The 288,358-nt window shown below is 41.1% G+C and overlaps 1 protein-coding gene across 2 annotated transcripts; it reads left to right on the top strand.

The window, feature by feature from the left end:
- The first annotated feature begins 72,710 nt into the window (after positions 1-72,710).
- MSL3 (MSL complex subunit 3) lies at positions 72,711-271,802 on the top strand. 2 transcript variants are annotated; one of them, XM_053707590.1, is made up of 13 exons: positions 72,711-72,907; positions 74,528-74,610; positions 80,466-80,561; positions 83,214-83,314; positions 106,831-106,919; positions 161,625-161,747; positions 191,379-191,539; positions 191,693-191,851; positions 191,934-192,196; positions 204,267-204,376; positions 218,012-218,111; positions 250,747-250,831; positions 270,570-271,802. In XM_053707590.1, the coding sequence occupies exons 1-13, from the start codon at positions 72,809-72,811 to the stop codon at positions 270,667-270,669; spliced, it is 1,569 nt and encodes a 522-aa protein (XP_053563565.1). In that variant the 5' UTR covers positions 72,711-72,808; the 3' UTR covers positions 270,670-271,802. The 2 variants fall into 2 exon arrangements, with proteins under 2 accessions (XP_053563565.1, XP_053563566.1); XM_053707591.1 differs by lacking the exons at positions 72,711-72,907; positions 74,528-74,610 and having other exon boundaries at positions 80,466-80,578.
- Positions 271,803-288,358: the final 16,556 nt, after the last annotated feature.

Raw genomic sequence — 288,358 nt, 5'->3', positions numbered from 1 at the left:
ATTTGAAGTTGATGAGAAAAAATAACCTTTGCATAATAATTTCTAATATTTTTTGTTACACATTCTAAAAGAGCATAAATCATTGGGAGAAAAAAAAAAAGAACAAAAGTGATGTGGCCAGATGAATGAAGGGATCTCATTGTCCTATGTGCATGTAACTCATTTTCCTTTTAGGTAGCCAATAAAGGTAATATCTCCATATAATTGTGGTCCTTTTTTTCACAAAAGGAATTATGCTTTTTTCAAATCCACAAACATGGTACCACCATTTTCTCTATAACACATTCTAAAATAAAAAAACATAAGGGTCATGATGCAACTAATAAAGCCTTTATTCAAAATGACTTAGTAGTTTATTATTCAGACTGGGTTGTATACTAAGTGATTTGCTGAATACCTGCTATGCTAATTCAGGCAGCTGATGGAGCATTTATCATAGTTTGAACAAGGGACTTCTTTTTTATTCTCCAGACTATGATTTTAGATAGGTGGTTGTAAGTCAACTATTTCAATCTATTAGATTTTGCATGTGAACATTTTGTATTCCTTTTTTTTTTTTTTGCTTCCTTTTCAAAATCTTTTCAATTCATTAGAAGCATCAGTGATATAATTGATTAAAGGGTCAGTAAACTTATTGAGATTTTAATATAAGGGCCTCCATTACATATGCAGCGTAGCCCGCAAAAGCCGGCGACGCCGGTTTTTGCGCGGGTTTGGTATCCTATATACAGCGCCGCATATAAATGCGGCACGTATATTTCACCTGTCGCCCGCAATTTTTACTCCCATAAGCTAACATGGGACCGCGTTGTTAATCGGTATCCAATATCCAGCGCAAGGACTACGTGGCGAAAATGGAGAAATCTTACTCCATTTTTACCTCGCCATAAAAGGCCGGCGTAGCAAGCCTTGCGCTGAGTATGGGAGCACCGTAACATCCTAAAATGCCTGCAAAAAATCAATTTACACCTAACGCATGCACAATGTCTATCTACCTGTCAACCGCAATCCCCCACCGCAAAAACGAATAAAGGCTATTAACCCCTATATCCGCCATCAAACCCACACTTCAAGTAATAACTAAATTATTAACCCTTAAATCCGCCAACCCCAACATCGCAAACTTCCTCTTAAAATTATTAACCCTTAAACTGCCATTAACCCACAATGCAATAAACCTGGCTGAAGACGGCTCAAAGTAGGGTGATGGGGTTAGTGTTAGGTTTTTTAAGGGGGTTTGGGTGGGTTTTAGAGTAGGGTTGGGTGCGTGGGTGGTGGGTTTTAATGTTGGGGGCGGTATTGTATTTTTTTTTTTACAGGTAAAAGAGCTGATTACTTTGGGGCAATGCCCCGCAAAAGGCCCTTTTAAGGGCTATTTGTAATTTAGTATAGGGTAGGGAATTTTATTATTTTGGGGGGCTTTTTTATTTTATTAGGGGGCTTAGATTAGGTGTAATTAGTTTAAACTTCTTGTAATTTTTTTTATTTTCTGTAATTTAGTGTTTGTTTTTCTTGTACTTTAGTTTATTTTATTTAATTGTATTTAATTTTAGGTAATTGTAGTTAATTAATTTAATTTATTTAAAGGGACACTGTAACCAAAAAATGTCTTTCGTGATTCAGATTGAACATGACATTTTAAGCAACTTTCTAATTTACTCCTATTATCAAATTTTCTTCATTCTCTTGGTATCTTTATTTGAAATGCAAGAATGTAAGTTTAGATGCCGGCCCATTTTTGGTGAACAACCTGGGTTGTCCTTGCTGATTGGTGGATAAATTCATCCACCAATAAAAAAGTGCTGTCCAGAGTACTGAAACCAAAAAAAAAGCTTAGATACCTTCTTTTTCAAATAATGATAGCAAGAGAACGAAGAAAAATTGAAAATAGGAGTAAATTAGAAAATTGCTTAAAATGTCATGCTCAATCTGAATCACAAAAGAAAAATTTTGGTTACAGTGTCCCTTTAATGATAGTGTAGTGTTAGGTGTAATTGTAACCTAATACCCGGCTGGGTGAATACAAGGTAAGGAGATCTTCAGGGGCTTAGTGTTAGGTTTTTTAAGGGGGGTTTGGGTGGGTTAGATTAGGGGTATGTGGGTGGTGGGTTGTAATGTTGGGGGGGGTATTGTATGGTTTTTTTTACAGGCAAAAGAGCTGATTTCTTTGGGGCATGCCCCGCAAAAAGCCCTTTTAAGGGCTGGTAAGGTAATAGAGCTGTTAACTTTTTATTTTAGAATAGGGTAGGGCATTTTTTTATTTTGGGGGGCTTTGTTATTTTTTTAGGGGGCTTAGAATAGGTGTAATTAGTTTCAAATTCTTGTAATCTTTTTTTATTTTTTGTAATTTAGTGGGGTTTTTTTGTAATTTAGTTTAGTTGATTTAATTGTAGGTAATTGTAGGTAGTTTAGTTAATTAATTTATTGATATTGTAGTGTTAGGTTTAATTGTAACTTAGGTTAGGATTTATTTTACAGGTAATTTTGTAATTATTTTAACTAGGTAGCTATTAAATAGTAAATAACTATTTAATAGCTATTTTACCTAGTTAAAATAAATACAAAGTTGCCTGTAAAATAAATATAAATGCTAAAATAGCTACAATATAATTATTTGTTATATTGTAGCTATATTAGGGTTTATTTTACAGATAAGTATTTAGCTTTAAATAGGATTAATTTATTTAATAAGAAATAATTTATTTCGTTAGATTTAAATTATATTTAACTTAGGGGGGTGTTAGGGTTAGGGTTAGACTTAGCTTTAGGGGTTAATACATTTATTAGAGTAGCGGCGAGGTCCGGTCGGCAGATTAGGGGTTAATACTTGAAGTTAGGTGTCGGCGATGTTAGGGAGGGCAGATTAGGGGTTAATACTATTTATTATAGGGTTTGCGAGGCGGGAGTGAGGCGGTTTAGGGGTTAATACATTTATTATAGTGGCAGCGAGGTCCGGTCGGCAGATTAGGGGTTAATAAGTGTAGGTAAGGTAGCGGCGACGTTGGGGGGGCAGATTAGGGGTTAATAAATATTATGTAGGTGTCGGCAGTGTTAGGGGCAGCAGATTAGGGGTTTATAGGGATAATGTAGGTGGCGGCGGTGTCCGGTCGGCAGATTAGGGGTTACATTTTTTTATTATAGTGGCAGCGATGTGGGGGGACCTCGGCTTAGGGGTACATAGGTAGTTTATGGGTGTTAGTGTACTTTAGAGCACAGTGTGCTTTATAAACCGGCGTTAGCCCATATAGCTCTTAACTCTTGACTTTTTTCTGTGGCTGGAGTCTTGTTGGTAGAGGGTCTACCGCTCACTTCAGTCAAGACTCTAAATACCGGCGTTAGGAAGATCCCATTGACAAGATAGGACATGCAATTGGCATAAGGGGATCTGCGGTATGTAAAAGTCGCGGCTGGAAAGTGAGCGTTAGACCCTTTCCTGACTGACTCTAAATACCAGCGGGCGGTAAAAAGCAGCGTTTGGAGCTCTTAACGCTGGTTTTGACGGCTAACGCAGAACTCTAAATCTAGGCGTTGGTCTTTTAACCGCTGCTTATTAACTAGTGGTTGCAGGTTCACGTAAGCAAGCACAACAAGGGTTCCAATGCTGCCTCCACAACTTGGAAAATGGATCCAAATGTGTTTGAATTAAAATGAACTTTGAGTTTATGGCATGTGTAATTAATAATGTCATATCATTTTGCAAATTTATATATTTAAGGCTAAACACTTCACTGCAATATAAATAAATGATCAAATTAGCAAATTTAAAAGTGTTGTTTTCTGCTATGTTTGAAACTTTTAAGCTATATATAAGAAACAAATCAACTTTGTTAAAGGGATATCAAACACTAAATACATACTAGATATATTGCTGCATTCAAGGCTAAGATTAGCCGAGGGAAATATGCAGATACATTTATGGAATGTTAAATATAGAAAGAATAAGTGAAAAGTTTTAGTTGTCAAAAAGTAATGGATGCTGCCTGTGATCTGCTTAGACCAGTTAGGGACAGCTATGAATAAAGAAAAACATTCTCACAGGGCCAGATTACAAGTGGCACGCTATTAAGGCACTTTCGCTCACGTGCAAACAACGTCAGAGGTAAACTTTTAAAGCTCATGGGTATATTGTGACCGTGTTAAAGGGTCATGAAACCCACATTTTTTTCATTCATGATTTAGAAAGAGCATGTAATTTTAAACAACTTTCTAATTTACTTTTATTGTCCAATGTGCTTTATTCTCTTGATATCCTTTGCTGAAAAGCATATCTAGATAGGCTCAGTAGCTGCTGATTGGTGGCTGCACACAGATGCCTTGTGTGACTGGCTCACCCATGTGCATTGTTATTTGTTTAAAAAAGGATATCTAAAGAATGAAGCAAATTAGATAATAGAAGTAAATGGGAATATTGTTTAAAATTGTATTATCTACCTGAATCATGAAAGAAAAATTTGGGGTTTAGTTTCCCTTTAACTTCCTCTCCCCAATGAAGAGCACAAAATGTTTGAGTTAAACCTACAGCGCTAACCCGAAGTTCAATTATGAATCAAATGCAGAAATAGGTCGCCATATATTAAAGTGAAGGTAAACTTGAACCTATTAAACTTTTTCCCCTGCAAATACTATTAAAATAAATGGGATTTTAAGTCATCAAAAATTTAGAATCGATATATTTTAAGCTTTATTACTGTTTCTTGATCCAATTCTGAACAAATGTAAAACATCCCGTTTTTTTGTTTTTAGACTATCCAATTGAAACACTGGCCTTTAGGCGGCCGTCATATTACGTCACCGCCTTATTGTTTGATATGCGCATGCGTGGCCGTCACTTCCTTTACTTTCTTGACAACACTCATTCCAGTTTAGCGCATGCGCTTTTTTGTATTTATAAGGCGACGTCCTGTGTATCTGTTTGTTTCTGTTACGCAGGCGCAAATCGAATCTTCGGTGAATGCTGCGCATGCGCAAGTGAGCCGCCATTCGTGAACGCGCTTTTTTTTTTTTAAAAAAATTCTTTTTATTGAAGAAGCACAGGTACAACAAATCAAGTACATACAAGTACATACATAGTTGCAATGCCAATGTCAACAGCATTGATAGGTGAGCGTAACATGTTGGGTAGCAATATACTGTTAGGAATGAGCATTACAACAGAGCATACAAATAAGTTGACAGGGGCCACCAGGAACATATATCACAAGCTTGTATACTATATGAGCTAATACAGAAAAGTAGTGAATGCATGAAATATGTATGAAGACATACAGTTTATAATTCAGTGGTAGAATAACAACAAAATAGAAATACTATTTATTCCTGGTCAGAGTAGTGTACTGTCTGTGGTCATAGCACCCCTGAAGATGCGTGAACGCGCTTTTGAAGTACGTACAGAGCGGGTGGGACCGCTCTGTACGTATTATAGTCAAAACTCCGGAAATGAAAGGAGGGAGGAGCGAAGAATGGCAGAGAGTGTAAATATAAAGTTTATAAACTAATATAATATATATACTTTTTGGGAAAAAAAACGTAGCAATCAGTTTATATACTAGATGTATAATAGAATACAGGATAGAAACTCGCAAAACTTAACCTTCACTTTAAGTGTAGGATCTATTCATAAGGTATCCATACATAAATAAAAGTGCCCACTTACTAGAAGCAACCTCAATCGTATGAGGTAAGTATTGCGTCCCTTTAAGGAAGCCTGTCCCGTATGTAGCAATTCAGGTATCCGCTTCAATGCCACCTCAATATGGTAGAAGATCTCTTCCTTCTTTCCGGATCTGTTCAGTGTACTCCTCTCAGCAGCACAACGTGTCGAATATAGAGGGAAACAAGAACAAACCAATAGTACAACACTGTATGCCAACTGTATAAAATATTTTATTACACACTTTGATAAAAGATGCTCACATTTGAAAACCTCAATCCAATATGAGGTATCAGTAAAACATATAGTGCAGATGTCGACAGAAATTCAATTCCCAAAATTACACTTGTATGTCAAATGTGAGTATAAGTTCCATCAAACACACATACAGGAACGGTGTAGAGGCGGATCAAAGTACAAAGTCTCTAAAAGTATTCTCCTGAGGAGTGTAATTTTGGGAATTGTATGTGTTTCCAAGACTCTAATTTGTGTGTTATGTTTATTTTTTTGTTTAAAAAAACTATAGCATTTCATATCATTGAGAAGTACACAACTTTAAGGAAATTATTATCAGGTAAAGATGAAACAAATGCATTTTATTAAAAAGTAATTCACTAGAAAAGATACGCTGGGAGAAGAAGCAAAGTATATGAGGAGGAGACACATGATTTCTATCGGTGTTAAATGTGAGATGTTTAAATGCAGTTATGATAACAGCCAAAAAAAGGGACTGGTTGTTACCTTGATAAAAAAAAATACAAAGCAAAGGGAGGCTCTCAAGATGCCTTTTTGCAATAGACGGTATGTTAAATGACTTCTGTTATATATATAGTAGAGGATTGTTTCCAATACTTTCAAATGTCTGTTGTTTGCCTTTTGAAGTATTTATGCCTTTAGGATAAATAAAAGGTCATTTGACAGATCTGGGAATATATCTTGTATTATTTGGACATTACATTTAATATAGTCAGATAATTAGCAGAGCAACACTGTCTATGAAGTTTTACCCTCCTATGCCTTCCTATATATTAACTGTATTACATGTCATGTTCTTGTGAATGAAAATACAAATGTAAATACAGAAATGTAAATAAAGAGAAACATTTCTTTACATGGGTTAGGACAGATTTTCCCCCCTTGGTAGAGGAGAATACATTGAAAAGCAAAAACAGTCAAGAAATGGGAAGTGTAGCTGACATCATCTGATGGGTAAAGTGCTCTGGAATGCTTAAAGGGACATAAATCACCATTTTTTTGTTTCATGATTCAGACAGAGGGGCCGAATTATCAAGCTCCGAATGCAGGCTTTCCAGAAACAGAAGTTATGAAGCAGCGGTCTAAAGATCGCTGCTCCATAACTTGTCCGCCTGCTCTGAAGCTGCGGATAGAAATCAACCCAATCAAATACGATCGGGTTGATTGACACCCCCTGCTAGCGGCCTGAATCTGCAGGGGGCGGTATTGCACAAGCAGTTCTGGTGAACTGCTTGTGCAATGATAGATGCCGACAGCGTATGCTGTTGGCATTTATCGATGTGCAGTGGACATGATACACTACATCGTGTTTGATACAGTGCCACATGAGAGATTAATGCACAAAATTAAGGGACTGGCAATAGCTGAAAATGTTAGCTCATGGATAAATAACTGGATAAAAGATAGGGAGCAACGTGTAGTAGTAAACGGATCATACTCAGAATGGACAAAGGTAATCAGTGGAGTCCCCCAGGGATCAATACTGGGCCTTGTTCTTTTTAATATTTTTATAAATGACTTGGAGCAAGGATTAAATAGTAGCATCTCTATTTTTGCAGATGATACTAAGTTAAGTAAGGTCATTAGGTCAGAGCAGGATGAACTTTGGTTACAAAGGGATCTGCAAAAAAAATGGTCAGGTAAATGGAAAATGAGACTTAATACGGGAAAATGCAACTACATCTAGTGTTCTTGCTAATCTATAACATTCTTGTAAAACTGCTACCATAAAGTGCTGCAAACACGTGCACGCTCCTGAGGTTAACTTCCTGCTTTTCAACATAGAATACTAAGAGAATGAAGACAATTTGATAATTGAAGTAAATTGAAAAGATGTTTGAAATTGTATGCTCTATCTAAATCATAAAATAAAATTTTTGGGTTTTATGTCCCTTTAAGTGGTTGTCATATATAACCTATAAAGGTTGATACTAAATAATGACAGCCTGTGACATAACAGTAAAGTAGCAAGAATTCTGTTATTTTATACAACAAATATTTCATTGTAATTTGTTGACATATCCCATTGCTTTTACTCCTATAGTATGCACAGTGTATAATTTATATGTGTGAAGTAAGCAAGGCTTTATATGCTCATAGTATCATTGCTTAGACAAAAACCCATCAGTCCTGATAAAGCAATAGATTAGTATTATTTACAGTGTAAGTACATTAATTTCTTTTTCAAGTCAAAGTACAGATTAATATTAATAAAATACTAATTAAGTAATAAATAATAATAAAACACATTGAGCCAAATTACGAGTGGAGCGCTAATTAACTATCCCGCTCGAGCATTAAGTTATTTTGTACTCGTCAGGTTGTGCTCATATTATGAGTTGAAAGTAAACTGTTTTTTGCTATCTGTAACCCGACTATCGTAAAAAGCCAAAGATTAAATATTGTGCGCGGTAACGTATTCCCCCATAGAAGTCAATGGAGAAATAAAAAGTAGGAAAAAAATAACACCCCACTCAAACCCGATTACATATTCTCATGTGTGATAACCGACATGAAAATATGACTATTTCACATTCCAATGTTCTTCACATAACAGAATATGTTATTTTTATTCAGAAATAAATATATATATATATATATATAAACATATACAGTACATACACATACATATACATATTTAGACACCTCAGACCTCCTATCTTTGAGTCCTTATAACTTTTGTGTGCAATATTTTTTTTAAAATAAATTTTATTAGATGGTGTTATTATATAGTTTTTATAGTTTTGCAAAACAGTTAGCCAGAGCTCTGAAGCCGCGGAAATCATTCTAGCGTAAATTGTGACAATCGAGTTTACTTTCAACTCGTAATACCATCGGTAAGTCCAACGAGAGCAAACACCCACGATAAACCACTTATTGCTCGCACGCAAACGTTTACGCTCCACTCGTAATCTAGCCCATTTTAGGCATTCATACCTAATTTATTTATAAGGTTACATTTCTGGCAGCTTTGTAAAGGAGCATTATACATATTATTTTTAGTAAAATATGTGCTCTAAAGCAGGGGTCCCACAAACCTTTCAGACATCAGGGACCACTAAACTTACAATTTTGAATCCCGTGAACCACTAACATGAATTTTTTTTAAAAGGTACAAACCTCTTATAATGTATATATATATATATATATATATATATATATATATATACACACACATATACACACTGTACATAACAAGTATAACCATCCATAAGTTTACATTATGTATATATTTACACATTTTTAAGAATTATTTTTTGGAATTAACTAACTGAATGACAGAACTGAGAGAATACTTCCAAATGACAGATGAAGGGTGAGTGCCAACTTTTGAGCTGGAAACAGAGAGGCAGAAAAAAGGTGAGAAAAAAATAATTATGTTTAAAAAGACCACACGACTTCCAAGTTACCTCCCCAGTTATGAATTATTCAAAACTACTTAGCATCATGGACAGACAGTGGAGTCATAAATTAAGTTTATATCAGAAAGCTCTCAATATGGATGTGAGAGATAACCATGACTGATGTTACTGGCAATTACTATAATACTGGTGGGATATGGCTGATCAACTGGATGACAGTTACTGGAATTCAGGTGCCTTTGTGCATGGGAAAAATTATTCAATGGATTTGTGCGCAGAAACATTATTAGAATAAAAAATAATTAACATTTAATAAAAAAAAGAAGATGGAGGGGAGAAAAAGAAACAGTGATGTAAGTCCATGTGAAGTAATTAGGAAAACAACTACAAGGAGACAGGTAAAGGGAAGAAAATAAATTAAATCTAAGAGAGGATTTTTTTTTAATTCCACTATATCAAGCCAAGACTATACCAACTCTGCTGGCTTTAGAATGGAAGCATCTTCCTCTGAGCAGCGCGCCGGGCGGGAGGAGTTAAAAATACAATCTAGCTACACAGTACTACGCAAAGTGCATAGGGAGATTGTAATTACACTCCTCCTCTGTCGGTTTTCACTGATGTCCAGCCAGGCACTGTAGGGAGCTGCGGCGCGACGGGGGTGACACCATCAGAGGAGATTAATTCCTGCTTGATGTTGTCAAGGACTACTAACATTTCCACGGACCACTGGTTGGCAACCGCTGCTCTAAAATACTATGCATAAGTTTACAATATTTATATTGAAATAAAATAAGTGCTATTCAATGAGATAGAATATAGCAGGTACCAGAGCACTATAAGCATTAGGTTTTAATTATGTAGCATGTATATTCATGGCTGTAATGTTTAAATGTTTTGAGAATTAATTATATTGTTCCTTTCACAATGGCATGCTCTTCCAGAAGTTTTTGTAAAATTATTTTGGGCATTTTTTTCTATCTAAAAGATATTATCACAATTTTTTTGTTCTTTGTGTTTCTCAAAACTGTGAATGTGGATCTGCAGAAATAACATACATCTTCCTCACCCCCAAAACATTTTAAAACATAGATACAAAGTTAAGAAATAGACCTTAAAGGGGCATAAATCTAATTTTTTTATGATTTAGATAGAACATACAAATTTAAACAACTTGGTATCACTTGGTATACTTTGTTGAAGGAGCAGCAATGCACTACTGGGAGCTAACTGAAGACAGTAGGTGAGTCAATGACAACAGGCATAAATATTCAGCCACCAATCAGCAGCTGGCTGTAGTGCTTGACTGCTCTACTAGGTATACTTTTCAACAAAGGATACCAAGAGAATGAAGCAAATTAGATAATAGAACTACACGGGAAAGGTGTTTAAAATTGCATGTTCTATCTAAATAATGAACGTTTAATGTTGGCTTTACTGTCCCTTTAAATCAAATTGATTTAAATTGTGATTTAAATCACAATTTAACCCCTTGTGCCTAAATGGAGTAGATCTGCTTCATGCAGTACATAGCCCATTGTACCACATAACTTAGATCTACGTTGCAGCTTCAGCTTCAAGTGATGGCCAAGAGCTGCTTTACCTGAGCTGCAGGTATCTGTTATATGATCGCATCTGGTGGCGAAATGGTGGTATGAAATATACCAAAATAGGCCTAGATCAATACCTTGGGTTGTCTAATTAAAAAAATATACACATAATTTTGATAGGTAAGTCAAAAAACAAGGCTCTATTTCTGTTTAAATGGAGTGATAGCAAAAATGCTAACAATTCTCCAGTATTTTGGGCATTTTTCTCTGAAATTCCCGGTAGCAAAGGGGTTAGAGGGAGATTAAACACTAAATAAATGCTAGATAGAATGATGCATTCAAAGAAAAGATTTATATTGTAAAGTAATTCCTAAAGGGAAGAACTGAGAGGATGCGCTATTGGACGTCAAGTAGTTGATATAGCCTGTTAATAAGTGTGATAGCAAAACTGTGCTAAATCAAAATAGTGCTAATAATAAGTGAAATGATCAATCTACAAACATTAAGTCATACAGTGTAGTGATACCAAGGCAAATCGATATATAGATAGTACTAAATATAGATGAAAAATCAATCAAAAAGAAAATAATACAATGTGTAATGAAAATAAAACAATGCAATAGTTTGTGTCAGTGTCCATTCAAAACAAATGTCCAAATCTGGAACAAAGGATATAGAAATAATATTGCTTAGGTGCTTGGCGTGCTCCACTTGTATCCACGGTGTGGTGGGTCAGGTGTCTAGGATAAAGCATAAACAAGGGACGCCAACATAGTGTAAAACGTTTATGCACAAAGAATTGTGAATGAAATGTGCGATGTACTACTCACAAAAGAGGTGGCACCTTAAATCAATAAAGTGCAAACAGGCAGACTGACGTTAATAACCAGCAGTCAGTACGCTGGAGGTCTCACCCAGGAGAACCGCAGAGTCTGCACAGATAGAAGGCGGCACTGGTGATTCCCTTGGACCGGCGGCCAGATAGAGAGCCCTGGAGACAGATGTATTCTCCCCCACTCTGCTCACACGATCAGAATCTGTTTCACAAAGCTGACGATATCAGCACACACGTTCAGGACAAGATGTCTTTTCAGCAAGATAAAGAGACCAAGGAATAACCGGGTAGTGGTTTAAAACAAGGTTTAATTTGCAACACGTTTCTCAGTCTAAACAAGACCGTTTCATCAGGCATAGTGGGGGAGAATACATCTGTCTCCAGGGCTCTCTATCTGGCCATCGGTCCAAGGCAATCACCAGTGCCACCTTCTATCCATGCAGACTCTGCGGTTCTCCTGGGTGAGACCTCCAGTGTACTGACTGCTGGTTATTAACGTCAGTCTGACTGTTTGCACTTTATTGATTAAAGAAAAGATTAGCCTGAGAATAACATGTAGATGTATTTTAAAGTGTAAAGTTTTAGTGTCTTTAAAACAATGGGAGCTGCCATGTTGTAACTTAAAATATCAATATCAGGGAGGCGGAGCCATCTGGGGAGCGAGATGGCCGCACATTCATGTCTCTCTGTACAAAGGCTTAGGAATACCAGGGCACAACGCTAGACTGAGGCTTTTATATTGCTCAAAATGTGACTATACATTAAGGGGAACTTCCAAAAGATAAATATCCACGTTGGTGATTTATCAGAAAGTGGTGAAGCAGAGTTCTAAGGAGTGACGCATTAAGATGGCCCACCATGACATCGTGGAGTCTCTTTTAACTGAGGTCCCATCTGACATTACAGAAGAGCCCTAAGTGATTTATACAAGCGGAATACAAACTTCCAGAGGAACTACAGAGCCGATCAGCGCTGGGGTGCTTCTGGAGTGTCTGGTCCTTTTGATTGCCTAATAAGGCTGCCGAAACCACAGAGCACTAAGCCAGGCTCCAGAATTTCAAAATGGCCACAGATGACACAGTAAAAGAAACAGTGCTTGATGCCTCCGACCACTCCTTCGCAGATCTCAAGCACAGCCTATCGCAACTATATAGTCTAGCCTGTAAGGAGCCTCTGATATATGAGGGAGAAGATGGAGGTCGATGAGACCAGCACACTAAGTTGACGGACACCCAGAGGCACATTGTACCAACGCCACTGCTAATTACGGGAGGACTGCTGTCATTGCAGAGATCACGACCCATGCACAAGCCTAAGGTGGATAAGGTTTGGACAAGAGGTCCTCTCGTGCACGATGCCCCACCTCACCAGATGCTGTCCAAGCTGAGGAAGGTGTTTGCCGTGGCCTGGAGAAGGCGCCCTCCGGGTGCAGGGTGGACACTTCTTAAAACTAAAAAACCACCCCGCAAGACAGTGAGCTCTTGGGAACTGTGTGATAAAGCTAGGAGTCCTTTCCTTTTTTTCTATCTGGTCCCCTCACAAGTAGAGGTGCTCAACCTCAGTGACTGTAACTTACCTAATCAGGAAGCCGACATTGACAGTCACAGCATAGATTGGATTTTACCGGAGCCTGTCAGAAGTAAATTTCACAAGACACTACTTGTCATGGAAGGAATCAGAAGGGATACAGGACTTGAGTATATATCTGAGGCCTTGGCTTGTGGCATAGGTTAAACGAGCAATATAACCTCTCACAATTGTGATGACTAGATCTTATATGGGACTATCCCCTCATACAGCACTGTAGTTTCCTTCATGGTTTATTTTTTTTTTTTTTTTTTTTTTATAATTTTTATTGAGGTTGTGCGAAAACAATACAACTTATAAGAAACGACATATCATGAAAGCAAACATACATATTACATTTAAAAAATGCCGACTTCCATATACACAGAAGGATAAAATTCCCAACAAAAATAAATCTAATGGAAGAAACTGGAACCTCTTTTTCTCTATTTTACATAGATTAGAACTAGCAGTTTGAATGGTCACATTTGGGTTTATAAGCTTATGTAAATAGTATGATAAAATATATAAGTAGAATTATGCTAGAAACTCGAGCAATCCTGCGGCACTAAATATGATAACCAAGGTCGACATCATACAGAACCACAGGGATTATTAACAGAAAACAGTAATTAGGTAAATTAGGAGGTATATTGTTATGGGGGGGGGGGGGGAGGTGGTAAGTTGAATTTTTAAATGATAGGTACCGGCTATAGACAGGTATGGTGAACCTGCACAATATAAATATATTAGATTAGGTAAATAACTATTTGTGTAGAGCTAATATATGTGAAGTAAGGGATATCAAGCATATACCATGTGTTGGCAGCCAAAAACAGGCTATAGTAGAGCAAAGCATTACATTTGTGTGGGTAAGACCTAATTAGGTATGGGATTTACAGAAAACTAGGGTCATGCAGCTCCAGTATAAAATATATGGGGGAAAGATTGTGCATCTATATACTAGTGCAGGTCCAGCCTGCGTTAGAAGACAAGCCCTCCTGGAGTAGCTAGGATCTGTACATACGATACAAGTTGGTAATTAGTATGGTTATAGCACTCCTGTATGTATGTCCAAACATAATCCATGTTTTAGGTCACCCGTGATTACCATGCCTGTACAACAAATGTGAATATAAGACTGGAAACATTACAAAAATTTTAACAAAAAGCAAGAAATAAAAACATTACTGATAAACATTGATCTGCATTATAATATAGAACCATGCCTGTTATTATGCTTCTGAGCTATAAGTGTGTAAAGTACAGGCACCACGCCGCCACGGCCGCTGGCAGCAAGGTGTCAAGTCTAGAAACTACATTCAAACTCTAGGTATATGCATAAAGAATAACAACCTACAGACATGAAATTATTATATGATGAAATGTTTAGATTCTACTAACTTCACAATGGGTGCAAAGAAACAATGGGGAGCCTGTAAGCATAGAATTATAAACAACAGGGACAGAGATTTATGTGAAGCTCAACACTTAAGTTAGTCAAGATAATATTCTAACAAGTAGTATCTGATAGTAAGTAGCAGCTTAAAAAAGGGCAGTGCCACCAAATAGAGCCTGTAATGATAAATCACATACCAACAATGATTTACAAGGTCTTATAAACTTTCAATACCCCTTGTGAGAAGTTTGGTAGGTTTCACAGGTTCCTTAGGGTGAATAAGTCCTATGGGAATCATGTACACTCTGGGTGTCGAACTCTGTTAATACGGTAAACCATTGCTGTACTAAACCCAGCTAGTTCCTAATTATGGACATGCTAATTTGAGAAGCACCTAGCTGCGGGATATAAGATATTGGAAACTTACAGTAGTGAGAGCTACGTCCCGCACGCAAGGCAGGGACCCTTACTGGATATTTACCATTGAAACAGGTGGTCATAATGCGGCTATGAGCTAAACTATTTTAACAAGGTGAACTTTAATACACAATACGTAGAAGCACGAACAGAAAAAATATGTTTCGTTAGCAACTTTCCACCCTTTATAAGTGGATCACTCACTACCCCCTAGTGATATTAATAATCTCATCTAACCAATGCCAGAGCGAGATCCATGTAGCATGTCTGTGGTATTAGCAAGTCTCTGGGCCGCTGTGTTGTAATTTTGGGTTGCTGCAATCAAGCAGGTCCGGGCAAAACAGTCCAGTGATGAGAAAGTTTCTAATACGATGAGGAAAGAGCTGTCTCGGGCTACTTGAGCTGCATGCAGCAAATCCAGCATGTAACTATTGGGCTCAGTAAGAGGTGCTCGCCGAGGTGTTAAACTGGGGTACTGCATCATATCTGGTGGTAAGCAAATGGGAGTTACATTGTTTGAAGGGAGTGGGCGTCCTGCCATACATATCTCATCCTCAGGGTCCTTCCAAGTTAGGTGAGGCACCGTGCTCTCGCACTCCGCTCTTAAGTAGTTATGCCCCAGAGATGAGGTACGCCGGGGCCCCGATGCGTCCCCGTCCCCAGGAGCATCCATGTAGATAGGCGCGCGGTTATTATGATCCGCAGACCTGACTTCTGTTTGCTGGGGCGCCAGGGTGAATGTGCGCTCAAACATATTGCAGCACCCTTCCAAGAAAGTGTGTATGTCTTCCATAATCTGCTCCGCAGTCTTCATAGTGAAAGGTTGTGGTAGGCGTCAGGCTGGAGAGCAGCGCAGTAATGGTGGGCCCAAGATGGCCGATGTAAGAGCACTTCGTCAACAAGATACGCACTGAGGTCGTGAGGTTCCAGCAAATTAGTGACCCACAAATTAGGACTAGGTACACAAGTCCCCCAAGTCAATCAGTCCTCAGTATGGGACAAATATTTATGCAGAAACGGTCTTTGAAATTAATTTTTATGAAAGTTTTAGCCGGAGCTGCTGTGGTGTGCGACTGAATTGCTTCGCTTTTGGCTCCGCCCCCTTCATGGTTTATTTTAATATGTTATGCAAAGATCCTTAGGTTTTTTTTTAATGCTTTATCTTAGCAAGTTGGGATCTTTATAATTCAGCAGTGCTTAGAATTTGTTATTGCAGTCTGGACTAACCTTCCAGGATTTAAAGATTAAGACACCTTAATGAGAATGGTTATGTTTGATAATGGTATCCATTCTACTATACCTGCTATTTCTGTGTTACATATTCGTTTAATTTAGTGTAAGTAGTGCTCTCCACTGATGGTAGCTACTCTTAATGCAGCTTACCCATTTTTAGCCTGAGCATTTACCTGTGCGTATGTGTATTCACTATGCTAGCTAGATAATGCCCCAAATTATATATATCACCATCTTCAGACCTATCATTTTTGGTAATTTGTGCATACTATATAGCTATTTTAGAAGACTCTGCCCCCCCCCTTATTATCCTCCCCCTTATACCGAGCGGCTCTGGCCCGCCGAACTTCCCTCCTACACACTTTAGCCCAAGAGTGGCCTGTAATATGGGTACTCCAATGTATCAACTTCAGTCTACTTTTCTACGTGATATGTATTCGGATGCTTGAACACAATCCTACCTAATTATCTCTGTCAGCTCTATATACTGCATATAAGATTGTCTTAAACCCTACTTGAGATTGTAAGATGAAGTATTTTCTCTTTACTCTAGCTTACTTGCATAAACCATAAAAATGATAACCATAAGGTTTGATGGGGGTTTATCCATCATATACAATTAACATATTTAATACTCCCCGTTCCTATAACAGTTTATAAGGTCACGCTATGCCTCTGAAAAGTGAGAGATTTATGTTGGATTATATATTGTGCAATCTATATACAGCAGCATATCTCACTATATTAACCACGTCTCTCTTATTGCTCATCTAGATAATTCCAAACCAACCATACCTTTTTTGATAGGGTTATAACTTGTCGGGTCCATATCCTGTGGCAAGGAACTGAAAATGTATTTTAGAACCATGTTTTCTTTGACAACTATGTGACAAAGCTCACTTAAATTAGCTCATCTTTTAATATTTTAGATTCTATGCAACACTATATTTTAAGTCACATGGGAGTCATATTAAATATGGATAGTCTATATACAATAGCTGGGTGAATCTAGTCTAGTTACAGTAATTCACTCCCTTGTCAAGGAGTACCCCACCCTCTTATTACAATGAGCGCCTTTATAACCTTAACACCCTGACAAAACTTTATGCTCATAATTAGGGTTAACAGAGACTGTTTATTCAATCACCATCTCACTCCCATTTGCCTCAAACGGTTGCCTATTGGAACACTCTTTATACATGTGCCATAGACAGAGACATAAGACTAGAAAATCTCTCCCTCTTCTCTCCCAATTACCACTCCCAAATTGCAGGAGATACACTCTCACATATGCACTAGAAACTGAACCTTTTAATAGCTAGAGCCATGCCTATTTATTAACAGTTTGGTTATAGTCTCTGCTAATATGCCTCAAGTTAACGGGAGTACTAGGTGTGCGAAGTTTGTATTTGTCTTATGATTCTGTGTTAGTACTGTATTGCATAAGCTTAGCTTATTTATAGTTATTACATGCATGTTAATGTCTTGGTCCTATATCTAATGCTGTTTATGTGATGTTTAGTTTAGCAGTTCCCATTTGGGGAATATCCCTTATAAAGCTCACAATATATCCATGCCGCACCGCCCTTTATATTATTTCTCAATTGTCATTTTATTTCCATACATCACTTCTATATGACCCCTCTCTTCCCTTTCCCGCCGGCACTCTTTACCTGCGGGTCATACCCCCTCTCCTTTTTCCCACATCGCCTATAGCTGGCATCTCCCCAGGAGAGGGGTTCATCTAGTAGCCCTTTCCTTCCCATAAATATTTAAATATCCTCCCCTGTTACCATCATTTTTAGGAAACTACCCTTACTCTTGCATCTCCTAGCTTGAATTTACTCATGGCATAAATAGAGGATTAGAGTGACTAGAACCAGCTTAAGTGGCATGGCATCCACATGAACCCCAGCATAATATTTAGCTAAGATGTATGGTATTGCATGTTGGTCAATATACATGACTATTTTGCTGACATTAAATCAGAGCCCCTTCACCTATTAAGGTTAATGGCCCCATAGTCTTTATCTTCCCAGTTTCCTGGCTGGCTCCGCCCTCCATTTCCCCTCTATTTCGAGCGGCTTTTGCCCGCTGCAAACCCCCCCACACACACTCAGACCTCGAAGAGGTCGGACAAAAGCCAATTCCCTACCTGTTATCATTTATGGTTTATAAAGTACCCCTCATCTCGAGGTAGGGATCATTAATTAGTCATATAATATAAAAAATGAGGTCTCATAGACATATGTTCCAGTCACCTGTGTTTCTTATATATAGTTTTACATTTTCTCTTCATGGTGGCAGAAGTGGTGCTATAACACGTCAACTGTTACTAAACTATCCATATGGATATATGTCACCACTTCGGGTTAGACAATGTGAGAACAATTGCTTTATTAGTACGCCAATGTTTTAGCCCACATTTATTTCTTGTCTTGAAATGTACAAGTATTTTTATAATTTATGATCCGTGCCTGGACATACTGTTTGTTCTATTGTTATTACTTATTACCTCAATAAAAAATTATTTATAAAAAAAAAAAATCAATATCATACACACTTATATTAGACACCAATTTGAATCTTACATTTTCCATTACAGAGTGATAGGAAAAACATTTATTATCTTTAGTTTTATTTAAATTTGTTGTTCATCATTAGAGTATTTATTTCTTATCCATTAGTGCCGATATATGATCTTCGTATACACATAGATCCACCTTTCATAGTGTAACATGCACTTATTGTCTTAATCAGTTTAGTCAGAAGGCTGCATCGTTTTGATAGTCACTTTTAGTCACTTGTCTTTTGTGACCTTCGCTATACCAGGAAGTATACTACGCACGATGTCAGCGTTTGTACTACTCTATCTTGGTTATAGGTAAAGTTTATATACATCATTATTTTTTATTCACTATATCCCAATAGATCTTTTAAGATTGGCATTATTATATAAATTATATTTGGGTAATAGATTTTAGAATCTGGTATGGTCGATCAGGTGGAAGTTAATTATACATCATATCTTGGTAACGAACGGTATTAAGTATTGCTTGATTCATACTTATTATGTTATTATGGTGTAGATGTGCTTTATTAGATATGTTTGTTGATGTTTATATCACTATGTGTCTTAATTAGGAGATATTGATTTATATTGATTCCTGCTGGATTTAAAAAGACTGTACTATCTAGGTCTAGTATGCCTGATGAAAAGGCTGTGTATTAGAGCCGAGAAATTGCAACAGGAGCGAGCTATATGCCCCCACATACTGCCTTGTTTTTATTAGATTTTTTATTAAAATATATTTTAAACTAGCAGTGTGGTATAGTTCCATATACACAGCATGCTGCTTTTATGAAACTTTGGACAAATCTTTAACTATTCCTGTGGCCGGTAGTGGGTGAGCTGATACACTATAAGCTATCAGCCTGCGTCTACTAGCACACTAGGGTGCTTTTGCCAAATGTGAGTACCCCTATGTATGTACCCCTTTGTATGCACATATCACTTTGCTGGATGTAAATGATTCATATGCACATAAAGTGCCCAACTATTTGTTTGATATTTTAGAATCGTTCCACCCTAAGTGCGAGGTGGAGTGCAGCCAGACTTTTTCATTCACAGAAGAATCTGAAGATATTCATCTACATCTGTTGTCTTTCATTTGGGCTTTATTTTTGTAACAACAATTAATTGTATGGTTTGTTACATTACTTATTAATGATATATGTGTTTTATATTAGTATAGAGTGCCCCCTACTTGCTGCCTTGCTAGCTTTTTTAGGATGTTGTAACCTATGTTACCTTCTCTGCTGTGGCCAATTAGGGACAGTTATAAATAGGTCACTAGAGTGTGCAGCCAATGGCTGTGTGGAATATAATAGTGTTCTGAACTTTCCATTTTTAACAGGAAATAAAAAGCTCACAATTTCAAAATGGAATTGCAGGAAAAGGGGACAAGATAAATAATGAAAGAATAATTGCAGTGTTTATATATATATATATATATATATATATACACGTAACACACACACACACACACACACACATACATATATATATATATATATATATATATATACCATATGTCAGGATATCTGTGAATGTTATTAAATTATATATATATATATATATATATATATATATATATATATATATATATATATATATTTATATATATATTATTTAATATATATATATGGTTGTGTACACCAAATAATTCATTTTATTTGTAAAAATACAGATGTCACTGTAACAGACCAGCCCCTCTCTCATTCATCAAAGGAATTGTTTGCATAGGTATCTCAAAAAGAACAAACATTGGTCCCAAAACTATAAGAGATAATGTCACATCTAAAGAGCCTTTGATCACAGTCTCAGAAGAGAGGTAACTTCTAATGGATCAGTGTTGGATAGCCTACACAGATTGAAATCTCTCAAATAATTTAGCCTAAGAAATGCATTATCTAGATCACAGGAACCCCTGTGGATAAACAGACATGTCTGAGATTTTCCTTTGAGGCCTAATCAGATTCAGAGAAGCCAGTTTTAGCTGAAGAAGTGATTTATCCCCTCTAGATGTCAAGTGCCCCCTATTGAGGTTTGAATACACATAGCTCAGACATACGTCTCAATTTTAAAAAAATAGCTAAACAGAGACACATGTGACATTGCAGCTGTTAAATTCATTTTTAAAATACAGCCTGTATAATTTTAAATACTGTATAAAAATGTGTATTTGTGGACCTAAGAAGCAGTGACTAATAGCAACATAGTAGATAAATATTTGCTGAGCTTGATAAATACTGCAAATAGATGTATAAATGTTTGACATTTTTAACAACATTTGTTTCTTTATTTTAAAGACAGCAAGATGTCCTATGAATATTAGCCATAAACATGGATATACGTGGATATTTTCTATTTTAACATAGAAATTGATCAAATACTGGTGTTTGGTGTCAAATTGTACATTTTCTGTTATGTTAAATGAAATATAGATGCTGACAAGAGAGGTTTATTAATGCTAGGAATTATAGTATGTTGAATATAAACAATATAAGGAGATATTTGGATTGTGGCAATAATTAATGGTGAGACTATATTTGCGGTTGTCTGCTGCCCCTAGGGGATTAAAACTGGTATGACAGCCAAAGAAATAATCTATTGGAACACATGCAGAGCCAGATGAGCCAATCAGGGATGCATCTCCCAAATAACCAATGAGAGGGACAAGCTCTGCAAGGGTGAATCAGAGACAAGCTCCGTTAAGGGCCTATCAAATTCAGATCACCAATGATTACAATAAGAAAAGGGGGAGTGATATCACATGATATAACTTCAATGCAAGGAGAGAGAAGAAGAAAAAAAAGTTGTTTTGTCTGCTGAAACTTGTGATTGAATAACTGCTGCCAAATTGGGACACAGTCACTTTTTAAGCAAAATATGAGACTAACTTCTAGATCTATGCAATAACCTTTCTTCAAATGAGGTGATCTGAATCTACTTGGAAAATATTAGAATACTGAATTGGTTCATGATATATGACTGTTCTATATTTTTAATATTTAAATCAAAGATATTTGGTAACTATAACTAAATTGCAGTTAGTAATTTTAAAAGGGCAATTTGTATTTTAGCTTGCATTCATAATCCTGTGCAGTTTAAAAATAATCTTTTGTTTGCCAATTAATTTATAGTTGTAGCCATATAAATATATTTTAAAATTTGTCTTAATTGTAGATAATTAAGAATTTATTTCAGCTTAGATAAATTGGCATATAAACTGGCTGTTTACATTAAGAATATATATAACTTCTGGTGTTTTCATTAGAGTTGTATAGAATCATTTGTGGGATAAATAGCTTAAGTATATTTGTCTGGAAGCTAACAAACCATACCTTGGCATCTTATTGTGATATTTAAATGCAACTCTGATTTGGAAGATTATTGTGAATAAGGTAATTTTTAAGATCTTGGTATAGCATATTATAACAGCATAAACGTGGATAGTTTGATTCATAACCTGGTTCCTATAAATATAATTCAATGTTTCTATAAATTTTAACTAATATAAAGAATTTAGGAATTTACATTAATTTTAATTGTTCTGTATATGCATTTTATTGGGGTTTTGTTTTAAAGAATAATTATTAAATATATTGTATTATAACCCAGCCATATACCGACACATTTATCATTTTATATTACCACCTCAAAGTGGTTAATGTCCCTTTAAATCACTAGTCATTAAAAGGATATGAAACCCGAAAGTTTCATTTTGTGATTCAGACAGTGCATGTAATTTAAAAAAACAAAAGTTTCCAATTTACTTCTATTATCAAATTTACTTTGTTCCCAAGATATTCTGTGTTGAAGTGATACCTAGGTAGGCATCTGGAGGACTACATTTCAAGAAATAGTGCTGCCATCTAGTGCTCTTGTAAATGGATAACATTTGTGTAAAACTGTAGTGCTCCAGAAATGGGCTGGCTCCTAAGCATACATCCCTGCTTTTCAACAAATAGAAAACAAGAGAATGAAAAAAAATGTTAATAGGAGTAAATTAGAAAGCTCTATCTGAATCATGAAATTTTTTGGGGGGGGTTTCATATCCCTTTAAATCCACCTTGATGCAAAACTAACATTACACACTATCCTATCAGGTACAAGGTTTTACTAAAAGTAAATTATCTATGCCACAAGCAAAGACAATGGGGTATATTAACCAAGCAGCAGAAGCTGCTTATTCCGCATGAGCCTTCCGGCTCGCCGGAACCAGGAGTTAAGGAGCAGCGGTCTGTTAGGTGACAGACTGCAATCATCCTGATCGGATACAATTGGGATGATTGACACCCCCTGCTAGCAGCCAATTGGCTGCGAATGTGTATGGGACGGCATTGCGTATGCTGTCGGCATTTAGTGATGACGGGCAGACACAATTCGCTACAGCATTTGATAAATCGGCCCCAATATCTCATCTAAACTAAGAGACATATATTAGGGTGGATCACCTTAGGATTTTATTTACAAGTCTTAAAAATAACCTTTTATAACCCAAAAAGTGCACTAGTTTTTCAAATGCTAAAAATGAAACAGCTTGGTCTGATGCACACAATGCAAGGCATTACGCGCTTTATACACTTTCATGCTCCTGTAAAGCCAGCTTGCAGTTAAATAGATGAGGCTGTTAAAGTGAAACAAAATAAGTCATGCCTGTAAGAACATGCTTAGTCATTCATAAAACATAAAAGTGCTATTTAGATGCTGGAAGCATTTTTGCAATATACATTCATTGGAAAATATCCTTATATTAAAAGTTACTGCTGCTAAGAGAACATTTTAAGCAAGATGTTGCCCCATGAGCTGAAAGAGAAAATGCTAAGCAAGCTGATGTCCAATGAGTAACTCTTAATGTATTGAGAGGTGTAGTTGGCACTTGGAGCATGCACAGCTTAGGGATTTAGGAATGGGAAAACTGCAAAAACAGCAACATACAATATACAGCATATGTGTGCTGCAGAGTCTGTTCTACAAATAACTGCTAACAATAACAACATATACATATCAATATAGCATCAGGTAGATAGATTTTTAAATATTCTGAAAGATAACTTCATGTCATAATTAATAGAGGAGCATACTACAAATAAAGCTACTTTGGATTTAGTGCTATCAAACAATACAGATATTATCAAACATAGAAATCAAAGAACTTTTGGGTAACAGTGATCATAACATGGTCATGTTTGAAATCAATTTTCAAAAGCAGTCTTACAAGGGTTAAACAAAGACCATTAATTTTAAGAAAGCAAAATTCAATTAATTAAAGGGCCATAATACCCAAATGTTTAAACACTTGAAAGTGATGCAGTATAGCTGTAAAATGCTGACTAGAAAATATCACCTGAACATCTCTATATAAAAAAGAAAGATATTTTACCTCAAAAGTTCCACAGTAGCCACATCCCATTGTAAAGGATTTCTAAGCAGCATTTTAGTGTGTCTGTCCTGGGACATCTTAGGGGATAAGCCTCGTGAACTCTCATATTATTTCACCAATCAGGTAAAGGAAGTTTACTATGAAATCTCATGAGAGTTAAGTCAAATCTCATGAGATCACAGTAAGAGTTCATGACCTCAGCACTGCTGATGCTGATTGGCTGCTGTTCATTTCTTCATTTTTTTTTTATTTTTACCTGCAGCTGGGAGCAGGTGAAGTATAACTTTTTACACAGAACTTACTCTGCTGAACTGAGGAGATTGTGATGTAAAAGATCTTCCTTTTTTACATAGAGATGCTCAGGTGATATTTTCCTGTCAGCTTTTTACAGTTATACTGCATCAGTTTCAAGTGATTTAGCATTTGAGTATTATGTCCCTTTAAGGAAATTGTTAAATAGCATTTAAAACTTTGTTAAATAAATATTCACATCAACACATACCACATGGATATAAAATAAATAAATGCAAGCCAATGCGGCTAAATAAAAATATGTTAAGAGAAATTACGACAAATGTAGGGCATTTAAATAATTCAAACAAAATACTACAGACTCAACATTTCAAATATGGGCTAGATTACGAGTGGAGGGGGAGTTTGCGCTCCCGCTCACACGTTGACTCCACTAGAAGTAAGCTTTTTGCGTTTGTTGGGTAGCACGTATTACATGTTGAAAGTAAAATGTTTTCGCACAAGCGATAACCTGATGCGCGCAAAAAGCCGAACTTAGAATATTGCAACCGCTTTAAAGGGGCATTCCAGCAAAAAAATTGGAATCCACATGGATGCATTTCAGTTTTGAATAGAAGCATTTTTGTAATATACATGTATTAGCAATAATGCTTCTAATAAAACCTATAGCTGTCAAAAGTGTATTTAAGTATGCACTGTGCACCAGAATTTTAAACACTGCACTTGCTCAGAGAGCCTAAGGTGCTTGTACCATCTGGTAATGACTCAGTTTGTTAATTGCTGATATGATACAAGCTATTATTATATACTAGTCCTAAAGCCCATTCACACGGGCCGTGTTGTGTTATATATCTCTCTCTCTCTCTCTCTTTCTCTCTCTCTTTCTCTCTCTCTTTCTCTCTCTCTTTCTCTCTCTCTTTCTCTCTCTCTTTCTCTCTCTCTCTCTCTCTCCCCTGCGCGCGCGATCAGCTGTGCTGCCCGGTTCTCCCCTGCGCGCGCGATCAGCTGTGCTGCCCGGTTATCCCCTGCGCGCGTGATCAGCTGTGCTGCCCGGTCCTCGCGCTGCTGTCAGGTGGGTGCGCGTGCGATCAGCTGCAAGAGTTTGTCTGAACTGCGCATGACGGCTTCAGACAAACTCTTGTCTTTTATAATATAGGATGATACAAGCTAGTATTTAAAATGCTGGTGCTCTGAGAATATCTAGCTATGCTTCACATGCTCGTGCAGAGAAAAATGTTAACTCTAAAACAGTAATAACTGTTACTAGTAGCGTTTTTGCCTACACATGTATATTGTTTGTATCCAAAGATGTAATTCATCTACGTGCATTTAGATTTTGACTGGAATGTCCCTTTAACTTATTCCCCCATAGACTTCAATGGAGCACGAAAAGTGGGGAAAACACCTAACACCCAACAAGTCGCACAAACCCGATTATGTTTTGTCAAGCACCCTAACCCTAACATGGAATAGGAATATTTCACATTCCAATGTTCTTCACATAGCAGAATATGTTCTGTTTATTCTTTTATATATATATATATATATATATATATATATATATATATATATATAAAATATGATTTTTTTTGGTAAAATATATATCTATACCTATATACATATATTATTATATATAGGTATATATAATATACCTATAATAAGGTATAGATACACACAAATATAAATAGGAGTATATATTTAAAATTACTTAGAACATATTTCCCTATGTGAGGAACATTGTAAACACATATAAATACATAAATACATATGTACACACATATAAACATATATATATATATATATATATATATATTAATATATATACTGTATATATATATATATATATATATATATATATTTAGACATGTATATGTTTGTATCTCTATGTCAAAGCCCTTTGTCTGCCTTTGTTTTTCAAAAACCTGAGACATCATATATTTGAGCCCTTATAATTTTTAATGCAATCTTTTTATTTAATAATATTAGATAGTGTTATTATGAGTGTAACTGCACTATTTACAAAACGGATCTGGAGCTAGCAGACCGTGACGACACAGGAGGGGTATAGTAGTGTCTAACCATTCACTCAGGAGTTCTCTGCTTCAGCCATGTGAGTACTGATATGCCCATCATTCGTATATACACTGAAGCTGTGTTTTTGAACTGCCTATGAGAAAAAACTATATTAAGTGATAAGGCTATATTGAAGAATGTATATGGACTATATAACTGCTGCAGATTCCTGTGGGATTTAAGGAAAAGTTTGTTTCAACGCTATATATACCCCCCTGATTGTATCTATATATAGAAAAGTATTTGAGCCTAGCAAAACCTGTGTTTCAACTTGCACTATTAAATGTATTTTGATGTGTTTTGTGAAGCGTAATAGTTAACCAGAGCTCTGAAGTCGTGATATCCCGATGCGCATTAAAATTAATTTTGCTCAAGTGAACGCATTTACTTTAACCTATAATACGTGCACTACATCCAACGCATGCAAATAGCTGCAATAAAACCCTTTTTGTTCATGCATAACATTTAGTAACCTAGCCCGATAAAAGGAATGTAACAAAGCATACAAAAATTAATCAAATTATCCAAAATTGTAAACAAAATATTAATTGCAAAACACTTTAAGGCAAACCCTAAAAGTTTTTTAAACTATATAAAGGGCAAAACATCTAAGAAGAAAATATAGGTAGATTAAAATGTCAGAAGGGTAGCATGATTAACAGTGAGCAAGGGGAGTCTGTGTCCTTTCTTCAGTATACACAAGAGAGGAACCAATAGGAGATACGACAAAAACTAGATATCGAGATGATATCAGGAAAAAACTGTATAATATTAAGGTAAATAAAACTCGAGGAACAGATGGTATACACCCAAGGATTATATGGGAACTTAGCATGGTTATAGCCAAATCTCTACTCTTAATTTTTCAAGACTTTTTATCCTCAGTCATAGTAACCCAGGACTTGCGTAAAGCAGGGCTGATCCAGGAAACTATAGGCCAGTAAGTCTAACATCGGTAGTGCAGAAGACACTTGAAGGGATTATAAAGGATTATATTCATGAGTATGTTTGTGTAAACAAGATTATGAGTTCAAATCAGCATGGTTTTATGATAAAAAGATCATGTCAAAATAATCTAATTAGATTCTATTAGGAAGTAAGTAAGAACAAAGATAAAGTGGAATCAGTTGATGTGATATACTTGGATTTTGCAAAGGCTTTTGATACAATGCCACATGAGAGATTATTGTACAAAATTAAGGGACTGATAATAGCTGAAAATGTTAGCTCATGGATAAATAACTGTGTAAAAGACATGGAGCTACGAGTAGTAGTAAATGGACTATAGATTTGACAGAGGTAATTAGTAGAGTCCCCCAGTGATTAGTACTGGGCCCTGTCATTTCTAATATTTTTATTAATGAGTTGGAGGAAGGATTAAATAGCAATGTCTCTATGTTTGCAGGTGATTCAAAGTGGTGTAAGGTCAATAGGTCAGTGCAAGATGAAACTGCTTTGCAAGGGAATTTACTAAAATTGAAAGAATGGGCTGGTAAATGAAAACATTTGATTTAATACTGGAAAATGTAAGGTTCTACATTTTGGAAGTAAAAATAGGCATTCAACTTATTTTTTAAATGGGACTAGACTTAGCAAAATAGAGGAGGAAAGGGATTTGGGCTTCTAAGGCTAATAAGGTACTAGCATATTTTAAAAGAAGCATTGATGCAAGGGAGGAAAGCATAATTCTGTCACTAATGTGTCTGTTTTCTCTATAAAAGGTGCTTGAGAGGTGATATGATTACTTTATATAAATATATTCAATGTCCATATGTAGAGTTGGCATAATTTCTGTTAATTCCAAGGTAATTGTTTGTGACAAGAAGCCACAATTTAAGGCTGGAAGAAAGGATATTTAATTTCCAGCAACATAAAGTTTTTTTCATGGTAAGAGCAATCAAATTGAAGAACTCAGTGTCTAAGGACGTACTGAATGCCAATACCTTAGAAACATTTAAAAATGGCTTAGATACATTTCTGGCTAGAAACAGATAGATAGATAGATAGATAGATAGATAGATGGATAGATAGATAGATAGATAGATAGATAGATAGACATATTTAATTGCTTAAATGTTTTGATTCATAGCTTAATATGCTTGCCTTTTATTAACCTCTAACCTCTGTTATGTGTAACATTCGTTTTTCTTGTTTTACTACAAATAACACTCCTATTGATAAGAACACTGACACTCCTCGTGCACCACAAAAACAAGTCATTATTTTTATACAAACAAGAAAGATATGTTATAACATGAGCAGGACAGGAGCAGTGAAAGAAACTATGAGTCATTTCTTTATTCATATAATAAACTGCATATGGGATCTGATTTAAATGTAATTGCAACAGTTATTAAATATATTTTGCCTCATAGTTCATCAGGATGTATTCACAATCATTTCCTGTGCTTCTATGGCAGCATTTATTTTCCATTTTTATTGGTAACTACAGCTTTATGGGTACTCTTGCTTGTAGTGAGGATGTGCGACACGACATATTACACATATTTTTCACATTAGACATCATACTGGATAGAAATATATTTGAATATATTAGAATCAAATAGAAGAAAAATAATGAAATTTCCATTTATTCTGATGATTAACTAAATTTTGACCAGATAAGACATTCTCATATACTTATATATAAAAGAAACATATCACAATCTTAAAGCAACTTAAAAAGTAGTTTTATATTTATCTGATTAATGTTTTCAATGTTTATTATTAAACAAGAACCAACCTCTAAAACCAACAAACTTGATTTCACATCAATAACATGAGTATTATTAGTGAGTTATTCAAGAACAGATATGTGCAATGAGAGCAGATATCCTCCATTACCAATACAGTCCCATAAGGTAAAGTGATAGTGTGCTAATGTTAGCTTTATTGCACTTTAATTGCTAATGATGATTTCTTCAACCTGCATTAGTAAATGTTACAAACAGCAAGAATCCTTAAAAATCTGCACATAAGAGGATTTAAAATGCAAAATTGTGATTATTTTAAGAAAACATTGCCAGAAGTGAAATGCATGACCTCTTTTCTTTACATATATATATATGTATGTACACACTTTTATTATTATATTTTTGGGAGCATTTAATAAACAGTTGAAAAAAGGAATGACAATCTGCATTCTTACCTCAGACTTCCAAACTATGTATGACTGGCTGTTCTGGGGGTGCAGCTTTTTCTGCTGAAGCCACTTTCTAGGGGAAAAGATGCTGTTGGTACTAATGCTGGGGGTGAGAGTCAGAGGGCTGCGTGCCAGGAAGGGCAGGTCCCAGGCTGTGTTTCTTTTGATTCCCTTAACATCATAGTCAAAATGAAAGGTGGTGGAGGGTGATTTTTCCAGGGGAGTGGTAGGTGTAGAAAAAGATCCCAGAGGCACGGGCTTTTGCTTGAGACGCACAGATTTGGAAGCAGACAGATATTCTATTGAAGCTAGAGATGTGTTTCCTGGGATGGAGCAGTGCTCTGTTTCATCTTGTAGCCCCGGCTGCTCTTCCCTGTCATTGTTGTAATTCCGAATGATTGCTGGATCTAAGCTGCGAGTCTGGCGTAGCCGGTGTTTGGAGAGATATTTTGGTGCTGTCGGAGATGAGCAGGTAAATACACTGTTCAGTAAGTTTTGTGCTGACATTGTATCTGCTTTATTAATCCACTTTGCTTTGTACTCTCCTTAATTTTTTGTTTGCTCTCTACTCCAGGGAACTGTATTGTATGCGTGTTTCCCAGATGTTCAATCCTCCAGCCTGATCAGAGCAATGCCAGCAAACTTCAGGAAAGTCTGCACTCTATCTTGTCCTCTTAACACAGCATGCTTACAAGAACAAAATAGCTTCCTTTAAACAACCACAAAAACATGCTAGAAAACAAAAAGGCTTTGATACTGTATCTCCCCTTTTGGCAAATATACTCTAAATTATTTTATTAATCATTTTTACATGATTCAGTACAACAACCCTTTAGGAGAGTTCTTACAAAGGATAAAAAAGGGGAGGGAAAGACAGAGAGGAGCTGTCAGTTACTCCTCCCAGCTTGCCTCTAATATTCAGCTGTGTTCTAACCACTTCTCGTTTACCTGTTTGTAATCTGGTTTGCTCTTGGTCAGTTTTCCATACAGTTACCCTCCCACAGAGCAGTTCAAATACAAGGTCAGGATTTATCTTTTGTTCCCAGATGTACCCAGTGGAAATATTTTGTACATACAATGTTCTGAATGTTTTTTGTTTTTTTATATTTTATAACATTTATTCAAATCACAATAATTGGACACATAATTCCTGCATATAACATTTTATTTATTAATTATATTAGACCTAACCTACTACACTGAGTCTCAAAAAGCAATATGTCTTTCTACATAGCCATTAAAAAAATAATTTTGCTATTTTTGTAACAAAAATATATTTCTCCAGAAAAAAAAAATATAAGAAGTAGATTTACAATCAATACGTACAGAGCACATATCTAAATTATTAACATTTGAATTTATTTTGCATATAGAAACTGATTTGATTTAAGTTGGAAATGAAAATGATATATGAAGTTATGAAGTTAACATAGCTTGCATGCTGTTTACCCCACTTATAGGTAAACTTTGGTTTTGAAACTGTATACAGTAGCAGTTCAACGTGAGCAATGCAGTCATAAGTTTCAATACATTAACATGTTATACTGCCATCTAGTGGTTATACCTAAAATTTAACAAGTCAAAAAAATCAAATGGCAATTAATTTTATTTACAGTATGTCTGTACAATATGTATTGTGCAGCCTAACCAATTTAATGAGTAAAACAGCAATATGGTAATCAGACTAATCTATGGGATGAATTCTGAGGAAGACCATTATTCAAGCAAATGCTATCTGTGATTCTAAGCCTCTTCAAAAGAATTACTTAGAAAATACTCCACTTACCTAAAATAGTAGATTTCTTGACAGGTATGCTCAAATTTAGGGACTTTAGTCAATATTATGTTGAAGCCCAAGAATACTATTGTGCATCAGTTTAAAACACTGAAATTTTTTTTTAAAAAAAGCTACTTTTTCATTTAATTAACACCATTAACGCCAATATTTGTAACACGTGCACATGTCCAGAGCCAATTTCAAAATTTATATCCCTGTAGCCTAGTAATGAACATAATGTGGAGGAAAAAAATCACTGGAAAATTCTTATTCTCTGATTCCAGAGATTATATAAATCCAAACACAAAACAGATCACTTTGTAGCTATGATATATAGGCAGGCAGTATTATATTTATATGGGAGGGATTACTAGTCAGCTGGGATTCCAGAATGTATTCACTTGTAATAATTTAAATATTAACACACCAAAGATTCATACTTAGGTCATTTTTGGACTTCCGTATCTCCTGGTGTATAATGGGAAACATTAAAACTCATTATATAGAAAGAAAACTGCTAAAGTCTATATTTTGCCTAGCTTGAGCCGACACTCCTCTAGCACATCAAAAATACTACCTATTGGAGAAGCATTTGCAAAACTGTTTGAAATGGTTATAAGGAGATTAGATTACTTTGTTGTTAAAAGCAAAAGAAAAATATAAATTAAAAATATAAAATAACTTTTCAGTCAAGAATAACACTGCTGTGAACCACCTAGTGTTTACCAGCAAGTCTGCATCGACTCTCTGGCATTCAAGCATCACACATCCCTCCTAGCTGGCTTGTTCCAGCCTATAGGGACTGGGGTACCCGGACACACAACATCAATGTATGTTTGTGTTTGGCTGCCCTAGTCCTGTGTAAACATTCATTACAGGGTGTAATAAATAGCTATTACCTTTCCAAGTAAAAAAACTAATATTAAACACACAGCCAGAGAATGGTAGCTGTCAACCATAGGAATTTTAACTGGCAAACTGGTAGACATGCATACAGTTTGAGGTGCTATTTCTATCATGATTGAGAAATTTTCAGGATATACCTGCCATGTGCATGAATTAATCTCAGATGCTAACAAACAGGGTTCAAAAATTGGAGAGGCATGACGACATGCCAATCCACGATCGGTTTGATCACAGTGTTCAAGTGAAGATGTGGTGTTGTCATTAGGGAATATATATTTTCCATGATATGTGGGTTTCCACCATGTCCAATTAGAATGCAACAAATTGAAAACTGGGTGTGGTAATGTGAAAAATTTGCAAGCTATTTTAACAACATCAGCTGTGTAGGCAATGATTGATACCAGGCAAGAGTGTTTGGAAATATTACCATTATGTTCCCATTCTACGCACTTAATGCTAGTAGTATCAATATGTATCCATACATTTGCATTGTTGTTTCCTATTGTTAATAAGTTGTGTAATTTATCAGTTTTAGGAATCATCAGTATGTTTTCTAAATGTAAACGTTGTTGACTCATATATACATACCGTAAACCCCAAAGACTCCAACTACCACTATCTGATACTAGGTTCTCTACAGCCATAGTAAGGTTATTCAAATATCTATACATACTTGATTCAAGCTGTAGGCCTTTCCTTTGTGCCTCATATATTGTAGGAGCCCATTGTCCCACCAAGTGAAGTGACGATCCAATATCTTCTCCTACACTTGACAACTTGTTATTGACTACTTCGTTATCTATACCATTAAGGACACCCAATGATACACCAGTGCCCCCCAACAAAGTATCATACCACTCACGGCGTGTGCGTGAGCGGCGGCATAAAGAGACATCTGGTGTAGAAATATTTAGGGATATGTGTACCATTTTTGAAAATGTGGTAGTATTTACACAAGTATGAGTTAAAGGAATAGTGGTAAAGTTATGTGTACTGATGGGAACAAATGGGAGACAATAAGCCATAGTCCAAAAATATGCATATGGATAATCCTCTCTCTGCCTATTACTAGGCCTTATGTATGTAAATATGATATAAGTACCTGTAATCCATTCTATATCAGTATATTCGGGTGCCTGGTTTATCTGAATTGTGTATGGTAGGAATTATTGGAGCGGAGTATATTTTTAATGTTATCATGTGTGTTCTGACTGTCCCTCAAATCCTCTAAATTTTTTAATGCAACAGGGAGTCTAGAAGGGGTGAGTGACAAATGATAAGTAGGTCTGGGGCCTGGGGGATAGGCAGTAACTTGAGTATTACATTTCTTTGAGTCTTTATTAGGTAAAAACAGGTATTGGCCTAAAGGTCTGTCATAGCAGATGGGCTTAATAGTGGAAGTAAGACTTAAAGTCCTACATGATTTCTAATTAGTACAATTAGCCTCCTTTTTATCTGACTCCCTTTCATCTGACATAAAATATGTATAATTGAAATGGGTACCTGTATGCCAATCATGTGAATTGCAGCAGTCAACAGAAATATAGGGTGTCCTATGAGCATATAACGGTTTTGTATATACATTACAGAATTGTATAAAAACATTAAGATCAGTTGTGTACCCACGCATATCCATTGTACTTACGAATACAAAATATGTATTCTGAGGCCACACAATCACTGTAGTTTGATTTCTCCCTCTTGTATAGTTGTTACATTAGATGACAGTTTATTATGTTTAAGGAAAAACCAAAAAGATTGTATCATTTTATGTTCTGTTGTATCGTCTGAGTTTAGATTCTTTATTTTGACTACAAAATCATTTGTCATGCCCATGAACCGAGGAGGAAGATGTGATAAAAGATAACTTGTATAATTAGTAAAAGAAGTAACCTGCATGCTACAGTGTTGTGTGCCTTGGTGCGGGGTCAATGTTAATACATTTGAAGTGACATTGTGACATAGATTTTTTGATGGAGATTCCAAAATAAATACATCACATCTTTGTTTTGTATTACACCCTTTTGAGTCTCTACCTCCTAAGTTTATGCTATAATTATGTGAGGTATAACCATTCCAAGCAAACAAATCATAGCAAGCTACAAGTGTACCTGGGTTCCTATGCAATGGTGCAGATCTTTTGTGTCTCCCTAGGGAGTAGAGGTATTACCATATACATTAGCAGATGAGGAAGGATCAGCATATACAGTACTGAAACTTTGATTACCAAACAAGAAAACACATTCTGGTTCGAGAGAAGAGCCAAGGTATCCATAACAAGAAAATATTAGGACTGGTATGTAAGCAACCAAAAGAGCGCCAAATAATATCAGTAACATTTTACATGGGTGATCCATCATTACAATGGGAGCCATCTTTAAGGTTTAGCAGATACTGGTAACTCAGAGACAGTAAAACTGTCGGAACAGATTGCAACTTCAGATAATGAAAATGTTGAGGCTAAAGGGCAGCGAGTTAATTGATATGCTATATCTTTTTGTAAACATGCATGTAAGTGTTTCAGAGATGCTAATTGGATATGTAACTGATTATGCCGCTCTAAGTGCTGCTGTATTTCCCATGCCCGTGTAAAGGCTGCTATCTTTCTCTCTCTGTGTCTCTTAGCTGCTAGTCTATTACGCTCCTTAGTCTGACGTTGCCTAACTTCCTCCTCTTCCTTAGTAGTAGCAAGGATCTCAGGACGACATCTACGACGTCTGCGAGGAGTGGAAGGAGGTTCCCGGTTTCCCCTTAAATCAAAACTATTTCCTGCCAACCCTGCTTCTGCCCACTGTGGTACTCCTGAAGGGGGAAACACTTGTTCAGAGGGAAGAAAAGGAAAGAAGAGGGTAACAATGTCAATCTCAGTGGGTGTGGATGTTTGTAGAAAAGATGGGCCTGGCAGGGGATTGTCCTTTATTAAAAGGGGGGGGGTTCCTTTTCTATTGGAGGAGGAGTATATAAAGGTGTACTTAGAAGGATGTGACACATTAGGTTTATAAAATGCCCTGAAATTCCTACAGCAAAGTGTATGTGTAGCGTAGGTACTATGGTGATGGGTAAAGCGCCAGAACTGAGCACCAATAGCTTCAAACAAAGGTCGCCTAGCAAGCCGTAATAATGGAATTGAATGATGGAATGTAAGAAGCGCCAAAGGCAGGTGCAGTGTTTAGAACGAACTCTATTTATGTCTTATGTGGTTGTCATGCATTCATGTAGTTTATTACAGAGATAAAAAGTAATATAAAATATACATATAGGAATAAAAATATAAATGGAATATTATAATAAAACAATGCACAGGTGGATCCACCTAGCTAACAGTAAAAATCTGCCTCTATCGGTGAGTGTTAAAAACAAAGGACTGGTAAGAAATACTGTTGCTAAATCTGCTGATATACCAGAGGTAATGTGATGTAAGGTATTCAACCTTATCGCCCTAATTACCTCACAGGGAAGCTAAGGCACACGTGTTACAGTGTGGAAAGAGAAAAAATCCAATTGGAAAATTTGAAAAAAATTAAAAATATAAAAAATATAAAAAATAAGAAAAAATTGAAGAATATATATTGGTGAAGGTGAAAAATGCAAATGCAACAAAAATGCAACAAAAATGTATAAACAATGGTGTCCAAAAATAAGTACAATTATTGTCCAAAAATAAGTGAGTTGCACAATCCTTTTAAGTGTATAATCCAAAAAGCAAAAAGTCACAATGAAAAGTTAAACACAAACTTGTTTCCTAGTGGTGAGAAGTGTCGTGGTGTAGTATATTTGTTTCCTGGTGGTGAGAAGACTTGATAAAGGCCCACATAGCTGGGCCGAAACGCGTTGACAAGCAGCTGATAAGCTCTTTTCCAATCTTCTAACACTACTTTGGACAATTTGTACATGTTATTTTATATCAGTATCAGTAATGGAGGACTAGGACCAATAGGATCACCATCCCAGGATTCTCACCACCTGAATCACCACAACACTTCTCACCACCAGGAAACAAATATACTACACCACGACACTTCCCACCACTAGGAAACAAGTTTGTGTTTAACTTTTCATTGTAACTTTTTGCTTTTTGGATTATACACTTAATAGGATTGTGCAACTCACTTATTTTTGGACACTAATTGTACTTATTTTTGGACACCATTGTTTATACATTTTTGTTGCATTCTTTGTTGCATTTGCATTTTCACCTTCACCAATATATATTCTTCAATTTTTTCTTATTTTTTATATTTTTAATTTTTTACAATTTTTCAATTGGATTTTTTCTCTTTCCACATTGTAACACGTGTGCCTTAGCTTCCCTGTGAGGTAATTAGGGCGATAAGGTTGAATACCCTAATAAATTTTATATTACTTTTTATCTCTGTAATAAACTACATGAATGTATGTGTAGCGTAGCTGCGTTAACCCTTTCCTTCCTGTCTCTGTCCTTTATGTATTTTAGGAGGGTCTAGAGATCACTATAATCTCATGACCTGGAGGTGGGTGGATTGTCAGATATTCCAGGGGCAACCTGAGCTACCGGACATGGATAAAAGGCTGAAAGCTGGGCTAAAGGACAAATCCAATAATGTTCCTCAAGTGTTTTCTGAATGTTTTTAGTAAGTTCTGTGAGTCCCTCCAACTCCTTTACTAGTGAGTCCCTTTGGGTTCTTAAAAATAAACAAGTGTGTTGGAGCTGCTCAGTCTTTTCCTATAGTTTATTACGATATTGTTTATTATATTGTGCCTTTCGTTCCCTGGGTACCTTACGTCTGAGCTCCTCTTCAGCAGGATTTGTGACAATCCACTCCCTCTTACCTTTTCTTTTTAATAATAAGGAAGCAAGAGCAGTTGAAGTACTAGGTTCTACAGGTTTCGGTGAATTGTCGTGAAAGAAAGTAGTAGAGGGTTCAGAGGTCATTGGATAAAGTAGATGATATGGTAGCTAGTGGGACGGTATTGCTGTCAATATGGCCGGGAGAGGTGGGAGCACTGGAAGTAGTAGGTATTGTAGGGGCAACTGGGGCAACCTGCCAGGATGAAGATAGGTCAAGAGCAGTGAGTTCTGGCCTCTGGATTAGGGGACAAACTAAAGAGTGCTCTTGCAAATTTCATATAAGTGCTTTATTAAAGGTCTGGACCTGCTCCAATTCCTGTAGCAGCCACTCCCTTTGTGCCTTTAAAATAAAAATTAAATATTGGCCCAGGTTCAAAAGTTCCCTTAGTCTACTCTCTTCATGCAAATTACGTCTAACTAGGGGATGGAGATCCATCAGGAGAGGTCAGAGTTCATTGAAAGAATTCAAGTAAATAGGCGGTTTTTATAAGGCAGTTTTGTAAAGTTATTTGTCAAGGAATGAGACTTATTAAGTAAACAAAAATTCCAATAGAAGCGTGTCTGTGTGGTGTATTTGGTGTCTTCCCCCTGTGCCTTTACTTAATAACAATCTCTAATCACTTAACATTGGTACCAATATAAAATATCATAAAAATCACAGGTACTATAAATGCTTAGAGGAGTGCTGAGTGAAGGGTGCTGAAATACTGTCCACAGTGTCTGTTGTCTGTATCTTTATGAGGCGTGCCCAGTCCTGGGCATACTCTTCTTGTGTGTCTTTATGAGGGGTGACCGATACCTTGTCACCCGCTTCTCCCCTCTTTGGACAGAGTTTGACTAGCGAAGCGTGTATCCCGATGTCTCTGTCGTCAGTCAGTACTGCAGTCCTTGTCACAGCTATCAAGGTCACGGGTTTGCTGAACGGGAAACCTCCTTTCTTGGATCTAATTCAGCTGTCGAATGCAGACCAGATCTCCAGGCTTGAAAGGATGCGTTGGTTCCTGTGCGGGGAGAGGTAAACGAGAGGATACATCACCATAGATGCCATTCAACCTATCAATTAATTGCTTTACATATTGTTCCTTAATACAATCTAAATCACTATTCTTAATGGTAAGCGAGCCTTTTACCCATGGAGTTGGGAATGGTCTACCCATTAGGATCTCAAATGGGGACAACCTGGTTGTCCGATTTGGGGTCATACGAATTTCTGCTAAAATTGCAGGTAAATACTGTTGCCATCTAACCCATGTACCTGCTGTTGCCTTTAACAGTTTTTCCTTAATAGTACGATTCATTCTTTCTACTATTCCTAAACTTTGAGGATTATATGGAATGTGAAAGTTCCAGTTAATTTTTAACCATTGTACTAATTCTCGGGTAACTTTACTAATGAAAGCGGGACCGTTATCAGAATTAATCTGGAGTGGACAACCAAATCTGGGTATTATTTCAGTGGCTAAAATTTTAGCAACTGTTTTTGCATCCTCCCTCTGGGTAACAAATGCTTCTGGCCATTTAGAAAATTGATCAACTATGACAAGAAAATAAAATTGTTTATTGCCAGTCTTTGGTACATGTGTAAAATCAATTTGCAAGTGTGTAAATGGTGCCGTAGGTGGGGGTAAGTGATCATGCTGAGCCTTATTAGGAATAACTGTATTCGCCTGCAAGCAGTATACACATCTGTTAATATATGCTTTGCAGTGTTCACCTATGTTGCTAATATAAAAGGATTGTTTCAGCAAGGTAATTGTTGGTTTTATCCCTAAATGTCATACACCATGGGCTTGTGCTATAAAAAGTGGTGCGCTGCTTTCTGGTATGCCCACCTTCCCCTCTTTGGAAAACAAACCATTTCCATCTAAAGTTAACCCATTAGTTTTCCAAAAAGACATGTCACCCACGGTGGCATGTCCCTGGAGTTCATGAAGCATGTGGACTGTGGGACATGAAGGTGGGGCTAAAACAGCATACATCAGAACGAGTGGTCCAGATGTATGTGAAGCATAAGCGGTTTCTTTAGCAATTCTATCTGCCAGCGCATTACCCATAGAAATAGGATCAGTCCTATGTGTGTGTGCACGGCAATGAGTAATCGCTATATCTTTTGGGAATTGTATGGCCTCTAAAAGGTCATTAACGAGATTGGTATGAGAGATGGTCTTGCCATCTGCTGAAACAAACCCAAGATGTTTCCATATCATACCAAAGTCATGCACAACCCCAAAAGCATAGCGAGAGTCAGTGTAAACATTAACAGATTTATCCTTAAACATTTTACATGCTTTTGTGAGTGCTATCAGTTCTGCAGCTTGTGCAGAAGGATAAACAATAGGTCCTGCATCTAACACAATGTCTGGTAACTGTACGACAGCATACCCTGTCTTGTAAATCCCGTCGCTAGGTCGGGAACAGGAGCCGTCAACAAATACGTTATCTGCATGGTCAAAGGGTTTGTCCATTAAGTCAGGTCGTGGTGTGGTGATATGGTGTATTACCTCTAAACAGTCATGGTCAGTTGCTAGGTCCGGTGAGCCCAAAAGTAGGGCACTCAGAATCTGGGCTGGACCTGAGTTGCTATTGCTATAATTAATAGTAAGATTAGTGTTATTTAACAATATACACTCATAACAAGAGAGTCTCTGGGCAGTCATGTGTTACGTGGTAACATTTTTTACAAGATATAAAACTTGGTGACTTTTGTGCAGTACTATTGGGTGGCCTAGTGTGATTGTTTCAACCATCTCCACAGCCATGGCGTATGCCGCCAATGCTCTGAGACACGCCAGCATCCCCTGTACCGGTACTGGGACTACTTTGGAAAAGAAAGCTACGGGACACATATTGCCTCCGCCATGTTCTTGGGCACAGACAGCAGCCATGGTTTTACAATTGTCCCTCACATACAAATGAAATGGTTTACAATAATCAGGTAGTCCTAAAGCAGGGGCCCTAATAATACTGGTTTTAAGTGCAATGTAGGATCTAGTCATGTCTGTGGTCCATTGTATACGTTCTGGGCTATCGCCTTTTGTGGCTTGTCTTAGTATGGATTCATGATGGGAGCACTCAGGAATCCATTGTCTGCAATAGTTTATCATGCCTAGAAAAGTGAGCATGTCTTTTCTAGTGTTAGGTTTGGGGACCCTTTGGATTGCTTGTATGCATTTAGAACTAATGGACCAGTGACCCTGGGAGAGTACAAAACCCAAATATTCTACTTCTTTCACTCCTACTTGTAACTTACGTTTAGCTATTTTGTGACCTTCAGCAGCGAGGTGTTTAAGCAGACTGATAGTGTCTGCTGTATTTGCCTCCTGATTAGGACTACACAACAGTAGGTCATCAACGCACTGAAGGAGGACGGAACCTTGGCTGGGTGACCATGACCGCAAGGCATGTTGGAGCACCAGCGAATAAACTGCCGGTGATGAGACGTAGCCTTGAGGAAGGCGAAGTCTCAGGGTCTAATGGGACAGAGAAAAATGCATTAGCTAAATCAATTACTGTAAATATAAGGGCATCATGTGGAATGGCCGTGAGTAAGGTTGTAACATCAGGGACAATAGGGGCAATAGGTACCACTATGTCGTTAATGGCCCTTAAATCTTGGACCAATCTATATTCATTATCTTTCTTTGGGACTGGATTTATCGGGGTATTATAGGGGGAAACCACTGGACGAAGAATTCCTTTGTGAAGGAACTCCTCTATCATAGGTTTAATACCCTCTATCTTTTCCTTCGATAATGGGTATTGTTTTATGTAAACTGGAGTAGCATCGGGTTTTAATCTAGCCTTGTATGGGGTACATTTAATCAACCCGACATCTAACTTAGAGGAGGCCCACATTGAAGGTGGGACTTCACTTAATAAGTTGTTGTAAAAACTCAAATTAGTGGATCCCATGCTTACATCTAACCCACCCTTTTTGGTGACATTTACTTTTACTCCCAGGGGGCCCATAAGATCCCGACCCAAAAGGTTCAGGGGACACCCAGTTATTATGCGAAATGGGTGAAATATGTATTGGCCAGTAATGGGTACCCTAACTTCAAGTAGTGGTGTGATACGAGTCTGAGTCAGCACTCCATTAATCCCTAAAGAAGGTTCCGTTTCTCCAGTAGTGCCCCCATACATATCCGAGCATAAAGCAGAGCATGTTGCTCCGGTGTCTACTAGAAATGGAAGGGGTTTGACCCTCCACCTCTAGGACCACGTATGGTTGCTCACGATAAGTTGTGGACACCACTGGAAAAGTGGAGTGCTACCTTCTAGGCACCCCTATGGCCATTGTATATTATGTTTGGGCACGTTCCTTGGGTGCAGGGGATGGGGGATGTAAGGCTGTCTGTTCCATTGTCGGGGATTGTAAGGGGGGCCTGAATTACTGGGGGGGATTGGGCATTCATTTTTCAAGTGACCCTGCTTCCCACAATTAAAACACTGTGTCCTATTAGAAGGATAATTACCCCGTCCACGTCCCCTTCCTCTACCTCGTCCTCTCCCATACATTCTATAACCACCTGTATTATTTCTTTCTCTGGCTTGGAATGGGTCACAGTGTTGCAACCCTTGCTTTTGATAAAAAGCAACATTTTTCCCCTCTAATTTCTTGATGTCAAAACAGCCGGCCCCCTCTTTTTCATGAATTCTTTTCAAAAATTCACTGGGTTTAAACTCGGGCCATTCAGAGACAAGCTGTTTTACCAACAAAGAAAGTTGAGGCTGCATATTCCCTATGCAAGTCTGGACCTTTAATGAGCCCATTGCATTATCTGACTCCATTCCAGCCTCCTCCTTCCAGCATTTATAAAAGCGTTTAACAAATTCAACCAATGTTTCTTTCTGACCTTGTTTGCAACTTAATGCAATCGACATACTTTGCTTATCTTTCCATACTCTATGCATTTCTACAGACAATTCTTCCCACATAGCTGCCCTTCTTTCAGGATTATTTAATGAATACCTTGTAGAGGTATCAGTGTCAATTTCATTAATGGCTCTAACCCTTTCCCAATCCCATCCCAATTCAGTGTCATGATCTAATAGTGTGTCTATAATAATACGCATGTCTGTCTGTGACATGTTCTGTCCTTCTAACATACGCTTTAAATACTGAATGCATGCAGATGGGTGTTGTCGGGGGTTAGGTGCTCCCTTAGTAATTTCGCGCAATTCACTAAGTGTCAAAGGTTTCATTATGAGCTGATCACCTACAGTAAGAAAAGGCATTTGACAAAATAAATCTTCATCTTCCTCTTCTATCTTAACATCCCTTCCCTGTCTTTCATATTTCCTAAACCCTGTGCTCTTGTTAAAGGCATCCAAGGGAGTGATATGGCAGGGCATGGGGTGGATGCGGGTGGGGCATGGGTGGTGGGGACATAGGTGGTAAGTTAGGTGAAAGGAGAGAACTACTTGAATCAGAGGGTAGGGTTGGGTAAAGAAATGGGGTAGAGGAGTTAGTGGGTGGTGTTAGTGGGGTAGAGGGGTGATAGGGGAGAGTATCAGGGATAGTAGAGGAGGAAGACGAATCAGAAATTAATGAAGCATTTAAATTATTTTGCCTTGGCCGGAGGGATGTTACGGCAATAGTTTGTAGTTCATCATCTGGGGGGGGTCACTAAACTAGGATATAATTTATTATATGATGGTAAAGGAGGCTGTGACTGGTGTGGAGCCGAAGGACGTATACACACTATTTGTCTATGAATCTTTTTGTTCCCCTTTTTATTCCCTTTAGTGTTAGTGTACTGCCAATGTGGGGCAACGGCTAACGAATTCTCCCCACCCTTTCTCATATATTCCATATCCCAGCCGGCATCACCCTTATAACAAGGAAAAGCCTCTTCATCACCTAGACACAACCCTTTTATCATATTCATATGAAATGTATCATTATCCCCATCTCTAGGGAATGGATCGGAGCTTCTCATGGCTTCCGTCCAGCCCACAATGCAGGCCACCAAGGGTACGACGTACAGGTACCCTTCAGGTGATACTCTCCCCACATAATCTTTACAAGTCTCCCCGGGACTAGGTGATGGAAAATCTTTAGACTGGGATCTGCCCATTCTCAACTCTTAACTTATCAACTCTTATCTTATCGTACAGGTAACAACAGTTTCATGCGTAACAAAAAATGACAACAGCAAGGTTAGTAATCTATCCTTTTGCAAAAAAAACTTACTATTTTAGCTCGGCTGTGCTGAATCCGTGAAGGTTTCCAACAAGATCGTAACTAAATATCGTGCTTAATGCTTAATTTGTACAAAAGGGTAAATTTTTATGATAGTTAATCTATCTTCCGTTCAGTAACCACCATGCTCTAGATTTTACTCTGTGCGTCTTTAAACGTCACGGAAGATGTCATAACTTTATTCTATATATTACATATAAACAGTTTAGTACAAAAAACAGTTTTATGAAGAATAATATAGTGAATTTTATGTAGACAGTATTAGAAATATACATAGAAACAATACATCAATCAGGCAGCTTAGTACACATAAAAGAATGATACACCACATAAACACAAAAAGCCTGAAATCAGGTAACCAATCTCTCAGTCAGGTCCCAGTATTTCCTTTATGTTTCTACCCAAGAAACTATTTAATCCTTAAAACCACGGTTCTTTACCAAAAAGAACAAGTCTCCCTTAGACTATAACACCAAATTATTTTACCCCTATATTTAAAATAGGATAGGATATTTGTGGATCCCGTAATAAGTGAAGGGTTTAAAAAATAAATAATAACACCAATCAACTCACCTCACGGGATCTCGTTATCCTATCCCACCGCTGCCACCAAGTTTGAAGGGGTCTTTTAGGGGTCTTTGTCTCCGGCCGGAGAGCCCCTGACTGAGAGTTGCTGATACCTTCTTCCACAGAGCTCTGGAGAATCACAAGGAAACTGACACAGACACAATATGGTTTCTTGGCAATTCTGATTTATTTATAGCAACACAATGGTTTTATAGTTTTACAAATAGCAGAAGTAAGTATAATTTTGCCATATATGGGTGTATCACATTTGGATATATCATGTGAGCTTGTCAGTAATACATAATATCATTGTCAGCAGTAAAGAATATATTCTTCTCATCAATAAACGTATCCTTCTCCTCAGCATCTGAGATATGATTAGTAATATGTGGTTTGTTTCTCATCAGTAAACAACATATTCTTATCAGCACCTGACATATGGTTGGTAATATGTGGTAATATGTGGTTGTCAGCAGAACAGCTCATTTTAGCAATACATATGCAAAGCAACACAAAGTTTATGATACTGGAAAGTTACAAAGTTACAATAATAGTGAAATAAGCCAATGTGGGCCTATAACAGTGTACAATAATATAGCAGAGATCAGGGTCAGTACAAGGCCTAAATAATATAGCCCTACACTTTCTTGTGAGCTTTTAATACTCACGGCTTCCCGGCTTTACCTCCGTGTCCTCAGTATATCCCTCAGGAAAGAAGTTCCGGTAGGTGAATTTTCTTACGTCACCGGTCTCTGTTGGTAATGCTCTGAAAGCAGCAGCTTTTCTTGTGAGCTGTTAGTACTCACGGCTACTCGGCTTCACCTCCGTGTCCTCAGTGGTTCTCTTGGAAAAGAGTTCCGGTAGGTGAATTGCCTTACATCACCGGTCTTCGTTGGTAGTGCTATGGAAACAGCACCAAAAGCTTCAAATGATACCTTTATTTGTGTAACTTGCGCAAGTTATCTTTTCAGTTGGCAGTCTTTTCTTTGCTGATCCCCTGCACTTTAGTACTCCTGTACGCAGGTAATAGAAAACTCCTCTTTTCTTGGTGTTCACACTTATATCAACATGTTTCGCCAGGTGCTCTGATATTCATTTTTGAACATTTTGATGCTTTTGAATATTGGTATTTTCGCTCTAGATCTTTGTGACTTCAAGGGGAGGCATATGCTGGCAGACACGTGTGATGACAACACAATGGCTCACTGAATCTCTGACACTTGAAAACGTACTGCAGACATACGGCTTCAGCTATAAATAGCTGAAGCCGTACCCTTACAGCTCATAGGTAAGGGTAAGGAAAACTGCCCTTAATACTACAATTTGGCACATAAAGAAAAGTTATATTTACAGTTCGGTGAACTCCTCAGGTATGCAAAATATTGCCATTTGAGATTATGTTAAACGGCCATTGTGGGAAAACCATTTCAACAACTATTGCACTGGATATCAAGCTGATTGAATGTTACTATTTGTGTAGGATCTGTACATGCTATATCAAATACGATTATTATTAGCATATATAGATATCAGGAACATCTAAGAGTGTTTTGAAGTTTAATTGGCATAAAAATACTGTTGTTTTTTTCTGGTTTTAATAAGAAATTTTTATTTAATCTTAAAATATTATTTGTAAAGTGTTGCAACACCTAGAAATTGTAATTCATTTTATCAAATGTAGTAATGTTTTTTATTTGAGAATAAATTGTAAAATGATTTTTATTGATTATTTTTGCCATGTATCTAGTCATTTTAATACAATAATAATTTTGCAAGTTAGCTAATTATTTCCAAACTGCACCTTTATCCCTTCTGCCTATTCTCCACACCTTTATTCACTTCACACCCCTTTCTATCTGGGAAGTAGATAGTAGGAGAAAAAGGCCTAGGGATATTAACTCTTAAGCGCTGGTTTATTTAACACTCCTTTTTTACAATTTCCCTATATCTCAGACCATGTCTCCAGATACTCTCCCTCCCATCCCCTTTGCTCTGCTCATGACCTCCTACTCTCCTCCTCTCTGGTTACCTCATCGCACTCCCGTTTACAGGACTTCTCCAGACTGGCTCCCATCTTGTGGAACTCTCTGCCTCACTCCACAAGACTCTCCCCTAGTTTTGAAAGCTTCAAGCGCTCCCTAAAGACTCTACTCTTCAGGGATGCATACAACCTATGCTAACTTTACTTTATACCAGTTCCACTCCTCCATTGCTATCCCCTGAACCCCCTTACCATGTAAGCCTAAGAGTCCAGCTTTTTGTAGATCACCTTCTTAAGACCTGATTACAACAGTGAAACTCTTGGCAGGGCCCTCTACCCATTTGATCCCTATAATTGTTTTGTTGTACTCCCCCTTTGTTTATAGCTCTGCAGAATCTGTTGGCGCTCTACAAATAACCGATAATAATAATAATCAATGTTAGGGGTTAAATGGGTATTGTGAGGGAGTTCAGGATGAGGGCACTCTGCTGTTAAAGTATTTTTAGAAGAAAAGAAGCTTTAGAAGAAAGGGGTCTATGTATATAATAGTCCAAAAAATTGGAAACTCTTCTAGAAGGCCTCCATTGAGAGGATCTAGGATGTTCCAATTCATTAGGGTCGGTATATGGATCCCCAAAATTATCAATAAGTTTCAACTTTTTAGATTTTGAAATGCGTCTGGATTTTTTGGGCTTGGGGGAATCTTCAGATGAAGAAGACATAAAATTAAAATTATCAAAGGAATCATGAGAAAAGGAATCTTTAGAAAGATCCTCAGAATCAAAATGGAATTTATCAATTTGCATGTCTGATGCTTCTAAATTATCAGAAGAATCTGATTGACTAATATATTTTCTTTTCTTACTCATTCTCTTTTTAAAGACAGCATTAGTGTCACTTTCAGCGTCAGAAGACTCAATGTTGCGTTGACAAGCAAGCTTAGAAATGTCAGAGCTATGCTGAGGTGATTTAATTTTTTATATTTTTGATGAGATTTATCATGAGATTTAGATTTCACATGTTTAGATAAATGTCTTAGCTAAGGTTTTTTTTGCATCCCTAATTTCATTAACATTACTAATTGCAGATTGGAACTGGAGCATCTGCTGTTTAAAGGGCTCTAAAGAACTATTAATCAAATCCCTTACAGATTTCTCAGAGTATTGGGATTTGTTATCATCAGACATTTTGAGAAAGAAAAGTAGCTTAAAATACTAATAAAATTATTATGGTAAATTTTATAAATAATATTTTAGTAGAATAATATACTAAAAACTAACTGCAATATAAAAAAGTATTGTCAAATTATATGACAGAAAATAAAATATACATTAACAAACTTCTTATTAATAAAATACAATAAGAAAGTCTCAAGTATAAGCTGGATTAAACTAACAGAACAAATGAAACCGAAATAAATGTAAATTGTATTTAAATGTATGTAAACTAAGTGTAATAACTGTAGCAAATAATGTGGCCAACCGCCCCGGATGAATCTGAGGAGAAGTCCGCGAGCGCTACATTAAACAGTAAGATTGACAGCTCAGAGGGCGGGAAAGAAAGATGAAGCTAGAGGCATGACTAGAGAAGGAGAAGAAAAGAAAATGGCGGCCGCAACAGAAGAGTGTAGCGTAGCAGAGAAAAGGCAAACTGGGAAGGAAAAGGAACAAAAGGACAAGAAAAAATAACGGAAAGCAAAACCGGAACCAAAATAAGAGAGGACAAGGTAAAAAAGACAAATTTAAGACCAATAACCAACGAAAATAAACGGAAAAATTAAAAAAACGCCTAAATAAAGTAATAAAGGAAAAATAAATGGAAAATAAATAAAAAGCAATTGATTAAAACAGAATAAAATCAAAGACAAAAATAATAAAATGAAATAAAATAATAAGATAATAATAATAAAAGAATAACAAAATAATAAATGATAAAATCAAAATAAAACAAAACAGTTTATATTGACTATGACAAAAAACCTAAAATATTGATAAAATAGAAATTTAATAAAATATTTATTAAAATTTTATTAATTTATAAAGAACACAATATACTTATCTCTGTGAGCAGCAAAGAGAAAAGAGGAGGAGTTTATAGTTGTTCTGTCTATTATATGCTTATTATGTTCATGTTGATGACATCTGGTGGTTTCATGTTGCAATTACAGCTTGGTTCCTCTCAAGAATAAAACAGGAAATGTTAATAAAGTTTGTTAATAAAAAGTCTTACTTTTCAGTTTCTCAGCAGCCATCTTAGCTTCAAGAAGCATGGAAATCAGCTCTTAGCATTTGCCTCTAAATATACATATGCCTGTAAGTTATTTGTTGTTTGCTAAGAGTTCATTGTACATTTGAATTGCATTGCTATTTGCTGTAAGGATTAAATGTAAGCTCTCTGTGTTAGAAACATGTATTATTGTATGTATTGCAAGCACCACGTGTAACTACATATTGTAATTTAAACTTTTCTTATTGTATTGCAGTTTTACAAAATAACTATTAAAAAGTAAAATCAGTTTGGAATAAACACAAAGCTATTTCTGTCTGGTTTGTTAACTAGCTGTCTAGCTATCAGTAGTGAAGACAGTACAGTAAAAAGGCATGCTATATCAAGGCAAGATACAGAGCTGCTTTGTATAGTAAAAAGGCAGGCTATATCAGGGGAAGATACAGAGCTGCATTGTAAAGTAAAAAGCATGCTATATCAAGGGAAGATATAGGAGCTGCATTGAAAAGTGAGAAGCAATAACAAGCAAACATACAAGACCTGCAATTTAAAGTGAAAGGCAGTAAAAATAATTTGCACAAGAACTGCATTTAAAATATTGCACTACTTTAACCTAATCACTATGAACCAAGATAAGAGTGTTGAAATGACGCAGCAAACTTTAGAGACCAGGGGAACTTCCGGGCAGCGGCCATGTCTGGTCGCATTGCTGTGTGCTGCTACGGCTTTCTTGTGATAAATGAAATAATTCACCTTATAGCCGACTGATCTACTAAATATTTGTTTGGAACTAGCTTCTATATTGGATGCTGCATCTATTCAACCTTGTTCCTCAAGATTTGCTGATGGCATCGGCGCCCGGAGCCGTTTTAAAATCTTGGCCTGTTTTATACCCCCCGGCAGGGCGCCCTGGGCCCTGTCGTTATGTGGCACTCCTAGTGCTCTAATCTACAGCAGATTACTTGGGATTCTGCACTCCTGCTAACATCCCATATTTCTTGTGAACACTTACTATGGATCCCGCTAAGGCTGCTATCGAGGGAATATATTGCCTGCTAGAGGACTATTTTAAGGCGTATGAAACGCCATGTAGTCAAGATCCCTCGTGGGGTAAGATCGGATCCTGTGAGCAACCTGAACCTACTAACCTACTCTTATCTTATGGAGAGACGGATGGCGCATGGAGAGCTCAGAGTCTATCACTTAACAATAACGGACCCCTTGTTAGCACCACAGCCAATTGGGAAGAGTCGGAGCTACGATGTCGGGAGGATAGTGCTGTAGATGCCGCGCATACCATTGGGAGTCAAATACGCCGGATAGCTGAGAAAGGCAACTACCTTGCTTTGAGCAGCTCCCCGTATCCATCGATAACAGAGGTCTGGATACCCAGATATAACAACATCCCTACCAGAACCCCTGAACACACACCGAGACCTGTAACTACACAGCTTGACGGCTCCCTCATTGCGGCACCATTCAGAGCTCTACTGCAGGCGGCAAGGAGACCATTGAGACGGAGTGCAAGCAGTCCACATTGGGGTAGTTCTGTGTGTTTTACCCTAGCTGTATGCAAAAGCATGGTGAGAGCTGGAATAGGCTGACATATTTTACTTACTAGATATCAAACCCCCTGCTTGCTGATATCGACATTTGAAACTTCCCAAGTGGGGTCAAATTTACATGTATACCATACTTATGTACCATAACCCTATTACTATTTTGAGGTTTTTCTATCTAACATAACTCTGGGGTTCAAGTATATTAATAGCTCTCACATCAACCGGGATTGCTGAAGAAACTCAGAGACAGTTTGTCTCTTACCTTGATGGCCCGTTTGCTGTCTTTATTTTCAGGTTTTACTTTGGTGTTGTTAAACCTTATCTGTTGAACCTTGACAATAATTTTGTGCTCTATTAGTTTGTTAGCATATACTGTAAAATAATATATTTTAGCATAAATATAATGCAGAACCACTGCTTGTGTAATACTGGCTGTATAAAATTTTTGTCCTTCAGTGGGTGCTCAATTGAATACCAGCTTCCTGTGACTAATACTGCAGGGCATAGGGTCCATGCCCTGAGGTAGACTCATTTTCTATTTGTCCACTCAGGTCATCACGGCTTAGATCCACAGAGATTGTCTTATTTACGTGTCTCTCTTATGAACATCCTACATACATGCCATGATGTTTGAATTGATATATAGTCTGATATGCTGATCCCAACCCTCTTAAAGGCTCCTAAGGTTTGGGTGTCCGCGGCCGAGATACCTGAACCTTCTCATTTTCATCCTCTCAGACGAGACTGACCATATTTATATAGGTAGGAGACCACTTAGTTAGAAGGGAAATATTAATTTTCACCATCATTCATATGCAAAAGTCCTTACAAATAGCCCCAGATTTTTGCTTAATATTAAAATCTACACTTCACTATGTGCACCCTCGTATCTCAGTAATTAATATGTCCACTTATCTGCTGATGTGGCCGTTAATTTATATTGCGAAGCCTAACTTTGCCCTAAAGACTCCAATATGCTCCCTAGGCAGGCTGGACCTGCCTATATCCTACAAGTTAGGGCCTCTCATCCATTATATCATAAATGACCCGCATAAAATAAGTTGGTTTTTGTGAATACAGCTCTTGGTATAACTCTAGTTCAACATGTGCTTAACCTATCTCTATTTTTCCTTTATGTATACCTGAAACTGTAATCTACGCCAAAATAGGCCAAACTCAGTCTAGATTTAGAATAACACCTGAACCTAATAATGACTATTCAATGTTTAAGGTTTGGAATATTTCTGCAATTATTAGTTTCCTTACAGGATACGGTCCAGCTATGAGAAGAGAAATCTGTCCACTTTGTATGGTACCCAAACTTTTATCTTTATAAAGGTCCCCAGCCTTTATTCGAGAGCTCATATGTAGCCATAGGGGGTTTGTTTAGAACCAGCCCTCACGCCTTTGAGGATATATTAAGTTTGTCCACTTATTAACATAACCAAATTCCTTACTGTGCTTCAATTATAACTCTCCATGCTAAGCGTTAAGATAACACAGAATTTCGATAGAATCCCCCTAGAGGCCGCTCTTATGCCATTAATAAATGGAAAGATAGTTAAGATCCTTGGCGGGGTAACCTTGTGAAATTATGGGTTTCTCATGGCAAATCCACTTTTCTGATGTGTAGTTTCCCAACATTTATTCTCACAGTTATTTAGAAATATTCAGTAACATAATACAATAAAATTGCGAGGTCCAAATAATGAGATCCACAAGTGGTCTCCCCCTTTACAATTAGTCTTCTGTCATTATCATCACTCTATGTAAGTTGAGGTCCAAGAGTGGCCTCTCGATCAGTATAGAAGGCTTAAATAGGTATTGGCATGTGCTTTTTTCTAAATATATAGTTTCTTTTTTCTTTCATTCTTTGTAGCAACTGTTCCTTGTCAGAGTGTTATATCATATGGATAGACATTACTCGCTGCCTGTTAACTGCCACTTTGAAGGTTTTATTATGCCTATGGATATGGCAGACACTGCCTACATATACCTATTCACCATGCAATCTGGGTGATGTACTTGACTGTATGTCCTTTTTTCTTTGTAATCTATTTCATGATATGGTGGACATTGTTAATGGCATGTTTTCTTTTCTTTCTTGTAATAAGTAATTTGTGTGAAGTGCCTCTTGGAACACTAACTTGTAATGTCATACTCGTATATCTGTATGCCAAAATTTTGACCTCAATAAAAATAAAAATAAAAAAAATAAAAAAAACTTTAGAGAACAGATCCTATGCCTCTGGCTCTAAATATTCAATGCGCTCCTGCAGATCATCAGCCAGTTCTGCAGGACTTAGAGCTAGAGCAAAAGCGCAAGCAGCCCAGGCACAAGTTTCTTATGCTGAAAAAGAAGCAAACATGATAAAGCAGAAAGCAGCACTAGAAGCAGAGGTAGCTAGGCGCAAAACAGATATGGAAGCAGAGACAGCAAGGTGTGAAGCTGAAACAGCGCAACGCAAGGCAGAGTTAGAAGCTAATATGCACGTGCTAAAGATTCGAAGGGCAGCAGTTGCAGCATCTGCAGAAGCAGCAGTCTATGAAGCAGCAGCTCAACTAGAAGAGGAACCACTTCATGATTTTGCAGAAATAACTACCCATGATTCAGTACAAAGGACTCGTATGTACAGAATCATGCTCTAGACCAAGATAAAACAGAGCATGCTCCTATACAACATATGTCCAGCATAATGCCACATTTTCCTGACTCAACATATTTACAGTCTACTCCAAGTATTCCTGACTTGCACCCTCCTTCCCAGACTGACACTGCAAATGTCTCTACACCAAGAGTGCGTTTTCAAGAAAGCAGAGGTTACGCTGATCCATAATATCCATCACATTATATGGACTCTCACATATCCCCTCTCAGAAATAGTACATTAGGAACTTCAGAGACTACTGACCTAGCAAAGCACCTGATTCGTCGAGAGTTAGTGCGTACAGGGCTACTAACATTTGATGATCGACCAGAGAACTACTGGACATGGAAGACATTCCAAGGTGTCACCAGAGATCTTAATCTTACAGCCAGAGAAGAGCTAGATCTTTTGACTAAGTGGCTTGGACCAGAGTCATCTCAACAAGCTAAGAGAATCAGGTCAGTGCATGTTCATAACCCAATTGATGGAGTTAAAATGGTATGGCAGAGACTAGAAGAATGTTATGGCAGCCCTGAAGCTATTAAGAATGCACTGTTAAATAAGCTAGAAAACTTCCCCAAAATCTCAAACAAAGACAACATAAAGTTAAGAGAACTTGGTGACATGTTGTTGGAGGTGAATGCAGCTAAGACAGGAGGCTTTTTGCCAGGACTTGCATACCTAGACACATCTCGTGGCATCAAACCAATTAATGAAAAACTGCCATATAGCCTGCAAGAAAAGTGGATTTTTCAAGGTTCCAAGTACAAAGAAGACCATCATGTCTCCTTTCCACCATTCAGTTTCTTCACCAGATTTATTGTCAACCAAGCAAAGACCAGAAATGATCCAAGCTTCATATTCTCAACATGCAGCAACCAAGTTCCAGTAAATACAGAGAAGTCAGGAACAAGGTACAGCAACAGACCAACAGTGTCAGTAAGAAAGACAGAAGTGTCAGCTACTAATGCAACTCCACAAGTGAAAAGCCCTTCGTGGAAATCCATGGAATCAGACAGTCCATGTCCAATTCATAATAAACCACACCCACTGTCAAAATGTCGTGGGTTCAGAAGCAAGCACATTGATGAACATAAAGCTTATCTGAAAGAGAATTCTATCTGCTTTAGATGTTGTGCACCCACCAGACACATTGCCAAAGACTGCAAAAATAACATAAGATGCAGAGAATGCAACAGTGACCAACATACTTTGCTTTGCATCCAGGTCCAGCTCCCTGGGTAGTAGAGACTCCTTTTCCTAAGAGAGAGCAAGGCGGGGAGCAAGAGGAAGCTACTCCACCCACTATTGTATCCAAGTGTACAGAGGTATGCGGGAAAGGGACAAGGCCCAGATCATGTTCCAAGATTTGTTTAGTGACTGTATATCCCTCTAACAAACCTGACTGTTCTGTAAAAATGTATGCAGTGTTAGATGATCAAAGTAACCGTTCTTTAGCCAAATCAGAGTTTATTGATGTGTTTAACATTAGTGGTGAAACATTTTCCTACACTCTAAGAACATGCTCAGGCATTACAGAGAAAACAGGGCGTAGGGTATCCAACTTCACTGTTCAGTCTATTGATGGGAAAACACACATAAAACTCCCCACACTCATTGAATGTGACATGATACCTGATGACAGGTCAGAAATTCCAACACCTGAGATTACACAGCATTTCCCTCATCTGAAATCCTTAACAGACAAGATCCCAGCACTTGACCCTAACGCACAAATACTTCTCTTGTTAGGAAGAGACATTCTGAAGGTGCACAAAGTATGTGAGCAGATTAATGTCCTCACAACAGTCCTTATGCACAACATTTAGACTTAGGTTGGGTCATAGTTGGGGAAGTATGCTTAGGAGGAGCTCATAGACCAACAGATGTAAACTCTTTCAAGACAAATGTGCTGCCTAGTGGGAGCACTTCTCTGTTCAGCCGATGCACTAGCTATATACAGGTAAAACAGACTTTTAATGCTTGTAAACAAGTCATACACCCCCTCATTGTGTTATTTAGGAACTGCAACTCACAATGTGGGCAGTTTAGATGATAAAGTGTTTGTTACTACTCCAAACGATGACAAGCCTGCTATGTCTATTCAAGATGGTATGTTCCTTGATGTAGTTGAAAAAGAGATGTTTATTGATGAAGCAAATTACTGGGTAGCACCCCTACCATTTCGCTTACCTCGGCTTAGACTACCAAAGAACATAGAGCAAGCCCAGAAAAGACGCCTTGCTCTACATCGTTCCTTTGTGAAAAAACCTGAAATGAAGGAATATTTTGTTAACTTTATGCAAAAGATCTTTGACCATGACCAAGCAGAACCTGCCCCACCATTGGAAGCAGGTGAGGAGTGTTGGTACCTACCAATCTTTGGTGTCTATCACCCTCAGAAGCCAGGACAGATCAGAGTAGTTTTTGACTCAAGTGCTCAGTTTGAAGGCATCTCACTGAATGACACACTCCTCAGTGGGCCTGATTTAAATAATACACTACTAGTTGTCCTTTTACGTTTCCGCAAAGAGCAAGTTGCAATTACCACTGATGTACAACAAATGTTTTACTGTTTCATGGTTAGAGAAGATCACCGTAACTATTTGAGATTTCTTTGGTTTCGTGACAATGACCTTAACAAAGAAATTACAGAGTTCAGGATGAAGGTACATGTCTTTGGAAACAGCCCTTCTCCAGCCATAGCCATTTATGGTCTAAGACAAATAGCAAAGCAAGGAAAAAGTGAGTATGGCGAAAATGTAGAACAGTTTATCTTGAGGAATTTCTATGTAGATGATGGACTTGCATCTGTGCCTACTGAAGCTGTCAGTCTCCTGCAGAGAGCTAAGGACATGCTCGCAGGATCAAATCTCAGGCTACACAAAGTGGCATCCAACAGAAGTCCAGTAATGGAAGCGTTTCCTGCAGATGACAGAGCTAAAGATCTAAAGGACCTTGTTTTAGGTGTCGATCCTCTACCCCTCAAAAGGAGCTTAGGAGTAAGTTGGAACTTACAGACCGACAGTTTCACTTTTCAAGTATCTAAAGAGGTAAAACCTTTCACACGGAGAGGTATCCTGGCTACAGTAAACAGTCTTTAATACCCACTTGGGTTTGCATCTCCAATCACTATGCAAGGTAAATCTTTAGTCAGAGAACTCTCAACAGACCAAAGTGACTGGGATTCCCCACTCTTACCAGATAGAGAAGCTCAATGGAGAGCATGGACAGAAGACCTGATCCATCTTGAAGATCTCAGTATTCCCAGACCCTATGTGCCGGTGTCACTATCGTCCACAGTAAGAAAGGAGGTATGTGTTTTTTCTGATGCTTCTACTGTAGCGATAGCAGCTGTGGCATATCTCAGAGTCACAGACAGTAGTGGTCAATGTCATGTAGGCTTTATTATGGGCAAATCTAAACTAGCTCCAAGACCAGCCCATACAGTGCCACGTCTAGAATTATGTGCAGCTGTTTTGTCAGTTGAGCTAGCTGAACTTATTACTGAAGAAATGGACATTGAACTTTATGCAGTTAAATATTACACTGATAGCAAAATTGTGTTAGGTTATATTCACAATACTTGTAGGAGATTTCATGTATATGTCTCAAACAGAATAATTCGTATTAGAAAATCTACTAATCCAGATCAGTGTCTGTTATGACTGCTTTTATAATTCCATAAAATATTGAATTTGTAGCTGCTCCTTTACTTCAACTCACAATGTTTTTCTTTATGAGTGAAGACAATGTTAGAACAGCACTTTTATTTGTAGCAGTGAAATGTCAGCAAGACAGTCTTAATTAATTTCAGTGAAGTTATTTGTAGCAATAAGCTTTTTTTCAGTGTTTGCTTAAGATAGCTTGTTAAGGATATGCAGCAGACAAGAATTACAGAAAATAACTAAAAAACATTGTTATTAGCATCTGATGCAAATAAGAGTAAAGGTTGCCTTTTAACACAGAAAAATAGCAGTCTCTTTTAAGCACACAGGTGAATGTGCAGACCAGTGTTAACCTCACAGAACAGCAGTGTTAATTTTTGCAGACAATGATTCAGATATAAACAAGGTAATGCTAGATGTATTTACAAAATCTATACAGGCTGTATCCAGAAGTTATTTTAAATAAATACTTGCGGTTCAGGCTGTTAGCAGTGTGAATTTAGTTGGCAGTTGATACAGGCGGCTTTAAATGTAGAAAACAAATGCAGGGCGGCTTGATGCTGTGGTTCAGCTGCAGAAATCAAGTAGCAGGCTTTAAGTAAAATAACTTCACTCTAGATAGAGTTTAAGGCTGTGGTTTTTTTAAATATATCTTGCAAGCTTTTAGAAGTAGATCTTTAGATTGGTTTAACAAAGAATCCAGGAGCTTTGATTGAAGTAGAATCCACTTGCATAGACTGGGAGTTTGCAGGTAGCTGAGAAAGCAAACTAACTTCAATAAACAAGCAAAGTTCAGGTGTAAGCCTCAAACCTTTATGGGAAGGTGATGAGAGGCGGGACAAAGTAGTTAAAGGTACAGGGAGACCTGACAGTGGCATTATATTAACACAAGTCAGAATCCAGCAGCTCATGGTACTAGACCAATTCAGGCAGCTCACCTAAAACATACCAACTGGTTCTCAGGCCCAAATTTCTTACATCAGGCAGATTCAGGCGATCAATCTGAAGCTGAAGTATTTGACCTCATTGAACCAGATTCTGACAGTGAGATCAGACCTGACAGCTTTAACAGCTTTAATAACTGAAGTGTATGAATGCCAGTTAGACTCACATAGATTTCTCAGATTCTCAAAGTGGAAGTCCCTTGTGAGAGGTATAGCAACACTTATTCACATTGCTAAGTCATTTTCCAGCAGCACTCAAAAGAAGTCCTGTACAGGCTGGCATTGCTGCAAAGGGTTATGCCATTCCTTAGATTTCTTGCAAGCTGAAACAGTGATTATCAAATGTATTCAACAAGAGGTGTTTTCGGTAGAGAAAAGGTCTTTATTAAAAGAAAAGAAAATCCCTGATCAAAGCCCAATCAAATGTTTGAATCCTATAATTGACAAAGACAGATTGATTAGAGTAGGAGGGCGTTTGCTTAATGCAGACATGACTGAAAATGAGAAACATCCTCTTATAATTCCTGCCAACCATCACATAGCTACACTCTTAGTTAAACATTATCATGAAAAGGTAGCACATCAAGGTCGTCATTTCACTGAAGGTGCTCTACGTTCAGCAGGCTTGTGGATCATTAGAGCTAAAAAAATCATTTCCAGTGTTGTTCACAAGTGTGTCACCTGTAAGAAGCTGAGAGGAAGGCTGCAGGAACAGAAAATGTCAGATCTCCCAACAGACAGACTTACTGTAGCTCTTCCATTTTCGCATGTAGGGCTTGATGTTTTTGGTCCTTGGAATGTAGTATCTCGCTATACTAGAGGACACTCTGCAGAGAGTAAGAGATGGGCTGTGATGTTCACTTGTTTAAGCACTAGAGCAGTTCATTTGGAGCTGATTGAATCTATGTCATCTTCAAGCTTCATTAATGCTCTGAGAAGATTTCTCTCCCTTTGTGGACCAGTTAAGCAATTCCGATCTGACAAAGGGAGAAACTTTGTAGGAGCCTGTAAGGAACTACAAATTAACTCAGATGATCCTGAGATTCAAAACTATCTACTGGATCAGGGATGCGCCTGGACTTTCAATGCCCCCCACTCATCTCATATGGGAGGAGTGTGGGAGAGAATGATTGGTGTGGCTAGACGTATTATAGACTCAATGTTGATGCAAAGCAAAAACACTCGACTGTCCCATGAAGTGCTTACTACATTGATGGCTGAAGTTACAGCTATAATGAACGCTAGACCATTGGTTTCTATTTCAACAGACCCTGAGAGACCTGAAATTCTTACACCAGCAATGCTCTTGACTCAAAAGGCTTGTGCAACATCAGCTCCACCTGGTGAGTTTACCTTGAAGGAACTTTACAAGTTCCAGTGGAAGCAAGTTCAGAATCTTGCTGAAACCTTTTGGGAACATTGGAGGCAAGAGTACCTGTCATCACTCCAAACAAGAAGAAAATGGAATGAGGAGAAACCAAATGTTCAATTAGGAGATCTTGTATTGTTGAAAGACTCTCAAGTAAAGCGCAATGAATGGCCAATGAGTCTTATTGTAAAAACCATTCCTAGTGGTGATGGTAAAATTCGCAAAGTAGAGGTCAAAATCATTAAACAAGGGACTGCTAAAGTATACCTTAGAACTGTGTCAGATTTGATTGTTCTTTTTCAAAGTAAAAAGTTATCTGGTTGAATTTAATAATAATTTATAGATCATGTAATAGTGGTATATGTTTATACCAGGCGGGGAGTGTTCTGTCTATTATATGCTTATTATGTTCATGTTGATGACCTCTGGTGGTTTCATGTTGCAATTACAGCTTGGTTCCTCTCAAGAATAAAACAGGAAGTGTTAATAAAGTTTGTTAATAAAAAGTCTTACTTTCAGTTTCTCAGCAGCCATCTTAGCTTCAAGAAGCATGGAAATCAGCTCTTAACATTTGCCTCTAAATATACATATGCCTGTACGTTATTTGTTGTTTGCTAAGAGTTCATTGTACATTTGAATTGCATTGCTATTTGCTGTAATGATTAAATGTAAGCTCTCTGTGTTAGAAACATGTATTATTGTATGTATTGCAAGCACCACGTGTAACTACATATTGTAATTTAAACTTTTCTTATTGTATTGCAGTTTTACAAAATAACTATTAAGAAGTAAAATCAGTTTGGAATAAACACAAAGCTATTTCTGTCTGGTTTGTTAACTAGCTGTCTAGCTATCAGTAGTGAGGACAGTACAATAGTTACTGGTCAATTTATGGATTCTTGGACTTCCCTCATTGGTCACTGTTTTCTATAACATCCAAAGCCTTGTGTTCATTGGTTTCTATGTTATATTCATTGTTATCTTTGTTTTTTTATGTAAATTTACTGTTTGTTAAATTGTTGTCTGCAGTAAAGTGAAAAGATATATAGCAAAATAGGAGTCTCTGTCCATGCAATAAAGTCATATTTGGAGAGAGAAACAGCTGATAAGAGACTGACAGTCATGGACTGGCCTTCACAGAGTCCAGACCTGAATATTATAGAGGCAGTATGGGCTCACCTGGACAGAGAAAGAAATAAAAGACAACCTAAATCTAAAGAACTATGGGAAGTGCTGTAGGAAGCCTGGTATAATATACCAGAAGATTACATCAGAACACTTCAGGACAGTCTCCCCTTACGAGTTCAAGAGGGGCTTAGTGCCAAGGGAGGTCACACTAAATTCTGACTCTTGCCTTAAGAAGCCATTTTGTTTTGAAAATTGTGTTTTATACTGTATATATATATATATATATATATATATATATATATATATATATATATATATATATATATATCAATCAATGGATTACTTTATTTATATAGGTCACAAAACAAAGATACACTTTTTTAATTTTTTTTCCAAACAACTTTATTGAAAATAAAGAAGTAACATACAAGAAGTGGGAGACACAGCTCCTCCAATTTACATGTTCAACAGTTGTCATAAATTTTCTTGAGTTTGTAAATAAGTGAACAAAAACTTATATTCATAAGAACTTATAAAATGAGTTTGAATGAAAGAAAGGGGAAAGGGAATTACGAGGGAAAAGAAAAAGAGGGGGTACTGGTGGACGAGTCCCGTCCCGCCCGCAACCAACTGGGTATGTATATATATATATATATATAATTACTTTGTGTGTATGTAAGTTTCCCAGACTTGAGACATTTCTGCAAAGGTTTCCATTTTATCATTTTTGAGGTAATAATATTCTTCAAGTTCTAAAAAGTCTGTAACTTTTTCAACCCACATACCCAGTGAAGGGCCTTTATTACTTTTCCAGTTTTTGGCTATTAGTTGTTTTGCTCCATTTGCCATTATCATAAATAATCGTAAATAGGGTTTATGTTTAATATTTGGGGGCTTATTTAAAAGCCATATCACGGGGTCTAGGGGGAGCACAATCTCCAGAATAGTTTTTATTTCCTTAACTACTAGTCGCCAGAAATTTTGAATGTCTTTACACCACCACTACATATGTGCATCATTACTATTCACGTGTCCGCATCTCCAACACGTGTTTGGATGGAAGCGAAATAACCGGTGTAGTATCTTTGGGGTAAAATACCACCTATGTAGCAGTTTGAAATTGAGTTCTAGAATAGAGGATGAAATAGAGGATTTTCTAGTGGCTTGAATGGAATTACTCGTTTGGGGTGGTATGATAATACCTAGATCTGTTTCCCATTTTTCTAGAAATGGGGGTATATACCCGGGGGGGTTTCTGGGATAATAGTTTATAAATCGTGGATAATGTGTGTCTAAGTGGTGGTGTTTGTACGCATAAGGATTCAAAGTTTGTCAACGGTCTTGTCAAGTTATTACTGTCTTTGTGTTTAAGTATGTAGTTTCTAGCTAGTCGGTATGTGAACCAATTGGAGAAGCATTCGTGGCCCTCTGCAATCAGATCTGATTGTGTGCAAACTGATTCATTTGCAATCATGATCCGTACTGCTATATCTGTAGCCTGGTTTACTGGATCTATCGTGTTAGCAGGCGGGCGCATTATGAATTCTCCATTCTCCAGGAGGGACGTCAATGGAGATGGTTTGGAGGAGATAAATAAAGATGTGTTAATGACTTTGTCCCATGTCCGGAAAGTCTCACTCGTTATCGGGTTACTATCTGTTTTGAGGTGGAGCTTGTTGGAAATATCCCAACACAGTCTACCTAGGTGAGGTTTTTGGTGTATTAGATGTTCTAAGGGGACCCAGCGCTTGTGTTGGTAGTGAATGTTCCAGTCCACAACCCTCTGTAAAACTATTGCCTGTCTATACAATTCAAGGTTTGGAACTCCCATTCCCCCCTGTGATCTGGGTGAGTACATTACGTTTTGATTTATTCTAGGTGACTTTCTGTTCCAAATGTAGTCATTAAATGCTTTTTGTATAGAAGGCAAGTAATTTGTGGGAAATGGGATGGGTAGTGTTTGTAGGTAGTAGAGTATTCTTGGGAAAATATTCATTTTGATAACTTCTATACGGCCCAACCAAGATATCTGTTTAGATCTCCATGAGGAGAGGTCATTTATAATTGTCCGTTTAAGAGGGATGTAGTTCATAGTGAACATGTCTTCATAGGTTGGCGCAAGTTTGACCCCTAGATATTTAAGTGAGGGATAACACCATGAGAATGATGTGATTCGTTTTATGTTTTGCATGTCATGTTTTTTCACGTTTATATTTAGAATTTCAGATTTGGACTTGTTAATGGAGAAATTTGAAAGTGTGTGAAAAATTTAAAGTTCCTGATTTAATTGTGGGATTGACTCTTCGGGAGCTGTGATGGAGAAAAGCATATCGTCTGCGAAAAGAGAGACTTTGTATTGTTGTGTGCCGATGTTAATACCATGAATTTGTGGGTTATTCCTAATACTAGTCGCTAACGTTTCTATCACACAGGTAAACAAGAGAGGTGAAAGGGGGCATCCCTGACGCGTCCCATTTGTTATAGTAAAGGGGTCAGACAAGGATCCATTTATCAGGATGCGTGCACTCGGCTGAGAGTAGAGTGAGAAAATGCGAGATATTACTTGGGGGCCCAGACCCATCTGCGATAGAGTGGCTTCTAAGAAGTCCCAGGCTATGCGGTCAAAAGCCTTTTCGGCATCGGTTGATAAGAACAGGGAAGGGATACTTTTTTTGGTGATATAATGGATAAGGTGTAGTGCTCTTACCGTATTGTCTTTCGCTTCACGCCCCGGGACAAAGCCAACTTGGTCTGAATGTATAATGTGAGGTAGGATTTTATTCAGTCTATGTGATAGAATTTTCGCAAATATTTTAATGTCCGTGTTTAATAACGAGATAGGGCGGTAGTTCGCAGGTAGAGTAGTGGATTTGTTTGGTTTTGGTAATAGTATTATGTGGGCCTCTAAGGCTCTGGCTGAGAACCCGCCAGATGACTCTATAGATTGAAAGTAGCTTAACATATGTGGGGACAATGTCTCTCTGAATGTAGTGTAATACTTGTGGGTAAAGCCATCGGGGGCCAGGTGTTTTCCCTGTGGGTAGACCTTTGATTACCAAGTCTATTTCTTCTACTGTTAAGGGTTCTTCTAAGGTTTCTTTTTGTTTGGAAGTGATAGTGGGAAGTTTCAGGTGTTGAAGGTAGTTGTCTATTAAGCTTGGGCGCAATTGGGGGTTTCCAGATTGTTGGTGCGGGCTATTTCTAATATTGTATAGTTTTTGGAAAAACTTCTGAAATACATGTGCTATACCCTGTGTAGAGTGTTGAGATTGCCCTTGTTCGTCAGTGATGTGTAAAATATATTTTTTATGATTTTTGTGTTTAAGATACCTTGCTAGTAGTTGCCCAAATTTGTTGTGTCCCTCATAATGTTGTTGTGTAATGCTTTTCTCTTAATTTCTTTAGATAGGTGTTAGGTGTCCCCCCCGCCCAGGGGGGTAAGTGTCAGTGCAGGCCAAAGCCTGGGGCCTAGTGTACCACCTGAGGGATATGTAGATTATCTGATAAGGGCCCCTTAGAATGACTCAGACCACGCAGCATTATGATCGAAAGCCAATTCTGTTTATTGCACAGTGCAAGCCTTTCTTATAGTGACATACAGGGTTAAGGGGATGACACGTTAGGACCGCGTCATCTTACACAGTTATACAGAGCAGAATACCAGGAAAAGCTGGAATATGAGTTTCTCATAACAATACTTACAGAGTCATAACAAACTACCATCTGCGGAGACAACAAGGTTTCTGAACCCTCTTGTTTACATTATCTTATTCTATCTTATTTCTGGGCGTCGGGCCAGGGTACATTGGCAAGGCCGAACAGCTAAGGAAATTATCATAACATGCATATAATTCTCACTGCATAATACCCCAGTATAATAAAGTCTATCCATTACAAAATGGCTGCGAGGAACAAGATGGCTGCGAAGAACAAGATGGCTGCCATCAGATTCATATTACCCCTAACAATAGGTGTGATGCAAGTTTTTGTTTTTCGGTAGTTAGTTCCCTCAGGACCTCTCTGTCGGATGGGGAGCTTTTATGTCTGTTTTCAAGTTGCTGAATTCTATCTAGAAATGATTTGACTGCTTCTCGTTTAGTTTTATTATGGTAGGCTTTTATAGCCATCATTTCGCCTCTTATGACGCTTTTGTGTGCTTCCCATAATGTTTGAGGGGATGCTACCGATGAAGTATTAAATTGGAAATATTCCGTTAGCACTTTGTCTATTTTCAGAGCAATAATAGGGTCGGTTAATAAATAATCGTCTAGTCGCCAAACAAAATCTTTAATAAGTTTTGATAGCCATACAAGAGAACCAACCACCGATGAGTGATCTGACCAAGTTATTGAGTTAATCTTAGCTGATTTAAATAGTGCCAGGCCGCCTACGTCTGTAAATATATAATCTATTCTAGTGTAGGTCCGTGAGGGTATGAGTAAAACGAATAGTCCCTACTTAGCGGGTGTAGAATTCTCCATACATCCTGGGCGACAATTTGTTTGAGGTATAATTTTATTTTTTTTAAATGTGAGGTAAGTAGTGAAGAACGTTGCGAAGAGCAGTCTATTTCCGGATTTAAAGCTATATTAAAATCCCCACACATAAGCGGTCCCTTCTGGTTATCTAGTATTATATTAGTGAGCCCCCTAAGGAATTTGTATTGACCTGTGTTTGGTGCGTATGCTGAAACCAGCGTCACTGGTCGGTTATAGAGCATGCCCACTACTACAATATATCTTCCTTCTCTATCTCTGATGGTATTTATTTCTGTAAAGGGAATACCTCTTTTGACTATGATTCCTACACCCTGTTTCTTATGTTTGTGATGTGAAGCCCAAAAACAGGTTCCGAATTGGCTAGCAAATGTAGTGGGTTCTCTTCCCTTTCTAAAGTGTGTTTCTTGGAGGAACATCAAATCTGCTCCCTGACTACGACTGTCTCTCAGTACTACGGATCTCTTTTGTGGTATGTTGAGACCTTTTGTATTAATGGAATATAAATATAATTCGTTTGTTTGTGTGGTTTGCTTTAAGTGTTTAGCCATAATCTAGGTGGAATGTGAGATAAATGTGGATAGAGTATGGTTTACCTACGCATGTACTTTTCTTGGAAAGTGGTTTGTGGTTGCAGGACAGGACAGGACCGCCAACTGGAAACAGAAAAGGGAGATTTAAGAAAAGGGAAAAACAAGTAAAAACAAAAATTAGAATCGTCATACTAACACTCATGAGGTAGCATGCCATTTAGTAGGTCTCCAACCTACAGATAAACATTACATATAGGGAATTACTTAGCTAGATATTAGACCTCTGTCCGACTTTCACAGTTTACTCTTTATAATTAGGTATGACAAAAATTTTCAACTGTTTTTAGCTAATTATCAGTCTATCTTATTATCATCAGGTGAGACCTTCTGATCAGTTTGCTAAATAAACCTACAGTTGTTATTAACTTCATAACAAGTAGTCAAGGACCTTTTAGCTTTTTACAAATTAACTGTTTAACTAATAACACCTTAGCTCCCTGCATGAGACTAGAATACAAAAAACAAAGTATCTCTGTCTATATAACTTTTAGAAAAACATAACTGGTAATACTGACTCTTTAACACATGGTCAGGTATAACCCATTATCCTGAGGGCACTTTTCAATAACGCAGTTAGTTTGTACTTTGAAACATATTTCCATCTGTGATCAAGACTGTTCATCTTTCATAAACCTACAGTTGTTATTAACTTCATAACAAGTAGTCAAGGACCTTTTAGCTTTTTACAAATTAACTGTTTAACTAATAACACCTTAGCTCCCTGCATGAGACTAGAATACAAAAAACAAAGTATCTCTGTCTATATAACTTTTAGAAAAACATAACTGGTAATACTGACTCTTTAACACATTGTCAGGTATAACCCATTATCCTGAGGGCACTTTTCAATAACGCAGTTAGTTTGTACTTTGAAACATATTTCTATCTGTGATCAAGACTGTTCATCTTTCATACATATGTCTTAGCTAGTAACTATTGGGTTTCCACTGCCTAAATCTAAATATAAAGCAATAGTGTACAACAGAAATGTAGAACCCTTTATATACTTATCAGTTCTTGTCGAGACTGAGTGGGGTATCTTCTGTGGACTGTTTTTAGTAGCAGATCTTAATTCAAGTCCTATGAGACACCTTTATATATCCGATGCGTTGTCTTCTGTCTTTTTTTTCTTTCGCTGAACAGTTGACCATTGCGGTCTCTGAGGGAGGGGAGGATCAATTTGGTGTGTAGATGGGACCGGTAGGTCAGAATGCGGAAAGTCAATGTTCAAGCCTTTAGAGAAAGAGTTTATATCCGTTGAGTCTCTATATATGTATGTTCTTCCTTCTTTCTGTACGATTAGACTGAAGGGGAATCCCCACCGGTACGTCACCTTCCTCTCTTGAAGTCGTTGGGTGATGAAGCGAATTTCTTTTCTTCTTTCTATGGTGGCTGGACTGATGTCTTGGAATATTTGAATACTGTATGTCTGGAATCTAATTTCTCTTTGGAGACGTACTTGTTTCCAGATAGCCTCCTTGTCTAGATAGTTAGTAAATTTTATAATGATGTCTCTAGGTGTTTTTGGTGGGATGGGGAGTGGTTTGAGAGCCCTATGCGCTCTTTCCATTGATGTTTGTTTCAGAGAGTTTAACATTTGGGGCAATATATTCAAACAGCTGCAAAAGGTAAGAAGGCAGCGATTCTTTAGTAGCTTCCTCTGGAACTCCTCTTATCCTTAAGTTACTGCATCTATTGCGGTTGTCCAGATCTTCAATTTTCAGTTGGAGTGACTGAACTATAGATTCGTGTCTTGTTAGTTGTTGGTTGACATCAGACACAATATTGTTCAGTGAGTCTTGGCCTTCCTCTAAGTATTCGAGCCTAGATCCCATTTCACTTATGTCTTTCCTCAAAGATGACATTTCGGTCTTAATAAATGTTTTTAAATCTGCACGGTCAGATTTAGAGGGTAGTAGTGAGATAGTAGATTGTATCTGGGATAATTGGTCCGAATTTATAGTGGGAGTAGTGGGACGCAATTCCTGCTGTGCTGTTTCATCGTTAAGGAGAGTCTGTAACTGCTCTGGCGCCTCAGCTTCTTGTCTAGCAAAGAAAGAGTTCACTGAAGTGATGCCTGTCATTTTTTTGTCAGATTTAGCATTTTTCTTGGCTGCCATTGTCGAGTTTTGTGGACTGTAGCAGTTAGGTTTCAGGCTGTTTCAATGTGTTGAAATGGGAAAAGTAACCCAGCAAGACTCCTGTAATTGTATTTCCCAAAATAGGGTGGTTGCGAGAGGGTAGATAAAAGTTAAGGCAAGGTGCTATCTGGCCCCTGTGATTAGTCTGGCTGCTGCAAAGATCAGGAATTCGTTTGTAATCTGTGCCTTTGGTTTGTTCTAGGCGTGGGATCGTGGTGCATTGTACATTTGCTGGTTTTGCCATCAGACACAATATTGTTCAGTGAGTCTTGGCCTTCCTCTAAGTATTCGAGCCTAGATCCCATTTCACTTATGTCTTTCCTCAAAGATGACATTTTGGTCTTAATAAATGTTTTTAAATCTGCACGGTCAGATTTAGAGGGTGGTAGTGAGATAGTAGATTGTATCTGGGATAATTGGTCCAAATTTATAGTGGGAGTAGTGGGACGCAATTCCTGCTGTGCTGTTTCATCGTTAAGGAGAGTCTGTAACTGCTCTGGCGACTCAGCTTCTTGTCTAGCAAAGAAAGAGTTCACTGAAGTGATGCCTGTCATTTTTTTGTCAGATTTAGCATTTTTCTTGGCTGCCATTGTCGAGTTTTGTGGACTGTAGCAGTTAGGTTTCAGGCTGTTTCAATGTGTTGAAATGGGAAAAGTAACCCAGCAAGACTCCTGTAATTGTATTTCCCAAAATAGGGTGGTTGCGAGAGGGTAGATAAAAGTTAAGGCAAGGTGCTATCTGGCCCCTGTGATTAGTCTGGCTGTTGCAAAGATCAGGAATTCGTTTGTAATCTGTGCCTTTGGTTTGTTCTAGGCGTGGGATTGTGGTGCATTGTACATTTGCTGGTTTTGCTGCGCCACGTGGGTAGGGGAGATAAGAGTGTTGTATTTCTCTTTTACCCCAACAGTTCCTCCGTTCTGGCCTGCCTTTTAATTCGCAGTTTATTTGTTTGTATTTAGGGCAGTTGCACTTGTAATATTCGTATAAACTCTCACCTCCCCAGTCCAATGCTCCTTAGGTCTTTTGCGGAGCTGCGTTACTTATGGACTAAACCCATCTCTCCCCACTCCCAATTCCCGGGAGGTCTTACCGCGTGGTCCCAAGATATGGCAGCGTAATATTTGTAAGCGATCTCCTCTAGACGGATCTTGTGCTAAGGTCTCGCCTGGTCACAGTGGTTTTCCGTTTAGGGTATAGCGCTGACATTTAGATACTTTACTGTGAAAGTCGTTTGTAGGTTGTCCCCTTGCAATCCGTCTCACCCGGTATATCGGTTCACCTGCATGATAATACAATGTCGGAGCTTTTTCTTTTCTTCATCCGATTACCAGAATCTGTAGAGAAGGGTCATCTAGTAGGCTGTTGGGTTTTTAAGAGTGAATTCCCAGTTTTAACATCAATTATTAAGCTGGAGATCTATGGCTTGCGTGGAGCTTGTCTAAACTGCGGCCATGTCCCTGCACGGCTACGCCCCGCCTCCACACTTTTTTTAATTTTTAAATGTAAGCAACTAATAATTTTAATATAATTATATTTCCAAAGTATTGATATATGTAATATATATTGCAGCCCTAGGCATAGGCCTAGTTTAAATTTTGTAGATATATGCTTGCATATATTTTTATATGTAAATACATATTGATATTTCCATATGAACATAAATGCAACTATTCCTATACATGGGACAACAATATATATTACATATACCAATTTATTTCTACATTGAAACACTTGCATTGTTTGCAAGATTTAATACTTCAAAGGGAACCAGGCCTCAAAAAACTCATTTTTCCTCTTTTACACTAGTTGAGCTTGGTGTAATTTTTCTAAATGTATCAACAGCCTCCGACAGTGTATTAACGGTTTACGTCGATATTGAGGCATAGGAAGCAGTTGATAAACGATATTGCTTCCAACAGTATATTTAAGTGTTTGGGACCTAGCGCAAACCTAATTACGGCTCCATGGAAGCAAGCCTTATGTAAGTTATATATCTTTATTGGACCTCAAATTAAACAGATTGCCCTTTAGTACCTATCAGTTATATGCATTAAATCAGATCTCAATATCTGCAGGCTGCAGCCATTTTCAGTCATAAATATGCCCATGATTTGAATGAATGAATGATATGTTGTTTAATTGTATCTCTAACAGGAAGCACATATTTGTGAACAGTGTTCCCTAGAGAAGATTACTAGCCCAAACAGCTCTGTTTAGTTATATTAAGTTTTGGGAATATATATTTTTAATGATTATGATCAGGGATAGGCAAGGTGTCTGTACACGGAAACTGCGGTCCGTGACTAGCCCTTGCAGTGTCCGCCACAACCTTAGTATATATTTTCTTTCTGATTAAAGAATAGGAATAAAAAAAAAACATATAGTGTGAATAAAGTTAGTGGCTTGTCAAGAGACTGCTAGCGATATTGGATGATAAGTTATGGAATAAACAAAGCCTGAGTGAAATACTGGATGTGTATCTGCATCTGTATTATAACACCCAACTCTATACAAAGACACAGTAGTGACACTGGCACATGCGTATAGCCAGACAAGGGCTGGTTATAGGGTCAGTGGTATCTGCATAATAACACCCAACGTTATATAATGACACAGTAGTGACACTGGCACATGGGTATAACCAGAGGAGGGCTGGTTATAGGATAAGTGGCATCTGCATCAGTATAATAACACCCAGCTCTATATAATGACACAGTAGTGACACTGGCACATGCATATAGCCAGACAAGGGCTGGTTATAGGGTCAGTGGTATCTGCATAATAACACCCAGCGTTATATAATGACACAGTAGTGACACTGGCACATGGGTATAGCCAGAGGAGGGCTGGTTATAGGATCAGTGGTATCTGCATCAGTATAATAACACCCAGCTCTATATGACACAGTAGTGACACTGGCACATGCATATAGCTAGACAAGGGCTGGTTATAGTGTCAGTGGTATCTGCATAATAACACCCAGCGTTATGTAATGATACAGTAGTGACACTGGCACATGGGTATAGCTAGAGGAGGGCTGGTTATATTATCAGTGGTATCTGCATCAATATTATAACACCCAGTACTATACAAAGACACAGTAATGACACTAACACATGGGTAAAGCCAGAGGAGAGCTGGTTATAGGATCAGTGGTATCTGCATCAGTATAATAACACCCAGCACTATATAATGAAACAGTAGTGACACTGGCACATGGGCATAGCCAGAGGAGGGCTGGTTATAGGATCAGTGGTATCTTCATCAGTATAACAACACCACACTATAAAATAATGTTTTTAATTTCAAGTATAATAACACCCAGCTCTATATAATGACACAGTAGTGACACTGGCACATGCGTATAGCCAGACAAGGGCTGGTTATAGGGTCAGTGGTATCTGCATCTGCATAATAACACCCAGCTCTATAAAAAGACACAGTAGTGACACTGGCACATGGGTATAGCCAGAGGAGGGCTGGTTATAGGATCAGTGGTATCTGCATCAGTATAAAAACACCCAGCTCTATATAATGACACAGTAGTGACACTGGCACATGCGTATAGCCAGAAAAGGGCTGGTTATAGTGTCAGTGGTATCTGCATAATAACACCCAGCGTTATATAATGATACAGTAGTGACACTGGCACATGGGTATAGCTAGAGGAGGGCTGGCTATATGATCAGTGGTATCTGCATCAATATAGTAACACCCAGTACTATACAAAGACACAGTAGTGACACTGACACATGGGTAAAGCCAGGGGAGAGCTGGTTATAGGATCAAAGGTATCTGCATCAGTATAATAACACCCAGTGCTATATAACACAGTAGTGATACTGGCACATGTGTATAGCCAGGCAAGGGCTGGATATAGGATCAGTGGTATCTGCATCATAAGTATAATAACACCCAGCACTATATAATGACACAGTAGTGACACTGGCACATGGGTATAGCCAGAGGAGGGCTGGTTATAGGATCAGTGGTATCTGCATCAGTATAATAACACCCAGTGCTATATGACACAGTAGTGACACTGGCATATGCGTATAGCCAGACAAGGGCTAGTTATAGGATCAGTGGTATCTGCATCATCAGTATAATAACACCCAGCACTATATAATGACACAGTAGTGACACTGGCACATGGATATAGCCAGAGGAGGGCTGGTTATAGAATAAGTGGTATCTGCATCAGTATAACACCCAGCACTATATAATGACACAGTAGTGAAACTGGCACATGGGTATAGCCAGAGGAGGGCTGGTTATAGGATCAGCGGTATCTGCATCAGTATAATAACACTCAGCACTATATAATGACACAGTAGTGACACTGGCACATGGGTATAGCTAGAGGAGGGCTGGTTATATGATCAGTGGTATCTGCATCAATATAATAACACCCAGTACTATACAAAGACACAGTAGTGACACTAACACATGGGTAAAGCCAGAGGAGAGCTGGTTATAGGATCAGTGGTATCTGCATCAGTATAACACCCAGCACTATATAAAGACACAGTAGTGACACTGGCACATGGGTATAGCCAGAGGAGGGTTGGTTATAGGATCTGTGGTATCTGCATCAGTATAATAACACCCAGTGCTATATGACACAGTAGTGACACTGGCACATGCGTATAGCCAGACAAGGGCTGGTTATAGGATCAGTGGTATCTGCATCATCAGTATAACACCCAGCACTATGACACAGTAGTAACACTGGCACATGGGTATAGCCAGAGGAGGGCTGGTTATAGAATCAGTGGTATCTGGATCAGTATAACACCCAGCACTATATAATGACACAGTAGTGACACTGGCACATGGGTATAGCCAGAGAAGGGTTGGTTATAGAATCAGTGTTATCTGCAAGAGTATAATAACACTCAGCACTATATAATGACACAGTAGTGACACTGGCTCATCATGGGTATAGCCAGAGGAGGGCTGGTTATAGAATCAGTGGTATCTGGATCAGTATAACACCCAGCACTATATAATGACACAGTAGTGACACTGGCACATGGGTATAGCCAGAGAAGGGTTGGTTATAGAATCAGTGTTATCTGCAAGAGTATAATAACACTCAGCACTATATAATGACACAGTAGTGACACTGGCTCATCATGGGTATAGCCAGAGGAGGGCTGGTTATAGGATCAGTGGTATCTGCATCAGTATGACACCCAGCACTATATAATGACACAGTAGTGACACTGGCACATGGGCATAGCCAGAGGAGGACTGTTTATAGGATCAGTGGTATCTGCATCAGTATGACACCCAGCACTATATAATGACACAGTAGTGACACTGGCTCGTGGATATAGCCAGGGGAGGGCTGTTTATAGGATCAGTGGTATCTGCATCTGTATAATAACACCACACTATAAAATGTTTTTAATTTCAAATCTACCTTGGTGTCCTTCACGAAGTTCTGTACTTTGGAAAATGTCTGCCACAGCCTTTGTCTGTGCCTATCCCTGATTATGATGCCCTTGAAATTAGCTGATAGATTAAAATGCAAGTAAAAACGAATCATCAGCATCCAAGATTATTAAAAACATCTTCCAAAAAGTACACGTGTTTAAACGCATATTACGAAGGTTTTTTAATGAATATGGCAACTGAGTGACATTAAATAAAAAAAAAAATATTGAATTATCGTATATGCAAATGATGTTTCTTGTTGCTAGTGTAGGTGCGTCATAGCTTCTATACGAATACGATAGCAGGTTACAACTAACACTCATGCTCACTCTACCTAGCCTAGTGTGTAACACTAACTTACTAGATGTTACGCATTCTACCGAACTCCTATCCAAGGCAATTACCCCTTTCGCTCTCTAATCCGTGGTTGTGATTGGGTGTATTTTACATAACTTTTATCTTTCTTTACTTTGGTTGGTTAAATTTGCTTGCGCGCTGCCCATTACCTTTTTCCATTGGCTGTATTGTGTCAAGTTGTCCCACCTTCGGTTTACTGTGTTTTCCGCTTTGCTATTCCACGTTGGTTGCTGCTGTGTATTCGCTGTGGGGTTTTGATTTTACTCTTCGCCAATCGCCATGACGAACAAATGAACTCACAGGGAATGAAATTTAAATTCCACAAAGGAGAGAAAGTACTCTGCTTTGAACCAGACCCAACCAAGGCTAAAGTTCTGTATGATGCCAAGGTGCGGGGTTGTGGGGAGGGTTTTGTAAATCCTGACAGAGAGCTGGATTAGGTGGCAGGGAGATTTCCTGCATACGAAATTAGTTGTTTGTTATGTGTTATAGCAGACATATTGATTTCATTCGGAATTAGTGATGCGATATTCTGGCGCTAAAGGGTCCTTTAATTTTCCCAGGCAGTGGCCGGAGCAAGACGTATGGCGCCACATAGCCAGAGCCTATTCAGTTTGTATTGCATATGTGTATGTACTATGTTGGTGTGTGAGCACCTGATCTTCAGAAGCAGAGTTCGTGGATCAAAATATCAAGGAGCTGGCTGTAGTAAAATAGCTTGACATGGCTGATAAAATAAAATTATATTTTTCCATGTTGTTTGGTCATTTTTACGCCTAAATTGTTTTTAACAATATAAATAAAGAATGAAAAAACAGAAGCCACCGTTGAATACAAGTGATATAAATACCCTGTGTAGTAAACAAAGCAATATGCATTATTAAGACGACTATTGTGTTTTTGTTTTGTTTCTGCATGGTACCACTTTGCATCCCATATTATATAAAGCCTTCTTGTACTCTTCACTACATAATATGGCAACACATTACAATGAATGATATGGAAACAGTTATGCCATGCATATTGTGTTCACTGCATGATGTACAGCAGGACTGACCACCTATTTTCACTACTCAGAAAAAATATACATTGTGAATTTTGGCTTCAGATTGGCTGCAAGTGGGAGTGTGTTTTATGAGTCCAGTTCAAAGCATTAGAGATTTGGGGCTTCCATCTCTTACTAATACTGCACATTAAATGCCTCAAATCATTGTTCTCAAGAACATGCCTATTTAAATAGGCTGAACCTACAGACATTGCAGACATCTGATCTTATCTATTTCTCTATTGTCAAAGGCCTCTATATCTTATCTCTGTCCTTACACAATGGCAAAAATGTAGACAGAGCAACTGAAAGGGAAATTCAAGTACCTATCTCTTCCACACCCCACTGGGAACTTGATTGCTGTGTTCTGTCTCTTGTTTACATAACTTTTCTATATAGAATACTAAAGTATTCATATTTTTAGTATAGGTGGTGGCTTCAACTGGCAGAACCATTTATTAATAAAAAAGAAAATATAGGTAAGGGAGTTTAAAAAAAACAACAACAAATTTATACATTCCAGCAGGTAAAACGGATTATTGGGAACATTAAAACAAAGAAAATTGTACAGTACACCTTTTTAGCCAGCTATGTGTTGTGTGGGACAAGCACGCTATTTTTTTTTTCCTCAGGTAGTTACTGACTGGCATGAGTGAAACAAGAAATCCTGAGCACTATTTAAAAACAATACAGTGCTTTAGGATCACTCAGTGACACAGTATTTGTTTCAAAGTATAAAATGAGTCAATTTAGAGTTTATTTACACACTCACATATGCCTAAGAACTAATTTATCTGCTTCTTATGTTTTTTTTAGGTTGGCTCTTGCATGCTATATCTACAAATTTCTCAAGCTTTGACACAGTTATTTTTTTTTTTTTTTACCTTTTGTCATTTTTATATGAATTTTTTACCAATAATGTGAACTTCCTCTCCTCACCCTTCTTTTTTTTTTTTTTTTAAAGGTTGTTGACATTGTCGTTGGAAAAGATGACAAGGGCAAGAAAAATCCTGAGTATCTGATCCATTTTAATGGTTGGAACAGAAGGTGGGTCACTTGTTGCTGTAAATCTGTGTTTTGCATTAGATCTTTGAAGTATCTATTTTAATGGAATGTGTTACCCCAAGGGCTCTGTCAAGTCATCTATAACCAGGGCTGGAAATGTACAGTGTGTACAAATCCAGAATTCCAAAATCCAAACTTATTCTGAAATCCAAACTTTTTAATTAATATTTTAAAATAAATAAAATTATCAAAAAGTACTAATTTTCCCTGCCTTTAAAGGGACATTATACACCCCCAAAAATATGGGCTATTTAAATAAAGCATTCAAAGAAGATAACATTTGTAATTGACATGTATTAGCACTTTTGTTGCTAAAGCATCTAAAAATTGTGATAAATCTTGCAGTGTTTTTACTGCATATGAATATGTTCATTATACACGCTAGCTAGAGAGCAAAGGTTTTTCCCTCACTCCCTAGCTAGTGTCCTTACAGCCAGCCCCCATGCTGGAGCTGTCTGTGTAATTGCTAATACATGTCAATTACAATCCCCTCACCTTGCACTTTGCAAACAGCACTCAGCCGTTTCTCCCTGACTGTTCCACTGTGCAGGGATCTCACTCCCCTCTTTCCTCACCGTTACTACAGCATTCTGTAGACACAAGCTGAATATTTCACACACAGCTCTGTGAAATATGATCCTGAGATCGTTTAATTACAGACCTGTGTGTGAAATATTCAGAATGCCGTAGTGAGGACAGAGAGGGAGTGAGATCCCTGCACATTTGAACACCACATACTAAATATTTGTTTCTCTTCATAATTAAGAAGTGACAAGAAGCAGATGTACCTGCTTTGTGGAGAAGTAAACAAAAGCAATAGCAGAAGTTTGGGGCTATTGGCTCTTATCGCATTGTCTGACTTTCGCTAAGCACACACTGTGTAGCACCCTGAGACTCAAGTGACATCATACAAATCTGTAGAAATTTCCTCAAGAAAACCCAAAAGCACCGGGAGTGCATATCCCAGAGCAGGCAGCACTACAGCAGCACATCCACACCCTGCATGTAATCACTGGGGATCTAAAAATGTATGAATTAAATGCAAAGCAAACTGCTGGAGCTTTGAAGATGCCACAAAAATATAGCAAACATACCCAAGAAAGTCTTCATTCCCTCAAGTTTCCTTGACGCCATAAAACCTACAATTACCATCACACTATCATTACATGAGAAGCAGACCCAGAAGTTGTATTGCTATTTTATTTTAAGTTATGCTGCTCTCAATGATCATTGTAGCCCGCTTGTGACTGGGTATTAGGGGACTTTGACTAACTTGAGAAAACCCAAAAGCACCGGCAGCTCATGTCAGAGAGCAGACAGCGCTACAGCAGCACATCCACACCCTGCATGTAATCACTGGGGATCTAGCTGGTGTAATAATTGCACAAGACAATGAAACAAGCTGCCTGGGACCCACCGGTAAGTGCTCAGGCTGTCCTGCTGTACAGTAATATGTCCTTACCAGCTAGATCCCCAGTGATTACATGCAGTGTGTGGATGTGCTGCTGTAGCGCTGCCTGCTATGGGATATGCACTCCCGGTGCTTTTGGGTTTTCTTGAGATTACAGGTTTGTATGACCTCACTTGAGTTTCAGAGTGCTACACTGTGTGTGCTTAGCGAGTCAGACAGATAATGCGAGTGAAAGAGAGCTAATATCCCCAGCCCCAAACCTGCTATTGCTTTTGTTTACCTCTCCAGAAAGCAGGTACATTTGCTTGTTGTCACTTACTAAATATTTTGTACCCTTCATAATTAATATGTGTGTGTGTATGGTGTTCAACTGTGCAGGGATCTCACTCACACTCTGTCCTCACTACGGCATTCTGAATATTTCACACACAGGTCTGTTATTAAACGATCTCAGGATCATATTTCACAGAGCTGTGTGTGACATATTCAGCTTGTGTCTACAGAATGCTGTAGTAACGGTGAGGAAAGAGGGGTAGAGTAAGATCCCTGCTCAGTGGAACAGTCAGGGAGAAACGGCTGAGTGCTGTTTGCAAAGTGCAAGGTGAGGGGATTGTAATTGACATGTATTAGCAATTACACAGACAGCTCCAGCATGGGGGCTGGCTGTAAGGACACTAGCTAGGGAGTGAGGGAAAAACCCTTGCTCTCTAGCTAGTCTGTATGACAAACGTATTAATATGCAGTGAAAGCACTGCAAGGTTTATCATTTTTAGAAGCTTTAGCAAGAAAATAGCTAATACATGTCAATTACAAACTTTATCTTTGAATGCTTTATTTAAATAGCCTATATTTTTTGGTGTATAACATCCCTTTAAAGGGACAGTCTACACTAAAATTGCTTTTGTTTTAAAAAAATAAATAATAGATAACGCCTTTACAACCCATCCCCCAGCTTTGCACAACCAACATTGTTATATTAATATACTTTTTATTATTTACACCTTCAAATTTTTGCCTGTTTCTACAGACAGCCTCTTAATACATGCTTGTTTTATTTGCTTTTCACAACAGGAGACTGCTAGTTCATGTGGGTCATATACATAACATTGTGCTCACAACCTGGGAGTTATTTAAGAGTCAGCACAACACAGAACTAATTAGCTAAAATGCAACTCAATAGATAATAGATAAAAAGTCATGTGATCAGGGGGCTTTTAGAAGATGATTAGATGCAAGGTAATCACAGATGTAAACAGTATATTAATACTGTATAACTGTTGGTTATGCAAAACTGGGGAATGGGTAATAAAGGGATAATCTATTTTTTAAAACAATAAAAATTCTGGGGTAGGCTTTCCCTTTAAGTCACAATTTTCTCTTTGTGTCTTTGCTTTTTTTTTCTTTTTCTAAAATGCAAATAATAGTTCTATATTTATTTAAAACAACAAATATCACCTTGCTGATTAAAGTACTGTATTGTCTTTGAGTGTTCTATATATAATGCCAAAATAATTTATAGCTCAGTATTGTTTTTAAAGCTAATTAAAATAAAATGTATTTCAGCTTACCCTTGCAGCACACATGTAACCCCAAATCCTGAACCTCCACATTTTCTTCTCCAATATTCCCTATTCACTTTGGCTATCTGGCATGTACATTTATTGTATGGGTCAACTTATTTGTCTTTTCTTGATGTGTTATTTGTGTTTTATATATACATTATGTTATTTTGGACATTCGTATATCCCTTTTTTTTATTTATATTTTAGATCAGGGCTTGACAAAGCCAGGAAGCAGTCTGCAACTACTAACATTTTACTTCTATTTCCTAACATGTTGGATTCCTTCACATATTTTTAAATACAACCCCTCATTATTCTTTCTGGCCATTACATTTGAATATATATTTTTCAAACCAGGTTTATATATTACAGTTGTATTTAATTTTGATCATTGTGCTACCAGCAGGCTGGATATATTTTACTTGTCTTTTTTTGTTGCTTAGTGTTTCCTCAATGCACATATTAGCTTGTACCGGTCATATTTGGGATACATTAAACGGAGGCCTAATGCAATTATCCCTTTCATTCTTAAAGGGACATTCCGGTCAAAATTTAATTGCACATAGATTAATTACATCTTTGAATAGAAACATATTTGCAATATACATGTATTGGCAAAAATGCTTCTAGTAAAAGTTATGACTGTTTTAGTGTTATAATTTTTCTCTGCACATGCATGTGAAGCATAGTTAGATATTGTCACTGCACCCACATTTTAACTACTGCAGCTGCTCGGATCATCAGTGGGGCTTGTATCCTGTCAACAATTAACAAATTGAGTCATTACCAGATGGTACAAGCACCTTAGGCTCTCTGAGCAAGTGCTGGGTTTAAAATGCTGGTGCACATTGCATACTTAAATACACTTTTAAAACCGCTATAGCTTTTATTAGAATGCATGTATATTACAAAAATGCTTCTGTTCAATACCGAAATGCACCCATGTGGTTTCCAATTTTGGCTGGAATATCCCTTTAAACTCTCACCACAGTTTTGACCTATCTATTATTAAAAAAAAAACAATTACATTTGATTTGTCCATGCTTACATCTATTGTTCATGCTGAAAGATTTTCTCTGTTCATTAACCAGTCACCTATTCTGGAATTAATAGAGATGTACATGCATCTGAGCAACGCTGTGCTACTGGGATGGCTAAGAAAACAGTGAGACCCATTATACAAGATGGATTATGTATTTCTGTTCTTATTTGCACATAGTAATAAGTATTTCCTCAGTGCAAGATTTGGTCACATTCAACAGAGCAGACTTCTGGCGGGGCTCCAGTAGATTTGCTAGATTACCAATTCCAGCACATTGGGATGGAGAGTCATGCACTGGAACTTAGAGCAGTTTAGAAACATATCTTCTGGACATTGCTGTTGTCCATTGACAAGGAACAATCAATTGGGAGCTGGGCTTTCTCAATGGATTTTGTCATAAGTGAGACCAGCAGAGAAGTTTGCCATTTTCCTTCCTCTCTAGGAAGCATATGCTATAGACACCCTCAACATAAAATTAGACTTCTCTGGTGTATGTTTTTCCTCCATTTACCCTCAAACTTTGAGTTTTGCAGAAAATTCAATAAGACTAGGCAAAAGTGGGAGGAGTTTCTATTGTATTAGAAAAGACGTCTCTGCTTCTCTCTTTTAGTTAGACTGGCTGTGGATAAACTCTGGACTCTTCTTCTGCATCCAAACCTACTGACTTAAAGGAACAGTAAAGTCAAAATTAAACTTACATTGAATAGAGCATACAATTTTTTAAACCACTTTCCAATTCACTTCTATTATCAATTTTGGTTAGTTCTCTTGAATCCTTTGTTAAAAAGTAATCCTAGGTGAGCTCAAGAGCATGTATGTGTCTTTTTTTTTAGCCATCTGGCAGCAGTGTTTGCAACAATGTTTATATAAGTGTTATACATGGTTACATACACTGCTGCCACAGAATGCTACACACTATGACATCCAAGTTTGCAACTATGTATTACATTGCTGTAACATTGTTGCAAACACTGCTGCCAGGTGGCTAAAGACACAGGCAAGAGAACTAAGCAAAATTGATAATAAAAGTAAATTGGAAACTGCATGCTCTTTTTGCAATTATGAATGTTTAATTTTAACTTTACTGTCCCGTTAAAAAAATTAGACTTTAATCCTCGTATACAAGCTCTACATCTGATGTCTGAGTAGCTGAACGGAACTGATTGGAAGTTTCTGACTATGATACGGTGGTGTGTGTGCCTATTTTCAAGCTCATGCAGTATCTACGTTTTAATTATCCTACTACAGGCAGTCCCCGGGTTACGTACAAGATAGGGACTTTAGGTTTGTTCTTAAGTTGAATTTGTATGTAAGTTGGAACAGGCACTTTTTTTAGGTGAAACTCTAGCCAAACATTTTTTTTTGTTTTGGATAGCATAGGATAAAGTTTGTTTTGCTATCTGTGCCCCTGTTCAGAAAATTTCACATCACTTTCTGTCCTTGTGACAATTGGATTTTCAGTATTTTGGATTATCCTGGAAAGAAGGATTGTCGATAAAGCTCTATTTTATCTGTTTGTAAGTATGAGTTGTACTTAAGTCGGATGTCTGTAACCCGAGGACTGCCTGTATAGTGTCTAGGGTGTCCTTATAAAAATAAATAGGCGCAGCTACATGAAATTCTGTTGGGTCCTCTGTCCTTTTTCGTTACATGACGCAGTTTACTTTTACACATCTGCAGCTCTTTTCTAAGTTGGTACTCATAAAGCATGCTTTTATTTTAATAAATAGTTTGCAACAAAATAGATCTGAAGGGAATTTTTTCTCTTAATGTCTGTTAAGAGAGGCTGTAGTTTACACATTTTTCCCTCTTTCAACATTAGCTGGGATAGATGGGCAGCAGAAGATCATGTTCTTCGTGATACTGATGAAAACCGGAGATTGCAACGAAAATTGGCAAGAAAAGCTGTGGCTCGCATGTAAGCAACATCTCTAGGTAGTCCTTTTCTACTGCAGAACGTAAATTGATAATGCTTTATGCTTTGCTATTTGAGCTGCTGCCTAAGAACTGCCTGCTTTGTAGCTAATCTTATTTTATAATTCAGAATTTATCTAGCTTTATTATGCTTTTTGTAACACTGTAGTACTTTTCTTTAGCTATTTTCTGGATGAATGTTACATTTAGTATTGTGAAATTTGACATTTGGTATAAAATATATATAAGTTTTTTGTTCATGTATATGAGTTGAAACAAAAGCAGAAGTGATTTCACGGTTATATTGCCCAATACAAACCCCATTGATCAAGCGGGAAAATCATTTCTGAATGAGACAATTTTTGATTTTAAACACTTTATTGTCCAGAATACACACAGCAACCCCTTACTTCTTGGCATGTTTTCTTTAGTGTCAGGACCACATGTCTAGATACCTGGTATTTGTTTAGCCTTGTCCTATAGTGTATCAAAATTAACATTTTATTTCTGTGTAAAGGTTTGAAAATTAACATTCAAAATCTGTTATGTCAAATGTGTTTTTGACTTAAAGGGACAGTAAAGTCCAAATTAAACTTTCATGATTCAGATAGGGCATGTAATGTTAAACAGCTTTCTAATTTACTTTTATCATCATATTTGCTTTGTTCTCTTGGTATTCTTGGTTGAAAGCTAAACCTAGGTATGCTAATTTATAATTTCTATAAGAGACCTCAAATGCCGTCTTATATGAAAGCATTTTACAGTTGTTCACAGCTAGAGGGTATTAGTTCACGTGTGTTTTGTAGATCACATTGCGCTCATACCCGTGGAGTTATTTTAGAGTCGGCACTAATTGCCTGAAGTCAAGTCTGTCAAAATAACTGAGATAAGGGGGCAGTCTGCAGAGGCTTAGATATAAGGTAATCACAGAGGTAAAATGTATATTTCATTAACAGTGTTGGTTATGCAGAACTGGGGAATGGGTAATAAAGGGATTATCTATCTTTTTAAACAATAACATTTTTGGTGTTTACTGTCCCTTTAAATTTGAAGAGAGGTTTTCATTCAATACATTTGAAATGTAGCATTTGATTAAAAAGGTAGTTATTCCATTCAAATATTAAAAATACATATACACAGTGTCATTATTGACAAAAATCTTAATCTAAGCAATAGAAAAGATGTTGAAAAACCTCCCAGTAATACCTTAAAGGGACACTGAACCCATTTTTTTTATTTTGTGATTCAGATAGAGCATGCAATTTTAAGCAACTTTCTAATTTACTCCTATTATCAAATTCTCTTCATTCTCTTGGTATCTTTATTTGAAATGCAAGAATGTAAGTTTAGATGCTGGCCCATTTTTGGTGAACACACTGTGTTCTTGCTGATTGGTGGATAAATTCACCCACTAATAAACAAGTGCTTTCCATGGTTCTGAACTAAAAAAATAGCTTAGATGCCTTCTTTTTCAAATAAAGAAAGCAAGAGAACGAAGAAAATTTGACAATAAGAGTAAATTAGAAAGTTGCTTAAATTTGCATGCTCTATCTGAATCACGAAAAAATTTTTGGGTTCAGTGTCCCTTTAAGAATAATGCAGTGAGTTTGAGAAAAAAAACAAACAGTTTGTTTTTCTAGCTTTAGAAAATATTGCGAAATTTCAGGGTGCTTGAATTTCTATTAGTACATCAACAGGGTTGTCACCGAGCCGGTATATAACCAATATGGCCAGTATTTTTAAGGTTCAAGTCAAAGTTGAAAATAAAGATTAAATATAGAAAAAAAGATGCTATCATTGTCAAGCTTCTTCTGTGTGTGTTGGAATCTAATTATAAACCAATTATTTAAAGTCTTAGCAGCTTTAGTTACTGATTTATGCTGTATAATTATTTATACAAATTAATGCTAATGTGCATGACCGGTATTTTTTACCCCCCAATAAAGGTGGCAACCCTAGTATTGCAAGCTTGAATGCAACACACTGAATGAACCTCAGACAGTAAAGTTAAAAAATAAACTTTCATGACTCGGATAAAGCATTCAATTTGAATACATTTTCTTCTTTGCTTCGGTTATGTAATTTGCTTTGTTTTCTTGGTATCCTTTGGTGAAAACCATAGGCTCAGGAGCAGCAATGCACTACTGGGAGTTAGCTGGTGATTGGTGCCTGCACATATAGGCCTCTTGTCATTTTCTCACCTGTGTTGAGCTAGCTCCCAGTAGTGCATCATTATTATAGAGATCAAGAGAATGAAGAAAATATGATGGAAGAAAATAGAAAAGTTGTTTTAAAATCGTGCACCATCTGAATCAACAATTGGGTTTTATATCCCTTTAGCACCTTTTTATTATGTTTATTTTGCTGTGTGTGTGGTACAGAACAAAATGTTATAAATACAAATAGCTAACAAGTGTAAGGCCAGCACCCTTTTGTTTTGTGTATGTTGTTTAAACATTTGCCTGTAATGATTCCGATTATCTCCACATTTGCAGAATGTCTTTCTAATATATAAAAAATGCATTATTTTGGAAAGCAAACTCTGACACCCTTGCTTCATAATTTTATTTTTTTGCTATGCTTACGCACATGCTTTGCACTAAAACGCATTGTGTCTTTGGAATGCTAATAGGCTCACTGGAGTTTCTGTTCTTAGGAGGAGAAAGGGGAGGAAGAAGAGACGGTGTAGGTTGCCTGGTGTAGACTCTGTTTTAAAAAGCCTTCCTGCTAATGAAAAAGAGGAGAATGATGAAAACTGTGAGTGTATTATTTACATTGAGCAGATTTTCAGCTAGGATGACAGTGAAGTGACACAAGGCAAATCTAAATACACATTGTTTTGATCAAGGTAACATGTTGCACTTTAATATCTATTGTTGTTGTTTGCAAAACTAAGACCAACTCTTCAGTGAAATAGGGAAATTCTGTAAGTATCAAGAGTGCTTCATTTTGTCCCACTAAAATTTGATAGCACAGTAAACCAAGTCTGTTTATTAAAGAGCATTTAAATCATTTATATGTAGATCAGAAATCAATCACTGTATTGCAAAATATCTATTAATTATTTAGAAGCATTTAAACTGACATTTTGTTTACACAATTTTCATATGCAGTCTATATTGTCTTTTTTGCTATTTCCACTTAGGGACATTTATAAATGAGCTAAAGCATAGATCAAGCAATCACTGTTAGAGGGTCAGGGTTATTCCACAAAATGCACTATAGCCTCTCTGGGGCAGTGAAAAACTAACTTTCAAATTTAAATTACAGGAAAGGCAGGCACAAAAATCCGAAAGTTCATAGTATTTTTTTTTACTATACATAACACCCTTTATGGGGAAGTACAATTTAAGTTTAACCCCTTTGCAACCAGCAATTTCAGAGGAAACCTTGCCCAAAGTATTGGATAATTTTTAGCATTTTGCTATTACTCAGTTTAAACAGAAATAGAGCCATTTACCTATTGAAACTATATATATTTTAGTAGACAACCCAAGGTATTGATGTAGGCAAATGTTGATATATTTGATGACAATCCATAAAAAAAAAAAAAAAGTTATAAAAGCATCTCTGGGGTCCCTTTTGTTCAGAAATAGCAGACATGCTAATTGAAATTGCCCATCACACTTCTAAGATTCCCGTCAGTGAAGGGGTTAATCAGTTAGCTTGTAAGATTAATATTTGCTGTAGTTTAGAAATTGCACTCCTACCGGACACCTCCTACCCCTGATCCCTCCCAAACAGCTTTTTCCTCCCCCCACACACAATTGTCAGCACTATCTTGGGTACTGGCAAACAGTCTGCCAGTATGCAGTTTAGGGCTTTTATTTATTTTTAAATCCCCCCCCAACAGCTCCCTAACACTCCCACTGCTTCACACCATGTTTGTTACTGGCCTTGCCTAATACTGCCCCTCCCCCTCCCCCTCCTGTTGGACCACCCATCTACCTACCTCCTTCCCTCACACGGCTCCCACTGGCACCAACGGAGGATCATTACAGAGAGTGACGGACAGTCTGTAATTATCAGCAATCTGGCTTCACATGTAATGGAGCACGATCCGTGCTCCCTTACCATATTAGGGCAGGTGCCTTCAGCTCCCAGCAGTGACCGGAGCTTGTGCCTCTGTGTTGGACATAGGTACTACGTCCACATAGTATTCTGGGTACTGTGTGACGTAGTACCTACATCCAAGTGGTGCAAGGATCAAAAATATTCTGCACAAAAAAAATACTTATGAATACATATGCGTACCTTATAAGGAAAAGACTGTATTAGAAAGGATCAACTCCTGAAACTGTGCAGTTATACAATATCTATGCCTTCAAAAGTACATGTTAGTTTGTTTATGAGGGGATGCTATTTTGACATTTTAAAGGGACAGTCTAGTCCAAAATAAACTTTCATGATTCAGAAAGAGAATGTAGTTTTAAACAATTTTAAAATGTACTTTTATCACCAATTTTTCTTTGTTCTCTTGATATTCTTAGTTAAAAGCTAAATCTAGGAGGTTCATATGCTAATTTCTAAGCCCTTGAAGGCCGCCTCTTCTCCTAGGGCATTTTGACAGTTTTTCACCACTAGAGGGTGTTAGTTCATGTGTGTCATATAGATAACACTGTGCTCACGCACGTGGAGTTCATGTGAGCCAGCTCAGATTGGCTAAAATAGATGTCTGTCAAAAGAACTGAAATAAGGGGCAGTTTGCAGAGAATTAGATACAAGGTAATCACAGAGGTAAAAAGTGTATTTATATATCTCTGTTGGTTGTGCAAAACTAGGGAATGGGTAATAAAGGGATTATCTTTCTTTTTAAACAATAAAAATTCTGGTGTAGACTGTCCCTTTAACTATAAGATGTACACTAATTTCTTGTTCATGAGCATTAGCTTCCTGGATTTATGAATTTTGTCCTTTAAAAAAAATGCAGTGTTGTGACTAACTGAAAGTGTGGCATAGAGTATGGATGGATCTATGTGTAGTTTAAACGTCTACAAGGTTAGTGTTTGTTTAAATGTAACGAACCTCAGTTTTAGTTTTACATTTTCTATGTTCATCAGTATTATATTGACAACTACTCCTAAAACCCGTGTACACGGGCCATTTTTTGCAGTAGCGTTCCCACCCCTTGCTCCCCCCCCTCTCTTTTGCTCTCCCCCCCTCTCTTTTGCTCTCCCCCCCTCTCTTTTGCTCTCCCCCCCCCTCTCTTTTGCTCTCCCCCCCCCCCTCTTTTGCTCTCCCCCCCTCTCTTTTGCTCTCCCCCCCCTCTCTTTTGCTCTCCCCCCCCTCTCTTTTGCTCTCTCCCCCCCCTCTCTTTTGCTCTCTCTCCCCTCTCTTTTGCTCTCTCTCCCCTCTCTTTTGCTCTCTCTCCCCTCTCTTTTGCTCTCTCTCTCCCCTCTCTTTTGCTCTCTCTCTCCCCTCTCTTTTGCTCTCTCTCTCCCCTCTCTTTTGCTCTCTCTCTCCCCTCTCTTTTGCTCTCTCTCTCCCCTCTCTTTTGCTCTCTCTCTCCCCTCTCTTTTGCGCTCTCTCTCCCCTCTCTTTTGCGCTCTCTCTCCCCTCTCTTTTGCGCTCTCTCTCCCCTCTCTTTTGCGCTCTCTCTCCCCTCTCTTTTGCGCTCTCTCTCCCCTCTCTTTTGCGCTCTCTCTCCCCTCTCTTTTGCGCTCTCTCCCCTCTCTTTTGCGCTCTCTCTCCCCTCTCTTTTGCGCTCTCTCTCCCCTCTCTTTTGCGCTCTCTCTCCCCTCTCTTTTGCGCTCTCTCTCCCCTCTCTTTTGCGCTCTCTCTCCCCTCTCTTTTGCGCTCTCTCTCCCCTCTCTTTTGCGCTCTCTCTCCCCTCTCTTTTGCGCTCTCTCTCCCCTCTCTTTTGCGCTCTCTCTCCCCTCTCTTTTGCGCTCTCTCTCCCCTCTCTTTTGCGCTCTCTCTCCCCTCTCTTTTGCGCTCTCTCTCCCCTCTCTTTTGCGCTCTCTCTCCCCTCTCTCTTGCTCGCTCTCTCTCCCCTCTCTCTTGCTCGCTCTCTCTCCCCTCTCTCTTGCTCGCTCTCTCTCCCCTCTCTCTTGCTCGCTCTCTCTCCCCTCTCTCTTGCTCGCTCTCTCTCCCCTCTCTCTTGCTCGCTCTCTCTCCCCTCTCTCTTGCTCGCTCTCTCTCCCCTCTCTCTTGCTCGCTCTCTCTCCCCTCTCTCTTGCTCGCTCTCTCTCCCCTCTCTCTTGCTCGCTCTCTCTCCCCTCTCTCTTGCTCGCTCTCGCTCCCCTCTCTTTTGCTCGCTCTCGCTCCCCTCTCTTTTGCTTGCTCTCGCTCCCCTCTCTTTTGCTCGCTCTCGCTCCCCTCTCTCTTGCTCGCTCTCTCTCCCCTCTCTCTTGCTCGCTCTCTCTCCCCTCTCTCTTGCTCGCTCGCTCCCCTCTCTTTTGCTCGCTCGCTCCCCTCTCTTTTGCTCGCTCGCTCCCCTCTCTTTTGCTCGCTCGCTCCCCTCTCTTTTGCTCGCTCGCTCCCCTCTCTTTTGCTCGCTCGCTCCCCTCTCTTTTGCTCGCTCGCTCCCCTCTCTTTTGCTCGCTCGCTCCCCTCTCTTTTGCTCGCTCTCTCTCCCCTCTCTCTTGCTCGCTCTCTCTCCCCTCTCTCTTGCTCGCTCTCTCTCCCCTCTCTCTTGCTCGCTCTCTCTCCCCTCTCTTTTGCTCGCTCTCGCTCCCCTCTCTTTTGCTCGCTCTCGCTCCCCTCTCTTTTGCTCGCTCTCGCTCCCCTCTCTTTTGCTCGCTCTCGCTCCCCTCTCTTTTGCTCGCTCTCGCTCCCCTCTCTTTTGCTCGCTCTCGCTCCCCTCTCTTTTGCTCGCTCTCGCTCCCCTCTCTTTTGCTCGCTCGCTCCCCTCTCTTTTGCTCGCTCGCTCCCCTCTCTTTTGCTCGCTCGCTCCCCTCTCTTTTGCTCGCTCGCTCCCCTCTCTTTTGCTCGCTCGCTCCCCTCTCTTTTGCTCGCTCGCTCCCCTCTCTTTTGCTCGCTCGCTCCCCTCTCTTTTGCTCGCTCGCTCCCCTCTCTTTTGCCCGCTCGCTCCCCTCTCTTTTGCTCGCTCGCTCGCTCCCCTCTCTCTTGCTCGCTCTCTCCCCTCTCTCTTGCTCGCTCTCTCTCCCCTCTCTCTTGCTCGCTCTCTCTCCCCTCTCTCTTGCTCGCTCTCTCTCCCCTCTCTCTTGCTCGCTCTCTCTCTCCCCTCTCTCTTGCTCGCTCTCTCTCCCCTCTCTCTTGCTCGCTCTCTCTCCCCTCTCTCTTGCTCGCTCTCTCTCCCCTCTCTTTTGCTCGCTCTCTCTCCCCTCTCTTTTGCTCGCTCTCGCTCCCCTCTCTTTTGCTCGCTCTCGCTCCCCTCTCTTTTGCTCGCTCTCGCTCCCCTCTCTTTTGCTCGCTCTCGCTCCCCTCTCTTTTGCTCGCTCTCGCTCCCCTCTCTTTTGCTCGCTCTCGCTCCCCTCTCTTTTGCTCGCTCTCGCTCCCCTCTCTTTTGCTCGCTCCCCTCTCTTTTGCTCGCTCTCGCTCCCCTCTCTTTTGCTCGCTCCCCTCTCTTTTGCTCGCTCTCGCTCCCCTCTCTTTTGCTCGCTCTCGCTCCCCTCTCTTTTGCTCGCTCTCGCTCCCCTCTCTTTTGCTCGCTCTCGCTCCCCTCTCTTTTGCTCGCTCTCGCTCCCCTCTCTTTTGCTCGCTCTCGCTCCCCTCTCTTTTGCTCGCTCTCGCTCCCCTCTCTTTTGCTCGCTCTCGCTCCCCTCTCTTTTGCTCGCTCTCGCTCCCCTCTCTTTTGCTCGCTCTCGCTCCCCTCTCTTTTGCTCGCTCTCGCTCCCCTCTCTTTTGCTCGCTCTCGCTCCCCTCTCTTTTGCTCGCTCTCGCTCCCCTCTCTTTTGCTCGCACTCGCTCCCCTCTCTTTTGCTCGCTCTCGCTCCCCTCTCTTTTGCTCGCTCTCGCTCCCCTCTCTTTTGCTCGCTCTCGCTCCCCTCTCTTTTGCTCGCTCTCGCTCCCCTCTCTTTTGCTCGCTCTCGCTCCCCTCTCTTTTGCTCGCTCTCGCTCCCCTCTCTTTTGCTCGCTCTCGCTCCCCTCTCTTTTGCTCGCTCTCGCTCCCCTCTCTTTTGCTCGCTCTCGCTCCCCTCTCTTTTGCTCGCTCTCGCTCCCCTCTCTTTTGCTCGCTCTCGCTCCCCTCTCTTTTGCTCGCTCTCGCTCCCCTCTCTTTTGCTCGCTCTCGCTCCCCTCTCTTTTGCTCGCTCTCGCTCCCCTCTCTTTTGCTCGCTCTCGCTCCCCTCTCTTTTGCTCGCTCTCGCTCCCCTCTCTTTTGCTCGCTCTCGCTCCCCTCTCTTTTGCTCGCTCTCGCTCCCCTCTCTTTTGCTCGCTCTCGCTCCCCTCTCTTTTGCTCGCTCTCGCTCCCCTCTCTTTTGCTCGCTCTCGCTCCCCTCTCTTTTGCTCGCTCTCGCTCCCCTCTCTTTTGCTCGCTCTCGCTCCCCTCTCTTTTGCTCGCTCTCGCTCCCCTCTCTTTTGCTCGCTCTCGCTCCCCTCTCTTTTGCTCGCCTCGCTCCCCTCTCTTTTGCTCGCTCTCGCTCCCCCTCTCTTTTGCTCGCTCTCGCTCCCCTCTCTTTTGCTCGCTCTCGCTCCCCTCTCTTTTGCTCGCTCTCGCTCCCCTCTCTTTTGCTCGCTCTCGCTCCCCTCTCTTTTGCTCGCTCTCGCTCCCCTCTCTTTTGCTCGCTCTCGCTCCCCTCTCTTTTGCTCGCTCTCGCTCCCCTCTCTTTTGCTCGCTCTCGCTCCCCTCTCTTTTGCTCGCTCTCGCTCCCCTCTCTTTTGCTCGCTCTCGCTCCCCTCTCTTTTGCTCGCTCTCGCTCCCCTCTCTTTTGCTCGCTCTCGCTCCCCTCTCTTTTGCTCGCTCTCGCTCCCCTCTCTTTTGCTCGCTCTCGCTCCCCCTCTCTTTCGCTCGCTCTCGCTCCCCTCTCTTTTGCTCGCTCTCGCTCCCCTCTCTTTTGCTCTCTCTCGCTCCCCTCTCTTTTGCTCGCTCTCGCTCCCCTCTCTTTTGCTCGCTCTCGCTCCCCTCTCTTTTGCTCGCTCTCGCTCCCCTCTCTTTTGCTCGCTCGCTCCCCTCTCTTTTGCTCGCTCGCTCCCCTCTCTTTTGCTCGCTCGCTCCCCTCTCTTTTGCTCGCTCGCTCCCCTCTCTTTTGCTCGCTCTCTCTCCCCTCTCTCTTGCTCGCTCTCTCTCCCCTCTCTCTTGCTCGCTCTCTCTCCCCTCTCTCTTGCTCGCTCTCTCTCCCCTCTCTCTTGCTCGCTCTCTCTCCCCTCTCTCTTGCTCGCTCTCTCTCCCCTCTCTCTTGCTCGCTCTCTCTCCCCTCTCTCTTGCTCGCTCTCTCTCCCCTCTCTCTTGCTCGCTCTCTCTCCCCTCTCTCTTGCTCGCTCTCTCTCCCCTCTTCTCGTTTGCGGATCATGCCTGCTGCACATCGATAAATGCAGACAGCATACGCTCTCAGCATTTGTCATTGCACCAGCAGTTCTTGTGAACTGCTGGTGCAATGCCGCCCCCTGCAGATTTGCGGCCGCTAGCAGGGGGTGTCAATCAACCTGATCGTATTCGATCGGGTTGATTTCTGGCGATGTCTGTCCACCGCCTCAGAGCAGGCGGACAGGTTATGGAGCAGCGTTCTTTAGACCGCTGCATCATAACTTCTGTTTACAGCGAGCTTACGGGGCATCAAGCTCCGTACGGAGCTTGATAAATATGTCCCTATAGCTTGGTTAATTTGTGCTACAGATTAAAAGAAAGATGTTTTAAACCAATTAATTCATACTTTGCTTGGAGAAATGCCACAGTTTATTTACATATATAAGCTACAGATGAAACTCGAAAAATTAGAATATCGTTCAAAAGTTCATTTATTTCACTAATGCAACTTAAAAGGTGAAACTAATATATGAGAGACTCATTACATGCAAAGCAAGTTCAAGCCCTGATTTGTCATAATTGTGATGATTATGGCTTACAGCTCATGAAAACCCCAAATACACAATCTCCAAAAATGTTAATATTGTGAAAAGGTGCAATATTCTAGGATCAAAGTGTCCCACTCTAATCGGCTAATTAAGCCATAACACCTGCAAAGGGTTCCTGAGCCTTTAAATGGTCTCTCAGTCTGGTTCAGTAGGAATCACAATCATGGGAAAGACTGCTGACCTGACAGTTGTGCAGAAAACCATCATTGACACCCTCCATAAGGAGGGAAAGCCTCAAAAGGTAATTGCAAAAGAAGTTGGATGTTCCCAAAGTGCTGTATCAACATTAATAGAAAGTTATGTGGAAATGAAAAGTGTGGAAGAAAAAGGTGCATAAGCAGCAGGGATGACCGCAGCCTGGAGAGGATTGTCAGGAAAAGGCCATTCAAAAGTGTTGGGGACTTTCACAAGGAGTGGACTGAGGCTGGAGTCAGTGCATCAAGAGCCACCACACACAGACGGATCCTGGACATGGGCTTCAAATGTCGTATTCCTCTTGTCAAGCCACTCCTGAACAACAAACAATGTCAGAAGCGTCTTACCTGGGCTAAAGAAAAACAGACCTGGTCTGTTGCTCAGTGGTCCAAAGCCCTCTTTTCTAATGAGAGCAAATTTTGAATCTCATTTGGAAACCAAGGACCCAGAGTATGGAGGAAGAAGGGAGAGGCACACACTGCAAGATGCTTGAAGTCCAGTGTGAAGTTTTTACAGTTTGTGTTGATTTGGGGAGCCATGTCATCTGCTGGTGTTGGTCCACTGTGCTTCATTAAGTCCAGGGTTAACGCAGCCATCTAGCCAGTCATAGTCTTCTGCAATATGTCTATAGTGGCATTAATTAGTTTCCAAGAATAATAATATATAGCTAGGGTTACAAAGTCACACACATACCACTGTGTGCTGTGCATCATGCCTGGACTTGACTCATTATGGCTAATGCTATGGCTGGCTAGGCTTGGCTGCATAGTGCATACGTTAAGGATACTGCATGATCCATCCATGATCTCCCAAAACCAAACTGGTTTCAAATTTCGACTGAGCAAAAAAAATTACATCACACACTGGTGAATGTGATGGTTTTGCTCCCCATATAGTCAGTCATACACTGCCACAGCATCAAATGTAGTATCTAACGAATACCAAAACATAATACACTATTATGGTGGTACAGTAACAGTACTACTACTGTTCACAAACAATCAGACTACTAACTTGAACTTCTCTGCGACTGCCTCTGCGTTGTTTCTGCCAAGTTACCGCCGGCCGTGTGTGTGTCCCGTGACCGCCGTCTTCCAACCTTCCCACACGTGACACCACGTGGCCTGCAGCTTACTTAACTCAACTACTAGACTCGGCTCGCTGACACAGCCGCTCCCAGGCTCCCTCCCCGATCATGTCACAGGGTATGTGAGTAGACAGTCAACTCAGTGTGTGACTTAAGTTGGCCCGGTCCACCCGGCCCGCATCATTCCTCCCTGGCCTCATCCAGTGAGTGTGATAGACTGAGCTGAGCCAGTCTTAGCCTATTAAGAGTAACTAATAACTATTGGTGTATTACCGGCTGCAATTGCTATATATAATATTGGCGTCGCATCATATATATATTTACTGCTAAATTAATTGCTGCTCTCTACTGCAGCAGCTGAGCCAGCCTGAGGCTAAGCCAGCACAGCTGAGCTGCCGGCCGGCGGCCCACCGGGATTTTTCCCAGTAACCCGGCTGCCCAATCCGGCCCTGACTCACAACAATGTGTGCCCTCACGCATGTGCTCGTTGTTGTTATTATTATTATTATTATTCTGTTTACAATTACTTTAATATTAAATTGTAATTATATATTATGACTCAACTGTCAGATGGAAAAAAGAGTATTTTTTTTTTTAGTGATATCTATGCCTAGAGAACTACTGATATTAGGAGCAAGAAATTTAGCATGTGAACTATAATTTGAGAACATCTTCGGTTTTCTTTTGCAAGATGTACCGAGTCCACGGATTAATCCTAACTTGTGGGATATTGTCCTTCCTGACAGGAAGTAGCAAAGAGAGCACCACAGCAGAGCTGTTTATATAGCTCCCCCCTTAACTCCACCCCCCAGTCATTCTCTTTGCTTGCTCTAAGCAGGAAGGGTAAAGAGAAGAGGTGTTAAACTGTTAGTTTTTATTTTATCTTCAGTCAAGAGTTTGTTATTTTTAAATGGTACCGGTGTTGTACTATTTGCTCTCAGACAGGACATAGATCAAGATTTCTGCCTGGAGGATGATGTTCTTACCATTTGTAACTAAGGTCCACTGCTGTTCCCACATAAGCTGAGGAGTACAGGAAAACTTCAGTGTGAGGAACGGTTCTTGCTATACAGTAATGAGGTATGTTCAGTCATTTTTCTGCAGAGACTGTGTTAACTCAGAAAGGCTGACAGTATCCCCTTTAGAAGAAGGGTAAGCAGTAATCCTAGGGTTAAGAGGTTTTACTAGCTTGCATAAAGGGCTTATTTTGTTTATTTATTTTGGGCACTCAGTTTGTATGAGAGATTGGAAGACAAACGTTTGGGTGTTCTGGGCGTAACGTTCTTTATTGGGGACATTTGCATGAGGGTTCATTGGCTTATATTGGGGTTATTATAACCCACATGGCTTTCAGACAAGGTTTTTTTGGATTTGGGTAGGCCCCAGCCACATCAAGTGTGGTGAGCCGGGCCTATTTTCGCGCCTCTGTTGAGCATTTAGTTGTACTGGCAAGCAGCAAGCAACTTCTCCTGGGGTCCTGATATTCATCCCGAGGGCCTAATCGAAGCTTTAACATCATTTTATCGTTCCCTAAGGGCAGGTAGGGCCACAGCAGAGCTGTGGCAAGGTTCTAATAGGGTTTTAAACCGGTTTTAGACATTTTGTGATCCGGTTTTGTTAATTGGGGGTGTATTGCTTTTTTACTTGGGGTACAATCCTCCTAAAGCTTACTAGGTACACTGTTAAAAATTTCAGAAAAAATTTAAGCTATTTTAACCTGTTTTGCAGTTTGTGTATGCTTTTTTTTCTCTTAAAAGCACAGTACCGTTTTTTTAAAATTGTGGTTTTTTTTCATTAAATAAAGTGTTTTCCAAGCTTGCTTGTCTCATTACTAGCCTGTTCAACATGTCTGACATTGAGGAAACTCATTGCTCAATTTGTTTAGAAGCCATTGTGGAACCCCCTCTTAGAATGTGTCCCACTTGTACTGATATGTCTATAACTTGCAGACAGCATATTTTGAGTTTGGCAATGGATGATTTTCAGACAGAAGGAAATCAGGTTTTGCCATCTAGTTCTCCCCAAGTGTCACAACCAGTAACCCCCGCACAAGCGACGCCAAGTACTTCTAGTTCGTCTAATTCTTTCACCTTGCAAGATATGGACTCAGTTATGAATACTACCCTTACAGAGGTTTTATCTAAACTGCCAGGGTTGCAAGGGAAGCGCAGTAGCTCTGGGTTAAGAACACATGCTGAGCCTTCTGACGCTTTAGTTGCCGTATCCGATACTCCCTCACAATGTTCTGAGGTAGGGATGAGAGATTTGCTATCTGAGGGAGAGATTTCTGATTCAGGAAGGTTACTCCCTCAGACAGATTCAGATATGACGGCATTTAAATTTAAGCTAGAACACCTTTGTTTATTGCTCAGCGAGGTTTTAGCGACTCTGGATGATTGTGACCCTATTGTAGTTCCAGAGAAATTGTGTAAAATGGACAAATATTTAGAGGTTCCTGTCTACACTGATGTTTTTCCGGTCCCTAAGAGGATTTCGGGCATTGTTACTAAGGAGTGGGATAGACCAGGTATTCCGTTCGCTCCCCTCCTGTTTTTAAGAAAATGTTTCCCATATCTGAGGGACTCGTGGCAGACGATCCCTAAGGTGGAGGGAGCTATTTCTACTCTGGCTAAGCGCACAACTATACATATTGAAGACAGTTGTGCTTTCGTTGATCCTATGGATAAAAAATTAGAGGGTCTCCTAAAGAAAATTTTTGTTCATCAAGGTTTTCTTCTTCAACCTATTGCATGCATTGTTCCTGTAACAACTGCAGCTGCCTTTTGGTTTGAGGCTCTAGAAGAGGCTCTTCAGGTGGAGACCCCACTAGATGATATTCTGGACAGAATTAAGGCTCTTAAGATAGCTAATTCTTTTATTACAGACGCCACTTTTCATCTCGCTAAGTTAGCGGCAAAGAATTCAGGTTTTGCCATTTTAGCGCGTAGAGCGTTATGGCTTAAGTCCTGGTCGGCTGATGTGTCATCTAAATCCAAGCTTTTGTCCATCCCTTTCAAGGGTCAGACCCTATTCGGGCCTGCACTGAAAGAGATCATTTCAGACATCACTGGAGGGAAGGGTCATGCCCTTCCCCAAGATAAGTCAAATAAGACAAGGACCAAACAAAATAATTTTCGTTCCTTTCGAAACTTCAAGGGTGGTCCCTCTTCCTCTTCCCCTGTGGCAAAGCAAGAGGGGAATTTTGCTCAATCCAAGCCAACCTGGAGACCTAACCAGGCTTGGAACAAGAGTAAACAGGCCAAAAAGCCTGCTGCTGCCACTAAGACAGCATGAAGGGGTAGCCCCCAATCCGGGGCCGGATCTAGTAGGGGGCAGACTCTCTCTCTTTGCTCAGGCCTGGACAAGAGACGTTCAGGACTCCTGGGCCATAGAAATTGTAACCCAGGGGTACCTTTTAGATTTCAAAGATTCTCCTCCAAGGGGGAGATTCCATCTTTCTCAATTGTCTGTAAACCAGACAAAAAGAGAGGCGTTCTTACGCTGTGTAGACCTTTTTACCATGGGAGTGATCTGCCCAGTTCCGAAAGCAGAACAGAGACAGGGTTTCTACTCAAATCTGTTTATGGTTCCCAAAAAAGAGGGAACCTTCAGACCAATTCTAGATCTCAAGATCCTAAACCAATTCCTAAGAGTTCCATCCTTCAAGATGGAGACCATTCGGACTATTTTACCAATGATCCAGAAGGGTCAATATATGACCATCGTGGATTTAAAGGATGCGTATCTACACATTCCTATCCACAAAGATCATCACCAGTTCCTCAGGTTTGCCTTTCTGGACAGTCATTACCAGTTTGTGGCTCTTCCCTTCGGGTTGGCCACGGCGCCAAGAATCTTCACAAAAGTGCTAGGGTCCCTGCTGGCGGTCCTAAGGCCGCGGGGCATTGCAGTGGCGCCTTATCTAGACGACATCCTAATTCAAGCGTCGACTTTCCAACTAGCAAAGTCTCACACGGACTTTGTGTTGGCCTTTCTAAGATCTCATGGGTTGAAGGTGAACGTGAAAGAGTTCTCTTATTCCTCTCACAAGGGTTCCATTCCTGGGAACCCTGATAGATTCGGTGGACATGAAAATTTTTCTGACGGAGGTCAGGAAATCAAAGAATTTAACCACCTGCCAAGCTCTTCATTCCATTCCTCGGCCGTCAGTGGCTCAGTGTATGGAGGTAATCGGACTTATGGTAGCGGCAATGGACATAGTTCCGTTCGCTCGCTTGCATCTCAGACCACTGCAACTATACATGCTCAAACAGTGGAATGGGGATTATGCAGATTTATCTCATCAGATAAATCTGGATCAAGAGACCAGAGACTCTCTTCTTTGGTGGTTGTCACAGGATCACCTGTCCATGTGTTTCCGCAGGCCAGTGTGGGTTATAGTGACGACGGATGCCAGCCTACTGGGCTGGGGTGCAGTCTGGAATTCCCTGAAAGCACAGGGTTTGTGGACTCAGGAGGAGGCCCTCCTACCGATTAAGTATTCTGGAATTAAGAGTGATTTTCAATGCTCTTCAGGCATGGCCCCAGCTGGCTTTGGCCGGATTCATCAGGTTTCAGTCGGACAACATCACGACTGTAGCTTATGTCAATCATCAGGGGGGAACAACAAGTTCCTTGGCGATGATAGAAGTTTCCAGGATAATCCGATGGGCAGAGACTCATTCTTGCCATCTATCAGCGATCTATATCCCAGGGGTAGAGAACTGGGAGGCAGATTTTCTAAGTCGTCAGACTTTTCATCCGGGCGAGTGGGAGCTCCATCCGGAGGTGTTGGCTCAACTTGTTCAGCTATGGGGCACACCAGAATTGGATCTGATGGCGTCACATCAGAACGCCAAACTTCCTTGTTACGGATCCAGGTCCAGGGATCCTCAGGCAGTACTGATAGATGCTCTAGCAGTACCCTGGTCGTTCAACCTGGCTTATGTGTTTCCACCGTTTCCTCTCCTTCCCCGTTTGATTGCAAGAATCAAACAGGAGAGAGCTTCGGTGATTTTGATAGCACCTGCGTGGCCACGCAGGACTTGGTATGCGGACCTGGTGGACATGTCATCTCTACCACCATGCACTGTGCCACTGCGACGGGACCTTCTGATTCAAGGTCCGTTCAAGCATCCAAATCTAATTTCTCTGCAACTGACTGCTTGGAGATTGAACGCTTGATTTTATCAAAGCAGGGTTTTACTGAGTCAGTCATAGATACCTTGATTCAGGCTTGAAAGCCTGTCACCAGGAAAATCTATCATAAGATATGGCGTAAATGATCAGGATTCCTTTGATTTTGTCCTTTCTCCAAGAAGGATTGGAGAAGGGGCTATCAGCTAGTTCCCTAAAGTGGACAGATATCTGCTTTATCAATTCTACTGCACAAGCGTCTGGCAGATGGATTCCTCCCTAAGGTTGTTTTTAACAGGAATATCAATCAGGAAATTGTTGTTCCTTCTCTGTGTCCTAATCCTTCTTCCAAGAAGGAACGTCTGTTGCATAACTTGGACGTGGTTCGTGCCTTGAAGTTTTATTTGCAGGCAACCAAAGATTTTTGCAAATCTTCTTCTTTGTTTGTTGTCTATGCTGGAAAGCGTAGAGGTCAAAAGGCTACGGCTACCTCTTTCCTTTTGGCTGAAAAGCATCATCTGTTTGGCTTATGAGACTGCTGGACAGCAGCCTCCTGAAAGAATTGCAGCTCACTCCACTAGAGCAGTGGCTTCCACATGGGCTTTTAAAATTGATGCCTCTGTTGAACAGATTTGTAAGGCTGCGACTTGGTCTTCGCTTCATACCTTTTCCAAATTTTACAAATTTGATACTTTTGCTTCTTCGTAGGCTATTTTTGGGAGAAAGGTTTTGCAGGCAGTGGTGCCTTCCGTTTAGGTTCCTGTCTTGTCCCTCCCTTCATCCATGTCCTAAAGCTTTGGTATTGGTATCCCACAAGTTAGGATGAATCTGTGGACTCGGTACATCTTGCAAAAGAAAACAAAATTTATGCTTACCTGATAAATTTCTTTCTTTCTCCTGTTAAGTGTAGTCAGTCCACGGGTCATCCATTACTTATGGAATATTTCTCTTCCCAACAGGAAACTGCAAGAGAATTACCCAGCAGAGCTTGCTATATAGCTCCTCCCCTCACCTGTCATACTCAGTCATTCTCTTGCAGCCTAACTAGATAGGAAGCTGTGAGAGATCTGTGGTGTTTTTTTTAACTTAGTTTATTTCTACAATCAAAAGTTTGTTATTTTTAAATGGCACCGGAGTGTGCGGTTTATTCTCAGGCAGCTTTAGAAGAAGAATCTGCCTGGGTTTTTTTCTATGGTCTTAGCAGACGTAACTAAGACCCACTGGCTGTTCTCATCTGAGGAAAAGTGAGGTAACTTCAGAGAAGGGGAATAGCATGCAGGCTCCCCTGCAACAAATGAGGTATGCGCAGTAATTTATTTTCTGAGGAATGGAATTGACTGAGAAAATACTGCTGATACCATTGTAAAGTAAGTTCAGCCTTAAATGCAGCGATAGCGACTGGTATCAGGCTGATGTGTGTGTGTGTGTGTGCACTGAATGTATTTTCTAAGGAATGGAATTGACTCTGAAAATACTGTAAATACTGAAATAATGTATGAGCCTTAACTGCAGTAAAAGCGACTGGTAGCAGGCTTGTAAATAATAATACATAACTTTTAAATGTATGTTTAAAACGTTTACTGGCATGTTAATCGTTTTTTGTGAGGTACTTGGTGATAAAACTTATTGGGGCTTGATTTTTACCACATGGCCATTTTTGTTTTCTGCATAGAAACAGTTTCTGAGCTTCCCCACTGTTGTAATATGAGTGGGAGGGGCCTATTTTAGCGCTTTTTTGCGCAGTAAAAATTCAGTCACATTCTGTCTACTTCATCCTCCATGATCCAGATCGTCTCTAGAGAGCTCAGGGGTCTTCAAAATCCATTTTGAGGGAGGTAATCAGTCACAGTAGTCCTTTGACAGTGTATTTGACTGTGAGAAAAACGTTAATTATATAATTGTTATCCGTTTTTGGGTACTAAGGGGTTAATCATCCATTTGCTGGTGGGTGCAATCCTTTGCTAACTTAATACATTTACTGTGAAAATTTGGTTGCTATAACTATTTTTGTTCATTGTTATTTCAACTGTCAGTTTTTCTGTGCTTCTTAAAGGCACAGTAACGTTTTTTATATTGCTTGTAAATTAATTTTGAAAAGTATTTCCAAGTTTGCTAGTCTCATTGCTAGTTTGTTTAAACATGTCTGACTCAGATGAATCTCTTAGTTCACTATGTTTAAAGGCCAATGTGGAGCCCAATAGAAATTTATGTACTAATTGCATTGATGCTAATTTAAATAAAAGTCAATCTTTACATGTAAAGAAATTATCACCAGACGACGAGGGGGAAGTTATGCCGACTAACTCTCCTCACGTGTCAGTACCTGCGCCTCCCGCTCAGGAGGTGCGTGATTTTGTGGCGCCAAGTACATCAGGGAGGCCCTTACAAATCACTTTGCAAGACATGGCTACTGTTATGACAGAAGTATTATCTAAGTTGCCAGATTTAAGAGGCAAGCGCGATAGCTCTGGGTTAAGGATAGAGTGCGCGGATGAGAGCCATGTCAGATACTGCGTCACAGTTTGCAGAACGTGAGGACGGAGAGCTTCATTCTGTGGGTGATGGATCTGATCCAGGGAGACTGGATTCAGAGATTTCCAATTTTAAATTTAAGCTAGAGAACCTCCGCACATTGCTAGGGGAGGTATTAGCGGCTCTGAATGATTGTAACACGATTGCAATTCCAGAGAAATTATGTAGGTTGGATAAATACTATGCGGTACCGGTGTATACTGACGTATTTCCTATACCAAAAAGGCTTACAGAGATTATTAGCAAGGAGTGGGATAGACCTGGTGTGCCTTTTACCCTTCCTCCCATATTTAGGAAAATGTTTCCTATTGACGCCACCACACGAGACTTATGGCAGACGGTCCCTAAGGTGGAGGGAGCAGTTTCTACTTTAGCTAAGCGTACCACTATCCCGGTGGAGGATAGTTGTGCCTTTTCAGATCCAATGGATAAAAAATTAGAGGGTTACCTTAAGAAAATGTTTGTTCAACAAGGTTTTATTTTACAGCCCCTTGCATGCATTGCGCCTGTCACTGCTGCGGCAGCATTCTGGTTTGAGTCTCTGGAAGAGGCCATTCGCTCAGCTCCATTGGATGAAATAATGAACAAGCTTAAAACACTTAAGCTAGCTAACTCATTTGTTTCTGATGCCGTTGTGCATTTAACCAAACTTACGGCTAAGAACTCCGGATTCGCCATCCAAGCGCGCAGAGCGCTATGGCTTAAATCCTGGTCAGCTGACGTGACTTCTAAATCTAAATTGCTTAATATTCCTTTCAAAGGGCAGACCTTATTCGGGCCCGGCTTGAAAGAAATTATTGCTGACATTACGGGAGGTAAGGGCCATGCTCTACCTCAGGACAGGGCCAAATCAAAGGCCAAACAGTCTAATTTTCGTGCCTTTCGTAACTTCAAGGCAGGAGCAGCATCAACTTCCTCCGCTCCAAAACAGGCAGGGCTGGAAAGTTAACCAGTCCTGGAACAGGGGCAAGCAGGCCAAGAAACCTGCTGCTGCCCCCAAGACAGCATGAAGAGAGGGCCCCCTATCCGGAAACGGATCTAGTGGGGGGCAGACTTTTTCTCTCTTCGCCCAGGCTTGGGCAAGAGATGTCCAGGATCCCTGGGCGTTGGAGATCATATCCCAGGGATACCTCCTGGACTTCAAGACTTCTCCTCCACGGGGGAGATTTCATCTTTCAAGGTTATCAGCAAACCAAACAAAGAAAGAGGCGTTTCTACGCTGTGTACAAGACCTCTTACTAATGGGGGTAATCCACCCAGTTCCGCGGACGGAACACGGGCAGGGATTCTATTCAAATCTATTTGTGGTTCCCAAAAAAGAGGGAACCTTCAGACCAATCTTGGACTTAAAAATCCTAAACAAATTTCTAAGAGTTCCATCATTCAAAATGGAGACTATTCGAACCATCCTTCCCATGATCCAAGAGGGTCAGTACATGACCACGGTGGACTTAAAGGATGCCTACCTTCACATACCGATTCACAAGGACCATTACCGGTATTTGAGATTTGCCTTCCTAGACAGGCATTACCAGTTTGTAGCTCTTCCCTTCGAAATTAGCTACGGCTCCAAGAATCTTTACAAAAATTCTAGGATCACTTCTGGCGGTACTAAGACCGCGAGGCATAGCGGGGACTCCGTACCTAGACGACATTCTGATACAAGCGTCAAGTTTTCAAACTGCCAAGTCTCATACAGAGATATTTCTGAGGTCGCATGGGTGGAAGGTGAACGTGGAAAAGAGTTCTCTATTACCACTTACAAGAGTTCCCTTTCTAGGGACTCTTATAGATTCTGTAGAGATGAAAATTTACCTGACAGAGGCCAGGTTATTAAAACTTCTAAATGCTTGCCGTGTCCTTTACTCCATTCCACACCCGTCAGTAGCTCAGTGCATGGAAGTAATCGGCTTAATGGTAGCGGCAATGGGACATAGTACCATTTGCGCGCCTGCATCTCAGACCGCTGCAATTGTGCATGCTAAGTCAGTGGAATGGGGATTACTCAGATTTGTCCCCCCTACTAACTCTGGATCAAGAGACCAGAGATTTTCTTCTATGGTGGCTCTCTCGGCCACATCTGTCCAAGGGGATGACCTTTCGCAGGCCAGATTAGACGATTGTAACAACAGACGCCAGCCTTCTAGGCTGGGGAGCAGTCTGGAATTCCCTGAAAGCTCAGGGATTATGGACTCAGGAGGAGAAACTCCTCCCAATAAATATTCTGGAGTTAAGAGCAATATTCAATGCTCTCCTAGCTTGGCCTCAGTTAGCAACTCTGAGGTTCATCAGATTTCAGTCGGACAACATCACTACTGTGGCTTATATCAACCATCAAGGGGGAACCAGAAGTTCCCTAGCGATGTTGGAAGTCTCAAAGATAATTCGCTGGGCAGAGTCTCACTCTTGCCACCTGTCAGCGATCTACATCCCAGGCGTGGAGAACTGGGAGGCGGATTTTCTAAGTCGCCAGACTTTTCATCCGGGAGAGTGGGAACTTCATCCGGAGGTCTTTGCTCAACTGGTTCGTCGTTGGGGAAAACCAGATCTGGATCTCATGGCGTCTCGTCAGAACGCCAAGCTTCCTTGTTACGGATCCAGGTCCAGGGACCCGGGAGCGGTGCTGATAGATGCTCTGACAGCCCCTTGGGTCTTCAACATGGCTTATGTGTTTCCACCATTCCCAATGCTTCCTCGTTTGATTGCCAAGATCAAACAGGAGAGAGCTTCGGTGATTCTGATAGCGCCTGCGTGGCCACGCAGGACCTGGTATGCAGACCTAGTGGACATGTCGTCCTGTCCACCGTGGTCTCTGCCTCTGAGACAGGACCTTCTAATTCAGGGTCCTTTCAAACATCCAAATCTAATTTCTCTGAGGCTGACTGCATGGAGATTGAACGCTTGATTCTATCAAAGCGTGGTTTCTCGGAGTCGGTTATTGATACCTTAATACAGGCTAGGAAGCCTGTTACCAGAAAAATTTACCATAAAATATGACGTAAATATTTACATTGGTGCGAATCCAAGTGTTACTCATGGAGTAAGGTTAGGACTCCTAGGATATTGTCCTTTCTACAAGAGGGTTTAGAAAAGGGCTTATCTACTAGTTCGTTAAAGGGACAGATTTCTGCTCTGTCTATTCTTCTACACAAACGTCTGGCTGAAGTTCCAGGCTTTCTGTCAGGCTTTAACTAGTATTAAGCCTGTGTTTAAGTCTGTTGCTCCGCCGTGGAGCTTAAACTTAGTTCTTAATGTTCTTCAAGGCGTTCCATTTGAACCCCTTCATTCCATTGATATCAAGTTGTTATCTTGGAAAGTTCTGTTTTTGATGGCTATTTCCTCGGCTCGGAGAGTCTCTGAGTTATCTGTCTTACATTGTGATTCTCCTTATCTGATTTTCCATTCAGACAAGGTAGTTCTGCGTACTAAACCTGGGTTCTTACCTAAGGTAGTTACTAACAAGAATATCAATCAAGAGATTGTTGTTCCATCTCTGTGTCCTAACCCTTCTTCAAAGAAGGAACGACTTTTGCATAATCTGGACGTAGTCCGTGCCCTGAAATTCTATTTGCAGGCAACTAAGGATTTTCGTCAAACTTCTTCCCTGTTTGTCGTTTACTCTGGACAGAGGAGAGGTCAAAAGGCTTCGGCTGCCTCTCTCTCTTTTTGGCTTCGTAGCATAATACGATTAGCCTATGAGACTGCTGGACAGCAGCCCCCTGAAAGGATTACAGCTCATTCTACTAGAGCTGTGGCTTCCACCTGGGCCTTTAAAAATGAGGCCTCTGTTGAACAGATTTGCAAGGCTGCGACTTGGTCTTCGCTTCACACTTTTTAAAAATTTTACAAATTTGACACTTTTGCTTCCTCGGAGGCTGTGTTTGGGAGAAAGGTACTTCAGGCAGTGGTTCCTTCTGTTTAATGTTCCTGCCTTGTCCCTCCCTTCATCCGTGTACTTTAGCTTTGGTATTGGTATTCCATAAGTAATGGATGACCCGTGGACTGACTACACTTAACAGGAGAAAACATAATTTATGCTTACCTGATAAATTCCTTTCTCCTGTAGTGTAGTCAGTCCACGGCCCACCCTGTTTTTACGGCAGGTCTAAATTTTAATTAAACTCCAGTCACCACTGTACCCTATGGTTCCTCCTTTCTCGTATGCTTGGTCGAATGACTGAGTATGACAGGTGAGGGGAGGAGCTATATAGCAAGCTCTGCTGGGTAATTCTCTTGCAGTTTCCTGTTGGGAAGAGAAATATTCCATAAGTAATGGATGACCCGTGGACTGACTACACTACAGGAGAAAGGAATTTATCAGGTAAGCATAAATTATGTTTTTGCGATGTACTGAGTCCACGGCCCGCCCTGTCTATTTTAGTATTTTTTATGTACACTTCAGTCACCTCTGCACCTTATAGTTTCTCCTTTTCTTCCTTGGCCTTTGGTCGAATGACTGGGGGGTGGAGTAAAGGGGGGAGCTATTTAGACATCTCTGCTGTGATGCTCTCTTTGCTACTTCCTGTCAGGAAGGACAATATCCCACAAGTTACGATGAATCCGTGGACTCGGTACATCGCAAAAGAAAGAAATTTAACAGGTAAGCATAAATTTTGTTTTTTAACCCCTTAATGACCGCAGCACTTTTCCATTTTCTGTCCGTTTGGGACCAAGGCTATTTTTACATTTTTGCGGTGTTTGTGTTTAGCTGAAATTCTCCTCTTACTCATTTACTGTACCCACACATATTATATACCGTTTTTCTCGCCATTAAATGGACTTTCTAAAGATACCATTATTTTCATCATATCTTATAATTTACTATAAAAAAAATTATAAAATATGAGGAAAAATTGAAAAAAAATACACTTTTTCTAACTTTGACCCCCAAAATCTGTTACACATCTACAACCACCAAAAAACACCCATGCTAAATAGTTTCTAAATTTTGTCCTGAGTTTAGAAATACCCAATGTTTACATGTTCTTTGCTTTTTTTGCAAGTTATAGGGCCATAAATACAAGTAGCACTTTGCTATTTCCAAACCATTTTTTTTTCAAAATTAGCTCTAGTTACATTAGAACACTAATATCTTTCAGGAATCTCTGAATATCCATTGACATGTATATATTTTTTTTTTAGTAGACATCCCAAAGTATTGATCTATGCCAATTTTGGTATATTTCATGCCACCATTTCACCGCCAAATGCGATCAAATAAAAAAAATTGTTCACTTTTTCACAAATTTTTTCACAAACTTTAGGATTCTCACTGAAATTATTTACAAACAGCTTATACAATTATGGCACAAATGGTTGTAAATTCTTCTCTGGGATCCCCTTTGTTCAGAAATAGCAGACTTATATGGCTTTGGTGTTGCTTTTTGGTAATTAGAATGCCACTAAATGCCACTGCGCACCACACGTGTATTATGCCCAGCAGTGAAGGGGTTAATTAGGGAGCATGTAGGGAGCTTTTTGGGGTAATTTTAGCTTTAGTGTAGTGTAGTAGACAACCCCAAGTATTGATCTAGGCCCATTTTGGTATATTTCATGCCACCATTTCACCGCCAAATGCGATCAAATTAAAAAAAAACGTAAAATTTTTCACAATTTTAGGTTTCTCACTGAAATCATTTACAAACAGCTTGTGCAATTATGGCACAAACGGTTGTAAATGCTTCTCTGGGATCCCCTTTGTTCAGAAATAGCAGACATATATGGCTTTGGCGTTGCTTTCTGGTATTTAGAAGGCCGCTAAATGCCGCTGCGCATCACACGTGTATTATGGCGAGCAGTGAAGGGGTTAATTAGGTAGCTTGTAGGGAGCTTGCAGGGTTAATATCACATTTAGTGTAGAGCTCAGCCTCCCACCTGAAACATCAGACCCCCTGATCCCTCCCAAACAGCTCTCTTCCCTCCCCCACCCCACAATTGTCCCCGCCATCTTAAGTACTGGCAGAAAGTCTGCCAGTACTAAAATAAAAGCTATATTTGTTGTTTTTTTGTGTTTTTAAAAAGCATATTTACATATGCTGCTGTGTACTATCCCCCCCTTAGCCCCCAACCTCACTGATCCCCCCCAAACAGCTCTATAACCCTCCCAATCTAACTTAATATGCGCCATCTTGGGTACTGGCAGCTGTCTGCCAGTACCCAGTTTAGAAGAAAATATGGTTTTTTTTTATTTTTATTACAATTTTCTGTAGTGTAGCTTCCCCCCCACACAAAACCAACCCCCCACCCCTCCACGATCTATTTTTGTGCTTTTGCACAAACAAGATTGGGCCCTTTTTCCTATCAATATCCTATCAGTATTTTCCGTAGTGTAGCGGTTCCCACCCGCTCCCGCCCCGTGCACGCGCCCACCCGCCAACCTCCGTGCACGTGCGCGCTCCCGCGCGCCTCCGATCCCGCCCCCGCGCGCGCCCCCGCCTCCGATCCCGCCCCCGCGCGCGCCCCCGCCTCCGATCCCGCCCCCCTTGATGGCAGAACATACACCGATAGCCGCCCACCCGCCTCCCAAGTCGACTCCCACCCACCAACGATACCGGCCATCGATGTCCGGTGCAGGGAGGGCCACAGAGTGGCTCTCTCTGCATCGGATGGCCATGTAAAGTTATTGCAGGATGCCTCCATATCGAGGCATCACTGCAATAACCGGAAAGCAGCTGGAAGCGAGCAGGATCGCTTCCAGCTGCTTTCCACACCGAGGACGTGCAGGGTACGTCCTCAGGCATTAACTGCCTTTTTTTTGACGACGTACCCTGCACGTCCTCGGTCATTAAGGGGTTAAATTATAGGTTTCCTCACCTCCCCCATTTACCCCCTTTAAATAGATTTTTTGGGAAATGGTAAAACACGTGTTTCTTTTTAAAGGAGAATCTAAATACCAATTTTCACGTCTGTAACATCTTTGTTTTTTTGAGATATAGGTATCTTCATAATAAAATTCACCCCCATAGTGACGTCCTTTCCAAAAATCCTTTCTTAGTGGGTGCCTATGTCATAAAAACATCGTACCTTCCAAATTTCACGTTCTTAGGTGTGCTGGGCATTGAGTCAGTCATGACTTCTTATAATTGTTTTTTTTTTTTCTCTCTAGGTGTCTAATTTTTAAATGACAGGAAAAAACTTTCTTGACCATATAAAACCATTTACAAATTAGGTGACAAAATATTTTTTACTACAAAGCTCTAAGTATGTAGTGTTTTAAAAGAATGTTTGTTCTAAAAGTAAATTATTTCTAAGGCACTAAGACTGTTTATATTATGTTGTAGAGCACAAAAGATGATGCAAATGTTTAACAAAAACATTTGAATTAACAGTTGCTATATTTACCTTGCAGCATTGAGTAGTTCATCAGAGGACAGTGACGAAGGAACTGATGAAGAAATAAAAAGTGAAGAAAGTGATTTTGAAGAAAAAGTAGAAATGGTATGTAGTTGCAAAGAAAACTCTTATTATTACTATTATTTGAGCTAATTAAATGTTGGGAATGGAGATAGTTGGCAAATCCAATAAACTTATGACTACTCTTTAAATATCACAGTTAACATGTTTATCAGCACTTGTTATTGAGCAAATATAGCTACTTGTCTTATAAAAATGTTATGCAAAAGTTTGAAGCTCCTACCAGTCAACATTTCACAGTCTGCACTTGCAGTGTTACCGAAATTTACCATATTTTGCACTTCTACTCATAACACCATCTAATAAAAAATATTCTATAATAATATTGCACACAAAACATATAAAGATATGAGATCTCAGGTGTTAGAAAAAAAATAAGGCAGGCAAAGTGCTTTAACATTGTTGCATACATTTACATGTCTAAATATAGGTGTGTGTGTGTGTATTTGCCCCAGGATAAAAAAAAAAAAACTAGAGCTAAGTACAAATGACAACCATTTTCACTCCTTTCACCAATCCACAAATCGGAAACCATCTTCATCTCTGGAGTCAGACTCCACAACATCCACGTCCAGTCCAGTCTGGAATAAATCCAAGCAAAACAAGGCTACTTCCAATTCAAAATTGGCATGAAAATGCGACCCCCGATCCAGATTCTATGCTGGTAAGGGGCAGGTTGAGACCAGGTCTTCCTATAAAGACTGTCTGTTCAGGACCCCTCGGTTATTGACATTTATTTCCCAGGGGTAAAGGATAGGTTTGTCTGAACGAGGTACAGAGATCTCTCCCAGGTAGTCTTCCAGCTGTATAGTAGCAGCTTTTGGAGCACTGCTCTCAGACGTACAATAAAACAAATAACAGCAATTTGTATTGGCAGAACAGAAGTTAATTTTTTTAGTTAAGTCTCAACTCCATCTTAATATGAAATGGGAACATGTAGTTTGTAAAAACGCCACAAGATGCTGTATGGGTAAGATCTTGAGGTATCGGTTTAAGTATTGGAGCATTTGCACGAGTACAAGTACTCCTGCAAATACTTGTTATCGGCACTGATACTGGTATCGGTGCAACCCTACTTTGCTTAGCTTCATGATTAAAGAGTTTGATTTACAGGGCTTCCTTGGAGGAGGGCCTGTCACCGCCTTCAAAAATTATAGCTTGTTCTGTTTCTAAGTCTTGGGCTTTTAAAGGGACAGTCTACAATAGAATTTGTATTGTTTTAAAAGACAGATAATCCCTTTTATTACCCATTACCCAGTTTTGCATAACCAACACAGTTATATTAATATACTTTTTACCTCCTGTGATTACCTTGTACCTAAGCATCTTCTGACAGCTCCCTGATCACATTGACTAGCATTTAGTACTGTTGTGCTAAATCTTAAATAACTACATGGGCGTGAACACAATGTTATCTATATAGCCCACACAAACTAGCAGTCTCCTGTTGTGAAAAGCAAATACAAAAGAATGTGATAAGGGGCTGTCTTTAGTGGCTTAGAAACAGGTAGACATTTAGAGATATAAATGTTATAAAGTATATTAATATAACAATGTTGGTTGTGCAAAGCTGGGAAATAGTTAGTAAAGGCATTATCTATCTTTTTAAACAATAATTATTTTATTGTAGACTGTCCCTTTTAAGAATGAGGCTTTATTAGAACACATTTGCAAGGCTGCAACTTGGTTATCTTTGCCTACTTTACCTAAATTTTATGATTTTGATGTGTTTGCCTCGGCGGCTGCAGCAGCTTTTGGGAGGAAGTTTTTTCAGGCTGTGGTTCCTGGTAAATAGGTGCCTGACTTTCCTTTTTCCCACCCATTTCCTTTGTGGACTCAACAGCTTCGGTATTTGTTCCCAACAGTAAGGAATTCATGGACTCTCACCACATTAAGGAAGAAAACATAATTTATTCTTATCTGATAAATTCCTTCCTGGTCAAGCTTCATATTGAGCACCACTATCTTGGAGCTTAGGTATTCTTAACTGTTAAAGAAGTGGTGCAGGTTCACCAGTCAGTGACATTGCTGCTTTAACAGCTTCAGGTTCTGTGTTCTTCAGGTTAGCTTGCACAATACAGAGCTGGAGATTTACATTTGGCAATGGCCTTTTTTTGTGTGTCATGTAACTTTTATATGTGTATAAAAACTGCCAAAATATATCATTTTTGCTCTGTATTGTTTGCACTTACCCAAAGTGCATGATAGAGCTGTGAAAACCTGGCAACATCTGTAAATGTTTTCCACTTTTGTCACAGGGTACAAGAATGTGAGCTCCAAGATAGTGGTGTCCAGGGTGAAAATGTAGACCTTTACAAACCAGCACCTGTAAAGTGTTAAATTTAGATATAAGCTGCAGGCACAGGAGAAAAAAATGATAGAATGTCGAGTAGTAAACATTTTGTTGAAGTACCCTGTATCACCATGCACAGGTTCAGATATTTGTACTGTTACCAGCTAACACTGCTGGTGATACTGTTTGAATTATCTTGTTTTGTTGTTTCACTAATCTTTTATCTCCTGCATTTACACAGCACATGGCATAACTTCACTTTTTGATTTACTCTGGATGTCGTTGATTTTGACATTTTAAGTAGAAATTCAAACTTAAAATTGTGCTTAGTTCTCTTGGTATGCTTTGTTATAGAGTAGGGCTGCACGTTTAATCTTGGATTTTAAACCGTGATTAATTGCTGCGGTTTTAAAACCGCGAGAGTACGCGATTTATAACCCCTCACACTATGATGAGATGCCCCTATAGGTACTGGAGTTGCGGCTCCGTAGTGGCCCTCAGTCGATCCATTTTCTTTGGGAGATACAGCAGTAAGGGAGGTCTGCGATCCTGCAGTGGTAGAACTCTCGATATTACCACCACAGGATCGGTCTAGTTTAGCCTCATGGCTTTTAGAGCTTAGATCACAGCAAACTTGATCAGACTGTTCCCTATATGTTTGCACGCTCTCAGGCTCCACCTTGACACTGCGGATGGAGCGTTTTTGGACTTATGTCTTTGATTATTTTTTTTATTGAAGCCCGTATTTACTGTGGATGCGGCACCGCGGGGCTTGGCGCCAATTCCTTAACGGCGTTAACAGCCATTCCTAGAGAAGTACCATCTAGACCAGAGCTTTCCAAATTTTCATGTTGGTGACACACTTTCTCCTACATTGGTGTATCCGGTCCACGGCTTCATCCTTACTTGTGGGATATTCTCAATCCCTACAGGAAGTGGCAAAGAGAGCACACAGCAGAGCTGTCCATATAGCTCCCCTCAGGCTCCGCCCCCCCCCAGTCATTCTCTTTGACGCTCTAACTAGTAGCATCTCCACGGGGGTGGTAAAGAGTATGTGGTGTTAGTTGTAGTTTTTTATTTCTTCTATCAAGAGTTTATTTTAAAATAGTGCCGGCTTGTACTATTTACTCTGCAGCAGAAAGTGATGAAGATTTCTGCTGAGAGGAATATGATTTTAGCACCAGTAACTAAAATCCATTGCTGTTCCCACGCAGGACTGTTGAAACCAGAGAACTTCAGTTGGGGGGAACAGTTTGCAGGCTTAACTGCTTCAGGTATGATCAGTCATTTTTCTAACAAGACCAGGTAATGCTAGAAGACTGTCAGAAATCCCCTCTGGGATAGGTAAGCCATTTTTCTTCGACTCTGTATAAAATTATGGCTTATATTAAGGGCTCTATGCTTTTTGACACTATTGTGGGCTAAATCGATTGCCTTTTGGCATGTTTGGAGTATAAATAAGGTGTTTTTTTCAGACTTTGAAACACTTATGGGTTTAGTATTACGCCTGACAGTTACTTAGACACCTAATCTAGTCAGAAAGGCCCCTCCACTCTGGAATGTAGAGGGAGAAGGCCTCATTTTCGCGCCTCAATTGCGCAGTTGTTTTTCACTTGGCAGTTCATGCAGCTTCACGTGGGGAGTCCAGAGGCATCAGAAAGGACTTCAAAGAGGCTTATTTCCTACCTAAATAATCCCTAAGGAAGGTAAAGGCCACAGTAGAGACTGTGGCATGGGACTGTAGTGTTTTAACCGGTTAATTTCTGTTATTAACTCCGGTTTGGGCATTAAGGGGTTAATTGGTTTGAAAATGTGTGTGCAATCTTCTCAAAACATTAAGACACTGTGGTGAAAATTTCATTAAAATCGGATGTTTATTTGATGGTTTTCTGATGTTTCAGTAATAAAGTGTGCACTTTTATTATTTAAAGAGACAGTAACGTTTTTGTCAAAAATAATTTTTATTGCATTGAAGTTCTGTCTAAGTCTGTCAAACATGTCTGACCCTTCAGATAGCCTATGTTCTGTATGTTTAAAGGCCAAGGTGGTTCCCCCATTAAATTTATGTGTGAAGTGTGACATAGCGTCCAAACAGCTTAAGGACCGTACAATCACGCTTAAAGATGTAGCCCAAGATGATTCTTTAGCTGAAGGTAGTGAGGATAGCCCGCTATCCCCTCCTGTGTCAACACCAGCCATGCCTGCGCAAGCGATGCCCAGTACATCTAGCGCTCCAATTGCTATTACTATGCAGCAGTTAGCAGCAGTAATGGATAATTCTCTCGCAGCATTTTTATCCAAACTGCCAGCTTTTCCAAGGAAGCTCAGTTTTAAATACAGAAAATGAGCAAGCAGACGCAGAGGATAATTTATCTGTAGTGCCCTCACATCAATCTGACTTGGCGGTGAGGGGGGGCCTGTCTGAGGGAGAAATTTCTGACTCAGGAAAAATTTCTCAACAGGCAGAGCCTGATACCATAGCATTTAAATTTAAGCTAGAACACCTCCGCGCCCTACTTAAGGAGGTCCTAGCTACACTTGATGATTGTGAACCCTTGGTGGTCCCAGAAAAATTGTGTAAAATGGATAAATTCTTAGAGGTCCCAGTACACACTGATGCGTTTCCGATACCTAAGAGGGTGGCGGATATAGTGAATAAGGAGTGGGAGAAGCCAGGTTTACCTTTTGTTCCCCCTCCTATATTTAAGAAAATGTTCCCAATTGTTGACCCCAGAAGAGACGCGTGGCAGACGGTCCCCAAGGTAGAGGGGGCAGTTTCAACGCTAGCTAAGCGCACGACTATACCAATAGAAGACAGTTGCGCTTTCAAAGATCCTATGGATAAAAAATTAGAAGGTTTACTTAAGAAAATTTTTGTTCAACAAGGTTTTCTTCTTCAACCAATTTCTTGCATTATTCCTGTAACCACTGCAGCGGCTTTTTGGTTTGAGGAACTAGAAAATTCGCTCCAGAAGGAGACTTCTTATGATGAAGTCATGGACAGAATTCACGCCCTGAAGTTGGCTAATTCTTTCATTACAGATGCCGCTTTGCAGTTAGCTAAATTAGCGTAGAAAAATTCTGGTTTCGCAATAGTGGCTCGTAGAGCGCTTTGGCTAAAATCGTGGTCGGCGGATGTGTCGTCCAAAACAAAATTGCTTAATATTCCTTTCAAGGGTAAGACCCTATTCGGGCCAGAGTTGAAAGAGATTATTTCAGATATCACCGGGGGAAAGGGCCATGCCCTTCCACAGGATAGACCTTTCAAAGCTAGAAATAAGTCTAATTTTCGTTCCTTTCGCAATTTCAGGAACGGACCGGCTTCTGCCTCTACAGCCACTAGGCAAGAGGGTAACGCATCCCAGCCCAAACCAGCATGGAAACCATTGCAAGGCTGGAACAAGGGTAAACAGGCCAAGAAGCCTGCTGCTGCTACCAAGACAGCATGAAGGGTTAGCCCCCGATCCGGGACCGGAGTAGGGGGCAGACTTTCTCTCTTTGCTCAGGCTTGGGCAAGAGATGTTCCGGACCCCTGGGCTCTAGAAATTGTCTCTCAGGGGTATCTTCTAGAATTCAAGGACCTTCCTCCAAAGGGAAGGTTCCACATGTCTTGCTTGTCTTCAGACCAGATAAAGAGACAGGCATTCTTACGTTGCGTAGAAGACCTTTTAAAGATGCCAGTGATACACCCAGTTCCAACAGCAGATCAAGGACTGGGTTTTTACTCAAACTTGTTTGTAGTTCCCAAAAAGGAAGGAACTTTCAGGCCAATTCTGGATTTAAAAATCCTAAACAAATTCCTCAGAGCTCCATCATTCAAAATGGAAACCATTCGGACAATTTTACCAATGATCCAGGAGGGTCAATATATGACTACCGTGGACTTAAAGGATGCGTACATGCATATTCCTATCCACAAAGATCACCATCAGTTCTTAAGGTCTCACGGATGGAAGGTGAACATAGAAAAGAGTTCCCTGTCTCCGTTCATAAGGCTTCCCTTCCTGGGAACAATAATAGACTCGGTAGAAATGAAGATCTTTCTGACGAAGGTCAGGAAGTTAAAACTTTTAAACACTTGTCGAGTTCTTCAAGCCATTCCTCAACCCTCCATAGCTCAGTGCATGGAGGTAATAGGACTAATGGTGGCGGCAATGGACGTGGTTCCCTTTGCTCGAATTCATTTAAGACCACTGCAACTGTGCATGCTCAAACAGTGGAATGGGGATTATGCAGATTTGTCTCCCCAAATACAAATGGACCAGAAAACCAGAGAGTCTCTCCTCTGGTGGTTTTCTCAGGATCACCTGTCTCAGGGAATGAGTTTCCGCAGACCAGAGTGGATCATTGTCACGACCGACGCCAGCCTTTTAGGCTGGGGTGCAGTCTGGGAGTCCCTGAAAGCTCAGGGTCTTTGGTCTCGGGAAGAATCTCTTCTCCCGATAAACATTTTGGAATTGAGAGCGATATTCAATGCGCTCCAGGCATGGCCTCAACTAGCGGAGGCCAAATTCATCAGATTTCAGTCGGACAACATGACGACTGTAGCGTACATCAATCATCAGGGAGGAACAAAGAGTTCCTTGGCGATGAGGGAGGTATCCAAGATCATCAGATGGGCAGAGGATCACTCCTGCCATCTATCAGCAATTCACATCCCAGGAGTGGACAACTGGGAAGCGGATTTTCTGAGTCGTCATACTTTTCATCCGGGGGAGTGGGAACTTCACCCGGAGGTTTTTGCCCAGTTAACTCAACTATGGGGCCTTCCAGATCTGGATCTGATGGCGTCACGTCAGAACTCCAAAGTTCCATGTAACGGGTCCAGGTCCAGGGATCCCAAGGCGACATTGGTAGATCAATCTAGCTTATGTCTTTCCACCGTTTCCTCTTCTCCTCCGGCTAGTAGCCAGGATCAAACAGGAGAAGGCTTCGGTAATTCTAATCGCTCCTGCGTGGCCACTCAGGACTTGGTATGCAGACCTGGTGAATATGTCATCGGTTCCACCATGGAAGCTACCTTTGAGGCAGGACCTTCTAATCCAAGGTCCATTCCAACATCCAAACCTAGTTTCTCTGCAACTGACTGCTTGGAGATTGAACGCTTGATTCTAACTAAGCGTGGGTTTTCGGAATCAGTGATAGATACTTTGATTCAGGCTAGAAAGCCTGTTACCAGGAAAATTTACCATAAGATATGGCGAAAATCTTTGCTGGTGCGAATCCAAGGGTTACTCATGGAGTAAGATTAAGATTCCAAGTATTCTATCCTTTCTCCAAGAAGGATTGGAGAAAGGTCTGTCAGCTAGTTCCCTAAAAGGACAGATATCTGCTCTGTCTGTCCTGTTGCACAAGCGTCTGGCAGCCGTGCCAGATGTTCAGGCGTTCGTACAGGCTTTAGTCAGAATCAAGCCTGTCTACAGACCTGTGGCTCCTCCATGGAGTCTAAATTTAGTTCTTTCAGTTCTTCAAGGGGTTCCGTTTGAACCTCTACATTCCATGGATATTAAGTTACTATCTTGGAAAGTTTTGTTTTTGGTTGCTATTTCTTCTGCTAGAAGAGTTTCTGAATTGTCTGCTTTGCAGTGTAATTCACCCTATCTGGTGTTTTATACAGATAAGGTAGTTTTACGTACCAAGCCTGGTTTTCTTCCAAAAGTGGTTTCCAATAAGAATATTAACCAGGAAATAGTTGTTCCTTCTCTGTGTCCTAATCCAGTTTCTAACAAGGAACATCTATTACACAATCTTGATGTGGTTCGTGCTTTGAAGTTTTATCTAAAAGCAACTAAAGACTTCAGACAAAGATCGTCCCTGTTTGTCGTCTATTCTGGCAAGAGGAGAGGTCAAAAGGCGACTGCGACCTCTCTATCTTTCTGGCTGAAAAGCATCATCCGGTTGGCCTATGAGACTGCTGGAAGGCAGCCTCCTGAACGAATTACAGCTCACTCTACTAGAGCTGTGGCTTCCACATGGGCTTTCAAGAATGAGGCTTCTGTTGAACAGATCTGTAAGGCAGCGACTTGGTCTTCACTGCATACATTTGCCAAATTTTACAAATTCAATACTTTTGCTTCTTCGGAGGCTATTTTTGGGAGAGAGGTTTTGCAAGCAGTGGTGCTTTCCATTTAGGTTACCTGACTTGTTCCCTCCCTTCATCCGTGTCCTAAAGCTTTGGTATTGGTTCCCACAAGTAAGGATGAAGCCGTGGACCGGATACACCAATGTAGGAGAAAACAGAATTTATGTTTACCTGATAAATTTTCTTTCTCCTACGGTGTATCTGGTCCACGGCCCACCTTGGCATTTGGTCAGGTTTAAATTTTATTTTTTGTAAACTACAGTCACCACTGCACCCTATGGTTCTCCTTTTTCTGCTAACCGTCGGTCGAATGACTGGGAGGGCGGAGCCTGAGGGGAGCTATATGGACAGCTCTGCTGTGTGCTCTCTTTGCCACTTCCTGTAGGGATTGAGAATATCCCACAAGTAAGGATGAAGCCGTGGACCGGATACATCGTAGGAGAAAGAAATTTATCAGGTAGACATAAATTCTGTTTTTTAAACCTATATAATTTTGTGACACAGTAATTCAGTTGTACTAGCGAACAGGAGGTTAAACTAACTTGATTTAAGAAATACGGACACATACATAAATTGTATAATAACAAAATGTATTTACAAGTAACAGTATGTATGTGCAAGAATTAAAAAAAAAAAAAGTTTAATACCACCAATAGCTACTTACTATTTTAAAAGGATGTATGAGGTTGATGGGATGAACACAGTTTCTGAATATTTGGTGGAATATTAAAGACACTCGCATTTCATCAAGCATTTTTAAGCTTCCATTTCCTATACATATATCAAGAGCAGCAATGCACTACTGGGAGCTAGCTACAAAAAAAGTTTGACTTCAGCTCAGCATTTAAGATGCCGCCCTCAGACCGCTGCGAGTTGCACTGACTATTGCCTGTGCTGCAAACACATTGCTGTCCCACTCACTCACTACACGTGCAGTCACGAGCCGATTGAGAAGACTACACGTGCAGTCAGGAGCCAATGTGCGGCCAAAGCCTCCAATGGGAATAGTTTCAGTTCCCACTGAGCTGCACTCAAAAAAAAAAAAAAAAAAAAAATTGTGCTGAAGCAGGGACACACCTACACACTGCTGCCGACACACTGTGTCACAACACACAGTTTGGAAAGCACTGATCTAGACAATAGGGTACTTGAATGGATTCTCCCTTAGTGTGATTGAAGGGGACCTACGATATGGGGCATATGATTAGTGTCCTTGCATGAGGTGGGATATGTATGTCAGACATACTAGATCTTTATACCGGTGCATATTTGGAAGAGGCTGGTACCTTGGTCTTTATTGTAAGAGAGATGACACTATAGTAAACCTTGGTATAGACATATATTATCTGCCTTATTGTCACCTATCAACATTGAGTTGCAGTACTTGCACTTATTTATCTAACAGTTATAGCAGTGAATACTGTATGGTTGATGCTTGTTTGCTAAAATATTTATTAAAAGAATTAAAAAAAAAAAAATGTGTGTGTGTGTATGTATATATATATATATATGTGTATGTATATATATATATATATATATATATATATATATATATATATATATATCCAACATTTAAAGGAGATTTGTAATGTGGAAATGCAATGCTCTATGTTGTTAAAACATTTTTATTTTAAACAAATTAACAACTCTTTCTCCAACATAGGTGTGTCCGGTCCACGGCGTCATCCTTACTTGTGGGATATTCTCTTCCCCAACAGGAAATGGCAAAGAGCCCAGCAAAGCTGGTCACATGATCCCTCCTAGGCTCCGCCTACCCCAGTCATTCTCTTTGCCGTTGTACAGGCAACATCTCCACGGAGATGGCTTAGAGTTTTTTAGTGTTTAACTGTAGTTTTTCATTATTCAATCAAGAGTTTGTTATTTTCAAATAGTGCTGGTACGTACTATTTACTCAGAAACAGAAAAGAGATGAAGAATTCTGTTTGTATGAGGAAAATGATTTTAGCAACCGTAACTAAAATCCATGGCTGTTCCACACAGGACTGTTGAGAGCATTAACTTCAGTTGGGGGAACAGTTTGCAGTCCTTTGCTGCCTGAGGTATGACACATTCTAACAAGACGATGTAATGCTGGAAGCTGTCATTTTCCCTATGGGATCCGGTAAGCCATGTTTATTTCGATTGTAAATAAGGGCTTCACAAGGGCTTATTTAGACTGTAGACATTTTTTGGGCTAAATCGTTTGATATTAACACTTATTTAGCCTTGAGGAATCATTTATTCTGGGTATTTTGATATATTTATATCGGCAGGCACTGTTTTAGACACCTTATTCTTTAGGGGCTTTCCCAAAGCATAGGCAGAGTCTCATTTTCGCGCCGGTGTTGCGCACTTGTTTTTGAGAGGCATGGCATGCAGTCGCATGTGAGAGGAGCTCTGATACTGATAAAAGACTTCTGAAGGCATCTTTTGGTATCGTATTCCCCTTGGGTTTGGTTGGGTCTCAGCAAAGCAGATACCAGGGACTGTAAAGGGGTTAAAGCTTAAAACGGCTCCGGTTCCGTTATTTTAAGGGTTAAAGCTTCCAAACTTGGTGTGCAATATTTTCAAGGCTTTAAGACACTGTGGTGAAAGTTTGGTGAATTTTGAACAATTCCTTCATGTTTTTTCGCAATTGCAGTAATAAAGTGTGTTCAGTTTAAAATTTAAAGTGACAGTAACGGTTTTATTTCAAAACGTTTTTTGTACTTTCTTATCAAGTTTATGCCTGTTTAACATGTCTGAACTACCAGATAGACTGTGTTCTGAATGTGGGGAAGCCAGAATTCCTATTCATTTAAATAAATGTGATTTATGTGATAATGACAATGATGCCCAAGATGATTCCTCAAGTGAGGGGAGTAAGCATGGTACTGCATCATTCCCTCCTTCGTCTACACGAGTCTTGCCCACTCAGGAGGCCCCTAGTACATCTAGCGCGCCAATACTCCTTACTATGCAACAATTAACGGCTGTAATGGATAATTCTGTCAAAAACATTTTAGCCAAAATGAACCCTTGTCAGCGTAAGCGTGGATGCTCTGTTTTAGTTACTGAAGAGCATGACGACGCTGATATTAATATCTCTGAAGGGCCCCTAACCCAATCTGAGGGAGCCAGGGAGGTTTTGTCTGAGGGAGAAATTACTGATTTAGGGAACATTTCTCAGCAGGCTGAATCTGATGTGATTACTTTTAAATTTAAATTGGAACATCTCCGCATTTTGCTTAAGGAGGTATTATCCACTCTGGATGATTGTGAAAATTTGGTCATCCCAGAGAAACTATGTAAAATGGACAAGTTCCTAGAGGTGCCGGGGCTCCCAGAAGCTTTTCCTATACCCAAGCGGGTGGCGGACATTGTTAATAAAGAATGGGAAAGGCCCGGTATTCCTTTCGTCCCTCCCCCCATATTTAAAAAATTGTTTCCTATGGTCGACCCCAGAAAGGACTTATGGCAGTCAGTCCCCAAGGTCGAGGGAGCGGTTTCTACTTTAAACAAACGCACCACTATTCCCATAGAGGATAGTTGCGCTTTCAAAGATCCTATGGATAAAAAATTAGAAGGTTTGCTTAAAAAGATGTTTGTTCAGCAGGGTTACCTTCTACAACCCATTTCATGCATTGTCCCTGTCACTACAGCCGCATATTTCTGGTTTGATGAACTGATTAAGGTGCTCGATAGTGACTCTCCTCCTTATGAGGAGATTATGGACAGAGTCAATGCTCTCAAATTGGCTAATTCTTTCACTCTAGACGCCTCTTTGCAATTGGCTAAGTTAGCGGCTAAGAATTCTGGGTTTGCTATTGTGGCGCGCAGAGCGCTTTGGTTGAAATCTTGGTCGGCTGATGCGTCTTCCAAGAACAAGCTACTAAACATTCCTTTCAAGGGGAAAACGCTGTTTGGTCCTGACTTGAAAGAGATTATCTCTGATATCACTGGGGGTAAGGGCCATGCCCTTCCTCAGGATCGGCCTTTCAAGGCAAAAAATAGACCTAATTTTCGTCCCTTTCGTAAAAACGGACCAGCACAAGGTGCTACGTCCTCTAAGCAAGAGGGTAATACTTCTCAGGCCAAGCCAGCTTGGAGACCAATGCAAGGCTGGAACAAGGGAAAGCAGGCAAAGAAACCTGCCACTGCTACCAAGACAGCATGAAATATCGGCCCCCGATCCGGGACCGGATCTGGTGGGGGGCAGACTCTCTCTCTTCGCTCAGGCTTGGGCAAGAGATGTTCTGGATCCTTGGGCGCTAGAAATAGTCTCCCAGGGTTATCTTCTGGAATTCAAGGGACTTCCCCCAAGGGGAAGGTTCCACAGGTCTCAGTTGTCTTCAGACCACATAAAAAGACAGGCGTTCTTACATTGTGTAGAAGACCTGTTAAAAATGGGAGTGATTCATCCTGTTCCATTGAGAGAACAAGGGATGGGGTTCTACTCCAATCTGTTCATAGTTCCCAAAAAAGAGGGAACGTTCAGACCAATCCTAGATCTCAAGATCTTAAACAAATTTCTCAAGGTCCCATCTTTCAAGATGGAAACCATTCGAACTATCCTTCCTTCCATCCAGGAAGGTCAATTCATGACCACGGTGGATTTAAAGGATGCGTATCTACATATTCCTATCCACAAGGAACATCATCGGTTCCTAAGGTTTGCATTCCTGGACAAACATTACCAGTTCGTGGCGCTTCCTTTCGGATTAGCCACTGCTCCAAGGATTTTCACAAAGGTACTAGGGTCCCTTCTAGCTGTGCTAAGACCAAGGGGCATTGCAGTTGTACCTTACCTGGACGACATTCTGATTCAAGCGTCGTCCCTCCCTCGAGCAAAGGCTCACACGGACATCGTCCTGGCCTTTCTCAGATCGCACGGCTGGAAAGTGAACGTGGAAAAGAGTTCTCTATCCCCGTCAACAAGGGTTCCCTTCTTGGGAACAATTATAGACTCCTCAGAAATGAGGATTTTTCTAACAGAGGCCAGAAAGACAAAGCTTCTGGACTCTTGTCGAATACTTCATTCCGTTCCTCTTCCTTCCGTAGCTCAGTGCATGGAAGTGATCGGGTTGATGGTAGCGACAATGGACATAGTTCCTTTTGCGCGCATTCATCTAAGACCATTGCAACTGTGCATGCTCAGTCAGTGGAATGGGGACTATACAGACTTGTCTCCAAAGATACAAGTAAATCAGAGGACCAGAGACTCACTCCGTTGGTGGCTGTCCCTGGACAACCTGTCACGAGGGATGACATTCCACAGACCAGAGTGGGTCATTGTCACGACCGACGCCAGTCTGATGGGCTGGGGCGCGGTCTGGGGATCCCTGAAAGCTCAGGGTCTTTGGTCTCGGGAAGAATCTCTTCTACCGATAAATATTCTGGAACTGAGAGCGATATTCAATGCTCTCAAGGCTTGGCCTCAGCTAGCGAGGACCAAGTTCATACGGTTTCAATCAGACAACATGACGACTGTTGCGTACATCAACCATCAGGGGGGAACAAGGAGTTCCCTAGCGATGGAAGAAGTGACCAAGATTATTCTATGGGCGGAGTCTCACTCCTGCCACCTGTCTGCTATCCACATCCCGGGAGTGGAAAATTGGGAAGCGGATTTTCTGAGTCGTCAGACATTGCATCCGGGGGAGTGGGAACTCCATCCGGAAATCTTTGCCCAAGTCACTCAACTTTGGGGCATTCCAGACATGGATCTGATGGCCTCTCGTCAGAACTTCAAAGTTCCTTGCTACGGGTCCAGATCCAGGGATCCCAAGGCGGCTCTAGTGGATGCACTAGTAGCACCTTGGACCTTCAAACTAGCTTATGTGTTCCCGCCGTTTCCTCTCATCCCCAGGCTGGTAGCCAGGATCAATCAGGAGAGGGCGTCGGTGATCTTGATAGCTCCTGCGTGGCCACGCAGGACTTGGTATGCAGATCTGGTGAATATGTCATCGGCTCCACCTTGGAAGCTACCTTTGAGACGAGACCTTCTTGTTCAGGGTCCGTTCGAACATCCGAATCTGGTTTCACTCCAGCTGACTGCTTGGAGATTGAACGCTTGATTTTATCGAAGCGAGGTTTCTCAGATTCTGTTATCGATACTCTTGTTCAGGCCAGAAAGCCTGTAACTAGAAAGATTTACCACAAAATTTGGAAAAAATATATCTGTTGGTGTGAATCTAAAGGATTCCCTTGGGACAAGGTTAAGATTCCTAGGATTCTATCCTTCCTTCAAGAAGGATTGGAAAAAGGATTATCGGCAAGTTCCCTGAAGGGACAGATTTCTGCCTTGTCGGTGTTACTTCACAAAAAACTGGCAGCTGTGCCAGATGTTCAAGCCTTTGTTCAGGCTCTGGTTAGAATCAAGCCTGTTTACAAACCTTTGACTCCTCCTTGGAGTCTCAATCTAGTTCTTTCAGTTCTTCAGGGGGTTCCGTTTGAACCCTTGCATTCCGTTGATATTAAGTTATTATCTTGGAAAGTTTTGTTTTTAGTTGCAATTTCTTCTGCTAGAAGAGTTTCAGAATTATCTGCTCTGCAGTGTTCTCCTCCTTATCTGGTGTTCCATGCAGATAAGGTGGTTTTACGTACTAAACCTGGTTTTCTTCCAAAAGTTGTTTCTAACAAAAACATTAACCAGGAGATTATCGTACCTTCTCTGTGTCCGAAACCAGTTTCAAAGAAGGAACGCTTGTTGCACAATTTGGATGTTGTTCGCGCTCTAAAATTCTATTTAGATGCTACAAAGGATTTTAGACAAACATCTTCCCTGTTTGTTGTTTATTCAGGTAAAAGGAGAGGTCAAAAAGCAACTTCTACCTCTCTCTCTTTTTGGATTAAAAGCATCATCAGATTGGCTTACGAGACTGCCGGACGGCAGCCTCCCGAAAGAATCACGGCTCATTCCACTAGGGCTGTGGCTTCCACATGGGCCTTCAAGAACGAGGCTTCTGTTGATCAGATATGTAGGGCAGCGACTTGGTCTTCACTGCACACTTTTACCAAATTTTACAAGTTTGATACTTTTGCTTCTTCTGAGGCTATTTTTGGGAGAAAGGTTTTGCAAGCCGTGGTGCCTTCCATTTAGGTGACCTGATTTGCTCCCTCCCTTCATCCGTGTCCTAAAGCTTTGGTATTGGTTCCCACAAGTAAGGATGACGCCGTGGACCGGACACACCTATGTTGGAGAAAACAGAATTTATGTTTACCTGATAAATTTCTTTCTCCAACGGTGTGTCCGGTCCACGGCCCGCCCTGGTTTTTTAATCAGGTCTGATAATTTATTTTCTTTAACTACAGTCACCACGGTACCATATGGTTTCTCCTATGCTATTATTCCTCCTTAACGTCGGTCGAATGACTGGGGTAGGCGGAGCCTAGGAGGGATCATGTGACCAGCTTTGCTGGGCTCTTTGCCATTTCCTGTTGGGGAAGAGAATATCCCACAAGTAAGGATGACGCCGTGGACCGGACACACCGTTGGAGAAAGAAATTTATCAGGTAAACATAAATTCTGTTTTCAACAGGGTTAAATAAATAGTCAAAGGAATACCCCTTTCTCCAACATAGGTGTGTCCGGTCCACGGCGTCATCCTTACTTGTGGGATATTCTCCTCCCCAACAGGAAATGGCAAAGAGCCCAGCAAAGCTGGCCATATAGTCCCTCCTAGGCTCCGCCTACCCCAGTCATTCTCTTTGCCGTTGCACAGGCAACATCTCCACGGAGATGGCTTAGAGTTTTTTGGTGTTTAAATGTAGTTTTTGTTCTTCAATCAAGAGTTTGTTATTTTAAAATAGTGCTGGTATGTACTATTTACTCTGAAACAGAAAAGAGATGAAGATTTCTGTTTGTAAGAGGAAAATGATTTTAGCAACCGTTACTAAAATCGATAGCTGTTTCCACACAGGACTGTTGAGATGAAGTAACTTCAGTTGGGGGAAACAGTGGGCAGACTTTGCTGCTTGAGGTATGACACATTTCTAACAAGACTCGGTAATGCTGGAAGCTGTCATTTTCCCTATGGGAACCGGTAAGCCATTTTCTTAGTTTAAGTAAAAGAATAAAGGGCTTCATTAGGGCTTAAAAAACTGGTAGACATTTTTCTGGGCTAAAACGATTACTTTACTAAGTATATTTGGCAGATTATTACTTTTAATAGTTGTTAAATCTTGGGGATTGTTTTAATAAAAACGGCAGGCACTGTATTGGACACCTTTTTCACTGGGGGCCTTTTCTAGTCATAGACAGAGCCTCATTTTCGCGCCTCTAATGCGCAGTTGTTTTTGGAAAGCATGGCATGCAGATGCATGTGTGAGGAGCTAAGAACCACTGAAAAAGCTTATAGAAGGCATCATTTGGTATCGTATTCCCCTCTGGGCTTGGTTGGGTCTCAGCAAAGCAGATACCTGGGACTGTATAGGGGTTAAATGTAAAAACGGCTCCGGTTCCGTTATTTTAAGGGTTAAAGCTTTCAAATTTGGTGTGCAATACTTTTAAGGCTTTAAGTTACTGTGGTGAAATTTTGGTGAATTTTGAACAATTCCTTCATACTTTTTCACATATTCAGTAATAAAGTGTGTTCAGTTTAAAACTTAAAGGGACAGTAACGGTTTTATTGTAAAACGTTTTTTGTGCTTTGTTGACAAGTTTAAGCCTGTTTAACATGTCTGAACCATCAGATAACGATGTTCTATATGTATGAAAGCCAATGTGTCTCCCCATTTAAATATATGTGATATATTTGTGTCATAATGTCCAAACAAAGTAGGGATAATAATGCCATAGATATGATATTGCCCAAGATGATTCCTCTAATGAGGGGAGTAAGCATGGTACTGCATCATCCCCTTCTGTGTCTACACCAGTTTTGCCCACACAAGAGGCCCCTAGTACATCTAGTGCGCCAATACTTATTACCATACAACAATTAATGGCTGTAATGGATAATTCTATTGCATGCATTTTTTCCAAAATGCCTACTTATCAGAGAAAGCGTGATTGCTCTGTTTTAAACACTGAAGAGCAAAAGGACGCTGATGATATCTGTTCTGACATACCCTCACACCTATCTGAAGGGGCCAGGAGGGAGGTTTTGTCTGAGGGAGAAATTTCAGATTCAGGGAAAATTTCTCAACAAGCAGAACCTGATATTGTAACTTTTAAATTTAAATTACAACATCTCCACGCACTTCTTAAGGAGGTATTATCTACTCTGGATGATTGTGACAATTTGGTCATTCCAGAGAAATTAGGTAAGATGGACTAGTTCCTAGAGGTTCCGGTGCCCCCCAATGTTTTTCCTATACCCAAGCGGGTGGCGGACATAGTAAATAAGGAGTGGGAAAGGCCCGGCATACCTTTTGTCCTCCCCCTATATTTAAGAAATTATTTCCTATAGTCGACCCCAGAAAGGACTTATAGCATACAGTCCCCAAGGTCGAGGGGGCGGTTTCTACTCTAAACAAACGCACTTCTATTCCTATAGAAGATAGTTGTTCTTTCAAGATCCTATGGATTAAAGGTTAGAGGGTTTGCTTAAAAAGATGTTTGTTCAGCAAGGTTACCTTCTACAACCAATTTCATGCATTGTTCCTGTCACTACAGCTGCGTGTTTCTGGTTCGAAGAACTAGAAAAGTCGCTCAATAAAGAATCTTCGTACGAGGAGGTTTTGGACAGAGTTCAAGCTCTTAAATTGGCTAACTCTTTTATTTTAGATGCCGCTTTGCAATTAGCTAGATTAGCGGCGAATAATTCAGGGTTTGCTATCGTGGCGCGCAGAGCGCTTTTGCTTAACATCCCTTTCAAGGGTAAAACACTGTTTGGCCCTGACTTGAAAGAGATTATTTCAGACATCACTGGGGGAAAGGGCCACGCCCTTCCTCTGGATAGGTCTTTTAAGGCTAAAAATAAGCCAAATTTTCGTCCCTTTCGCAGAAACGGACCAGCCTCAAATTCTACACCCTCTAAGCAAGAGGGTAATACTTCTCAAACCAAGCCAGCCTGGAGGCCGATGCAAGGCTGGAACAAGGGTAAGCAGGCCAAGTCACCTGCCACTGCTACCAAAACAGCATGAAGTGTTGGCCCCCGATCTGGGAAGGATCTGGTGGGGGGCAGACTTTCTCTCTTTGCTCAGGCTGGGGCAAGAGATGTTCAGGATCCTTGGGCGCTAGAAATAGTTTCTCAAGGTTATCTCCTGGAATTCAGGGAACTACCCCCAAGGGGAAGGTTCCACGGGTCTCAATTATCTTCGAACAGGCATTCTTACACTGTGTAGAAGACCTGTTAAGCATGGGAGTGATTCATCCTGTTCCATTAGGAGAACAAGGGATGGGTTTTTACTCCAACCTGTTCATAATTCCCAAAAAAGAGGGAACATTCAGACCTATTTTAGATCTCAAGATTCTAAACAAGTTTCTAAGGGTTTCATCGTTCAAAATGGAAACCATTCGAACGATCCTTCCTACCATCCAGGAAGGTCAATTCATGACCACGGTGGACTTAAAGGATGCGTACCTACGTATTCCTATCCACAAGGAACATTTTCGGTTCCTAAGGTTCGCCTTTCTGGACAAGCATTACCAGTTTGTGGCACTTCCATTCGGATTAGCCACTGCTCCAAGGATTTTCACAAGGGTACTAGGGTCCCTTCTAGCGGTGCTAAGACCAAGGGGCATTGCAGTAGTACCTTACTTGGACGACATCCTGATTCAAGTGTCGTCTCTGTCAAAAGCAAGGGCTCATACGGACATTGTCCTAGCCTTTCTCAGATCTCACAGGTGGAAAGTGAACATAGAAAAAAGTTCTCTGTCCCCGTCAACAAGAGTTCCCTTCTTGGGAACAATAATAGTTTCCTTAGAAATGAAGGTTTTTCTGACAGAGGCCAGAAAATCAAAACTTCTAAGCTCTTGTCAGGTACTTCATTCTGTTCTTCTTCCTTCCATAGCGCAGTGCATGGAAGTAATAGGTTTGATGGTTGCGGCAATGGACATAGTTCCTTTTGCACGAATTCATCTAAGACCATTACACCTGTGCATGCTCAGACAGTGGAATGGGGATTATACAGACTTGTCTCCGACGATACAAGTAGATCAAATAACCAGAGATTCACTCCGTTGGTGGCTGACCCTGGACAACCTGTCACAGGGAATGAGCTTCCGCAGACCAGAGTAGGTCATTGTCACGACCGACGCCAGTCTGGTGGGCTGGGGCGCGGTCTGGGAACCCCTGAAAGCACAGGGTCTATGGTTTCGGGAAGACTCTCTTCTCCCGATAAACATAATGGAACTGAGAGCGATATTCAATGCTCTCAAGGCTTGGCCTCGACTAGCAAAGGCCAAATTCATAAGGTTTCAATCAGACATCATGACGACTGTTACATATATCAACCATCAGGGGGTAACAAGGAGTTCCCTGGCGATGGAGGAGCATCCGGGGGAGTGGGAACTCCATCTGGAAATCTTTGCCCAAATAACTCAATTATGGGGCATTCCAGACATGGTTCTGATGGCCTCTCATCAGAACTTCATGGTCCCTTGTTACGGGTCCAAATCCAGGGATCCCAAGGCGACTCTATTGGATACAATAGTAGCACCTTGGATCTTCAACCTAGCTTATGTATTCCCACCGTTTCCTCTCATTCCCAGGCTGGTAGCCAGGATCAATCTGGAGAGGGCTTCGGTGATCTTGATAGTTCCTGTGTGGCCACGCAGGACTTGGTATGCAGACCTGGTGAATGTGTCATCGGCTCCACCATGGAAGCTACCTTTGAGACAGGACCTTCTTATTCAGGGTCCATTCGAACATCCGAATCTGGTTTTCCTCCAACTGACTGCTTGGAGTTTGAACGCTTGATTTTATCAAAGCGTGGGTTTTCAGATTCTGTAATAGATACTCTTATTCAGGCTAGAAAGCCTGTAACTAGAAAAATTTACCATAATATATGGAAAAAATATATCTGTTGGTGTGAATCTAAAGGATTCCCATGGAACAAGATAAAAATTCCTAAGATTCTTTCCTTTCTACAAGAAGGTTTGGAGAAAGGATTTTCTGCGAGTTCTCTGAAGGGACAGATCTCTGCTTTATCTGTTTTACTTCACAAAAGGCTGGCAGCTGTGCCAGACGTTTAAGCGTTTGTTCTGGCTCTGGTTAGAATCAAGCCTGTTTACAGACCTTTGACTCTTCCCTGGAGTCTTAATCTAGTTCTTTCAGTTCTTCAAGGGGTTCCGTTTGAACCCTTACATTCGGTAGATATTAAGTTATTATCTTGGAAAGTTTTGTTTTAGGTTGCAATTTCTTCCGCTAGAAGAGTTTCTGAGTTATCTGCTCTGCAGTGTTCTCCGCCCTATCTGGTCCATGCAGATAAGGTGGTTTTACGTACTGAGCCTGGTTTTCTTCCGAAGGTTGTTTCCAACAAAAATATTAACCAGGAGATAGTTGTACCTTCTTTGTGTCCGAATCCAGTTTCATAGAAGGAACGTTTGTTACACAATTTGGACGTTGTCCGTGCTCTAAAATTCTATTTAGAGGCTACTGAAGATTTTAGACAAACATCTTCTTTGTTTGTTGTTTATTCTGGTTAAAGGAGAGGTAAAAAAGCAACTTCTACCTCTCTTTCCTTTTGGTTTAAAAGCATCATCAGATTGGCTTTTGAGACTGCCGGACGGCAGCCTCCTGAAAGTATCACAGCTCACTCCACTAGGGCTGTGGCTTCCACATGGGCCTTCAAGAATGAGGTTCCTGTTGACCAAATTTTTTAAATTATATACTTTTGCTTCTTCGGAGGCTATTTTTGGGAGAAAGGTTTTGCAAGCCGTGGTGCCTTCCGTTTGGGTGACCTGATTTGCTCCCTCCCTTCATCCGTGTCCTAAAGCTTTGGTATTGGTTCCCACAAGTAAGGATGACGCCGTGGACCGGACACACCTATGTTGGAGAAAACAGAATTTATGCTTACCTGATAAATTACTTTCTCCAACGGTGTGTCCGGTCCACGGCCCGCCCTGGTTTTTTAATCAGGTCTGATGAATTATTTTCTCTAACTACAGTCACCACGTTACCATATGGTTTCTCCTATATATATTTCCTCCTGTCCGTCGGTCGAATGACTGGGGTAGGCGGAGCCTAGGAGGGACTATATGGCCAGCTTTGCTGGGCTCTTTGCCATTTCCTGTTGGGGAGGAGAATATCCCACAAGTAAGGATGACGCCGTGGACCGGACACACCGTTGGAGAAAGTAATTTATCAGGTAAGCATAAATTCTGTTTTTGTGCTCCAGATAAATATGGTCAAAGATTAAAACAAAAGCGTTTATGCCTGGTTACTATTTGCTCAACAGGTGTATTCCCATCTGGAGTAGTACTGGAGCACAACTTTAGTTATGTATTTACCTTCTTTATATGGGGTTAAATGTTAACCCCATTTAAAGAAGGGAAATACATAGCCAAAGTTGTGCTTCAGTACTACTCCAGATGGGAATACAGCTATTGCTGCAGATTATGGGACTGGCTTCTATAATAAAACATTAGGTGCAGAGCTTACTTACTTTATAACATAATAGTACATCTTGAAAAGAGCTTGATTGTTCTCTTTTATGATTTACTGCACAAAATAGAACATTACTGCATGCTATGGAGCATGATTACTTGCAATATTTCTACAAGCACAGAGATTGCTCACTCTGGAACTAAGAATATTACTGTATTTTATGAAGCTAGCTTATTTTTTAATAGAACATTAGTGCTGCAAGTTAAATGCATACTCAGTGTAATAGAATAATACTGTAGGTTATGAAAATATATATATATATATATATATATATATATATATATATATATATATATATATATATATATATATATATATATATATATATATATATATATATATATATATACACACACACACACACACACGTTATATTCATTTATAAGAAAATCGAGATTAAATCGATATATTTTTTTTTTTTGCCCAGCCCTATTATAGAGTAATCCTAGGTAAGGAGGGAGTATGCTCTGTTTAGCCATCTAGCAGTGTTTGCAACAAATACTCCTGCTAAAGATACATGCATGCTCTTAACCCATTACGCCATATGGATATAGGTACTACGTCAGAGAGTACTTTGCGTAGCGTACTGTGCTGACCTATTACCTATGTTTAACACTAGTGTAGGTTGTGGTTCTGCTGTTCATATGGTAAGGGTCATTGTCTGTAGCGATGCAGTGGTACAGGTGGGGGGTGTGAGATGGAAAGTGATTTCCTTCAGATTCAAGCTTGAACACCTCCGTGTTTTGTTAAAGGAGGTTTTAGCTACTTTGGATGACTCCGATACGCCTATCATTGTCAACCATAAAAACTCTAGTAAATTAAATAGATACTTTGATGTTCCCTCATCTGGGGAGGTGTTTCCTGTACCAGACCGTGCCACGGAGATTATTACCTGGGAATGGGAGAGACCAGGAATTCCTTTTCCATCTTAATACGAGGAGAGTCCACGGCTTTATTCATTACTTGTGGGAATACAGAACCTGGCCACCAGGAGGAGACAAAGATACTCCAGCCAAAGGCTTAAATACCCCCCCCCCCACTTCCCTCATCCCCCAGTCATTCTTTGCCTTTCGTCACAGGAGGATGGCAGAGAAGTGTTAGAAGTGTAGTCTCTTATGGAGGGTAGCACTTTTCGGAATGGGACTGGAGTTTTAAGTAGTCTTGTCAGCCTCTCAGTGAGAGCATTGACGAATGTTAGGTTCTGAAGATGCAGGGAGAGTCTTAATGCGAAACCATCCAGACTCTTAACAGCTCCCTAAGCAATCCGTGTTGACAGGGTGGTGCCCCAGACTTTCCCGGTTCCTGTAAAGATGGTGAATAAAATAAAGAATGAATGGGAGAGACTTGTTTCATCTTTCTCCACTTCTTCTTTGTTTAAGAAATTGTTCCTGATTCTCAGCTAGAATTGTGGGAATCTGTGTCCTTAAGGTGGATAGCGCTAGCTACACGCTCGCTAAACTAGCACCACTATCCCACTTGAGGATAGTTTGTCATTTAAAGAACCCATGGATAAGAAATTAAAGACCCTGTTAAGAAAGATGTTTCAGCACACTGGGTTCGTATTTCAGCCAGCAGAGGCGGTCGCTGCGGTGGCGGGAGCCGCTACCAATTGCTGTGACTCTCTGTCAGAGATGATCGAGGTGGAGACTCCCCTCAATGGGATACAGGAAATAATTCATGCCTGGAGGGTGGCTAATTTGTTCATCTGTGATGCAAATATGCAGATTATTATCTTGAATGCCAAGACATCAGGCTTTGCTGTTCTGGCCCGGAGAGCCCTGTGGTTGAAGTCGTGGTCTGCTGACATGACATCAAAATCTAGATTACTTTCCCTTTCCTTTTAAGGGAAAGGTTCTTGTTAGTCCAGGCTTGGACTCTATCATATCCACGGTCACGGGGGGCAAGGGTGCCTTTCTACCGCAGGATAAGAAGAATAAACCGAAGGGTCCTAATTTTTGTCCCTTTCGTTAGGACAAGTCCCAACGACAGCAGCCTGCCGCAAAGCCCGAGCAGTCCAAGGCATCTTGGAATCCTTCTCAGTCTTGGAAAAAGACCTAGCAGAGCAAGAAGCCAGCTGAGACAAAATCGACATGAAGGGGCGGCCCCCGATCCATCTCTGGATCTCATAAGGGACAGACTATCTCTTTTTGCGGAGGCTTGGATGAGAGACGTGCAGGATCCTTGGGTTTTAGAGGTTGTTGCCCAGGGTTACAGGATAGGTTTCAAAACTCACCCTCCCAGGGGCAGATTCCTCTTGTCAAATCTATTGTCAAGACCAGAGAGACGAGGTGCCTTTCTAGAGTGCGAGAGGGATCTCTCCTCTCTAGAAGTAAATGTACCGGTACCTCTAGCAGAAAGAGGTCTAGGGTACTATTCAAAACTTTTCGTGGTCCTAAAGGAGGAGGACACATTTTGCCAGATTCTGGACCTAAAGTGCTTAAACAAGTTTCTGTCGGTTCCATCGTTCAAGATGGAGACGATAAGGTCTATTCTGCCCTTAGTTCAAAAGGGTCAGTTCATGACTACGATAGACTTGAAGGATGCTTACCTTCCTGTACCTATACAGATTGATCACTTCAAGTTCCTAAGATTCGCTTTTCTGGACCAGCTCTTCCAGTTTCTAGCTCTCCCCTTTTGTCTGGCTACTGCCCCATGAGTCTTTATGAAGGTTATGTGAGCTTTGCTTGCTATGGCGAGATCCAGAGGTATTGCAGTAGCACCCCACCTGGATGACATCCTGCTCTGGGTTCTGTCCTTCCAGCTAGCAGAGGACCATTTGAGAGCTCTTCTACTTCTTCGATCTCATGGATGAAAGATAAACTCAGGAAAGAGTTCCTGGGCACGATAATAGACTCCATATACATGAAGATATTCCTGACAGACCAGAGACGTTACAAAATTGCCTACAGCTGTCTTGCCCTTCAAACCTCCTCAAGGCCCTCTGTGGCCCGGTGTATGGAAGTGATTGGGCTCATGGTATCCAGTATAGATGTCATTCCATTCACCAGGTTCCATCTACGACCTCTTCATTTGTGCATGCTGAGGCAATGGAACAGCGATCACTCGTATCTATCCCAACAGATCTCACTGGACAACAGGTCGAGGGAATCCTCCTCTTGGTGGCTTCGTCCAGATCAGCTGTCCCAGGGGACATCCTTTCTGAGACCATCCTGGGAGATTGTGACTACGGACGCGAGCCTCTCAGGATGGGGAGCTGTTTGGGGTGCCAGGAAGGCACAGGGCAGGTGGAATCGGGAGGAGTCGCTTCTTCCAATCATCATCCTGGAACTTTGAGCGATCTTCAACGCTCTGAGGGCTTGGCCCCTCCTGGCTTCGTTCCAGTTCATAAGATTTCAATCTGACAACATTACCTCGGTGGCTTAGATCAACCACCAGGGAGGGGGAACAAGAAGCTCCCTAGCCATGAGGGAAGTATATCGGAATCTGGATTGGACGGAAACACACAACTGTTTGCTGTCAGCGATTCACATCCCGGGTGTGGACAACTGGGAAGCAGATTTTCTCAGCAGACAATAGTTTAATCCGTGGGAATGGTCTCTTCACCCCGAAGTGTTTGCTGAGATTTGCATCAGATGGGGGACTTCAGAGATAGATCTTATGGCGTCCAGATTTAACTTCAAGCTACCCAGATACAGGTCACGGTCCAGGGATCCCCAGGCAGAACTGAAAGATGTCTTGGCAGTGCCTTGGGGATTCAACATAGTTTACATATTTTCTCCGTTAGTGGCCCGCATCAACTATTCTGATTGCTCCGGCATGGCCACGGAGGATGTGGTTTGCGGATCTGGGGGGGATGTCATTGTCTCCTCCGCGGAGGTTGCCCTGTCGCAGGGTTCTGCTAGTACAGGGCCCCTTTGTGCATCACAATCTAGATTCTCTAAGGCTGACTGCGTGGAGATTGAACGCTTAGTCTTAGCCAAGAGAGGTTTTTCTGAGAGGGTGATTGATACTCACATTCAAGCCAGGAAGCTGGTCACCCGTTGCATCTATCATAAGGTGTGGAGGACGAACTTACTCTGGTGTGAGACTCACAGATATTCTTGGTACAATGTCAGAGTATCCAGGATACTTTGCTTCCTCCAGGATGGTTTGGAGAAGGGACTTGCTGCTAGTTCCTTGAGGGGACATACAGGGAGTGCAGAATTATTAGGCAAGTTGTATTTTTGAGGATTAATTTTACTATTGAACAACAACCATGTTCTCAATGAACCCAAAAAACTCATTAATATCAAAGCTGAATAGTTTTGGAAGTAGTTTTTAGTTTGTTTTTAGTTATAGCTATTTTAGGGGGATATCTGTGTGTGCTGGTGACTATTACTGTGCATAATTATTAGGCAACTTAACAAAAAACAAATATATACCCATTTCAATTATTTATTTTTATCAGTGAAACCAATATAACATCTCAACATTCACAAATATACATTTCTGACATTCAAAAACAAAACTAAAACAAATCAGTGACCAATATAGCCACCTTTCTTTGCAAGGCCACTCAAAAGCCTGCCATCCATGGATTCTGTCAGTGTTTTGATCTGTTCACCATCAACATTGCGTGCAGCAGCAACCACAGCCTCCCAGACACTGTTCAGAGAGGTGTACTGTTTTCCCTCCTTGTAAATCTCACATTTGATGATGGACCACAGGTTCTCAATGGGGTTCAGATCAGGTGAACAAGGAGGCCATGTCATTAGATTTTCTTCTTTTATACCCTTTCTTGCCAGCCACGCTATGGAGTACTTGGACGCGTGTGATGGAGCATTGTCCTGCATGAAAATCATGTTTTTCTTGAAGGATGCAGACTTCTTCCTGTACCACTGCTTGAAGAAGGTGTCTTCCAGAAACTGGCAGTAGGACTGGGAATTGAGCTTGACTCCATCCTCAACCCGAAAAGGCCCCACAAGCTCATCTTTGATGATACCAGCCCAAACCAGTACTCCACCTCCACCTTGCTGGCGTCGGACTGGAGCTCTCTGCCCTTTACCAATCCAGCCACGGGCCCATCCATCTGGCCCATCAAGACTCACTCTCATTTCATCAGTCCATAAAACCTTAGAAAAATCAGTCTAGAGATATTTCTTGGCCCAGTCTTGACGTTTCAGCTTGTGTGTCTTGTTCAGTGGTGGTCGTCTTTCAGCCTTTCTTACCTTGGCCATGTCTCTGAGTATTGCACACCTTGTGCTTTTGGGCACTCCAGTGATGTTGCAGCTCTGAAATATGGCCAAACTGATGGCAAGTGGCATCTTGGCAGCTGCACACTTGACTTTTCTCAGTTCATGGGCAGTTATTTTGCGCCTTGGTTTTTCCACACGCTTCTTGCGACCCTGTTGACTATTTTGAATGAAACGCTTGATTGTTCGATGATCACGCTTCAGAAGCTTTGCAATTTTAAGAGTGCTGCATCCCTCTGCAAGATATCTCACTATTTTTTACTTTTCTGAGCCTGTCAAGTCCTTCTTTTGACCCATTTTGCCAAAGGAAAGGAAGTTGCCTAATAAATATGCACACCTGATATAGGGTTTTGATGTCATTAGACCACACCCCTTTTCATTACAGAGATGCACATCACCTAATATGCTTTATTGGTAGTAGGCTTTCGAGCCTATACAGCTTGGAGTAAGACAACATGCATAAAGAGGATGATGTGGTCAAAATACTCATTTGCCTAATAATTCTGCACTCCCTGTATTTTGGCTTTATCTGTGTTGTTACACAAGATGCTCTATCCAGGATCAGGCCTGTATTCAGACATTCTGCTCCTCCTTGGAGTTTAAATCTGGTTCTTAGGGTTTTGCAGAAGACCCTGTTTGAGCTTATACATTCTCTTGACATTAAGAGACTGTCTTGGAAGGTTCTTTTTCTTCTGGCTATTGCTTTGGCACGCAGAGTCTAAGTTGGCGGCCTTGCAATGTGAACCTCCTTACTTGGTTTTTCATGCAGATAAGGCTGTCCTTCGCACTGGGTTGGGATTTCTCCCTAAGGTTGTGTCTGTTCGCAACATTAATCAGGAGATTGTAGTTCCTTCCCTGTGTCCTAACCCTTCTTCTTCAAAGGAACGGTTACTTCATAACTTGGATGTGGTTCGAGCTTTGAGGTTTTATCTTCAGGCTACGAAGGATTTCAGACAGACTTCAGCATTGTTTGTTGTCTATTCGGGGAAGCGCAAAGGGCAGAAGGCTTCTTTCACTTCCATATATTTTTGGGTGAGGAGCATGATTCGCCTGGCTTATGAGACAGCCGGACATAAGCCTCCTCAGAGGATTATGGCTCACTCCACTAGAGCTGTGGCTTCTTCTTGGGCCTTCAAGAATGAGGCCTCTATGGAGCAGATTTGTAAGGCGGCTACCTGGTCCTCCTTACATACTTTTTAAAGTTTTACAAATTTGATGTTTTTACTTCGGCGGAAGCAGCTTTTGGGAGAGAGGTTTTGCAGGCTGTGGTGCCCTCAGACTAGGGTCCACCTCTTTTTTACCCTCCCATTTTCATTCAGTGTCCTCTAGAGCTTGGGTATTTGTTTCCCACAAGTAATGAATGAAGCCGTGGACTCTCCTTGTATTATGATGGAAAACTTAAATTATGCATACCTGATAATTTAATTTCCATCTGTACGAGGAGAGTCCACAGCCCCCGTGCAGTTCTCCATTTGCGGACCTAAATTTCTTTTGTTTTTCTTTATACCCTGATATTTCTCCTACTGTTCCTTGTTCCCTCGGCAGAATGACTGGGGGATGAGGAGAGTGGGGGAGGTATTTAAGCCTTTGGCTGGGGTGTCTTTGCCTCCTCCTGTTGGCCAGGTTCTGTATTCCCACAAGTAATAAATGAAGCCATGGACTCTCCTCGTACAAATGGAAATTAAATTATCAGGTAAGCATAATTTATGTTTTTCACCCTGATACTTAAAGGGACAGTCAAGTATAAGTTAAACTTTCATTATTCAGATAGGACTTTTATTTTTAATTGACTTTCCAATTTACTTTTATCATCAAATTTGCTTTTTTCTCTTGGTATTCTTAGTTTAAACTAAACATAGGTAGGGCTCATATGCTAATTTCTAAGCCTTTGAGGGCTGCCTCTTATCACATGTTTTTTAAATCTCTTTTCAACACAAAGAGACAGAAAGTACACGTGGGCTATATAGATAACATTGTGTTCAGGCACAGAAAGTTATTTAAGATCTAGCACAATACAATGCTAAATTTAAGACAATAGATAATAAACAGTCACAGTCATGTGATCAGGGGGCTGGAAGAAGGTTCCTAGATACAAGGTAATCACAAAGGTAAAAAGTACATTAATATAACTGTTGGTAATGCAAAACTGGGGAATGGGTAATAAAGGGATTATCTATCTTTTAAAACAATAACAATTCTATGGTTGACTGTCCCTTTAACAGCTTTGCTGTGGTGCTCTTTGCCTCCTCCTGCTGGCCAGGTGTGATATTCCCAACAGTAATTGATGATCCGCGGACTCACCGTGTCAATATAAATAAATTTATCAGGTAAGCATAAATTTTGTTTTTTTATAGCTAAAAAAAAAAAAAAAACAACAACAAAGTCTCTATTTCTGTTTAAATGGAATGAGCAAAAATGCTAAAAAAAAAAAGATCAAGTTTTTCTCTGAAATTCCTGTTTAGAGCTGCAACTACCTATTTTCATAATCGATTAACCGGACGATTATTTTTTTTGATTAATCGGATTTAAAAAAAAATCAATTTTCCTTTTATTTAAAATAAAATCCACATACTGAGTGTTGCAAATATAAAACTTTAGACTAAAACTTTACATTTAAAACAACTATTTGTCCAATTTTTAAGCAACAGAGCACTTTTTTATAATTAAACAAAAACGCAAACTGAAAAGAGGTAGGACTACAAAGAGGTAGGCTATAACTGTTTATAACATTCTGCTAATTACTCTTTCAGAAACTTTGCATTAAAATGCAAAAATGTCAACATGACCATGTGCTCCTGACTGAGGCTCTCTTTTTGCAGCTATTTTGCCTGCAGCAGAGAAGAGGTGCTTAGGTAGTATTGAGGTGCCTGAGATGCATAAGTAGGGTTTTGCCAATTTCACCAAGGTTGGGATATTTATCTTTGTTAACTCTCCACTAATGCAAGGGGCCTCTCAACAAAGTAAGCCTGGACTTCATTCTAACATAAAAATATCTTGAATATCTATATGCAATACTAAATAACCAGCTATAGTGTTAGGAAAAAAATATCTAGTCCGCTCTTAAAAAAAAAACCAGATTTATACTTTGAATTTGGTACATATTACAATTTAAAAATATAATTAAAAAAAGTCAAAAGCAGCGCTAAGGAATATATATCTAACAGGACAAAGCCTTATGGATTTATCTATACAGTACATATAATCAGCAATAGCAAGCGGTCCGCTAATAATTGTGCAAACAGAACTAACGGCACTACATCATGCAAAGCATCGTCCCAAATCACCTGATTTAATATAAACAATCCAAATAACTCATGTTATTTCTGGGTGGCACGTAAGCCAGGAGTTGTTGTAAACTTATACTGTCTTGAAAAAGTGAAAAGTAAACGTCGGTAGACGTCCTTTAGGCTAAGGGCATAAACATAAAACAGAATACCATGTGCAGGAGCTCATTGTAGTGAAGTAGCTGAAGCCATGCACAGACCAGCTAGTTGAAAACCAACTAATCGATTATGAAATTTGTTGGCAACTATTTTCATAATCGATTATTATCGATTAGTTGTTGCAGTTCTATTCCTTTTAGCAGAGGGGGTTAAAGGGACTTTAAACCAATTTTTTCTTCTCATGATTCAGATAGAGAATACAGTTTTAAACAACTTTCTAATTTGTTTCATTCTCTTGATATTCTTTCCTGAAAAGCATATCTAGATAGGCTCAGTAACTGCTGATTGGTGGCTGCACATAGATGCCTCGTGTGATTGGCAGACCCTTGTGCATTGCTATTTCTTCAACAAAGGATATCTAAAGAATGAAGCAAATTAGATAATAGAAGTAAATTGAAATGTTGGTTAAAATTGTATTCTCTGTCTGAATCATGAAGTAAATGTTTGGATTTAAAGGGACAGTCTACAATAGAATTTTTATTGTTTTAAAAGATAGATAACTCCCCAGTTTTGCACAACCAACACAGTTATATTAATATACTTTTTACCTCTGTGATTACCTTGTATCTAAGAACCTTCTGACAGCCCCCTTATCTATTGACTTGCATTTAGAATTGTGTTGTGCTAACTCTTAAAATAATTCCCCGGCGTTAACACAGTGTTATCTACAGTATATGGCCCACATAAACTATCAGTCTCTTGTTGTGAAAAGCAATTTTAAAAGCATGTGATAAGAGGCAGCCCCCCAAGAGAACAAAGCAAATTTGATGATAAAAGCAAATTGGAAAGTTGATTAAAATTACAAGTCCTATCTAAATAATAAAAGTTTAATTTTGACTAGACTGTCCCTTTAAGCTCCAGTCAGTCTACCTAGGTTTACTCTTCAACAAAGCATGCCAAGAGAACAAAGTACATTTCTTTACTAAGATATGGTGAGTCCATGGCTTCAGTAATTACTGTTGGGAATATCACTCCTGGCCAGCAGGAGGAGGCAAAGAGCACCACAGTTAAACTGTTAAGTATAACTCCCTTATCCACAACCCCCAGTTATTCTCTTTGCCCTTGGTGCATGGAGGAGGTGAAGTTTAGTTTTCTAAAGAAAAATTTTGATTTTGTCCACAAGCAAGTTTTGGGGTATAGGCGTATTCCACGTCATTCCTTGCAGTCGGGTAGTGGTGGCTTTAAAGTATTAAGGAACTTGTAAAGAGGTACTTACTGCGTTTTCCTAACAATTGCTGCCCTAGTTTAGAAAGCCAGAGTTAGCTACTCTGTTCTTTCGTTTTCAAAGGTCTCTGTGAAGAACTGTGTCTTCTCATTACTTGTAATTGTTTACATGCCGGACAGCGGAGCAGGTAAGTGCTTTTTCTTCCAGTTGGGGAGACCATGCACTTAACAAATTAAAAGACACTGTTTTTTTTATTGGGACATAGATAATTCTGTTGTATGGGTTACATGAAGCAGGCACTGTAGCATGTGTGAGACTAACATTTCAACTCTTTTAAAAAGAAAGGGTAAAATGTTTTTATTAGGCTTTATTTTCTGACACATATTTACTTTATCAAACAATACAAGTTTAAACTGAAAGTAAGGCTGAATTTTCTGTTTCCGCAATTTATTAATTTTCCCTTTGCTTTAAAATAAAACTATGCAGCATTTTAAACTGTCAGGTTTGAAAAAAACGGATGTTTCTGTTACTCAGTGTACCGGGAAGTGGTGCCTCTGTGTCGCAGCAGTAATTTGAGCTCGGCAGTTGCGGTCACATGACCAGCTTCACTTCATAACGTTTATGAGGAAAAAGTTGTCTTTCTCCATTTATGGGTGATCCGGTCTTAATTGGTAGCAGTAAGGCACCTCAGTAATTGAGGTGTGGGGTTGACTGAGGGGTATTTTAGAAGTTTATTTGATGTTTATTAAATGTTTTTTCTTAACTTTTCTCACATAATTTTAGCTGTGGATCGATCCTAATTTGGGATAAACGTTTTTTTTCTTTGGCTTATTTTAATTGAATATTAAAATCTTTGAAACTTATCTGTACAAGTTTATTTACTCTTTCACAACATGTCTGATATGGAGCAAGAGCCTGCTCTCATGAATTCATGCTTATTATGTTTAGATGCACAAATTGCAGCTCCTATGCTATTTTGTTCTTTAGGTGTCAAAAAAACCTTGCAAAATAAAGGTAACATTTTTGAGCCTAATGTCTCTCAGGATGATGCTGTTAATATAATACCTCGGCTTTTTCCTGCTACGTCCCAAGCCTCAATGGTGTCACATGCAAAGCCCTGCGGTTCCTCTAACTCCAAGTGAAGTTTATTTAAAAGCAGAAATTTCTGCCCAGGTATCTTCAGCGGTATCTGTGGCATTAGCTGCCATTCCCAGATTACAGGGAAAATGCCAGTGGAAATCTAGAAATTTAGAAAGTAGGGTGTCTGTCCTCATTTCTGCTTCCCAAGTTGCCCTTTATTATAAGTCTGATGAGGAAGATACATCAGGACTTTCTGAGGGTGAAAGATTTTCGGACAGTATAATTCCTTCTTCTGAGACTGAGGTGGTATCTTTCAGATTTAAGCTTGAACACCTTTTGTGTATTGCTAAATGAGGATTTAGCTACTTTAGATGACTCTGATACCCCTGTCCTCACTCCTAAGAAATCTAGTAAACTTAATTTTTTTTTTATGAACCTTCCACTTCGGAGGTTTTTTCTGTGCCAGACCGTGCTAGGGAGATTATCTCACAGGAATAGGAGAAACCAGGGGTGTCTCCCCATCTCCCAATTTAAAAAAAAAAAAAAAAAAAAGTTTCCTGTCGAGGTCTCAATTAAAGCCCCTTGGTATACTGTACCCAAAGTTGAAGGGGCCATTTCCACTGTTGCTAAGAGAACCACTATTCCTATTGAGGATAGCTGCTCTTTTAAGGATCCGATGGACAAGAAGCTGGAGACTTTCTTGAAAAAGATTTTTGTTCATCAAGGTTTTCAATGGCAACCTGCGGTGTGTATTGCCACTGTGACTAGTGCAGCATCTTATTGGTTCGATGTCTGATTCTCTTCAAGTAGAGACTTCCTTGGATGAAATTCAAGATAGGATTAAAGCTCTTAAGTTGGCCAATTCCTTTATTGCAGATGCCATTTTACAGGTTGTTAGACTAGGAGCTAAAACTTCTAGTTCTGCTGTCCTAGTCCGCAGGGCGTTATGGTTGAAATCCTGGTCTGCAGACGTTTCCTCTAAAGTCAAACTTGTGGCGATTCCTTACAAGGGCGAAACCTTGTTTGGACCCGGTTTGGCAGAAATTTTCTTTGATATTACGGGTGGAAAAGAGTCTTTTCTACCTCAAGATAAGAGGAATAGGCCTAAAGGAATTCAGAGTAATTTTTGTTCCTTCAGAGGAAAGCCTTCCCCTTCTTCTTCCAAGCAGGAACAATCCAAGTCTTCTTGGAAACCCAATCAGTCTTGGAACAAGGGGAAACAATCAAAGAAACCTGCAGCTGATTCCGAATCGGCATGACGGGTTTGCCCCAGATCCGGGATCGGATCAGGTGGGGGGCAGACTTTCTTAGTTCTCTCATGCCTGGATATGAGATGTCCCAGATACTTGGACTGTGGACATAGTATCCCAGGGTTACAAATTGGAATTCGACTTTTCCTCCCAGAGGCAGATTCCATCTCTTAAGATTATCTGCAGACCAGATAAAGAGAGAGACGTTCTTGAAATGTATACATCTTTCCTCCCTGGGAGTGATAGTTCCAGTGCAGGAACAGGGTCTCGGGTTCTACTCCAACCTATTTGTGATTCCCAAAAAAGAGGGAACTTTCCGTCCCATTCTAGACTTGAAGTGTCTAAACAAGTTTCTCAACGTTCCATCCTTCAAGATTGAGACTATAAGCTCCATTCTTCCTTTAGTACTAGATGGTCAGTTCATGACAACCATAGAACTAAAGCATGCGTATCTTCATATTCCTATTCACAGGGACCATCACAGATTCCTGAGATTTGCCTTTAGGGACAAACATTTCCAGTTTGTGGCCCTTCCATTTGGTTTAACCACGGCTCCCAGAATTTTTTCAAAGGTCCTAGGGGCTCTTTTGGCAGTGATCCATTCTCGTGGAATTGCTGTGGCACCCTACCAGGATGACATATTGGTTGAGACGCCATCTTTTCAACACAGAGATATTGTTGTCTTTTCTTCGTTCCCGCAGATGGAATATGAATCTGGAAAAAGCTCCCTTTCCCCTGCTACAAGAGTAGTGTTGTGGCTCAATGTATGGAGGTAATCGGTCTGATGGTGGCTTCCATAGACATTTTTCCTTTTTGCTCGATTCCATTTGAGAGCTCTCCATTTGTGCATGCTCAGACAATGGAATTGCGACCATGGGGATCTATTTCAGAGCATAGAGTTAGATCAGTCGTCAAGGGATTCTCTTCCGTGGTGGATTTCTCAGGAAAATCTATCTCAGGGCTCATGCTTTCGGAGACTGGGGAGCAATCTGAGACTCGTTAAAAGCTCAGGGCCTTTGGACTCGGGAGGAGTCTGCTCTTCCCATCAACATCTTGGAGTTGAGGGCGATTTACAATGCTCTATTGGCTTGGCCTCAGTTGTCCTCAGCCCAGTTTATCAGGTTCCATTCAGACATGACCTCTGTGGATTAGATCAATCAACAGGGAGGAACTCGGAGTTCCTTAGCCATGAAGGAGGTTACTCGGATTCTTCAGTGGGCATAGACCCACAATTGCTGTCTATCTGCCATCAACATTCCAGGAGTAGACAACTGGGAAGCGGATTTCTTTCATGTAATTGGCAAGAGTCCATGAGCTAGTGACGTATGGGATATACAATACTTCCAGGAGGGGCAAAGTTTCCCAAACCTCAAAATGCCTATAAATACACCCCTCACCACACCCACAATTCAGTTTTACAAACTTTGCCTCCTATGAAGGTGGTAAAGTAAGTTTGTGCTAAGATTTCTACGTTGATATGCGCTTCTCAGCATTTTGAAGCCCGATTCCTCTCAGAGTACAGTTTATTATTTCTCAAGCAAAGGTTTGTTATTTTAAATGGTACCGGTGTGTACTATTTACTCTCTGGCAGAAAAGGGATGAAGATCTCTGCAAGGAGGATGATGATCTTAGCACTTTGTAACTAAGATCCACTGCTGTTCTCACAAGGGCTGAAGAGTACAGGAAAACTTCAGTTGGGGGAACGGTTTGCAGGCTAAACTGCATTGAGGTATGTTCAGTCTATATTTTTCTAGACAGACTGTGTTAACTCTAGAAAAGACTGGCAATATCCCCATGAGAAAAGGGTAAGCTGTATTCAGACACTTGAATAGGAATTTCCGCTTGCATGAAGGGCTCATTAGTTACTGGTGACACTGAAAGGAAAAAACGTTTTTGTTTATTCAGTAATTGATGCACTTATAACAATTTTTGAATGGGGTCATTGTGGCTTGTTTTAGGGTTTTTTAACCCACATGGTTAGTTAAGAAACACTTTGGTGTGTTTCTGATATGCCTCAAAACATCGTGTTAGGTGGGAGGGGCCTATTTTCTTGCCTCAGTTTCCTCAGAGACATCTAACTGGTTCTCCAGAGGTTCCTGCTCTGTTTGAGGGCTTTTTTTCCCCCACAAATCGTTCTGAAGGGCAGGTAGGCGCCACAGCAGAGCTGTGGCAAGGTGCTGAAAGTCTTTTTTACCGGTTTTGACGTTTTTTCAATCCGGTTTTGCCATTAAGGGGTTAATTGTTTATTTGCTTAGCTGTGCAAAGTTACTAAGGCTTTATGATACTACTGTAAAAATTTAGTTGCGTTTACTGCTTTTTTACACTGTTTTGCAGAATTTGTGCAGCTTTTTTTCTCTTAAAGGCACAGTACCGTTTTATTTCTATGTGTTATTTGCTTTGATTACAGTGTTTTCCAAGCTTGCTTGTTACATTACTAGCCTGTTTAACATGTCCGACACCAAGGAAAATCCTTGTTCAATATGTTTAGAAGCCATTGTGGAACCCCCTCTTAGAATGTGTCCCAATTGTACTGATATGTCTATAAACTATAAAGAACATATATTAGCACTTAAAAATAGAGCAATAGATGATTCTCAGTCAGAAGTAAATGAGGGTTCGCCATCTAGCTCTCCCCAAGTGTCACAACCAGTAACGCCCGCACAAGTGACGCCAAGTACCTCTAGTGCGTCAAATTAATTTTCTTTACAAGACATGGCCACAGTTATGAATACAACCCTCACAGAGGTTTTATCCAAACTGCCTAGTTTACAAGGAAAGCAGGACACCTCTGGGTTAAGAAAAAATGCTGAGCCGCCTGACGCTTTAGTAGCCGTATCTGATATGCCCTCACAATGCTCTGAAGTAGGGATGAGGGATTTGTTATCTGAGGGAGAAATTTCTGATTCAGGAAAGATGCTCCCTCAGACAGATTCTGATATGACGGCCTTTAAATTTAAGCTTGAACACCTCTGCTTATTGCTCAGGGAGGTATTAGCTACTCTAGATGATTGTGACCCTATAGTGGTCCCAGAGAAATTGTGTAAAATGGATAAATACTTAGAGGTTCCTGTTTACACTGATGTTTTTCCAGTCTCTAAGAGGATTGTGAATATTATTGCTAAGGAGTGGGATAGACCAGGTATTCCTTTCTCTCCCCCTCCTGTTTTTAAGAAATGTTTCCCATATCTGACACCATGCGGGACTCGTGGCAGACAGTTCCTAAGGGGGAGGGAGCTATTTCTACAACTATACCTATTGAAGACAGTTGTGCTTTCAAAGATCCTATGGATAAAAAAATTAGAGGGTCTCCTGAAGAAAATTTTTGTTTATCAAGGTTTTCTTCTCCAACCTATTGCATGCATTGTTCCTGTAACTACTGCAGCTGCTTTCTGGTTGAATGCTCTAGAGGAGGCTCTTCAGATGGAGACTCCATTAGAGGAGATTATGGACAGAATTAAGGTCCTTAAGTTGGCTAATTCTTTTATTACAGATGCTGCATTTCAACTGGCTAAATTAGCGGCAAAGAATTCAGGTTTTGCCATTTTAGCATGCAGGGCGTTATGGCTTAAGTCCTGGTCTGCTGATGTGTCATCAAAATCTAAACTTTTGAACATCCCTTTCAAAGGAAAGACCCTATTCGGGCCTGAACTGAAAGAGATTATTCCAGACATCACTGGAGGGAAAGGTCATGCCCTCCCTCAGGATAGATCAAATAAGATGAGGACCAAACAAAATAATTTTCGTTCCATTCGGAACTTCAAGGCTGGTCCCGCTTCAGCTTCCTCTGCTTCAAAGCAAGAGGGGAATTTTACCCAATCCAAGTCAGTCTGGAGACCTAACCAGGCTTGGAACAAGGGTTAACAGGCCAAGAAGCCTGCAGCTGCCTCCAAGACAGCATGAAGGGGTAGCCCCCTATCCGGGACCGGATCTGGTAGGGGGCAGACTCTCTCTCTCTCTCTTCGCTCAGGCTTGGGCAAGAGATGTTCACGATTCCTGAGCTTTAGAAATTGTGTCCCAGTGATATCTTCTGGAATTCAAAGACTCCCTTCCAAGGGGGAGATTTCACATTTCTCGATTGTCTGTAAAGCAGACAAAGAGAGAGGCGTTCTTACGCTGTGTAGAAGACCTACATACCATGGGGGTGATCCGCCCAGTTCCAAAAGAGGAACAGGGGTTAGGTTTTACTCAAACCTGTTTGTGGTTCCCAAAAAAGAGGGAACTTTCAGACCAATCTTGGATCTCAAAATTCTAAACAAGTTCCTCAAAGTTCCATCATTCAAGATGGAGACTATTCGGACTATTCTACCTCTGATCCAGGAGGGTCAATATATGACTACCGTGGATTTAAAGGATGCGTATCTACACATCCCTATTCAAAGAGATCATCATCAATTTCTCAGATTCGCCTTTCTAAACAGGCATTACCAGTTTGTGGCCCTTCCCTTCGGGTTGGCTACGGCTCCCAGAATTTTCACAAAGGTGCTAGGGTCCCTTCTGGCGGTTCTACGACCACGGGGCATAGCAGTGTCGCCTTATCTAGACATCTTAATTCAGGCGTCAACTTTCCAGCTATCCAAGTCTCACACGGACATAGTGTTGGCTTTTCTGAGATCTCACAGGTGGAAGGTGAACATAAAAAATTGTTTTCTCTTCCCTCTTACAAGAGTTTCCTTCTTAGGGACTCTGATAGACTTGGTAGAAATGAAAATATTTCTGACGGAGGTCAGAAAATCAAAACTCTTAACCACTTGCCGAGCTCTTCATTCCATTCCTCGCCCATCAGTGGCTCAATGTATGGAGGTAATCGGACTCATGGTAGCGGCAATGGACATAGTTCCTTTTGCCCGCCTACACCTCAGACCACTGCAACTATGCATGCTCAAACAGTGGAATGGGGATTATGCAGATTTATCTCCTCAACTGCATCTGGACCAGGAGACCAGAGATTCTCTTCTCTGGTGGTTGTCTCAGGACCACCTGTCTCAGGGAATGTGTTTCCGCAGGCCAGAGTGGCTCATTGTAACGACAGATGCCAGCCTGCTAGCCTGGGGTGCAGTCTGGAACTCCTTGAAAGCACAGGGCTTGTGGTCTCGGGAGGAATCTCTCCTCCCGATAAACATTCTAGAACTGAGAGCGATATTCAATGCGCTTCAGACGTGGCCTCAGCTTGCTGCGGCCAAATTCATCAGGTTTCAGCCGGACAACATCACGACTGTAGCTTTTATCAATCATCAAGGAGGAACAAGGAGTTCTCTAGCGATGATGGAAGTAACCAAAATAATCCGATGGGCAGAGGATCACTCTTGCCATCTCTCAGCAATCCACATCCCAGGAGTAGAGAACTAGGAGGAGGATTTTCTAAGTCGTCAGACTTTTCATCCGGGGGAGTGGGAACTCCATCCGGAGGTATTTGCCCAGCTGATTCAGATATGGGGCACACCAGAATTGGATCTGATGGCGTCCCATCATAATGCCAAACTTCCTCGTTACGGGTCCATGTCCCGGGATCCCCAGGCGGTACTGATAGATGCTCTAGCAGTACCTTGGTCCTTCAATCTGGCCTATGTATTTCCACCGTTTCCTCTCCTCCCACGTCTGGTTGCCAGAATCAAGTAGGAGAGCGCTTCTGTGATTCTGATAGCACCTGCGTGGCCACGCAGGATTTGGTATGCAGACCTAGTGGACATGTCCTCGGTTCTACCGTGGACTCTGCCAATGAGGCGGGACCTTCTAATCCAAGGTCCGTTCACGCATCCAAATCTAATTTCTCTGCATCTGACTGCTTGGAGATTGAACGCCTGATTCTATCAAAGCGTGGTTTCTCTGAGTCGGTCATTGATACCCTGATTCAGGCTAGAAAGCCTGTCACCAGCAAGATCTATCATAAGATTTGGCGTAAGTATCTTTATTGGTGCGAATCCAAAGGTTACTCGTGGAGTAAGATTAGGATTCCTAGAATATTGTCTTTTCTCCAAGAAGGTTTGGAGAAGGGATTATCAGCTAGTTCCCTAAAAGGACAAATATCTGCTTTGTCTATTCTATTACACAAACGTCTAGCAGATGTCCCAGACTTTCAAGCATTTAGTCAGGCTTTGGTCAGAATCAAGCCTGTATTTAAACCTGTTGCTCCGTCATGAAGCCTAAACTTAGTTCTTAAAGTTCTTCAAGGGGTTCCGTTTGAACCTATGCATTCCATGGATATTAAGCTTCTAGCTTTGAAAGTTTTATTTTTAGTAGCTATCTCTCCGGCTCGAAGAGTTTCTGAGCTATCTGCTTTAGTGTGATTCCCCTTACCTTGTTTTCCACACAGATAAGGTGGTTTTGCGTACCAAACCTGGGTTTCTTCCTAAGGTTGTTTCTAATAAGAATATCAATCAAGAGATTGTTGTTCCTTCACTGTGTCCTAATCCTTCATCAAAGAAGGAACGTCTGTTACACAATCTTGATGTGGTTCGTGCTTTAAAGTTCTACTTACAAACAACTAAAGATTTCCGTCAAACATCTTCATTGTTTGTTGTTTATTATGGTAAACGGAGAGGTCAAAAGGCTACGGCTACCTCTCTTTCCTTTTGGCTGAAAAGCATCATCCGTTTGGCCTATGAGACTGCTGGACAGCAGCCTCCTGAAAGAATTACTGCTCATTCTACTAGAGCTGTGGCTTCTACATGGGCTTTTAAAAATGAGGCTTCTGTTGAACAGATTTGTAAGGCGGCAACTTGGTCTTCACTTCATACTTTTTCCAAATTTTCCAAATTTGATACTTTTGTTTCTTCCGAGGCTATTTTTGGGAGACAGGTTCTACAAGCAGTGGTGCCTTCTGTTTAGGGTCCCTGTCTTGTCCCTCCCTTCATCCGTGTCCTAAAGCTTTGGTATTGGTATCCCACAAGTTTGGATGAATCCGTGGACTTGATACATCTTACAAGAGAAAACATAATTTATGCTTACCTGATAAATTTATTTCTCTTGTGATGTATCGAGTTCACGGCCCGCCCTGTTTATTTTTAAGACAGGCAATATATTTTTATTTTAAAACTTTCAGTCACCACTGCACCCTATAGTTTCTCCTTTTTCTTCCTAGCCTTCGGTCTAATGACTGGGGGGTGGAGTTAAGGGAGGAGCTATATAGACAGCTCTGCTGTGGGTGCTCTCTTTGCCACTTCCTGTAGGGAAGGAGAACATCCCACAAGTATGGATGAATCCGTGGACTCGATACATCGCAAGAGAAATAAATTTATCAGGTAAGCATAAATTATGTTTTTTTTTCCCATTCCTGAAACTGCCATATAAGAAAATTGATAATTTTGCTTTATATGTTGTTTTTTTCTCTTACATTTGCAAGATATCTCAATCTGATCCTGTCTCAGAAACTACTCTTGGAACCCTGCTGCCTGATAACAGTTCTACCAAAGCTAAGTGCATCTGTTGTAAATGTGTGGAGATTATATCTCCAGCTGTGGTATGTAATAGTTGTCATGATAAGCTTTTACATGCAGAGAATGTGTCCATCAGTAATAGTACAATGCCTGTTGTTCCTTCAACATCTAATGTAGATGATATACCTGTGAATATAAAAGATTTTTTTGCTGATACGTTTCAGAAGGCTTTGTCTGCCATCCCGCTTCTAATAAATGTAAAAGGTCTTTTAAAAATTCTCATAAAGTTGATGAAATTTCAAATGACCAACAACATACTGAATTATCCTCCTCTAATGAGGATCTATCTGATTCAGAAGATCCCTTCCTCATATATTGACACTGACAAATTCTACTTATTTATTTAACCCTTTGAGTGCTAATGACGGCTCTGAGCCGTCACAGAATTTCCCACTCTGGTGCTAATGACGGCTCAGAGCCGTCACTAGCACTCTCCCACCTTAAGGGAGATCTGGGGGCTCCCACTTGCTCCTACCCCGGCGATTGTGCCTGTAGAGTGACAGGCATCGTCGGGGCTTCCCGTTTTGTGTGGTGACGTCACGCACAATAACGTGATGACGTCACCGTGCAACTTTATTTATACTTAACAATGTTAAGTATAGGAGCAGGGGTCATGCTGCTTAGAAGCCTGTATCTCAGGCATCTAAGCAGCTACAGACCCCCAAGACCCACCATTGGAAAGGTAATCACCTAACCTTTGTAAGTGTAACCAGTGTAAGTCTGAAAAAAATAAAAAAAAAGTTAAAAAAATTATTAAAAAAACATTAAAATTTTTAGCACCCAGGTGGCAAAGTGCTTAGCACTCAAAGGGTTAAAATGGAGTATATTCGTTCCTTGTTAAAAGAGGTGTTGATTACATTGGATATTGAGGAAACTAGTCCTCTTGATATTAAAGCTAGTAAATGTTTAAATTCTGTTTATAAACCTCCTGTGGTTACTCCAGATGTTTTTCCAGTTCCTGATGCTATTTCTGATATGATTTCTAAGGAATGGAATAGGCCTGGTACTTCTTTTATTCCTTCTTCAAGGTTGAAAAAATTGTATCCTTTGCCAGCAGTTAGATTGGAGTTTTGGGAAAAGATCCCCAAAGTTGATGGGGCTATTTCTACTCTTGCTTAAGGTACTACTATTCCTATGGAAGTACTTCTTTTAAAGACCCTTTAGATAGGAAACTTGAATCTTATCTAAGGAAAGCTTATTTATATTCTGGCTATCTTCTCAGGCTGATGTTGCAGCTGCATCAACTTTTTGGTTGGAAAGTTTAGCGCAACAGGAAATGGATCCTGATTTGTCTAGCATTGTTCGCTTGCTTCAACATGCTAATCATTTTATCTGTGATGCCATTTTTGATATCATCAAAATTGATGTTAAATCTATGTCTTTAGCTATTTTAGCTAGAAGCGCTTTGTGGCTCAAATACTGGAATACTGACATGGTATCTAAGTCTAGATTACTATCTCTTTCTTTCCAAGGTAATAAGTTATTTGGTTCTCAGTTGGATTTGATAATTTCAACTGTCACTGGGGGGAAGGGAGTTTTTTTGCCTCAGGATAAATGACCTAAGGGTAAATCTAAAGCTTTTAACCGTTTTTGTTCTTTTCGTCAAAATAAGGAACATAAACCTAATCCTTCCCCCCCCAAAGAATCTGGTTCCAATTGGAAACCTTCAAGTTGGAGTAAATCCAAACCATTTAAGAAACCAAAGCGAGCCCCCAAGTCTGCATGAAGGTGCGGCCCTCATTCCAGCTCAGCTGGTGGGGGGCAGATTAAGATTCTTCCAAAACATTTGGGCAGATTCTGTCCAAAATCAATGGATTCAGAGTATTGTCTCTTAAGGGTACCAAATAGGATTCAGAGTAAGACTTCCTGTGAGATTTTTTTCTCTCACGCAGCCCAGCAAATCCAGTAAAGGCTCAAGCTTTCCTGAAGTGTTTCAGACCTGTAGCTTTCAGGGGTAATCATACCAGTTCCGTTTGAGGAACAGGGTCTTGTGTTTTATTCAAATCTATTCATTGTCCCAAAGAAAGAAAATTCATTCAGGCCAGTTCTGGATCTGAAAATTTTGAATCGTTATGTGAGTGCCAACTTTCAAAATGGTGACTATAAGGACTATTCTGCCTTTTTGTTCAGCAAGGGCATTATATGTCCACAATAGACTTACAGGATGCATATCTTCATATTCCGATTCATCCAGACTACTATCAGTTTCTGATATTCTCTTTTCTAGACAAGCATTACCAATTTGTCGCTCTTCCATTTGGCCTAGCGACAGCTCCAAGAATCTTTTCAAAGGTTCTCAGTGCCCTACTCTCTGTAATCAGAGAACGGGATATTGCAGTGTTTCCTTATTGGACGATATCTTGGTACTAGCTCAGTCTTTACATTCTGCAGAATCTCACATGAATCAACTAGTGTTGTTTCTTCAAAGACATGGTTGGAGGATCAATTTACCAAAAAGTTCTTTGATTCCTCACACAAGGGTAACCTTTTTAGGTTTACAGATAGATTCAGTGTCCATTACTCTGTCTCTAACAGACAAGAGAAGAATAAAATTGGTTTCAGCTTGTTGGAACCTTCAGTCTCAATCATTCCCTTCAGTAGCTATGTGCATGGAAGTTTTAGGTCTCATGACTGCAGCACCGGAAGCTATCCCCTTTGCTTGTTTCATATGAGACCTCTCCAGCTTTGTATGCTGAATCAATGGTGCAGGGATTATACAAAGATATCACAATTAATATCCTTAAATCCCAATGTTCTACTCTCTCTGACTTGGTGTTTAGATCACCATTGTATAGTTCAAGGGGCCTCTTAAGTTCGTCCCACCTGGACTGTGATCACAACAGATGCAAGTCTTTCAGGTTGGGGAGCTGTCTGGGGATCTCTGACAGCACAAGGGGTTTAGAAATATCAAGAGGCGAGGTTACCAATCAATATTTTAGAACTCCGTGCTATTTTCAGGGCTCTTCAGGTTTGGCCTCTGTTGAAGAGAGAACCGTTCATTTGTTTTCAGACAGACAATATCACAACTGTGGCATATGTCAATCATCAGGGTGGGACTCAAGTCCCCAAGCTATGAAAGAAGTATCTTGGATACTTACATGGGCAGAATCCAGCTCCTGTCTAATTTCTGCGGTTCATATCCCAGGTATAGACAATTGGGAAGCAAATTATCTCAGCCGTCAGACTTTACATCCGGGGGAGTGGTCGCTCCATCCGGATGTGTTTTCTCAGATTGTTCATATGTGGGGTCTCCCAGAAATAGATCTGATGGCTTCTCATCTAAACAAGAAACTACCCAGGTACCTGTCCAGGTCCAGGGATCCTCAGGCGGAAGCGGTGGATGCGTTAACAGTTCCTTGGTGTTACCAACCTGCTTATATTTTCCCGCCTCTAGTTCTTCTTCCAAGAGTGATCTCCAAAATCATCATGGAACAATTGTTTGTGTTGCTGGTAGCTTCAGCATGGCCTCACAGGTTTTGGTATGTGGATCTTGTTCAAATGTCCAGTTGCCAACCTTTGCCACTTCCATTAAGGCCAGACCTTCTGTCTCGAGGTCCGTTTTTCCATCAAGATCTCAAATCATTAAATTTGAAGGTATGGAAATTGAACGCCTAGTGCTTAGTCATAGAGGTTTCTCTGACTCAGTGGTTAATACTATGTTACAGGCTCGTAAATCTGTTTCTAGGAAGATTTATTGAGTTTGGAAGACATATTTCATGGTGTTCTTCTCATAAATTCTCCTGGCATTCTTTTAGAATTCCTAGAATTTTACAGTTTCTTCAGGATGGTTTGGATAAAGGTTTGTCTGCAAGTTCCTTGAAGGGACAAATCTCTGCTCTTTCTGTTTTATTTCATTGAAAGATTGCTAAGCTTCCTGATATTCACCGTTTTCTACAGGCTTTGGTCCGTATCAAGCCTGTCATTAAATCAATCTCTCCTCCTTGGAGTCTTAATTTGGTTTGAGCCTATGCATTCTTTGGACATTAAACTACTTTCTTGGAAAGTGTTGTTCCTTTTGGCCGAAGAGTTTTTTGAATTATCTGCTCTTTCTTGTGAATCTCCTTTTCTGATTTTCCATCAGGATAAGGCAGTTTTGTGAACTTCATTTAAATTTCTACCTAAGGTTGTGAATTCTAACAACATTAATAGAGAAATTGTTGTCCCTTCTTTGTGTCCTAATCCTAAGAAGTCTTTGGAGAGATCCTTACATCCTTTGGATGTGGTAAGAGCTTTGAAATATGTTGAAGCTACTAAAGATTTCAGAAAGACTTCTAGTCTATTTGTTATCTTTTCTGGTTCTAGGAAAGGTCAGAAGGCTTCTGCCATTTCCTTGGCATCTTGGTTAAAGCTTTGGATTCATCAGGCTTATTTAGAGTCGGGTCAGGCCCCGCCTCAGAGAATTACAACTCATTCTATTAGATCAGTCTCTACTTCGTGGGCTTTTAAGAATGAAGCTTTAGTTGATCAGATTTGCAAAGCAGCAACTTGGTCTTCTTTGCATACATTTACTAAATTCTACCGTTTTGATGTATTTGCTTCTTCGGAAGCAGTTTTTGGTAGAAAAGTTTTTCAGGCAGCTGTTTCAGTTTGATTCCTCTGCTTATGTTTTTTCTTTTCATTATGAAACTAAACTTATATTTTGGTTGTGGATTATTTTTTTTCCAGTGGAAAATGGCTGTTATAATTTTATCTCTCCCTCTCTAGTGACTCTTCTGTGGAGTTCCACATCTTGGGTATTACTATCCCATAGGTCACAAGCTCATGAACTCTTACCAATTACATGAAAGAAAACTTAATTTATGTAAGAACGTACCTGATAAATTAATTTCTTTCATATTTGCAAGGGTCCATGAGACCCACCCTTTTTATGGTGGTTATGATTTTTTGTATAAAGCACAATTATTTCCAAATTCCTTTGTTGATGCTTTTTACTCCCTTTCTTTATCACCCCCACTTCTTGGCTATTTGTTAAACTGAATTGTGGGTGTGGTGAGGGGTGTATTTATAGGCATTTTGAGGTTTGGAAAACTTTGCCCCTCCTGGTAGGATTGTATATCCCATACGTCACTAGCTCATGGACTCTTGCCAATATGAAAGAAATTAATTTATCAGGTAAGTTCTTACATAAATTGTTTTTCTGAGCATACAGACTTTTCATCCTGGGGAGTGGGAACTCCATTTGTAGGTGTTTTCCAGCTTAGTCCTCAAATAGGGGGTGCCGGAGTTAGATCTGATGGAGTTCCATCTGAACGCCAAGCTTCCAAGCCACGGTTCAAGGTCAAGAGATCCTCAGGCTGTTCTGATAGATGCTCTGGCGGTTCCTTGGGTTTTCAGGTTGGCATACCTGTTTCCTCAATTTGCTCTCCTTCCACAAGTCATTGTTCATATCAAACAGGAGAGGGCATCAGTGATTCTAATAGCCCCTGTGTGGCCTCGCAGGATCTGGTTTGCAGACCTAGTGGAGATGTCATCTCTCCCACTTTGGAGACTACCTCTGAGGAAAGAATCTCCTGATTCAGGATCCCTTCATCCAAATCTCGTTTCTCTGAAGCTGACTGCTTGGTGATTGAACGCTTAATTCTGTCTAAGCATGGTTTTTCTGAGTCGGTCATTGAGACCATGATTCAGGCTCTCAAGCCTGTTACTAGAAAGATTACCATAAGATATGGCGTAAATATCTTTATTGGTGTGAATCCAAGGGCTACTCTTGTAGTAGAATTATAATTCCTAGAATTTTATCTTTTCTTCGGGAAGGCCTGGAGAAGGGAGTGTCAGTCAGTACCCCAAAGTGTCAGATTTCTGCTTTATCCGTTTTACTACATTAACGTTTGGCGGATGTGCACCATGTGCATTCTTTTTGTCAGGCTTTGGTCAAAATCAGGCTTGTCTTTAAGTCTGTTGCTCCTCCTTGGAGCCTTAACCTTGTTCCATTGAGCCATTGCATTCCATAGACATTAAGTTGTTATCTTGGAGGGTTTTGTTTCTTATTGCTCTCTCTTCTGCTTGAAGAGTCTCGGAACTCTCAGCTCTGCAGTGTGATTCCCCTTATCTTATTTCTCTTGTAAGGTGTATCCAGTCCACGGATCATCCATTACTTGTGGGATATTCTCCTTCCCAACAAGAAGTTGCAAGAGGATCACCCACAGCAGAGCTGTCTATATAGCTCCTCCCCTAACTGCCACTTACCAGTCATTCTCTTGCAACTCTCGACATGCATGGAAGCAGTAAGAGAGATGTGGTGAAATGTAGTTGTTTTTTCTTCAATTCAAAAGTTTGTTATTTTTAAATGGTACCGGAGTTGTACTATTTTGGTCCCAGGCAGAAAATAGAAGAAGAATCTGCCTGTGGTCTCTAATGATCTTAGCAGGTTGTAACTAAGATCCATTGCTGTTCTCACACATAACTGAAGAGAGAGGTAACTTCAGTTGGGGAATGGCGTGCAGGTTATCCTGCTATGAGGTATGTGCAGTTTAAATTTTTTCTAGAGTAATATAAATGCTAGAAAATGCTGCTGATACCAGATTTATTTAAGGTAAGCCTGATTACAGTGATTTAATAGCGACTGGTATCATGCTTACTGTCAGAGGTAATACTCTTATTATTTTTCAATTCCTGTCATATACAACGTTTGCTGGGAGTGTTTAAACGTTTTTATATATGTTTTGGTGATAAAACTTTATTGGGGCCTAGTTTTTTTCCACATGGCTGGCTTAAATTTGCCTAGAAACAGTTTTCTTAGGCCTTCCACTATGTAGACATGAGTGGGAGGGGCCTAATTTAGCGCTTAATTGCGCAGTAACTTTTGCAGACTGAGACATCCAGCTTCCCTCAAGAAGTCTCCTGAATGCTATAGGACCTCTCTAAAGGGCTTTTATGCTTTCCAAAGTCGTTTGTATGGAAAGGTAGGGCCACAGCAGAGCTGTGGCAGTTTGTTGTGACTGTTAAAAAACGTCTATCGTTTTTTTTATCCGTTTTTTAAACTAAGGGGTTAATCATCCATTTGCAAGTGGGTGCAATGCTCTGTTAGCTTATTATACACACTGTAAAAATTTCGTTTGATTTGTTTTTCAAATTCTGACCTTTTTTATTTTTCTTAAAGGCACAGTACCGTTTTTATTTTTTGCTTGTTAACTTGCTTTAAAGTGTTTTCCAAGCTTGCTGGTCTCATTGCTAGTCTGTTTAAACATGTCTGACATAGAGGAAACTCCTTGTTCATTATGTTTAGAAGCCATGGTGGAACCCCCTCTTAGAATGTGTACCAAATGTACTGATTTCACTTTAAGTAATAAAAACCATATTTTGTCTTTAAAAAATTTATCACCAGAGGAATCTGACGAGGGGGAAGTTATGCCGACTAACTCGCCCCACGTCCCGCTCATGGGACTCACGCTCAAGAGGCGCCAAGTACATCTAGCGCGCCCATGGCGTTTACTTTACAAGACATGGCGGCAGTCATGGATAATACACTGTCAGCGGTATTATCCAGACTACCTAGGTTACGAGGAAAGCGAGACAGCGCATACTGACGCTTTTGTGGCTATATCTGATACCCCCTCACAATATGCAGAAGCTGAGGAAGGAGAGCTTCTTTCTGTGGGTGATTTTTCTGACTCAGGGAAGAGGATTCAACCTGATTCTGAAGTATCAACATTTAAATTTAAGCTTGAACACCTCCGCGTGTTGCTCAGGGAGGTTTTAGCTGCTCTGAATGACTGTGATACAATTGCAGTGCCAGAGAAATTGTGTAGATTGGATAAATACTATGCAGTACCTGTTTACACTGATGTTTTTCCAATACCTAAAAGGTTTACAGAAATTATTACTAAGGAATGGGATAGACCAGGTGTGCCGTTCTCTCCCCCTCCTATTTTTAAGAAAATGTTTCCAATAGATGCCACCACACGGGACTTATGGCAAACGGTCCCTAAGGTGGAGGGAGCAGTTTCTACACTAGCTAAGCGTACTACTATCCCTGTCAAGGACAGTTGTGCTTTCTTAGATCCAATGGATAAAAAATTAGAGGGTTACCTTAAGAAAATGTTTATTCAACAAGGTTTTATTCTGCAGCCCCTTGCATGCATTGCCCCAGTCACTGCTGCTGCGGCCTTCTGGTTTGAGTCTCTGGAAGAGGCTTTACAGGTAGAGACCCCATTGGATGATATACTTGACAAGCTTAGAGCACTTAAGCTAGCCAATTCTTTTGTTTCTGATGCCATTGTTCATTTGACTAAACTAACGGCTAAGAATTCTGGTTTTGCTATTCAGACGCGTAGGGCGCTATGACTTAAATCATGGTCAGCTGACATTACTTCAAAGTCTAAGCTGCTTAATATTCCCTTCAAAGGGCAGACCCTATTCGGGCCTGGTTTGAAGGAGATCATTTCTGATATCACTGGAGGAAAAGGTCATGCCCTTCCTCAGGATAGGTCCAAATCAAGGGCCAAACAGTCTAATTTTCGTGCCTTCCGAAACTTCAAGGCAAGTGCGGCATCAACTTCCTCTAATACAAACAAAAAGAGGGAACTTTTGCCCAGTCCAAGTCGGTCTGGAGACCTAACCAGACTTGGAACAAAGGTAAGCAGGCCAAAAAGCCTGCTGCTGCCTCTAAGACAGCATGAGGGATTGGCCCCCGATCCGGTAACGGATCTAGTAGGGGGCAGACATTCGCTCTTCACCCAGGCTTGGGCAATAGATGTCCAGGATCCCTGGGCGTTGGAAATTGTATCCCAGGGATATCTTCTGGACTTCAGAGCTTCTCCTCCAAAAGGGAGATTTCACCTTTCACAATTATCTGCAAACCAGATTAAGAGAGAGGCATTTTTACACTGTGTTCAAAACCTCCTAGTTATGGGAGTGATCCACCCAGTTCCAAAGGAGGAACAGGGACAAGGATTCTATTCAAATCTGTTTGTGGTTCCCAAAAAAGAGGGAACCTTCAGACCAATCTTAGATCTCAAGATCTTAAACAAATTTCTCAGGGTCCCATCATTCAAGATGGAGACTATTCGTACCATCCTACCTATGATCCAGGAGGGTCAATACATGACTACAGTGGATTTAAAGGATGCTTATCTTCACATTCCGATACACAAAGATCATCATCGGCTTCTCAGGTTTGCCTTCCTAGACAGGCATTAACAGTTTGTAGCTCTTCCCTTTGGGTTAGCTACAGCCCCAAGAATCTTTACGAAGGTTCTGGGGTCACTTCTGGCGGTCCTAAGGCCGCGGGGCATAGCAGTAGCCCCTTATTTAGATGACATTCTGATACAGGCGTCAAATTTCCAAATTGCCAAGTCTCATACGGACATAGTTCTGGCATTTCTGAGGTCGCATGGGTGGAAAGTGAACGAAGAAAAGAGTTCTCTATCCCCTCTCACACGAGTCTCCTTTCTGGGAACTCTAATAGATTCTGTAGAAATGAGGATTTACCTGACAGAGACCAGGTTATCAAAACTTCTAAATTTCTGTTGTGTTCTTTATTCCACTTCTCGCCCTTCGGTGGCTCAGTGTATGGAAGTAATCGGCTTAATGGTAGCGGCAATGGACATAGTGCCGTTTGCCCGTCTACATCTCAGTCTGCTGCAACTCTGCATGCTCAGTCAGTGGAATGGGGATTACACAGATTTGTCCCCTCTACTAAATCTGGATCAAGAGACCAGGGATTCTCTTCTCTGGTGGCTATCTCGGGCCCATCTGTCCAAAGGTTTGACCTTTCGCAGGCCAGATTGGACAATAGTAACGACAGATGCCAGCCTTCTGGGCTAGGGGGCAGTCTGGAACTCCCTGAAGGCTCAGGGATCGTGGACTCAGGAGGAGACCCTCCTCCCAATAAACATTCTGGAACTAAGAGCGATATTCAATGCTCTTCAAGTTTGGCCTCAGCTAGCGACAATGAGGTTCATCAGATTTCAGTCGGACAACATCACGACTGTGGCTTACATCAACCATCAAGGGGGAACAAGGAGTTCCCTAGCGATGTTGGAAGTTTCAAAGATAATTCGTTGGGCAGAGATTCACTCTTGCCACCTATCAGCTATCCATATCCCAGGTGTAGAGAACTGGGAGGCGGATTTTCTAAGTCGACAGACTTTTCATCCGGGGGAGTGGGAACTCCATCCGGAGATATTTGCACAATTGGTTCAACGTTTGGGTCGAACCAGAACTGGATCTCATGGCGTCTCGCCAGAAAGCCAAACTTCCTTGTTACGGATCCAGGTCCAGGGACCCCAAGGCAACGCAACGAAAGATGCTCTAGCAGCGCCCTGGTCCTTCATCCTGGCTTATGTGTTTCCACCGTTTCCTCTGCTCCCTCGTCTGATTGTCAAAATCAAGCAGGAGAGAGCATCGGTGATCTTGATAGCGCCTGCGTGGCCACGCAGGACTTGGTATGCAGATCTGGTGGACATGTCATCCCTTCCACCATGGACTCTGCCTCTGAGACAGGACCTTCTACTTCAGGGTCCTTTCAACCTTCCAAATCTAATTTCTCTGAGACTGACTGCCTGGAGATTGAACGCTTGATTTTATCAAAGCGTGGCTTCTCCGAGTCAGTTATTGATACCTTAATTCAGGCACGAAAGCCTGTCACCAGGAAAATCTATCATAAGATATGGCATAAATATCTTTATTGGTGTGAATCCAAGGGTTACTCATGGAGTAAAGTCAGGATTCCCAGGAAATTATCCTTTCTCCAAGAAGGATTGGAGAAAGGATTGTCAGCTAGTTCCTTTAAAGGGACAGATTTCTGTTCTGTCTATTCTTTTGCACAAGCGTCTGGCGGATGTTCCAGACGTTTAGGCATTTTGTCAGGCTTTAGTTAGAATCAAGCCTGTGTTTAAACCTGTTGCTCCACCATGGAGTTTAAATTTGGTTCTTAAAGTTCTTCAGGGGGTTCCGTTTGAACCTCTTCATTCCATAGATATCAAACTTTTATCTTGGAAAGTTCTATTTTTGGTAGCTATTTCCTCGGCTCGTAGAGTTTCCGAGTTATCTGCCTTACAATGTGATTCCCCTTATCTGATCTTCCATGCAGATAAGGTAGTTTTGCGTACCAAACCTGGGTTTTTACCTAAGGTGGTATCTAATAAGAATATCAATCAGGAGATTGTTGTTCCGTCATTGTGTCCTAATCCTTCTTCAAAGAAGGAACGTCTATTACACAATCTTGACGTGGTTCGTGCTTTAAAGTATTATTTACAAGCTACTAAAGATTTTCATCAAACATCTGCTTTGTTTGTTGTCTACTCTGGACAGAGGAAAGGCCAAAAGGCTTCGGCAACTTCTCTTTCGCTTTGGCTAAGAAGTATAATACACTTAGCTTATGAGACTGCTGGCCAGCAGCCTCCTGAAAGGATTACAGCTCATTCTACTAGAGCTGTGGCTTCCACATGGGCCTTTAAAAATGAGGCTTCTGTTGAACAGATTTGCAAGGCGGCGACTTGGTCTTCGCTTCATACTTTTTCAAAATTCTATAAATTTGCTTCTTCGGAGGCTATTTTTGGGAGAAAGGTTTTACAGACAGTGGTTCCTTCCGTTTAAGTACCTGCCTTGTCCCTCCCTTCATCTGTGTACTTTAGCTTTGGTATTGGTATCCCACAAGTAATGGATGATCCGTGGACTGGATACACCTTACAAGAGAAAACATAATTTATGCTTACCTGATAAATTTATTTCTCTTGTGGTGTATCCAGTCCACGGCCCGCCCTGTCATTTTAAGGCAGGTATTTTTTAACTCTAAACTACAGTCACCACTGCACCCTATAGTTTCTCCTTTCTCTTGCTTGTCTTCGGTCGAATGACTGGTAAGTGGCAATTAGGGGAGGAGCTATATAGACAGCTCTGCTGTGGGTGATCCTCTTGCAACTTCCTGTTGGGAAGGAGAATATCCCACAAGTAATGGATGATCCGTGGACTGGATACACCACAAGAGAAATACATTTATCAGGTAAGCATAAATTATGTTTTTTCATGCCGATAAGGCGGTTCTTCGTACTAAGTTAGGTTTCCTTCCTAAGGTTGTTTCTAATAGAAATATCAATCAGGAAATTGTTGTTTCCTCTCTGTGTCCTAATCCTTCTTCCAAAGAACGTTTGTTACACAATTTGGATGTTGTACGTGCTCTTAAATTCTACTTACAGGCGACTAAGGAATTTTGCCAGTTCTCTGTCCTCTTTGTCTGTTTCTCTGGGAAACGTAAAGGTCAGAAAGCTGCTGCTACTTCTCTTTCTTTTTGGTTACGAAGTATAATTTGTTTGGCTTATGCGACTGCTAGACAGCAGCCTCCTGAGAGAATTAGGCTCATTCTACAAGAGCTGTTTCCTCTTCTTGGGCTTTCAAAAATAAAGCTTCTGTGGAACAAATTTGCACGGCTGTAATTTGGTCTTTTCTACATACTTTTTACAAATTTTATACTTTTGCCTCGGCTGAGGCTTCTTTTGGAAAAAAGGTTCTTCAAGCGGTGGTGCCTTCTGTTTAGGACTGCCTGTCTTGTCCGTCCCTTATTTATCTGTGCCCTCTAGCTTTGGGTATTGGTTCCCAACAGTAATTACTCAAGCCCCATATCTTAGGAAAGAAAAACAAATTTTATGCTTGATAAAATTAATGCTTTATTACCTGATAAATGTATTTATTTCCCGATATGGTGAGTCCACGGCCCCACCCTTTATTTTAAGACGGTTGTTCTTTTGACTATAACCTCAGGCACCTCTACACCTTGTGTTACTCCTTTTTCTCCATTTCCCTTTGGTCGAATGACTGGGGGTTGTGGGTAAGGGAGTGATACTTAGCAGTTTAACTGTGGTGCTCTTTGCCTCCTCCTGCTGGCCAGGAGTGATATTCCCAACAGTAAATACTCAAGCCGTGGACTCGCCATATCCGGAAATAAATAAATTTATCAAGTAAGCATAAATTTTGTTTTTTTATAGAATTAAATTGGAAAGTTGTCTAAAATTGCATGCTTTATCCAATCCATTTACCTTTTTGTTTTCTTTACTGTCCACTTAAGTGTTCCTCAACCATGATTTTATCCATCAGCAAACATTTTGTGGAGAGAGTATTCAAGAAACCATATAGATCATATTTTTATTTAGAGATAAAACTTTTTTAAACCATTGTACACAAGTAAAAATTTATAATATATCAGCAGTACTTCTTTATATTGTTTTTTTTTAATTTTATTTTTATTACCTTTTTTGGATTTTCAGTTGATCTCTAGAGCCTAATTACAGACTGCTTAATTATTTGATTATTTTTTATAGAAAGAAGAACAAGAAATTCACTCTAAACGAGATATGGAAGAAAAAAATATAGTCATAGAAATTCCTGAGATTTTGAAGAAGAAGCTTGAAGAAGATTGTTATTATATAAACAAGAGAAAACGGGTAAGATTTTGTGCAAGGCTACTACATACATTTATGTAAAAGACGTCTCCATAGAGACACAGAAACATAAACATGGATTTTGACAGCAGATAAGAACCATAGGCCCATTAAGTCTGCCCATATTTTGAATAAAGTGTAAACTTTATTATTTTGCATGACAGCCTTATGCCTATTTCAGGCATTCTTGAAGTTCCCCCTCAGTGTTGGTCTTCATCACCTCTGATAGTAGTTAATTCCATTAATCAACTACACATTTTGTAAAGAAGAGGACCATAGTAAAGTGTCAGCTGTAAGGCAATACACCATAGTCAAACTGCTACCAAAATTGTAATGTGTATAATCTTATAAAGAAGCATTTTTGCACAAGGATAATAAATTAGTTACTGTATTAGTTTAGACTAGTGTTAAAGAAACACATGCTAAAAAGCTGCTCTGCAGTAACAAATTAGTTTGGGAAAAAATGTAACATGCTGCCATGTGTTTTTTTTTTTTTTTTTTAATATCTGTAGTGCTAACACAAGCTAATGTCAAAAACATTGTTTGTGGGGGTGGGGTGGGGGGGGAGATATTGCAACATATTTTATTTTCCATATAAAAGTCATGGAAATTTTTTTTTTTTTCTTTTACAAAGATATGACGAGTCCACGGATTTCATCCTTACTTGTGGGATATTAACCTCCTGCTAACAGGAAGTGGCAAAGAGCACCACAGCAGAGCTGTATATATAGCCCCTCCCCTTCCCCTCCACCCTCAGTCATTCTCTTTGCCTGTGTTATACTAGGAAGACATGGTAAAGTGAGGTGTTAGTTTTAGTTTCTTCAATCAAGAAGTTTTTTATTTTAAATGGTACCGGTGCGTACTATTTTCCTCAGGGCGATATGGAAGAAGATTTCTGACTCTGAGGTTGATGATCTTTGCATTTGTACTAAGATCCACGCTGGTTCCCACAAGACCTCTGAAGGTAACCATGAGACATCTTCAGTGTGGAGACCGGTTTCATGCTACAAGCAGCATTAAGGTATGTGCAGCCTTTTTTTCTGAGGAGACTTGGTGTATCAGAACTGGCTGGCATTATTTCCCTGTATGGGAATGGGGTAAGCAGTAAAACTTATTTTAATAAGAGGGGTGTTACTGGAGTCCCTATTTTATATTTCTTTCATGTAATTAGCAAGAGTCCATGAGCTAGTGATGTATGGGATATACATTCCTACCAGGAGGGGCAAAGTTTCCCAAACCTCAAAATGCCTATAAATACACCCCTCACCACACCCACAATTCAGTTTTACAAACTTTGCCTCCTATGGAGGTGGTGAAGTAAGTTTGTGCTAGATTCTACGTTGATATGCGCTCCGCAGCAAGTTGGAGCCCAGTTTTCCTCTCAGCGTGCAGTGAATGTCAGAGGGATGTGAGGAGAGTATTGCCTATTTGAATGCAGTGATCTCCTTCTACGGGGTCTATTTCATAGGTTCTCTGTTATCGGTCGTAGAGATTCATCTCTTACCTCCCTTTTCAGATCGACGATATACTCTTATATATACCATTACCTCTGCTGATTCTCGTTTCAGTACTGGTTTGGCTTTCTACAAACATGTAGATGAGTGTCCTGGGGTAAGTAAATCTTATTTTCTGTGACACTCTAAGCTATGGTTGGGCACTTTGTTTATAAAGTTCTAAATATATGTATTTAAACATTTATTTGCCTTGACTCAGAATGTTCAACATTCCTTATTTTTCAGACAGTCAGTTTCATATTTGGGATAATGCATTTGAATTAATCATTTTTTCTTACCTTCAAAAATTTGACTCTTTTTCCCTGTGGGCTGTTAGGCTCGCGGGGGCTGAAAATGCTTCATTTTATTGCGTCATTCTTGGCGCAGACTTTTTTGGCGCAAAAAATCTTTTCTGTTTCCGGCGTCATACGTGTCGCCGGAAGTTACGTCATTTTTTGACGTTATTTTGCGCCAAAGATGTCGGCGTTCCGGATGTGGCGTCATTTTTGGCGCCAAAAGCATTTAGGCGCCAAATAATGTGGGCGTCTTATTTGGCGCCAAAAAATATGGGTGTCACTTTTGTCTCCACATTATTTAAGTCTCATTTTTCATTGCTTCTGGTTGCTAGAAGCTTGTTCTTTGGCATTTTTTCCCATTCCTGAAACTGTCATTTAAGGAATTTGATCAATTTTGCTTTATATGTTGTTTTTTCTCTTACATATTGCAAGATGTCTCACGTTGCATCTGAGTCAGAAGATACTACAGGAAAATCGCTGTCTAGTGCTGGATCTACCAAAGCTAAGTGTATCTGCTGTAAACTTTTGGTAGCTATTCCTCCGGCTGTTGTTTGTATTAATTGTCATGACAAACTTGTTAATGCAGATAATATTTCCTTTAGTAAAGTACCATTGTCTGTTGCAGTTCCCTCAACATCTAAGGTGCAGAATGTTCCTGATAACATAAGAGATTTTGTTTCTGAATCCATCAAGAAGGCTATGTCTGTTATTTCTCCTTCTAGTAAACGTAAAAAATCTTTTAAAACTTCTCTCCCTACAGATGAATTTTTAAATGTACATTATCATTCTGATTCTGATGACTCTTCTGGTTCAGAGGATTCTGTCTCAGAGATTGATGCTGATAAATCTTCATATTTATTTAAAATTGAATTTCTCCAACATAGGTGTGTCCGGTCCACGGCGTCATCCTTACTTGTGGGATATTCTCTTCCCCAACAGGAAATGGCAAAGAGCCCAGCAAAGCTGGTCACATGATCCCTCCTAGGCTCCGCCTTCCCCAGTCATTCTCTTTGCCGTTGTACAGGCAACATCTCCACAGAGATGGCTTAGAGTTTTTTGGTGTTTAAATGTAGTTTTTATTCTTCAATCAAGAGTTTGTTATTTTAAAATAGTGCTGGTATGTTCTATTTACTCTGAAACAGGAAAGAGATGAAGATTTCTGTTTGTAAGAGGAAAATGATTTTAGCAACCGTTACTAAAATCGATGGCTGTTTCCACACAGGACTGTTGAGAGGAATTAACTTCAGTTGGGGGAAACAGTGAGCAGACTTTTGCTGCTTGAGGTATGACACATTTCTAACAAGACTCGGTAATGCTGGAAGCTGTCATTTTCCCTATGGGAAACCGGTAAGCCATTTTCTTAGTTTAAGTAAAAGAATAAAGGGCTTCATTAGGGCTTAAAAAACTGGTAGACATTTTTCTGGGCTAAAACGATTGCTTTACTAAGTATATTTGGCAGATTATTACTTTTAATAGTTGTTAAATCTTGGGGATTGTTTTAATAAAAACGGCAGGCACTGTATTGGACACCTTTTTCACTGGGGGCCTTTTCTAGTCATAGACAGAGCCTCATTTTCGCGCCTCTAATGCGCAGTTGTTTTTGGAAAGCATGGCATGCAGATGCATGTGTGAGGAGCTAAGAACCACTGAAAAAGCTTATAGAAGGCATCATTTGGTATCGTATTCCCCTCTGGGCTTGGTTGGGTCTCAGCAAAGCAGATACCTGGGACTGTATAGGGGTTAAATGTAAAAACGGCTCCGGTTCCGTTATTTTAAGGGTTAAAGCTTTCAAATTTGGTGTGCAATACTTTTAAGGCTTTAAGTTACTGTGGTGAAATTTTGGTGAATTTTGAACAATTCCTTCATACTTTTTCACATATTCAGTAATAAAGTGTGTTCAGTTTGAAATTTAAAGGGACAGTAACGGTTTTATTGTAAAACGTTTTTTGTGCTTTGTTGACAAGTTTAAGCCTGTTTAACATGTCTGAACCATCAGATAACGATGTTCTATATGTATGAAAGCCAATGTGTCTCCCCATTTAAATATATGTGATATATTTGTGTCATAATGTCCAAACAAAGTAGGGATAATAATGCCATAGATATGATATTGCCCAAGATGATTCCTCTAATGAGGGGAGTAAGCATGGTACTGCATCATCCCCTTCTGTGTCTACACCAGTTTTGCCCACACAAGAGGCCCCTAGTACATCTAGTGCGCCAATACTTATTACCATACAACAATTAATGGCTGTAATGGATAATTCTATTGCATGCATTTTTTTCCAAAATGCCTACTTATCAGAGAAAGCGTGATTGCTCTGTTTTAAACACTGAAGAGCAAGAGGACGCTGATGATATCTGTTCTGACATACCCTCACACCTATCTGAAGGGGCCAGGAGGGAGGTTTTGTCTGAGGGAGAAATTTCAGATTCAGGGAAAATTTCTCAACAAGCAGAACCTGATATTGTAACTTTCTCCAACATAGGTGTGTCCGGTCCACGGCGTCATCCTTACTTGTGGGATATTCTCTTCCCCAACAGGAAATGGCAAAGAGCCCAGCAAAGCTGGTCACATGATCCCTCCTAGGCTCCGCCTACCCCAGTCATTCTCTTTGCCGTTGTACAGGCAACATCTCCACGGAGATGGCTTAGAGTTTTTTAGTGTTTAACTGTAGTTTTTATTATTCAATCAAGAGTTTGTTATTTTAAAATAGTGCTGGTATGTACTATTTACTCTGCAACAGAAAAGAGATGAAGATTTCTGTTTCTAAGAGGAAAATGATTTTAGCAACCGTAACTAAAATCGATGGCTGTTCCACACAGGACTGTTGAGAGGAATTAACTTCAGTTGGGGGAACAGTGAGCAGACTTTTGCTGCTTGAGGTATGACACATTCTAACAAGACGATGTAATGCTGGAAGCTGTCATTTTCCCTATGGGATCCGGTAAGCCATTTTTATTACAGACAGTAAATAAGGGCTTCACAAGGGCTTGTTAAGACTGTAGACATTTTCTGGGCTAAATCGATTCATATATAAACATATTTAGCCTTGAGGAATCATTTAATCTGGGTATTTTGTTAAAATAATATCGGCAGGCACTGTTTTGGACACCTTATTCTCTAGGGGCTTTCCCTAATCATAGGCAGAGCCTCATTTTCGCGCCGGTATTGCGCACTTGTTTTTGAGAAGCATGACATGCAGTCGCATGTGTGAGGAGCTCTGATACATAGAAAAGACTTTCTGAAGGCGTCACTTGGTATCGTATTCCCCTTTGGGCTTGGTTGGGTCTCAGCAAAGCAGATACCAGGGACTGTAGAGGGGTTAAAGATAAAAACGGCTCCGGTTCCGTTATTTTAAGGGTTAAAGCTCCCAAATTTGGTGTGCAATACTTTTAAGGCTTTAAGACACTGTGGTGAAATTTTGGTGCATTTTGAACAATTCCTTCATACTTTTTCGCAATTGCAGTAATAAAGTGTGTTCAGTTTAAAATTTAAAGTGACAGTAACGGTTTTATTTTAAAACGTTTTTTGTACTTTGTTATCAAGTTTATGCCTGTTTAACATGTCTGAACTACCAGATAGACTGTGTTCTGAATGTGGAGAGGCCAAGGTTCCTTATCATTTAAATAGATGTGATTTATGTGACACAGAAAATGATGCCCAAGATGATTCCTCAAGTGAGGGGAGTAAGCATGGTACTGCATCATTCCCTCCTTCGTCTACACCAGTCTTGCCCACTCAGGAGGCCCCTAGTACATCTAGCGCGCCAATACTCCTTACTATGCAACAATTAACGGCTGTAATGGATAATTCTATCAAAAACATTTTAGCCAAAATGCCCACTTATCAGCGTAAGCGCGACTGCTCTGTTTTAGATACTGAAGAGCATGAGGACGCTGATGATAATGGTTCTGAAATGCCCCTACACCAGTCTGAGGGGGCCAGGGAGGTTTTGTCTGAGGGAGAAATTTCAGATTCAGGGAAAATTTCTCAACAAGCTGAACCCGATGTGATTACATTTAAATTTAAGTTGGAACATCTCCGCGCTCTGCTTAAGGAGGTATTATCCACTCTGGATGATTGTGAGAATTTGATCATCCCAGAGAAACTATGTAAAATGGACAAGTTCCTAGAGGTCCCGGGGCTCCCAGAAGCTTTTCCTATACCCAAGCGGGTGGCGGACATTGTAAATAAAGAATAGGAAAGGCCCGGTATACCTTTCGTCCCTCCCCCCATATTTAAAAAATTGTTTCCTATGGTCGACCCCAGAAAGGACTTATGGCAGACAGTCCCCAAGGTCGAGGGAGCGGTTTCTACTTTAAACAAACGCACCACTATACCCATAGAAGATAGTTGTGCTTTCAAAGATCCTATGGATAAAAAATTAGAAGGTTTGCTTAAAAAGATGTTTGTTCAGCAAGGTTACCTTCTACAACCAATTTCATGCATTGTCCCTGTCACTACAGCCGCGTGTTTCTGGTTCGATGAGCTAGTAAAGGCTATCGATAGTGATTCTCCTCCTTATGAGGAGATTATGGACAGAATCCGTGCTCTCAAATTGGCTAATTCTTTCACCCTAGACGCCACTTTGCAATTGGCTAGGTTAGCGGCGAAAAATTCTGGGTTTGCTATTGTGGCGCGCAGAGCGCTTTGGTTGAAATCTTGGTCAGCGGATGCGTCTTCCAAGAACAAATTGCTTAACATTCCTTTCAAAGGGAAAACGCTGTTTGGCCCTGACTTGAAAGAGATTATCTCTGATATCACTGGGGGTAAGGGCCACGCCCTTCCTCAGGATAGGTCTTTCAAGGCCAAAAATAAACCTAATTTTCGTCCCTTTCGTAGAAACGGACCAGCCCCAAGTGCTACGTCCTCTAAGCAAGAGGGTAATACTTCTCAAGCCAAGCCAGCCTGGAGACCAATGCAAGGCTGGAACAAGGGAAAGCAGGCCAAGAAACCTGCCACTGCTACCAAGACAGCATGAAATGTTGGCCCCCGATCCGGGACCGGATCTGGTGGGGGGCAGACTCTCTCTCTTCGCTCAGGCTTGGGCAAGAGATGTTCTGGATCCTTGGGCACTAGAAATAGTCTCCCAAGGTTATCTTCTGGAATTCAAGGGGCTTCCCCCAAGGGGGAGGTTCCACAGGTCTCAATTGTCTTCAGACCACATAAAGAGACAGGCATTCTTACATTGTGTAGAGGACCTGTTAAAAATGGGAGTGATTCATCCTGTTCCATTAGGAGAACAAGGGATGGGGTTCTACTCCAATCTGTTCGTAGTTCCCAAAAAAGAGGGAACGTTCAGACCAATCTTAGATCTCAAGATCCTAAACAAGTTTCTCAAGGTTCCATCGTTCAAAATGGAAACCATTCGAACAATTCTTCCTTCCATCCAGGAAGGTCAATTCATGACCACGGTGGATTTAAAGGATGCGTATCTACATATTCCTATCCACAAGGAACATCATCGGTTCCTAAGGTTCGCATTCCTGGACAAGCATTACCAGTTCGTGGCACTTCCTTTCGGATTAGCCACTGCTCCAAGGATTTTCACAAAGGTACTAGGGTCCCTTCTAGCGGTACTAAGACCAAGGGGCATTGCAGTAGTTCCTTACTTGGACGACATTCTGATTCAAGCGTCGTCCCTTCCTCAAGCAAAGGCTCATACGGACATAGTCCTGGCCTTTCTCAGATCTCACGGATGGAAAGTGAACGTAGAAAAGAGTTCTCTATCTCCGTCAACAAGGGTTCCCTTCTTGGGAACAATAATAGATTCCTTAGAAATGAGGATTTTTCTGACAGAGGCCAGAAAAACAAAACTTCTAAACTCTTGTCAAACACTTCATTCCGTTCCTCTTCCTTCCATAGCGCAGTGCATGGAAGTAATAGGTTTGATGGTAGCGGCAATGGACATAGTTCCTTTTGCGCGCATTCATCTAAGACCATTACAACTGTGCATGCTCAGTCAGTGGAATGGGGACTATACAGACTTGTCTCCGACGATACAAGTAAATCAGAGGACCAGAGACTCACTCCGTTGGTGGCTGTCCCTGGACAACCTGTCACAAGGGATGACCTTCCGCAGACCAGAGTGGGTCATTGTCACGACCGACGCCAGTCTGATGGGCTGGGGCGCGGTCTGGGGACCCCTGAAAGCTCAGGGTCTTTGGTCTCGGGAAGAATCTCTTCTACCGATAAATATTCTGGAACTGAGAGCGATATTCAATGCTCTCAAGGCTTGGCCTCAGCTAGCAAAGGCCAAGTTCATACGGTTTCAATCAGACAACATGACGACTGTTGCGTACATCAACCATCAGGGGGGAACAAGGAGTTCCCTGGCGATGGAAGAAGTGACCAAAATCATTCAATGGGCGGAGACTCACTCCTGCCACCTGTCTGCAATCCACATCCCAGGAGTGGAAAATTGGGAAGCGGATTTTCTGAGTCGTCAGACATTACATCCGGGGGAGTGGGAACTCCATCCGGAAATCTTTGCCCAAATTACTCAACTGTGGGGCATTCCAGACATGGATCTGATGGCCTCTCGTCAGAACTTCAAGGTTCCTTGCTACGGGTCCAGATCCAGGGATCCCAAGGCGACTCTAGTAGATGCACTAGTAGCACCTTGGACCTTCAAACTAGCTTATGTATTCCCGCCGTTTCCTCTCATCCCCAGGCTGGTAGCCAGGATCAATCAGGAGAGGGCGTCGGTGATCTTGATAGCTCCTGCGTGGCCACGCAGGACTTGGTATGCAGATCTGGTGAATATGTCATCGGCTCCACCATGGAAGCTACCTTTGAGACGAGACCTTCTTGTTCAAGGTCCGTTCGAACATCCGAATCTGGTCTCACTCCAGCTGACTGCTTGGAGATTGAACGCTTGATCTTATCAAAACGAGGGTTCTCAGATTCTGTTATTGATACTCTTGTTCAGGCCAGAAAGCCTGTAACTAGAAAAATTTACCACAAAATATGGAAAAAATATATCTGTTGGTGTGAATCTAAAGGATTCCCTTGGGACAAGGTTAAAATTCCTAAGATTCTATCCTTTCTTCAAGAAGGATTGGAGAAAGGATTATCTGCAAGTTCCTTGAAGGGACAGATTTCTGCCTTGTCTGTGTTACTTCACAAAAAGCTGGCAGCTGTGCCAGATGTTCAAGCCTTTGTTCAGGCTCTGGTTAGAATCAAGCCTGTTTACAAACCTTTGACTCCTCCTTGGAGTCTCAACTTAGTTCTTTCAGTTCTTCAGGGGGTTCCGTTTGAACCCTTACATTCCGTTGATATTAAGTTATTATCTTGGAAAGTTTTGTTTTTGGTTGCAATTTCTTCTGCTAGAAGAGTTTCAGAATTATCTGCTCTGCAGTGTTCTCCTCCTTATCTGGTGTTCCATGCAGATAAGGTGGTTTTACGTACTAAACCTGGTTTTCTTCCGAAAGTTGTTTCTAACAAAAACATTAACCAGGAGATAGTCGTGCCTTCTTTGTGTCCGAAACCAGTTTCAAAGAAGGAACGTTTGTTGCACAATTTGGATGTTGTTCGCGCTCTAAAATTCTATTTAGATGCTACAAAGGATTTTAGACAAACATCTTCCTTGTTTGTTGTTTATTCTGGTAAAAGGAGAGGTCAAAAAGCAACTTCTACCTCTCTCTCTTTTTGGATTAAAAGCATCATCAGATTGGCTTATGAGACTGCCGGACGGCAGCCTCCTGAAAGAATCACAGCTCATTCCACTAGGGCTGTGGCTTCCACATGGGCCTTCAAGAACGAGGCTTCTGTTGATCAGATATGTCGGGCAGCGACTTGGTCTTCACTGCACACTTTTACCAAATTTTACAAGTTTGATACTTTTGCTTCTTCTGAGGCTATTTTTGGGAGAAAGGTTTTGCAAGCCGTGGTGCCTTCCATTTAGGTGACCTGATTTGCTCCCTCCCTTCATCCGTGTCCTAAAGCTTTGGTATTGGTTCCCACAAGTAAGGATGACGCCGTGGACCGGACACACCTATGTTGGAGAAAACAGAATTTATGTTTACCTGATAAATTACTTTCTCCAACGGTGTGTCCGGTCCACGGCCCGCCCTGGTTTTTTAATCAGGTCTGATAATTTATTTTCTTTAACTACAGTCACCACGGTATCATATGGTTTCTCCTATGCAAATATTCCTCCTTTACGTCGGTCGAATGACTGGGGTAGGCGGAGCCTAGGAGGGATCATGTGACCAGCTTTGCTGGGCTCTTTGCCATTTCCTGTTGGGGAAGAGAATATCCCACAAGTAAGGATGACGCCGTGGACCGGACACACCGTTGGAGAAAGTCATTTATCAGGTAAACATAAATTCTGTTTTTAAATTTAAATTTCAACATCTCCACGCACTACTTAAGGAGGTATTATCTACTCTGGATGATTGTGACAATTTGGTCATTCCAGAGAAATTAGGTAAGATGGACAAGTTCCTAGAGGTTCCGGTGCCCCCCGATGTTTTTCCTATACCCAAGCGAGTGGCGGACATAGTAAATAAGGAGTGGGAAAGGCCCGGCATACCTTTTGTCCTCCCCCTATATTTAAGAAATTAGTTCCTATAGTCGACCCCAGAAAGGACTTATAGCATACAGTCCCCAAGGTCGAGGGGGCGGTTTCTACTGTAAACAAACGCACTTCTATTCCTATAGAAGATAGTTGTGCTTTCAAGATCCTATGGATTAAAGGTTAGAGGGTTTGCTTAAAAAGATGTTTGTTCAGCAAGGTTACCTTCTACAACCAATTTCATGCATTGTTTCTGTCACTACAGCTGCGTGTTTCTGGTTCGAAGAACTAGAATAGTCGCTCAATAAAGAATCTTCGTACGAGGAGGTTTTGGACAGAGTTCAAGCTCTTAAATTGGCTAACTCTTTTTTTTTATTTTAGATGCCGCTTTGCAATTAGCTAGATTAGCGGCAAATAATTCAGGGTTTGCTATCGTGGCGCGCAGAGCGCTTTTGCTTAACATCCCTTTCAAGGGTAAAACACTGTTTGGCCCTGACTTGAAAGAGATTATTTCAGACATCACTGGGGGAAAGGGCCACGCCCTTCCTCTGGATAGGTCTTTTAAGGCTAAAAAGAAGCCAAATTTTCGTCCCTTTCGCAGAAACGGACCAGCCTCAAATTCTACACCCTCTAAGCAAGAGGGTAATACTTCTCAAACCAAGCCAGCCTGGAGGCCGATGCAAGGCTGGAACAAGGGTAAGCAGGCCAAGTCACCTGCCACTGCTACCAAAACAGCATGAAGTGTTGGCCCCCGATCTGGGAAGGATCTGGTGGGGGGCAGACTTTCTCTCTTTGCTCAGGCTGGGGCAAGAGATGTTCAGGATCCTTGGGCGCTAGAAATAGTTTCTCAAGGTTATCTCCTGGAATTCAGGGAACTACCCCCAAGGGGAAGGTTCCACGGGTCTCAATTATCTTCGAACAGGCATTCTTACACTGTGTAGAAGACCTGTTAAGCATGGGAGTGATTCATCCTGTTCCATTAGGAGAACAAGGGATGGGTTTTTACTCCAACCTGTTCATAATTCCCAAAAAAGAGGGAACATTCAGACCTATTTTAGATCTCAAGATTCTAAACAAGTTTCTAAGGGTTTCATCATTCAAAATGGAAACCATTCGAACGATCCTTCCTACCATCCAGGAAGGTCAATTCATGACCACGGTGGACTTAAAGGATGCGTACCTACGTATTCCTATCCACAAGGAACATTTTCGGTTCCTAAGGTTCGCCTTTCTGGACAAGCATTACCTGTGGCACTTCCATTCGGATTAGCCACTGCTCCAAGGATTTTACTAGCGGTGCTAAGACCAAGGGGCATTGCAGTAGTACCTTACTTGGACGACATCCTGATTCAAGTGTCGTCTCTGTCAAAAGCAAGGGCTCATACGGACATTGTCCTAGCCTTTCTCAGATCTCGCAGGTGGAAAGTGAACATAGAAAAAAGTTATCTGTCCCCGTCAACAAGAGTTCCCTTCTTGGGAACAATAATAGTTTCCTTAGAAATGAAGGTTTTTCTGACAGAGGCCAGAAAATCAAAACTTCTAAGCTCTTGTCAGGTACTTCATTCTGTTCTTCTTCCTTCCATAGCGCAGTCCATGGAAGTAATAGGGTTGATGGTTGCGGCAATGGACATAGTTCCTTTTGCACGAATTCATCTAAGACCATTGCACCTGGGCATGCTCAGACAGTGGAATGGGGATTATACAGACTTGTCTCCGACGATACAAGTAGATCAAATAACCAGAGATTCACTCCGTTGGTGGCTGACCCTGGACAACCTGTCACAGGGAATGAGCTTCCGCAGACCAGAATAGGTCATTGTCACGACCGACGCCAGTCTGGTGGGCTGGGGCGCGGTCTGGGAACCCCTGAAAACTCAGGGTCTATGGTTTCGGGAAGACTCTCTTCTCCCGATAAACATAATGGAAATCTTTGCCCAAATAACTCAATTATGGGGCATTCCAGACTTGGTTCTGATGGCCTCTCGTCAGAACTTCATGGTCCCTTGTTACGGGTCCAAATCCAGGGATCCCAAGGCGACTCTATTGGATACAATAGTAGCACCTTGGATCTTCAACCTAGCTTATGTATTCCCACCGTTTCCTCTCATTCCCAGGCTGGTAGCCAGGATCAATCTGGAGAGGGCTTCGGTGACCTTGATAGTTCCTGTGTGGCCACGCAGGACTTGGTATGCAGACCTGGTGAATGGGTCATCGGCTCCACCATGGAAGCTACCTTTGAGACAGGACCTTCTTATTCAGGGTCCATTCGAACATCCGAATCTGGTTTTCCTCCAACTGACTGCTTGGAGTTTGAACGCTTGATTTTATCAAAGTGTGGGTTTTCAGATTCTGTAATAGATACTCTTATTCAGGCTAGAAAGCCTGTAACTAGAAAAATTTACCATAATATATGGAAAAAATATATCTGTTGGTGTGAATCTAAAGGATTCCCATGGAACAAGATAAAATTCCTAAGATTCTTTCCTTTCTACAAGAAGGTTTGGAGAAAGGATTTTCTGCGAGTTCTCTGAAGGGACAGATCTCTGCTTTATCTGTTTTACTTCACAAAAGGCTGGCAGCTGTGCCAGACGTTTAAGCGTTTGTTCAGGCTCTGGTTAGAATCAAGCCTGTTTACAGACCTTTGACTCTTCCCTGGAGTCTTAATCTAGTTCTTTCAGTTCTTCAAGGGGTTCCGTTTGAACCCTTACATTCCATAGATATTAGGTTATTATCTTGGAAAGTTTTGTTTTAGGTTGCAATTTCTTCCGCTAGAAGAGTTTCTGAGTTATCTGCTCTGCAGTGTTCTCCGCCCTATCTGGTCCATGCAGATAAGGTGGTTTTTACGTACTGAGCCTGGTTTTCTTCCGAAGGTTGTTTCCAACAAAAATTTTAACCAGGAGATAATTGTACCTTCTTTGTGTTACACAATTTGGACGTTGTCCGTGCTCTAAAATTCTATTTAGATGCTACAAAGGATTTCAGACAAACATCTTCCTTGTTTGTTGTTTATTCTGGTAAAAGGAGAGGTCAAAAAGCAACTTCTACCTCTCTATCTTTTTGGCTTAAAAGCATCATCAGATTGGCTTATGAGACTGCCGGACGGCAGCCTCCTGAAAGAATCACAGCTCATTCCACTAGGGCCGTGGCTTCCACATGGGCCTTTAAGAACGAGGCTTCTGTTGATCAGATATGTAAGGCAGCGACTTGGTCTTCACTGCACACTTTTACCAAATTTTACAAATTTGATACTTTTGCTTCTTCTGAGGCTATTTTTGGGAGAAAGGTTTTGCAAACCGTGGTGCCTTCCATCTAGGTGACCTGATTTGCTCCCTCCCATCATCCGTGTCCTAAAGCTTTGGTATTGGTTCCCACAAGTAAGGATGACGCCGTGGACCGGACACACCTATGTTGGAGAAAACAGAATTTATGTTTACCTGATAAATTACTTTCTCCAACGGTGTGTCCGGTCCACGGCCCGCCCTGGTTTTTTAATCAGGTCTGATGATTTATTTTCTTTAACTACAGTCACCACGGTATCATATGATTTCTCCTATGCAAATATTCCTCCTTTACGTCGGTCGAATGACTGGGGAAGGCGGAGCCTAGGAGGGATCATGTGACCAGCTTTGCTGGGCTCTTTGCCATTTCCTGTTGGGGAAGAGAATATCCCACAAGTAAGGATGACGCCGTGGACCGGACACACCGTTGGAGAAAGTAATTTATCAGGTAAACATAAATTCTGTTTTATTCATTCTTTACTTAAAGAAGTACTAATTGCTTTAGAAATAGAGGATTCTGGTCCTCTTGATACTAATTCTAAACGTTTAGATAAGGTATTTAAATCTCCTGTGGTTATTCCAGAAGTTTTTCCTGTTCCTAATGCTATTTCTGAAGTAATTTCCAAAGAATGGGATAAATTGGGTAATTCTTTTACTCCTTCTAAACGTTTTAAGCAATTATATCCTGTGCCGTCTGACCGATTAGAATTTTGGGACAAGATCCCTAAAGTTGATGGGGCTATTGCTACCCTTGCTAAACGTACTACTATTCCTACGTCAGATGATACTTCGTTTAAGGATCCTTTAGATAGGAAAATTGAATCCTTTCTAAGAAAAGCTTATCTGTGTTCAGGTAATCTTCTTAGACCTGCTATATCATTGGCTGATGTTGCTGCAGCTTCAACTTTTTGGTTGGAAACTTTAGCGCAACAAGTAACAGATCATGATTCTCATGATATTATTATTCTTCTTCAGCATGCTAATAATTTTTATCTGTGATGCCATTTTTGATATTATCAGGGTTGATGTCAGGTTTATGTCTCTAGCTATTTTAGCTAGAAGGGCTTTATGGCTTAAAACTTGGATGCTGATATGGCTTCTAAATCAACTCTACTTTCCATTTCTTTCCAGGGTAACAAATTATTTGGTTCTCAGTTGGATTCTATTATCTCAACTGTTACTGGTGGGAAAGGAACTTTTTTACCACAGGATAAAAAATCTAAGGGTAAAAACAGGGCTAATAATCGTTTTTGTTCCTTTCGTTTCAACAAAGAACAAAAGCCTAATCCTTCATCCTCAGGAGCAGTTTCAGTTTGGAAACCATCTCCAGTCTGGAATAAATCCAAGCCTGCTAGAAAGCCAAAGCCTGCTTCTAAGTCCACATGAAGGTGCGGCCCTCATTCCAGCTCAGCTGGTAGGGGGCAGGTTACGTTTTTTCAAAGAAATTTGGATCAATTCTGTTCACAATCTTTGGATTCAGAACATTGTTTCAGAAGGGTACAGAATTGGTTTCAAGTTGAGACCTCCTGCAAAGAGATTTTTTCTTTCCAGTGTCCCAGTAAATCCAGTGAAAGCTCAAGCATTTCTGAATTGTGTTTCAGATCTAGAGTTGGCTGGAGTAATTATGCCAGTTCCAGTTCCGGAACAGGGGATGGGGTTTTATTCAAATCTCTTCATTGTACCAAAGAAGGAGAATTCCTTCAGACCAGTTCTGGATCTAAAAATATTGAATCGTTATGTAAGGATACCAACATTCAAGATGGTAACTGTAAGGACTATCTTGCCTTTTGTTCAGCAAGGGAATTATATGTCCACAATAGATTTACAGGATGCATATCTGCATATTCCGATTCATCCAGATCATTATCAGTTCCTGAGATTCTCTTTTCTGGACAAGCATTACCAGTTTGTGGCTCTGCCGTTTGGCCTAGCTACAGCTCCAAGAATTTTTACAAAGGTTCTCGGTGCCCTTCTGTCTGTAATCAGAGAACAGGGTATTGTGGTATTTCCTTATTTGGACGATATCTTGGTACTTGCTCAATCTTTACATTTAGCAGAATCTCATACGAATCGACTTGTGTTGTTTCTTCAAGATCATGGTTGGAGGATCAATTTACCAAAAAGTTCATTGATTCCTCAGACAAGGGTAACCTTTCTGGGTTTCCAGATAGATTCAGTGTCCATGACTCTGTCTTTAACAGACAAGAGACGTCTAAAACTGATTTCAGCTTGTCGAAACCTTCAGTCACAATCATTCCCTTCGGTAGCCTTATGCATGGAAATTCTAGGTCTTATGACTGCTGCATCGGACGCGATCCCCTTTGCTCGTTTTCACATGCGACCTCTTCAGCTTTGTATGCTGAATCAATGGTGCAAGGATTACACAAAGATATCTCAATTAATATCTTTAAAACCGATTGTTCAACACTCTCTAACATGGTGGACAGATCACCATCGTTTAATTCAGGGGGCTTCTTTTGTGCTTCCGACCTGGACTGTAATTTCAACAGATGCAAGTCTCACAGGTTGGGGAGCTGTGTGGGGATCTTTGACGGCACAAGGAGTTTGGGAATCTCAGGAGGTGAGATTGCCGATCAATATTTTGGAACTCCGTGCAATTTTCAGAGCTCTTCAGTTTTGGCCTCTTCTGAAGAGAGAATCGTTCATTTGCTTTCAGACAGACAATGTCACAACTGTGGCATACATCAATCATCAAGGAGGGACTCACAGTCCTCTGGCTATGAAAGAAGTATCTCGAATTTTGGTTTGGGCGGAATCCAGCTCCTGTCTAATCTCTGCGGTTCATATCCCAGGTATAGACAATTGGGAAGCGGATTATCTCAGTCGCCAAACGTTGCATCCGGGCGAATGGTCTCTTCACCCAGAGGTATTTCTTCAGATTGTTCAAATGTGGGAACTTCCAGAAATAGATCTGATGGCGTCTCATCTAAACAAGAAACTTCCCAGGTATCTGTCCAGATCCCGGGATCCTCAGGCGGAGGCAGTGGATGCATTATCACTTCCTTGGAAGTATCATCCTGCCTATATCTTTCCGCCTCTAGTTCTTCTTCCAAGAGTAATCTCCAAGATTCTGAAGGAATGCTCGTTTGTTCTGCTGGTAGCTCCGGCATGGCCTCACAGGTTTTGGTATGCGGATCTTGTCCGGATGGCCTCTTGCCAACCGTGGACTCTTCCGTTAAGACCAGACATCAGGATCTAAAATCCTTAAATTTAAAGGTATGGAGATTGAACGCTTGATTCTTGGTCAAAGAGGTTTCTCTGACTCTGTGATTAATACTATGTTACAGGCTCGTAAATCTGTATCTAGAGAGATATATTATAGAGTCTGGAAGACTTATATTTCTTGGTGTCTTTCTCATCATTTTTCTTGGCATTCTTTTAGAATACCGAGAATTTTACAGTTTCTTCAGGATGGTTTAGATGAGGGTTTGTCCGCAAGTTCCTTGAAAGGACAAATCTCTGCTCTTTCTGTTCTTTTTCACAGAAAGATTGCTATTCTTCCTGATATTCATTGTTTTGTACAAGCTTTGGTTCGTATAAAACCTGTCATTAAGTCAATTTCTCCTCCTTGGAGTTTGAATTTGTTTCTGGGAGCTCTTCAAGCTCCTCCGTTTGAACCTATGCATTCATTGGACATTAAATTACTTTCTTGGAAAGTTTTGTTCCTTTTGGCAATCTCTTCTGCCAGAAGAGTTTCTGAATTATCTGCTCTTTCTTGTGAGTCTCCTTTTCTGATTTTTCATCAGGATAAGGCGGTGTTGCGAACTTCTTTTGAATTTTTACCTAAAGTTGTGAATTCCAACAACATTAGTAGAGAAATTGTGGTTCCTTCATTATGTCCTAATCCTAAGAATTCTAAGGAGAAATCGTTGCATTCTTTGGATGTTGTTAGAGCTTTGAAATATTATGTTGAAGCTACTAAGTCTTTCCGAAAGACTTCTAGTCTATTTGTTATCTTTTCCGGTTCTAGAAAAGGCCAGAAAGCTTCTGCCATTTCTTTGGCATCTTGGTTGAAATCTTTAATTCATCTTGCCTATGTTGAGTCGGGTAAAACTCCGCCTCAGAGGATTACAGCTCATTCTACTAGGTCAGTTTCTACTTCCTGGGCGTTTAGGAATGAAGCTTCGGTTGATCAGATTTGCAAAGCAGCAACTTGGTCCTCTTTGCATACTTTTACTAAATTCTACCATTTTGATGTATTTTCTTCTTCTGAAGCAGTTTTTGGTAGAAAAGTACTTCAGGCAGCGGTTTCAGTTTGAATCTTCTGCTTATGTTTTTCATTAAACTTTATTTTGGGTGTGGATTATTTTCAGCAGGAATTGTCTGTCTTTATTTTATCCCTCCCTCTCTAGTGACTCTTGTGTGGAAAGATCCACATCTTGGGTAATCATTATCCCATACGTCACTAGCTCATGGACTCTTGCTAATTACATGAAAGAAAACATAATTTATGTAAGAACTTACCTGATAAATTCATTTCTTTCATATTAGCAAGAGTCCATGAGGCCCGCCCTTTTTTTGTGGTGGTTATGATTTTGTATAAAGCACAATTATTCCAATTCCTTATTTTTATATGCTTTCGCACTTTTTTATCACCCCACTTCTTGGCTATTCGTTAAACTGAATTGTGGGTGTGGTGAGGGGTGTATTTATAGGCATTTTGAGGTTTGGGAAACTTTGCCCCTCCTGGTAGGAATGTATATCCCATACGTCACTAGCTCATGGACTCTTGCTAATATGAAAGAAATGAATTTATCAGGTAAGTTCTTACATAAATTTTGTTTTATCATTAGTTGATATTTGGGCATTATGTGACATGGGAGACAATATAAAAAACAATGTTTTATGTTTTTTATTTCTCTTGTTAAGTGTATCCAGTCCACGGATCATCCATTACTTATGGGATATTCTCCTTCCCAACAGGAAGTTGCAAGAGGATCACCCACAGCAGAGCTGCTATATAGCTCCTCGACTCACTGCCATATCCAGTCATTCTCTTGCAACTCTCAACAAAGATGGACGTAGTAAGAGGAGAGTGGTGTATTATAGTTAGTTTTTTAACTTCAATCAAAAGTTTGTTATTTTTAAATGGTACCGGAGTGTACTGTTTCATCTCAGGCAGCATTAGAAGAAGAATCTGCCTGTGATTTCTATGATCTTAGCAGAAGTAACTAAAATCCACTGCCGTTCTCACATATTCTGAGGAGTGTGGTAACTTCAGAGGGGGAATGGCGTGCAGGTTTTCCTGCAATAAGGTATGTGCAGTTAATATATTTCTAGGGAAGGAATTTGCTAGAAAAATGCTGCTGATACCGGATTAATGTAAGTTAAGCCTTAAATGCAGTGATAGCGACTGGTATCAGGCTTATTAACAGAGATACATACTCTTATAAAAGTGTAATATAAAACGTTTGCTGGCATGTTAATCGTTTTTATATATGTTAGGTGACAAAACTTATTGGGGCCTAGTTTTTTTCCACATGGCTGGCTTGATTTTTGCCTAGAAACAGTTTCCTGAAGCTTTCCACTGTTGCAATATGAGTGGGAAGGGCCTATTTTAGTGCTTTTCCGTGCAGCTAAAAATACTGAGAGACATTCAGCTTCCCTCTGCATGATACAGGACATCTCTGAAGGGCTCAAAAGGCTTCAAAGTCGTGTTTGAGGAGGGTAACAATCACAGTAGACTGTGGCAGTTGTTGTGACTGTGTTTAAAAAACATTTTTGTCATTTATTATTCTGTTTTTGTTATTAAGGGGTTAATCATCCATTTGCAAGTGGGTGCAATGCTCTGCTGATTTGTTACATACACTGTAAAAATTTTGTTAGTGTAACTGCCTTTTTTCACTGTTTCAAATTTTGTCAAAATTTGTTTCTCTTAAAGGCGCAGTAACGTTTTTTATATTGCTTGTTAACTTGCTTTAAAGTGTTTTCCAAGCTTGCTAGTCTCATTGCTAGTCTGTACAAACATGTCTGAAACAGAGGATACTTGTTCATTATGTTTAAAAGCCATGGTGGAGCCCCATAGGAGAATGTGTACTAAATGTATTGATTTAACCTTAAACAGTAAAGATCAGTCTTTATCTATAAAAGAATTGTCACCAGAGGGGTCTGTCGAGGGGGAAGTTATGCCGACTAACTCTCCCCACATGTCGGACCCTTCGCCTCCCGCTCAAGGGACGCACGCTAATATGGCGCCAAGTACATCAGGGACGCCCATAGAGATTACTTTGCAGGACATGGCTGCAATCATGAATAATACCCTGTCAGAGGTATTATCCAGATTGCCTGAATTGAGAGGCAAGCGCGATAGCTCTGGGGTTAGACGAGATACAGAGCGCGTAGATGCTGTAAGAGCCATGTCTGATACTGCGTCACAATATGCAGAACCTGAGGACGGAGAGCTTCAGTCTGTGGGTGACGTCTCTGAATCGGGGAGACCTGATTCAGAGATTTCTAATTTTAAATTTAAGCTTGAGAACCTCCGTGTATTGCTTGGGGAGGTATTGGCTGCTCTGAATGACTGTGACACAATTGCAGTGCCAGAGAAATTGTGTAGGCTGGATAAATACTATGCAGTGCCAGTGAGTACTGATGTTTTTCCAATACCTAAAAGGCTTACAGAAATTATTAGTAAGGAGTGGGATAGGCCCGGTGTGCCCTTTTCTCCACCTCCTATATTTAGAAAAATGTTTCCAATAGATGCCACTACACGGGACTTATGGCAGACTGTCCCTAAGGTGGAGGGAGCAGTTTCTACTTTAGCAAAGCGTACCACTATCCCGGTTCAGGACAGTTGTGCTTTTTCACATCCAATGGATAAAAAATTAGAGGGTTACCTTAAGAAAATGTTTATTCAACAAGGTTTTATTTTACAGCCCCTTGCATGCATTGCGCCTGTCACTGCTGCGGCGGCATTCTGGTTTGAGGCCCTGGAAGAGGCCATCCATACAGCTCCATTGACTGAAATTGTTGACAAGCTTAGAACTCTTAAGCTAGCTAACTCATTTGTTTCTGATGCCATTGTTCATTTGACTAAACTAACGGCTAAGAATTCCGGATTCGCCAACCAGGCGCGTAGGGCGCTATGGCTCAAATCCTGGTCAGCTGATGTGACTTCAAAGTCTAAATTACTCAACATTCCTTTCAAGGGGCAGACCTTATTCGGGCCTGGTTTGAAAGAAATTATTGCTGACATTACTGGAGGTAAGGGTCATACCCTTCCTCAGGACAGGGCCAAATCAAAGGCCACACAGTCTAATTTTCCTGCCTTTCGAAATTTCAAGGCAGGTGCAGCATCAACTTCCTCTGCTTCAAAACAAGAGGGAACTTTTGCTCAATCCAAGTAGGCCTGGAAACCTAACCAGTCCTGGAACAAGGGCAAGCAGGCCAGAAAGCCTGCTGCTGCCTCTAAGACAGCATGAAGGAGCGGCCCCCTATCCGACAACGGATCTAGTAGGGGGCAGACTCTCTCTCTTCGCCCAGGCGTGGGCAAGAGATGTTCAGGATCCCTGGGCGTTGGAGATCATATCTCAGGGATATCTTCTGGACTTCAAAGCTTCTCCTCCACAAGGGAGATTTCACCTTTCATGATTATCTGCAAACCAGATAAAGAAAGAGGCATTCCTAAGCTGCGTACAAGATCTCCTTGTAATGGGAGTGATCCATCCAGTTCCGCGGACGGAACAAGGACAGGGGTTTTATTCAAACCTGTTTGTGGTTCCCAAAAAAGAGGGAACCTTCAGACAAATTTTGGATTTAAAGATCCTAAACAAATTCCTCAGAGTTCCGTCATTCAAGATGGAAACTATTCGAACCATTTTACCCATGATCCAAGAGGGTCAGTACATGACCACAGTGGATTTAAAGGATGCCTACCTTCACATTCCGATTCACAAGAATCATCATCAGTTCCTGAGCTTTGCCTTTCTAGACAGGCATTACCAATTTGTAGCTCTTCCATTCGGGTTGGCTACAGCCCCAAGAATTTTTACAAAGGTTCTGGGCTCACTTCTGGCGGTCCTAAGACCGCGAGGCATAGCGGTGGCTCCTTACCTGGACGATATCCTGATACAGGCGTCAAGCTTTCAAATTGCCAAATCTCATACAGAGATAGTTCTGGCATTCCTGAGGTCGCATGGGTGGAAAGTGAACGAAGAAGAGTTCTCTATCTCCTCTCACGAGGGTTTCCTTCCTAGGGACTCTAATAGATTCTGTAGAAATGAAAATTTACCTGACGGAGTCCAGGTTATCAAAACTTCTAAATGCTTGCCGTGTTCTTCACTCCATTCCGCGCCCCACGGTGGCTCAGTGCATGGAAGTAATCGGCTTAATGGTAGAGGCGATGGACATAGTGCCATTCGCGCGCCTGCATCTCAGACCGCTGCAATTATGCATGCTCAGTCAGTGGAATGGGGATTACACAGATTTGTCCCCTCTACTAAATCTGTATCAGGAAACCAGAGATTCTCTTCTCTGGTGGTTATCTCGGGCCCATCTGTCCAAGGGTATGACCTTTCGCAGACCAGATTGGACAATTGTAACAACAGATGCCAGCCTTCTAGGTTGGGGTGCAGTCTGGAACTCCCTGAAGGCTCAGGGTTCATGGACTCAGGAGGAGAAACTCCTCCCAATAAATATTCTGGAGTTAAGAGCAATATTCAATGCTCTTCTGGCTTGGCCTCAGCTAGCAACACTGAGGTTCATCAGATTTCAGTCGGACAACATCACGACTGTGGCTTACATCAACCATCAAGGGGGAACCAGGAGTTCCCTAGCGATGTCAGAAGTCTCCAAGATATTCGCTGGGCAGAGACTCACTCTTGCCACCTGTCAGCGATCCATATCCCAGGTGTAGAGAACTGGGAGGCGGATTTTCTAAGTCCTCAGACTTTTCATCCGGGGGAATGGGAACTCCATCTGGAGGTGTTTGCTCAATTGGTTCTCCGTTGGGGCAAACCAGAATTGGATCTCATGGCGTCTCGCCAGGATGCCAAGCTTCCTTGTAACGTATCCAGGTCCAGGGACCCAGAAGCGGCACTGATAGATGCTCTAGCAGCGCCTTGGTTCTTCAACCTGGCTTATGTGTTTCCACCGTTTCCTCTGCTCCCTCTTCTGATTGCCAAAATCAAACAGGAAAGAGCATCGGTGATATTGATAGCGCCTGCGTGGCCACGCAGGACCTGGTATGCAGACCTAGTGGACATGTCATACTCTCCACCATGGACTCTGCCTCTGAGACAAGACCTTCTAATACAAGGTCCTTTCAATCATCCGAATCTACTTTCTCTGAGACTGACTGCATGGAGATTGAACGCTTGATCCTATCAAAGCGTGGCTTCTCCGAGTCAGTCATTGATACCTTAATACAGGCACGAAAGCCTGTCACCAGGAAAATTTACCACAAGATATGGCGTAAATATCTTCATTGGTGTGATTCCAAGAATTACTCATGGAGTAGGGTTAGGATTCCTAGGATATTGTCCTTCCTCCAAGAGGGTTTGGACAAAGGATTATCAGCTAGTTCTTTAAAGGGACAGATTTCTGCTCTGTCTATTCTTTTACACAAGCGTCTGGCAGAAGTTCCAGACGTTCAGGCATTTTGTCAGGCTTTAGTTAGAATTAAGCCTGTGTTTAAACCTGTTGCTCCTGCATGGAGCTTAAACTTGGTTCTTAAAGTTCTTCAAGGGGTTCCGTTTGAACCCCTTCATTCTATTGATATCAAACTTCTTTCATGGAAAGTTCTTTTTCTGATGGCTATTTCCTCGGCTCGAAGAGTCTCTGAGCTATCTGCCTTACATTGTGATTCTCCTTATCTGATCTTTCATTCAGATAAAGTTGTTCTGCATACAAAACCTGGGTTTTTACCTAAGGTGGTTTCTAACAAGAATATCAATCAAGAGATTGTTGTTTCATCATTATGTCCTAATCCTTCTTCAAAGAAGGAACGTCTTTTGCATAATCTAGACGTGGTCCGTGCCTTGAAGTTTTACTTACAGGCCACTAAAGATTTTCGCCAAACATCTAACCTGTTTGTTGTTTACTCTGGACAGAGGAGAGGTCAGAAGGCCTTGGCAACCTCTTTCTTTTTGGCTTCGGAGTATAATCCGTTTAGCCTATGAGACTGCTGGACAGCAGCCTCCTGGAAGGATTACAGCTCATTCTACTAGAGCTGTGGCTTCCACCTGGGCCTTTAAAAATGAGGCCTCTGTTGAACAGATTTGCAAGGCTGCAACTTGGTCTTCCCTTCATACTTTTTCCAAATTTTCCAAATTTGATACTTTTGCTTCTTCGGAGGCTGTTTTTGGGAGACAGGTTCTACAGGCAGTGGTTCCTTCCGTTTAAGTTCCTGCCTTGTCCCTCCCATCATCCGTGTACTTTAGCTTTGGTATTGGTATCCCACAAGTAATGGATGATCCGTGGACTGGATACACTTAACAAGAGAAAACATAATTTATGATGTATGATGTATTTATATGTATAAATTTATTTCTCTTGTAGTGTATCCAGTCCACGGCCCGCCCTGTCCTTTTCAGGCAGGTCTAAATTTTAATTAAACTACAGTCACCACTGCACCCTATGGTTTCTCCTTTTCTCGGCTTGTTTCGGTCGAATGACTGGATATGGCAGTGAGGGGAGGAGCTATATAGCAGCTCTGCTGTGGGTGATCCTCTTGCAACTTCCTGTTTGGAAGGAGAATATCCCACAAGTAATGGATGATCCGTGGACTGGATACACTACAATAGAAATAAATTTATCAGGTAAGCATAAATTATATTTTTTGGCGCTCAAAACTTATTGGTTTTATGCTTGAGGGTTATATTGTGTGTGTATTTTTACTTTAGTGAAAAACTGCATTTCCATGTGGTGTTGTTTGGGCGTACTCTGACTTTTGACCTTAAGGGGCGGGGCCTATTTTTGGCGCAATTTCTTCAGGCTTAGCAGCAGCAAACAGTGACTCGGTGGCTCCTGGACTGTGTAGCTGGTCTGAAGGGTTGGAAACTTGATTCGAAGTACCCTGGGGGCAGGTAGGTGCCACAGCAGAGCTGTGGCGAGGTGTAGAGTGTATTTTTATCTATCTTTTGACTACATGTTGATATAAGTACTTCTAAAGCCTTATTTCTGCCCTTGCTTCTGGGTGCAGTAATTTTTGGATTAACCAACGATATTAAGATAAATTTGGGAATAATTTAACGTTTTTTTGTGTATTTTGGAAACATTGTTCATTTTTTCTTTTCTTAAAGGCACAGTACATGTTTTTCTGATGTTTATTTTATGCTATAAATAAGTGTTTAAATGATTTTTGTGGTATTACTAGTCTGTTCAACATGTCTGACATTGAGGTTTCTCATTGTTCTATGTGTTTAGAAGCTATTGTGCAACCCCCTCTAACATTGTGTAACTTTTGTACTGAAAGGGCTTTACAATGTAAAAAGCATATTTTAAATAAAGTAAGTGTGCCTAGGGATGATTCTCAGTCTGAAGAGAATCAGGATATGCCATCTAATTCTCCCCAAGTGTCACAACCTTTTATGCCCACACAAGCGACACCTAGTACTTCTAGTGCGTCTAATTCCTTTACTCTGCAGGAGATGGCTGCAGTTATGTCAACTACCCTTACAGAGGTATTGTAAATTACCAGTGTTGCAGGGTAAACGCAGTAGGTCGAGTATTAATGTAAATACTGAATCCTCTGATGCTTTATTAGCTATGTTCCCTCACAGTGCTCTGAGTTGGGGATCAGGGAATTACTGTCTGAGGGTGAAATTTCTGATTAAGGGAATGTTTTACCTCAGACATATTCGGATGCTATGTCATTTAAATTTAAGCTTGAACACCTCCGCCTGTTGCTTAGGGAGGTGTTAGCGACTCTGGATGATTGTGATCCTATTGTGATTCCTCCAGAGAAATTGTGTAAAATGGATAAATATTTGGAAGTTCCTACTTACACTGATGTTTTTCCGGTTCCTAAGAGTATTTCGGAAATTATTAGTAAGGAATGGGATAGACCAGGTATACCGTTTTCTCCCTCTCCTAATTTTAAGAAAATGTTTCCTATATCAGATACCATTCGGGACTCATGGCAAACGGTCCCTATGGTAGAGGGAGCTATATCTTCCCTAGCTAAGCGTACTACTATACCAATTGAGTATAGTTGTGCTTTCAAGGATCCTATGGATAAGAAATTAGAGGGTCTACTAAAGAAATTATTTGTTAATCAGGGTTTTCTTTTACAACCTACGGCTTGCATTGTTCCAGTAACTACTGCAGCAGCTTTTTGGTTTGATGCTCTAGAATAGTCTCTTAAGGTTGAGACTCCATCAGATGGCATTCTAGATAGAATTAAGGCTCTTAAGCTAGCTAGTTCTTTTATTACTGATGCCGCTTTTCAAATTGCTAAATTAGTGGCAAAAAATGCAGGATTTGCTATTTTAGCACGTAGAGCATTGTGGCTCAAATCCTGGTCTGCTGATGTGTCATCAAAACATAAGCTTTTAGCTATTCCCTTTAAAGGTAAGACCTTTTTGGGCCAGAATTGAAGGAGATAATTTCTGATATTACAGGAGGTAAGGGCCATGCCCTTCCTCAGGATAGGTCGGTTAAAATGAGGGGTTAACAGAATAATTTTTGTTTCTTTCGGAACTTTAAAGGAGGACCCCCTGCTTCTTCTTCTTCCACAAAGCAGTATGAAGGTGTGGCCCCCGATACGGGACCGGAACTAGTAGGGGGCAGACTTTCTTTCTTTGCTCAGGCTTGGGCAAGAGATGTTCAGGATTCTTGGGCACTAGAAATAGTGACCCACCGTTATCAATTGGAATTCAAGGACTTTCTCCCAAGAGGGAGTTTTCATCTTTCAAAATTATCTGCAAACCAGATAAAGAGAGAGGCATTCTTACGCTAGTAAAAGACCTTTTTACTATGGGAGTAATGTGTCCTGTTCCAAAATTGGGACAGGGGTTTTACTCAAACCTATTTGTGGTCCCCAAAAAAGAGGGAACGTTCAGACCCATTTTGGACCTCAAGTGTCAAAATTCTAAGAGTTCTATCATTCAAGATGGAGACAATTCGAACGATTTTGCCAATGATCCAGGAGGGTCAATATATGACTATCGTGGATTTGAAGGATACTTACCTTCATATTCCAATCCACAAAGATCATCATCGGTTTCTAAGGTTTGCCTTCTTGGACAAACATTATCAGTTTGTGGCTCTTCCTTTCGGGTTGGCCACAGCACCCAGAATCTTCACAAAGGTTCTAGGGTCTCTTTTGGCGGTTCTCAGACTGCAAGGGATAGCGGTGGTGTCTTATCTGGACTATATTCTGATTCAGGCATCAACATATCTGACAAAATCTCACACGGACACAGTGTTGTCTTTTCTGAGAACTCACGGCTGGAAGGTGAACATAGAGAAGAGTTCACTTGTTCCACAGACGAGGGTTCCTTTCTTGGGAACTCTGATAGACTCGGTAGCCATGAAAGTATTTCTGACGGAGGTCAGAAAATTAAAGATTTTGAATGCTTGCCGAGCACTTCTGTCCATTCCTCGGCCATCAGTGGCTCAGTGTATGGAGGTAATCAGATTAATGGTAGCGGCAATGGACATCGTTCCGTTTGCTCGCTTTCATCTCAGACCATTGCAACTGTGCATGCTCGGTCGGTGGAATGGGGATTATGCGGATTTATCTCCAAAGATAATTCTGGATAAAGAGACCAGAAACTCTTCTTTGGTGGTTGTCGCCAGATCATCTGTCCCAGGGGACTTGTTTCCGCAGACCCTCGTGGGTGATAGTGACAACAGATGCCAGCCTTCTGGGCTGGGGTGCAGTTTGGAACTCCTTGAAGGCTCAGGGTGTTTGGACTCAGGTGGAGTCTCTACTTCCAATCAATATTCTGGAACTAAGAGCAATATTCGATGCGCTTCAGGCGCGACCTCACTTGGCTTCGGCCAAATTCATCAGATTCCAGTCGGACAACATAACGACTGTGGCATATGTCAATCATCAGGGGGGAACAAGGAGTTCCTTAGTGATGATAGAAGTATCCAAGATAATCAGTTGGGCAGAGGCCCACTCTTGTCATCTGTCAGCGATCTACATCCCAGGGGTAGAGAACTGGGAAGCAGATTTTCTAAGTCGACAGACTTTTCATCCGGGGGAGTGGGAACTTCACCCGGAGGTATTTGCCTCATTGATTCTCAGATGGGACAGACCGGAATTGGATTTGATGGCATCTCGTCAGAATGCCAAGCTTCCAAGATATGGATCCCGGTGAAGGGATCCTCAGGCCGAACTGATAGATGCCCTGGCAGTACCTTGGTTGTTCAGCCTAGCTTATGTGTTTCCGCCGTTTCCTCTCCTCCCACGCGTGATTGCTTGAATCAAACAGGAGAGAGCTTCAGTGATCCTGATAGCACCTGTGTGGCCACGCAGGACTTGGTATGCGGATCTAGTGGACATGTCCTCTCTGCCACCGTGGAAACTTCTGTTGAGACAGGACCTTCTCATTCAAGGCCCTTTCCAACATGCAAATCTAATTTCTCTGCAACTGACTGCTTGGAGATTGAACGCTTGTTTTTATCAAAGCGAGGATTCTCTGATTCAGTTATCAATACTTTGATACAGGCTAGAAAGCCTGTCACTAGTAAGATCTATCATAAGATATGGCGTAAATATCTTTATTGGTGTGAATCCAAAGGTTACTCATGGAGTAAAGTTAGGATTCCTAGGATTTTGTCTTTTCTCCAAGAAGGATTGGAGAAAGGGTTATCAGCAAGTTCCTTAAAGGGACAAAATTTCAGCTTTGTCAATTCTGTTTCACAAACGTTTGGCAAATGTATCAGATGTTCAGTCTTTTTGTCAGGCTTTATCTAGCATTAAGCCTGTATTTAGACCTATTAATCCTCCCTGGAGTTTGAATTTAGTTCTTAGAGTTCTGCAAGGTTTTCCGTTTGAACCTATGCATTCCATAGATATTAAATTATTATCTTGGAAAGTTCTGTTTTTGGTTGCTATTTCTTCTGCTCGAAGAGTTTCTGAGCTTTCAGCATTACAGTGTGATTCTCCTTATCTCATATTTTATTCTGATAAGGTGGTTTTACGTACCAAACCTGGGTTCCTTCCTAAGGTTGTTTTGAATAAGAATATTAATCAGGAAATTGTTGTTCCTTCCTTGTGTCCTAATCCTTCTAAGAAGGAGCGTCTGTTACATAACTTGGACGTGGTCCGTGCCTTAAAGTTTTACTTACAGGCAACTAAGGATTTCTGTCAATCATCTTCATTATTCATTGTTTATTCTGGAAAGCGTAGGGGTCAGAAAGCTACGGCTACCGCTCTTTCTTTTTGGCTGAGAAGTATCATCCGCCTGGCATAGACTGCTGGACAGCAGCCTCCTGAAAGAATTACGGCTCATTCTACTAGGGCTGTGGCTTCCACATGGGCTTTTAAAAAAGTAAGGCTGCCACTTGGTCGTCCCTTCACACTTTTTCCAGATTTTACAAATTTGATACTTTTGCTTCTTCTGAGTCTATCTTTGGGAGAAAGGTTCTTCAAGCAGTGGTGCCTTCCGTTTAGGTTCTTGTCTTGTCCCTCCCTTTCATCCGTGTCCTATTGCTTTGGTATTGGTTTCCCACAAGTAAGGATGAAATCCGTGGACTCGTCATATCTTTGTAAAAGAAAACTAAATTTATGCTTGCCTGATAAATTACTTTCTTTTACGATATGACAAGTCCACGGCCCTCCCTGTTATTTTAAGACAGGTTTATTTTATTTTTTGAAAACTTCAGTCACCTCTGCACCTTTTTAGCCTTTCCTTTTTCTCTTCCTATAGCCTTCGGCCGAATGACTGAGGGTGGAGGGGAAGGGCAGGGGCTTTATATACAGCTCTGCTGTGGTCCTCTTTGCCACTTCCTGTTAGCAGGAGGTTAATATCCCACAAGTAAGGATGAAATCCGTGGACTCGTCATATCATAAAAGAAAGTTATTTATCAGGTAAGCATAAATTTAGTTTTTTGTTTGTTTGGTTTTTAGCTTGTAAAACTCCCATGTCAGACCAATATAATTACCATTTTGGAATCCTACGTGAAGCACTTTGCTATCAATGCAGCATTTTCGGCAAATGAAAGATTCCGACACAATCAAACTTCATCAAACAGCAACATGAACCTTCACTATGTTCCACCTGAAAAAAAGTAAATATCTCCTCATCGAACAATGACATTAGCAGCTATAGAGAATTTGTGAGAGTGTTTTTTTTACATTTGGTTTCACTATACTGCAATTATGTTTATATTCATCCATACAGGTAAAGTGATGGTTTCTCTCTTATTTTTCCCCTCCCACAGTGTAGAGCTTTGTAAAGAGATGGTGGATGGTTTAAGAATTACGTTTGACTTTACCCTACCACTAATACTTTTATATCCATATGAGCAAGCACAATTTAAAAAGGTGATTTCCTCTAAGTTTTTTCTTCCAATCAAAGAAAATTCATCTATTGGCAGCAGGTATTTTTTTTAATACTTTATAATATTTTTTAGAGGCATAAGGAATTCAGTAATTATTAAGTGAATTATTTTTTTGCATTAGAAATCAAGAGGAAGTGTCACCAAGCCCCCCTCTTTTAAATCCACCAACTCCACAGTCTACAGACAGCCAGTCTGCAACAGGAGAACCAGTCACACCTAAGAGACGGCGAACAGAATCTGATATTTTACAATCTTTGAGACGTTCTACACGTCACAGCACAAGCTGTGATCGGATGTCCGAAAGTAGTAGTTCTCCACAGCCCAAGCGACGGTATACAGAAACGCCAACATCTATGCCCAAACTATTTCTGCACCTGGAAAAAAGTAAGTTGATTTAATTTTGTAAAATGTTAACTGCTTTGTGTGTTGATCTTAAGGGTTTTTTTTATGCTAGTGCTTACTGGATATTTTGTGCAGTTGCCTACAAACTTCAGAATATCTCCTTTCTCTTGTTAAGTGTATCCAGTCCACGGATCATCCATTACTTATGGGATATTCTCCTTCCCAACAGGAAGTTGCAAGAGGATCACCCACAGCAGAGCTGCTATATAGCTCCTCCCCTCACTGCCATATCCAGTCATTCTCTTGCAACTCTCAACTAAGATGGAGGTCGTAAGAGGACTGTGGTGTTTTATACTTAGTTTATTTCTTCAATCAAAAGTTTGTTATTTTTAAATGGTACCGGAGTGTACTGTTTATCTCAGGCAGTGTTTGGAAGAAGAATCTGCCTGCGTTTTCTATGATCTTAGCAGAAGTAACTAAGATCCTTTGCTGTTCTCACATATTCTGAGGAGTGAGGTAACTTCAGAGGGAGAATAGCGTGCAGGTTTTCCTGCAATAAGGTATGTGCAGTTAAAATATTTTTCTAGGGATGGAATTTGCTAGAAAATGCTGCTGATACCGAAGTAATGTAAGTAAAGCCTTTAATGCAGTGATAGCGACTGGTATCAGGCTTATTAATAGAGATACATACTCTTATAAAAGTGTATTTTAAAACGTTTGCTGGCATGTTTAATCGTTTTTTATATATGTTTGGTGATAAAACTTATTGGGGCCTAGTTTTTTCCACATGGCTGGCTTGATTTTTGCCTAGAAACAGTTACTTGAGGCTTTCCACTGTTGTAATATGAGTGGGAGGGGCCTATTTTAGCGCTTTTTTGCGCAGAAAAAATTACAGACACAGACATCCAGCTTCTTCCTGCATGTTCCAGGACTTCTCTGAAGGGCTCAAAAGGCTTCAAAAGTCGTATTGAGGGAGGTAAAAAGCCACAGTAGAGCTGTGGCAGTTGTTGTGACTGTTGAAAAAACGTTTTTGTCATTTGTTATTCCGTTTTTGGTATTAAGGGGTTAATCATCCATTTGCAAGTGGGTGCAATGCTCTGCTAACTTGTTACATACACTGTAAAAATTTCGTTAGTGTAACTGCCTTTTTTCACTGTTATTTCAAATTTGAACAAAATTTGTGTTTCTTAAAGGGGCAGTAACATTTTTTATATTGCTTGTAAACTTGTTTTAAGTGTTTTCCAAGCTTGCTAGTCTCATTGCTAGTCTGTTTAAACATGTCTGATACAGAGGAACCTTCTTGTTCATTATGTTTGAAAGTCATGGTGGAGCCCCATAGGAGAATGTGTACTAAATGTATTGATTTCACCTTAAACAGTAAAGATCAGTCTTTATCTATAAAAGAATTATCACCAGAGGGTTCTGTCGAGGGGGAAGTTATGCCGACTAACTCTCCCCACGTGTCAGACCCTTCGCCTCCCGCTCAGGGGAGGCACACTAATATGGCGCCAATTTCATCAGGGACGCCCATAGCGATTACCTTGCAGGATATGGCTGCAATCATGAATAATACCCTGTCAGAGGTATTATCTAGATTGCCTGAATTAAGAAGCAAGCGCGATAGCTCTGGGGTTAGTGGAGATACAGAGCGCGCAAATGCTGTAAGAGCCATGTCTGATACTGCGTCACAGTATGCAGAACATGAGGACGGAGAGCTTCATTCTGTGGGTGACATCTCTGACTCGTGGAAACCTGATTCAGAGATTTCTAATTTTAAATTTAAGCTTGAGAACCTCCGTGTATTGCTTGGGGAGGTATTAGCTGCTCTGAATGACTGTAACACAGTTGCAATTCCAGAGAAATTGTGTAGGCTGGCTAGATACTATGCGGTGCCGGTGTGTACTGACGTTTTTCCTATACCTAAAAGGCTTACAGAAATTATTAGCAAGGAGTGGGATAGACCCGGTGTGCCCTTTTCTCCACCTCCTATTTTTAGAAAAATGTTTCCAATAGACGCCACTACACGGGACTTATGGCAGACGGTACCTAAAGTGGAGGGAGCACTTTCTACTTTAGCAAAGCGTACCACTATCCCGGTTGAGGATAGTTGTGCTTTTTCAGATCCAATGGATAAAAAATTGGAGGGTTACCGTAAGAAAATGTTTATTCAGCAAGGTTTTATTTTGCAGCCCCTTGCATGCATTGCGCCTGTCACTGCTGCGGCGGCATTCTGGTTTGAGGCCCTGGAAGAGACCATCCATACAGCTCCATTGGAGGAAATTATTGACAAGCTTAGAACGCTTAAGCTAGCTAACTCATTTGTTTCTGATGCCATTGTTCATTTGACTAAACTAACGGCTAAGAATTCCGGATTCGCCATCCAGGCGCGTAAGGCGCTATGGCTTAAATCCTGGTCAGCTGACGTGACTTCAAAGTCTAAGTTACTCAACATTCCTTTCAAGGGGCAGACCTTATTCGGGCCTGGCTTGAAGGAAATTATTGCTGACATTACTGGAGGCAAGGGTCATACCCTTCCTCAGGACAGGGCCAAATCAAAGGCCAAACAGTCTAATTTTCGTGCCTTTCGAAATTTCAAGGCAGGAGCAGCATCAACTTCCTCCGCTTCAAAACAAGAGGGAACTGTTGCTCATTCCAGACGGGCCTCGAAACCTAACCAGGCCTGGAACAAGGGCAAGTAGGCCAGAAAACCTGCTGCTGCCCCCAAGACAGCATGAAGGAATGGCCCCCCTATCTGGAAACGGATCTAGTGGGGGGCAGACTTTCTCTCTTCGCCCAGGCGTGGGCAAGAGATGTTCAGGATCCCTGGGCGTTGGAGATCATATCTCAGGGATATCTTCTGGACTTCAAAGCTTCTCCTCCACAAGGGAGATTTCATCTTTCAAGGTTATCAGCAAACCAGATAAAGAAAGAGGCATTCCTAAGCTGTGTTCAAGACCTCCTAGTAATGGGAGTGATCCATCCAGTTCCGCGGACGGAACAGGGACAGGGGTTTTATTCAAATCTGTTTGTGGTTCCCAAGAAAGAGGGAACCTTCAGACCAATCTTGGATCTAAAGATCTTAAACAAATTCCTCAGAGTTCCATCATTCAAAATGGAAACTATTCGGACCATCCTACCCATGATCCAAGAGGGTCAGTACATGACCACAGTGGACTTAAAGGATGCCTACCTTCACATACCGATTCACAAAGATCATCATCGGTTCCTAAGGTTTGCCTTTCTAGACAGGCATTACCAATTTGTAGCTCTTCCCTTCGGGTTGGCCACACCCCCGAGAATTTTTACAAAGGTTCTGGGCTCACTTCTGGCGGTTCTAAGACCGCGAGGCATAGCGGTGGCTCCGTATCTAGATGACATCCTGATACAGGCGTCAAGCTTTCAAATTGCCAAGTCTCATACAGAGATAGTTCTGGCATTTGAGGTTGCATGGGTGGAAAGTGAACGTGGAAAAGAGTTCTCTATCACCACTCACAAGAGTCACCTTCCTAGGGAGTGTTATAGATTCTGTAGAGATGAAAATTTACCTGACGGAGTCCAGGTTATCAAAACTTCTAAATGCTTGCCGTGTCCTTCATTCCATTCCACGTCCGTCAGTGGCTCAGTACATAGAAGTAATCGGCTTAATGGTAGCGGCAATGGACATAGTGCCATTTGCGCGCCTGCATCTCAGACCGCTGCAATTATGCATGCTATGTCAGTGGAATGGGGATTACTCAGATTTGTCCCCTCTACTAAATTTGGATCAAGAGACCAGAGATTCTCTTCTCTGGTGGCTATCTCGGGTCCATCTGTCCAAGGGTATGACCTTTCGCAGGCCAGATTGGACGATTGTAACAACAGATGCCAGCCTTCTAGGTTGGGGCGCAGTCTGGAACTCCCTGAAGGCTCAGGGATCGTGGACTCAGGAGGAGAAACTCCTCCCAATAAATATTCTGGAGTTAAGAGCAATATTCAATGCTCTTCTAGCTTGGCCTCAGTTAGCAACCCTGAGTTTCCTCAGATTTCAGTCGGACAACATCACGACTGTGGCTTACATCAACAAACAAGGGGGAACCAGGAGTTCCCTAGCGATGTTTGAAGTCTCAAAGATAATTCGCTGGGCAGAGTCTCACTCTTGCCACCTGTCAGCGATCCACATCCTAGGCGTAGAGAACTGGGAGGCGGATTTTCTAAGTCGTCAGACTTTTCATCCGGGGGAGTGGGAACTCCATCCGGAGGTGTTTGCTAAACTGATCCATCGTTGGGGCAAACCAGAACTGGATCTTATGGGGTCTCGCCAGAACGCCAAGCTTCCTTGTTACGGATCCAGGTCCAGGGACCCGGGAGTGACGCTGATAGATGCTCTAGCAACTCCTTGGTTCTTCAACCTGGCTTATGTGTTTCCACCGTTTCCTCTGCTCCCTCGACTGATTGCCAAAATCAAGCAGGAGAGAGCATCAGTGATTCTGATAGCGCCTGCGTGGCCACGCAGGACCTGGTATGCAGACCTAGTGGACATGTCATCCTTTCCACCATGGACTCTGCCTCTGAGGCAGGACCTTCTAATACAAGGTCCTTTCAATCATCCAAATCTAATTTCTCTGAGACTGACTGCATGGAGATTGAACGCTTGATTCTATCAAGGCGTGGCTTCTCCGAGTCAGTCATTGATACCTTAATACAGGCACGAAAGCCTGTCACCAGGAAAATCTACCATAAGATATGGCGTAAATATCTTTATTGGTGTGAATCCAAGAATTACTCATGGAGTAAGGTTATGATTCCTAGGATATTGTCCTTTCTCCAAGAGGGTTTGGACAAAGGATTATCAGCTAGTTCTTTAAAAGGACAGATTTCTGCTCTGTCTATTCTTTTGCACAAGCGTCTGGCAGAGGTTCCAGACGTCCAGGCATTTTGTCAGGCTTTGGTTAGAATTAAGCCTGTGTTTAAAACTGTTGCTCCCCCGTGGAGCTTAAACTTGGTTCTTAAAGTTCTTCAAGGAGTTCCATTTGAACCCCTTCATTCCATTGATATTAAACTTTTATCTTGGAAAGTTCTGTTTTTGATGGCTATTTCCTCGGCTCGAAGAGTCTCTGAGCTATCTGCCTTACAATGTGATTCTCCTTATCTGATTTTTCATGCAGATAAGGTAGTTCTGCGTACCAAACCTGGGTTTTTACCTAAGGTGGTTTCTAACAAGAATATCAATCAAGAGATTGTTGTTCCATCATTGTGTCCTAATCCTTCTTCAAAGAAGGAACGTCTTTTACATAATCTGGACGTAGTCCGTGCCTTGAAGTTTTACTTACAAGGTACTAAAGATTTTCGCCAAACATCTTCCCTGTTTGTCGTTTACTCTGGACAGAGGAGAGGTCAAAAAGCTTCGGCAACCTCTCTTTCCTTTTGGCTTCGGAGCATAATTCGCTTAGCCTATGAGACTGCTGGACAGCAGCCCCCTGAAAAGATTACAGCTCATTCTACTAGAGCTGTGGCTTCCACCTGGGCCTTTAAAAATGAGGCCTCTGTTGAACAGATTTGCAAGGCTGTGACTTGGTCTTCGCTTCACACCTTTTCAAAATTTTACAAATTTGATACTTTTGCTTCTTCGGAGGCTGTTTTTGGGAGAGAGGTTTTTCAGGCAGTGGTTCCTTCCGTTTAATCCTGCCTTGTCCCTCCCATCATCCGTGTACTTTAGCTTTGGTATTGGTATCCCATAAGTAATGGATGATCCGTGGACGGGATACACTTAACAAGAGAAAACATAATTTATGCTTACCTGATAAATTTATTTCTCTTGTAGTGTATCCAGTCCACGGCCCGCCCTGTCCTTTTAAGGCAGGTCTAAATTTTAATTAAACTACAGTCACCACTGCACCCTATTGTTTCTCCTTTCTCGTCTTGTTTCGGTCGAATTATCGGATATGGCAGTGAGGGGAGGAGCTTATATAGCAGCTCTGCTGTGGGTGATCCTCTTGCAACTTCCTGTTGGGAAGGAGAATATCCCATAAGTAATGGATGATCCGTGGACTGGATACACTACAAGAGAAATAAATTTATCAGGTAAGCATAAATTATGTTTTCTCCAACATAGGTGTGTCCGGTCCACGGCGTCATCCTTACTTGTGGGATATTCTCCTCCCCAACAGGAAATGGCAAAGAGCCCAGCAAAGCTGGTCACATGATCCCTCCTAGGCTCCGCCTACCCTAGTCATTCTCTTTGCCGTTGTACAGGCAACATCTCCACGGAGATGGCTTAGAGTTTTTTAGTGTTTAACTGTAGTTTTTATTATTCAATCAAGAGTTTGTTATTTTAAAATAGTGCTGGTATGTACTATTTACTCAGAAACAGAAAAGAGATGAAGATTTCTGTTTGTATGAGGAAAATGATTTTAGCAACCGTTACTAAAATCCATGGCTGTTCCACACAGGACTGTTGAGAGGAATTAACTTCAGTTGGGGGAACAGTGAGCAGTCTCTTGCTGCTTGAGGTATGACACATTCTAACAAGACGATGTAATGCTGGAAGCTGTCATTTTCCCTATGGGATCCGGTAAGCCATGTTTATTAAGATTGTAAATAAGGGCTTCACAAGGGCTTATTAAGACTGTAGACTTTTTCTGGGCTAAATCGATTCATTAACAACACATATTTAGCCTTGAGGAATCATTTAATCTGGGTATTTTGATAAGATTATATCGGCAGGCACTTTTTTAGACACCTTTCTCTTTAGGGGCTTTCCCAAATCATAGGCAGAGCCTCATTTTCGCGCCGGTGTTGCGCACTTGTTTTTGAGAGGCATGACATGCAGTCGCATGTGTGAGGAGCTCTGATACATAGAAAAGACTTTCTGAAGGCGTCATTTGGTATCGTATTCCCCTTTGGGCTTGGTTGGGTCTCAGCAAAGCAGATACCAGGGACTGTAAAGGGGTTAAAGTTAAAAACTGCTCCGGTTCCGTTATTTTAAGGGTTAAAGCTTCCAAATTTGGTGTGCAATACTTTTAAGGCTTTAAGACACTGTGGTGAAATTTTGGTGAATTTTGAACAATTCCTTCATATTTTTTCGCAATTGCAGTAATAAAGTGTGTTCAGTTTAAAATTTAAAGTGACAGTAACGGTTTTATTTTAAAACGTTTTTTGTACTTTGTTATCAAGTTTATGCCTGTTTAACATGTCTGAACTACCAGATAGACTGTGTTCTGAATGTGGGGAAGCCAGAGTTCCTTCTCATTTAAATAAATGTGATTTATGTGACAATGACAATGATGCCCAAGATGATTCCTCAAGTGAGGGGAGTAAGCATGGTACTGCATCATTCCCTCCTTCGTCTACACGAGTCTTGCCCACTCAGGAGGCCCCTAGTACATCTAGCGCGCCAATACTCCTTACTATGCAACAATTAACGGCTGTAATGGATAATTCTGTCAAAAACATTTTAGCCAAAATGCACACTTATCAGCGTAAGCGCGACTGCTCTGTTTTAGATACTGAAGAGCATGACGACGCTGATAATAATGGTTCTGAAGGGCCCCTAAACCAGTCTGATGGGGCCAGGGAGGTTTTGTCTGAGGGAGAAATTACTGATTCAGGGAACATTTCTCAACAAGCTGAACCTGATGTGATTACGTTTAAATTTAAGTTGGAACATCTCCGCATTCTGCTTAAGGAGGTATTATCCACTCTGGATGATTGTGACAAGTTGGTCATCCCAGAGAAACTATGTAAAATGGACAAGTTCCTAGAGGTCCCGGGGCTCCCAGAAGCTTTTCCTATACCCAAGCGGGTGGCGGACATTGTAAATAAAGAATGGGAGAGGCCCGGTATTCCTTTCGTCCCTCCCCCCATATTTAAAAAATTGTTTCCTATGGTCGACCCCAGAAAGGACTTATGGCAGACAGTCCCCAAGGTCGAGGGAGCGGTTTCCACTTTAAACAAACGCACCACTATACCCATAGAAGATAGTTGTGCTTTCAAAGATCCTATGGATAAAAAATTAGAAGGTTTACTTAAAAAGATGTTTGTTCAGCAGGGTTACCTTCTACAACCAATTTCATGCATTGTCCCTGTCGCTACAGCCGCGTGTTTCTGGTTCGATGAGCTGGTAAAGGCGGTCGATAGTGATTCTCCTCCTTATGAGGAGATTATGGACAGAATCAATGCTCTCAAATTGGCTAATTCTTTCACCCTAGACGCCACTTTGCAATTGGCTAGGTTAGCGGCTAAGAATTCTGGGTTTGCTATTGTGGCGCGCAGAGCGCTTTGGTTGAAATCTTGGTCAGCTGATGCGTCTTCCAAGAACAAGCTACTTAACATTCCTTTCAAGGGGAAAACGCTGTTTGGCCCTGACTTGAAAGAGATTATCTCTGATATCACTGGGGGTAAGGGCCACGCCCTTCCTCAGGATCGGCCTTTCAAGGCCAAAAATAAACCTAATTTTCGTCCCTTTCGTAGAAACGGACCAGCCCAAAGTGCTACGTCCTCTAAGCAAGAGGGTAATACTTCTCAAGCCAAGCCAGCTTGGAGACCAATGCAAGGCTGGAACAAGGGAAAGCAGGCCAAGAAACCTGCCACTGCTACCAAGACAGCATGAAATGTTGGCCCCCGATCCGGGACCGGATCTGGTGGGGGGCAGACTCTCTCTCTTCGCTCGGGCTTGGGCAAGAGATGTTCTGGATCCTTGGGCGCTAGAAATAGTCTCCCAAGGTTATCTTCTGGAATTCAAGGGGCTTCCCCCAAGGGGGAGGTTCCACAGGTCTCAGTTGTCTTCAGACCACATAAAAAGACAGGCATTCTTACGTTGTGTAGAAGACCTGTTAAAAATGGGAGTGATTCATCCTGTTCCATTAGGAGAACAAGGGATGGGGTTCTACTCCAATCTGTTCATAGTTCCCAAAAAAGAGGGAACGTTCAGACCAATCTTAGATCTCAAGATCTTAAACAAGTTTCTCAAGGTTCCATCGTTCAAAATGGAAACCATTCGAACAATTCTTCCTTCCATCCAGGAAGGTCAATTCATGACCACGGTGGATTTAAAGGATGCGTATCTACATATTCCTATCCACAAGGAACATCATCGGTTCCTAAGGTTCGCATTCCTGGACAAGCATTACCAGTTCGTGGCGCTTCCTTTCGGATTAGCCACTGCTCCAAGGATTTTCACAAAGGTACTAGGGTCCCTTCTAGCTGTGCTAAGACCAAGGGGCATTGCTGTAGTACCTTACTTGGACGACATTCTGATTCAAGCGTCGTCCCTTCCTCAAGCAAAGGCTCACACGGACATTGTCCTGGCCTTTCTCAGATCTCACGGATGGAAAGTGAACGTGGAAAAGAGTTCTCTATCTCCGTCAACAAGGGTTCCCTTCTTGGGGACAATAATAGACTCCTTAGAAATGAGGATTTTTCTGACAGAGGCCAGAAAAACAAAACTTCTAGACTCTTGTCGGATACTTCATTCCGTTCCTCTTCCTTCCATAGCGCAGTGCATGGAAGTGATGGGTTTGATGGTAGCGGCAATGGACATAGTTCCTTTTGCGCGCATTCATCTAAGACCATTACAACTGTGCATGCTCAGTCAGTGGAATGGGGACTATACAAACTTGTCTCCGAGGATACAAGTAAATCAGAGGACCAGAGACTCACTCCGTTGGTGGCTGTCCCTGGACAACCTGTCACAAGGGATGACCTTCCGCAGACCAGAGTGGGTCATTGTCACGACCGACGCCAGTCTGATGGGCTGGGGCGCGGTCTGGGGATCCCTGAAAGCTCAGGGTCTTTGGTCTCGGGAAGAATCTCTTCTACCGATAAATATTCTGGAACTGAGAGCGATATTCAATGCTCTCAAGGCTTGGCCTCAGCTAGCGAGGGCCAAGTTCATACGGTTTCAATCAGACAACATGACAACTGTTGCGTACATCAACCATCAGGGGGGAACAAGGAGTTCCCTGGCGATGGAAGAAGTGACCAAAATCATTCTATGGGCGGAGTCTCACTCCTGCCACCTGTCTGCTATCCACATCCCAGGAGTGGAAAATTGGGAAGCGGATTTTCTGAGTCGTCAGACATTGCATCCGGGGGAGTGGGAACTCCATCCGGAAATCTTTGCCCAAGTCACTCAACTGTGGGGCATTCCAGACATGGATCTGATGGCCTCTCGTCAGAACTTCAAAGTTCCTTGCTACGGGTCCAGATCCAGGGATCCCAAGGCGGCTCTAGTGGATGCACTAGTAGCACCTTGGACCTTCAAACTAGCTTATGTATTCCCGCCGTTTCCTCTCATCCCCAGGCTGGTAGCCAGGATCAATCAGGAAAGGGCGTCGGTGATCTTGATAGCTCCTGCGTGGCCACGCAGGACTTGGTATGCAGATCTGGTGAATATGTCATCGGCTCCACCATGGAAGCTACCTTTGAGACGAGATCTTCTTGTTCAAGGTCCGTTCGAACATCCGAATCTGGTCTCACTCCAGCTGACTGCTTGGAGATTGAACGCTTGATCTTATCGAAGCGAGGGTTCTCAGATTCTGTTATCGATACTCTTGTTCAGGCCAGAAAGCCTGTAACTAGAAAGATTTACCACAAAATTTGGAAAAAATATATCTGTTGGTGTGAATCTAAAGGATTCCCTTGGGACAAGGTTAAGATTCCTAAGATTCTATCCTTCCTTCAAGAAGGATTGGAAAAAGGATTATCTGCAAGTTCCCTGAAGGGACAGATTTCTGCCTTGTCTGTGTTACTTCACAAAAAGCTGGCAGCTGTGCCAGATGTTCAAGCCTTTGTTCAGGCTCTGGTTAGAATCAAGCCTGTTTACAAACCTTTGACTCCTCCTTGGAGTCTCAACTTAGTTCTTTCAGTTCTTCAGGGGGTTCCGTTTGAACCCTTACATTCCGTTGATATTAAGTTATTATCTTGGAAAGTTTTGTTTTTGGTTGCAATTTCTTCTGCTAGAAGAGTTTCAGAATTATCTGCTCTGCAGTGTTCTCCTCCTTATCTGGTGTTCCATGCAGATAAGGTGGTTTTACGTACTAAACCTGGTTTTCTTCCAAAAGTTGTTTCTAACAAAAACATTAACCAGGAGATTATCGTACCTTCTCTGTGTCCGAAACCAGTTTCGAAGAAGGAACGTTTGTTGCACAATTTGGATGTTGTTCGCGCTCTAAAATTCTATTTAGATGCTACAAAGGATTTTAGACAAACATCTTCCTTGTTTGTTGTTTATTCCGGTAAAAGGAGAGGTCAAAAAGCAACTTCTACCTCTCTCTCTTTTTGGATTAAAAGCATCATCAGATTGGCTTACGAGACTGCCGGACGGCAGCCTCCCGAAAGAATCACAGCTCATTCCACTAGGGCTGTGGCTTCCACATGGGCCTTCAAGAACGAGGCTTCTGTTGATCAGATATGTAGGGCAGCGACTTGGTCTTCACTGCACACTTTTACCAAATTTTACAAGTTTGATACTTTTGCTTCTTCTGAGGCTATTTTTGGGAGAAAGGTTTTGCAAGCCGTGGTGCCTTCCATCTAGGTGACCTGATTTGCTCCCTCCCATCATCCGTGTCCTAAAGCTTTGGTATTGGTTCCCACAAGTAAGGATGACGCCGTGGACCGGACACACCTATGTTGGAGAAAACAGAATTTATGTTTACCTGATAAATTACTTTCTCCACGGGTGTGTCCGGCCCACGGCCCGCCCTGGTTTTTTAATCAGGTCTGATAATTTATTTTCTTTAACTACAGTCACCACGGTATCATATGGTTTCTCCTATGCAAATATTCCTCCTTAACGTCGGTCGAATGACTGGGGTAGGCGGAGCCTAGGAGGGATCATGTGACCAGCTTTGCTGGGCTCTTTGCCATTTCCTGTTGGGGAGGAGAATATCCCACAAGTAAGGATGACGCCGTGGACCGGACACACCGTTGGAGAAAGTAATTTATCAGGTAAACATAAATTCTGTTTTTTTAAAAAAAATTAAATAGTACATAATGTAATATCTACTAAGTAGACTTACACATTTGTCTCTAAAAGAAGTATGCTTCTAATGTTTTAATAATTTTATTGTACTTTTTAACACTTTTTAAAATTGTTTTCTCAGTTTTTAAAATGTTTTTTATATTTTGGATCTAGAAACTCCTGTTCATAGTGGATCTTCCTCACCAATTACTTTAACCCCAAGTAAAGAGGGAGGCTCAATATTCTCTGGATTTGAAGGTCGACGAAACAATGAACTGAATGAGGTAACAGAGACATTTTTAGACTTTAATATATATTTGTTAAACATGTTCGCATAAACCTGTATTGTATTGTTTCTTGTTCTTTCAAAACTTTTATTTTATTTTATTTTCCATAGACCGTAAAGCAAACTTACAGAACTAGTAAGGTGATGCCATCTTGTGCCTACTGTAAACTTAGTACAAGATTTTACAGAATGGTACAAAGGTTTAAGGAAAAACACAAAGAACATTATACACAGTTATACCGGATACATTAGAATCCTGCTTCAAATTAGAAACTGTTATATATGATGCATATACTTGGCTCTTGGAAACAGGAAGATGGAGGTTTATTTTAGGACAGTTGAGGTTACAGATAAACATGTTAATACTGTGGAGCAGGAGAGATAGCATATTTATTTGTTATGCAGTGTTGACCCTGTGCATTACATCCCAGATTTTCCATGACAGGATATCTATATTCTTTAATCTGTCTACATTGTTTAAATACTTGATAATTCAACACACAAACAAAATATCTGAGTAATATATAATAAGGGAAATGTGGAGTTGCATAAACTACTGTCCCCTTGTTTTCTTTGAGTCATAAATTTTACCTATGTTCTAGTTGCTTTTTGGAATAAAAATGACAACACCTCATAGTGCCTCCTTGCAGATTTCCTTGCTCTATAGTAAGGCCAAATATGGCCTCATATGAAAAAATCACAAAGTTCAAACCTATCTCACTCCCTGATGTGTAAGCAATTCAGAAAAAGAAAAGCCTCTACTTCTTCCCTAGACAGAAATGTGCATAGTAAAAAATGTGCGCTAAAAAAGCAACAGCATCATCCAGGATATAATAAAGCAATACAATTTATTCTTTAGGTATCCTATGTATAAATTTACTATGCACAAATATGACCTCATAGGCAGTAAATATTTCCTTCTCAATATGAGGAGAGTCCACTGCATCATTCCTTACTGTTGGGAAATACTGAACCTGGCCACCAGGAGAAGGCAAAGACACCCCAGACAAAGACTTAAATACTCCCCCCACTTCCCTCATATCCCAGTCATTCTTTGCCTTTCGTTACAGGAGGTTGGCAGAGAAGTGTCAGAAGATTCGAAGTAGTTCCTTATGAAGGGTATCTACCCTTTGAAATGGGACTGGAGTTTTAAGTAGTCTTGTCAGTCTCTCAGTGAGAGCATTGGCGAATTGTTAGTCTTGAGATGCAGGGAGAGTCTTTTTGTGAACCCATCCAGACTCGTATTAACAGCTCCTAAGCAATCGATGTTGACGAGTTTCACTGCCTGCTTTCATCACTCAAGTCCATGTCAGGAGCGATGCTATAAGCTGTGTTTCTGTTCCGCAGCATAGATTCCGGTAAGATTGTTTCATTTTTTTATACGCATATGATAATGCAAGAAGACAGAGTCACGGTGTGGCTCCTTTTATCTGTATGGAATCAAGGGTTAATATCTCCAGAGGGGGATTATTGAACAGGGGGGATTATTGAACGGGGGATTAATCACATAATTTTATTTTGTTATGATTATGTTGTGACGTGAGATGAGGCTCAGGCAGATGTTGGAACGTACAGGTTTTACTTTTGTTTTTGGAAGCTGCGCAGCCTGAAAGGCTTGGCGCGCTTTTTTCCTATTAGCAGGGGCAGTCCTGTGTTGTGCACCATGTGACTGGGTGTGGTTACACTGATTTCCTCTTTCCTGCGGTTTAATGGAGAAGAAGCGGTTTCTCTGTTTGGCCTGGGTCATAGGAGGTGGTGAGTGTCCAAGCCATTGGGGGTATAAAGGTAAGTGCCGTTTTATCTTATTATTCAATAGTCTGCTTTATAAGCGCAAGCTTTGGAGGATTCTGATGCGTTAGAGGGTACTCCCTCTGCTCTTTACCGAAGTCTAATACCTGTCTATATTGTGAGGATGCCGAGGTATACCCTCCTGCTCAATTATGTTCCACATGCCTTAATAAATAATCATGTTAAAGAAAGTTAATGTTTGATACCATTGAGCCGTCCACCTCTGAGGAGTCTCCGTCCCGTGAGGTGCGCACCCTACAGTCATCTCCTAATACACATGCAGCATCCCGTAGCACTCCTAATCCTCGATCTGGAGGGGCCCTTTTACCGCCAGACTTTGCTGAGCAGTTACAAACGGCAGTGTCTGCGGCCTTTAGTGCTTTACCTCGCCTTGCTAAGCGCAAGCGAAAGGTTAAATATTAATATCCTTCCCAGGGTTCATCTACTAGCCTATTGTATTTATCTGATACTAGATTATCCGATGAGGAAGACGCCTCTGATACTTCAGAGAGTGCTCTTTCTGGGTCGGAATCTGCTGCCTCTAAGCCTCCAGCTGCGGAGGAACCAGACTTAAGATTTAGGTTTGAACATTACGTTTTATGCTAAAGGAAGTTTTGGCTACGTTAGAGATTCCAGAGCCTAAATTTCCTGAGGAACCTTTGATTCCTAAATTAGATAAGGTCTACAAGGACAGGGCTCTACCACAGACTTTCCCGGTTCCCGTAAAGATGACGATCATTATTAAGAATGAATAGGAAAGAATTGGTTCTTCTTTTTTCCCCTTCTTCTTCCTTTAAAAAATTGTTCCCGGTTCCGGACTCTCAATTGGAGTTGTGGGGTTCCATTCCCAAGGTGGATGGCGCTTGCTAAACGCACTACTATCCCACTTGAGGATAGTTCGTCGTTTAACACGCCCATGGTTAAGAAAGATGTTTCAACATACAAGATATTTGTTTCACTGGTGTGACTCCTTATCTGAGTTGATCGAGGTGGAGGGTCCCTTAGACATGATCCAAGAAAGAATTAAGGCCTTAAGAGTAGCTAATTCTTTCAATTGTGATGCAAATATGCAGATTATCTGCCTGAATGCCAAGGCTTCAGATTTTTCTGTTCAAGGCCGTAGGGCAGTCTGGCTGAAGTCTTGGTCTGCGGACATGAATTCAAAGTCAAGACTTTTTTCCCTCCCATTTAAGGGAAAGATTCTATTTGGTCCATGCTTGGACTCAATTATCTCCACGGTTACTGGAGGCAAAGGTGCCTTTTTACCACAGGATAAGAAGAACAAAACTAAGGGACAAAGTCCTAATTTTCGTTCGGATAAATCTCAATGTCGGCAACCCTCTGCAAAGCCTGAGCAATCCAAGGGGACTTGGAAGCCGGCTCAGTCCTGGAATAAATCCAAGCAGAACAAGAAGCCCGCCGAGACAAAGTCGGCATGAAGGGGAGGCCCCCGATCCGGCTCTGGATCTTGTAGGGGCAGACTGTTTTCGGAAACTTGGTGCAGTGGCCAGAACCAGAGGTATAGCAGTAGCGCCATACTTGGACGATATTCTGGTTCAAGCACCATCCTTTCGCCTGGCAGAAGACCTTTCGAAAGCTCTTGTATTTCTTTGATCTCATGGATGGAAGATAAACTTAGAAAAGATTTCTCTTATTCCCAGTACCAGAGTGGAATTCCTAGGTACTATAATAGATTCCACATCCATGAGGATATTCCTTATAGACCATTACAAGCTAACTTCTGCTTGTCTTGCCCTCCAGACCTCCTTAAAGGGACACTGGACCCAAAAAAATTATTTTGTGATTCAGATAGAGCATGCAATTTCTCTTACAAGGTTTATCCAGTCCACGGATTCATCCTTACTTGTGGGATATTCTCATTCCCTACAGGAAGTGGCAAAGAGAGCACACAGCAGAGCTGTCCATATAGCTCCCCCTCAGGCTCCACCCCCCCCCAGTCATTCCCAGTCATTGCCGCTCTAACAAGTAGCATCTCCACGGAAGGGTAAAGTGAATGTGGTGTTAGATTTGTAGTTTTTATTTCTTCAATCAAAAGTTTTTTATTTTAAAATAGTGCCGGTTTGTACTATTTACTCTGTGGCAGAAAGTGATGAAGATTTCTGCTGAGAGGAAAACGATTTTAGCATGTTGTAACTAAAATCCATTGCTGTTCCCACACAGGACTGTTGAGTACCAGAAAACTTCAGTTGGGGGGAACAGTTTGCAGGCTTAACTGCTATAAGGTATGTTCAGTCATTTTTTTCTAGTCAAGACTTAGTAATGCTAGAAGACTGACAAGAATCCCCATGTGGGGAAGGTAAGCCATATTCTGAGACTTAGTATAGAAGGAAGGCTTAATTCAAAGGGCTCAAAATACTGGTGGACACTGTTAAGGGGCAATCGATTGTTTTATAACAAAAATCTGATCTTTTTACAAGTTTTATTACATTTGGAACGTTTTTATGGCGTTTATTCCACATGGCATATATTTAGACACCTATTTAGGCTTGTGAAGGCCCCACAACTCCAGAGTGGAGAGGGAGGGGGCCTAAATTTCACGCCTCAGTTGCGCAGTTGATATTGCAGACAGCTTCACGTGGAGGGTCCAAAGATTACTTGAGGACTTTAGAGAGGCTTATTTTCGATCAAACTAATCCCCAAGGAATCTAGGGCCACAGCAGATTGCTGTGGCATGGTGCTGTAGTTTGCTAACCGGTTGCCAGCTTTAGTTTTCTCCGGTTTGGCCATTAAGGGGTTAATTGACTTGAAATTCACTGTGCAATAATTTCAAAGCATTAGGGTCATATGGTGAAAATTTCATAAAGATTGGGTTGTTTTTTGAGATTTAGTAAAAAAGTGTGCGCTTTTTATTATTTAAAGGCACAGTACCATTTTTTCTAAAATTGTATTTTTCTGTATTTGAGTGCTGTCTAAGTCTGTTTAACCCCTTAATGACCACAATGTACCCTGTATGTCACTGGTCGTTAAGGGTTTTTTCAGGACATAATAGCACAAGTCTAGCAAGAACACGCTATTAATGTCCTCCCTCCAGAAGGCTTTGTGGAATAGAGCAGTCTCAACGCTGGTGGCAAGACCGCGCTATAAAACAATCAAGTCCCAAAAAAAGGCCAGCGACATACAGGGTATGTCACTGGTCCTTAAGGGGTTAACATGTCAGAGCCTACAGATAGATGTTCTATGTGTTTAATAGCCATGGCGGAACCCCCTTTACATTTGTGTTTAAAGTGTGCTAAGGTATCTAAGCATTTTAAAGACCATGCAGTGACACTTAAAAACGTTGCACAAGATGATTCTTTAAAGGAAGGTAATGAGGATAGTCCACCTTCCTCTCCCCATGTGTCTACACCAGTTACGCCCGCGCAAGCGATGCCTAGTACCTCTAGCGCATTGGCCCCTATTACATTACAACAATTAGCAGCAGTCATGGATAATTCCCTTGCGGCCTTTCTATCCAAACTGCCAGTTTTTCCTAAAATGCGTGATAGCTCAGTTTTAAGAACAGAAGATGAGCAATCAGAAGCTTTGGATGATTTATCCGTTGTACCCTCACAACACTCTGAAGTGGCAGTGAGGGATGTGCTGTCTGAGGGAGAAATTTCTGACACAGGAAAGGTTTCTCAGCGGGCAGAATCAGATTCCTTAGCGTTTAAATTTAAGCTGGAACACCTCCGCGTACTGCTTAAGGAGGTTTTGGCTACGCTGGATGATTGCAACCCCATGGTGGTCCCAGAAAAATTGTGTAAAATGGACAAGTTTCTAGAAGTCCCTGTATACACTGATGCGTTTCCCATCTCGAAAAGGGTGGCGGATATTGTAACTAGGGAGTGGGAGAGACCAGGTGTACCTTTTGTCCCCCCCCCCTATCTTTAAGAAAATGTTCCCCATAACTGACCCCAGGCGGGACGCGTGGCAGACGGTCCCTAAGGTAGAGGGAGCAGTTTCAACACTAGCCAAGCGCACAACTATACCAATAGAAGACAGTTGTGCTTTCAAAGATCCTATGGATAAGAAATTAGAAGGTTAACTAAAGAAAATATTTGTTCAACAAGGTTTCCTTCTTCAACCGATTGCCTGCATTATTCCTGTGACTACTGCAGCGGCTTTTTGGTTTGAGGCGCTGGAGGAGTCGCTGCAGAGAGAGACTTCATATGACGAAGTCATGGATAGAATTCATGCTCTAAAGCTGGCTAACTCTTTTATCACAGATGCCGCTTTACAATTAGCCAAGTTAGCGGCGAAAAATTCTGGTTTTGCCATTATGGCGCGGAGAGCGCTTTGGCTCAAATCATGGTCGGCTGACGTGTCGTCCAAAACAAAATTACTAAATATTCCTTTCAAGGGAAAGACCCTTTTCGGCCCCGAGTTGAAAGAAATTATTTCGTATATCACTGGGTGAAAGGGCCATGCCCTCCCACAAGATAGACCGTTTAAGGCCAAAAACAAGGCTAATGTTCGCTCCTTTCGCGGCCCTGCTTCAACCTCTACAAACGCAAAGCAAGAGGGTAACATTTCACAGCCCAAAGCAACCTGGAAACCCTTGCAGGGCTGGAACAAAGGTAAACAGGCCAAGAAGCCTGCAGCTGCTTCTAAGACAGCATGAAGGGGTGGCCCCCGATCCGGGACCGGATCTAGTAGGGGGCAGACTCTCTTTCTTTGCTCAGGCTTGGGCAAGAGATGTCCCAGATCCCTGGGCATTAGAAATCGTTGCTCAGGGATATCTTCTAGAATTCAAGGACTCTCCTCCAAGGGGAAGGTTCCACATTTCTCGTTTGTCTTCAGACCAGACAAAGAAACAGGCGTTCTTACGCTGTGTAGAAGATCTACTAAAGATGGGAGTGATATATCCAGTTCCAATTGCAGAACAAGGACTGGGTTTTTACTCAAACCTGTTTGTAGTTCCCAAAAAAGAAGGAACTTTCAGGCCAATCCTGGATCTAAAAATTCTAAACAAATTCCTCAGAGTTCCATCATTCAAAATGGAAACCATTCGGACAATTTTGCCGATGATCCAGGAAGGTCAATATATGACTACCGTGGATCTAAAGGATGCGTACCTACATATTCCTATCCACAAAGATCACCATCAGTTCCTAAGGTTCGCTTTTCTGGACAAGCATTACCAGTTCGTGGCCCTTCCTTTCGGGTTGGCCACTGCTCCCAGAATTTTTACAAAGGTGCTAGGGTCCCTCCTAGCGGTACTAAGACCGCGGGGCATTGCAGTAGCACCTTACCTAGACGACATCTTAATACAGGCGTCGTCTTTTCACAGAGCCAAGGCTCATACGGACATTGTTCTGGCCTTTCTAAGGTCTCACGGGTGGAAGGTGAAAATCGAAAAAAGTTCTCTGTCCCCGCTCACAAGGGTTCCCTTCCTGGGAACACTAATAGACTCTGTAGAAATGAAAATATTTCTGCCGGAGGTCAGGAAGTTGAAGCTTTTAACTGCTTGCCGAGTTCTTCATTCCATTCCTCGGCCTTCTGTAGCTCAGTGCATGAAGGTAATCGGATTAATGGTCGCGGCAATGGACGTGGTCCATTTTGCACGAATTCATCTCAGACCACTGCAACTGTGCATGCTCAAACAGTGGAATGGGGATTATGCAGATTTGTCTCCTCAAATACAACTGGACCAGAAAACCAGAGATTCTCTTCTCTGGTGGTTGTTTCAGGATCACCTGTCTCAGGGAATGTGCTTCCGCAGACCGGAGTGGATCATTGTCACGACCGATGCCAGTCTGTTAGGCTGGGGTGCGGTCTGGGACTCCCTGAAAGCTCAGGGCCTATGGTCTCGGGAAGAATCTCTTCTCCCAATAAACATTTTGGAACTGAGAGCGATATTCAACGCGCTCCAGGCATGGCCTCAACTAGCGGCGGCCAAATTCATCAGATTTCAGTCGGACAACATCACGACTGTGTAGCGTACATCAATCATCAGGGAGGTACAAAGAGCTCCTTGGCGATGAAGGAAGTAACCAAGATCATCAAATGGGCGGAGGATCACTCCTGCCACCTATCTGCAATCCACATCCCAGGAGTAGACAACTGGGAGGCGGATTTTCTAAGTCGTCAGACTTTTCACCCGGGGGAGTGGGAACTCCACCCGGAGGTTTTTGCTCAGCTTACCCAGCTATGGGGCATTCCAGAATTGGATCTGATGGTGTCCCGTCAGAACACCAAACTTCCTCTTTACGGATCCAGGTCCAGGGACCCCAAGGCGGCATTGATAGATGCTCTAGTAGCGCCTTGGTCCTTCAATCTGGCTTATGTCTTTCCACCGTTTCCCCTTCTCCCTCGGCTGGTAGCCAGAATTAAACAGGAGAAGGCTTCGGTAATTCTGATAGCGCCTGCGTGGCCACGCAGGACTTGGTATGCAGACCTAGTGGACATGTCATCTGTTCCTCCTTGGACACTGCCATCGAGGCAGGATCTTCTAATACAGGGTCCATTCAAGCATCCAAATCTAGTTTCTCTGCAACTGACTGCTTGGAGATTGAACGCTTAATTCTATCTAAGCGTGGGTTCTCTGAATCGGTTATAGATACTCTGATCCAGGCTAGAAAGCCTGTCACCAGGAAGATTTACCATAAGATATGGTGGAAATATCTTTGTTGGTGTGAATCCAAGGGTTACTCGTGGAGTAAAGTTAGGATTCCCAGGATATTGTCTTTTCTCCAAGAAGGATTGGAGAAAGGATTGTCAGCTAGTTCCTTAAAGGGACAGATATCTGCTCTGTCTATCCTGTTACACAAGCGTCTGGCAGAAGTACCAGACGTTCAAGCGTTTGCACAGGCTTTAGTCAGAATTAAGCCTGTCTATAAACCTGTGGCTCCTCCATGGAGTCTTAATTTAGTTCTTTTAGTTCTTTCAGTTCTTCAAGGGGTTCCGTTTGAACCTTTACATTCCATAGATATTAAGTTATTATCTTGGAAAGTTTTGTTTTTGGTAGCTATTTCTTCTGCTCGAAGAGTTTCAGAATTATCTGCTTTGCAGTGTGATTCACCCTGTCCGGTGTTCCATGCAGATAAGGTTGTTTTGCGTACCAAACCTGGTTTTCTTCCGAAAGTGGTTTCTAATAAGAATATTAACCAGGAAATTATTGTTCCTTCTCTGTGTCCTAATCCAGTTTCTAAGAAGGAACGACTATTACACAATCTTGATGTGGTTCGTGCTTTAAAATTCTATTTAAAAGCAACTAAAGATTTCAGACAAACATCATCCTTGTTTGTTGTCTATTCTGGTAAGAGGAGAGGTCAGAAAGCGACTGCTACCTCTCTTTCCTTCTGGCTGAAAAGCATCATCCGATTGGCTTAAGAGACTGCAGGACAGCAGCCTCCTGAACGAATTACAGCTCATTCCACCAGAGCTGTGGCTTCCACATGGGCTTTCAAGAATGAGGCTTCTGTTGAACAGATTTGTAAGGCAGCGACTTGGTCTTCACTGCATACTTTTGCCAAATTTTACAAATTCGATACTTTTGCTTCTTCGGAGGCTATTTTTGGGAGAAAGGTTTTGCAAGCAGTGGTGCCTTCCGTTTAGGTTACCTGACTTGTTCCCTCCCTTCATCTGTGTCCTAAAGCTTTGGTATTGGTATCCCACAAGTAAGGATGAATCCGTGGACTGGATACACCTTGTAAGAGAAAACAGAATTCATGCTTACCTGATAAATTACTTTCTCTTACGGTGTATCCAGTCCACGGCCCGCCCTGGCAATTAAGTCAGGTTAAAAATTTTTCATTTAAACTACAGTCACCACTGCACCCTATGGTTTCTCCTAACCGTCGGTCGAATGACTGGGGAGGCGGAGCCTGAGGGGGAGCTATATGGACGGCTCTGCTGTGTGCTCTCTTTTCCACTTCCTGTAGGGAATGAGAATATCCCACAAGTAAGGATGAATCCGTGGACTGGATACACTGTAAGAGAAAGTAATTTATCAGGCAAGCATAAATTCTGTTTTTAAGCAACTTTCTAATTACTCCTATTATCAAATGTTCTTTATTCTCTTGGTATCTTTATTTGGAAAGCAAGAATGTAAGTTTAGATGCCTACCCATTTTTGGTGAACAACCTGGGTGGTTGTTGCTGATTGGTGAATAAATTCACCCACCAATAAAAAAGTGCTGTCCAGGGTCTGAACCAAAAAATTGCTTAGATGCCTTCTTTTTCAAATAATAAAGATAGCAAGAGAACGAAGAAAAAATGATCATAGGAGAAAATTAGAAAGTTGCTTAAAATTGCATGCTATATCTGAATCACAAAAGAAAAAATGTGGGTTGTGTCACTTTAAGGCTCTATGTGGCTCGGTGTATGGAGGTGATTTGACTCATGGTGTCCAGCATGGACATCATTCCTTTTGCCAGCTTCCATCTCAGACTACTTCAGCTGTGCATGCTGAGACAGTGGAACAGCGATCATTTGGTTCTGTCTCAACAGATTTCTCTGGACAAGCTGGTCGAGAAAATCGCTTTCCTGGTGGCTCTGTCCAGATCACCTGTCCCAAGGGACGTCCTTGAGACCATCCTGAGAGATTGTGACTACAGACGCAAGTCTCTCATGATGGGGAGCTGTTTGGGGTGCCAGTAAGGCACCGGGCCTATGGATGTGAGAGGAATCCCTCCTCCTGCTCAACATTTTGGAACTTTGAGCGATCTTCAATGCTCTGAAGGCTTGGCCTCTTCTGGGTTCGTCCCAGTTTATCAGATTCCAATCAGACAACATGACCTTTGTGGCTTACATCAACCATCCGAGTAACAAGGAGCTCCCTTGCAATAAGGGAAGTATCTCGGATTCTGGAGTGGGCGGAGGGTGTGGACAACTGGGAAGTGGATTTCCTCATCAGACAATCCTTTCATCAGGGGGGAATGGTCTTTCCATCTCGAGGTGTTTGCGGAGATTTGCACCATATGGGGGACACCGGAGATAGATCTCATGGCGTCCCGGCTTAATTCCAAGCTACCCAGATATGGATCGCGGTCCAGGGATCCTCAGGCGGAGCTAATAGATGCATTAGCAGTGTCTTGGAAGTTCAATCTAATTTACATTTTTCCCCATTTACCACTTCTTCTTCGTGTAGTGGCCTCATCAAGCAGGAGCAAGTTTCAGTGATACTGATTGCTCCATCATGGCCGTGAAGGATGTGGTTCGCGGACATGGTGGGGATGTCCTAATCTCCTCCATGGAAGTTACCTTGTCGCTGGGATCTGCTGGAGCAGGGTCCCTTTGTTCATTAAAATCTAGATTCTCTGAGGCTGACTGTGTGGTGATTGAACGCTTAGTCTTAGCCAAGAGAGGTTTCTCTGAGAGGGTTATTGACACACTCATTCAGGCTCGTAAGCGTGTTACTCGTCGCATCTATCATAAGGTGTGGAGAGCTTACTTATTCTGGTGTGAAGAACGGGGTTTCGCCTCGCATAAGGTTAAGGCTGCCAGGATTCTTTCCTTTCTCCAGGAGGGTCTGGAGAAGGGCCTTTCTGCCAGTTTCCTGAGGGGACAGATTTCGGCCCTTTCTGTTTTGTTGCACAAGAGGCTCGCAGAGCTCCCTGACGTGCAATCCTTCATTAAGGCTCTGAACCTGTGTTTAGATCTAATGCTCCACCTTGGAGTTTGAATCTTGTTCTTAAGTTTTGGCAACGGGCTCCGTGTGAGCCTATGCATTTGGTTGACATTAAAGGGACACTCAGGTTTTATTAAATTTTTATGATTCAGATACAGCATGTAATTTTAAACAACTTTCCAATTTACTTCCATTAAAAAAAATGTGCACAGTCTTTTATATTTACACTTTTTTTGAGTAACCAGCACCTACTGAGCATGTGCAAGAACTCAGACTATACGTATATGCATTTGTGATTGGCTGATTGCTATCACATGGTACAGGGGGAGTGGAAATATACATAACTTTAAAATGTGTTAGAAAAGAATACTACTCATTTGAAATTCAGAGTAAATGCTATTGTATTGTCTTGTTATCTTGCATTTGTTGATTATGCAAATCTGCTTTGTTTACTGGTCCTTTAAATTATTGTCCTGGAAGGTTCTTTTTCTATTGGCTATTGTCGGCTCGCAGAGTTTCTGAAATGGCTTCCTTGCAATGTGAGCCTCCTTATCTGGTGTTACACACTGATAAGGCTGTCCTACGTACCCGTTTGGGTTTTCTTCCTAAGGTGGTGTCTGATCGTAACATTAATCAGGAGATTGCGGTTTCTTCCTTATGTCCTAATCCTCCTCCTTCGAAGGAACGTTTACTTCATAATCTGGATGTGGTTCGAGCTTTGAAGTTTTTTTCTTCAAGCTACTAAGGGTTTTAGACAAACTTCTTCCTTGTTTGTTATCTACTCTGGGAAGTGTAAGGGTATTGAAGGCTTCTTCTACTTCCTTGTCTTTTTGGTTGAGGAGTGTTCTACTCTTAGCTTACGTGTCAGCGGGACTTAGACCTCCTCAGAGGCCTCTATGTATCAGATCTGTAAGGCGGCTACCTTGTCCTCCTTATATACTTTTTCAAAATTCTACAAATTTGACGTCTTTGCTTCGGCTAAAGCAGCTTTTGGGAGAAAGGTTTTGCAGGCTGTGGTGCCCTCAGATTAGGGTCCGCATTTCTTTTACCCCTCCCGTTATCATTCAGTGTCCTCTAGAGCTTGGGTATAGTTTTCCCAACAGTAAGGAATGATGCCGTGGACTCTCCTCATATTAAGAAGTAAAACATAAATTATGCTTACCTGATAATTTAATTTCCTTCTGTATGAGGAGAGTCCACGGCCCCCGTTCGTATACTCCGATGGGCGGACCAAAATTTGTTCTCTCTTCCGACACCATTTATACCCTGATATTTATCCTATTGTTCTTTGTTCCCTTGGCAGAATGACTGGGATATGAGGGAAGTTGGGGGGGAGTATTTAAGCCTTTGGCTGGGATGCCTTTGCCTCCTCCTGGTGGCCAGGTTCAGTATTTCCCAACAGTAAGGAATGATGCTGTTGGAAATGAAATTATCAGGTAAGCATAATTTATGTTTTTCTCTAAAGTGATAGAGAGTGGACATCCTGTCAGACTATAGGATGTTTGGATTTGTGTGGTTCATAGTGAGGAATAGAGAGGCAGAGGTAGTGTGGCTGGAAGGAATGGGCAATAGGTTAGAACGGTTCGTGTGACCTTCAGCACAACTGAGGAAGAGAATCTACTGATTTTTTTTTTTGGTTCTCTATAGTCATGAAGAGGATCCACATGAAAGCTGGGTCTTGAATTTTGAGATGGTTGTGGAAACATTGTGGTGATCCTGAAGCAGAGATGTGGAAAGAAAATGGCTAACTGAAACATTGAGGGGAATTAGCAGCAGCATCCATGTAGTTTATTTTTTCACATGGCCCCTGTAGGAGGACCAGCCTGGAAAACTGTAGGAGACTGCAGTATATTGGGAACTCATTGTAGCATTTTGTTTAAGGAAGTTGAAGAGCATAATGCAGGGCCAGAAGGAGCATAGTATATGGGATAGAAAATTCATGTATGTGTGGCTTAATTATCCACATCCACCCATGACCCGCCCCTTCTGCCATGGCCTTGCCGACAAATTAGCAACAGCCCCCTTAACCTCCTGAGTCCCTTATATCTAGCCATAAATGTTAGGAGATATGATAAAATTAAAGGATCAAGAGCACAGCATTGTCTTGAGTAAACATTTGAGTGTCTTAATGAGAGTTAGAAAGTGGAACGCTATGACCAATTATGATTTTTTTTTTGTTTTTACATTTTTTATATATACCTGTATAAGGTTAGTCAATTATATATTTGTGTATTACTTTACCATTCTCAGTGTGTTTAATTTTTCTCTTCTTTAGGTATTGTCTTGGAAACTAATGCCTGAAAATTACCCTCAAAGTGATCAGCCTCCTCCTCCTTCTTATATTTATGGTTCCCAGCATCTCCTTCGTTTGTTTGGTTAGCATTACTTTTCTTGTTTTAAGTTCTTTGAACACGTTTTAGGTAAAATATTTTCTTTATGGTATTTTATAACTTTTAATTTTATAACTTATAACTTTTTCCAGTCATGAAATTGTGATTGTGTTTTATAAGAATATTAGCATAAAAATATATTAATATGCCGTTAAGATTTCAGGGATAGTAAAGCAAAGACTGAGTGAAAATCCTGAAAGTGCTATTTTATAATTTTGGACTTAAGTTTTCTGTATTTGGATATTCTTTTTCTTTTACAAGATATGACGAGTCCACGGATTTCATCCTTATGGGATTACGCCTCCTGGTCAGCAGGAGGAGGCAAAGAGCACCACAGCAGAGCTGTATATATAGCTCCTCCCTTCCCTCCCACTCCAGTCATTCTCTTTGCCTGTGTTAGTGATAGGAAGAGGTAAAGTGAGGTGTTAGTTTAGATTATTCAATCAAGAAGTTTTTTATTTTAAAATGGTGCCAGTGAGTACTATTTTTCTGAGGGAGAAATCGTCCGTCAATAACTTTCCAAGAGGAGTGGAGACATTTTATTTTCTGCCCTGATGTTGATGATCTTAGCAAACATTATTTAAGATCCTGCTGGTTCCCACAGAGCGGTTGAAGGTAGTATAAAGAAACATCTTCAGTGTGGAGAACCGTGTCATGCTGCAATCAGCATTGAGGTATGTTCAGTCATTTGCTTCTGGGGAGACTAGATACATGAGAACAGGCTGACATTATTCCGTGTATTGGGGAGGGGTAATCAGTATGCACTATATAAATGGAAATGGTGTGCCTGGGATTCCCTTTTTATTTTGATTACTTATAAGTGTGTGCAGTGACTATTGTGTTCACTTATGCTTATGCTGTGTGGGCTGACGCTGGGAGATGCGGTTTGCTTCCTAAGGGCTGTCGTTATTTATATTCTTTATAACTGGCTTGGGAGTGTGTGTATAAGAGGGGCACATGGCGTTTTTGGTTATATTGAGTTGGGAATCCAACATGTTTCTTCCCATGCGGGTCTCAGTACGGCTCAAGTTACGCCCACGGTGGACGGGGCCTAGTTTCGTGCGCTCAGCCGCGCAGTAATCGTCCGGATCGGCAGCAGGGTTCTGGGCTCCGGTGTGGCCTAAGTCAGTTTGTGCACATAGGGGTCCAAAGAGACTTGGGAGTGTGATAAAAATTGGTATATAGAATAACTAACCAAACAAAGCAGTATTGTTAAGTTAGTTTGTGCACATAAGGGCACTGTTTTATCGCTGCAAAAGTGGTGTTATTGCTAGCAGAAAAATTGTTGCGCTTTTATTTAAAGGAGCAGTAGATGTTTTTATTTAAAAAATTTGACTATATGATTTGACTTCAAGGTTCAATATATACAGTAAAGAACGACTATTATTGCTATTGCTAGTCTGTTGAACATGTCTGAACTTCTGGAAAGTACCTGTTCTATGTGTTTAGATGCCAATGTGGAACCCCCTCTTACTTTTTGTCCCTCGTGTACTGAAAGGGCCTTACAATGTAAAGAACAGATTTTCTTTAATGCAAGTATGTTTAAGGATGATTCTCAGACTGAGGAGAATCAGGGTATGCCGCTACTTTCTCCCCAAGCGTCACAACCTTTAACGCCCACCCAAGCGACGCCGGGTTCTTCAACCGCGTCCACTTCATTTACTCTGCAGGATATGGCTGCAGTTATGTCATCTACCCTTACAGAGGTTTTATCTAAGTTGCCTGTGTTGCAGGGCAAACACAGCAGGACAGAGGCCAGTCTGCTTCCTACGACTTCTGCTGCTTTGATGGCTATTTCCTACGTACCCTCGCAGGGATCTGATTTAGGGGGTAGGGAAATTCTGTCTGAGGGGGAACTTTCCGACTCTGGAAGTGTGTTACCTCAGACGGACTCGGACGTCATGTCCTTCCGATTTAAGCTTGAACACCTCCGCCTGTTACTTCGGGAGGTTTTAGCAACTTTGGATGACTGTGAATCTATTGTGGTACCACCAGAGAAATTGTGTAAGATGGACAAATACTTAGAGGTGCCTGCTTACTCTGATGTTTTTCCGGTTCCTAAGAGAATCTCGGAAATTATTACGCGGGAATGGGAAAGACCGGGTATCCCGTTCTCACCTTCTCCTAATTTTTCTTGTTAGGTGTATCCAGTCCACGGATCATCCATTACTTGTGGGATATTCTCCTTCCCAACAGGAAGTTGCAAGAGGATCACCCACAGCAGAGCTGCTATATAGCTCCTCCCCTAACTGCCATATCTAGTCATTCTCTTGCAAGCTCTCAACATAGCTGGAGGTAGTTAGAGGAAAGTGGTAAAATATAGTTAGTTTTTTCTTCAATCAAAAGTTTATTGTTTTTAAATGGTACCGGAGTGTACTATTTTATCTCAGGCAGCATTTAGAAGAAGAATCTGCCTGCGTTTTTCTATGATCTTAGCAGAAGTAACTAAGATCCACTGCCGTTCTCACATATGTCTGAGGAGTGAGGTAACTTCAGAGGGAGAATGGCGTGCAGGGTATCCTGCAATAAGGTATGTGCAGTTTAAGTTTTTCTAGGGATGGAATTTGCTAGAAAATGCTGCCGATACCGGATTAATGTAAGTTAAAGCCTAAATACAGTGATTTAATAGCAACTAGTATCAGGCTTGCTATCAGAGGTATACTCTGATTAATGTGCAATATAAAACGTTTGCTGGCATGTTTAATCGTTTTTATATATGCTTTGGTGATAAAACTTATTGGGGCCTAGTTTTTTCCACATGGCTGGCTTTATTTTTGCCTAGAAAGTTTCCTGAGGCTTTCCACTGTTATACTATAAAAGTTACAGTTGGTGCAGTTAAAATTACAAACTGTGACATTCAGCTTCCCTCAGCAGTCCCCTGCATGCTATAGGACATCTCTGAAGGGCTCAAAAGGCTTCAAAAGTAGGAGCTGTGGCAGTTGTTATGACTGTTTAAAAAACATATTTTTCGTTTTGTTAATCTGTTTTTTTGTATTAAGGGGTTAATCATCCATTTGAAAGTGGGTGCAATGCTCTGCTAACTTGTTACATACACTGTAAAAATTTCGTTAGTTTAACTGCCTTTTTTCACTGTTCTTTCAAATTTTGGCAAAATTTGTTTCTCTTAAAGGCACAGTAACGTTTTTTTATATTGTTTGTTAACTTGATTTAAAGTGTTTTCCAAGCTTGCTAGTCTCATTGCTAGTCTGTATAAACATGTCTGACATAGAGGAAACTCCTTGTTCATTATGTTTAAAAGCTATGGTGGAACCCCATAGGAGAATGTGTACTAAATGTATTGATTTCACCTTAAACAATAAAGATCAGCTGTTATCTTTAAAAGAATTATCACCAGAGGATTCTGACGAGGGGGAAGTTATGCCGACTAACTCTCCCCACGTGTCGGACCCTTTGACTCCCGCTCAAGGGACTCACGCTAAAATGGCGCCAAGTACATCAAAGACGCCCATAGCGATTACTTTGCAGGACATGGCGGCAATCATGGAAAATACCCTGTCAGCGGTATTAGCCAGACTGCCTGAATTCAGAGGAAAGCGCGATAGCTCTGGGGTTAGACGTAATACAGAGCGTGCAGATGTTTTAAGGCCCATGTCTGATACTGCGTCACAATATGCAGAAGCTGAGGAAGAGCTTCAGTCTGTGGGTGACGTCTCTGACTCGGGGAAACCTGATTCAGATATGTCTACTTTTAAATTTAAGCTTGAGAACCTCCGGGTGTTGCTTGGAGAGGTTTTAGCTGCTCTGAATGACTGTGACACAATTGCAGTGCCAGAGAAATTGTGTAGACTGGATAAATACTATGCGGTGCCGGTGTGTACTGACGTTTTTCCAATACCTAAAAGGTTTACAGAAATTATTACTAAGGAGTGGGACAGACCCGGTGTGCCGTTTTCCCCCCCTCCTATTTTTAGAAAAATGTTTCCAATATACGCCGGCAGACGGTCCCTAAGATGGAGGGAGCAGTTTCTACTTTAGCAAAGCGTACCACTATCCCTGTCGAGGACAGTTGTGCTTTTTCAGATCCAATGGATAAAAAATTAGAAGGTTACCTTAAGAAAATGTTTATTCAACAAGGTTTTATCCTGCAGCCCCTTGCATGCATTGCTCCTGTCACTACTACTGCGGCGTTCTGGTTTGAGTCTCTGGAAGAGGCCTTTCAGACAGCTACTCCATTGACTGAAATACTTGACAAGCTTAGAACACTTAAGCTAGCTAATTCTTTTGTTTCTGATGCCATTGTTCATTTGACTAAACTAACGGCTAAGAATTCTGGATTCGCCATCCAGGCGCGTAGGGCGCTATGGCTTAAATCTTGGTCAGCTGACATAAATTCAAAGTCTAAATTACTTATTACCTTCAAGGGGCAGACCCTATTCGGGCCTGGTTTGAAGGAAATTATTACTGACATTACTGGAGGTAAGGGTCATACCCTTCCTCAGGACAGGGCCAAATCAAGGGCCAAACAGTCTAATTTTCGTGCCTTTCGAAACTTCAAGGCAGGTGCAGCATCAACTTCCTCTGCTACATAACAAGAGGGAACTTTTGCGCAATCCAAGCCGGCCTTGAAATCTAACCATGCCTGGAGCAAAGGCAAGCAGGCCAGAAAGCCTGCTGCTGCCTCTTAGACAGCATGAAGGAACGGCCCCCTATCCGGCAACGGATCTAGTAGGGGGCAGACTTTCTCTCTTCGCCCAGGCGTGGCCAAGAGATGTTCAGGATCCCTGGGCGTTGGAGATCATATCTCAGGGATATCTTCTGGACTTCAAAGCTTCCCCCCCACAAGGGAGATTTCACCTTTCGAGATTATCTGTAAACCAGATAAAGAAAGAGGCATTCTTATGCTGTGTGCAAGACCTCCTAATAATGGGAGTGTGACAAAACCAATCTCGCCACTGTACATTGGAGGGCCTGTTATGGAACATTCTTTGGGCTGGAGGTACATGGGCTTAAGGATACCCAGAGACTGCATGGAAATATGGAATTTTATATGCTGGACACCCCATGTACTTTCATACCTCTGTCTTATGTCTATGTCACCCTGTATCCATAAATACAGGATGGGTACAGGGTGTGAGTGCCCCTTGTGGGAGCAATTGTGACTCTATAAGCAAAGTGGGCATAAAAGACTTTATAGCTAATAAGAACTGTTCCTATATTCTGTAATAAGATGTATTCTATGTATGTTTAAGATCTGATTGTGTCTCAGGAGTCTGTCTGGGTAAACTGATTGTGTCATTGTGTGATTATGTTAACTAGACTGCCCAACATCAGATTGTCTGAGTAAACGTTCTTCCCTAGTTAATTAACTTAATATGTTAATCTGTTTTACCTGTGAATAGACAATTGTTTGATGCATTGTTCATATGTTTGCTTTACTGTTAAACCAATGCCCTTTGTAACCTGAAGCCAGGGTGTATAAATCTGTGTGCTGCCTTCAAATAAAGCAGACATTCTGTTTTAAACCTGAAACTGGCTGGGTTGTGAATTGCTGATTCCCTATGCAGGACATTGTTCATCTGGTATTAACCCTTGGTACACTGTTGGTACCGTAACATTGGTGGCAGCGACGGAATGAACCTTATCGCCCAGAAGAGCAACTACACAAGCCAGTAACCTCAGGAAGAGGGGGATTATTACAATACTGACTAAGATGGAAAAGAGAAAAGTAAATTTTGCAGCTTTTAAAAACTTCCTGGAAACAGAAGGAGAGATTGATGGGTACCTTGCGGATTTTGAGAGGCAATGTGCACTACACAAGGTACCCGCAGAGGACTGGGTCACGATATTATCTGGAAAATTATCCGGCCGGGCCAGAGAGGCTTTTCGGGCCATTCCAGATGAGGAAGTCAGGGATTATAATACTGTAAAAGAGGCTCTGCTCTCCAGGTATGCGGTTACACCGGAGGCATACCGGAGACGGTTCAGAGACACTGTTAAATTAGCTGGAGATTCCTACCTTGAGTGGGCATGTAAGGTGCACCGCACAGCAGCTCACTGGATAGCGGGGTGCCAAGCCATATCTGGGGAAGAGGTGCTGCAGCTATTCCTGTTGGAACATTGCTTCGACAAATTACCCGCAGGAGTTCGAGAGTGGGTTCGGGACCGTAAACCCTCCACCCTGCAGGAAGCGGCTCGCTTGGCAGATGAGTATACGGATGCCCGCAAACTGGACATTGCTACCACTAAGCCCCCTGCTAGAGTGGAGTACAGACCCCCAGTCACCCCAGCAGCTGCCAGTTACCAAACCCCGGCGCACCGCTATACCACACGGCCTCCGGCCACGAACTACCCTCAGAGAGCCCTGTTTAATTTGCGGGGCTACTCACAACCTATTCGGTGCTTTAGATGTAAGCAACTAGGGCACAAAAGACCAGAGTGTCCCCTAAACGCAGCGAACCAAGCGCAGTCCTGGAGAAGACCCGCCGGCGGAATCCCACGTAATCCTCAGCCTGCGGCCCGCTACGTAGAGGCGCAAGAATGCTGGAGCATCCTACATGAGACAGACCTTGTGCAAGCTGCCCACCGGAATAACCGGCAACTGGTTAAAGTGAATGGGAAGAAGGTCAGTGGTCTACGGGATACTGGTGCTACCATGACCTTGCTTCAAAAGAACTTGGTGTCTGAGAAACAGTACACTGGAGACACTGTGGCTGTGAGGGTAGCAGGGGGCGATGTGTTCAGCCTACCTGTTGCCAGGGTACATTTGGATTGGGGAGTGGGCGCTAGACCTGTGAATGTGGGGGTCAAGAAGGACTTACCTGCTGATGTTCTTCTTGGAAATGACTTGGCCCCCCTTGTTTCTGCCTACGCTCCTAGGGGTCCCGCTGTTGTTAACTCTGTGACTACCCGTGCCCAGATCCGTGCAGCAGAGACTGACCCACCTGCTGCTAAGCCCCAGGACGCTGAGCTCAGTAAATCTCTATCCGCTATTGATATGTGGAGGTCCCGTTACAATGCGCTGATGAAGGAGAAGAGGAGCGCAGAGGAAAAAGCACGTTTAGAACAGGAATCTCTGCTAGACAAGCTGCACCGACAAACTGCAGAAAACACCAGCTTGAGAGTGGAACATGAAACATTAAAGACAAACTTAGTGACACTGGAGGAGAAGCTGACGCTGGCTCATAGTGAGGTGCAGCAACTCAAGGGCACCCTATGTCAGTATGAAGGGATTGTGGATACCTATAAAGAGCAGGTACAGAAAACTCGTAAAGAAGCTGATGGGATTTTGAAGGACTGTTTGGCCCTGGTCTGGGCACTGAGGAATTTGAACCCTTGTTTGTATGGACAGGAATTCTCTCTCATAACGGGAATACAGATGGATTGTCCCAGCAAACTGACATGCCTACCAGGCGCTCTGGTGGTATATGCCACAGTATATACCCTGGACAGCCGAGCATGACAAACCAGAGGGAGAGGAGTTTGATGGTCCTGTCCCCCAGCAACACTGCTGTTTAGCCAAAGGGGAGACGATTGGTCTCCCCCTCCAGCAGCACAGCTATGTATCCGAAGGGGAGACAGTCGGTCTTCCCCTCCAGCAACCAGGCTCCCACCAGGCTACTTCCATGGTAGTGCTGGCACCCGGGCAGAGTACAGCTGGTCTCTGCCCACCTCGCAACCCACCAATTCAGCGTACCAGTCCCCCACACAGCTGTGGTGAGGCACCTGGACATGGACAAGTTTTCCCCGTACTCAGGTGTAGTAACCATTTATTGTGGGTGGGCTGTACTACTAATTGTGTTTTATGGGTGGGTTGCTGGACTAACCAGGGCACTGACCGGCAGGAGGTCAGATACCCTGTTAGTCTGTTTGGAAAAGGGGAGAGATGTGACAAAACCAATCTCGCCACTGTACATTGGAGGGCCTGTTATGGAACATTCTTTGGGCTGGAGGTACATGGGCTTAAGGATACCCAGAGACTGCATGGAAATATGGAATTTTATATGCTGGACACCCCATGTACTTTCATACCTCTGTCTTATGTCTATGTCACCCTGTATCCATAAATACAGGATGGGTACAGGGTGTGAGTGCCCCTTGTGGGAGCAATTGTGACTCTATAAGCAAAGTGGGCATAAAAGACTTTATAGCTAATAAGAACTGTTCCTATATTCTGTAATAAGATGTATTCTATGTATGTTTAAGATCTGATTGTGTCTCAGGAGTCTGTCTGGGTAAACTGATTGTGTCATTGTGTGATTATGTTAACTAGACTGCCCAACATCAGATTGTCTGAGTAAACGTTCTTCCCTAGTTAATTAACTTAATATGTTAATCTGTTTTACCTGTGAATAGACAATTGTTTGATGCATTGTTCATATGTTTGCTTTACTGTTAAACCAATGCCCTTTGTAACCTGAAGCCAGGGTGTATAAATCTGTGTGCTGCCTTCAAATAAAGCAGACATTCTGTTTTAAACCTGAAACTGGCTGGGTTGTGAATTGCTGATTCCCTATGCAGGACATTGTTCATCTGGTATTAACCCTTGGTACACTGTTGGTACCGTAACAGGGAGTGATCCATCCAGTTCCACAGATGGAACAAGGACAGGGATTTTATTCAAATCTGTTTGTGGTTCCCAAAAAAGAGGGAACCTTCAGACCAATTTTGGATCTAAAGATCTTAAACAAATTCCTCAGAGTTCCATCGTTCAAAATGAAAACTATTCGGACAATCCTACCTATGATCCAGGAGGGTCAGTACATGACCACAGTGGATTTGAAGGATGCTTACCTTCACATACCGATTCACAAAGATCATCATCGGTTCCTAAGGTTTGCCTTTCTAGACAGGCATTACCAGTTTGTGGCTCTTCCCTTCAGGTTAGCTACAGCCCCAAGAATTTTTACAAAGGTTCTGGGGTCTCTTCTGGCGGTCCTAAAACCACGGGGCATAGCAGGGGCCCCTTATCTAGACGACATCCTGATACAGGCGTCAAACTTCCAAATTGCCAAATCTCATACGGACATTGTGTTGGCATTTCTGAGGTCGCATGGGTGGAAAGTGAACGAGGGAAAGAGTTCTCTATCACCCCTCACAAGGGTTTCCTTCCTAGGAACTCTGATAGATTCTGTAGAAATGAAAATTTACCTGACGGAGTCCAGGTTATCAAAGCTTCTAAATTCCTGCCGTGTTCTTCACTACATTCCACGCCCTTCGGTGGCTCAGTGCATGGAAGTGATCGGCTTAATTGTAGCGGCGATGGACATAGTGCCATTTGCGCGCCTACATCTCAGACCGCTGCAATTATGCATGCTCAGTCAGTGGAATGGGGATTACACAGATTTGTCCCCTCTGCTAAATCTGGATCAAGAGACCAGAGATTCTCTTCTCTGGTGGCTATCTCGGGTCCATCTGTCCAAAGGTATGACCTTATGCAGGCCAGATTGGACAATTGTAACAGATGCCAGCCTTCTAGGTTGGGGTGCAGTCTGGAATTCCCTGAAGGCTCAGGGATCGTGGACTCAGGAGGAGAAACTCCTCCCAATAAATATTCTGGAGTTAAGAGCAATATTCATTGCTCTTCTAGCTTGGCCTCAGTTAGCAACCCTGAGGTTCATCAGATTTCAGTCGGACAACATCACGACTGTGGCTTACATCAACCTTCAAGGGGGGACCAGGAGCTCCCTAGCGATGTTAGAAGTCTCCAAGATAATTCGCTGGGCAGAGACTCACTCTTGCCATCTATCAGCGATCCATATCCCAGGTGTAGAGAACTGGGAGTCGTATTTTCTAAGTCGTCAGACTTTTCATCCGGGGGAGTGGGAACTCCATCCGGAGGTGTTTGCTCAATTGGTTCATCTTTGGGGCACACCAGAATTGGATCTCATGGCGTCTCGCCAGAACGCCAAGCTTCCTTGTTACGGATCCAGGTCCAGGGACCCAGAAGCGACGCTGATAGATGCTCTAGCAGCACCGTGGTTCTTCAACTTGGCTTATGTGTTTCCACCGTTTCCTCTGCTCCCTCGACTGATTGCCAAAATCAAACAGGAGAGAGCATCGGTGATCTTGATCGTGCCTGCGTGGCCACGCAGGACCTGGTATGCAGACCTGGTGGACATGTCATCCTTTCCACCTTGGCCTCTGCCTCTGAGACAAGACCTTCTACTACAAGGTCCTTTCAATCATCCAAATCTAATTTCTCTGAGACTGACTGCCTGGAGGATTCCTAGGATATTGTCCTTTCTCCAAGAGGGTTTGGATAAAGGATTATCGGCTAGTTCTTTAAAGGGACAGATTTCTGCTCTGTCTATCCTTTTGCACAAGCGTCTGGCAGAGGTTCCAGACGTCCAGGCATTTTGTCAGGCTTTGGTTAGAATTAAGCCTGTGTTTAAACCGGTTGCTCCTCCATGGAGCTTAAACTTGGTTCTTAAGGTTCTTCAAGGAGTTCCGTTTGAACCCCTTCATTCCATTGATATCAAACTTTTATCTTGGAAAGTTCTGTTTTTGATGGCTATTTCCTTGGCTCGTAGTGAGTTATCAGCTTTACAATGTGATTCTCCTTATCTGATTTTCCATACAGATAAAGTAGTTCTGCGTACAAAACCTGGGTTTTTACCTAATTTAGTTTCCAACAAGAATATCAATCAAGAGATTGTTGTTCCATCATTGTGTCCTAATCCTTCTTCAAAGAAGGAACGTCTTTTACATAATTTGGACGTAGTCCGTGCTTTAAAGTTTTACTTACAAGCGACTAAAGATTTTCGTCAAACATCTTCCCTGTTTGTTGTTTACTCTGGACAGAGGAGAGGCCAAAAGGCTTCGGCAACCTCTCTTTCTTTTTGGCTTCGGAGCGTAATACGCTTAGCCTATGAGACTGCTGGACAGCAGCCCCCTGAAAGGATTACAGCTCATTCTACTAGAGCTGTGGCTTCCACCTGGGCCTTTAAAAATGAGGCTTCTGTTGAACAGATTTGCAAAGCGGCGACTTGGTCTTCGCTTCATATCTTTTCAAAATTTGGTGGAGGGAGCTATATCTACCCTGGCTAAACGTACAACTATTCCTATTGAGGACAGTTGTGCTTTCAAAGATCCTATGGATAAAAAGTTGGAGGGTCTTCTGAAAAAGTTATTTATTCATCAGGGTTTTCTCTTACAACCGACTGCCTGTATTGTACCAGTTACAACTGCGGCGGCCTTTTGGTTTGACGCCTTAGAAGAGTCTCTTAAGACTGAGACTCCTTTAGAGGACATTTTAGATAGAATTAAGGCTCTTAAGCTGGCTAATTCTTTTATTACGGATGCCGCCTTTCAGATTGCCAAATTGGCTGCTAAGAATGCGGGATTTGCCATTTTAGCGCGTAGAGCGTTATGGTTAAAATCTTGGTCGGCTGATGTGTTATCTAAGTCAAAGCTTTTGGCTATTCCTTTCAAAGGAAAGACCCTATTTGGGCCTGACTTGATGGAAATCATTTCTGACATTACGGGAGGTAAGGGTCATCTCCTACCTAAGGATAAAGCAGCTAAACTGAGGGGTAAACAGAATCATTTTCGTTCCTTTCGGAAATTCAAAGGAGTCCCCTCTCCCGCTAAACAGGAAGGGAATTTTGCTCAAGCCAAGTCTGTCAGGAGACCCAACCAGGCTTGGAACAAAGGTAAACAACCCAAGAAGTCTGCTGCTGCTCCCAAGACAGCATGAAGGGACGGCCCCCAATCTGGGACCGGATCTAGTCTTTCACGATTGTCTGTAGACCAGAGGCGTTCTTACATTGTGTAAAAGACCTTTCTACTATGGGAGTAATTTGTCCCGTTCCAATACAGGAACAGGGGCAGTGGTTTTACTCAAATCTTTTCGTGGTTCCCTAAAAAGAGGGCACGTTTTGACCCATTTTTGATCTCAAAAGTCTAAGCAAGTTTCTCAGAGTCACATTTTTCAAGATGGAGACTATTCGAACAATTCTGCCATTGATCCAGGAGGGTCAATATATGACTACCGTGGACATGAAGGATGCATATCTTCATATTCCTATCCACAAGGTTCATCACCAGTTTTGCCTTCCTGGACAAACGTTTTCAGTTTGTGGCTCTTCTCTTCGGGTTGGCCACAGCACCCAGGATCTTCAAGAAGGTGCTAGGGTCTCTTCTTGCGGTTCTCAGACCGCGGGGCATTGCAGTAGCGCCTTATCTGGACGATATTCTGATCCAGGCGTCGTCTTATCAACTGACAAAATCTCATACAGACATGGTTCTGTCCTTTCTGAGGACTCACGGGTGGAAGGTGAATCTAGAAAAGAGTTCACTAATTCCACAGACAAGGGTTCCTTTCTTGGGAACGCTAATATATTCTATATCCATGAAAATTATCTTGACGGAAGTCAGAAAGTTAAAGATTCTGAATACATGCCGAGCCCTTCAGTCCAATCCTCGACCATGAGTGGCTCAGTGCATGGAGGTGATTGGATTGATGGTGGTGGCAATGGACATCATTCCGTTTGCTCACTTTCATCTCAGACCACTACAACTGTGCATGCTCAAGCAGTGGAATGGAGATTATGCAAATTTGTCTCCTCAGATAGATCTGGATCAGGAGACAAGAGACTCTCTTCTTTGGTGGTTGTCGCCTGATAATCTGTTCCAAGGGACGTGTTTCAGCAGACCCTCTTGGGTGATAGTGACAACAGACGCCAGTCTACTAGGCTGGGGTGTGGTCTGAAATTCCCTGAAGACTCAGGGGGTGTGGACTCGGTCGGAGTCTCTACTTCCAATCAATATTCTGGAATTGAGAGTAATTTTCAATGCACTTCAGGCTTGGCCTCAGTTGGCTTCGGCCAGATTCATCCGTTTTCAGTCGGACAACATAACGACTGTGGCTTACATCAATCATCAGGGAGGAACAAGAAATTCCTTAGCGATGACAGAAGTATCCAAGATAATTCGATGGGCGGAAGCTCACTCTTGTTATCTGTCAGCAATCTACATCCCAGGAGTGGACAACTGGGAAGCGGACTTTTTAAGCAGACAGACGTTTCATCCGCGGGAGTGGGAACTCCATCCGGAGGTCTTTGCTACTCTGATTCTCAGATGGGGCAGACCGGAATTGGATCTTATGGCGTCTCGTCAGAATGCCAAGCTCCCAAGATACAGATCCAGGTCCAGGGATCCTCAGGCCGAACTGATAGATGCCTTGGCAGTGCCTTGGTCGTTCAACCTAGCTTATGTGTTTCCACCGTTTGCTCTCCTTCCCCGGGTGATTGCACGGATCAAACAGGAGAGGGCTTCGGTAATTCTAATCGCTCCTGCGTGGCCTCGCAGGACTTGGTATGCCGATCTGGTGGACATGTCTTCTCTGCCGCCGTGGAAGCTTCCATTGAGGCAGGACCTTCTCTTTCAGGGACCCTTCCATCATCCGAATCTGGTTTCTCTGCAGCTGACTGCTTGGAGATTGAACGCTTAATTTTATCTAAGCGGGGGTTCTCTGATTCGGTCATTGATACTTTGATTCAGGCACGTAAGCCTGTCGCTAGAAAGATCTACCATAAGATATGGCGTATATTTCTTTATTGGTGCGAATCCAAGGGCTACTCATGGAGTAGAGTTAGGATTCCCAGGATTTTATCTTTTCTCCAGGAAGGATTGGAGGAAGGGTTGTCAGCAAGTTCCTTAAAGGGACAAATCTCTGCTTTGTCGATTTTACTACACAAGCGTTTGGCAGATGTTCCAGATGTTCAGTCTTTTTGTCATGTTCTGACTAGAATCAAGCCTGTGTTTAAACCAATTGCTCCACCCTGGAGTTTGAATTTAGTTCTTAATGTTCTTCAAGGGTTTCCTTTTGAACCCATGCATTCCATAGATATAAAGTTATCTTGGAAGGTTTTATTTTTGGTTGCTATTTCTTCTGCTCGTAGAGTTTCTGAGCTTTCAGCGTTACAATGTGACTCGCCTTATCTTATTTTCCATTCTGATAAGGTGGTTTTACGTACCAAACCTGGGTTCCTTCCTAAGGTTGTTTCTAATAAGAATATTAATCAGGAAATCGTTGTTCCTTCATTGTGTCCTAATCCTTCTTCTAAGAAAGAGCGTCTAATACGAAAAGGTGAGAGTAAGCGCTAAAAGAGCTTAAAAGGCTAACGAACTTGTGGCTAAATCTTACAATTTATTACCTTCGATAAAGGCTAAACATAAATAAATATCACAATAAAACCACAATAACACAATAAAATTAGAAACATGGATCCATGTCTAACTACTAAAAACATAAGTACATAATAAAATCTCCTGGGAGATGCGAATTACAGTGGGAGTGTTGGCACTCCTAGATAGTGATACACAAGTGTGGGAAGTTGAATAAAAATACAAATATTAATACTTATAAGCAAAGTTAAACCATAAAACGATACCAAACTCACAATGTCAATCAAATGTAAAGTCAATCAAAAATGGTGAAAAAAATGGTGGAAAAAGTTAAATGTGAATGTTCGTATTAAACCGTGGGTGTGTCCTCCAACGTTGCTGATGGGTAGTGAGAGATCTATAGTCAAATATAGATGTTAGATGAGGTTGTAGATAAAATGAGTGAAAAATAAGTAAAAAATAAGTAAAAAATATATATAATTCAACCTTTAGGCAAAGGTCATTAGAACCAAAGGGCAAAAAACAAAAAGCAAAAAATAGAAAAAATAATAATAAATGATAAAATCCACTTTGGTGAAATCAAATATGAAATGTAGCAATCCAAAAAAGATAGCGTTCGTGTTAGTTGTGTGCAAAAAATGGGGGATTAAAACAAATTTTGTGCCCAGTGAGTTCAATGTCCCATCCGATGTTAAAAGTAAAATCACAATAAATAGCGACAAAAAAAACCTGTAGGAAAACAAAGAAAAACAAAATAGTGCAACACTGTATACAATAGATAATAATGGTAATTAAAATCAAGCTCACCAGTATGCCAACGCGTTTCGGCCTAGATTAGGCCTTTCTCAAGACTATACTCAGTATAGTCTTGAGAAAGGCCTAATCTAGGCCGAAACGCATCATTCCCTCCTTCGTCTACACGAGTCTTGCCCACTCAGGAGGCCCCTAGTACATCTAGCGCGCCAATACTCCTTACTATGCAACAATTAACGGCTGTAATGGATAATTCTATCAAAAACATTTTAGCCAAAATGCCCACTTATCAGCGTAAGCGCGACTGCTCTGCTTTAGATACTGAAGAGCATGAGGACGCTGATGATAATGGTTCTGAAATGCCCCTACACCAGTCTGAGGGGGCCAGGGAGGTTTTGTCTGAGGGAGAAATTTCAGATTCAGGGAAAATTTCTCAACAAGCTGAACCCGATGTGATTACATTTAAATTTAAATTGGAACATCTCCGCGCTCTGCTTAAGGAGGTATTATCCACTCTGGTTTGCTTAAAAAGATGTTTGTTCAGCAAGGTTACCTTCTACAACCAATTTCATGCATTGTCCCTGTCACTACAGCCGCGTGTTTCTGGTTCGATGAACTAGTAAAGGCGATCGATAGTGATTCTCCTCCTTATGAGGAGATTATGGACAGAATCCGTGCTCTCAAATTGGCTAATTCTTTCACCCTAGACGCCACTTTGCAATTGGCTAGGTTAGCGGCGAAAAATTCTGGGTTTGCTATTGTGGCGCGCAGAGCGCTTTGGTTGAAATCTTGGTCAGCGGATGCGTCTTCCAAGAACAAGCTACTTAACATTCCTTTCAAGGGGAAAACGCTGTTTGGCCCTGACTTGAAAGAGATTATCTCTGATATCACTGGGGGTAAGGGCCACGCCCTTCCTCAGGATAGGTCTTTCAAGGCCAAAAATAAACCTAATTTTCGTCCCTTTCGTAGAAACGGACCAGCCCCAAGTGCTACGTCCTCTAAGCAAGAGGGTAATACTTCTCAAGCCAAGCCAGCCTGGAGACCAATGCAAGGCTGGAACAAGGGAAAGCAGGCCAAGAAACCTGCCACTGCTACCAAGACAGCATGAAATGTTGGCCCCCGATCCGGGACCGGATCTGGTGGGGGGCAGACTCTCTCTCTTCGCTCAGGCTTGGGCAAGAGATGTTCTGGATCCTTGGGCACTAGAAATAGTCTCCCAAGGTTATCTTCTGGAATTTAAGGGGCTTCCCCCAAGGGGGAGGTTCCACAGGTCTCAATTGTCTTCAGACCACATAAAAAGACAGGCATTCTTACATTGTGTAGAAGACCTGCTAAAAATGGGAGTGATTCATCCTGTTCCATTAGGAGAACAAGGGATGGGGTTCTACTCCAATCTGTTCATAGTTCCCAAAAAAGAGGGAACGTTCAGACCAATCTTAGATCTCAAGATCTTAAACAAGTTTCTCAAGGTTCCATCGTTCAAGATGGAAACCATTCGAACAATTCTTCCTTCCATCCAGGAAGGTCAATTCATGACCACGGTGGATTTAAAGGATGCGTATCTACATATTCCTATCCACAAGGAACATCATCGGTTCCTAAGGTTCGCATTCCTGGACAAGCATTACCAGTTCGTGGCGCTTCCTTTCGGATTAGCCACTGCTCCAAGGATTTTCACAAAGGTACTAGGGTCCCTTCTAGCGGTGCTAAGACCAAGGGGCATTGCAGTAGTACCTTACTTGGACGACATTCTGATTCAAGCGTCGTCCCTTCCTCAAGCAAAGGCTCACACGGACATAGTCCTGGCCTTTCTCAGATCTCACGGATGGAAAGTGAACGTGGAAAAGAGTTCTCTATCTCCGTCGACAAGGGTTCCCTTCTTGGGAACAATAATAGACTCCTTAGAAATGAGGATTTTTCTGACAGAGGCCAGAAAAACAAAACTTCTAAACTCTTGTCGGACACTTCATTCCGTTCCTCTTCCTTCCATAGCGCAGTGCATGGAAGTAATAGGTTTGATGGTAGCGGCAATGGACATAGTTCCTTTTGCGCGCATTCATCTAAGACCATTACAACTGTGCATGCTCAGTCAGTGGAATGGGGACTATACAGACTTGTCTCCGAAGATACAAGTAAATCAGAGGACCAGAGACTCACTCCGTTGGTGGCTGTCCCTGGACAACCTGTCACAAGGGATGACCTTCCGCAGACCAGAGTGGGTCATTGTCACGACCGACGCCAGTCTGATGGGCTGGGGCGCGGTCTGGGGATCCCTGAAAGCTCAGGGTCTTTGGTCTCGGGAAGAATCTCTTCTACCGATAAATATTCTGGAACTGAGAGCGATATTCAATGCTCTCAAGGCTTGGCCTCAGCTAGCGAAGGCCAAGTTCATACGATTTCAATCAGACAACATGACGACTGTTGCGTACATCAACCATCAGGGGGGAACAAGGAGTTCCCTGGCGATGGAAGAAGTGACCAAAATCATTCAATGGGCGGAGACTCGCTCCTGCCACCTGTCTGCAATCCACATCCCAGGAGTGGAAAATTGGGAAGCGGATTTTCTGAGTCGTCAGACATTGCATCCGGGGGAGTGGGAACTCCATCCGGAAATCTTTGCCCAAATCACTCAACTGTGGGGCATTCCAGACATGGATCTGATGGCCTCTCGTCAGAACTTCAAGGTTCCTTGCTACGGGTCCAGATCCAGGGATCCCAAGGCGACTCTAGTAGATGCACTAGTAGCACCTTGGACCTTCAAACTAGCTTATGTATTCCCGCCGTTTCCTCTCATCCCCAGGCTGGTAGCCAGGATCCATCAGGAGAGGGCGTCGGTGATCTTGATAGCTCCTGCGTGGCCACGCAGGACTTGGTATGCAGATCTGGTGAATATGTCATCGGCTCCACCATGGAAGCTACCTTTGAGACGAGACCTTCTTGTTCAAGGTCCGTTCGAACATCCGAATCTGGTCTCACTCCAGCTGACTGCTTGGAGATTGAACGCTTGATTTTATCAAAACGAGGGTTCTCAGATTCTGTTATTGATACTCTTGTTCAGGCCAGAAAGCCTGTAACTAGAAAAATTTACCACAAAATATGGAAAAAATATATCTGTTGGTGTGAATCTAAAGGATTCCCCTGGGACAAGGTAAAGATTCCTAAGATTCTATCCTTTCTCCTAGAAGGATTGGAGAAAGGATTATCTGCAAGTTCCTTGAAGGGACAGATTTCTGCCTTGTCTGTGTTTCTTCACAAAAAGCTGGCAGCTGTGCCAGATGTTCAAGCCTTTGTTCAGGCTCTGGTTAGAATCAAGCCTGTTTACAAACCTTTGACTCCTCCTTGGAGTCTCAACTTAGTTCTTTCAGTTCTTCAGGGGGTTCCGTTTGAACCCTTACATTCCGTTGATATTAAGTTATTATCTTGGAAAGTTTTGTTTTTGGTTGCAATTTCTTCTGCTAGAAGAGTTTCAGAATTATCTGCTCTGCAGTGTTCTCCTCCTTATCTGGTGTTCCATGCAGATAAGGTGGTTTTACGTACTAAACCTGGTTTTCTTCCAAAAGTTGTTTCTAACAAAAACATTAACCAGATAGTCGTGCCTTCTTTGTGTCCGAAACCAGTTTCGAAGAAGGAACGTTTGTTGCACAATTTGGATGTTGTTCGCGCTGTAAAATTCTATTTAGATGCTACAAAGGATTTTAGACAAACATCTTCCTTGTTTGTTGTTTATTCTGGTAAAAGGAGAGGTCAAAAAGCAACTTCTACCTCTCTCTCTTTTTGGATTAAAAGCATCATCAGATTGGCTTACGAGACTGCCGGACGGCAGCCTCCTGAAAGAATCACAGCTCATTCCACTAGGGCTGTGGCTTCCACATGGGCCTTCAAGAACGAGGCTTCTGTTGATCAGATATGTAGGGCAGCGACTTGGTCTTCACTGCACACTTTTACCAAATTTTACAAGTTTGATACTTTTGCTTCTTCTGAGGCTGTTTTTGGGAGAAAGGTTTTGCAAGCCGTGGTGCCTTCCATTTAGGTGACCTGATTTGCTCCCTCCCTTCATCCGTGTCCTAAAGCTTTGGTATTGGTTCCCACAAGTAAGGATGACGCCGTGGACCGGACACACCTATGTTGGAGAAAACAGAATTTATGTTTACCTGATAAATTACTTTCTCCAACGGTGTGTCCGGTCCACGGCCCGCCCTGGTTTTTTAATCAGGTCTGATAATTTATTTTCTTTATCTACAGTCACCACGGTATCATATGGTTTCTCCTATGCAAATATTCCTCCTTAACGTCGGTCGAATGACTGGGGTAGGCGGAGCCTAGGAGGGATCATGTGACCAGCTTTGCTGGGCTCTTTGCCATTTCCTGTTGGGGAAGAGAATATCCCACAAGTAAGGATGACGCCGTGGACCGGACACACCGTTGGAGAAAGTAATTTATCAGGTAAACATAAATTCTGTTTTTTTCTATTTTTTGCTTTTTGTTTTTTGCCTTTTGGTTCTAATGACCTTTGCCTAAAGGTTGAATTATATATATTTTTTACTTATTTTTCACTCATTTTATCTACAACCTCATCTAACATCTATATTTGACTATAGATCTCTCACTACCCATCAGCAACGTTGGAGGACACACCCACGGTTTAATACGAACATTCACATTTAACTTTTTCCACCATTTTTTTCACCATTTTTGATTGACTTTACATTTGATTGACATTGTGAGTTTGGTATCGTTTTATGGTTTAACTTTGCTTATAAGTATTAATATTTGTATTTTTATTCAACTTCCCACACTTGTGTATCACTATCTAGGAGTGTCAACACTCCCACTGTAATTCGCATCTCCCAGGAGATTTTATTATGTACTTATGTTTTTAGTAGTTAGACATGGATCCATGTTTCTAATTTTATTGTGTTATTGTGGTTTTATTGTGATATTTATTTATGTTTAGCCTTTATCGAAGGTAATAAATTGTAAGATTTAGCCACAAGTTTGTTAGCCTTTTAAGCTCTTTTAGCGCTTACTCTCACCTTTTCGTATTAGTACTATTATCAGCCTACTAGGAGGCTAACTGTTAGTAAGCTTAAGGCCCCACTGTAGCGCTCGGTCCAATTCTCTCCATTTAAGAAAGAGCGTCTGTTGCATAACTTGGACTTGGTCCGTGCCCTGAAGTTTTACTTGTAGGCGACTAAAGAATTTCGTCAATCATCTTCATTATTTATTGTTTTTTCTGGAAAACGTAGGGGCCAGAAAGCTACGGCTACCTCTCTTTCTTTTTGGCTGAAGAGTATCATCCGTCTGGCATATGAGACTGCTGGACAGCAGCCTCCTAAAAGGATTACGGCTCATTCCACTAGGGCTGTGACTTCTTCATGGGCATTTAAAAACAATGCTTCTGTTGAACAGATTTGCAAGGCTGCAACTTGGTCGTCTCTTCACACTTTTTCCAAATTTTACAAATGCTTCATCTGAGGCTAGTTTTGGGAGAAAGGTTCTTCAAGCAGTGGTGCCTTATGTTTAGGTTCCTGTCTTGTCCCTCCCTTTCATCCGTGTCCTATAGCTTTGGTATTGTATCCAATAAGTAAGGACGAAATCCGTGGACCCGTCATATCTTGTAAAAGAAAAGGAAATTTATGCTTACCTGATAAATTTATTTATTTTACGATATGACGAGTCCATGGCCTACCCTGTCATTTCTAAGACAGGTATTTTCGTATTTTTGTTAAACTTCAGTCACCTCTGCACCTTTGGCTTTTCCTTTCTCTTCCTAACTTTGTTCGAATGACTAGAGTGGGAGGGAAGGGAGGAGCTATATATACAGCTCTGCTGTGGTGCTCTTTGCCTCCTCCTGTTGACCAGGAGGCGTAATCCCATAAGTAAGGATGAAATCAGTGGACTTGTCATATCATAAAAGAAATAAATTTATCAGATAAGCATAAATTTCCTTTTCTTTCATATAGGTGGCGAGAGTCCACGAGCTTGTTACTGATGGGATACATATTCCTACCAGGAGGAGGCAAAGTTTCCCAAACCTCAAATGCCTCTAAATACACCTCCCACCTCACTCATATCTCAGTTTTTAAAACTTTTCCTCCTTAGGAGGTGGTGATGCATGATGTGCTTGATTCTTCAGTGAAAGGCGCTTCTAAGCATATTGAAGCCCAGTTCCTTTCTAAGTACAGTGTTTGTCTGAGGGATGTGAAGGGAGTATTGCCTGATGACACCATGTTTTCACCTATGGGAAATCAATTTGTAAGGCTCTCTGTAAATTAGGTTGCAGGGATTCATCTGCTGCTTCCCTTTACAGTTTGACGTTATACTCCTCTACCATTACCTCTGCTGATATGTTTTAGTACTGTTTTGGCTGTCTGCTATATGTGGATGGGTGTCTTATGGTAAGTATAAACCGTTTTTTTTTTCTTTAAGACACTTTCAGCTAGGGAAGGCACTTTATTTTTTTTTTAAGTTATAAATGTGTATAAATATGTATTTGCCATGAGACTGGTTGTTTATTTCTCCTTAAGCATCAAAAATGCAGCATGAGTTTGTGAAACATTGCTTTTTAGTGTTTGGGGACTAGTTAAACAATGTTTGTTTTAGCTTACCTTAGGCCTTCATTATCTCTGCATACTCAGAGGTTCTATTTTTTTCCAAATTTTGCACGCCACGAATGACGCTTTTGTGTCATGTGATGTGCCATCAATTTACGCCATATTTTCGGCACCAAAATTGTTGTGCCGCCTTTCAGCTTAAAAAACCTGCTCACACTTCACTCTGTGGTCTCTCAATTTTTAGAGAGCTACATATCAACTTTGATTTTACATCTTCATCAATGTTTTATTATAACATTATTTTAATAGCATTGTTTCCCATTTCCTCTTAAAAAATACTGCTGTATTAAGGAGCATGTGATGTTTGTCAACAAATTATATTTTTTGTACCTTTTTTTTGCCATGATGTCTCAAACTCTGAACCTGCCTTAGACGCTATCATAGAAACTAAGCTGCCTGAACATATTTCTACCAAAGCTAAGTGTGTTTGTTGTACAAAAAGATGATCTGAATTATTCGGCTAAATTATGTGGCTCTTGTTTTGATAATTTATTAAATGCTGATAATATTTTTATGAGCACAAATGCATCCACTGTTGTTCCATCTCAGTCTAATGTAAAAGGCGTTTCTGCAGAAATGAAAGATTGTATTGCTGCAGCCATAGAGAAGACTATGACTGCTATTCTGCCTTCAAATAAACGTAAAAGGACTTCACAAAATGTTCCTAAATCTAGTGAATTTTGTACTGACCGACAGCATACTGATGTATCTTCTACTGATGTAGGATCTTCTGAATTAGAGGAACCCCCATCAGAGAGAGAAATTGACAAATCTTTTTTTATTTAAGATTAAACATATTCAATCTCTTTTTTTAAAAGAAATATTATTTACTTTGGAGACTGAGGAGTCTAAACCTCCTGATGATAAATCTTGTAATCGTTTAAATTCTGTATTTAAGACTACTGTTATTACTCCTGAAGTTTTTCCTATTCCAGATGATATCTCTAATGTGATTGCTTAATAATGGTCTAAACCTTGGTACTTCTTTTAACTCTTATTCTAGGTTTAAAAAAATTGTATCATTTGCCTGTTGCTAATTTGGAACTTTAGGAAACAGTCCCTAAAGTTGATGGGGCTATTTCCACTCTTGCTAAATATACTACCATTCCTATGGAATACAGCATTTCTTTTAAAGACCCTTTAGATAGGAAGTTTGAATCTTATCTTAGAAGGGCATATTTACATACTGACTATATTCTTAGACCTGTTATATCCATGGCTGATGTCGCTGCTGCTTCTACCTTTTGGTTGGACAGCTTAGCATAGCAGTTGTCTTCATATCCTGAATTATTTAACATTATTCTTTTACTTTAACATGCAATTTATTTTCTTTGCGATACTATCTTTGATGTTATGAAAATCAACATCAAATCTATGTCTTTAACTAGAAGAGCTTGATAGCTTAAATCTTGAAATGCTGACATGGTATCTAAAACAAGATTACTATCTCTTTCTTTTAAGGTAAAAACCTTTTTTTTTTTTCTCAATTGGATTCTAATATTTCCACTATTACTGGGGAGAAAGGAGTTTTCTTTTACATGATACGATGAGTCCACGGATTTCATCCTTGTGGGATATCGCCTCCTGACCAGGAGGAGGCAAAGAGCACCACAGCAGAGCTGTATTTATATCTCCTCCCTTCCCTCCCACTCCAGTCATTCTCTTTGCTTGTGTTAGTGATAGGAAGAGGTAAAGTGAGGTGTTAGTTTAGATTCTTCAATAAAGAGTTTTTTTATTTTTAAAATGGTGCCAGTGAGTACTATTTTATTACAGGGTGTAGCCGTATTCCTTGTCAGCCTCTTGTTAGCAGAGCTACAGGTGGCTTTAAAGCAATGGGAACTGGTGGGATTAAATTCTCACTGTGCCTCCCATATTGAGTGCTGCCCTTCAGAATATGGTCTTAGCAAATATTACCTAAGGCCCTGTATGTCTCCACAGAACTGCAGGAGGGAGAAGACCTGTTGATCCTGTGCGACTGATCATGCTGTCGCTCAGCATAGAGGTATGTGCAGCTCTTATTTTTCTGGGACAGTACTAACTCAGAAATGGCTGTGTATATACTACTTATCTCATAGTGGGGTAATGTACCTTTGTGTAAGGACTCCCCTATTTACTATGTACCACTCAGCCTTCACATAGTAGGTTATTGCATTGTGGTGGGTGAGACACACGACTAGGAGCTATATTGTGAAGAGGACTCCTACTGTGACATGTTGCTGTTACATATATCTCCTATACAAGAGACGGTAACACTGTGCGATAATTAGAAGATTTTCTAGCAGCACGTTTTTATGCAGGCACTGGGACTAAGGAGAGTGGCTTTAGAGACATTTTAACCGGGCAGGATACCATGTGGGATGTGCCCGATAACAGTGTGAAATATAACCTTCGGTTTATTGTATCTTTATTGTTGTGGTAACAAGACTTAAACATGCACTTTTTATGCCTTTGTTTCCGGTGTTACGTTTTTATTACTAGCTTAGAAGGTTCCATGCGATCTCACAGTAAATTTTTGTATTATAATAATGGCGACCGGGAGACTTTGTATTGTTCCGCCCACGAGGGGCGGGGTTTTGTTTTGGCGCCTTTCTTCAGCTGCATGTTCCTTCCATGAATGTCTATGCAGATGGAAGTGCCACGCCCACGATGGGCGGGGCTTTGGGCCTACTGAGGCCGCACTTGCTCTTTGGTATGTCGCAATAGACCAGTTTCTGAGGCCGATTCGGCTCAATGAGCTCCCTGTGTTTTGCCCTAAGTGGGACCAGATAGCGCTGCAGATGCGCTCCGGATCAGTTTACAATCTATGGCTTGTCTAATAAATATGATTACACAAAACATGCAAAAAGATCTATAAGTTGGTGAAGAATTTCAGAAGATCTTTCTATACACAAGGATGTAGTATGATGGATACGTGTTGCATACTTACTTGATATCATGATACATTTAGCAATTTTGTAAGCCGGCCATGTACAGCGGGCTGAAGTATACGTTGCTGTTTTAAAATTTAAAGAGACAGTAACGTTTTTTATTTGTTCATTTTATTTGCCATATTTTTTCTGTTTCTTGTTTCAGCCATCTTTGGGATGTAGATTGGACATGTACGCAGTAAATTAGTTGATTTTAACATTTGAAGAGACGGTAACAGAGTTATCTGTTAGTCTTCTTAAAGGTTTTTTTTTACTGTTTACTTGTTTGTTTATCCATCCTTTATGTCTTAGGAATGCAATAAGTTTGCGCAACATATGTTTTACTTCTTAATTTTTAAAAAGACAGTAACGTTTGTGTTTTATATATATTAAAAAAAACATTGTTTCTTTTCTGACCTCCTACTACTATGGGAGTCTGTTGACTGTGGTCAACCTATGCCACAAATTTCTCCTCTAGTGTTCCATAATAATTATGGCCCACATACAGTGTCCTGCGCTTCCTCTAACATTTCATATTTTTTTTTTCCTATGTAAAAGTGAACGTTTCTAGAGGAATTAACTTCTATCAGCTTGCTTGATTTAAATATTGCTATCCCAGATATTTCTTCCCTGTTGATGAAGAGGAAGATACTTTGGGATTTTCTGATAATGAATTCTCAGGCTCAGATAGAATAATTTCCTTATTGGTCCTGAGATTATTTTCCCTTTAGCTTGTCTACCTCCATTTGTTACTTAGGAGGTTTTAGCTATCCTGGACGACTCTGTCACTATGGTTGTTACCTAGGGCGTCCGGTGAGTTATTGGGATGGAAAACTGCATTCCCTTTCATCTAAAGGATGTTTTCCCATGGTCAACCTAGCCAAAGGTTCTAAGATACCTTTAGAGGATAGTAAGAACGTAAAAAGGTTCATACACAAAGGCTTGTAATGGTAACCAACTGTGTGACAGCGTATGGTCCGATGTGTTTTCTGTTGCTACTAATTCAGAATCTTCCCTGGATAAGGACCCAGGCTAGGATAAAAGCCTTTTGAGTGGGCTAATTATTTTCCCATATCGTCTAGCGCTAGGATTCCTGGTTTTCACCCAGGCGGCCCTGGTTTGGCTCCCGGTATGGGAAACAATCCTCATTTGTCATTTTAGGAGCCTGTTTCAATAGGTGTCGGCTCTAAGTCTTCGCTTTTTAGCGATTCCTGGCAAGGGAAAGACTTTGTTGGGCTCTGGCTTGATGGCAGTAATTCTTTTTGGGTTAACAGAATTTACGTGTTCATCATACAAATAATGAATGATCTGCTGTTAAAGGCAGGACATTCCCCTGATCCGGGACTGGATCTTGTGGAGGGAGATATTCCGTCCTTGCTCAGACTTGGGTTGAGATGTTTGGGATCCCTGGGAAATAGATAATAGGGTCCTAGGGACACTGGTTGGAATTCAAGGAATTTTTTCACCCAGGGGTTTCTGTTTTCTCAGGATTATCTGCAGTGCAGTTATTAGGAGAACCGGTCTTGCATTGTGTTAGAGGTCGCTCCTCCCTGAGTGTCTTGTTCCCATTCCAGTACTGGAACAGATGCAGGGTGTTTTATTTAAATCTGTTTGTAGTTCCCATAATAAAGAGGGACTCTTCAGATCTTTATTAGGCCTTAAGAGTCTGAACAGGTTTCTCATAGTTCCTCGCAAGATGGAGACTATTTGTGCCATTCTTTGATCCAGTGGGTCAATTTCTGTCGACAGTGGAATTTAAAGGATGTATATTTTCATGTCCTCTCCACAGATATCATCACAAGTTCTTGAGGTTTACCTCTCTGGACAAACATTATCGGTTGTGTTTTTCCTTTTCGGTCTGGCCACAACGCCCAGAATTTCACAAATGTTCTGGAATTTTATTGGCGGTTCTAAGGCCGCGGGGCCTCGCGGTGACGCCTTATCTGGGCAATATACTGATCCAGGCGTCGTCCTTTCGCCTGGCAGGTTTCATACCGTCCTTGTGCTTTCCTTCCTACGGACCCACGGGTGGAAGGTCAACCTGGAATAGAGTTAGTTAGTTCCTCAGACAAGAGTACCCTTTCTGGGAACCCTAATCGACTCTGCTTCAATGAGGTTTTTTCTGACGGAGGTCAGAAAACTATATGTTCTGTATACATGTCGAACTGTTCAGTCCAATCCTCATCCGTCCGTGACTCAGTGCATGGAGGTAATTGGATTAATAGTGGTAACATTGGCCATCGTTCCATTTGCTCGTTTTTGTCTCAGGCCTCTGCAACTAAGCATGTTTCAGGCAGTGGAATGGAGGTTATACATATCTGTTTCCTCAAATTTATCTATATCAAGGGGGAAAAAAATCTCTCTTCTATGGTGGTTGTCGCTGGATCATCTATCCCAGGGGACATGCTTCCCGCAGACCCTCATGGGTGATAGTGACAACGGATGCCAGCCTGATAGGATGGGGAGCAGTCTGGAACTCCCTGAGGGCTCAGGGTGTATGGACTCGAACGGGTCTCTACTTCCCCTCATTTTCCTAGAGTTGAGAGCAATATTCGATGCGCTTTCAGGCTTGGCTTCAGCCAAGTTCATCAGATTCCAGTCGGACAACATTACGACTGTAGCTTACATCAATCATCAGGGAGGAACAAGGAGTTCCTTAGCGATGACAGAAGTAGCCAAGATAATTCAGTGGGCAGAGTCTCACTCTTGTTATCTGTCGGCGATCCACATCCCAGGTGTGGAACACTGGGAAGGGGATTTTCTGAGCAGACAGACATTTCATCTGGGAGAATGGGAACTTCATCCGGAGGTATTTGCCAACCTGATTCTCAGATGGAGCAGGCCGGAGTTGGATCTTATGGTGTCTCGTCAGAATGCCAAGCTCCAGAGATACAGGTCCAGGGATTCCCGGGCCGAGCTGATCGGTGCCTTGGCAGTACCTTGGTCTTTCAGCCTAGCTTATTTGTTCCCTACATTTGCTCTCCTTCCCCGGGTGATTGCTCGAGTCAATCAGGAGAGGGCTTTGGTGATCCTCATCGCTCCTGCGTGGCCTTGCAGGACTTGGTATGCCGATCTGGTGGACATGTCATTTCAGCCACTGTGGAAGCTTCCATTGAGAGAAGACCTTAATTTTATCTAAGCGACGGTTTTCTGATTCGGTCATAGGTACCTTGATTTAGGCACGTAAGCCTGTTACTAGAAAAATTTACCATAAGTTATGGCGTAAATATCTTTATTGGTGCTAATCCAAGGGCTACTCATGGAGTAGGCTTAGGATTCCCAGGATTTTGTCTCTTCTCCAAGACGGATTGGAGAAGGGGTTGTCAGCAAGTTCCTTATAGGGACAGATTTCGGCTTTGTCTATTTTGTTACACAAGGGTCTGGTAGATGTTACATATGTTCAATCTTTTTGTGAGGCTCTGACTTGAATCAGGCGTGTGTTTCGACAACTTGCTCCTCCTTGGAGTTTGAATTTAGTTCTTACAGTTCTTTAAGGGGTTCCGTTTGAACCTATGCATTCCATAGATAATAAGTTACTATCTTGGAAAGTGTTATTTTTGGTTGCTATTTCTTCTGTTCGCACAGTATTTGAGCTTTTGGCATTACAATGTGATTCTCCTTGTCTTATTTTTCATTCAGATAAGGTGGTGTTATGTATCAAACCTGGTTTTCTTCCTAAGGTTGTTTCAAATAGAAATCTTATTCAGGAAATTGCTGTTCCTTCCTTGTGTCCTACTCCTTCTAAGAAGGGGCAGCTGTTACATAATTTGGACGTGGTCTGTGCCTTGAAGTTTTACTTACAGGCAAATAAGAATTTTCGTCAATCATCTTCCCTGTTTGTGGTGTTTTCTGGGAAGTGTAGGGGTCAGAAAGCTACGGCTACCTCTCTTTCTTTTTGGCTGAAGCATATCATCCGTTTTGTATATGAGACTGCTGGACAGCAGCTTCCTGAATGAATTACGGCTCATTCCACTAGGGCTGTTGCTTCCTCATGGGCATTCAAAAATGATGCTTCTGTTGAACTGATTTGCAAAGCTGCGACTTGGTCGTCTCTTCACACTTTTTCCAAATTTTACACATTTGATACTTTTGCCTCGTCTGAGGCTGTTTTTGGGAGGAAAGTTCTTCAAGCAGTGGTGCCTTCCGTTTAGGTTCCCTGTCTTGTCCCTCCCTTTTCATCCGTGTACTATAGCTTTGGTATTGTATCCCACAAGTAAGGATGAACTCATTGTATCTTGTAAAAGAAAAAGAAATTTATTCTTACCTGATAAATTTGTTTCTTTTACGATACGATGAGTCCACGTCCCACCCTGGTTTTATATGACAGGTCTTTAATTTTGTTAAACTTCAGTCACCTCTGCACCTTGGCTTTTCCTTTCTCTTTCTAACTTCGGTCGAATGACTGGAGTGGGAGGGAAGGGAGGAGCTATATATACAGCTCTGCTGTGGTGTTATTTGCCTCCTCCTGCTGACCAGGAGGCGATATCCCACAAGTAAGCATGAAATCCGTGGACTCATCGTATCGTAAAAGAAACAAATTTATCAGGTAAGAATAAATTTCCCTTTTCTTCCTCAAGACAAAAAATCTAAGGGAAAATGTAATGCTACTAATCGTTTTCGTTCCTTTCGTCAGAATAGAGAACAGAAAACCGCTCCCTCCCCTAAAGCCTCTGGCTCTAATTGGAGACCATCTCCAAATTAGAAAAAATCCAAACCATATAAGAAACTAAATCCGGCACTTAAGCCAGTATGAAGGTGCAGCCCCCAATCGAGTTCTTCTGGTTGGGGCAGACTAAAACTATTTCAAGATTTTTGGGCAGACTGTCCAAAATCAGTGGATTCAGAACATCTTTTCTCAGGGGTATCGAATTGGATTCAGATTAAGATCTCCCATGGGAAGATTCTTTCTCACCCATGTTTCAAAACACAGTAAAAGCCCAAGCATTTCTGAAATGTGTTTTAAATCTAGAACCCTTGTGGGTAATTGTTCCAGTTCCTCTACAGCAGGGGTATCAAGCTCATTGTATCTGGGGGCCATTGGCCAGGTGTTCTTCTCCCATGGGGGCCACATGAACAGAGAAAGTGCTCTGGAATTGACATTTACCCAAGTAGTAGTGCATGGTGAGAGTTGTAGTACAAAATAGACATACACTGTGTATATTTATCTTGTGCCAAGTAAAGTGATTATTCTGCCTTTTTGTTCAGCAAGGTCACTTTATGCCCACAATAAACTTACAGGATGGTTACCTTCACACCCCATTCCACCCAGATCATTATAAATTTCTGAGATTCTCTTTTCTAGACAAGCATTACCAATTTGTCACACTTCTGTTTGGCCTAACAACAGCTCTGAGAATATTCTCAAAGGTTCACGGTGCCCTTCTATCTGTAATCAGAGAGCAGGGTATTGCTGTGTTTCCTTATTTGGACGATATCTTGGTACTTGCTCAATCTTTTCAATTAGCAGAATCTCACACAAAACAACTATTGTTTCTTCAAATACACGGTTCGAGGATCAATTTACCAAAGAGTTTCTTGATTCCTCAGACAAAGGTCACCTTTTTAGGTTTCCAGATAGATTCATTGTTTATGACTCTATCCCTAACAGAAAAGAGACAATTGAAATTGGTTTCAGCTTCAGTCTCATTCCCTTCAGTGGCTATGTGCATGGAAGTTTTAGGTCTCATGATTGCAGCATCGGACGCAATCCCCTTTGCTTGTTTTTATATGAGACCTCTATTGCTTGCATTTTTCACCAATGGTGCAGGGATTGCATTCTGATATCAAAACTGATATTCTTAAATCTCAACACACAACTTTCTGACTTGGTAGTTAAACCACCATTTTATTGTTTTTTAATGGGTCTCTTTTGTTTGTCCTACCTGGTCTGTAATCACAACAGATGCAAGTCTTACAGGTTGGGGAGCTGTCTTGGGGTCTCTGCACAAGGAGTTTGGAATCCTCTAGAGGCGATGTTACCAATCAATATTTTTGAGCTCTGTGCTTTCTTCAGAGAGCTTCAGGCTTGGCCTCTATTGAAGAGGTAACCTTATATTTGTTTTCAAACAGTCAATATAACTACAGTGGCATATGTCAATCATCAAGGGGGATCTCCATCCCCTAGCTATGAAAGTTGTATCTTGCATACTTTCTTGGGCAGAATCCAATCGTATCTAATCATGGAGATTCATATTCCAGGTGTAGACAATTGGGAGGCAGATCTCAGCCGACAATTTCTACATCTGGGGGAGTGGCCTCTCCACCCAGATATATTCTTTCGAATTGTACAGATCTGAGGCTCTCAAGATAGATCTGATGGCCTCTCGTCTGAACAAGGAACCTTTCCAGGTACAGGGATCCTCAGGCGGAAATGATGTACGCTCTAGCAGTTCCCTGGTTTTACCAGCCTGCTTACATTATTGTCTAATGCAAATTCCTATAGTATTTTTTTTTTCTTTAATTTTTACCCCTCTGGTTCTACTTCCAAGAGTGATCTCAAAGATCATAATGGAACAATCTTATGTGTTTCTGATAGCACCAGCGTGGCCTCACACGATTTGGTATGCGGAACTTGTCCGAATGTCCAGTTGCCAGCCTTGGCCTCTTCCTCTAAGACCAGACCTTCTGTCTCAAGGCCCGTTCTTCCATCCAGATCTCTAAATTTGATGGCAGGGAAATTGGATGCTTAGTCCTTAGTTATAGAAGTTTCTCTGACTCCGTGATTAACACTATGATTCAGGCTCGTAAGTATGTTTCAAGGATAATATAACACAAGGTTTGGAAACCTATATTTCATGGTGTTCTTCACATGATTATTCCTGGCATTCCTTTCAGATTCTTAGGCTACTCTAGTTTCTTCAGGATGGTTTGGATAAAGGTTTGTCTGCCAATACCGTAAAAGGACAAATCACTGTTCTTTCTGTTTTATGTCACAGAAATATTGCTAATCTTCCTGATATTCACTGTTTTGTCCAGGCTTTAAAACTGTTATTCAATCTATTTCTCCTCCTCTGAGTCTTAATTTGGTATTGAAGATTTTGCAGGCTTCTCCTTTTGAGCCTATACATTCTTTAGACATTAAACTACTTTCTTGGAAAGTATTGTTCCTATTGACCATCTCTTCTGCTAGAAGAGTTTCTGAATTGTCTGCTCTCTCTTGCAAGTCTACTTATCTGATTTTCCATCAAGATAAAGCTGTTTTGCGGACTTCTTTTAAATTTCTGCATAAAGTTGTGAATTATAACAACATTAATAGGGAAATTGTTGTTCTTTATGTCCTAATCCTAAAAATTCTATTGAAAAATCTTTACACGCTTTGGATGTCATTAGAGCTTTGAAATACTATGTAGATGCTACTACGGATTTCAGACAGACTTCTAGTCTATTATTTTTTCTGGTTCTAGTATAGGTCAGAAAGCATCTGCTGTTACTTTAGCATCTTGGTTAAAACTTTTGATTCACAAAGCTTATCTGGAGGCGGGTCAGTCTCCGCCTCAGAAAATTACAGCTCATTCTACAAGATAAGTTGCTACCTCTTGGGCTTTCAAGAATGAAGCTTCAGTTGATCAAATTTGCAAAGCAGCCACTTGGTCTTCTTTGCATACCTTTAGTAAATTTTACCATTTTGATGTTTTGCTTCTTAGGAAGCAGCTTTTGGTAGAAAGGTTCTTTAGGCAGCTGTCTGTTTTAATCTAGTGCCTGTGATTTGTTTTTTGACGTTTTAAAGAAACTTAGTTATTTTTTTAAATTTAATTTCTCAGCGGAAATAGCTGTTTTTATTTTATCCCTCCCTTTATTTTTACTCGTGGACTTCCACATGTTGGGTATTATTTCCCATCAGTAACAAGCCACCTATATGAAAGAACACATAAGTTATGTAAGAACTTACCTGATAAATTAATTTATTTTATGGTGGTGAGAGTCCACGAGGCCCACCCATTTTTCTGTGGTTTAGATTGTTTTTGTATAAAGCACACTTTTTATCCTGCTTTTTCTTTTTTATGCTTTTTCTCATTTCACCTCACCTACTTGGCTATTCGTTAAACTGAGATATGAGTGAGGTGGGAGGTTTATTTATAGGCATTTGAGGTTTGGGAATCTTTGCCGCCTCCTGGTAGGAATGTGTATCCCTTCAGTAACAAGCTTGTGGACTCTCGCCACCATGAAATAAATTAATTTATCATGTAAGTTCTTACATAAGTTATGTTTTTTTATCGCTATCTCTCATATGTTTTGTGTTTTGTTTTTTTCTCCATACAGTAAAACTTCCAGAAATAATGGGGAAGATGTACTTTGCTGAAAAAAACTTGAAAGCTTTGCTCAAGCATTTTGAGCTTTTTCTAAGGTAAACAAATATATATATTTTTTATATTAAGTGTAATAATCTATCAATATTTTAATAGTTTAGATAGCTAACATTTCACCATTGGTGGCTACTGGCAAATATTGGGCGTTACAATAATATTTGTTGTGGTGTATTTAAAAGGTTAATAAAATATAACATTTGCTATCTAGTTCTGCTGTAAACAAAAAGTTGAGGTTATCATGAGTTTGTCAGTCTGCTACATCATTAATGCATACTGTACTGTTGTATTTGTATGCCAGTTGTATAGGTGCCAAGCTTTAACTGATTTGTTTATAAGCTTCCGTTATTTACATGACACGTGTGTGTGTGTGTGTGTATATATGTATATATATATATATGATGTGTACTGTGTTTGTGTGTGTGTATAATATATTTATTTCCTAAGACAATGGAGAGTCCACAAAGTCATTCCATTTACTAGTGGGATATTCAACTCCTGGCCAGCAGGAGGAGGCAAAGAGCACCCCAGCAAAGCTGTTAAAGGGACAGTATACACTCATTTTCATATAACTGCATGTAATAGACACTACTATAAAGAATAATATGCACAGATACTGAAATAAAAATCCAGTATAAAACTGTTTAAAAATTTACTTAGAAGCTGTCAGTTTGGCTCTGTTGAAAAGGTAGCTGGAAAGCCCACTGCAAGTGGCAAATACGAAACTTCCCCCTCCCCCTTCTTTTGCATATGAAAAGACCCTTTACACAAACAGGAGCAAGCTGGAGTAGGTAGTCGAGCGTATTCACATAAAACTTTGGGGCTTGGTTAGGAGTCTGAAAATCAGAGCAATGTTATTTAAAAATAAGCAAAACTATACAATAATTTAAAAAAAAAACTTTATGGGCTATATAAATAGATTATCTACAAAACATTTATGCAAAGAAATGAGTGTATAATGTCCCTTTAAGTGTAACTGCCTTACCCATAACCCCCAGTCATTCTCTTTGCCTCTGTCAATGGAGGTTGTGCTAAGTTGGTGTCTGAAGATTTGAATCCTTTTATGGGTACTTTTCCCTGCAAGCAAGGACTGGGGTCTAGCTGTGTCCATGTCAATCTCTTGAGTGAGAGAGTGCCTTCCACACCTAAGGATCAACATTTATCACAGGAGCAGCACTAAGGAGGTTAACCCTCTATTCAGATCCTTTAATTGGGACCCAATACTCTTTATTAATTAAGGAGTCATCTTATAGACATGGCACTTGGATTTTTTATTGTCATTACTTGTGGGACCGTTATTCCAGACTATGGATACAGATAAGGATCAATCTATCTCTATTGATAGATGTGTACTTGGATTTTTAATTTATGAGGGGCAGTTAATAGAAGAGTTTCACTTGGCCAGGGGAGTTTAGGGGTTAACAATCAAAGAGTTCTTTATTGGCTACCTTCCTTTTATTTGCGCTTCTTGTTCAGAGGCTTACATCTTTATTGGTAATTATTGGGCTACCGGATAATATTATTCCCACTTTCTGTCATACATTCAGATTAATGTTGGCTTGAAACTGCAAAATTTTGCGCTCTTTTAGAGCGGTGTAAATATGTCTTGCAGTTTATTTTCTGTGATCACGTGTGGACCGCACTTCCGCTTTTACGGAGCCGAGCGGTAATAGCATTAGTGCAGCCATCTTGGATTCTGCAGTGTCATTTCTGAATAGGCTCCTGTTAATCTACTCTCCGGATCCCCAGAGGAGGAAATCAAGAGAGTTTCTCTTACTAGGAGTATATTTTTCCTTGAGCCGGTAGGAGCCTCAGGCATCTGAGGCTGTTTGTTTAAGTTAACCTTATAATCGATCGTTTTTTAATATTATCTATCTTTTTGCACAAACGTCTGGTAGACCTACCAGATGTTCAAGCCTTTGTTTAGGCCCTGGTTAGAGTCAGGCCTGTGTTATAACCTGTTGCTCCCCCGTGAAACCTTAATTTAGTTCTCAGAGTTTTGCAGCAGGCTCCGTTTGAGCCCATGTATGTGGTTGATATAAAACTGTTATCATGGAAAGTTTTTTGTTTCTGGTTACCCCTACCTTATTTTCTCTTGTAAGATGTATCGAGCCCACGGATTCATCCTTGTGGGATATTCTCCTCCCCTACAGGAAGTGGCAAAGAGAGCACCCACAGCAGAGCTATCTATATAGCTCCCCCTTAGCTCCACCCCCCAGTCATTCTCTTTGCCTACTCTAAGTAACTAGGAAGTGCAGAGCGAGTGTGGTGCCAAAAATGTTTCTCAAGCAAAAGTTTGTTATTTTAAATGGTGCCGGTGTGTACTATTTACTCTCTGGCAGAAAAGAGATGAAGATTTCTGCAAGGAGGATTATGATCTTAGCACTTTGTAACTAAGATCCACTGCTGAAGAGTACAGGAAAACTTCAGTTGGGGGAACGGTTTGCATGCTAAGCTGCATATGAGGTATGTTCAGTCTATATATTTCTAGACAGACTGTGTTTATTCTAGAAAAGGCTGGCAATATCCCCATGAGGGAAGGGTAAGCTGTATTCAGACACTTGGATAGGAATTTCAGCTTGCTTGAAGCGCTCATTTGTTACTGGTGACACTGTTAGGAAAAAACGTTTTTGTTTGTTGTAAATTATGCAATTATAACGTTTTTTGAAGGGACTAAAGGGGTCATTGTGGCTTGTGTTAGGGTTTTTTAACCCACATGGTTAATTAAGAGACACTCAGTTGTTTTTCTAATAGGCCTCAAAACATTGAGTGAGGTGGGAGGGGCCTATTTTCGCACCTCAGTTGCGCAGTTTCTTTTCCTTAGAGACATCCAACTGCTTCTCTAGAGGTTCCTGCTGTGTTTGAGGGCTGTAAAGGAGGTTTTTCCCCCCACAAATCGCTCTGAAGGGCAGGTAGGCGCCACAGCAGAGCTGTGGCAAGGTGCTGGAGGTCTTTTTTAACGGTTTTGAAGTTTTTTCAATCCGGTTTGGCCATTAAGGGGTTAATTGTTTACTTGCATAGCTGTGCAAAGTTACTAAGGCTATAAGATACTACTGTAAAAATTTCGTTAAGTTTACTGCTTTTTTACACTGTTTTGCAGAACTTGTGCAGCTTTTTCTTCTGTTAAGTGTGATCAGTCCACGGGTCATCATTACTTCTGGGATATTACTCCTCCCCAACAGGAAGTGCAAGAGGATTCACCCAGCAGAGCTGCATATAGCTCCTCCCCTCTACGTCACTCCCAGTCATTCTCTTGCACCCAACGACTAGATAGGATGTGTGAGAGGACTATGGTGATTATACTTAGTTTTATATCTTCAATCAAAAGTTTGTTATTTTAAAATAGCACCGGAGTGTGTTATTACCTCTCTGGCAGAGTTTGAAGAAGAATCTACCAGAGTTTTGCTATGATTTTAGCCGGAGTAGTTAAGATCATATTGCTGTTCTCGGCCATCTGAGGAGTGAGGTAAACTTCAGATCAGGGGACAGCGGGCAGATGAATCTGCATAGAGGTATGTAGCAGTTTTTATTTTCTGACAATGGAATTGATGAGAAAATCCTGCCATACCGATATAATGTCATGTATGTATACTTTACACTTCAGTATTCTGGGGAATGGTACTTCACTAGAATTACACTGTAAGAAATACATAAAGCTGTTTAATAACTAGAGATTATGTTTAACGTTTTTGCTGGAATGTAAAATCGTTTTCATTTGCTGAGGTACTGTGTGAATAAATGTTTGGGCACCATTTTTCCACTTGGCAGTTGCTTAATCTGTTTTTCTGACAGTTTCTGTTCTCCCTCACTGCTGTGTGTGAGGGGGAGGGGCCGTTTTTTGGCGCTTTTTCTATGCATCAAATATTTCAGTCAGCAACTCATTGTATTCCCTGCATGATCCGGTTCATCTCTACAGAGCTCAGGGGTCTTCAAAACTTATTTTGAGGGAGGTAATTTCTCTCAGCAGAGCTGTGAGAATTATAGTTTGACTGAGATAAAAAACGTTTATTCTGTAATTTGTTTCCTGCTTTCAGAATTTGTTATCTTTGCTAATGGGATTAAACCTTTGCTAAAGTTGTGTTGTTTACAAGGATTGAGGCTATAACTGTTTCAATTTATTAATTTTCAACTGTCATAGATCTTCTGTGCTTCTTAAAGGCACAGTACATTTTAATATTATTCTAATTGAATTGTATTTCCAAGTTGCAAGTTTATTTGCTAGTGTGTTAAACATGTCTGATTCAGAGGATGATACCTGTGTCATTTGTTGCAATGCCAAAGTGGAGCCCAATAGAAATGTATGTACTAACTGTATTGATGCTACTTTAAATAAAAGTCAATCTGTACAAATTGAACAAATTTCACCAAACAACGAGGGGAGAGTTATGCCGACTAACTCGCCTCACGTGTCAGTACCTACATCTCCCGCTCAGAGGGAGGTGCGTGATATTGTAGCGCCGAGTACATCTGGGCGGCCATTACAAATCACATTACAGGATATGGCTACTGTTATGACTGAGGTTTTGGCTAAATTACCAGAACTAATAGGTAAGCGTGATCACTCTGGGGTGAGAACAGAGTGCGCTGATAATATTAGGGCCATGTCAGACACTGCGTCACAGGTGGCAGAACATGAGGACGGAGAACTTCATTCTGTGGGTGACGGTTCTGATCCAAACAGACTGGATTCAGATATTTCAAATTTTAAATTTAAACTGGAAAACCTCCGTGTATTACTAGGGGAGGTGTTAGCGGCTCTGAATGATTGTAACACAGTTGCAATACCAGAGAAAATGTGTAGGTTGGATAAATATTTTGCGGTACCGACGAGTACTGAGGTTTTTCCTATACCTAAGAGACTTACTGAAATTGTTACTAAGGAGTGGGATAGACCCGGTGTGCCGTTCTCACCCCCTCCGATATTTAGAAAAATGTTTCCAATAGACGCCACCACAAGGGACTTATGGCAAACGGTCCCTAAGGTGGAGGGAGCAGTTTCTACCTTAGCTAAGCGTACCACTATCCCGGTGGAGGATAGCTGTGCTTTTTCAGATCCAATGGATAAAAAGTTAGAGGGTTACCTTAAGAAAATGTTTGTTCAACAAGGTTTTATATTGCAACCCCTTGCATGCATTGCGCCGATCACGGCTGCAGCGGCATTCTGGATTGAGTCTCTGGAAGAGAACATTGGTTCAGCTACTCTGGACGACATTACGGACAGGCTTAGAGTCCTTAAACTAGCTAATTCATTCATTTCGGAGGCCGTAGTACATCTTACTAAACTTACGGCGAAGAATTCAGGATTCGCCATTCAGGCACGCAGGGCGCTGTGGCTAAAATCCTGGTCAGCTGATGTTACTTCTAAGTCTAAATTGCTTAATATACCTTTCAAAGGGCAGACCTTATTCGGGCCCGGGTTGAAAGAGATTATCGCTGACATTACAGGAGGTAAAGGCCATGCCCTGCCTCAGGACAAAGCCAAAGCCAAGACTAGACAGTCTAATTTTCGTTCCTTTCGTAATTTCAAAGCAGGAGCAGCATCAACTTCCTCTGCACCAAAACAGGAAGGAGCTGTTGCTCGCTACAAACAAGGCTGGAAACCTAACCAGTCCTGGAACAAGGACAAGCAGACTAGGAAACCTGCTGCTGCCCCTAAAACAGCATGAATTGAGGGCCCCCGATCCGGGATCGGATCTAGTGGGGGGCAGACTTTCTCTCTTCGCCCAGGCTTGGGCAAGAGATGTTCAGGATCCCTGGGCGCTAGAGATAATATCTCAGGGATACCTTCTGGACTTCAAATACTCTCCTCCAAGAGAGAGATTTCATCTGTCAAGATTGTCAACAATCCAGACAAAGAAAGAGGCGTTTCTACGCTGCGTACAAGAGCTCTTGTTAATGGGAGTAATCCATCCAGTTCCACGATCGGAACAGGGACAGGGGTTTTACTCAAATCTGTTTGTGGTTCCCAAAAAAGAGGGAACTTTCAGACCAATCCTGGACTTAAAGATCCTAAACAAATTCCTAAGAGTTCCATCGTTCAAGATGGAGACTATTCGGACAATTTTACCTATGATCCAAGAGGGTCAATACATGACCACTGTAGATTTAAAAGATGCTTACCTTCACATACCGATTCACAAAGATCATTATCGGTACCTAAGGTTTGCCTTCCTAGACAGGCATTACCAGTTTGTGGCTCTTCCATTCGGATTGGCTACAGCTCCAAGAATCTTCACAAAGGTTCTGGGTGCTCTTCTGGCAGTACTAAGACCGCGGGGAATCTCGGTAGCTCCATACCTAGACGACATTCTGATACAAGCTTCAAGCTTTCAAACTGCCAAGTCTCATACAGAGTTAGTGCTGGCATTTCTAAGGTCACATGGATGGAAGGTGAACGAAAAGAAAAGTTCACTCGTTCCACTCACAAGAGTTCCCTTCCTGGGGACTCTTATAGATTCTGTAGAAATGAAGATTTACCTGACAGAGGACAGGCTAACAAGACTTCAAAGTGCTTGCCGCACCCTTCATTCCATTCAACACCCGTCAGTGGCTCAATGCATGGAGGTAATCGGCTTAATGGTAGCGGCAATGGACATAGTACCCTTTGCACGCTTACACCTCAGACCACTGCAACTGTGCATGCTAAGTCAGTGGAATGGGGATTACTCAGACTTATCCCCTTCTCTGAATCTGGATCAAGAGACCAGAAATTCTCTTCTATGGTGGCTTTCTTGGCCACATCTGTCCAGGGGGATGCCATTCAGCAGACCAGACTGGACAATTGTAACAACAGACGCCAGCCTTCTAGGTTGGGGTGCCGTCTGGAATTCTCTGAAGGCTCAGGGACAATGGAGTCAGGAGGAGAGTCTCCTGCCAATAAACATTCTGGAATTGAGAGCAGTTCTCAATGCCCTCCTGGCTTGGCCCCAGTTGACAACTCGGGGGTTCATCAGGTTTCAGTCGGACAACATCACGACTGTAGCTTACATCAACCATCAGGGAGGGACAAGAAGCTCCCTAGCTATGATGGAAGTATCAAAGATAATTTGCTGGGCAGAGTCTCACTCTTGCCACCTGTCAGCAATCCACATCCCGGGAGTGGAGAACTGGGAGGCGGATTTCTTAAGTCGTCAGACTTTTCATCCGGGGGAGTGGGAACTTCATCCGGAGGTCTTTGCCCAAATACTTCGACGTTGGGGCAAACCAGAGATAGATCTCATGGCGTCTCGACAGAACGCCAAGCTTCCTCGTTACGGGTCCAGATCCAGGGATCCAGGAGCAGTCCTGATAGATGCTCTGACAGCACCTTGGGACTTCAGGATGGCTTACGTGTTTCCACCCTTCCCGTTGCTTCCTCGATTGATTGCCAGAATCAAACAAGAGAGAGCATCAGTGATTCTAATAGCACCTGCGTGGCCACGCAGGACTTGGTATGCAGACCTGGTGGACATGTCATCCTGTCCACCTTGGTCTCTACCTCTGAAACAGGACCTTCTGATACAGGGTCCCTTCAAACATCAAAATCTAACTTCTCTGAAGCTGACTGCTTGGAAATTGAACGCTTGATTTTATCAAGACGTGGATTTTCTGAGTCAGTTATTGATACCTTAATACAGGCTAGGAAACCTGTTACCAGAAAGATTTACCATAAGATATGGCGTAAATACCTATATTGGTGTGAATCCAAAGGTTACTCTTGGAGTAAGGTTAGGATTCCTAGGATATTGTCTTTTCTACAAGAAGGTTTAGAAAAGGGTTTATCTGCTAGTTCATTAAAGGGACAGATCTCAGCTCTGTCCATTCTGTTACACAAACGTCTGTCAGAAGTTCCTGACGTCCAGGCTTTTTGTCAGGCTTTGGCCAGAATTAAGCCTGTGTTTAAAACTGTTGCTCCACCATGGAGTTTAAACCTTGTTCTTAATGTTTTACAGGGCGTTCCGTTTGAACCCCTTCATTCCATTGATATAAAGTTGTTATCTTGGAAAGTTCTATTTTTAATGGCTATTTCCTCGGCTCGAAGAGTCTCTGAATTATCAGCCTTACATTGTGATTCTCCTTATTTGATTTTTCATTCGGATAAGGTAGTCCTGCGTACTAAACCTGGGTTCTTACCTAAGGTAGTTACTAACAGGAATATCAATCAAGAGATTGTTGTTCCTTCTTTATGCCCAAATCCTTCTTCAAAGAAGGAACGTCTACTGCACAACCTGGATGTAGTCCGTGCTCTAAAATTTTACTTACAGGCAACTAAGGAATTTCGACAAACGTCTTCTCTGTTTGTCATTTACTCTGGGCAGAGGAGAGGTCAAAAAGCTTCCGCTACCTCTCTTTCTTTTTGGCTTCGTAGCATAATTCGTTTAGCTTATGAGACTGCTGGACAGCAGCCTCCTGAAAGAATTACAGCTCATTCTACTAGAGCTGTGGCTTCCACTTGGGCCTTCAAGAATGAGGCCTCTGTTGAACAGATTTGCAAGGCTGCAACTTGGTCTTCGCTTCATACTTTTTCCAAATTTTACAAATTTGACACTTTTGCTTCATCGGAGGCTATTTTTGGGAGAAAGGTTCTTCAGGCAGTGGTTCCTTCTGTATAAAGAGCCTGCCTATCCCTCCCGTCATCCGTGTACTTTTGCTTTGGTATTGGTATCCCAGAAGTAATGATGACCCGTGGACTGATCACACTTAACAGAAGAAAACATAATTTATGCTTACCTGATAAATTCCTTTCTTCTGTAGTGTGATCAGTCCACGGCCCGCCCTGTTTTTAAGGCAGGTAAATATTTTTTAATTTATACTCCAGTCACCACTTCACCCTTGGCTTTTCCTTTCTCGTTGGTCCTTGGTCGAATGACTGGGAGTGACGTAGAGGGGAGGAGCTATATGCAGCTCTGCTGGGTGAATCCTCTTGCACTTCCTGTTGGGGAGGAGTAATATCCCAGAAGTAATGATGACCCGTGGACTGATCACACTACAGAAGAAAGGAATTTATCAGGTAAGCATAAATTATGTTTTTTCACTTAAAGGCACAGTACCGTTTTTATTTCTAAGTTTTATTTACTTTGATTTCAGTGTTTTCCAAGCTTGCTTGTTACATTACTAGCCTGTTTAACATGTCTGACACCAAGGAAAATCCTTGTTCAATATGTTTGGAAGCCATTGTGGAACCCCCTCTTAGAATGTGTCCCAATTGTACTGATATGTCTATAAATTATAAAGAACATATATTAGTATTTAAAAATAGGGCAATAGATGATTCTCAGTCAGGAGTAAATGAGGGTTCGCCATCTAGCTCTCCCCAAGTATCACAACCAGTAACGCCCGCACAAATGACGCCAAGTACCTCTAGTGCGTCACATTCATTTACTTTACAAGACATGGCCACAGTTATGAATACAACCCTCACTGAGGTTTTTATCCAAACTGCCTGGTTTACAAGGAAAGCGGGACAGCTCTGGGTTAAGGAAAAATGCTGAGCCGTCTCATGCTTTAGTAGCCGTATCTGATATACCCTCACAATGCTCTGAAGGGGCGAGGGATTTGTTATCTGAGGGAGAATTTTCTGATTCAGGAAAGACGCTTCCTCAGACAGATTCTGATATGACGGCCTTTAAATTTAAGCTTGAACACCTCCACTTATTGCTTAGGGAGGTATTAGCAACTCTAGATGATTGTGACCCTATAGTGGTCCCAGAGAAATTGTGTAAAATGGATAGATACTTAGAGGTTCCTGTTTACATGTTTTTTCCAGTCCTTAAGAGGATTGTGAATATTATTGCTAGGGAGTTGGATAGACCAGGTATTCCGTTCACTCCCCCTCCTGTTTTTAAGAAAATGTTTCCCATATCTGACACCATAAGGGACTCATGGCAGACAGTTCCTAAGGTGGAGGGAGCTATTTCTACTCTGTCTAAGCGTGCAACTATACCTATTGAGGACAGTTGTGCTTTCAAAGATCCTATGGATAAAAAATTAGAGGGTCTCCTGGAGAAAATTTTTGTTCATCAAGGTTTTTCTCTTCAACCTATTGCATGCATTGTTCCTGTAACTACTGCAGCTGCTTTCTGGTTTGAGGCTCTAGAAGAGGCTCTTCAAATGGAGACTCCATTAGAGGAAATTATGGACAGAATTAAGGCCCTTAAGTTGGCTAATTCTTTTATTACAGATGCCGCTTTTCAACTGGCTAAATTAGCGGCAAAGAATTCAGGTTTTGCCATTTTAGCACGCAGGGTGTTATGGCTTAAGTCCTGGTCTGCTGATGTGTCATCAAAATCTAAACTTTTGAACATCCCTTTCAAAGGAAAGACCCTATTCTGGCCTGAACTGAAAGAGATTATTTCAGACATTACTGGAGGGAAAGGTCATGCCCTCCCTCAGGATAGATCAAATAAGATGAGGACCAAACAAAATAATTTTCGTTCCTTTCGGAACTTTAAGAGTGGTCCCGCTTCAGCTTCCTCTGCTACAAAGCAAGAGGGGAATTTTGCTCAATCCAAGTCAGTCTGGAGATCTAACCAGGCTTGGAACAAGGGTAAACAGGCCAAGAAGCCTGCAGCTGCCTCTAAGACAGCATGAAGGGGTAGCCCCCGATCCGGGATCGGATCTAGAAGTGGGCAGACTCTCTCTCTTTGCTCAGGCTTGGGCAAGAGATGTTCAGGATCCCTGGGCTTTAGAAATTGTGTCCCAGGGATATCTTCTGGAATTCAAGGGCTCCCTTCCAAGGGGGAGATTACACATTTCTCGATTGTAAACCAGACAAAGAGAGAGGCGTTCTTACGCTGTGTAGAAGACCTACATACCATGGGAGTGATTCGCCCAGTCCCAAAAGAGGAACAGTGGCTAGGGTTTTATTCAAACCTGTTTGTAATTCCCAAGAAAGAGGGAACTTTCAGACCAATCTTGGATCTCAAAATTCTAAACCAGTTCCTCTAAGTTTCATCATTCAAGATGGAGACTATTCAGACTATTCTACCTCTGATCCAGGAGGGTCAATATATGACTACTGTGGACTTAAAGGATGCGTATCTACACATCCCTATTCACAGAGATCATCATCAATTCCTCAGATTCGCCTTTCTAAACAGGCATTACCAGTTTGTGGCCCTTCCCTTCGGGTTGGCCACGGCTCCCAGAATTTTCACAAAGGTGCTAGGGTCCCTTCTGGTGGTTCTACGACCACGGGGCATAGCAGTGGCGCCTTATCTAGACGACATCTTAATTCAGGCGTTGACTTTCCAGCTAGCCAGGTCTCACACGGACATCGTCTTGGCTTTTCTGAGATCTCACGGGTGGAAGGTGAACATAAAAAAGAGTTCTCTCTTCCCTCTTACAAGAGTTTCCTTCCTAGGGACTCTGATAGACTCGGTAGAAATGAAAATATTTCTGACGTAGGTCAGAAAGTTAAAACTCTTAACCACTTGCCGAGCTCTTCATTCCATTCCTCAGCCATCAGTGGCTCAGTGTATGGAGGTAATCGGTCTCATGGTAGCGGCAATGGACATAGTTCCTTTTGCCCGCCTACACCTCAGACCACTGCAGCTATGCATGCTCAAACAGTGGAATGGGGATTATGCAGATTTATCTCCTCAACTGCATCTGGACTAGGAGACCAGAGATTCTCTTCTCTGGTGGTTGTCTCAGGACCACCTGTCTTGTGTTTCCGCAGGCCAGAGTGGCTCATTGTAACGACAGATGCCAGCCTGCTAGGCTGGGGTGCAGTCTGGAATTCCCTGAAAGCACAGGGCTTATGGTCTCGGGGGGAAGCTCTCCTTCCGATAAACATTCTAGAACTGAGAGCGATATTCAATGCATTTCAGGTGTGGCCTCAGCTTGCTGCGGCCAAATTCATCAGGTTTCAGTCGGACAACATCACGACTGTAGCTTATATCAATCATCAAGGAGGAACAAAGAGTTCTCTAGCGATGATGGAGGTAACCAAAATAATCCCGTGGGCAGAGGATCACTCTTGCCATCTCTCAGCGATCCACATCCCAGGAGTAGAGAACTGGGAGGCGGATTTTCTAAGTCATCAGACTTTTCATCTGGGGGAGTGGGGACTCCATCCGGAGGTATCTGCCCAGCTGTTTTAGCTATGGGACACACCAGAATTGGATCTGATGGCGTCTCGTCAGAATGCCAAACTTCCTCGCTACGGGTCCAGGTCACGGGATCCCAAGGCGGTACTGATAGATGCTCTAGCAGTGACTTGGTCCTTCAATCTGGTCTATGTATTTCCACCGTTTCCTCTCCTTCCACGTCTGGTTGCCAGAATCAAGCAGGAGAGCGCTTCGGTAATTCTGATAGCACCTGAGTGGCCACGCAGGACTTGGTATGCAGACCTAGTGGACATGTCCTCGGTTCCACCGTGGACTCTGCCAATGAGACGGGACCTTCTAATCCAAGGTCCGTTCACGCATTCCAAATCTAATTTCTCTGCGTCTGACTGCTTGGAGATTGAACACCTGATTCTATCAAAGCGTGGTTTCTCTGAGTCGGTCATTGATACCCTGATTCAGGCTAGAAAGCCTGTTACCAGGAAGATCTATCATAAGATTTGGCGCAAATATCTTTATTGGTGTGAATCCAAAGGTTACTTGTGGAGATGTTCCAGTCGTTCAAGCATTTAGTCAGGATTTGGTCAGAATCAAGCCTGTATTTAAACCTGTTGCTCCGCCATGGAGCCTAAACTTAGTTCTTAAAGTTCTTCAAGGGGTTCCCTTGAACCTATGCATTCAATAGATATTAAGCTTCTATCTTGGAAAGTTTTGTTTTTAGTAGCTATCTCTTCGGCTCGAAGAGTTTCTGAGCTATGTGCTTTACAATGTGATTCACCTTACCTTGTTTTCCATGCAGATAAGGTGGTTTTACGTACCAAACCTGGGTTTCTTCCTAATGTTGTTTCTAATAAGAATATCAATCAAGAGGTTTTGGTTCCTTCTTTGTGTCCTAATCCTTCATCTAAGAAGGAACGTCTGTTACACAATCTTGATGTGGTTCGTGCTTTAAAGTTCTACTTACAAGCAACTAAAGATTTCCGTTAAACATCTTCTTTGTTTGTTGTTTATTCTGGTAAACTGAGAGGTCAAAGGGCTACTGCTACCTCACTTTCCTTTTGGCTGAAAAGCATCATTCGTTTGGCTTATGAGACTGCTGGCCAGCAGCCTCCTGAAAGAATTACTGCTCATTCTACTAGATCTGTGGCTTCCACATGGGCTTTTAAAAATGAGGCTTCTGTTGAACAGATTTGTAAGGCGGCGACTTGGTCTTTGCTTCATACTTTTTCAAAATTTTACAAATTCAATACTTTTGCTTCTTCGGAGGCTATTTTTGGGAGAAAGGTTCTACAAGCAGTGGTGCCTTCCATTTAAGGTCCCTGTCTTGTCCCTGCCTTCATCCGTGTCCTAAAGCTTTGGTATTGGTATCCCACAAGTAAGGATGAATCCGTGGGCTCGATATATCTTACAAGAGAAAACATAATTTATGCTTACCTGATAAATTTATTTCTCTTGTGATGTATTGAGTCCACGGCCCGCCCTGTTTTTTAAGACAGGCATATATATTTTTATTTTAAAACTTTCAGTCACCACCGCACCCTATAGTTTCTCCTTTTTCTTCCTAGCCTTCGGTCGAATGACTGGGGGGTGGAGCTAAAGGGAGAGCTATATAGACAGCTCTGCTGTGGGTGCTCTCTTTGCCACTTCCTGTAGGGGAGGAGAATATCCCACAAGTAAGGATGAATCCGTGGACTCGATACATCACAAGAGAAATAAATTTATCAGGTAAGCATAAATTATGTTTTTCATGCTGATAAGGTGGTCCTTCGTACTAAATTGGGGTTCCTCCCCAAGGTGATATTGGATCGAAACTTTAATTGGAAAAATTGTTGTTCCTTCTTTGTCCTAATCCTTCTTCTCATAAGGAACATCTTTTGCCTAACTTAGATGTGCATGCTCTAACATTTTACCTTCAAGCTACTAAAGATTTTAGGCAATCTTCTGCCCTATTTGTTGTTTTCTCTGGAAAACGTAAGGGTCAGAAGGTCACTTCTACTGCTCTGTCTCTATGGTTGAGGAGTTTGATTAGTTTGGCTTATGAGACTGCTGGACAGCAGCCTCCTGAGAGAATTACAGCTCATTCCACTAGGGCTGTCTCCTCTTTTTGGACTTTTAAAAATGAAGCTTCTGTGGATCAGATTTGCAAGGCGGCATCATGGTCCTCTCTGCATACTTTTCCCAAATTCTAGAGATTTGATACTTTTGCCTCGGCTAAGGCTTCTTTTGGGAGAAAGGTTCTTCAAGTGGTGGGGCCTTCTGTTTAAGTCCTCCTGTCTTTTTCTCCCTCCCTGTTCATTATGTCTCCTCTAGCTTGGGTATTGGTTCCCACTAGTAATTGGAATGACGTTGTGGACTCTCCATGTCTTAGGAAAGAAAACAAAATTGATGCTTACCTGATAAATTTATTTATTTCCGGCACATTGGGCCACTACATTTTTATTTATGGAGAGTCCACGTCCCCACCTTTTTTTATTTTTTATTTGACAGTTTTTTTGAGTACACATCAGGCACCTTTTTACCCTTGTGTTTTCTTCCTTTCCATTTCCTTCGGCTGAATGACTGACTGGGAGTTATGGATAAGGCAGTTACACTTAACAGCTTTGCTGGGGTGCTCTTTGCCTCCTCCTGCTGGCCAGGAGTTGAATATCCCACTAGTAATTGGAATGACGTTGTGGACTATCCATGTCCGGAAATAAATAAATTTATCAGGTAAGCATAAATTTAGTTTTATTTATATATACTGTGTGTGTGTGTATATATGAATATGTGTGAAATCTCTCCCAAACCATAATTTTTTAAGAGTCACACTACACAAACCTGAAATGCATGAGACGGCACATTGGGCCACTACATTTTTATTTATTATATATTGTATTGCTGCAGTAAGAAATTTGTTACCCCTTTAAGGATTAGAACACTTTTTTTCAATGTAAATGTTTACATAGTATATGTAAATGGAAATTAACTTAGTATTTTTTTTAAAACGAATCCTCTGTGAAGTTTTTAAACAATATTTGATTAAGTATGACGTTTAGAATTGCCAGCCCCCTAGGACAGGTGATCTGGCTAAGTATTTTAAACGCCTATATAATTTTAACAAATTACCATTTATACACACCCACAAATGCTATATGTATATATCGTAATAGTTATAAAAGTTTAGAAAATTGTATTAGTATACTAATTGTTAAAATAGGCTGTAATGCCTAATTCATTTATTTTTAAGGCCTAATTTAAATAATTGCAACAATATAAAAGTTCTCGTTTCTCTAGGGTTGATTCTCTGATGCTGCATATGTATAATTTATTATATTATTATTAATTATTTTAATAACACAATTTTTATAATTCATATTTCAGAACTGTTCTAGTTTGTCCATTGGTTGATTAAAATAAATGCAACACTATTAAAGTGCTTGTTTAGATAGGGGTGATTCCTTTAATCAGGGCCGCCATCAGGGGGTGACAGGGGTGACTCCTGGCGGGGGCCCCATGAGGCAAGAACAACTAAAATAAAATTATTCTTTTTTTAAATTTTGGCAGCCTCCAGTGGAGTAAAGTATTAGCATTTGAGAGGTTTTTTTTGAGTGTGCACTAAATCACTATGCACAGTGTGAGACAGACTTGGCACTTTGTTTGTACAGTGTGTGCCTGAGTCAGACGGCAGATCACTTTCATTTGCAGAGGAGGTAGGACTGATTTAGTAAATGTTTTTTATTTCTTTGTGCAATTTCGGATTGTAACTTCAGTGTGGTAGTAGTTGTATGGTGGGGCCAGGGGCCTATAAAAACACATTTTTTTTAGCAGCAGTGTATTTATGATTATTTGACAATGCTGTTGAAATTTTATATTTAAAGCCATGCAGAAATGTTTCCTCCTCAATACACAAATGGTAGGTGCCCTTTTGGCAGATATGCGTTTTTAATTAGTATATATATATATATATATATATATATATATATATATATATATATTACATTCCAGTTTACTGCCCCTTTATGCAAGGACTTTCCAGATGCAAGGAGGCATTTTATGTAAGATTTTTACATCTGCATAAAATGTTATACTCTCAGACTAAGATTGCTCAGTGTTGGAATGAGACAGGTTAACTTAAAACTGTTCAGTTTACACTACAGCTGACTTAATTTTGAAATACATACAAACAAGCCTAAATCCTGCATTTAACCAGATCTAATGGTATGAGTACCACAGATTATGCTTCCACCAAGACCATATAGAGTACAGCATTTTCAAAATCCATAAGTACAGCTGACAGATGGGAACATTTGTACACTATATTTGAAGTGGTGCTCTTGGTTGGGGAAAATGGGAGGAAAAAAAACAAACTTATGTCAACCTTCTAAAAGTACTTCATCTAGCCATCTACCCAGATCATTAATGTACAATTTTGAATTCACAGAATTATTTTTGTTTGCACATTTACAAATATGATTCTTTAAAAAGTAATCTCTTAATTTCTGCAATTTGTTTTATCATGCATGCCACACACTGTTGATTTAGGGGATGCAATGTACAGAAATGTTACCTCCTGTGAGTGTTTCTGTGAGTGTCTGTGTGTTAATGTCTTTGTGCTTTTGTTTGTCTCTGAGTATGCATGTATTTTATTTCTGTGGGGTCTCTCTGTGAGGGTGGGTATGTATGTCTTTGTGCATTTTCTGTGGATGTCTGTGTGTATGTCTTTGTGCTTTTTCTATGGGTGTTTATGTGAGGGTGTGTGTATGTATGTCTGTGTATTTTCTATGGATGCCTCTGTGAGGGTGGGTGTGTATGTTTTATGTGTTTTCTGTGGTTGTCTCTGTGAGGGTGGGTGTGTGTATGTCTGTCTGTGTTTTCTGTGGATGTCTCTGAGGGTGTGTGTTTTCTGTGGGTGTCTCTGTGAGGGTGTGTGTATGTCTGCATTTTTTGTGGGTGTCTCTGTGAGAATGTGTGTATCTTTGTGTGTTTTCTGTGGATGTCTCAGTGAAGGTGTGTGTATTTGTCTTTCTGTGTTTTATGTGGTTGTCTCTGTGTGTGTGTGTGTGTGTGTGACCTTACTACTGATTGTTCACATCTTTGAGACTAATGAGACCTTTCCGGAAGTCACCAATCCACCATTTAACCTTTAAATTATTGTTTAGGCAGTTCAGGGCCCTTCCTTTCAGCCATGGCATGCTGTTGTCATCATTTAGTTGGCATTTTCCTTGACAAAAAGATAATCAGAACTCCATATTTTGTTCTGTAAACCTCCTTTTTTGACAGAACTGTAGTCTACCTCATTACTTGTCAGGTCAATGTAAACAAGTGCTGAGTGTCTGTTTGGGTGTCTGTGTCTGAGTGTGTTTCTTTGCGTATCTGCTAGTGTCTATATGTGAATCCTTATGTGTGAGTGTATGTTTCAGTGTATTAGTGTGTCTGTGTTTCTGTGTTTGTGTGTTACTACCTTTACAACATTTCCAAGTTTGACTACACTTAAGAATAAAGTGCACATACGTTTTAGTCACTTGGTCAAAAATTGCACATGTCAAAGGGGGGGGGCCCTGATCAATGGTTAAGTCGGGCCCCAAATTTTCTAGTGGCAGCCCTGACTTTAATAATAATAATGTGCACCAGATTTAAAGTATTAACAATGCCTTATTTTAAATGCTCGTATTTCTAAGGGAAATATATTTTATACGTTTATAATTACGGTCACAATGATGCCTCTCTCAACTTGGGAATGACTGCGGTCACATGACTGCTAGAGTGAAGATGTTGGTGATGAAACTCAATGTTACAATGTGCATGCGTTAGAATTTTCAACATCAGAGCGCATGCAGGGGCTTCACACAAGTACCAGGAACTGCAGAGAAGGTAGAGCATAGGTTGCCCACCATGATTGGCTAATTCAAGTTAGCCTCACTGGGTTTGGAAAGCTACAGTTTTTTTTTAGCCGTAATAGCAGGCGATCGGAACAAATAGTGCAGCGCAAGGTATTTGAATACTATATTGAATGTATTATTACTATTGATTAATGTATAGACCTTTCTGACCTTATTATTCCTTTAATGTACGTTGTCAATCATTAAGGGTTTTCTTGTTTATAATAGCGGGACCGCTCTATTTTACCATTTACTTTCTAAACCCTTTGCAAACTCATATACTATTAATTAAAATCCCAAATATTAAAACAGTTTTTCGGATTATTGAATGCAACGTAAAAATGATTCTGGTGTTTAGCATGTATATATTGCCCAGTGTAGGTCAGAGTACAGCAGCTTTTTCACTTTATTAAAGACAGGGGTATTTTGAAACCTTGCAGCTACAATGGTGCTTCTACACTTAGTAAAAGCCAAGTTAATTATGTAGATACCATGAGTTTGCGAATTGCATTTAAAAGTTTGTCTGAAGTTTTGTACCTAAAAAAACGTGTTCTAACTATCTAGTGCAAATATTTAAACTTCAATTGTTTGTAGAAATGTTTGATGATCACATCCTTGTAGTATTGCTAAAGTAAGTTTATAGTGCATGCTCTAGTTCATTGGAGCATGTACTTTTTGCATTACTCGCCCTGGAATTTATCAACGTACAGGGGTTTAAAACATAATTTAGGAGCAACAAAACTGCTGGTCCCAATCACCCAACTGATGAGGCAATCAGTCAGACACATAACAGAGTTAGTCACTGGCCGTGTTCAGCTTGGGAGCTGCAGTGCTTGTGGCTCGAGTGGCACTTTACTTATAGGAAAACAATATACAGAGGTGCAAGATGGAAAAAAACGCACAATATTCTGTACAAATGAACTAAGAACTGATACTCTCCTTTAGGTCAGACCGCAGCCTTCTTGCAGTCTCTCCCTTGTGACTGTGTATAGATAGATAGTAGTAGTAGATGGCGCTGGTCTATTGAATGATTTTCTCTAGTAAGTGAAGAGAAAAAAAGGCTTGATGCATATAATGAAGCCAATTAAAATACCCATATTAATTGGCTTCAATATATGCATCAAGCCTTTTTTTCTCTTCACTTACTAGAGAAAATCATTTAATAGACTGGCACTTTACTTATGTATTTAACCCCTTTGCAGAGGTTAAATGCAAAGCGTTCCACAAGAATTTGTGTAAAACTTACATGCCTGAACTTGCTTATAGCATGTATGTTTTGCACTGCCTTGCTCATTTTAATGTGTACAATTATTTGTAATATACAGGTAGCCCTCAGTTTACGCCGGGGTTAGGTTCCAGAAGGAATGGTTGTAAATCGAAACCGTTGTAAATTGAAACCCAGTTTATAAAGTAAGTCAATGGGAAGTGAGGGAGATAGGTTCCAGGCCCCTCTCAAAATTGGCATAAGTAACACCTAATACATTATTTTTAAAGCTTTAAAATGAAGACTTTAAATGCTAAACAGCATTATAAACCTAATAAAATAATCACACAACACAGAATATATAATTAAACTAAGTTAAATGAACAAAAACATTTGCTAAACAGCATTATAAACCTAATAAAATAATCACACAACACAGACTTCACTTGCAACACAAGCGGACAGCTCCACCTACTGGCTATTTTAATAAATTCACTGCTTCTCAATGCTTTTCAATAGCAGTCACATGACTGGAAAAAAAGGTTGTTATTCTGAAACGGTGTAAATTGAACCGTTGTAAAACGAGGGCCACCTGTATTTGCATTAAATTGTTGTGTATACTGATCAATATCAAATTGTCTTCACAGTTGCTTACATGTTTATTTTACAGGTTCCTTTCTGAATATCATGATGACTTCTTTCCAGAGTCTGCATATGTTGCTGCCTGTGAAGCTTATTACAGCACCAAAAATCCTCGTGCAATTTACTGAATTTCACTCATTACTTGACAACTCAAAATTGTGAACTTGAGTGCAGAAAGATTTCGGGAAGATACGACTATCAAAATGAATGTCCTTTTTTTGTTGTTGACTGATTAGTGTAGTGTTATATCTAAATATTTATTAATTACAGCATGAAGAAAATATAATGGCTTAGGCGACAGTCAAGACCTCAAGACTCAAAGTTTTTGTTTTTTCCACTTTTATCATCTTGAAATCTCCTGTCTTATTAAATGTTAACAAATTATCTGCAGTTTTTCTGCACAATTTTAGTGTTTTTGTATGTCTAGAGTTGCTAATTTAAAGTAAATATAAGTAAGCAACTCAGTATATAGTTCTCTTGTTTTAAAGTAAAGCTAAAATGTCTGTCCTTAAAGGGACAGTATACTATAACATTTGTTTTTCCCTTAATGTGTTTCCAATTACTTTTTTTTACCGGCTGCAGAGTATAAAATGTATGAGATTTGCCTTTTTAAGACCTATTTGTGTATATGAATTAGCTGATTTTGTGTTTTGAAGCCACAACCTAAAAAAAAGGGTTGAGCTTTGTAGGTATAATCAAATCTCATTAATTTATCACATTGTGTACTTATTCAAGCTTCTTTCTCTTATCTACCATAAACCAATCACCAATACTTGGAGAGAACAATGGAAAATTAACATTTTATTACCTTATCTCTTCGATAACCCACTGGGAGTGTAAATTTCTTCAACTGGCTGTGTTAACACAGCTTGGCCTCAAGGCCAAAAACTTTCAGGATGGGTTGGAATACCACAGGCTAAATAAACTAATTCAAATGCCAATATAAGGTTGATGGAAATACTTGTAAATAATTTAATACAATTCAGCAGGTAAAGTGGATCATTGGGAACAAATTAAAGGGGAGAAATTTTTTGATTAAACTGTCCCTTTAATGATAACTATTCAATTCCTAGTCTGCATGTCTGATATTTGGCAATGTTACATGGTGCATTATAATTATTAGGATGTAAAGTATATGATATCAGTTCAAGGAATTAACTGAATTCAAGAGTTTTTTATGCAAGATGTTCTGTTGCATTGCAGTCAGTATGTGATATAAAAAAGTAAATGATTGTTTTCCCAATTTTTATGGGAATATATATATCTGGCTTTTGTGTCATTTTTGTTTGTTTCTTATAGTTATCAGAAAAAGTTGAAACTTGTCATAAATTATTGGTGAATATTTTATTAATGATCAACAGAATTATGTTACACCAAAAATGTATTAATCTTAGTTTGTGAGAAGACTCCATTGTAAGGCCCCAATTTATGACTCTGTTAAATCAGTTTCGGGGCTGTTGACCCTGCAACAGAAAGTCCTATGACTAATGCTTCTTAACTTGTCCACTACCTTAGGGGTTGCAGACATCTGACAACCTGGGCTCATTCATCCAGGACAGCTGACAAGCCCTGCTCACACACAATTGGTTGTACTAGAAATTGCTTGTGCAGTCTTAAATTCAGGCAGCTGATGCTGCTCTGGAGGCCCTGAAGGCATGCGGATGTGCTCTTTCTGAGAAACTTGTTCTCATGCAGAATGATTGATGGAGGCCTAAGTCTAAAATGGCCCTTTCTTTCCCATTGGCATGGAGAGTCCACAAATCCATTCTAATTACTAGTTGGAATTCAACTCCCGGCCACCAGGTGGAGGCAAAGAACATTTTCTTCAGGTTCCTGTCAGCGGTCGGATGAGGCAGACAGACCTGCAGCTGCTGTGACTGCTCCACAGCAGAAGACCTTGAAGGGTAAGTCCTTTCATATTTATATTGTACAGCAAGGACTGGAATAATAGGGACCTGGATGGACCTGCTACCTTCAGGAGCGGTTTGTATATCAGAGATATATATCTGCAAGTTTAGGATATTTGGTGGCAGAGCAGAGTACTGGGTTAAGTCGGCCAATTACACAGTTTGTGCTACTTATTTGTCTCTCAGATTTAGCTATATAAGAGATTTGCTGCTTATAAGTAGTCAGAAGTATGTTTTTGGTACAATTACAGAGATTGGACGTTTTATGGCGGTTATTTTGGGCGCCTATTATTTGTTGCGCTGGCTATTGCTGTTTGGGCTCAGGCCTTTGTGCCTGTCAGATTTTATCCTCCTCTACTAAAGGCCACTAATAGTGTTTGTTAGGTGTCTGCACTTATTACCGTACATACTGTTGTATACTCAAACCGGAGGAGACCGCCATTGTTGGCGGATGCATTAGCGCAACTTTGTCAAATGGAGTGTTAAGGACATTTTATTATATATATATATATATATATATATATATATATATATATAATATCTCTATACTGAGGGCGCGCATCAGTGTTAATTTTGACGGCAAATTTCAATTTAGTCTTAGTTTTAGTTTCACTAAAATGCCATTTTAGTTTTAGTCGTATTTTAGTCATCTGAATTGTTTTAGTTTTAGTCTAGTTTTAGTCGACTGAATTTCCAGTAGATTTTAGTCAACTAAAATCTAAGGGGTTTAGTTAAAGTGTAATGCGTTATTTAAGCATTTCTCTATCATTTGCAAACTGATTACATACTCCAGGAGTAAACATAATACCTGTTAATATTTATGGTATTAAGGTTTAAACATGCAATATAGACACAGATTTAGCCATAGTGATATGTAACATCTTTATTAAACTTACAATTAAATAAAACCAAGTTTCATAAACAAACAGAAGTGCAACTTTAAAATATAAAAAACAAAAAACTGTAAACTGTATTGGCTAAATTGAACATATTACCCAATATAAAACCTTTAACAGTTCTCTGTTAATAATTAAAACAAGTATCAAGTAACTCAACACAACAAAACGTTTCTGCAGATAGCACAGGCACAGCATAACTTAAACCCATACTTGTGGGTTATGCATATTTCTATAGGAAGAATCAATTGATTGTTCACAGATTCGAAAAAGTTTCAGCAACGATATTAGCACTGCTCTAGAACTTCCAAACTCATTATATACTCCTGGAGTAAAGGTTTATTAACCTGTTTTTATTTATGGTATTAAGGTTTGAACATGCAATACAGATTTAACAGATTTAACTGTTGTGGTATATAACATGTCTTTATCTTAAAATTTAATAAAATTAAGTTTCGTAAATTTTACAAAAGAGCAGTAATTAGATATGGATTGATAATAACAACTTGCATAAATTGTTTTCTTCTGTTAAGTGTGATCAGTCCACGGGTCATCATTACTTCTGGGATATTACTCCTCCCCAACAGGAAGTGCAAGAGGATTCACCCAGCAGAGCTGCATATAGCTCCTCCCCTCTACGTCACTCCCAGTCATTCTCTTGCACCCAACGACTAGATAGGATGTGTGAGAGGACTATGGTGATTATACTTAGTTTTATATCTTCAATCAAAAGTTTGTTATTTTAAAATAGCACCGGAGTGTGTTATTATCTCTCTGGCAGAGTTTGAAGAAGAATCTACCAGAGTTTTTGTTATGATTTTAGCCGGAGTAGTTAAGATCATATTGCTGTTTCTCGGCCATCTGAGGAGAGGTAAACTTCAGATCAGGGGACAGCGGGCAGATGAATCTGCATAGAGGTATGTAGCAGTTTTTATTTTCTGACAATGGAATTGATGAGAAAATCCTGCCATACCGATATAATGTCATGTATGTATACTTTACACTTCAGTATTCTGGGGAATGGTACTTCACTAGAATTACACTGTAAGAAATACATAAAGCTGTTTAATTACTAGAGATTATGTTTAACGTTTTTGCTGGAATGTAAAATCGTTTTCATTTACTGAGGTACTGAGTGAATAAATGTTTGGGCACTATTTTTCCACTTGGCAGTTGCTTAATCTGTTTTCTGACAGTTTCTGTTCTCCCTCACTGCTGTGTGTGAGGGGGAGGGGCCGTTTTTTGGCGCTTTTACTACACATCAAATATTTCAGTCAGCAACTCATTGTATTCCCTGCATGATCCGGTTCATCTCTACAGAGCTCAGGGGTCTTCAAAACTTATTTTGAGGGAGGTAATTTCTCTCAGCAGAGCTGTGAGAATTATAGTTTGACTGAGATAAAAAACGTTTATTCTGTAATTTGTTTCCTGCTTTCAGAATTTGTTATCTTTGCTAATGGGATTAAACCTTTGCTAAAGTTGTGTTATTTACAAGGATTGAGGCTATAACTGTTTCAATTTATTAATTTTCAACTGTCATAGATCTTCTGTGCTTCTTAAAGGCACAGTACGTTTTAATATTATTCTAATTGAATTGTATTTCCAAGTTACAAGTTTATTTGCTAGTGTGTTAAACATGTCTGATTCAGAGGATGATACCTGTGTCATTTGTTGCAATGCCAAAGTGGAGCCCAATAGAAATTTATGTACTAACTGTATTGATGCTACTTTAAATAAAAGTCAATCTGTACAAATTGAACAAATTTCACCAAACAACGAGGGGAGAGTTATGCCGACTAACTCGCCTCACGTGTCAGTACCTACATCTCCCGCTCAGAGGGAGGTGCGTGATATTGTAGCGCCGAGTACATCTGGGCGGCCATTACAAATCACATTACAGGATATGGCTACTGTTATGACTGAGGTTTTGGCTAAATTACCAGAGCTAAGAGGTAAGCGTGATCACTCTGGGGTGAGAACAGAGTGCGCTGATAATATTAGGGCCATGTCAGACACTGCGTCACAGGTGGCAGAACATGAGGACGGAGAGCTTCATTCTGTGGGTGACGGTTCTGATCCAAACAGACTGGATTCAGATATTTCAAATTTTAAATTTAAACTGGAAAACCTCCGTGTATTACTAGGGGAGGTGTTAGCGGCTCTGAATGATTGTAACACAGTTGCAATACCAGAGAAAATGTGTAGGTTGGATAAATATTTTGCGGTACCGACGAGTACTGAGGTTTTTCCTATACCTAAGAGACTTACTGAAATTGTTACTAAGGAGTGGGATAGACCCGGTGTGCCGTTCTCACCCCCTCCGATATTTAGAAAAATGTTTCCAATAGACGCCACCACAAGGGACTTATGGCAAACGGTCCCTAAGGTGGAGGGAGCAGTTTCTACCTTAGCTAAGCGTACCACTATCCCGGTGGAGGATAGCTGTGCTTTTTCAGATCCAATGGATAAAAAATTAGAGGGTTACCTTAAGAAAATGTTTGTTCAACAAGGTTTTATATTGCAACCCCTTGCATGCATTGCGCCGATCACGGCTGCAGCGGCATTCTGGATTGAGTCTCTGGAAGAGAACATTGGTTCAGCTACTCTGGACGACATTACGGACAGGCTTAGAGTCCTTAAACTAGCTAATTCATTCATTTCGGAGGCCGTAGTACATCTTACTAAACTTACGGCGAAGAATTCAGGATTCGCCATTCAGGCACGCAGGGCGCTTTGGCTAAAATCCTGGTCAGCTGATGTTACTTCTAAGTCTAAATTGCTTAATATACCTTTCAAAGGGCAGACCTTATTCGGGCCCGGGTTGAAAGAGATTATCGCTGACATTACAGGAGGTAAAGGCCATGCCCTGCCTCAGGACAAAGCCAAAGCCAAGACTAGACAGTCTAATTTTCGTTCCTTTCGTAATTTCAAAGCAGGAGCAGCATCAACTTCCTCTGCACCAAAACAGGAAGGAGCTGTTGCTCGCTACAGACAAGGCTGGAAACCTAACCAGTCCTGGAACAAGGGCAAGCAGACTAGGAAACCTGCTGCTGCCCCTAAAACAGCATGAATTGAGGGCCCCCGATCCGGGATCGGATCTAGTGGGGGGCAGACTTTCTCTCTTCGCCCAGGTTTGGGCAAGAGATGTTCAGGATCCCTGGGCGCTAGAGATAATATCTCAGGGATACCTTCTGGACTTCAAATACTCTCCTCCAAGAGAGAGATTTCATCTGTCAAGATTGTCAACAATCCAGACAAAGAAAGAGGCGTTTCTACGCTGCGTACAAGAGTAATCCATCCAGTTCCACGATCGGAACAGGGACAGGGGTTTTACTCAAATCTGTTTGTGGTTCCCAAAAAAGAGGGAACTTTCAGACCAATCCTGGACTTAAAGATCCTAAACAAATTCCTAAGAGTTCCATCGTTCAAGATGGAGACTATTCGGACAATTTTACCTATGATCCAAGAGGGTCAGTACATGACCACTGTAGATTTAAAAGATGCTTACCTTCACATACCGATTCACAAAGATCATTATCGGTACCTAAGGTTTGCCTTCCTAGACAGGCATTACCAGTTTGTGGCTCTTCCATTCGGATTGGCTACAGCTCCAAGAATCTTCACAAAGGTTCTGGGTGCTCTTCTGGCGGTACTAAGACCGCGGGGAATCTCGGTAACTCCATACCTAGACGACATTCTGATACAAGCTTCAAGCTTTCAAACTGCCAAGTCTCATACAGAGTTAGTGCTGGCATTTCTAAGGTCACATGGATGGAAGGTGAACGAAAAGAAAAGTTCACTCGTTCCACTCACAAGAGTTCCCTTCCTGGGGACTCTTATAGATTCTGTAGAAATGAAGATTTACCTGACAGAGGACAGGCTAACAAGACTTCAAAGTGCTTGCCGCACCCTTCATTCCATTCAACACCCGTCAGTGGCTCAATGCATGGAGGTAATCGGCTTAATGGTAGCGGCAATGGACATAGTACCCTTTGCACGCTTACACCTCAGACCACTGCAACTGTGCATGCTAAGTCAGTGGAATGGGGATTACTCAGACTTATCCCCTTCTCTGAATCTGGATAAAGAGACCAGAAATTCTCTAATATGGTGGCTTTCTCGGCCACATCTGTCCAGGGGGATGCCATTCAGCAGACCAGACTGGACAATTGTAACAACAGACGCCAGCCTTCTAGGTTGGGGTGCCGTCTGGAATTCTCTGAAGGCTCAGGGACAATGGAGTCAGGAGGAGAGTCTCCTGCCAATAAACATTCTGGAATTGAGAGCAGTTCTCAATGCCCTCCTGGCTTGGCCCCAGTTGACAACTCGGGGGTTCATCAGGTTTCAGTCGGACAACATCACGACTGTAGCTTACATCAACCATCAGGGAGGGACAAGAAGCTTCCTAGCTATGATGGAAGTATCAAAGATAATTCGCTGGGCAGAGTCTCACTCTTGCCACCTGTCAGCAATCCACATCCCGGGAGTGGAGAACTGGGAGGCGGATTTCTTAAGTCGTCAGACTTTTCATCCGGGGGAGTGGGAACTTCATCCGGAGGTCTTTGCCCAAATACTTCGACGTTGGGGCAAACCAGAGATAGATCTCATGGCGTCTTGACAGAACGCCAAGCTTCCTCGTTATGGGTCCAGATCCAGGGATCCAGGAGCAGTCCTGATAGATGCTCTGACAGCACCTTGGGACTTCAGGATGGCTTACGTGTTTCCACCCTTCCCCTTACTTCCTCGATTGATTGCCAGAATCAAACAAGAGAGAGCATCAGTGATTCTAATAGCACCTGCGTGGCCACGCAGGACTTGGTATGCAGACCTGGTGGACTTGTCATCCTGTCCACCTTGGTCTCTACCTCTGAAACAGGACCTTCTGATACAGGGTCCCTTCAAACATCAAAATCTAACTTCTCTGAAGCTGACTGCTTGGAAATTGAACGCTTGATTTTATCAAGACGTGGGTTTTCTGAGTCAGTTATTGATACCTTAATACAGGCTAGGAAACCTGTTACCAGAAAGATTTACCATAAGATATGGCGTAAATACCTATATTGGTGTGAATCCAAAGGTTACTCTTGGAGTAAGGTTAGGATTCCTAGGATATTGTCTTTTCTACAAGAAGGTTTAGAAAAGGGTTTATCTGCTAGTTCATTAAAGGGACAGATCTCGGCTCTGTCCATTCTGTTACACAAACGTCTGTCAGAAGTTCCTGACGTCCAGGCTTTTTGTCAGGCTTTGGCCAGGATTAAGCCTGTGTTTAAAACTGTTGCTCCACCATGGAGTTTAAACCTTGTTAATGTTTTACAGGGCGTTCCGTTTGAACCCCTTCATTCCATTGATATAAAGTTGTTATCTTGGAAAGTTCTATTTTTAATGGCTATTTCCTCGGCTCGAAGAGTCTCTGAATTATCAGCCTTACATTGTGATTCTCCTTATTTGATTTTTCATTCGGATAAGGTAGTCCTGCGTACTAAACCTGGGTTCTTACCTAAGGTAGTTACTAACAGGAATATCAATCAAGAGATTGTTGTTCCTTCTTTATGCCCAAATCCTTCTTCAAAGAAGGAACGTCTACTGCACAACCTGGATGTAGTCCGTGCTCTAAAATTTTACTTACAGGCAACTAAGGAATTTCGACAAACGTCTTCTCTGTTTGTCATTTACTCTGGGCAGAGGAGAGGTCAAAAAGCTTCCGCTACCTCTCTTTCTTTTTGGCTTCGTAGCATAATTCGTTTAGCTTATGAGACTGCTGGACAGCAGCCTCCTGAAAGAATTACAGCTCATTCTACTAGAGCTGTGGCTTCCACTTGGGCCTTCAAGAATGAGGCCTCTGTTGAACAGATTTGTAAGGCTGCAACTTGGTCTTCGCTTCATACTTTTTCCAAATTTTACAAATTTGACACTTTTGCTTCATCGGAGGCTATTTTTGGGGGAGAGGTTCTTCAGGCAGTGGTTCCTTCTGTATAAAGAGCCTGCCTATCCCTCCCGTCATCCGTGTACTTTTGCTTTGGTATTGGTATCCCAGAAGTAATGATGACCCGTGGACTGATCACACTTAACAGAAGAAAACATAATTTATGCTTACCTGATAAATTCCTTTCTTCTGTAGTGTGATCAGTCCACGGCCCGCCCTGTTTTTAAGGCAGGTAAATATTTTTTAATTTATACTCCAGTCACCACTTCACCCTTGGCTTTTCCTTTCTCGTTGGTCCTTGGTCGAATGACTGGGAGTGACGTAGAGGGGAGGAGCTATATGCAGCTCTGCTGGGTGAATCCTCTTGCACTTCCTGTTGGGGAGGAGTAATATCCCAGAAGTAATGATGACCCGTGGACTGATCACACTACAGAAGAAAGGAATTTATCAGGTAAGCATAAATTATGTTTTTGTCAGCAAATTTTGATTTAGTTTTAGTCATAGTCTTTTGACTAAAATGTCATTTTAGTTTTAGTCGTATTTTAGTCATCAGAATTTCTTTAGTTTTTTAGTCATTTTAGTCTAGTTTTAGTCGACGAAATTAACACTGGCGCACATGCTTAATGCCTTAGATTGCTTTATGCACGGGGTCCAGTTTGGCCGCAATCGCAGCATTCTGATATTCTGCCCGGGTCTGTATTGCCGTGCCACGTGGTTGACCACTCTACTGTCCTTAGCATAGGCTACAAGACCGTTCGACGAGGCTCTTTAACAGGTACCAGTAAAGGTTACTGGGGTATGTTTACGGTAGATATGCCATTTAGGCGTAGACTATAATCATGGGGTGTAGTACAGATGTTATGTTCCCTATACTTTAATTTCTTTTACAAGATATGACGAGTCCACGGATTTCATCCTTATGGGATATCGCCTCCTGGTCAGCAGGAAGTGGCAAAGAGCACCACAGCAGAGCTGTATATATAGCTCCTCCCTTCCCTCCCACCCCAGTCATTCTCTTTGCCTGCATTAGTGATAGGAAGAGGTAAAGTGAGGTGTTAGTTTAGATTCTTCAGTCAAGAAGTTTTTTATTTTTAAATGGTGCCAGTGAGTACTATTTTTCTCAGGGAGAAAACGTTAGTCAATAACTTCCCAAGAGGAGTGGAGACATCTTACTTTCTGCCCTGATGTTGATGATCTTAGCAAAAGTATCTAAGATCCTGCCGGTTTCCCACAGAGCAGTTGAAGGTAGTGTAATGTAACTTCTTCAGTGTGGAGGACCGTGTCATGCTACAGCAGCATTGAGGTATGTTCAGTCTTTGTTTCTGGGGAGACTAGGTACATCAGAACAGGCTGACATTCCCTAACCTGGGGGAGGAGTGATCAGTATGCGCTATATAAATGGAATTGGTTCCCCTGGAATTCCCTTTTTATTTTAATTACTATCTGTGTTTTTGTGCAGTGATGTTTTTCACTTATGCATTATACAGTGTGGGACTGACGCTGGGAGATGCGGTTTGTTTATTCAGGACTATCGTTATTATATTAATATAATTGGCCTTGGGAGTGTGTGATAAGAGGGCACATGGCGTTTTTAGTAGTTAAGTATGGGATTCAGACATGTTTTTTTTTCTTCCCATGCAGGTCTCATTACCGCTCGAGTTACGCCCACGGTGGGCGGGGCCTAATTTTGCGCGCTCAGCCGCATAGTAATCCGGATCGGCAGCAAGGTACTGGGCTCCGGTGTGGCCTAAGTCAGTTTCTTCACATAGCGGTACAGAGAGACTTGGGAGCGCTGCTCACGAAGGATCAGTGTGGTCTGGGGGCATGTAGGCGCCGCAGCAGGGCTGTGGTGAGGTGTGGGGGCCTTGAGTTTGGTAAAAGTTTGTATATAGAGTAACTAAACAAACAGAGCAGTGTTGTTAGGTTAATTGAGGCACATAAGCATACTGTTAATTGCTGCAAACGTTATGCTGCTAGCAGAAAAATTGTTGCGCTTTTATTATTTAAAGGCGCAGTAGACTTTATTTCAAAATATTTACTATTATTTGACTTCATAGTTAAATATATCAAGTAGAGAACGACTATTATTGCTATTACTAGTCTGTTTAACATGTCTGAACTTCTGGAAAGTACCTGTTCTATGTGTTTAGATGCCAATGTAGAACCCCCTCTTACTTTTTGTCCCTCATGTACTGAAAGGGCCTTACAATGTAAAGAACAGATTTTCTTTAATGCAAGTATGTCTAAGGATGATTCTCAGGCTGATGAGAATCAGGGTATGCCGCTACTTTCTCCCCAAGCGGCACAACCTTTAACGCCCACCCAAGCAATGCCGGGTTCTTCAACCGCATCCGCTTTTTTTACTCTGCAGGATATGGCTGCAGTTATGTCATCTACCCTTACTGAAGTTTTATCTAAGTTGCCAGTGTTGCAGGGCAAACCCAGTAGGACAGAAACCATTCAGAATCCTGCGACTTCTGATGCTTGGATGGCTATTTCCGATGTACCCTCACAGGGATCTGAATTGGGGGTCAGGGAACTTCTGTCTGAGGCCGAACTTTCCGATTCGGGAAGTGTGTTACCTCAGACGGACTTGGACGTCATGTCCTTCAGATTTAAGCTTGAACACCTCCGCCTGTTACTTCAGGAGGTTTTAGCGACTCTGGATGACTGTGACTCTATTGTGGTACCACCAGAGAAATTGTGTAAGATTGTAAAATACTTAGAGGTACCTGCTTACTCTGATGTTTTCATGTTCCTTAGAGAATCTCAGAAGTTATTTCGCGGGATTGGGAAAGACTGGGTATCCTGTTCTCACCTTCTCCTAATTTTAAAAAAATGTATCCCATAGCTGACACTGTCTGGGACTCTTGGCAAACAGTCCCTTAGGTGGAGGGAGCTATATCTACCCTGGCTAAGCGTACTACTGAGGTCAGTTGTGCTTTCAAAGACCCTATGGATAATAAGTTGGAGGGTCTTCTAAAAAAGTTATTTATTCATCAGGGTTTTCTTTTACAACCGATGGCCTGCATTGTGCCAGTTACAACTGCGGCGGCCTTCTGGTTTGACTTGTTAGAAGAGTCCTTTAGAGGACATTTTAGATAGAATTAAGGCTCTTAAGCTGGCTAATTCTTTTATTACGGATGCCGCCTTTCAAATTGCCAAGTTAGTGGCTAAGAATGCCGGATTTGACATTTTAGCGCGTAGAGCATTATGGTTAAAGTCTTGGTCTGCTGATGTGTCATCTAAGTCAAAGCTTTTGGCTATTCCTTTCAAAGGAAAAACCCTATTCGGGCCTGACTTGAAAGAGATAATTTCTGACATTACGGGAGGTAAGGGTCATCTCCTACCTCAGGATAAAGCAGCTAAACTGAGGGGTAAACAAAATAATTTTCTTTCCTTTCGGAATTTCAAAGAAGTCCCCTCCTCTTCTTCCACTAAACAGGAAGGGAATTTTGCTCAAGCCAAGTCCGTCTGGAGACCCAACCAGGCTTGGAACAAGGGTAAACAACCCAAGAAGCCCGCTGCTGCTCCCAAGACAGCATGAAGGGGCGGCCCCCAATCCGGGAACGGATCTAGTAGGGGGCAGACTTTCTCTCTTTACCCAAGTTTGGAGAAGAGATGTTCAGGATCCCTGGACACTGGAAATCGTGTCCCAAGGGTATCAACTGGAATTCAGAAATTCTCTCCCAAGGGGGAGGTTCCTTCTTTCATGATTGTCTGTCGACCAGATAAAAAGAGGCATTCTTACGCTGTGTAAAAGACCTCTCTACTATGGAAGTAATTCGTCCCTTTCCAAGACTGGAACAGGGGCAGGGGTTTTACTCAAATCTTTTCGTGGTTCCCAAAAAAGAGGGAACGTTCAGACCCATTTTAGATCTCAAGAGTCTAAACAAGTTTCTCAGAGTCCCATCCTTCAAGATGGAGACTATTTAAACTATTCTACCATTGATCCAGGAGGGTTAATATATGACTACCGTGGACTTGAAGGATGCATATCTTCATATTCCTATCCACAAGGATCATCACCAGTTCCAAAGGTTTGCCTTCCTGGACAAACATTTTCAGTTTGTGACTCTTCCCTTCGGGTTAGCCACAGCACCCAGGATCTTCACAAAGGTTCTAGGGTCCCTTCTGGCGGTTCTCAGGCCGCGGGGTATTGCAGTGGCGCCTTATCTGGACGATATTCTGATCCTGGCGTCGTCTTACTATCTGACAAAATCTCATACAGACATGGTTCTGTCCTTTCTGAGGACTCACGGGTGGAAGGTGAATCTAGAAAGTCCACTAATTCCACAGACAAGGGTTCCCTTCTTGGGAACTCTAATAGATTCTATATCCATGAAAATTTTCTTGACAGAGGTCAGAAAGTTAAAGATTCTGAAAACATGCCGAACCCTTCAGTCCAATCCTCGACCATCAGTGGCTCAGTGCATGGAGGTGATTGGATTGATGGTTGCGGCAATGGATATAATTCCGTTTGCTCGCTTTCATCTCAGACCACTACAACTGTGCATGCTGGGGCAGTGGAATGGAGATTATGCAGATTTGTCTCCTCAGATAAATCTGGATCAGGAGACAAGAGACTCTCTTCTTTAGTGGTTGTCGCCGGATCATCGGTCCCAAGGGATGTGCTTCCGCAGACCCTCTTGGGTGATAGTGACAACGGACGCCAGTCTACTAGGCTGGGGTGCGGTCTGGAATTCCCTGACGGCTCAGGGGGTGTGGACTCGGTCGGAGTCTCTGCTTCCAATCAATATTCTGGGATTAAGAGCAATATTCAATGCGCTTCAGGCTTGGCCTCGGTTGGCTTCGGCCGAATTCATCCGAATTCAGTCGGACAACATCACGACTGTGGCTTACATCAATCATTAGGGAGGAACGAGGAGTTCCTTAGTGATGATAGAAGTATCCAAGATAATTCAGTGGGCGGAGGCTCACTCTTATCGGTCAGCAATCTACATCCTAGGAGTGGACAACTGGGAAGCTGACTTTTTAAGCAGACAGACGTTTCATCAGTGGGAGTGGGAACTCCATCCGGAGGTCTTTGCCACCCTAATTCTCAGATGGGGCAGACCGGAATTGGATCTGATGGCGTCTCGTCAGAATGCCAAGCTCCCAAGATACGGATCCAGGTCAAGGGATCCTCAGGCAGAACTGATAGATGCCTTGGCAGTGCCTTGGTCGTTCAACCTAGATTATGTGTTTCCACCGTTTGCTCTCCTTCCCCGGGTGATTGCACGGATCAAACAGGATAGGGCTTTGGTAATTCTAATTGCGCCTGCGTGGCCTCGCAGGACTTGGTACGCCGATCTGGTGGACATGTCTTCTCTGCCGCCGTGGAAGCTTCCATTGAGGCAGGACCTTCTCATTAAGGGACCCTTCCATCATCCGAATCTAGTTTCTCTGCAGCTGACTGCTTGGAGATTGAACGCTTAATTTTATCTAAGCGAGGGTTCTTTGATTCGGTCATTGATACTTTGATTCAGGCACGTAAGCCTGTCACTAGAAAGATCTATCATAAGATATGGCGTAAATATCTTTATTGGGGCAAATCAAAGGGCTACTCATGGAGTAGAGTTAGGATTCCCAGGATTTTATCTTTTCTCCAAGAAGGATTGGAGAAAGGGTTGTCAGCAAGTTCCTTAAAGGGACAAATTTCTTCTTTGTCGATTTTACTACACAAGCGTTTGACAGATGTTTCAGACGTTCAGTCTTTTTGTCAGGCTTTGACTAGAATCAAGCCTGTGTTTAGACCAATTGCTCCACCCTGGAGTTTGAATTTAGTTCTTAATGTTCTTCAAGGGGTTCCGTTTGAACCCATGCATTCCATAGATATTAAGTTGCTATCTTGGAAGGTTTTATTTTTGGTTGCTATTTCTTCTGCTCGTAGAGTTTCTGAGCTTTCAGCGTTACAATGTGACTCTCCTTATCTTATTTTCCATTCTGATAATGTGGTTTTACGTACCAAACCTGGTTCTCTTCCTAAGGTTGTTTCCAATAAGAATATTAATCAGGAAATCGTTGTTCCTTCATTGTGTCCTAATCCTCCTTCTAAGAAGGAGCGTCTGTTGCATAACTTGGATATGGTCCGTGCCCTGAAGTTTTACTTGCAGGCGACTAAAGAATTTCGTCAATCATCTTCATTATTTATTGTGTTTTCTGGAAAGCGTAGGGGCCAGAATGCTACGGCTACCTATCTTTCTTTTTGGCTGAAGAGTATTATCCGTCTGGCATATGAGGCTGCTGAACAGCAGCCTCCTGAAAGAATAACGGCTCATTCTACTAGGGCTGTGGCTTCTTCATGGGCATTTAAAAACGATGCTTCTGTTGAACAGATTTGCAAGGCTGGTCGTCTCTTCACACTTTTTCAAATTTTACAAATTTGATACTTTTGCTTCATCTGAGGCTGGTTTTGGGAAAAAAGTTCTTCAAGCAGTGGTGCCTTCCGTTTAGGTTCCTGTCTTGTCCCTCCCTTTCATCCGTATCCTGTAGCTTTGGTATTGTTTCCCATAAGTAAGGATGAAATCCGTGGACTCGTCATAGCTTGTAAAAGAAAAGGAAATTTATGCTTACCTGATAAATTTATTTCTTTTACGATATGACGAGTCCACGGCCCCCCCTGTCATTTCTAAGACAGGTATTTGTTTATTTTTGTTATACTTCAGTCACCTCTGCACCTTTGGCTTTTCCTTTCTCTTCCTAACTTCGGTCGAATGACTGGAGTTGGAGGGAAGGGAGGAGCTATATATACAGCTCTGCTGTGGTGCTCTTTGCCACTTCCTGCTGACCAGGATGCGATATCCCATAAGTAAGGATGAAATCCATGGATTCGTCATATCGTAAAAAAAATACATCAGGTAAGCATAAATTTCCTTTTTTTTTTTCCCAGTGGTGGTGTGCACTTGAAGCAAAACGCTTCTCACTGCGATAACTAATTTTAGTGCACTCTTATGCCTGCTATTGGCAAGATAGATTGAATAGCAGCATGTTTAAGAGCGAGCGGTTTCTATGCCACTTCGCTCTTGCGGCCTCCCGTTCTCTCTTATTTCTTTCATTTAATTGGCAAGAGTCCATGAGCTTGTGACGTATGGGATATACAATCCTACCAGGAGGGGCAAAGTTTCCCAAACCTCAAAATGCCTATAAATACAACCCTCACCACACCCACAATTCACTTTTACAAACTTTGCCTCCTATGGAGGTGGTGAAGTAACTTTGTGCTTGATTTTTATGTTTTCTTCTGTGATAAGCGCTTCTAAGCACTCTGAAGCCTAATTCCTCTCAGAGTACAGTGTTTGTCAGAAGGATGTGAAGAGTATCGCCTGTTTTTTTTTTTTTTATGGTTTTCCTTGCGGGAAATCTTTTCAAGGGTTCTCTGTTATCAGTTGTAGATATTCATCTCCTACCTCCCTTTTATTTATTGCGTCATTCTTGTCACAAGAAATTTTTTGGGCGTGAATGTGCGTCTGTCATGACGCAAGTTCGTCATTTCCTGCGTCTTAGTTGACGGCGGGTTGTTTGGCTCAAATTTGTGTTTGTTATGACGCGAGTTACATCATTTCTGGATGTTTGTTGGCATCAAAAAATTTCTCAACTTCCTTTTGCGTTGTGCATCATGTTTGGCGCCAAATTTTTTTTTTATTTTACCTCACTTCCTATATGCTCCTTGCCTTCTTTATGCTCAGAGGGCTATGCTATTTGCTTTTTTTTGCAAATTTTAGCATTTGCATTTTTTCCCATTCCTGAAACTGCTATATGTGGAAATAAGATATTTCTGTTTAATGTTATTTCTCTTTTTTTACATTTTACAAGATGTCTCAATTGGATCCTGTCTCAGAAGCTGCTGCAGGAACCTTGCTGCCTGAACACAGTTCTACCAAAGGTAAGTGTATTTGTTGTAAGCTAGTGGAGATTATATATCCAGCTGTAGTATGTAACAGTTGTCATGATAAGCTTTTGAATGCAGAAGGTTTCTATTAGTGCTAGTACAGTATCTGTGGTTCTTTCAACATCTAAAGTACATGATATCCCTGTTGATATGAAAAATTATATTGCTGATGCGATACAGAAGGCTATGGCTGCTATACCGCCTTCAAATAAACGTAATAGGCCTTTTAAAACTTCTCATAATACTGATGAAATTTGTAATAACCAGCAACATACTGATATATCCTCCTCTGATGAGGATCTCTCTGACTCAGAAGATCCTACTTCAGACATTGACACTGATAAATCATCTTATTTTTTTAAGATTGAGTATATTCGTTCTTTGTTAAAAGAAGTGTTAATAACTTTGGATATTGAGAAGTCTGGTCCTCTTGATAATAAATTCTGTTTATAAACCTCCTGTGACTACTCCTGAGGTTTTTCCTGTTCCTGATGATATTTCTGATGTGATTGCTAAGGAATGGTCTAAGCCAGCTACTTCTGTTCCTTCTTCAATGTTTAAAAAGTTGTATCCTTTGACAATGGCTAAATTAGAGTTTTGGGGAAAAGTCCCTAAGGTTGATGGGGCTATTTCTACTCTGGCAAAACGTACTACTATTCCTATGGAAGATAGTACTTCTTTTAAGGATCCTTTAGATAGAAAGATTTAATCTTATCTAAGGAAAGCTTATTTGTATTCTGGCTATATGCTCAGACCTGCATGTCTATGGCTGATGTTGCGGCTGCATAAACCTTTTGATTGGATAGCTTAGCACAACGAGAAAAAGACTGATTTGCATAGCATTGTTCGTTTGCTTCAACATGATAATCATTTTATTTGTAATGCTATTTTTGATATCATCAAGATTAATGTTAAATCTATGTCTGGCTATTTTAGCTAGAAGAGCTTTATGGCTCAAATCATGGAATGCTGACATGGTATCTAAATCTAGGTTACTATCTCTATCATTCCAGGATAATAATTTGTTTGGTTCCCAGTTAGATTCTATTATTTCCACTATTACTGGGGGGAAGGGAGTTTTATTGCCTCAAGATAAAAAGTCTAAAGGCAAATCTAAAGCTTCTAATCGGTTTTGTTCCTTTCGTCGCAATAGAGAACAGAAAACCACTCCTTCCCCTAAAGACTCTGGCTCCAATTGGA

This window comes from Bombina bombina, chromosome 3, assembly GCF_027579735.1.
Source record: "Bombina bombina isolate aBomBom1 chromosome 3, aBomBom1.pri, whole genome shotgun sequence".
Lineage (NCBI taxonomy): Eukaryota > Metazoa > Chordata > Amphibia > Anura > Bombinatoridae > Bombina > Bombina bombina.
The sequence above is the reverse complement of the archived record's forward strand: the minus strand, read 5'-3'. Positions and strand labels throughout refer to the sequence as shown.

Excerpts from the sequence above, each read along its gene's own strand:
- MSL3 (XM_053707590.1), top strand. The coding sequence starts at position 72,809 with ATGAACTCACAGGGAATGAAATTTAAATTCCACAAAGGAGAGAAAGTA. Across the intron at positions 191,852-191,933 it reads AATTCATCTATTGGCAGCAG|AAATCAAGAGGAAGTGTCAC; the intron begins GTATTTTTTTTA and ends TTTTTGCATTAG. Across the intron at positions 192,197-204,266 it reads ATTTCTGCACCTGGAAAAAA|AAACTCCTGTTCATAGTGGA; the intron begins GTAAGTTGATTT and ends TTTTGGATCTAG.